At 43.5% G+C, this 288,358-nt stretch overlaps 1 protein-coding gene and 2 long non-coding RNA genes across 5 annotated transcripts; 2 read left to right on the top strand and 1 right to left on the bottom strand.

The window, feature by feature from the left end:
• The first annotated feature begins 81,065 nt into the window (after positions 1 to 81,065).
• On the top strand, positions 81,066 to 245,926 carry LOC143933862 (uncharacterized). Of its 3 annotated transcripts, XM_077456948.1 has the most exons (13): positions 81,066 to 81,201; positions 101,467 to 101,513; positions 125,822 to 125,877; positions 132,754 to 132,888; positions 174,168 to 174,260; positions 189,652 to 189,736; positions 200,393 to 200,530; positions 204,567 to 204,631; positions 210,580 to 210,772; positions 222,963 to 223,106; positions 226,015 to 226,135; positions 235,958 to 236,070; positions 241,415 to 245,926. In XM_077456948.1, the coding sequence occupies exons 3-13, from the start codon at positions 125,831 to 125,833 to the stop codon at positions 241,505 to 241,507; spliced, it is 1,227 nt and encodes a 408-aa protein (XP_077313074.1). In that variant the 5' UTR covers positions 81,066 to 81,201; positions 101,467 to 101,513; positions 125,822 to 125,830; the 3' UTR covers positions 241,508 to 245,926. The 3 variants fall into 3 exon arrangements, with proteins under 3 accessions (XP_077313074.1, XP_077313075.1, XP_077313073.1); XM_077456949.1 differs by lacking the exon at positions 101,467 to 101,513 and having other exon boundaries at positions 210,583 to 210,772; XM_077456947.1 differs by lacking the exon at positions 101,467 to 101,513.
• A 33,762-nt stretch (positions 245,927 to 279,688) lies between these two features.
• Positions 279,689 to 280,257, bottom strand: LOC143933180 (uncharacterized). The gene is made up of 2 exons (XR_013263027.1): positions 280,066 to 280,257; positions 279,689 to 279,913 (listed from the first exon to the last, which is right to left on the bottom strand). It is a non-coding gene; the product is annotated as an uncharacterized LOC143933180 (long non-coding RNA).
• Positions 280,258 to 280,278: 21 nt separating this feature from the next.
• LOC143933179 (uncharacterized) lies at positions 280,279 to 280,839 on the top strand. Its single transcript, XR_013263026.1, has 2 exons — positions 280,279 to 280,462; positions 280,615 to 280,839. It is a non-coding gene; the product is annotated as an uncharacterized LOC143933179 (long non-coding RNA).
• The last annotated feature ends 7,519 nt before the right edge of the window (positions 280,840 to 288,358 follow it).

Raw genomic sequence — 288,358 nt, 5'->3', positions numbered from 1 at the left:
AAAGTTCTTATAAGGACTGGTAACTTGGTATAGGGTGCTACGGTACATAGGCCTGAGTGCGTTACAGTCTGCTGTTCTGTAAGGACCGCTATCGGTCCACAATACATAGGGTTGACGTGCACTACTGCTGACCGCTGCCCTATACTGCAGCAGTCCTTCAGCGGTATAGGGACTGACGTACAGTCTGCTAATCACTAACACACAACCTGCTTGTTCCACAAAAGTTCTTATAAGGACTGGTAACTTGGTATAGGGTGCTACGGTACATAGGCTTGAGTGCGGTACAGTCTGCTGTTCTGTAAGGACCGCTATCGGTCCACAATAGATAGGGTTGACGTGCACCACTGCTGACCGCTGCCCTATACTGCAGCAGTCCTTCAGCGGTATAGGGACTGACGTACAGTCTGCTAAACACTAATACACAACCTGCTTGGTCCACAAAAGTTCTTATAAGGACTGGTAACTTGGTATAGGGTGCTACGGTACATAGGCTTGAGTGCGGTACAGTCTGCTGTTCTGTAAGGACCGCTATCGGTCCACAATAGATAGGGTTGACGTGCACCACTGCTGACCGCTGCCCTATACTGCAGCAGTCCTTCAGCGGTATAGGGACTGACGCACAGTCTGCTAAACACTAATACACAACCTGCTTGGTCCACAAAAGTTCTTATAAGGACTGGTAACTTGGTATAGGGTGCTACGGTACATAGGCCTGAGTGCGTTACAGTCTGCTGTTCTGTAAGGACCGCTATCGGTCCACAATACATAGGGTTGCCGTGCACTACTGCTGACCGCTGCCCTATACTGCAGCAGTCCTTCAGCGGTATAGGGACTGACGCACAGTCTGCTAAACACTAATACACAACCTGCTTGGTCCACAAAAGTTCTTATAAGGACTGGTAACTTGGTATAGGGTGCTACGGTACATAGGCCTGAGTGCGTTACAGTCTGCTGTTCTGTAAGGACCGCTATCGGTCCACAATACATAGGGTTGACGTGCACTACTGCTGACCGCTGCCCTATACTGCAGCAGTCCTTCAGCGGTATAGGGACTGACGCACAGTCTGCTAAACACTAACACACAACCTGCTTGGTCCACAAAAGTTTTTATAAGGACTGGTAACTTGGTATAGGGTGCTACGGTACATAGGCTTGAGTGCGATACAGTCTGCTGTTCTGTAAGGACCGCTATCGGTCCACAATAGATAGGGTTGACGTGCACCACTGCTGACCGCTGCCCTATACTGCAGCAGTCCTTCAGCGGTATAGGGACTGACGTACAGTCTGCTAAACACTAATACACAACCTGCTTGGTCCACAAAAGTTCTTATAAGGACTGGTAACTTGGTATAGGGTGCTACGGTACATAGGCCTGAGTGCGTTACAGTCTGCTGTTCTGTAAGGACCGCTATCGGTCCACAATAGATAGGGTTGACGTGCACCACTGCTGACCGCTGCCCTATACTGCAGCAGTCCTTCAGCGGTATAGGGACTGACGTACAGTCTGCTAAACACTAATACACAACCTGCTTGGTCCACAAAAGTTCTTATAAGGACTGGTAACTTGGTATAGGGTGCTACGGTACATAGGCTTGAGTGCGGTACAGTCTGCTGTTCTGTAAGGACCGCTATCGGTCCACAATAGATAGGGTTGACGTGCACTACTGCTGACCGCTGCCCTATACTGCAGCAGTCCTTCAGCGGTATAGGGACTGACGTACAGTCTGCTAATCACTAACACACAACCTGCTTGTTCCACAAAAGTTCTTATAAGGACTGGTAACTTGGTATAGGGTGCTACGGTACATAGGCTTGAGTGCGGTACAGTCTGCTGTTCTGTAAGGACCGCTATCGGTCCACAATAGATAGGGTTGACGTGCACCACTGCTGACCGCTGCCCTATACTGCAGCAGTCCTTCAGCGGTATAGGGACTGACGTACAGTCTGCTAAACACTAATACACAACCTGCTTGGTCCACAAAAGTTCTTATAAGGACTGGTAACTTGGTATAGGGTGCTACGGTACATAGGCTTGAGTGCGGTACAGTCTGCTGTTCTGTAAGGACCGCTATCGGTCCACAATAGATAGGGTTGACGTGCACCACTGCTGACCGCTGCCCTATACTGCAGCAGTCCTTCAGCGGTATAGGGACTGACGTACAGTCTGCTAAACACTAATACACAACCTGCTTGGTCCACAAAAGTTCTTATAAGGACTGGTAACTTGGTATAGGGTGCTACGGTACATAGGCTTGAGTGCGATACAGTCTGCTGTTCTGTAAGGACCGCTATCGGTCCACAATAGATAGGGTTGACGTGCACCACTGCTGACCGCTGCCCTATACTGCAGCAGTCCTTCAGCGGTATAGGGACTGACGTACAGTCTGCTAAACACTAATACACAACCTGCTTGGTCCACAAAAGTTCTTATAAGGACTGGTAACTTGGTATAGGGTGCTACGGTACATAGGCTTGAGTGCGGTACAGTCTGCTGTTCTGTAAGGACCGCTATCGGTCCACAATAGATAGGGTTGACGTGCACCACTGCTGACCGCTGCCCTATACTGCAGCAGTCCTTCAGCGGTATAGGGACTGACGTACAGTCTGCTAAACACTAATACACAACCTGCTTGGTCCACAAAAGTTCTTATAAGGACTGGTAACTTGGTATAGGGTGCTACGGTACATAGGCTTGAGTGCGGTACAGTCTGCTGTTCTGTAAGGACCGCTATAGGTCCACAATAGATAGGGTTGACGTGCACCACTGCTGACCGCTCACCTATACTGCAGCAGTCCTTCAGCGGTATAGGGACTAAGAGTTTTGTCACAGGGTCATTTAAAAAATGACATGCAGAGGAAGAGGCAGGCCCTTCCGCAGGGGTGGTAGGGGTAGGGCAGGAGCAACAGGCTTGAGCCAAAGTGGGAAGTTGCAGAAGGTGCGTTCAATTACTTTAAAGGATGCACCAGACTTGGTTGAGTGGCTCGCTCAGCCTTACTCTTCTGCACCCTCCTCATCCTCTCGATCTGCACCCTCTTCTTCACTCTCTGCTATGTGCACCCCCAAAGACACTACCACCAACAACACGACCACCACCACCACCACCACATACCTTCCGCTTGAGTCACTGGAATTATTTTCCGATCCATATCAAGAGGACATTTCTGATGCGCAGCCACTCTTGGTATTGGATCAGGAAGAGGAGGTAGCAACAAGCGCTACTCAGCAGTCTGACGCCAGTACCCAGATCAGCCCAAGGAGGAGGTTGGTCCCCGGTGTTGCTGCCTACTCTACTTATAGCGGTGGGGAAGGTGACGTTGATGATGACGTGTCTAGTGATGTCACGTGGGTGCCCACAAGAGAGGAAGAGGAGGGGAGTTCAGAGGGAGATATGGACCAGCAGATAGGGAGGAGAAGCAGCAATGACTTACATTGCACAGCAGGGACAAAGCAGACTGCAAATGTATCAGGAGCGAGTCATCGACCATGTACGGTCACATCTGGCGCTCCCAGGACACCGGCACATGGCTCCGCAGTGTGGGCTTTTTTTAACGTGTCCGCTGCTGACAATAGCGTTGCCATCTGCAATCTTTGCAGTCAACGCGTTAGTCGCGGTAAGCCCAATACTCACCTAGGGACGACCGCCTTAAGAAGGCACATGAGCAGCCATCACCGAGCCCAGTGGGAGCAACGGAACACACAAAGCCACACTGCAGGCTCTCACCGTCCAGCCTCGTCTTCTACTTCTCCTTCTCCTCTCTCCTCACAATTGTCCTCCACTCCACCTTCCATCACGCCAAGCTCACATTTTTCTGCAAAAAGGCAGGCTTCCGTGGGCCTAATGTTTGAGCGTAAAAAAATGATGACGCCGGATAACCCTCTTGCCCAACGGTTGGCGGCTGGCTTGTCAGAACTCATAGCCCGCCAACTACTGCCATATAAACTGGTGGACTCGGAGGCCTTTCGCAAATTTGTGGCCATTGGAACACCACAATGGAAGGTCCCAGGAAGGAAGTATTTCTCAGAGAAGGGCATCCCAGAGCTATATGGCCATGTTCAGCGGCAAGTGAATGTATCTCTGGCACACAGTGTCGGTGCCAAGATACATCTGACCACAGACACGTGGTCTAGCAAACACGGGCAGGGAAGGTATATCAGTTTTACTGCCCACTGGGTGAACCTTCTGACGGCCGTCAAGCATGTAACCCGTGGCACCCGTGTAGATTTGGTTTTACCGCCACGGATTGCATGCAGGCCTGACTCTTCTTCTCCTCCTCCTACTCCATCCTCCTCCCTCTCCTCCTCAGCTGCCTCCTCCTTTTCCGCTGCTAGCGTCTCTTCCACTGCACCGCCCAAGCTCCCCAGAACCTATTCCACATGCCAGGTGAGACGTTGCCATGCCGTGCTGCGTCTGTTGTGCCTGGAAGCAAAGAGCCACACTGGCCCGGCACTCCTTTCAGCTTTGCGTTCACAGGCAGATGAGTGGCTAACACCGCTCAATTTGACAGTTGGTAAAGTGGTGTGTGACAACGGTGCCAATCTGCTTAGCGCATTGAAACAGGGCAAAATCACGCACGTGCCGTGCATGGCACACGTCTTAAACTTGGTCGTGCAGCGATTCCTTGTCAAATACCCTGGGGTCCAGGACATCTTGCGGCAGGCAAGGAAAATCTCGGCCCATTTCAGAAGATCTTACACGGCCATGGCTCGCCTTGCTGACATTCAGCGGCGACACCATCTGCCGGTCAGACGTCTTATTTGCGATTGCCCGACGCGATGGAACTCAACCTTCTATATGCTTGATAGGCTGCTCCAGCAGAAACGTGCAGTTAACGTCTACCTGTATGAACTCTGCGAAAGAAACGGTTCTGGGGAGCTGGGTTTTTTTTCACCGCGCCAGTGGCTGCTCATGCGCGACACATGCAGACTTCTGCGGCCATTTGAGGAGATCACCAAACTGGTCAGTCGCAGCCATGGCGCCATCAGTGACATGGTACCTTATGCCTTCTTTCTGGAGCGTGCATTGCGTCGTGTCATTGATCAGGCTGTGGAGGAGCAGGAGCGGGAAGATGAGGAAGTCGCAATGCTGGATGAATTCCCAGGGGGGGCTACTCTATCTGAGACAAGTCAACAACAGGAGTCTGATGAGGAGTCAGAGGAGGATGGTGCCGGGGCGGATGAGCAGGAGCAAGAAGAGCATGCTTTAAACCTTTCTGGGATCCCTGTTGTGCGAGGATGGGGAGAGGAGAATGAAGAGGACGACATTATCCTGGATGATGAGCAGGAGCCAGGCCACCACACCGCTTCCACTTTAGTGCAAATGGGGGCCTTCATGCTCCAGTGTTTTAATAGGGACCCCCGTATAAAAAGCATGAGGGTCAAGGACCAGTACTGGGTGGCAACGTACTTAGACCCCCGGTACAAACACAAAATGGCGGAAATGTTACCGCCGTCGCAGAGGGCTGTCAGAATGCAGCACTTCCAGGCCTTGCTTCGAGAAATGCTGCATTCTGCTTTTGCGTGCGCTGGCAGAGGAGCAATTCCCACTCCCAGAGAAGGATTTGCGGGTACCAATCCAACAGCGCCTGCAAGAAGAGGCCGGTTTGAAGATGTGTTGGTGACTTCGGATATGAGGTCATTCTTTCAGCCGACCCATCGACAGGTGTCATCCGGATCCAGCATCAGGGAACGCCTAGACCGTCAGGTGTCCGACTACATTGGGTTAACGGCCGATGTGGACGCTCTGAGGAGTGATGAACCCCTAGACTACTGGGTGGGCAGGCTTGACCTCTGGCCAGAGCTTGCCCAATTTGCAATCGAACTGTTGGCTTGCCCCTCATCCAGTGTCCTGTCCGAAAGGACGTTCAGCGCAGCAGGGGGGATTGTGACCGATAAGCGTACTCGCCTAGCTCACCACAGTGTTAACTACCTCACATTTCTAAAAATGAATGAGGCATGGATCTCGGAGGAATTCAACACATGTGATCAGTAGACCATGTATATGTCTATAAACAATTTTTGGAATCAAGCACACAGACCTTCTTAATTCATTTGGCTCACTTCCCTGACCCAAAAAAGCACACCGTACTATATGCCCCTACCCTCCTCTTTGAAGAGGTTGAGCGGTGTCATATTTCTACTGGGGCTGCTTATTATGAGGGGTTCCCACCATCCCTGTGCTGTGCTGACTTCCTCCTGGGTGTTCTTATTATGAGGGGCTCCCACCATCCCTGTGCTGTGCTGACTTCCTCCTGGGGGTTCTTATTATGAGGGGATCACACCATCCCTGTGCTGTGCTGACTTCCTCCTGGGGCTGCTTACGGTGCTGCTGTCAGCGCTGTATGTCACGGAGCTGCTGTCAGCGCTGTATGTCACGGAGCTGCTGTCAGCGCTGTATGTCACGGAGCTGCTGTCAGCGCTGTATGTCACGGAGCTGCTGTCAGCGCTGTATGTCACGGAGCTGCTGTCAGCGCTGTATGTCACGGAGCTGCTGTCAGCGCTGTATGTCACGGAGCTGCTGTCAGCGCTGTATGTCACGGAGCTGCTGTCAGCGCTGTATGTCACGGAGCTGCTGTCAGCGCTGTATGTCACGGAGCTGCTGTCAGCGCTGTATGTCACGGAGCTGCTGTCAGCGCTGTATGTCACGGAGCTGCTGTCAGCGCTGTATGTCACGGAGCTGCTGTCAGCGCTGTATGTCACGGAGCTGCTGTCAGCGCTGTATGTCACGGAGCTGCTGTCAGCGCTGTATGTCACGGAGCTGCTGTCAGCGCTGTATGTCACGGAGCTGCTGTCAGCGCTGTATGTCACGGTGCTGCTGTCAGCGCTGTATGTCACGGAGCTGCTGTCAGCGCTGTATGTCACGGAGCTGCTGTCAGCGCTGTATGTCACGGAGCTGCTGTCAGCGCTGTATGTCACGGAGCTGCTGTCAGCGCTGTATGTCACGGAGCTGCTGTCAGCGCTGTATGTCACGGTGCTGCTGTCAGCGCTGTATGTCACGGAGCTGCTGTCAGCGCTGTATGTCACGGAGCTGCTGTCAGCGCTGTATGTCACGGAGCTGCTGTCAGCGCTGTATGTCACGGAGCTGCTGTCAGCGCTGTATGTCACGGAGCTGCTGTCAGCGCTGTATGTCACGGTGCTGATGTCAGTGCTCTGTATTACGGTGCTGCTGTCAGTGCTCTGTATCTCCTGCACCCTCTTGTTTGCCTACCCTGGTCCCTGACCTTCCCTCTCCTCCATTGCCTTCATTAGCTCCATAGTCCTGAATTGTCAGAACAATTTCCCAAATAAAAAAAAAATGCTTGTAGTTATCGATCCCAAATTCACCTCATACATGTATTATGCTATTGTCCAGGTGGTGGGACTACGTGCTACCCCCTAATAATTACCCCGTGGCCGCAAATTCGACCTAAAGGTTTGCGAAATTCGCCTCCCATTGAAGTCAATGGAGCCCGCGGCGAACGGTCGTTTTCGCGAACGTTTGTGTCCGTTCGCGTTTCGCGTTCGCGAAACGTCCCGTCGGAAGTTCGTCCATCACTACACTTTAGGTCTATTTCCAAAACCTTGTGTTATTGTATAGGAGGATAACTATTTTGTTTATTTTACCAAGCTGCAAGAAATACTCAGGGATGGCAAGATACCATATGAGAGCTTAAAGGATACATGCTCGCTACACATGTACAATAATATATTTTCCTCAAACACCTTAAAAAGCACTGAGTAGTACCTCTGCATTTACAGAAAGCCCTTCCATTTTTCTAACTTTCCTTAGACCAGTTTCCTTGAAATATATCAGAAACTACACGGACCCACATTTATTCATGCATTTCATTTTTCCAGGTAACAAAAGATTGCAGCAAAGCCCATAGACACATGAAAACTAGACAGATACAAACCCAAACAAGGAAAAGTCAAAAAGGAACAACCCCTTTATCTAGGCACAAAAGCAAAGGATATCCCAAAAGAGCTGGACCTTCACCTAGACACAAAACTAAACAAAGGAGATCCTAAAAGAGTTGGACCTTCACCTCTAGGCATTTATAATCCTCCCAGATATAAAATATGCTCCAAAAGAGAGTTGAACACATCATATTGTGCAAAGTCTAACTTTTTAGACTGTGTAGATTGAAAATGTTATTTCAGAAATATCAGTGAAATAGTACTGTAAGATAAGCTCAGTTGGAACCAGGGGAGGACTGTGAACTTTTGGCTTGGGAGGCACACATGACCCACTGACATTTTCATAATTCAAACTGTGCCATTTGGGCTAAGAGCCCATGCACACTTGTCCAAAAATGTGATAGGTAGTCAAGAAATAAAATGTATAATTTATGTCTTTAGAATACCTGATGGTGCTGCTTGAATGTTGGGCCTCTATATGTGGGCAGGCTGTGGAAAAGTCTCACACATGTGGTATCATCATACTCAGGAGAAGTAGCAGAATGTATTTTGGGGTGTATTTTTTGGAATGTACCTGCTATATTTTATCATTATCTTATAATTTTACAACTTTGTGTAAAAAATAAAATAATTGAACAAATGACATGTTCAAAAGACTCATTACGCCTCATAGAATATATGTTGGGGAATTTGCTTTCCAAAATGGGGTCATTTTATGTATTATTCCACTGTCCTGGTGCTCCAGGGCCTTCAAAATTGTGATAGGTAGTCAGGAAGCTAAATGTGTAATTTATGCTCCTAGAACACCTGACGGTGCTCCCTGCATGTTGGGCCTCTGTATGTAGCCAGGCTAGGGAAAAAGTCTCACACGTGGTATCGCCATACTCAGGAGGAGTAGCATAATCTATTTAGGGTGTAATTGCAAGTTTACATATGCCATGTGTAAGAAAAAACTTGTTAATATGACAATTTTGTAGAGAAAAATAAAAAAAATCTTAATTTTTCCAAACAATTGTGGGCAAAAAATTGCAACTTCAAAAAACTCACTATACCTCTTACTGAATGCATTGGACTGTCCTCTTTATAAAAAGGGGTAATTTGGGGGGTTTCTCTACTGTCCTGACGTTCTAGGGCATCAAGAAATGAGATAGGCAGTCAGTACATCAGGAATGATACATTTTCAGTAATACATAGCATAGCTTGTAGAAACTATAACTTTCACACAAACCAATTATCATACACTTATTTAGTTGTTTTTTTTTTACCAAAAACATGTAGCAGAATACATTCTGGCCTAAATGTATGACTAATTTAGATTTTATTGGATTTATTTGAAAACAGAAAGTAGAAAATATTGTTTTTTTTCACAATCTCTTTTTTCGCTTATGTCACAAAAAATGTAAAACTCCGGTGGCGTGGCCTGACACGAGATCCGGATGGTCACATAGTCTCAGGGCTCCGGAGACGCAGGACTATAGCAACGATCAGCAGCCTCATTCAAGACACCACTCAACCCAGAACCATGGCGAACAAAGCTGGGAAGGTAGCGGAACCATGCCATATAAAAAAACGTGGAGATAGGAAGCCCCAGAGGCTCACAGATTTTTACACTTTAGTCTCCGGCGGAGACAGATAAGATGGTGCTGCAGCCTATTCTCCCTCAGATGCATCATCGCACATGAGGGCTGTAAAAAAAGGTAATAAGCTATCCAAAAACCTCCCTCCAGATAACCATCACTCCTACCCTCCCTCCCCTTCAACTACAGCCTTGCCAAAACTAAACCCAGGATGGATGACAATGGATCAAGCCCGCGGAGAGCACAGCCTCTGATTCAGGGGAAGACACCAGAGAAACACCTGAATCCATTGAAATATTCCCTGCTCAGAACCAACCTGTGCTAGATACTGTACTAAAAAACATGCTACTATCACTGCTCAGCACATTTAAATCAGATATGGCATCCTATATGCACAGATTCAATAAGGAAATACAGGCAGTGGGAAACAGGGTTGACCACATTGAGACTAAAATGGAGGAATATGCAGAGACCATTAACGATCTGGTTGATGCTAACAAGGAGAGGGAAGGGGACACAGAGTGGATCAAAGCAAAGCTTGCTGATATCGAAGGCAGATTGAGAAGAAACAATTTAAAAATAAGGCAAATCTGTTTAAACATATTTTTCCCAGCCTAACGGCTTTGGATGTTACTATAGATAGGATGCACCGCCTACCCAACCCATCACACTTGCCTGAACAAATCCCTAGATGTTCTATTAAGCCTGCTTTTTTTCCATGTTAAAGAGCTCCTCATGATTGCAATGAGGAAAAAGGAGCAATTACCACCCCGCCCCGCCCCCACCCCGCCCCCTTGCCAAAATCTTAAATTTTTTTTTTTCACAGATTTATCACAGCATACACTCCAGAAAAGAAAAAGCCTGAATAGCGTGACCAAAGCTCTCCGTAACCACAAAATACTATACAGATGGGGCTACCCTACGAAAATCACTGTCACCAGGGACAACCATACCCACACAATTACTTCCTTGGAGAAAGGGATTGCCATATAGAAAGAATGGGACATCATCCCTGAACAAGAGGATGGAGCTCATACTTCGAGCACCCGGTGGCAAATTGACCGTGGATGGAAAACAGTAATGGTGAGAAACGCCAAATCACACACTTGACTGCACTCGGCTGTAAAATATACTCTCCAGGGTCCCTGTGTTTTATGACCATAGGGACCTGAAGGCCGAACTTTTCCCCCAGTTGAATCTAGCAGCTAGTGCTAACCACAGTTGACTTTCAGTCAAAACGCTTTTCTCACCCTTTTCAGAGCGAACAAATGTTTCACCAGTTACGTTGTTGTTTTTAAGTTATGTTGTTTTTTTTTCTGTTTTTTTCTTATTTTTCCTGTCGCAAGTTTTTCAGATGACTACAGAACCAAGGAGCCAGAATCACCACACCGGTTTAGAAGAAAACAGAATACCACCACATGGGAGATCAACTTGCCTGGGAAAACTGAGTATTCCACCTACGAATGCTTTATCTCCAAGAGTGAGTACTTGACTGCACCCACCAACGATAACTCCCTCTATTGTTTGTACCAACTACGGTCAACAGAGGGACTACCCTGTTTCCCCCAAAATAAGACCTAGTGTGATAGTCGGTGATGGCTACAATATAAGCCCTACCCCCCAAATAAGCCCTACTCTGTTGCCACAAAAATAAGCCCTACCCTGAAAATAAGACCTACACAGACTTTAGGGCTTATATTGCAGCCATCACCGACAATCACGCTAGGTCTTATTTTTGGGGAAACAGGGTATACTATACTCACAGTGGAGCCTTAAGACATACCTACAGCAATTACCACCAATTTCAAAAATGACACTGAACATATTATCTATGAACACTAAAGAGCTTAACCACCCTGCAAAACGTAATTCTTTATGGAAGGAAGCCATTTCCTCCAATCCCCCTAAATGCTCTCACAAGAATTATCCACACATTTTTACAGCAAATGCAAATTACAAAACCAAAGGAGTCTTAATAGCCATCAAGGATACCGTAGCATTCAACATACATGCAGTGGTGTGCGACCCACTAGGCCAGAGATATGCAATTAGTGGACCTCCAGCTGTTGCAGAACCACAACTTACATGAGGCATAGCAAGACACTGACAGCCACAAGCATGATACCCAGAGGCAGAGGCATGATGGGACTTGTAGTTTTGCAACAGCTGGAGGTCTGTTCATTTCATATCCATGCACTAGGCAGATTCTTGATATTAATCTGTAGACATGTGCAGAGCAAAATATTTCGTTTCGGAATTTCGTTTTCGTCCGAAAAATTAATTTATTTAGTTACTCCCGAAATTCGTTTTTATTTATTTTGTTTTTCGTTCAAAAATTGCATTCGTCCGAAAATCCACATGAATTACGGTCGAATCTGTCTTTGAAGGCTTATGGTGTCTGTCGAATGTATAAAGAAGATTCGACGGAGCTAGTATATAGCATACTTCGTGTGAACTTTAGAACCCTATTAAAGTCTATGGGACTCCAACGTTCAAAATCTAAAGTGCTAATTTTAAAAACTAATTTGCAAGTTACTGTCCTAAAAAAGTGTTTTGGGACCCGGGTCCTGCCCCAGAGGACATGGATCAATGCAAAAAAAGTTTTAAAAACGGGCGTTTTTTTCGGAAGCAGTGATTTTAATAATGATTAAAGTGAAACAATAAAAGTGTAATATTCCTTTAAATTTCGTAGGGGGGGGGGGGGTGTCTATCGTATGCCTGTGAAGGGGCGCATGTGTCTGGTGCTTAGAACTGTCCCTGCACAAAGTGTCATTTATGCAGGAAAAAAAGTCCTTTAAAATCACTATTATGAATTGTCGGCTCCGTAATACAGAGAACACTCATTGAAAGGAATTGATAAAAAAAAAAAGCGTGGGGGTCCCCCAAATTCAATTACCAGGCCCTTCAGGTCTGGTATGGATATTAAGGGGAACCCTGCCTCAAATTTAAGAAAAAATTTGACGTGGGGTTCCCCTTAAATATCCATAATCAGACCCTTCAGGTCTGGTATGGATATTAAGGGGAACCCCACGTAAAAATTGTAAAAAAAATTGATGTGGGGGTCCCCCTAAAAATCCATACCAGACCCTTTATCCGAGCATGCAACCTGGCAGGCCGCAGGAAAAGAGGGGGGACGAGAGAGTGGCCCCCCTCCCTCCTGAACCGTACCAGGCCACATGCCCTCAACATTGGGAGGATGCTTTGGGGGTCTGTGACCCCTCAAAGCACCTTGTCCCCATGTTGATGAGGACAAGGGCCTCATCCCCACAACCCTGGCGGGTGGTTGTGGGGGTCTGCGGGTGGGGGGCTTATCAGAATCTGGAAGCCCCCTTTAACAAGGGGACCCCCAGATCCCGCCCCCCCCGTTTGAAATGGTAAGGGGGTACAAAAGTACCCCTACCATTTCACAAAGAAAGTGTAAAAAATAGTTAAATAAGACAAACACACTTTTGAAAAATTCCTTTATTAAAAATAAAAAAATATAAAAAAAAGATTCCAGCGGTGGTAATCCACTCTTGCTATCCAGCGACAGACGATCATCTCTCCAGCGATGGCTCATCTGAATCAGCGCAGCAAATCTATCCTTCTTCTGTCTCCACAGAGGAGACACTGCAGGGATTCCGGCGGCCTGACGTTTCTTATATACGGAGGGCGGGGCCACCCGTCACCTGACCCCGCCCCCTCTGACGCAAGGGGAAACCCGGGACGTATGGGTGACCCCGCCCCCCTCTGATGTAACGGAAACCTGCCTGTGTTACATCAGAGGGGTGCGGGGTCACCCATATGTCACAGGGAACCCCGGGTTTCCCCTTGCGTCAGAGGGGGGCGGGGTCAAGTTACGGGTGGCCCGCCCTCCGTATATAAGAAACGTCAGGCTGCCGGAATTCCTGCAGTGTCTCCTCCATGGAGACAGAAGAAGGATGGATTCGCTGTGCTGATTCAGATGAGCCATCGCTGGAGAGATGATCGTCCGCCGCTGGATAGCAAGAGTGGATTACCACCGCTGGAATCTTTTTTTTTTTTTTTTTTAATAAAGGAATTTTCAAAAGTGTGTTTGTCTTATTTAACTATTTTTTACGCTTTCTTTGTGAAATGGTAGGGTACCCCCTTACCATTTAAAACAGGGGGTGGCGCGATCTGGGGGTCCCCTTATTAAAGGGGGCTTCCAGATTCTGATAAGCCCCCCGCCCGCAGACCCCCACAACCACCGGCCAGGGTTGTGGGGATGAGGCCCTTGTCCTCATCAACATGGGGACAAGGTGCTTTGAGGGGTCACAGACCCCCAAAGCATCCTCCCAATGTTGAGGGCATGTGGCCTGGTACGGTTCAGGAGGGAGGGGGGCCGCTCTCTCGCCCCCCCTCTTTTCCTGCGGCCTTCCAGGTTGTGTGCTCGGATAAAGGGTCTGGTATGGATTTTTAGGGGGACCCCGACGTACATTTTTTTTTTTTTTTGACGCGGGGTTCCCCTTAATATCCATACCAGACCTGAAGGGTCTGGTTATGGATATTTAGGGGGAACCCCACGTCAATTTTTTTCTTAAATTTGAGGCAGGGTTCCCCTTAATATCCATACCAGACCTGAAGGGCCTGGTAATTGAATTTGGGGGACCCCCACGCTTTTTATTTATTTATTTTTTTATCAATGGCTTTCAATGAGTGTTCTCTGTATTATGGAGCCGACAATTCATAATAGCTGTGAGTGATTTTAAAGGACTTTTTTTCCTGCATAAATGACACTTTGTGCAGGGACAGTTCTAAGCACCAGAAACATGAGCCCCTTCACAGGCATACTATAGAAACCCCCCCCCCCCCACGAAATTTAAAGGAATATTACACTTTTATTGTTTCACTTTAATCATTATTAAAATCACTGCTCCCGAAAAAACTGTCGTTTTTAAAACTTTTTTTGCATTGATACATGTCCCCTGGGGCAAGACCCGGGTCCCCAAACACTTTTTAGGACAGTAACTTGAAGAATGTTTTCTCTCTGTCAAATCTTTTTTCTCTGTCGAATATTTTCTCTATATAATCTTGGACTAATAGAGGTAAGGTTAGCCACATTCGACCACAGGTTCTGTAGACACAGATTGTTATTGTCAGAGTCACATCGAATCTCCTATTCTATATCGAACTGTTCTAACAATGAAAACGAAAATAAAGCATTTATTTATGTTGGTTCTTTCGTTTTTCGGATTCTGTGCTTTCGTTATCGTTTGTCAAAACGAAAACGAAAATAGCTGAAATTCGGACGAAAATGCATTCGGACGAAAACGAATGCACATGTCTATTAATCTGCGACCTAAACTCCACTACGTACACAATAGTCAATGTAAATTCACCCAACAACCATCATATCACATTTTTCAACATTTTTTTTTTGCCACCACATCGTATCTATACTAGAATGGATCTATTTTTAGTTGACCAACAAACTTTACTACAAACTTCCTCAGTGTCAATCAACCCAATAACATGGTCGGGCTATGCTTCAATGGTTTTCTCCATGTCGGACTTGACATCGGGTGGTGCAAGACCGATACGAAGAATAAACTAATTTCTCTTACAACAAAAGGAATGTAAAAAGGTTTTCCAAGCTCAATTATTGAAGTTTTTTTCAAACAATGAAGGTTCTGTTACAGACACATTCATGTTATGAAATGCGCATAAGGCATTTATGAGAGGTATATGAATTCAATTGGGGTTGAGGGTTAAGAGGCAGAGGCAAAATCGGTTCAATGAGCAGACAACCAAATTAAATTCACTAGACAATCAAAATAAAAATAAAACCTTCCCCTTCTATTTCCCCAAAAGTAATTTAACTTAGATATGATCTTAAATTGCTGCTACTTGGAAATTTTGAAAAAGTTAGTAAGAGACTTAAAATGTCATACTATGCTAACGGGAAAAATGTGGGTAAATTATTAGCCCAAACTATAAAGGGGCACAGAACTAAAACAAAAATACCCTATATCATACATCCCGGTACTAAACAAAAGGAATATCACCCCCAAAAAATAGCGGATGCATTTAGTTTTTATTATAGTTATTTGTATAATCTGAAAAATGATCCTATAACCTCCCAGCCAACCCCAGAAGCAATCAATAATTTCCTTTCCCAATTAACCATCCCAACATTGACGAACACCCAACTAGAATCCTTGAACACCCAGATTACTGAATCTGAGAGTCATAAAATAATTGATTCCCTACCCCTAAATAAATCACCAGATCCCAATGGATTCAGAGGGGAATATTACAAGGAATTTAAAACCATTTTATCTCCACATTTAAATAGAATTTTCGATACCGCTACCACCTCTGCCTCTTTTCCTCCTGAAATGTTGGAAGTACTTATAATAACATTACTTAAGCCAGGGAAGGAGTCAGACTCCCCCTCGCACTTCAGGCCGATTTCTCTTTTGAATATTGACCTGAAGATTTACACGAAACTAATAGCAACCCGCCTAGTAGATACTGTATATTACCCATGCTTATTGATCCCTATCAAATGGGTTTCACCAAAAACAGACAGATGTTTGATGCTACCCGAAGACTAATCAATATCATACATCTGGCGGAGGTGAAGAGAAGGGCTTCTCTGCTCCTAACACTGGATGCAGAGAAGGCCTTCAACCACATACATTGGCAATACATGCATAAAGTACTAGAAGCTTCGGATTTGGTGGTAACATACTCTCGGCCATCATGGCTTTATACTGTAAACCATCTGCCAGAGTATACTTATCAGGTATACTTTCTTCCCCCTTCTATATATCCAAAGGAACAAGGCAAGGATGTCCCCTATCCCCTTTAATTTTTAACTTACTAATGGAACCCCTTCCCATCCACATTAGATTGCACACATCCATCTCAGGTTTTTTGGCGGGTGGTACTGATCATACCATCAGCCTATTTGCTGATGATGTCATTATGATTTTAACAGAAGTGGAACCTTCCCTGGCTGCAGCTCACAAAGCTCTTTCTAGATTTAACCACTTAATAACCACCCTATAGCCGAATGACGGCTTTAGGGCGGTTTCTTAACTGTGGGAGGCCGTCATATGACGTCCTCCCAGAATTCCGCTCTCGCGCGCCCCCTGGGGCGCGCACTCGAGAGCATCCGTGACCGCCGGGTCCACAGGACCCGGCGCATCACGGATCACGGTAAACGGCCGCTCGTCGCGGCCATTTACTACGTGATCGCTCCGTCAAATGACGGAGTGATCACTTGTAAACAAACCGGCGTCATGTTATGACGCCGGTTCCTCCCTCCCCCTCTCTGTACCGATCGGAACAGCAGAGGGGGAGGAGATCGGTGTCAGCAGCGATGTGGGCTGCATCTGCAGTGCCCACATCGCTGCTCACCGAAAATTAACCCCTCAATTCCCTGCAAAAACTCTGCAATACCCTGCCATTACTCTGCATTACTCTGCAATACCCTGCAATACCCTGCATTACTCTGCATTACCATGCATTACTCTGCATTACTCTGCATTACCCTGCATTACCCTGCATTACTCTGCATTACCATGCATTACTCTGCATTACTCTGCATTACTCTGCATTACCCTGCATTACTCTGCATTACTCTGCATTACTCTGCAATAGTCTGCATTACACTGCAATACTCTGCAATACCCTGCCATTACTCTGCAATACCCTGCAATACCCTGCAACACTCTGCAATGCTCTGCAACACTCTGCAATGCTCTGCAACACTCTGCAATGCCCTGCAACACTCTGCAATGCTCTGCAACACTCTGCAATGCTCTGCAACACCCACCAATACCCTGCAACACTCTGCAATGCTCTGCAACACCCGCCAATACCGTGCAACACTCTGCAATGCTCTGCAACACCCTCCAATATCCTGCAATGCTCTGCAACACCCGCCAATACCCTGCAACACTCTGCAATGCTCTGCAACACTCTGCAATGCTCTGCAACACCCACCAATACCCTGCAACACTCTGCAATGCTCTGCAACACCCGCCAATACCGTGCAACACTCTGCAATGCTCTGCAACACCCTCCAATATCCTGCAATGCTCTGCAACGCCATACTCTGAGATACCCAGCCATACTCTGATATAACCAGCCATACCCAGCCATAGTCGGTGATACCCTGCAATACCCAGCCATAGACACCCCCCCCCCCCTCCCGCCGCCCTCCGGTGCTTCTACCGACTCGCCAATACTATCAAATCCAGAATCTTTTTTTTTTTTTTTTTTTTTTCAGGCTTCCCAGCTTAGAGGTGAGATGCGGGGTCTTATTGACCCCATATCTCACTGTAAAGAGGACCTGTCATGCCATATTCCTATTACAAGGGATGTTTACATTCCTTGTAATAGGAATAAAAGTGATCAAAAAATTTATTTTTGGGGAAAAAAATGTCAAACTAAAATAAATAAAGTAAAATGAACAATAACATTTTTTTTTTTTTTTTTAAAGCGCCCCTGTCCCCATGTGCTCGCATGCAGAAGCGAACGCATACGTAAGTCCCGCCCACATATGAAAACGGTGTTCAAACCACACATGTGAGGTATCGCTGCGTACGTTGGAGCGAGAGCAATAATTCTAGCCCTAGACCTCCTCTGTAACTCAAAACATATAACCAGTAAAAAAAAAATTTCATCGTCGCCTATGGGGATTTTTAAGTAGCGACGTTTGGCGCCATTCCACGGGCGTGTGCAATTTTGAAGAGTGACATGTTAGGTATCGATTTACTCGGTGTAACTTCATCTTTCACATTATGCAAAAATTGGGCTAACTTTACTGTGTTTTTTTTTTTTTTTTTAAGCACAAAACAGTTTTTTTTCCAAAAAAAAGCATTCGAAAAATTGCTGCGCAAATACCGTGCGAGATAAAAAGTTGCAACGACCACCATTGTATTCTCCAGGGTGTTTGCTAAAAAAACATATATAATGTTTTGGGATTCTATGTAATTTTTTAGCAAATAAATGATGATTTTTACATGTAGGAGAGAAATGTCAGAATTGTCCTGGGTGCTCCAGAACGCCTGATGGCGCTCCCTGCATGTTGGGCCTCTGTATGTGGCCACACTGTGTAAAAGTCTCACACATGTGGTATCGCCGTACTCGGGAGTAATAGCAGAATGTGTTTTGGGGTGTAATTTGTGGTATGCATATGCTGTGTGAGAAATAAACTGATAATATGACAATTTTGTGAAAAAAAAAAAAAAAGTAAAAAAAATCTTGATTTTGCAAGGAATTGTGGGAAAAAATGACAACTTCAAAAAACTCATCATGCCTCTTACTAAATACTTTGGAATGTCTTCTTTCCAAAAAGGGGTCATTTGGGGGGTATTTGTACTTTTCTGGCATGTTAGGGTCTCAAGAATTGAAATAGGCCGTCAGTACTTCAGGTGTAATCAATTTTCAGATATTGGCACCATAGCTTGTGGACTCTATAACTTTCACAAAGACCAAATAATATCCACCAATTTGTACTTATTTTTACCAAAGATATGTAGTGGTATACATTTTGGCCAAAATTTATGAAGAAAAAATTACTAATCTGCTAAATTTTATAACAGAAACAAAGAAAAAAACATTTTTTTACAGAATTTTCTGTATTTTTTCTTTTATAGCACAAAAAATAAAAAACCCAGCGGTGATTAAATACCACCAAAAGAAAGCTCCATTTGTGTGAAAAAAAGGACAAAAATTTCATATAGGTCCAGTGTTGCATGACTGAGTAATTGTCATTCAAAATGTGAGAGCACCGAAAGCTGAAAATTGGTCTGGTTATTAAGGGTGTTTAAGTGCCCAGTGGTCAAGTGGTTAATCAAATATCATACTGCAAGGCAAACGAAAGCCTCAAATCTTAGGACTAGGAATAGATGATCAAAAATAATCTAGACTACAAAAAAGATTCCCATATATGTGGAGTTCCAGAGGAATAAAATATTTAGGTATAACATTAACTGAAAAGATCGAACAACTATTCAACACAAATTATATGCCATTCCTACAAGAGCTGAACTCAAAACTATGCAGCAGAAATGACATGGTCGGGAAGACTAGCAGCATTTAAAATGATGGTCCTACCCCAATTCATTTACCTATTTAGAGCTCTCCCTGAAAACTTCTTCTTTAAATCCCAATCAGTAATCAATACATTCCTATGGCAAAGACAAAAAGCTAGATGTGCATTCCAAAAATTGATTAAATCTATGAGAGCAGGAGGGGTGGGGTCATGTATTACTGAAGGATTACTATACGGCCGCTATTCTAGCCCAAACAAAACAGTGGTTCTCACAAAAACAAACACCTAGATGGAAAGAACTAGAGAAAGCTCAATGTGTTAACAATAATATATATGACCTGTTAATAACAAGCACCTTTAACCCTACCAAAGCGATCAATATATTCCCTACTATGAAAACCATGCTTAAAGCATGGAATGTACTCCTGAAATCCTCTATGTTTGATCGTATCACCAAAGCCATACCACTAACTATCTTGAGTCTACGAATACTAATCCTTGACTTAAACATATGAAATTGGATAATGAGGGGCATTACTTCCATAGATGACATTACAATTGGTCCATCAATCAAAACATTTACAGCAATCCAATTGGATTATGGCCTAGAATTAAAAGACCTTTACACCTACAATCAAATAGATCATCTTTTAGCAATCATTCCTACACCTGTTGTCTTCATACCAATTAGGATTTTACTAATGCAGCCACTTCCGTTAAAGGTATATCCCTTTTCTACAACTTTTTGGATCAAAATCTGAACTTACCAAATCCCCATCCATGAAAACCTGGGAATCAGAATTAATGTTTTCATACTCCATAGAACAATGACAAAACTCAATTAAAATCACATATGTAGCCGCCAAGTGTGTCAATTTATGGGAAGTCTCGAGTAAAATCCTATTGAGGTGGTATCTAACACCCACAAGAATAGCTGGATTTCACCCCCAAACATCTCCACTCTGTTGGAGACAATGTGGGACCAGAGGTTCATTCATACATATATTATGGGCTTGCCCACTAATAAAAACCTTTTGGTATCAGGTCCATGATCTAATTGGAAAACTCATCAACATCTATCTCAGCAAAAATCCAGAACTTGCTATACTATCACTAGGAATAGAGAAAATCCTTTCAACTTTCAGAAATATAGTCTTTTATGTCCTTGCGACTGACAATAGTTAGAAGGTGGAAAAACACTGAAGCCCCAACCCTTATAGAAGTAATAAGAACCGCTAACCTCCATATAAACTACAAATTAATGTTTGCTGCCTCACAGGGCAACTACTAATCTAAATACCTAATCAGGCATCCATGGCTCGATTGGTTTAAAAAAACAAGACCCAATGTCATAATTAAATAATTGTCAAAATATACATAGGTGAAGAGATTTTTACCATGTCATTCTGTATAATATTGGAATGAAAGAGTTGGCCCGGTCCACCTTGGACATTGGGTGCAGTATGTTCCCACTGGGGCATTCGGCACCCGGGGCCGTACCGGATAAGCACACTCATGAGAGGAGGTATGCATTTTCGTCGAGGTATTCGTTGAAGTGTAGAATTTCTAGATGAAAGACATCACCATTGCACTCATGTTTCAGTTTAGTGTTAATAATATGGTGCTCTCCAACTTGGCATTATGTCTATTATTTCTTTATTTGTTTTGTTTTCTTTTTTTATATATATTTTGTACCGTAGTGCCTGTTTTGCTAATTGTATTTTGTTAAATATGGAAAATTTAGCTTTCTCAATAAAAATTTGTGAAATTAAAATTTAAAACCCAGTGGTGAATAAATAACACCAAAAGAAAGCTATATTTGTGTGAACAAAATGATAAAATTTAATTTGGGTACAGTGTAGCATGAGAGTAATTCTCATTCAAAGTGCAAGGGTACAGAAAGCTGAAAATTGGTCAGTGAAGGAAGGGGGTGAAACTGCCTAGTATTGAGATGATTAATGTTGGTTGAACTGTGTGGACTAGTCTTTTTTTCAACTAGATTAACCACTTGCCGACCAGCGTCCATCATTATACGGTGGCAGGTCGGCTCTCCTGCGCAAAATCGCCATAGTTGTACGCCGCCTTGCGCAGGAGCAGTTATGGGTGGGCATATGCCTCTGGCAGCATGCTCTCACTCCCGCTGCACACTGAGGGAGCGTGCCCGTGGGTTGGGCAGACTCAGTGTCCATCTGTGATCCGCGATTGCCTAGTACAAATGCAGAATGGGGATCGGCCAGTGTAAACAAGCTGATCCCCATTCTGCCAGATAACAAGACAGAGATCTACTGTTCCCAGTGATCGGGAACAGTGATCTGTGTCATGTCCCTGGCAGCCCATACCTCCTACAGTTAGAACACTCCTAGGAAACACACTTAACCCCTTGATCGCCCTCCTAGTGTTAACCCCTTCCCTGCCAGTGTCATTTTACATTGATTAGTGCATTATTTTGGCAGTAATCAATGTAATAATGTCGCTGGTCCCCAAAAAGTATAATTTGGGGTCAGATTTGTCCCTCGCAATGTCGCAGTCCCACTAAAAATCACCCCCATTACTACTAAAAACAATAAAAAATAAAAGTCCCTAAATTTATCCCATAGTTTGTAGATGCAATAACTTTTGCGCAAACCAATCAATATATTTTTTTCTCAAAATTGTCGGTTTTTTTCTTGTTTATAGCACACAGAGGTGATCAAGTACCACCAAAGGAAAGTTTGTGGGAAAAAAGGAGATCAATTATGTTTGGGTACAGCATTGCAGGACAGCGCAATTATCAATTAAAGTAACGCAGTGCCATATCGCAAAATATAGCCTGTTCATTAACCACTTGCCTACTGGGCACTAAACCCCACCCCCCCCCCTCCTGCCCAGACCAATTTTCAGCTTTCAGTGCTTTCACACTTTGAATGACAATTACTCAGTCATGAAACACTGTACCCAAATAAATTTTTTGTCCTTTTTTTCATACAAATAGAGCTTTCTTTTGGTGGTATTTGATCACCTCTGGGTTTTTTATTTTTTGCGCTATAAATGAAAAAAGATCAAAAATTTTGAAGAAAAAAAACAAATTTTTCTTTGTTTCTGTTATAAAATTTTGCAAATTTTTTTTTTTCATGAATGTTGGCCACAATTTATACTGCTTCATATCTTTGGTAAAAATAACCCAAATTAGTGGATATTATTTGGTCTTTGTGAAAGTTAGAGAGTCTACAAGTTGTGGTGCAAATCCTAAAAAATTCATCACATCTGATGTACCGGTGGCCTCTCATTTCTTGTGACCCAAATAAGCTAGGAAAGTACAAATACCCCCCAAATGACCCCTTTTTGGAAAGTAGACATTCCAAGGTATTTAGTAAGAGGCATGGTGAGGTTTTTGGTGTTGTCATTTTTTCCCACAATTCTTTGCAAAATTAAGACTTTTTTATTTTTTTCCCACAAAATTGTCATTGTAATAGGTTATTTCTCTCACATGGCATGTGCATACAACAAATGACACCCCAAAATACATTCTGCTACTCCTCCTGAGTATTACGATACCACATGTGTGGGACTTTTTCACAGCCTGGCCACTTAGAGAGGCCCAACATGCAGGGAGCGCTGTCACATGTTCTCGGAGCATAAATTACACATCTAACTTGTTGCCTACCTATTACACTTTTGAAGGCCCTGGAGCACCAGGACAATGACACGTGACACTGATGTGGCACTGATGGCAGATGGCACATGACACTGATGTGACACTGATGACAGATGGCACTAATACGTGGCACTGATGACAGATGGCACTAATACTTGACACTGGCAGATGGCACTAATACGTGGCACTGATGACAGATGGCACTAATACGTGGCACTGATGACACCTGACACTGATGACAGATGGCACTGATACGTGGTACTGATGACATGTGGCACTGACAGGTGGCTCTGGGGACACGTGGCACTGGGGACAGTTGGCATGTGGCACTGGGGACAGGTGGCATGTGGCACTGGGGATAGGTGGCACATGACACAGGTGGCACTGATAGGTGGCACTGGGGACAGGTTGTACTGGGGATGGATGACACTGATAGGTGGCACTGGGGACGGGTGGCATTGATAGGTGGCACTGGGGACACATGGCACTGACAGGTGGCACAGGGAACAGATGGCACTGATAGGTGGCACTGGGGACACATGGCACTGACAGGCTGCACAGGGGACAGATGGCACTGATAGGTGGCAGTGGGGACAGGTGGGCATGTGTGTGTGTGTTTCACTGTGTGTGTGTGTGTGTGTGTGTGTGTGTGTGCGTATTTTACTGTGTGTGTGTGTTCTCACTGACTCTGCAGCTGCAGTCATTCATCTCTCCCTCCTCAAACAGAGCCGGCGATGAGAGATGATCTCATATGTAAACATATGAGATCACCTCTCTTTGCACAGGCCAATCAAGTGCTAAATGGCCGCTGTGATTGGCCATTTAGAACGATCTGTGATTGGCTGTGTCCAAGGGACATGGCCAACACAGAACCTCCCCGATGCGTGCCCGCAACGGCGCGCAGAGGGGAAGTAAACAGGAGGACGTCAAGGGACGCCCTCCCGGCAGTTAGCGTCCACGCTGTAGCCTTCTTTTCGCTATAGTGCAGGTGCAAAGTGGTTAAGGGGGAAAATCCTTCCAGTCCTTAACCACTTCCCACCCGGCCACTGCATATAAACGGCCGGGTGGGAGCTCTCTACTCCTGACAGGACGTTCCCGAACGTCCTGTCAAAGTAGTGTCCCCCGCACACGCCGCATCTCGGATCGGCAGGAGGGCAATGTAATTTGCCCTCCTGATCCGCACGATGGCTGTGTCTATTCACAGCCATCGTAAGTAAACAAAGGGGGATGGGTGGCAGATAACCGGTGATCGCGCCGCCACGTGCCCGCACAGCGGCACAATCCCGATCTGCCTGAGACCCCCGGAGACTGGAGAGAAGAATACAACAGGAGGGCCATGTGATTGGCCCTCCTGATCACATGACGACTGTGTCCAATCACAGTCGTCATGTAATGTAAATAGAGAGCAGTTGTAACTGCTCTCATCTCTTCCTCTCCTCACACAGAACCTGTCAGTGAGGAGAGGAAGAGAAATCTGCTTCAGCCGGGAAGATCAGTGAGTTTTCTAGCTGTTTGTCTGCTGTTTACCCACTGATCTCCCAGCTAGTGTCCCCCAAAACACAGTGTCCCCCAAAACACAGTGTCCCCAAAAACACCTGGCACATCAGCCCGCCATCTGACACATCAGCCACCCGCCATCACCAGGCGCATCTGACCCGCCATCACCAGGCGCATCTGCCCCGCCATCACCAGGCGCATCTGCCCCGCCATCACCAGGCGCATCTGCCCCTCCATCACCAGGCGCATCTGCCCGCCATCACCAGGCGCATCTGCCCCAATCACCAGGCGCATCGGCCCACCATCACCAGGCGCATTGGCCCGCCATCACCAGGCGCATCTGACCGCCATCACCAGGCGCATCTGACGCCAGCCATCACCAGGCGCATCTGACACCCGCCATCACCAGGTGCATCTGACGCCCGCCATCACCAGGCGCATCTGACGCCCGCCATCAGGCCCATCTGACGCCCGCCATCTGACATCTTCCGCCCGCCATCTGCCTGTCAACATGACTAAAAGGTCGTACAGCGCAGAGGAGGCTTTCCAGATGCTCCAGAGTATGTCGGAAGAGAGTAGCGGGGAACTCTCTCCATCAGACTCGGATAGCGATTATGAGCCAGTGGAAAGCAGTGGCTCCGAGATGGAAACTGTGGAAGACAGAATCCTAACAAGGAGAAACGGGAGAAATGAGCAGGCGCAGACATCAAACAGCAGTGCACCACTCCAGGATGATATGCAGGCATCCACCAGCAGCGCAGCACTCCGGGATAGGCAGGCATCCACCAGCAGTTCTGCAACCTTCCTTGAAGATAGGCCAGATACTAGCAACGGAGCATCCCATCAACGAGGCAGTGCCCAAACTAGCCTTCCAGATGTTCTGCTGTATCCAACATGGCTGCCCGATACGTCAGTAGAACCTGTCATTCCCCTTTTTACATCCCAGCCAGGCCCTCAGATACAGACGGAAAATGTAACCCCACTTTATTATTTTCATTAATTTTTTACCAATGATCTCCTAACCGACATTGTGGAGCAATGTAATCTATATGCCAGCCAACATATAGCCAACAATCCCAGTTCTTCCTATGCCCGTCCTTTTTTTTGGAAACCCCTCACCGTGGAAGAATTTAAAATTTTCCTTGGTCTAACCCTCAACATGGGGCTAACAAAAAAAAATGAAGTCCATTCCTACTGGTCTACCCAACCTATCCACCACATGCCGGTCTATTCATCAATTATGCCCAGAAACCGTTATGAGATGATCATGAGATTTTTACATTTCAATAACAATGCCCAATGCCTCCCTCGAAATCATCCCAGTTATGATAAATTATTCAAAATTCGGCCCCTAATCAAGTTTTTTTTCCGCCAGTTTCAAACAGATGTTTACCCCTGATAAAAATATTTGTGTGGATGAATCCCTATTACACTTCACTGGGCGACTTGGAATACAACAATACATGCCCAGTAAAAGAGCCAGACATGGGGTAAAATTTTATAAGGCGTGTGACAGGGCCACGGGTTACACATATGACTTCATAATTTATGAGGGAAAAGACCGACAGCTAAACCCCCCTGGATGCCCTACCTACATGGGAACAAGTGGCAAAATTGTCTGGCAGCTGATCCAACCATTGCTTGGGAAAGGTTACCACCTATATGTAGACAATTTCTACACAAGTCTCCCACTTTTCCGCCATCTATACCTAAAGCAGACTGTGGCCTGTGGGACAGCACGGACCAACCGCAAAGGCTTCCCACAGATATTTGTCACCAAGAAATTAAAACAGGGTGAAATGGCCAGTATGCGGACTGACGAGGTACTATCGGTGAAGTGGAGAGATAAAAAAGAGATGTCTACATCCTTTCCACAATACACAATGACACCTTGGTGGAACTGCAAAGAAGAAAAGGCCCCATCCAGAAGCCAAAATGTATCCACGAGTATAACTTATACATAGGGGGGGGGGGGTGGATATGAATGACCAGATGATGCAGCCCTACTTGGCCACCAGGAGATCACTATTTTGGTACAAGGAAGTCGCCGTTTATTTGATGCAACTGGCCATGTTCAATTCTTATATTATATTTTCTAAGAGCACCCAAAGTTCCCTGACCTATCTAAGATTCCAAGAAGATGTCATCACAGCCCTTGTCTATCCCCATGGCCAACCCACTCAACTAATTCGCTCTGATGCAGTAGCCAGACTCCATGAAAGACACTTTCCCGACATCCTCCCTCCTACCCAAACAGGTCGCAAACCCCCAAAAAAATGCCGTGTGTGTACAAGTAGAGGAATTCGCTGCGACACCCGATACTACTGTCCAGACTGTCCCTCCCAGCCAGGCCTCTGCATTGGAACTTGCTATCGAAGCTATCATACTTCACTAAACTATTAGTAAAGTGAAGATGATTTCTTTCCAGTTTCCACTTTCTGCCATTTCTGTGTATGACCCGGACTGTTAAATGACTATGCCTCTGCCAAACATATTTCTGCCTTCAACGTGAATTGACCTCGGCCTGTTAAATGACCATGCTTTTTGCCTGCCTCCTGAACTGATCATGTGCCCTGCCACTGTACAGCACAGGGGTCTCACATGTGAGGGGCTCCAGAAAAAGTTTTCAGAGTGGAGAAAACCTTTTTCTCCAGGTTTTTCATTTTCTCGGATTAGGGTCTGGAGACTCGGAGGCTTCGTAGAGATTTGGGTGGGAAGAAGCCTCTACCCCTGTCCTAGGGTCTTACCTGACCAAGGCCCAATGTACAAAGTGCCGCCTGCTGCCATCTGAACTGGCCCTGCCTTTGCCTGCCACCTGAACTGGCCATGCCTGTGCCTGCCACCTGAACTGGACATGCCTATGCCTGAACTGCCTGCTAAACCTTGGACTGTACTGAACCATGTTCAGAATTTTCCATATCTGTCTGCTGCCTGGACAATTCCTGGACATTTCCTTTGGCTGTCTAGAAAATGCTTTGACTGCTCTGGAACGGTATCCCTGCCTGCTAAAACCACAGGTGAGCCTTTTTTTTACCCTTTGCTCAGCAGAATGTATTTTGGTGTGTAATTCTTGGTGTGTACATGCTATATGTTAGAAGCCTGAAGGTGGTACTTGTATGTTGGGCTTCTGTATGCGGCCAGGCTGTGGAAAAGTCTGATACATGGGGTATCGCCATACTCAGGGCGAGTAGCAGAATGTATTTTGGGGTGTCATTTTGGCTATGTACATGTTATGTGTTAGAAAGATCTTCTAAATTGACAACTTTGTGAAAAAAAAATAGGTTTTCATTTTCTTTCCACGTTTTCCAAAAACTTGTGGAAAGAAATTATATGTTCAAAAGACTCATTATGCCTCACAGAATATACATTGGGTTGTTTTCTTTCCAAAATGGGGTCACTTTGTGGGTAATTCCATTGTCCTGGTGCTCCAGGGCCTTCAAAAATGTAATAGGTACTCAGGAAATGAAATGTGTTTCATGTGTTGAAATGTGTTAATTTATGCCTTTAGAACGCCTGATGGTGCTACATGGATGTTGGGCCTCTGTATGTGGCCAGGCTGTGGAAAAGTCTGACACATGGGGTATCTTCATACTTAGGACAAATAGCAGAATGTATTTTGGGGTGTAATTGCAATTATGCCTGCACCATGTGTGAGAAATAACTTGTAAATATGATAATTTAGTGAAGAAAAAAAAAATATATATATATTTCTTAATTTTCCAAAGCATTGTGGGGGAAAAATTGCAACTTCAAAAAATTCACTACGCCTCTTACCAATTACCGCAGACTGTCTTCTTTCCAAAAAGGGGTCATTTGGGGGGTTATTGTACTGTCCTGACATTTTAGGGCCTCAAGAACTGAGATAGGCCATCAGTGCATTAGGATTGATACATTTTCAATTATGCATAGCATGGCTTGTATGCTCTATAACTTTCACACAAACCAATGATCATACACTTATCAGGATTTTTTTTTACCAAAGACATGTAGTAGAATATATTTTGGCCTAAATTTTCGCCAAAATTAGATTTTTTGGTTTCTTTTAAAAGAGAAAGTAGAAAATTGTTTTTTTTTCAAAAAATTTGCTCTTTTTTCGCTTATATTACAAAAAATAATAAATGAAGTGGTGAATAAATACCACCAAAAGAAAGCTCTATTTGTGTGAACAAAATGATAAAAAATTCATTTGGTTACAGTGTAGCATGACTAAGTAATTGTCATTCAAAGTGAGAGAGCACTGAAAGTTGAAAATTGGTCTGGGAAGGAAGGGGGTTTAAGTGTCCTGTATTGAGGTGGTTAAGTAGTTTTCTATGTAACAGTTAACAATAACACACAATAGCCAAACAACATTATTTGTTTATTGCTACTAGCAAGTTAGTGTGCTATAGTGCAGTGGTTCTCAACCACAGTCCTCAAATACCCCCCATGGGTATTTCCCTTACATAAAATAGTTCTTATCAATACCATGTCATTGATATTGATTTAATGCAGCTGTGCAAAGTTAATGAAACCTGAAAACATGGCCTTTTGGGGGTATATGAGGAATGAGGTTGAGAACCACTGCTATAGTGTGCTATTATGATTATATTGTGAGTCTAGAGTGCAAGTGTAGTGTGAATATAGTGAATAGTGAATAGTTAATATAGTGAAAGTGCAGTGTCAGTATATACACAATCTTTCACCCACAGTTGATCCAGAGAAAGGCAAAAAAAAACAGCAAAGTATCATTCAATTTGCTACAGCAGGGGGAAAGGCAATCTATTGAGCTGGCCAGAACCACCGCTCTTACTGTGAAGAAACCTTTCCGTATTTGGAGATGAAACCTTTTTTCCCCTCTAGACATAAAGTGTGCCCCCTTGTCCTCTGTGATGACCTTAAAGTGACACCAAGTTCGCTATATGGACCACTTAAGAATGTATACAACTTCCGGTTCCGGCGCCGCATGGAGTAGCTGTCCTCTCTCACAGCTCCCGCACACCGGCCTCTAAATCGGCTACAAATCCGGCGACTTCGCCCGCTCCACCGGCCAGCTTACTTCCCCACGCTACCAGCTCCAGGATGGACCGGTTCGTGGAAATAACCGGGCCGCGTTCGTACGCGGCCACCACCGCGCGGCAGGCCGCACCGCAAATCGATGCCCCGGCTTCGGCCTACACCGCTCCGGTCACCGCTCCGGCCTGCGCGGCCTATCCGGAGGAGACAGCGCCAGCCATGGAGGTAGGAGACCCAGCACAAGGCCAGACAACCTCCAGGCCACCCTCTTCCCTACAATCTCCAGCCTCCACACATGTACCTGGGCCTGTGGCACCTGTTGCCATGCTGCAATCTCTGCCATCCCCACTGCTGCAGGATCCACAGACAGAGCTTCTGGCACAAGCTGTTGCTGCTCTCCTCTCCCCTATGATAGCTGCCTCTGTTGAGAAAGCTGTCACCCAAGGCATGCATAAATTTCAAGCCCAGCTCGGGGAACATGCATCCAGACTCAATGAGGCTGAAAATCGCATCTCTACTTTAGAGGAAGAATTATACCAAACGCAGTCCCTGGAACAAGCTCAGGACAGAATTAACAAATATATTTTGGAAAAGCTCGATGACCTCGAGAATAGGTCCAGGAGGAGCAACCTGCGTTTTGTAGGTATCCCCGAGTCGCTTTACCAATTCGCTCTGTCAGACCTGTGTGCAAGCCACATCCCGGAGGCTCTGGGTCTGGGGGGACCCTTCACCGTGGAACGAGCACATCGTGTGGGGGCGCCCAACTCGGATCGCAAATCCCCGCGCCCGATAATTGCCAAATACCTGAATTATTCAGACAAAGCCTCCATTCTGCAGCAGTATCGCCAGTCCAGATCACTTCAGATTGACGGGGTCAGAATCCTGATCTTTGCTGACTATTCAGTGGATGTTTCCAAGAAACGGAAGGCCTTTCAACATATCTGCACGGAACTATTCCAACGGCAGATGAAATTTACTCTGGCATTTCCGGCAATCCTACGGATTAAAGCACCCAACGGAGAACAGCTCTCTTTTCAAGACCCGGACGATGCATCGCGTTTTCTGAAATCGCTACGTTCGGGCCCTCCACTCAGCCCGGCACCCAAAGCGGCTCCAGTTAATAGGGCTCTTGACCAGAGGAGCCCACGGAAGGATTCCCCCAAGCGCTTCAGGGCCTCAGGTCCAGCTCCACACGCTCTGAACCCACGTTGATGGACCCCAGGACCTTGTGACCTTTCTTGTATTCCCTCGCTCTCAGGGACGAAGCTTTGCCTACCACCCGTTCTCTCATGGTAGAAGTGGCTTCTGTTTGAATAATTTCCTCCTGGGCCACTTGCGCTATGCATGCGCTCCTCAGGTAATATTTGACCAAGGGCCGTGACTGGCCCCGTGTGCTGCATTGACTGAACTTATGTCTTTTACCATGTCCCATAAGCCTTCGGCTTCTGACTGTTCTCTTATAACTATTTTTCCTCAATGTTTGTGCTTTTTTTTTTTCAGGTTACACCCACTTGTTCCCCCTGTGGATTCTTCTGTGCAGACCATCTCACTTCGTTCTGATCCTTGCCTGAGTTGACGGCGTGCCACGCTCCTTCTTTCTAGGGCAGCCATTTCTATGTCAGCTCGGAGGCCTGGTTCTGGGAGCTGATCTACACAGTGACCCCCATGCGGAAAAAAGTGAAGTTAATAGTGAGTTGTTTTTACTTTCTTGGTTACTATGCTTGGCACATTTGCCGCTCCCTTCCCCACCTCTTCCTTCTACTTGTTCCCCCAGCTGCACTTCTCCCCAATCTACCCTCCCTTGCTGCTACCTTACCAGGGGCCGCCCTGGCCCTATCTGGAGCACAGCTCCTGTTGTTACATGACCCGGGTCCTCCCTACCACATGGTGCTATTAATCCCCACTGTTACTTCACTTAACGCTCCACCATGCTACAAGTAGTCTCGTGGAACGTTAAAGGGCTTCGTTCCCCCAACAAACGTCTGAAGATACTGCGACACCTCAAGAGACTCAAAACAGATGTAGCGCTGTTACAAGAAACCCATCTCTCCTCATCGGACTTTGTTCGGATGAGGAAACTCTGGGTAGGTGAGGTGGTAGGTTCTGAGGCTGTAGACCGGAAAGCAGGGGTTCTTATTCTCATCAATAAGAATCTTCCTTGTAAGATCCTATCTACGGTCACAGATCAACAGGGCAGACTCCTTACGATTAGGGCCCTCATAGGGACCAAGGAACTTGCAATTACCAACGTCTATTCCCCCAATAGCCCCACAAAACCCTTTTTCAGCGCATTGACTAGTTGGCTTCTGCGCTTCCCCCACCTCCCGCACCTGGTGGGGGGCGACTTCAATTCTGTTGCCCACCCGGTAGATGACAAACCCTCATCATTACGCCCCGTATCTTACTCAAATGTTACTATTCCCACGAGCCTGGCAATCACTATGGAATCCCTTCACCTGCATGACATTTGGCGTCTCCACCACCCGACCGACCGAGAATTTTCCTTTTACTCTTATCCCCACAATGTCTTTTCTAGGATTGACTATTTTTTTAGCTCTAATGACCTAATCCCCTTCCTTCCGAAAGCGGAAATTCATGACATAGCTATATCAGACCATGCTCCGATCTCAGTGACTCTAGAGACCCCCGACATACACCCTAATCCAAAAATATGGCGTTTCCCCTCCTATTTGCAACACAACGCGGACTTTCAAGCTTACATGACGAAAGAATGGGCATCCTATTCGCAGTCGAACGCAATACATGCTGATAACCCACACTTGTTCTGAGACGCAGGTAAGGCGTTCCTTAGGGGACGCATTATCTCTTATGCATCCTCGTTCAAGAAACACGCCCTGTCTCAATACAAAGCTTCCAGTTCCAGATTACATCAGGCCCAGCGAGCACTCTATGCCTTAAACTCCCCCAAAAATCGTGAGGCCTGGCATACAGCCAAGCAGTCATTTGACACTTGGGCCGAAACCTTGGAAACCACTAAACAAGCTCACTTCGATGCCACTCTGCACAAGTTTGGCAATAAGGCTGGCAAGCTTCTTGCCAGACTATGCAAGGGACCCTACCGACCCACGGTTATATCGTCGCTCCGTGACCCCGATGGCACAGTCACGACCACTCAGAAGGGCATCAATGCGGCGATGCTCCGCTTTTATTCCACCCTCTATGCGGCGGACCCTGTTGACCGACCCATGGCTCGCGACTTCCTCGACGAAGTTCAATTGACCCGAGTATCTCCCTCTCAACTCGATTCGCTAAACGCCCCCATTTCCCCCTCGGAGATATCCGATACGATTCGTAAGCTAGCTTCCTCAAAAGCCCCAGGCCCGGATGGCCTATCAGGCGAGTTCTATAAATCTTTTAACGCACTTCTAACCCCGACCCTGGCCAATGTCTACCAACATATATGGTCTGGTGGCCCCTATCTCCCGTCCGGTAATCAAGCAATTATTAAGTTATTAGAAAAAAAGGGGAAAGACCCTCAAGAGCCTGGATCATATAGACCCATCTCGCTTCTAAATCTTGATGTCAAAATTCTTTCCAAAATCGTAGCTAATAGGCTGGCTGACATCATCCCCTCCCTGATCCACTCCGCCCAGTCAGGTTTTGTCAAGGGCAGAACGGCAACTATTAATATCAGGAAGGTGATGATGGCACTAGAACATGCTAGATGTAACCCTACCAGCGATCTAGCTATTATTACTCTAGATGCCGAAAATGCTTTTGACAATGTTAATTTTGAATGGCTTTCCATGGTACTGGGGGATATGGGTTTCACCGGACCCTTTCTACACCTGATCAGCTCAATGTACACCTCCCCTGCAGCCAGACTGGTGGCCGCTGGCCTCCTCTCAGATGAGTTCCGGCTCCAGAAGGGAACCAGACAAGGCTGCCCCCTGTCCCCACTCCTTTTTAACCTGGCCTTGGAGCCGCTTTCCAGATACCTGACATATAAAGCACCGCTACACGGGATCGAAATCGGGTCGCACGAATTAAGAACCTCCCTCTTTGCTGACGACGTCTTGATATTTTCCACCAACCCTTCAGTAGACATGCCCACGATTAAATCCTTATTTGACCGTTTCAGACAGTGCTCGGGACTGCGTATCAACTACTCCAAGAGCGAAATACTCCCCTTGGGATCCCTTCCACCTCCGATATGGGCAAACCACTCCATTTTCAAGGTAGCTAGAACTCATATCACATACTTGGGCATTAAGATAGGGAGGCTCCCCTCATCTCTCTACCACCTGAACTACCCCCCCCCCCCCCTCTTTGCCAAGCTTGTGCAGGAATTGGACAACTGGATGGATCTGCCTCTTTCGCTCTTGGGAAGGTGCCACCTTGTAAAAATGGTCAGCTTTGCACGCCTCCTGTATCCCCTTCAGACGATACCCTTACTCCTTAGGCATAAGGATACAGAACTTTTAAACTCAGCAATCTCTAAATTCTTGTGGCGAGGCAAGAGACCCCGCATAGCCTTCTCTAAACTTCACCTTCCCAGGAGCGAAGGGGGTATTAACCTTCCCAATCTTAGAATGTATAACCTAGCATGTCTTTTGAGGGTAGGTCTAGACTGGATAACCCAAAAATCCTGCTGCTCAAATTACCCACTGGAAGCTGCAATGACCCATCCTTACTCCCTAGCTGCTCTTCTCCACTGCAAATGGAAACAATTAGATCCGCCACTGCAACACAACCTTTTACTGAGAGACACGGCTATTGCCTGGAGAGAAACACGGAAGAGCCTTAAGCTGTCTCCCTTCATTTCTAGACATCTCCCGATACAGGGTAACCCGAACTTTACCCCGGGGCTGGACCGCCAACCCTATGAAACATGGCGTCAAAAGGGCCTCGACACCTTTTTCTCCTTATGTGACCCGGACTCTGGTCGTGCACTCCCCTTCCGCCGGCTGGCTGTCAAGTTCTCCTTGCCAGATTCATCCGCCTTCCACCATGGCCAATGCCTCAGCTTCTTGCAGAAAACTTGCAGGGCGGAACATGCAAGATTCCAATCCTCTTTCATCGAAGTACTTCTCCACAAAGACTCTTATGGCATCTCTGATATCTACAAACCTCTACTACTGAATACTATACCCTCTCTGGAATCATCCTCGATCTCTAACTGGGCCAAAGATTTCCCAAGTACCGATATTGTGGATAAGATCCTACACGGACTCCAATCAGTCTATAATTTGGTCCCAAATGAAACTTGGAGGGAAACCCAACTAAAAATTGCACATCGAGCGCACATACCTTTTCCACCTTCCTCACCTTCGTGTCAATCCGCTGCTTCTTTGTGCCCTCTATGCCAGCATCCTAGACCATCCCTCACTCACCGCTATTGGTCTTGCCTGGTCATCTCCTCATTCTGGGATGGAATTTTGGCTTTTATCTTCAAGATAACACTCCTGAAACTCCCCAAGGACCCGCTACTCCTCATCTTTGGGTATTGGGACCCCAAACTGCTCCCTTGGTCGGCTACCCCCACACCTCTGGGCAAGGAGTGGGCCTTGCTTTGCCTGCTACTCACTAGGAGAACCATCCTAGCCAACTGGACAACCACGACTAAACCCTCTGTCCCACAAGTCAACAGGGAACTTATGCACCTCCTCTTTCGGGACAAATTGAATACTAGCCTTCTTCACGCAAAAGCCAAACTACGCTTTCACAACAGATGGGGCTTGTATATAGCATCTAAACTCACCCCACAGGAACGAGCCCACCTTGAGGACCACTCCTTCATCCATAAGGGACACGCGCCAACGGCGAGAGTCGTTGCAGCCTAAAACCGTACCAAGCGGGTCTCTGTGCTCCTGACTCTCTCTCCCCCTCACACGGGGACTCATCACCTTTCATGGACAGCCGGGATCTGTGCAGCACCTCTCCCCCCCCCCAATATGCAATAAGCTACACCTGCTACTGACCACCCCCCCCACGGTTATTTTATTTCATATTTATTTTATTTCATATTCATTATATGCTTTGTTTTACCCTGTAGTTCGCTTTTATAAAACATACCAGGTTACCTTACGACCTCCAGATCCATCCAGTTGAAGCTTCCCCTTCTCCCTTCTTTGGGGAGAATGGTAAGTCTTCCCTTAAGCAATGTACACAATGCTTAGTTACTACCAAACCCTAGGTTGTACGACTGTTTTCACTCGATCTTTCTATTTCAATGAGAAAAAATTTCGTCTTTGTATTTTGTATTATTTGTTCTACACCTTTTTCAATAAAATTTTATTTAAAAAAAAAAAAAAAAAGAATGTATACATGTTAATCATATCCTCTCTTAATCTCCTTGTCTCAACAGAGAATACATTATAGTGATATGTGTAGGGGTGGGGTGAGCGTGGAACACTAATACTCCTACAGAGGCACCATCCCAAGAAAATGTATAAATATATTTCAAAAAATGTTTTTTTTTTATAGAATAGGACTCTAATTGTGTCTTGGAGGAGTATGAAAAAAACAAAAAAAAACTGATTTATACAAAAGTAAACAGGTTTTTATTAAACTAAAAGACAAAGTTTAACCACTTGCTTACTGGGCACTTAAACCCCCCTCCTGCCCAGACTAATTTTCAGCTTTCAGCGCTGATGCACTTTGAATGACAATTGCACGGCCATACAACACTGTACCTAAATGAAATTTTTATGATTTTTTTTCCCCACAAATAGAGCTTTTTTTTTTTGGTGGTATTTAATTACAGCTGGGAGTTTTATTTTTTGCTAAACAAACAAAAAAAGATACAAAAAAAATAAAATAAAAAAATCATGTTTAATAGTTTGTTATAAAATTTTGCAAACGGGTCATTTTTCTCCTTCATTGAAGTGCGCTGATGAGGCGGCACTGGTGGGCACTGATAGGCTGCACTGGTGAGCACTGATAGGCTTCAATGGTGGGCACTGATAGGCATAGTTAAGGCGGCACTAATAGGCACAGATAAGGTGGCACCGATAGGCACAGATAAGGCAGTACTGATGGGCACAGATAAGGCGGCACTGATGGGCAAAGATGGGCACAGATAAGATGGCATGAATGGGTGGCACGGATGGGTGGCATGGATGGGTGGCACTAAGGGGCACTGATAGGTACCACTGATAGATGGGACTGATGGGCACTGATAGGTGGCTCTGATAGGTGGCACTGCAGGGCGGCACTGATGGGCACTGGTAGATGACACTGATGGGCACGGATATGTGGCACTGGGTTGCAGCACCGTTGTTGAGGCAGATTGTGGGCACTGATGGGTGGCACTGTGGGCACTGATGGGTGGCACTGTGGGCACTGCTGGGTGGCACTATGGGCACTGATGGGTGGCACTGATGGGGCACTTTTTTATTACTGAGGTGGCACTGGCAGGGGGGCAGGTGGGCACTGGTAAGTTGGCCGTGATCGGGACTGATGTCCCGATCACGGCTGCCGGTGATCGGCTCCGTTGTATCACATGATCAGCTGTCATTGGCTGACCCCTTGCTTTGATCCGTGATTAGGCGAGTCTCATAGACTCGCTGATCACAGAGCGCGCAGGCCGCTCGTGCATGGGACGACGTCAATAGACCTAGTCCCGGCAAAGAAGGTCCGCGCTGTAGCCGTCATTTGGCTATAGCGCAGATCCCTAGTGGTTAAAATACATTACAGTCTTTAGTGATTCAAATTTAGAAATCAGGGATGTGCTAGTTACCAACAGGTTTATACAAAGATTGGCCTACGCGTTTCGCGGTTGAAACCACTTCGTCAGGGCCTTGAGAATAGCACAGAGGAAAGCATAATATAAATTCTACAAAGAAAACATTAATTAATATATCATACATCATATGATTAATGTAAATACGTAATGATGCAAATGGCATAGAGGTTTTGACTAATGGTCTATACATACATTTATGACAAATATATATATATATATATATATATATATATATATATATATATATATATATTACAGAAAATGTTGATAAACTAAAAATACTGCAATTAAAACGAAAAACAACAGCAGTCATATTAACTGTATATATCCCCTGGTGTGCAGTCATATTTTGCGCCTGGTGTGTCTAAATGTGGTAAAACCACAAGTAAATGGAATTAACTGTCTAATTAACATTAATAAATGATGTTAACAAAAAACAAAGAATAAAAATAAATAAATAAATTTCAACAACATACCACTCAGCTTACCGGAAAGGACTGGTAATGGAAAAAACGTTGGCTCAGTGGGACAAGTGAGGCTTGGGTGCTCGTGGGAATCTCTCCCCACCTAGACAAACAAACATGGAGGAGTCCCTATATATAAAGATGGTTGATAAAGAGTAATGAATACAATGACAAAGGAAAATAAATAAATAAATAAAAAAGGGAGGGGGGGGAGTATATTCCTCAAAACAACAAAATGTATTTTACAAATAGCTCACCAGGTAAATGTACTGAAATGGAAACAGGCTTATTTAAAGAGTTAAAACTCCATTGCGATCAGGGGGATGATTAATTCCCAAACTTCAATCGTTGATTTCAGTTATAGTGAGAGATGGTGTATGAAATAGACTTTAAAGCGCGTCTCAAAAAGAAGAGGTTGACAAATGATGAAAGCCTAATCCAAACAAACAAACAAAAAGTTAGTCTGAGAGGAAATGCTGCTTATATTTAAAACAAACAAACAATAAAGTAAAAAACAAAAAGGGAATTATATCCTATACTTGTAATCTTATACCACGAGTCTCCTCACAGCATTCCTCTCACATGGAGGGATGAACTGCTAATGAGAGACTGGGGGGAAGCATCTTATATAGGGAGGCACAGCTGCCATGATTAGTCCTGTAAGGTGTGAGTGGGAGGAAAGATTCCTAGAGTTGCTCGGATCGCCCGGATTACAAATTCGGAGGGATTGGAGCAAATCCATCTAAACACTAAATGCCGTGGGTGAATGCATGCTAGAATATTAGCATGCAAATAACCCCCGTTCCACATCTCGATCGTACCACAGCCCAGATAGTGGGAAGAAGGACAAATCCCACTGTCTCACCTGCCATGGGGGGCAACCATAGGCAGGGAGAGAGCTGATACATGAAGAGAAAGGGGCGGGACCCAAACGGCATGGCGTCTAGCTGACACAGGTGGATTTGCTTCACGACGCTGTACACCTGTCGACCAAAAGGCCGTCAGGTGTCGGTATCCCCTGATGGAGTATCTGATGGAAACGCCCCTGGGGGGACTTGGAAGACATACCAAGAAACTGCAAATGTGCCATATATATACGGAACACCTGCAGACCCCTCAGGTAGTGAAGAGACACGAACAAGGCCAAAGGTCCCATGGGTCAGAGGTAAATTCCAGAAGCAAAATACCATATGCTTAAACACCAGCATGAACATTACAGTGCATAGATGCAAAAAGTTCTAAAACAAAACCCTCCAAATCATTTCCTCACATAGGTCGTACATATACATCCAATCTTGTGCACACATTGATAAACCCTAGGGTTTAGAGATAATTCAGGATAAGCGGATTGTGTATAAAACAGATTATATAATCCTAAGAATGGGGCATAGCTAATCGCATCGTTCATACCTGGTGGTTGTGTCACCCTTAATTTAAAAATCCACTTGGCCTCTACTTGGAGGATTCTTTGATCAAAGTTTCCTCCACAGATTGGGGGTGCACCTGGGCCAGTACCTGAAATCGCAGGGATTCGGTGCTGTAGTCATGATGTTCAGAAAAATGCCTGGGTATTGGATTCTCGGTGACACCTATCGGTATATCTACAGCATGTTCTTTAATTCTTCTCCAGAAATTTCTCTTGGTTTTCCCTACATAATAATCAAATTCAGAAAAGGGAGAGTCTCTCTATGCCAATTATAGGTAAAAGACAGATTGTAATCATTGTGATTAAGCTTCTCTACAAATTCTGATAACATTTCTGGGATCCCTGTCTAAAGAATTAAGATGTCATCGATATACCTGCGCCACACTAAGGTGTGGCGCAGGTATATTGAGGAAGCATCCGAGCAAAAGACCACACAAACCCACCCCCCAGGTACAGGTTTGCGTAGGATGGGGCACACTTGGTCCCCATTGCCACTCCCTGTACCATGAGGTAGTGGGAGCCATCGAAGGTGAAAGCATTGTGGGTCAAGATAAAATGCAACATTTCTAAAACTAATGCATTGTAGGGGATGGTATCAAGATCTCTTTCATTTAAGAAGGTTGAAATAACTGTGATCCCTTTATCATGGGGGATGCTGGAATATAGGGCCTCAACATCTATGAAAGCAAGAATGGTATTGGTGGATACAAATAAACCTTCCAAGGCAGTCAGGACATGAATGGTATCTTTTAGATATGTGGGTAAGCTTTCTACATGGGGGCATAGATAATCGTCTATTAAAGAGCTTGCTTGTTGGGTAAGGCAACCTACCCTTGAAATGATGGGCCTGCCTGGAGGTAAAGCTAGGGATTTGTGGGTTTTAGGCAAAGCATAAAAAGTAGGCGTAATGGGGTGTTGGACTTTTAAGAATTCTCGTGTGTTTTTGGAAATAAGATTTTTTGAAAAAGCTCCATCTATGATCCCAAAGAACTCCCATTGGTAATCGTGGATTCTAGAGGGAGAAATCCGACGATACCAAGAGGAGTTCTCCAGGATCTTGTGACACATGGTGTTATAGCCCTTAGTGGTTTGAATGACCAGGTTGTCCTCCTTGTCCGACGATTTAATTATTATGTCCTCTCTTTTTTTAATTTGGTTCAATGCTACTCTTTGAGTGTGCGTTAAGTTAGATTTTGCTGGGGTAATATTCATTTTTCAAATGTCTTGAGTTGTGCAATCCACAAATAATTTGAGATTTGGATTAGAGAAGGCCGGAAATTTTAGTGATTTACTTTTATATTCATGTGGTATGAACCCTGAGGGTTCATTATCCTCGATGTCAGTTAGCATTCAGTGCATAATTTCAGGATCTCCCCAAACACCGCCTTCCCTTTCCAGTTGTGTTAAGATTTTTGTAGTCCATACTGGACCATTTAACCGCAGGGTTAGTTTCTATTTTGTTAGTCTGATTATGCCAGAAAGTTTTGAAGTTTAGCTTTCTGGCGAGCAAATTTATATTTTTCACAATTTCAAAATGATCAATACCCCCTGTGGGGAGAAAAGTAATTCCGTATCAGTGAAAGTTTGTGAAGTAAGATTAATCACATCAAGTGTATTAGCTTGTGTTATGTGGGACAGGTGATGAATGTGGCTCTGTTCTATATGGGGTGGTGGTTTGGGGCTCGTAGGGATTTTGTCTTTGGAGGCTGGTGCCCGAATATTTGATGATCTGGGTTGCTTGGGAGTCACTCCCGAGGCTACACAGCTGAATTGCGGTCTGCATCGCATGTCTGGGGGGGGGGGGGGTAGGAACAATGTCCTCTCCATCAGATATAGGGGGTGTTTTCCTTTTAGATGATTGGGTGCAACTCATATCTGAGTGTTCTTGTGGGGGGACAGTTGGTCCCATATTGTGAGTGTGGGGCGGAAACCCCCGATGTGTATGATTACTTTGAGAACAAAAGGATGAGGATGTTGAAGTGTCAGAGGCATTCCCATTGTTAGTTTGCCTAAATCTGTTGAAATTACCTCTGTTTGTTGCATTCCATTTGTAAGCCCTTCCCATATTAAAGGCTACTGATTCTTTTGCAAATTTTTTTATCTTTGTTTTGTATGAGTTATTTGTTATATTCATCCACATATATTTTTATTTCCTCTTCCGATGAGATGGAAATATCCGTCTCCCAGAATGGGTGGAGTTTATTCTGTATCCCTTGTATTTCGGCATTAAGTTTTTTGTTTTATAAATCATAATGATCCTTCAATATTGTCATCATATTCAATGAACATGTGGTAAGATTTTCTTCCCATTCAATTTGTAATGGGCTTGGGGGATTTTTTAGTATGGGGAAGATCTGAATCCTTAACCCAAGGGGTACTACTTTATTATCAATATATGATTGGAAAAAATGACTATGCCAATAGAATCTGGATTTATGTTCTAGGAGTTTTTTCAAGTGATCAAAAAGGGCTATAATTTTATTGGTTTCAATATTCTCTCCCAATGCTGTAGTTTTAATCATATTCATTTGATCAACCCAGCTACTACCACAGTAATTGGCCATAATGAAGGTGGGGGGGGGGGAGGGGGGGGGAGGGGAAGGGAGAGGAAAGGGAGTCAAGGAAGAAAGAGGAGAGAGTTTTTTGTGTTTGCACCTAGGGTAAATTTTGATCATATGACTGTTGCTTTAATCTCAAAGATATACATAATAACAGTTGTCAAAATTTTAACTAACTTTAAGAGAAAGTAATAACAATTGATAGAAAAAGATTATTATAATGATAGTGCAGTGTGAGTGTAGTGTGAGCATTCAGTGTCAGTTTTACTGCAGTATATTTAATTGGGTTAGTGCACTTTAACCACTTCCCAACCACCTCACGCAGATATACTGCACCAAAAGAGTATGTACAGGCAGATCAACGTAACTGTATGTGGCTCTTTAAGAGACGGCTTGCGCGCAGCGCGCAAGCGGGTTGTGGGTCCCTCGGACATCGAGTATACCCCCGATTGTCTCATGATGAGGAAGAACGGGGAGATGCTAATGTAAACAAGCATCTCCCCGTTCTGCCTAATGACACTGTCACTAATCAGCGCTCCCTGTAATCGGGAGCACTGATCACTGAGGTGTCACACACAGCCCCTCCCCCCCACAGTTATAATCACTCCCTAGGACACACTTAACCCCTACAATGACACCTAGTGGTTAACCCCTTCACTGACAGTGACATTTTTACTGTAATCAATGCAATTTTTTTAGCATTGATCGCTGTATTAATGCCAATGGTCCCAAAAATGTGTAAAAATTGTCCGATGTGTCCACCATAATGTTGCAGTCATGATAAAAATTGCTGATTGCCGCCATTACTAGTAAAAAAAAAAACTATCAATAAAAATGCCATAAAACTTTCCCCTATTTTGTAGCTATAACTTTTGCGCAAACCAATCAATAAACGTTTATTGTGATTTGTTTTTACCAAAAATATGTAGAAGAATGTGTATTGGCCTAAACTGGGAAAAAAAATGTATTTATATATTTTTGGGAATATTTATTACAGCTAAAAGTAAAAAATATATTTTTTTCAAAATTGGCACTATTTTTTTGTTTATAGCGCAAAAAATAAAAAACGCAGAGGTGATTAAATACCACCAAAAGAGAGCTCTATTTGTGGGAAAAAAGGACATCAATTTTGTTTGGGAGCCACGTCGCAGGACAGCGCAATTGTCAGTTAAATCGACGCAGAGCCGGATGGCAAAAAGTGCTCTGGTCAGGAAGGCAGTAAATTCTTCCGGGGCTGAAGTGGTTAATGGCAGTATACTGAAGTGCCTTAATGCACTTTTACAGCAGCATATTGAAGTGCATTAGTGCAGTTTTACAGTAGTATATTGAATTACATTATTGCACTTTTACTGCAGTATGTTGAAGTGCCTTAAGCCGCGTACACACGGGCGGTCTGTCTGGCCAACTAAGTCCGTCAGACAATCCGACGGACAGTCCGTCCTACTTTTGAATGAACGGACTTGACCACACACGATGAACAGACAGTCCGTTGAAAGCTTGCGCGATGACGTGTACAGCACGTACGACGGGACTAGAAATAGGACGTCCAATACACAGCAATGCAACCTTTCGCCGTGTAAATCCTTTCTGAGCATGCACCATACTTAGTCCGTCCAACTTGCCTACTCACGAGCGGACTGTCCGCTGAAACCAAAGTTGGACGGACAATATTACGGAAATTCCGAAAGACTTAGTCCGCCAGACTGTCCGCTGAAAAAGTCCGCTGAAGCCCACACAACGGCGGACTGTCCGCTGAAATGTGTTTCAGCGGACTAAGTTAGACAGACAGTCCGCCCGTGTGTACGCGGCCTTAGTGTACTTTTATGGCAGTATATTGAAGTGCGTCAGTGCACTTTTACTGCAGTATATTGAATTGCATTAGTGTACTTTTACTGCAGTATATTGACATACGTTAGTGCACTTTTACGGCAGTATATTGAATTGCGTTACTGCAGTTCAACTGCAGTATATTGAAGAGCGTCAGTGCAGTTTTACTGCAGTATATTGTAGTAAGTACTCAAATGAAAGTGCACCAAATACCACTTTCCATTGATTAAAGTGCATCCAAGTACACATTTACCATTCTCTATTACATTTCGGTAATAAGCCCTCCCATTATGTCTGGCAGGCTAACAAGTAGAGGCAGACATTTCCATGGCACTGTGAGGGGGCCAACAACATCTGTATCCACAGGCAAAGGTGGACGTGGTCTGTCCTCAGGCAGGACACCATTTCCTCTGTTTAGTGATGTGCTAGCCAGCCACAGCATGCAGAGGAGGTGGTGGACTGGCTTACTAAACCATCCTCATCCGCATCATCCTCTGTCACCCAAGCAGAGACTAGTTTTCAGTCCACCGCAGCTGTCAGAGTGGCTTATTCTGCCTCCATGTCCACAGCCACTCTTGCCATAGCCCCACTATCATGTATGGAGGAGTCAGGAGTTATTTGAACACAGCCTCAGCCACTTGCTCCTTGATGTAAGCAAGGAGTAATGCACAGGCATTACTTGATTATTATGTTGGTTCTGAGGTTGAGGAAGGAAGGAACATGAACCTACAGAGAGGGGAGAACACTGGTAAACAACAAATTGCCAGTCATGTTCCCCCAGCCGCAGTGTATTGCCAATTTGGCTCCAGTAATGTTGAGGAAAAATGGGATGATTATGATGAGGTCACTGACACGACTTGGGTTCTGGATAGAGCAGAGGAGGAAAGTGAGGGTGAGGCACAACCCCAACAAGGCAGCCATCATGGAAGGGTAGAGAGCAGCCACCCTATTCCATCACACTGTGGAGCTGTTATCTCCTAGCCCACTTTATACAGCTCAGCTTTCTGGGCCTTTATTAGCACATGTGCAGCCGATCGCACTGTTGCAATTTGCAAACTTTGCCTCAAGCAGATCAAGCATGGCAAAAACACCAGCCATTTGGGTACCACATGCTTGACAAGGCATTTAATCTCCCACCACTCAGCAGCTCCAGCAGGACGGCAAAAAAAAAAAAAGTCCTACTAGCAGCCTCTTTAGTATACACCACTCCTTGAAATCAATGAGGCAGCACGGCTATACCGCTGGCAAAGCACTGCTGCAGCAGCGCTTTGAGGTGGTTTTAATCCCTTTCTTGGCCGCTAGCAGGGGGGGTAAAACCACCCCGCTGGCGGCCGAATACCACCAATAAAATGACGGTAAAGTGGCACTAAAAATAGTGCAGTTTTACCGCCAATGCAGCTCCCGCCCCAGACCCCTGACACTGGGGCACTTTGCCGGCACTACAGTGCTAAAAATAGCACCTGCAAAGCGCCCTGAAACAGCCGTTGCTGTGTCTCCAATATGAAAGCCCTGATGGCTTTCACACTGAAGCGGTGCACTAGCAGGATGGTAAGAAAAGTCCTGCTAGCAGCATCTAAGGCCGCGTACACACGCGGGGACTGTTCGCCCAACTTTGTCCGTCAAACAGTTTCGGCAAACAGTCCGCTCAAACTTAGCATGGACGGACATGGCCACACACGACGGACGAACAGTTTGCTGAAACCGTGCGCGATGACGTGAACGGCACGTACGACGGGACGAAAAATACGACGTCCTATACACTGCATTATAGCTTTCGGCGTGAAAATCCTTTCTGAGCATGCGCGAGACTTAGTTGGCCGAACAAGCCTACACACGAGCGAACAGTCCGCTGAAACCTTGTTTCAGCGGACAGTTTTTCGGAATTTCCGTAAGACCTTGTTCGTCCAACTGTCCGCTGAAACTGTCCGCTGAAGCCCCACACACGAGCGGACTGTCCGCCCAAACACTGTTCAGCGGACAAGGTTGGGCGAACAGTCCGCGCGTGTGTACGCGGCCTTAGGAGCGGTGTATACACCACTCCTTCCCCGCTCCTGCCTATTGAAATCAATGGGGCAGCGCAGCTATACTACCGGCAAGGCGCTGCTGCAGCAGCGCTTTTCAGTGCTTTTAACCCTTTCTCGGCTGCTAATGGGGGGTTAAGGTGCCCCACTAACGGCCGAATAGCGCCGCAAAAAATAACAGTGTTTTAACACCAACGCCGACGCTGCCCCCCGCCCCAGTGTGAAAGGGGTCTTAGGGCAAAATCCGCTTGTTCAGTGGAGGATCTGTCCGCTGATCCCCCACTGAGCAGAGTGGGCACATGACAGGTCCATGTCCACTCAGCTTATGCAGGGCGGACACTTCCCACTCTGCTCTTAGACCCCTTTCACACTGGGGTGCTTTGCAGGCGTTACAGCGCTAAAAATAGTGACTGCAAAGCGCCCCGTAGCAGCGATTTGTGGTGGTTTTTAACCCTTTCTTGGCTGCTAGCGGGGGTTAAAAGCACCCCACTATCAGCCAAAGAGCGCAACTAAAACGACGGTAAAGCGGTGCTAAAAATAGTTCCGCTTAACTGCTGACGCCCAGGTGTCAGCAGTGTGAAACGGGTCTAAGGGTGGCTGGTATAAAAAAACAAACCAGCTGTCCATTTACACCCGACTGCCCTCCAATCCAATTCACTAGACGGAGGGGAATGTATCCCGTTCTGTTTTGTTTAGTGCACCGGATTGGAGTTTGTGTACATCCATCGCTCTATAGATCAGATGAAAAATGGACAGGGGGGCCTTTTCAGACCTGCTGTTTGAACCCACGTCAATCTTTTCCCTTTAACTGCTTGCCCCCTGCAACCTCAGTACATTTACTGCAGCAGGGTGGCACAGGCAGACTGGATCACATACATGTACATCATCCAGCCTGTTCCGTGTAAGGGACACACATGTGTGCACCTGCTACTAACCCACTCTGTCACTCTCTACAGTGGGATATTGTTAGCAGGTCCTGGCTAATGATTAGATGTGCTGATCAGCTGTAGCCAATCACAACATAAAGTCCTGTGTTCACACAGGGTACACAGATCAGCAATCTGGCTATTTCTTTTCCCTGGAAAGCAGGAGGAAAAACAGCCAGCTCTGTTAGTAAAAGCACCTCATATTACACACATTACACTTGTTAAGCACACAGTTAACCCCTTCATTGCCCTTTGATGTTAACCCAGCCAGTGCCATTAATATAGTGTACAATGTGCTGTATTTTAGCTGATCACTGTATTAGTGTCACTATTGATGTCAGTGTCAGTTAGTCAGTAAAACCAGCAATAAATGGTTAGAATCTTCCCTGGTTTAGCAGAGACTGGCTACTATTCGAACCATCTATGGGCAGGCTGATTGTCCCCAAGTGATAGATCGACTTGGGTACAACCAGCCTGTCCAATTTTTACATGCGATTATTGTTTTAGGGCTGGGTCTGGGGAGGGTTAGGATTGAGGATGGGGCTGAAGGGGACCCTGTCAGGTAGGCTGTATGGGGCCCCATGATTTTTAACTGTGGCCCTGTGTATATGATAGCACATGGCCAATAGAAGTGAAAATTGGTTCTGATGGCTATACCATAAGGTATGTTTTCCTTCAAGAAGCAAGTCCATGATGAAAATACATTGTTGGATTGTGACAAAAGGAGTGATTGACAAATGGTAAAATCTTCAATTAATATTTCTAAGCACCTGGTTCAAAAGTTCATTTCAATTTAAGGATTTTTATTTAATCTTTATTGGTTAAACATGGAAATGAAAGTGTTTACTGTGACTATAGATATCCTTAAAGTCCCTTCTATTGCTTTCAGTCTTCTCCTATCTCCAAATTCCATTTCTTTTTTGCCACTGTGATCTGACTTCCTGTTAGAGGGTGGCATGTTCATTCTCCGTGGTACCGATGTATGAAGGAGCACAGCCTCTTGCTCACTCCCGAGATGGGCTAGGGATTTGGGGGCTGTGGGGTTTGTAGTATGCCCACAGCAATGCACATGACCTCAACTAGCATGCACTGCTTGTTCCAAGCAAATATCAGTGAGGGTGGAAAGGAAAGGTTTGGGAACTCTTCAAGCAAGAAATAAAACACAGTTAGAACAGTAAGATACAATTTCATGAAAAATAGATTACAGGGCTATTAAAGAATTACATAACCCAGGACTCTGCATTCGTTATATATCTGGTCTCCCACAGTACACAGAACATGGAAATGCAATTAATTTTGTAAATGTAAATAGCTAAATATCTTTTCTCATCAGCAGTTAGAGCAGTCTTGTGACTTCTACCAGTGTCTGGTTAAAGCTTGTAGGAGGAGTTTTCATTCTCTCCTGATTGTTCTTTGAGGCTGCAGAACCCCTGACTTCCGGCCTGGACAGTGCTGATTGGCCCTGTGCTGATCACATGCACTGTCCCAAGGAAAAAACCTCTCTAGCAAAGCACAACAAACTGAACATGTGCAGATTGCCCCCAAGGTTCAGTTCTATCAGGAGAATGATTGGGGACCGTGGAAGAAGAGGAGGATAAGAGACAGGATCAAGCAGACATTTTACACAATGCTTTAATGCATATACAGACTGATTTTACTATTGTGGGTTTAGTAACACTTTAAGTACCATATATACTCGAGTATAGGCTGACCCAAATATAAGCAGTGGCACCTCATTTTACCACAAAAAACTGGGAAAACGTATTGACTCGAGTATAAGCCTAGGGTGGGAAATGCAGCAGCTACTGGGTAAACAATGCCTATCTGCAGCCTCACTGTGCCCATCTACAGCCTCACTGTGCCCATCTGTAGCCTCACTGCGCCCATCTGCAGCCTTACTGTTGTGCCCATCTGCAGCATCACGGTGCCCATTTGCAGCCTCATTGTGGCCATCTGTAGCCTCACTGTGCCCATCTGTAGCTGTACCTTTGATAACTAAAACACCGAGTGTCTCCCGCTGTGTCATGCAGTCTGTTTGGCTGGCGTTCATTGGAACAAAGCCCCGCCTCCTCCTCATCTGTGATACACGGAACACTGATACAGTTTACCAGCATTGTATCAGTGTTCCATCTATCAGGGACGAGGAGGAGGCACGGCTTTGTAAAAATGGATGGCTGCTGAACAGACTGCATGACATAGCGGGAGACGCCCGCTGTTTTAGTTATTAAAGGTACATCTGCAGATGGGCACAGGGAGGCTGCAGAATGGCACAATGAGGCTGCACCCTCACTCAAGACCCTAACTCGAGTATAAGCTGAGGGGGGGGGCCTTCAGCCTAAAAATTTGCTGAAAAGCTTGGCTTATACTCGAGTATATACGGTAATGGATGTGTAAGAATTATTTTTGGAGAATAAGGCTATTGTTTAGAATCACTTTAAGTAAAATGTACTTATGTACCAGATGCTCCTCAGGACAAAACCAAAATGTATTAATAATTAAGGATGAGCCTGATGCCCCTCCCCCCCCCTGTTTGATTCACACTAGAACATCTGAACAGACAAAAAATTTGGAAGAACACACGAACACTGTTAAAGTCTATGGGACATGAACATGAATAATCAAAAGTGCTAGTGTTTTGGGTCCTGTCCCAGGGGACATGAATCAATGCAATTTTTTTTTTAAAACAGACTTTTTTTTGGGCCTGGGGGTGTCTATAGTATGGAAACAAAAAGTGTAGCGCTAAAAGAGTGAATACAAAAAATCTCGATGCAATTTATGTGCAAATATAGGCAACCTGTGTTGAACCACAGAAAAGTCTCACACTTATTGTGAAGTAAGTGTAAGCAACATTATGTGTTATAATACCCAGTAGAGTATGCATACAACTTATATGTGAAAGATATAATAGCAATAAAATAACGTGACATGAATCCCAAAAATTAAACAATTATCAGTATATCAGTCTATAAAGGAGTCCTCATATAGTATTTAGGCAAAGTCGGCCAATTTTCTCTTGGAAACCTTAGATCAAGGCAGCAGAGGAGCCAACGGCAGAAATCTGCTTGTCTGTAGTGTTATTGTATCTGGAGACACAGCACTCAATAAATATAACGTGTCTATAGTATGACTGTAAAGTGGCACAGTTTTCCCGTGTTTAGAACAGTATCACAGTTAAATGACATTTCTAAAGGTTAAAAGTCATTTAAAACTGATTGTGGCTGTAATGAATTGTCGGGTCTTGGCAATATAGATAAAACTCATTGAAAAAAATGGCATGGTTAATTACCAGGCCCTTTAGGTCTGGTATGAATATTAAGGGGAATCTCGAAAAATGTCTCGAAAACCAAAAATGTAAAAAATAATTGTGTGGGGATCCCCCCAAAATCCATACCAGGCCCTTCCAGTCTGGTATGGATTTTAAGGGGAACCCTATGCCAAAATTTTAAATAATGGTGTACCATACCAGACCCTTTTTTGAGCACGCAACCTGGCAGGCTGCAGGAAAAGGGGGGCAAGAGAACACCCCCCTCCTGAACTGTACCAGGCCACATGCCCTCAACATGGGGAGGGTGTTTGAGGTCTGACCGTAAAGCACCTTGTCCCCATGTTGATGTGGACAAGGGCCTCATCCCCACAACCCTTGCCCGGTGGTTGTGGGGGTATGCCGGAGGGGGGCTTATCAGAATCTGGAAGCCTCCTTTAACAAGGGAAACCCCATATCCTGTCCTCCCATGCTATGTGAATTGGTAACGGGGTACCCCTACCATTTCACAAAAAAAGTGTCAAATATGGTAAAAAAGACAAGAGACAGCTTGGGTCAAGTCCTTTATTAAAAGATAAAAAAATTAAAATGTCCAGTGATGTCCTTCTTCTACTACGCCGCAGACGAGCCGAAAAAAGGAAAAAAAAAAAAGCCTGCAACACCTCCACCTCCATGGGAGGCTTCCACTGAGTGATGCATTCCCATTGGTGACAGTTCTTATACAGCTGAGGGCGGGGCCACCCGGTGGCCTAAATGGGTGACTCCGCCTCCCTCTGATGCCACGGGGGCTTCCCCATGGCGTCAGAGTTGGGCAGGGTCACTTGTTTAGCCGGCGGCTTTTGAATTTCCCCCGAATACTGCATATTGTTCGGTGTTTATCTGAACAACCAAAGTTTGCTCAGTTCGCTCATCCCTATTAATAATGTCAGTCAAATATATTAATACATGTGCCTATTATATTGTTATCCTCAGCTTGTATAGAGAGGTCCAAAAGATGTTGGCAATATATAAATCAATAATAATTAGAAATGCGCACTTACTGAGCCTCTAGTGTAAATGAATGCTACTATTTGAGAAGTATTGTTCAGATAAAAAAGGAACATTATTCGGTATTTGAAATAAAGTAAAAGCAACAAGTACAATTGTTTTACTAGGTATAATATACAGTAACTTAATATTGTTTACAAAGTCCTTACAATAACAGCATTACATTATGTGAAAGACCCATGCACATAGTGTGAATGTAGCTGGCAGTTTTAGTTCAAAACACGGCATGCAGCAGTTTCTTTTTTTATCTATTTATAAGTAGCAAAAAATACCATTACTTGTAAAGATACTTTTAAGTTTTCTAACACAACTTTTGAAAAATATGTTTCTACTATTTTTTTTTTTTCATTATAAATCAATAACAAAAGGCATCCTAGATTCTGCTGATAGGCTGTTTTGAGAAACAAGCTAGGCACAAGTTTTTGTAGTTGGTAAAAATGAAAACTAGTTTAAATAATGATATATTCTGGTATATTGTATAGAGTTAATTGAGCTAAGAATATACTATATACATATATATATATATATATATATATATATATATTTATATTAACACTCCATTAACAGTGCCATTCACTGTACCTGTAATGCAAGAAAGATGTGGGTAGTCCCTGCTATTTTCCAATTTGCTTTGTGTGGAAAATAACTAACTATACTATATTAGGTAATCATGGTAGTGTTAATAGTAGTATTTTTGTTCTTACATTATTTGAAATGCATGGCAACAGTGGGAATCTTGTTAATTTTGTAGGCTTCATGTGGAACCCCCTACATGATAAAGTAATTTTCTGCTTCAGGTATAACACTGAATAAAGGAATAGGGAATCAAAAATATTGTTTCCACTAATTAATTCAACGATGTTCAGCTGATCAAGGACTTTTTATAAGAGGCAATGAAATTCAAAGAGAATTTGTGAGCCACAAATGCTAGCAATCTTCACTAGTGCTAGGATACATGTGTGAACCACAAAAATAGTCACGCAGGGCCAAATATTCCAACTGTGACACTCATTAAAATATTGAATAGATCTCATATCTTCTCCATTATCAGAGTAATCTTTTTTTAATGGGAAAGAAATACAATCTTAAAACTCACGTAACTTTGTGACAAATAGAATTATCAAATACAAAGACAAAGCAAAACTGAAAGATCCTCGCAAAACTGAAAGATCCTCACAAAACAGTACATAGCTATTATTATTATTACTATTATTATTACAGGATTGATATAGCGATTGATATAATTGATATCATTTTTTTTTATTGCGCATTAAAAAAAGAAAACAAATAAAATTAGACATGTTATCTGCCAATAGAACTTAACCAAAAAGTGAATTCTATACATCCAAAAATATAGAAAATAAACCAAATCAAATCATTATTCAATCAAAAAATTAAATAGAAGCCTCATGCATGTCCCATTAAGTCCCCGTTCACACCAAAACGCAGTGCAGGAAACCCTTCTGTGTGAGTTTTCTGCACCACGTTTAAAACGGACTGCAGCTGCGATCTGCAGCAGGTGTCAATGTTAAGTTAACAACGCCCCAAACACAGGTCACAAATTCAGTGCATTTGCCTGAATTGGACCGCATGATACAGAAGTACCAGCCAATCTGGTTGCAGTAAGTTTCCAAAACTAGCGAATGCACTGCAATGTTTGGTGCAGTGCAGAGCATTTCAGCCCATTCAAAATTAAAAAAGCAAGGGGGTTTTCTCTTCTTATACATCTACACTAGGTCTTCTTAATCTGAATAAACCCATCATGCAGGTCAAAAGGTTAAGGCTTGGTTCACATATAGCACCCTCTAGTGTTGTTAGAGTGCTATAGTTTTGATTTTTGTTTAGTGTAGGTAAATTTATTCAGGCTTGGCCGATAGCTAAGCCTGTGTGTGTGTTTTTATTTCCTGGGTTTGTGCAGAGATCCAGGGAAGGATGGATGACTCACAGGCAGAATCACTGAGACCTTCCCCCTACTTCTGAAACTTACTAGAAACTTTCAGAAGAATGGGAGAGTTAGTAAGGTGGAGCTGCCTGGAGTATTCAGAGGGCCCTGACCAATCCCCAACAAATGGGTTGGCAGGGGGCAGGCCCCTCAAATACTCAGGGTCAGCCCAGCTGGAGGGTGTGGAATTTGGGTGGAAGCTGGAGATGGAGTGTTAGCTGTTGGAGGCCTTTAAGAGTAACCCCCTAGTCTTTGTTTGTTTGTATTTCCATGAGCAAGAGTTGTGCTGGAGGAATTGAAGGAGATCTGCATGCAAGTTTGTGCAGGAGGCAGAGGAGTGTATATACTGTGTGTATATAGTTGTCCCCTAAGACTGTACTACACTGATTAAGTGGGCATCTCATATTCCCCATCCCCATCTCCATCCAAGTTAATAAAACCCCAAAAAATAAAAACAGAGCTGATCAGGCTGTTTCCTGACTCTGTGTGCTATGGAAGATGCGGTGTGCCTGGCTGTGCAGGGTGGGGGATCCCATTCACCAGCGGCTCATATGGGGGCTACACACATATATGCAAATTGGAATGCATTTTTAACCTCATCCAATTCACATAACCTGTGAATCAGACCGGCTTTCAATAAAGTCAGTTCACAGATGTGCAGGACAACCATGGTGTGGTTTTAAAAAGGGTCCTGTGTGTTTTTGGGTGCGGTTCAGGGGTCATTTCAAGTAAAAATTTGCACCTGAATCACACCTGAACCAGTGAACAGAATCGCATCGGACTGCCGCACTGAAACCAGGGCTGCATTTGTGAGAACTCAGCCTTACTGTTTACCAAATCTCAAAAAAGCTAATACAAGGCCTTTGAGAAATTTTTCTTTTCTTTTTTGTGTATTTGATTACATTTGCTGTAAAGCATATCTAAACTCAAGAAAACAAATGTAATATATTGCAACTACACATTTGTTTTATTTTTTAGGCTTTCATTCCTTCATTTTTACATGGTGATTCTGCTAGTATTTTTTGCACTTATCAGACAAGAATAATACATAATAAAAATTGATAAACGCAAATAAAAAACACTTTTATTGATGCATTTAAATGACTAGAAGGGAGCAAATAAGCAACCTTCCTTTTTTTTCTTTTTTTTTTTTTTTTTTATATATTTTTTTTTTTTTTTTGAAGGTAAATAAAGGACTTTTTTGCACACCAACCATCCAGAATAATTTCAAGAAGTTTCCCTATCCAGGTGCCATCTTTAAAAAACAGCAAAAAAACATCTTAGTTTTGTCTTGTCTTTTAATTCCAATGGATATTACCAATAATAAAATTCTGCTGTAATCTCAAATTTTTCATTAGGTTTTTGAGGAAGTGAAAACTCCAACTTTCACTCATCTCTAATTCCTCAAGTTTAATTGTGCACAGTTCACAAATACTATGACTGATTTTGAAGTAGAATTTTTACTCCTTTGTTTTCCCATTTTAATAATCATAAACATATATTTTGGATTCATTTTGGTTTAATCAGAGAGTGAAGGCAGAGGCTATGTGTTACTCAAAAAGTTAACCTCTGATGTACTATAGTCCGAAAGACGTTTTATATCAGTTCACTTTACAAACTGATCGGTTTGCTTGATGAATCAGGAAAGATTAGAAGATCTCCATTATTTTTCAATCCCCCTGATTTGGGTGGGATTTTTATTTGAGTGAAGTGAATTCTCATTAATTGTAGCTATCCGTCTTGCTGCATACTGTTTTCAATTACAGTTACACAGACAGAGAAAAGCTGTTATATTTAAAGATATAATCCTTGGATCCAAAAACTTCAAAGCCACAAAGGAAAGGTTGGATTATTAACCCAGAGCTCCCTCTACAGGTAAAGTTTGGGTATGTTACTTGTAAGCAAAGTAACGCGTCTTGCTGAATATCTACACTCTGTAATTGCTTGAAAATACACAAGAAATGGCACTGTTTAATTTAGCTGCACATAGTCAGCATATTCATTTAATGACACTTTCAATTTTTGCTTACATTTTTAGAATAAAGCTCAGGCACTTAAACTGTATATCTTATGAATATAGTTTTTCCTCCATTTTACCATTTTAATACAGTAAATAAGCTGTTTTGCAAATAGCGCGTGCACAATGAAAATTTATTATGCCATAGTTAGTGACTATATTAGACTAGCAAAGGCTCATTAAGCAATGCATATCATAGGCAAATTTAACTGCAGACATTTTTATAAATCGTAACCCTAATGTGGAGAAAATAAAATGTGTACTTCAAGTAACTCTGTTGTAAAAAAAAAAAAAATTATGATGGTTGCCATTGCTGGACCTCTTTTTAAAATGCTAGTTGCCTTGTTGTGTTTGGATTCAATACTTTTTGAGTCATAGACCCAGAACAAGCATGCTGTAAATAAGTTTGACAGAAGAGTCAGAGCTAATTATCTCTAAATTTGCTCCGGGTTAAAGACTTATACCTAGTACATATCATACAAAGTAAGTTATCGTAACTGGATATACAAAAAATTACCCTGATAAGGAGGGGTTGACCAGATGAAGAGCGTCATAAAATAAGTAGGAGTCCCGATGTAATTGGGGCCTAATCAACTGCAAAACAAAGGTTTTTGTGCAGAAATGTATTGCAATGGGCAATATTCTGGTGTAGTATACGTAAAAAGGTAGGGGAGGGAGAAGAATTTGACTGTCAAACTCCTCAAGGGGGGTCTGACTAGCCAAAGGTTTGAATGCCAGCATGAGACAAAGAAGAAGAAGAATTAGAAGGTACCGGTAGGGTAAAAGACATGGGGGGGGGCTAATTCAATGAGGGAAAGAAGAGATGGGATGGAAACTGGAACAGGGAAGTATAGGGGGGAAGAGAGAGAGAAAAAAGGGGCCCATTGTTTATTTATAGATGAACACAAGAGCCATATTCTTGAAGCACCATTCAGCAAAATCCAAGGCTTTGTACCTGCCCACCTCAAATACTGGTGACACCATACTCCAAGAAGTTGAGTGGCACAACATGAGCTCATATACATTATCTAAAAGAGATTTAAAGATATCAGTTTGCTGCTTTTTTTGTGGGGGGCTATTGTAAATTTATGGTAAAACAAGTATTAAGGCATTATTTTGGCACACCTATACTGCATACATTGTTGGTTTTATCATCATGATAGCAGACTTGTGTAGCTTAGAACCACACTGATAAATAGAAAAACAAAAGAAATTGTAATTCATCTGAAAATTGTTATTTATTTATTAAAACAGTCTACTGTCTACTGACCAGCCATTTGGAGAAAGGTCAATGTAGCATCAATATTTAAAAAGGGCCAAAAATACATCCCTGGGAATTAGAGACCAGTTAGTCTAACATCAATAGTATGCAAGCTCTTGGAGGGGATGATTTTATTAATGAAAACTGTATCATTAGCAGTAATCAGCATGGATTCATGAAGAATAGTTCTTGCCAAACCAATCTATTAACCTTCTATGAGGAGGTGAGCTGTCATATAGATAAAGGAAGGCCCGTAGACATGGTAGATTTTTCAAAAGCATTTGACACAGTTCCCCATAAACGTTTACTGTACAAATAAGGTCTGTTGACATGGACCAGAGTGTGAGTACATGGATTGAAAACTGGCTACAAGGGTGAGTTCAGAGGGTGGTGATAAATGGGGAATACTTAGAATGGTCAGGGGTGGGTAGTAGGTGACTGTGCTGGGACCAATCCTATTTCATAAATGACCTGGAGGATGGGGTAAACAGTTCAATCTCTGTATTTGTGGATGATGCTAAGTTAAGCAGGGCAATAACTTCTCCACAGGATGTGGAAACCTTGCAAGAATATCTGAACAAAGGAATGGGGTGGGCAACTACATGAGGGCAAATGAGATTTAAAGTAGAAAAATGTAAAATAATGCATTTGGGTGGCAAAAATATAACTGCAATTTATACACTGGGGGGGGGGGACCTCTGGGGGAATCTAGGATGGAAAAAGACCTGGGGGTCCTAGTAGATGATAGGCTCAGCTGCAATGCCAAGCTGCTGATAACAAAGCAAACAGAATATTAGCATGCGTTAAAAAGGGATTAACTCCAGGGGTAAAGCAATAATTCTCCCAATCTACAAGAATTTGGTCTGGCCGTACTTGGAGTATGCTGTCCAGTTCTGGGCACCATTCCTCAGATAGGATGTACTGAAACTTAGGGCAGCACAGTGGTGTAGTGGTTAGCACTCTCACTTAGCAGTAAGAAGCGTCGCTGGTTCAAATCCCAACCACGACACCACCTGCCTGGAGTTTGCATGTACTCCTTGTGCCTGCGTGGGTTTCCTCTGGGTACTCCAGTTTCCTCCCACACTCCAAAAGACATGCAGGTAGGTTAATTGGTTTCTGTCCAAAATTGACCCTAGTATATGAATGGGGACCTTGGATTGTGGGCTCCCTGAGGGTAGGGACTGATGTGAGTGTGCATTGTACAGGGATAGGGACAATTGTAGACACTTACTCAGGTTGAACTGGGTGGACTGGTGTCTTTATTCAACCTTACTAACTATGTAATTATGTAACTATGAAAACGGATTGAGCACAAAGAAGGACAACAAAGCTAATAAAGGGACATTAGTTATGAAGTAAGGTTGTGAGCGCTAAACCTATTCTCTCTGAAGAAGCGACACTTTAGCGGGCATATGATTTCAATTTACAAATACCATACTAGTGACCCCACAATAGGGATACAACTTTTTCACAGAAGGGAGCTTAACAAGACACGTGGCCACTCATTAAAATTAGACGAAAGGTAGGTTTAACCTTAAACTATGTAGAGGGTTCTTTACTGTAAGCAGCAAGGATGTGGAATTCCCTTCCACAGGCAGTGGTCTGAGCCGGGGGGTTGGCATCGATAGTTTAAAAAAACAATTTGATAAGCACCTGAATGTTGTGGTCATTCAGGTGCTTATCAAATCATTAATTCCAGTGTTCTTGGATAGCTTCAATATTATCTTTAAACATCCACTCTATTTGTACTGCATGGCAGACTGAGCTAAAGTGACCTAAAGCAGATCCAGATCGGTTCACTGACAATGTTTGGCTTGCTACTAAAATATATAGGCACTAGGGATGAGCCCGATGTTCGATTTGAGCATAAATTCAACTCGATCATGGAGGGTTCACCTGTTTGCCGAACATGCAGTGTTTGCGGCAAATTCGAAAGCCGTGGAACACCGTTAAAGTCTATGGGACATTAACATGAAAAACCAAAAGTGCTCATTCTAAAGGCTTCTATGCAATGCATTGCCATAAAAAGTGTTTGGGGACTAGGGTTCTGCCCCAGGGGACATGTATCAATGCAAAAAAAAAAGTTTTAAAACAGAATTTTTTTGGGAGCAGTGATTTTAATAATGCTTAACCACTTAAACCGGACCATTTTGCTGGTCTAAGACCAGACCACTTTTTGCGATTCGGCACTGCGTCGCTTTAACTGACAATTGCGTGGTCGTGCGACGTAGCTCCCAAACAAAATTGATGTCCTTTTTTTCCCACAAATAGAGCTTTCTTTTGGTGGTATTTGACCACCCCTGCGGTTTTTATTTTTTGCGATAGAAACAAAAATAGAGCTACAATTTTGAAAAAAACGCATTATTTTTTACTTTTTGTTATAATAAATATCCCCCAAAAATATATAAAAAAACATTTTTTTCCCTCAGTTTAGGCCGATACGTATTCTTCTACATATTTTTGGTAAAAAAAATCGCAATAAGCGATTATTGATTGGTTTGCGCAAAAGTTATAGCGTTTACAAAATAGGGATAGTTTTATAAGATTTTTATTAATCATTTTTTATTATTTTTTTTTTACTAGTAATGGCGGCGATCAGCGATTTTTATTGTGACTGCGACATTGTGGGGGACCCATCGGACATTTTTGACACATTTTTGGGACCATTGTCATTTATACAGTAATCACTGCTATATAAATGCAGTGATTCCTGTGTAAATGACACTGGCAGTGAAAGGGTTAACCAGTGGGTGGCAGTGTAGGGGTTAAGTGTTCCTAGGGGTGTGTTACTAACTGTGGGGGGGTTGTGCTTTCATTTAGTGAACACTGATCTCTGCTCCAATCACATGGAGCAGAGATCAGCGTCACTAGTTGCTAGGCAGAATGGAGAAATGTTGTTTACACAGCATTTCCTCCATTCGGCCGCTCCGTGAGACGATCGCGGGGATGCCCGCGGCGATCGAGTCCGCGGGTCCCGCGACCGGACTCACGGGGGTCCCAACCAGCACGGGAGCGCGCCGCCGCCGGCGCGCTCCCGATGGCAGGGCGGCATTGAATATTGGACGTACCTGTACGCCAATATGCCTGCCCGTGCCATTCTGTCGACGTACATCGTCGTGCGCTGGTCGGGAAGTGGTTAAAGGGGTTGTAAAGGTTTGTTTTTTATTTTCTAAATAGGTTCCTTTAAGCTAGTGCAATGTTTGTTTGTTTTTTTTCTGAATTTCTCACTTCCTGTTTCTCCTCATTAAACTTCACACCATCATCCGAGTGGTGTTTGGTCAGCCAGAACAGCTTACTGAACAGCTTACTGAGGACGACCAGGAAGTGAGAAATTCAGACAAAGAAAAAAAACATTTAGAAGGGAAATCGAACGAAAAGGTAAGTGAACCAACAATGCACTAGCTTAAAGGAACCTATTTTGAAAATAAAAAACAAACCTTTACAACCCCTTTAAAGTGAAACAATAAAATAAAATATTCCTTTAAATATCGTGCATGGGGGTGTCTATAGTATGCCTATAAAGTGGCGCAGTTTCCCTGTGTTTAGAACAGTAGCACAGCAAAATGTAATTTCTAAAGGAAAGAAAGTAATTTAAAACTGATCATAGCTATAATGAATTGTCGGATCTCTGCAATATAGATAAAACGCAATGAAAAAAACAGCATGGCCCCCACCCCCGGTCCATTACCATGCCCTTCAGTTCTGGTATGGATATTAAGGGGAACCCTGCCCAAATAAAAAAAATGGCGTAGGGGTCCCTCCAAAATCCATACCAGACCCTCATCCGCGCATGCAACCTGGCAGGCTGCAGGAAAAGAAGGGGGCAAGAGAGTGCCTCCCCTCCTGAACCATACCAGGCCATATGCCCTCAACTTGGGGAGGGTGCTTTTGAGTAGCCCCCCCAAAGCACCTTGTCCCCATGTTGATGGGGACAAGGACATCATCCCCACAACCCTTGCCCGGTGGTTGTCGGGGTCTGAAGGTGGGGGGCTTATCGGAATCTAGAAGCCTCCTTTAACAAATGGACCCCCAGATCCTGGCCTACCCCCCCCCCCCCCCCCATGTGAATTGGTAACAGGTACATTGTTTCTCTACCTTTTCACAAAAAAAAAAGACAAAAATATTAAAAAAGACAGGAGGCCCTTTGGGACAGCTCGTTTATTAAAAGATAAAAAAATAAAAATGTCCCACAATGTAAATCCATCTCACGTCACCGACGAGCTGAAAAAAGCAAAAATAAAAGCTGCAACAGCTCCACCTCCATGGGAGGTTTCCACGAGTGACACTTCATCTCGGTGACAGCTGTTATATAGCTGAAGGCAGGGCCACTCGGTGACGTAAATGGGTGACCCAGCCCCCCTCTGATGCCACTGTTTACCGAGTGGCCCCGCCCTCAGCTATATAACAGCTGTCATCATAAAGAAGCGTCACTCCACTGGACAAGTTCGTCCAAATGTTTTGCCTGTTCGCGGGTTTTCGGCTCATCCTTAATAGGCACAATTTTTTTTTACATTAACTATTAATAAATTACATGATGACATTAAAAACATGTACTTATTTTTTGTTTTATTCTGCTAAATATGAATATGTGATATTTACAAATTGCAGGTACAGCCAACCGTTAGTGGATTCTATAGAAAACCTGTTCTGTAACCAAATGAGTTAGACAAAGGACAACCACCACTTTCCAATAACACATTCCTAAATGTATGAAGTCCAAATCAAAATCACACTGACCAAGGGATTCATCAAGGGAAAGAGTTCATACAAAAGTTTATCCGACACCACACTCCTTGTAGCTTCAATCTCTCCAGGCTCTTGGAGCTGGCAAGCATGGTCTGCACACAGCATGAGGATTTGCAACAACTCCCCCCCCCCCTCCCCACTGTGAGACATGAGGTGTGGAAGCTCAGGATGTGACCCTGTTCTTTATTGGAGGAACTTTTTTGACTCATGATTCACCTACATTTTTAAGTGTATCAATTGTATCTCTTATATTTCAGTAAACAAACATTATTTGCATCATGAGCCTGTGTGCTCATATTTTTCTAATATTTCACCAAATTCTGCAGCCTACTCATTATATCCCGTAATTTGCAAAAAAATACAAAAGCTCTCTGCTAAAAAACATCTTAATGCAGGAAAAGTCTGCGTACCGGTGCTGTGGAAGCAAATATTGCCTCCTACAAAATCACACTTGCCAGAATTGAAGAAATCCAGCAAATGAGGAACCTTACAATGACCATGAAAGAACAAGAGGAGAAGTACTTACATAGTTACATAGTTAGGTTGAAAAAAGAAACAAAGTCCATCTAGTTCAACCAAAAAAAAAATACAATCCCATAAACACAATGCTTCACCCACAGTTGACTCAGAGGAAGGCAAAAAGCCCCAGCAAAGCATGATCCAATTTGCTACAGGAGGGGAAAAAAAATCTTCCCTGAACCTCCGAGAGGCAATCATATTTTCTCCGGATCAACTTGACCTATAAATGTTAGTACCCAGTTTGATTATCTACATTTAGGAAAGAATCCACCTTTTATAAAGCAATCTACTGAGCTTACCATAACCACCTCTGGAGGGAGTCTATTCCACATTTTCATAGCTCTTACTTTGAAGAAACCTTTCCGTATTTGGAGATTAAAGGGGTTGTAAACCCTAATTTATTTATTTTTTTTAATTAACAGACATGTCATACTTACCTCCACTGTGCAGTTTGTTTTCACAGAGTGGCCCCAAACCTCCTCTTCTGGGGTTCCACGGCGGTGCTGGCAGCTCCTCCCTGCATCGAGTGTCCACGTTGGAGAAGCGCTCTCCTTGGTGGACACCCTTGGGGGCGCGTTCCTGAGTCCCGCATCTGTGTCTATTTACACAAAATGCAGTACTCAGCCCCACCCCCGGCGCCGCATCATTGGATTTGATTGACAGCAGGAGCCAATGACTGCAATGCTATCAATCTATCCAATTGGGACTCGAGACACCAGATACAGATGGTGTGCTCATTCCCGGACAGAGAATGACAGAGTCCAGGTAAGTAAAACGAGGGGCATGGTGGGGCTGCAACAAGAGAATGCATTAAGGTGAAAAACCATGAGGGTTTACAATCCTTTTAAATCTTCTTTCCTCTAGGTGTAAAGAGTGCCCCCTTGTCCTCTGTGGTGACCTTAAAGTGAATAACTCAACACCACGGTCACTATATGGACCACTTATGATTTAGAACATGTTGATCAGTACTGGCGGACTTGGGCGTCATATTTCTTTTATAAAGCACACCCTTAGCCTCTCAGTCATAAGATGAGCTGTATCTTACGTTTCCAAGAATACAATTTGCAGCTTAATGAAGCAGAGGGGGGGACCTTCCTCCCCCTTCCTGGCCACCCTTCTCTACCTTATCCCCCTTTTTTTTGTCTTTCTCTCTTTTTTCTAGTTTCTCTCCCTGGGTTTGATAGAATCAATCATAAAAACTAAAGAACAAAAAGTAGTTGAGAATCGGTGGTCACATGCTGGTTGCTAAAGTTTGAAGTTACCATACACAGACCATGGTCCTAATTAGGGATGAGCCGAACACCCGCACCAGAACTTTCGAACGGACCCCGCGTTCGAAACGAACGTTAGAACCCCATTGAAGTCTATGGGACTCGAACGTTCGAAATGGAAAGTGCTAATTTTAACGGCTAATATGCAAGATACTATCCTAAAAAGGGTTTGGGGACCTGACTCCTGCCTCAGGGGACATGGGTCAATGCAAAAAAAGGTTTTAAAAACGGCCGTTTTGGCGGGAGCACTGATTTTAATGACGATTAAAGTGAGAAAAAAAAGTGAAATATTCCTTTAAATATGGTGCCTGGGGGGTGTCTGTAGTATGCCTGTGAAGTGCCACGTGTTTCCCGTGTTTAGAACAGTCCCTGCACAAAATGACATTAAACGGAAATAACACCATTTAAAACTGCTTGCGGTTTTAATGTTATATCTGGTTCCTGCAATATGGTTGAAAATCATTGAGAAAAATGGCATGGGTAGCCCTCCCTGCCCATTACCAGCCTATTTGGGTCTTGTACGCATATTAAGGGGAACCCCGTACCCATATTAAAAAAAGGAAATGCGTGTGGCCCCCAGGCCCTATATACTCAGAACAGCAGTATACAGGCGGTGCAAACAAGACAGGGACTGTGTAGGTTTGTTGTGTTAAGTTGAATCTGTTTGTAATTTTCAACTGGTACATTTTTAAAGTGTAGCTGTATAATCACCCCTGTATAATTTGTTTTGTCGTCCATCTTTTTTCATCTCACTTGCTGCTGTCTGATGTTTGTAAGTTGGATGTTAGTAAGTAGGGGCCTGCCCTATATGCTCTGCAGAAATGGCGGAACAAGGTGTTGGTTTTGCCACAACATTGTAAGCCCAGAAAGTGACTCTTGGTGGGCGCTGGAGCGCCCTGCTGTGAACGATTATATCAAGAATTGTAATTACATGCCATTGTTGAACAGTGGTAGAAAAATTGACCTTTGGTGGTTGTGGTGCTGGTGCCACAACACTATAAGTCCTCACCGTTACTCTGGGTGGGCACAGGAAGGGGCCCTCCTGTGAAATATTATATCAAGAATTGTAATTACATGTCCCTGTTAAACAGGGGCAGAAAAATTGGGCCTTAGGCACTGGTGCCATCACACTGCAACCTCTGCCATATACTCTAGTTTTATTGCAGGAATTAGCCCTGCTGCAAAGCATTGCATCAAAAATTGTACTTAAACGCCCCTGTTAAACAGGGGCAGAAAAATTGGGCCTTAGGCACTGGTGCTGGTGCCATCACACTGCAACCTCTGCCATATACTCTAGTTTTATTGCAGGAATTAGCCCTGCTGCAAGGCATTGCATCAAAAATTGTACTTAAACGCCCCTGTTAAACAGGGGCAGAAAAATTGGGCCTTAGGCACTGGTGCTGGTGCCACCACACTCCAACCTCTGCCATATACTCTAGTTTTATTGCAGGAATTAGCCCTGCTGCAAAGCATTGCATCAAAAATTGTAATTAAACGCCCCTGTTAAACAGGGGCAGAAAAATTGGGCTGCTGGCATCACCCAGAACCAAAAATGTTCTTCCAACATATCAGCGGAGGAGGAAGAAGATAGACAATCAACATAACAGGACAGTCACTCAGCATCAGCATAGGCAGTCTTGAAGGGATGTGGTATTTCAAAAAAAATTATTCGGTTACATCAGCTTCAGGTGCTTGGTAGCTGGGGGTGATCCAAGACTGATTCATCTTGATGAAGGTCAGTCGATCAACTGATTCGGTGGACAGGCGCACCCTGTGATCGGTAACAAAGCCACCAGCAGCACTGAAGGTGCGTTCCGAAAGAACGCTGGATGCAGGACAGGCCAGTAGCTCAATTGCATACTGTGCAAGCTCTGGCCAGTGATCCATCCTCAAGACCCAGTAAGCCAGAGGATTTTCAGTGGGAAAGGTGTCCAAGTCTGACCTTGCCCCTAGGTATTCCTGCACCATGTAAATTAGACGCTGGCGATGGGTGCTGGAACCAATCATACCTTGGGGCTGCGGACTAAAAAATTGTCTGAAAGCATCAGTCAGACGGCCATCTTCTCCACCGCCCCTTCTGACTGATGCCTCAGCAACACGTTGTCCAGGACCAGGAGTTTGTGACCTCCCAGTCTCTGGGAACGCGTTGCACAGAGCTTTCTGCAAGGCCTCCCGGAGATGTCTCATCCTCTGCTCCCTCTGCTCCCTCTGCGATGGCAAGATAAGGTCGGCAACCTTACCCTTGTACCGTAATGGTCCCTCTCCTTGATCCGAAGAATACGAGGATCCTTCCGCAGGCTTTGCAGGATCAGGGAGGCCATGCAGCGTAGGTTAGCTGAGGCATTCGGTCCGGAGTCCTCTGGGTCACTAAGGACAACATGATCCGCAGCTACCTCCTCCCAGCCACGTACAAGTCCACGTGTTTCTTGGGACTGTAAATCATCCCTATAAGACTGCTGCTGCTGATGCTGATGCTGAGTGCCAGCCTCCACCTCCATGCTGACACAATCATCCTCCTCCTCCTCTTCCTCCTCCTCACCCTCTTCCTGTGTGATGGGTGGCACAGCAGGAACACTGTCTGGATAAAGGGGGCCTTGAGAGGCAAGGAAGTCCTCCTCTTCCTGCCTCTGTTCTGCCTCAAGTGCCCTGTCCATTATTCCACGCAGCGTATGCTCCAAGAGGTGGACAAGAGGTACAGTGTCACTGATGCATGCACTGTCACTGCTCACCATCCTTGTGGCCTCCTCAAACGGTGACAGGACAGTGCATGCATCCCTGATCATGCCCCACTGGCGTGGTGAGAAAAAACCAAGCTCCCCTGACCCTGTCCTGGTGCCGTAGTCGCACAGGTACTCATTGATGGCCCTCTGCTGCGTGTGCAGCCGCTGCAGCATGGCCAATGTTGAGTTCCATCTGGTGGGCATGTCACATATAAGGCGGTTCTTGGGCAGGTTCAACTCCTTTTGGAGCTCAGCCAGCCGAGCACAGGCATTAAATGATCGGCGGAAATGCACACAGACTTTCCTGGCCTGCTTCAGGACATCATGTAAGCCGGGGTACCTGCCCAAGAACCGCTGCACCACCAGGTTAAGGACGTGAGCTACACAGGGCACATGGGTCAGTTGTCCCTGTCGGAGGGCGGAGAGGAGGTTGGTGCCATTGTCGCAAACCACCATTCCTGGCTTAAGCTGGTGTGGCGTCAACCACCTCTCGGCCTGCCCCTGCACAGCTGACAAAACATCCGCCCCAGTGTGGCTCCTGTCCCCCAAACAAACCAGCGCAAGCACGGCATGGCATAGTTTTGCTTGCGTACTTGCGTAGCCCCTGGAACGCCTACGGAGCACCGCTGGTTCTGAGGACAGAGCACTGGAAGAGGCCATGGAGGAAGAAGAAGAGGAGGGGGTGGAGGAGAGAGGTGTGTCACAACCAATAGTAGCATTTTGGAGGGGTGGTGGCGGAACAACCTCCAACACTACTGCACCTTGTCCTGCATCCTTCCCAGCAGCCAGAAGAGTGACCCAATGGGCCGTGAAAGACAGGTAACGTCCCTGTCCATGCCTGCTGGACCATGAGTCAGCGGTAATATGCACCTTACCGCTGACCGCCCTGTCCAGCGAGGCAAGGACATTGCCTTCCACATGCCGGTAGAGAGCCGGAATCGCCTTCCGTGAGAAAAAGTGGCGTTTGGGGACCTGCCACTGAGGAACCGCACATTGTACAAACTCACGGAAGGGGGCTGAGTCTACCAACTGAAAAGGCAGCAGTTGAAGTGCTAGCAATTTAGCCAAGCTAGCATTCAACCGCTGGGCATGTGGATGGCTGGGAGTAAACTTCTTCCGCTGGTCCAGCAGCTGGGGCAGGGACATTTGCCTGCTATAATCGGATGTGGATGTACCACTAGCAGAGTTCCCGGAAGCACTTGGCTGTGACACACCTAATTCTACACCTTCATTCCTCTCAGAGCAGGTTTCAGAGAGGACTGAAGGTCTAGTGGAGTTGGAGATGCCAGCTGATGAGGAGCAAGGAGAGGTCCGCTTTGTTCTTTGGTGTGGGTCTTTGAGGTATGCTTGCCAACGAGCTGCATGGCAGGTCAACATATGTCTGGTCAAGCATGTGGTGCCCAAGCGGCTGATGTTTTGGCCACGTGAGATACGCTTGAGACATATGTTGCAAATAGCAGCGGTGCGATCTGATGCACTCGTCTCAAAAAAGGCCCACACCAAAGAACTTTTAGAATAACGTGCAGAGGAAGCGCTCTGCGCAGGCGGAGCTCTGCGGTGTGATTCAGTTGGTGTGCTGCCCCTAAGCTGACCCCCGGAGGGCATCCTGCCTCATTGGACATGTGCCTCCTCCTCCTCCTCCTCCTCCTCCTCCCTCCTTCCAGGCACCCACGTGGAGTCAGTGCCCTCATCATCCCCTCCCTCTTCATCGCTGTAGCAAACCTGGCAGTATGCTGCAGCTTGTGGAACATGACTGCCAGATTGCAGTCCTTCTTGAGCATCCCCTCTCTCTGCGCTCACGCTACTGCCTTCCTCTAGCTGAGTGTCATCATCAGAGCCCACCAAACACTGGGCATCCTCCTGGAGCATGTACCCAACACTGCTCAAAGAGTTCAGGAGACTCCTCAGGAGGACGTGGTGGGTCTAGGGAAGGAGTCACTGATGATGACATTGAGAGGAGGGAAGACGATGTGTTGGCAGCTGCTTTGCTACTACCCTGAGACTGGGTGAGAGAGGATGAGGAGGATGAAGAGGGCTTGGTCATCCACTCTACCAAGTCGTTGGCATGTTGCGGTTCAACATGTCCAGCTGCCGAAAAGAAGGACAAGCATGTCCCATGGCCACGTGCTGATGACAATGCACCGCGTCCACGACCAGCACTGTTGTCTCTAGACACAGAGCCTGCTTGCCCTCTTTTATCGGCTCGCGCCTGTCTGCCTCTCCTTGCTGGCCTTCCAGACATGGTAATGGCCTGAAGGGAGTTGGGTAAAACAGTAGTTGGGTAGTTTATATTGTGCTGGAGGCACACAACACCCACTAACTCCTGCAGATGCCTTTTTTATAGAACAGCAGAGATAAAGGGGTATATACAGATGTATACTGTGCTGTGCTGGAAGCACACACAACTTCCAATAACTCCTGCAGATGACAATTGGGCCCAAATAGAGAACAGCTATGTAGGTGGATTATAGCGGTATGTACTGGGTACAGAGCACGCAGACAGCACGCACTATCTCCTGACACTACTGACTGCAAGCTCTGTTATTAAAGATGGACCACTAGCTATATAGGTGAGGTGAATATCACGGTGTATACTGCGGTCAGGGCACGCAGACAATAACCAGAAAACAGCAGAGTTAAAGGGGTATATACAGATGTATACTGTGCTGTGCTGGAAGCACACACAACTTCCAATAACTCCTGCAGATGACAATTGGACCCAAATAGAGAACAGCTATGTAGGTGGATTATAGCGGTATGTACTGGGTACAGAGCACGCAGACAGCACGCACTATCTCCTGACACTACTGACTGCAAGCGCTATTATTAAAGATGGACCACTAGCTATATAGGTGAGGTGAATATCACGGTGTATACTGCGGTCAGGGCACGCAGACAATAACCAGAAAACAGCAGAGTTAAAGGGGTATATACAGATGTATACTGTGCTGTGCTGTGCTGGAAGCACACACAACTTCCAATAACTCCTGCAGATGGCAATTGGGCTCAAATAGAGAACAGCTATGTAGGTGGATTATAGTGGTATGTACTGGGTACAGAGCACGCAGACAGCACGCACTATCTCCTAACACTACTGACTGCAAGCTCTATTATTAAAGCTAGATCACTAGCTATATAGGTGAGGTGAATATAGTGGTGTATACTGCGGTCAGGGCACAGACAGTAACCACTACACAAGAGCAAGATAGGAAATCAGCCAAAAACGATTGGTGTGTAACTGTGTTGAAGGTACACAGAACACCCACTGCTTCAGATGCCAACACACTACACGAGGCCGCCTTAAAGGCGGCCTTATATAGTGTGGGGCGTGCACTACACAGCCTGAGCTATGATTGGCCACAGGCAGGACGCCCGTGGCCAATCATGGCTCTCCTCACTGCTGGCGCTGCGATTGGCCAAGCATGAGGGGTCACAGTGCATGCTTGGCCAATCATGAGCCAGCAATGCACTGCGCCATCGCAGTGCATTGTGGGCCACACGAATTTTGCCGCGAACGGCCCAAACGTTCGGAATTTGCCGAACGCCCGAACGACCAATGTTCGAGTCGAACGTACGTTCGACTTGAACACGAAGCTCATCCCTAGTCCTAATACTAATCCTAATACCCAATAGTGCTCCTATGGCTGGGTTCACACAAGTGTGGTGTGAATTGAAGCTCAATTTTCACAGCTAATTGACAAAAAAATCGTTGTTTAATGTTTCAGGTCTTTTTTTGATCAGGATCAGGTCAGGATTGCATCAGTATCAGGTCTAGTTTACATCAGGATCAGGTCAGGATTTTATTCTGTTCACAAGTGAATGACATGTTCAATTCAGAAGCATTTCCATAGATGTCAATGAACCTGAATTTGCCCCTGAAGCGGACCACACTGCTCAGTAAACTAAGTGGACTCTTTTTCAATTCACACTGAATCCGCTCTCCAGCTGCACCGAACATGTGAACAGGCACAATAGAAAGCAATGTTCATTCACATGTCATGCAAGTTGGATTTGGTTCATAACACATCCAATCTGCATATGTATGAACTTTAACCTAGCCTAATACTTTTGTATTACACTTATGCGTGTTACATCTGGTACTTCTTGCATACTTGTATTTATATAACGCTTGTACTGTTGTGTCTCCTAAGTAAAGGATTTATATATTTTTTTTAAATGCCCTGTGATAGGAAGTTTTGGGAGGTTTCTGTAGGTAAGGTATATCTATGTGCTTGCACATACATATGCTAATACCCAACCAAGATGGTGGGGAAGATTTACTAAAACTGGAGCATTTAGAATCTGGTGCAACAGTGCCAGTCAGCTTCTAACCTCAGCTTGTCCAATTAAGTTTTGGCAATAAAACTTGGAAGCCGATTGGTTTCTATGCAAGGCTGCACTAGATTTTGCATGCTCCAGTTTTATTAACCCCCTGGCGGTATTCCCGAGTCTGGCTCGGGGTGGAGATTTTGTACCAAACGCGGTAACCCTGAGGCCGCGTACACACGGGCGGATTGTCTACCCAACTAAGTTCGGCAGACAATCCGACAGACAGTCCGTTCAAAATATGCATGAACGGACTTGACCACACACGATGAGCAGACAGTCTGCTGAAAGCGTGCGTGATGACGTGTACAGCACGTATGACGGGACTAGAAAAACAACGTCCTATACACTGCAATGCAACCTTCGGCCGTGTAAACCCTTTCTGAGCATGCGCCATACTTAGTCCGTCCAACTTGCCTACACACGAGCGGACTGTCCGCTGAAACCAAGTTTGGACGGACAAAACCAAGTTTGAACGGACTGTCTTACGGAAATTCCGTAAGACTTTGTTCATCAGACTGTCCGCTGAAAAAGTCAGCTGAAGCCCACACACGAGCGGATTGTCCGCTGAAACACTGTTCAGCGGACTAAGTTGGACAGACAATCCGCCCGTGTGTACGCGGCCTCAGCCAGACTCAGGACTGCATTGCTGAATGCAGGGAGAGGTTTACTTACCTTGACCCCTGGATCCAGCGATGTCCCCCCGCTGTACGAGCGAGCCATGTCTCGTTCGATCTATTACGGAGCCGATCTTCGTTCCCTGCAAGCACTGCGACGCACAGGGACGGAGAACAGTGCCAAATTCAAAAAGTTAAACACACACATTACATACAGTATAACAGAATATTACAGATTACATTGCTGTATGTAATTATTTCACATTCCTTTTGTCCCTAGTGTTCTGTCCAGTGCCCTGCATGCAGTTTTATCTTATAAAATCTGTTATTTATGCCTGGAAACTGGAGATTGTCCATAGCAACCAAAACTGTCCCTTTACATCAAAAATGGTTTTAGACCAGCTAGAAAACAGCGTTAATAAATTAGAATCACTCGCAGAATTAAGCGATAGCTATTTGTGGGGAGATCCGTCATCAAATATTGAAAAGTAATGACAGTGACAATTCTGCAACTGAGCAAATTTCAGTGTTTTTGATGTCATTACATTATTGAATCATTTTTAATATTATTATATTATTATTTGGTATAATTATTTATAGTTATTTATTATATTATAATTTATGATTTCATTTTTCAAACTTTATCATACCCGGGATGTCTGCTAGACTCTGGTTTGGACAGATTTAAGTGAGTTATTCCTAAGAATTACAGGACTATAATATAAAACGCCAAATTTCCATGCAAAATAATTGTACTGCTTTCAGCACCTAAAATCTGAAATAATCATACCACCAGGGAGGTTAAATAACCCCTAATGTCACTTCAAAACAGCCTTGCTATAAGGAAACATAAAGACATATTGGTTTGCACAAGAGTTTTTCTTCGTGAAAGACTTTTTAGGAACCTAGTACATTGGAGTGCTTAGATTTAAATGACTTTCTACCCTCATCGGTATAGTTTGAAGTGGTTAAAAGTCTACATTCTGTCCCTTGACTGGATGAGCCTAGGACAACTGCTTCAGTTGTTTCTTTGTTAAAATGGCCCTGTTCTTTTGTTGCCATGGACCATCATGTAATAGAAAACAATTATGTTTTTAGAAACGCATGAAACATGTGTAAATAGGAAAAATAGGAAAAATATAAACTAATAACAAATTCCCACTTATGGCATTAATATGTGGTCATTCTAACAGAGCCATCACTAAAAGCATATCAAATCTGTCTAAATGTAAGGAAAAACCTTGAAGAACTCATAGATTGCACTCATATTTATCCAATTACATACATGAAATATTTGGATGTGCCTTCACAGCAATTTACTTGCTAAACTGAGATGATGTGACCTGTCTGGCTACCCTTGAATAACACGGCATTTCTGGGTCAAGCGTTTTACGGCACTAGATCAGTGCTGTTTCCATTTATTCCTTAGCAACAAAAATTGAGGTTGGTGTGAAATGAAAGAACCTTAATATGTCCAGAGTGAGACGAAAATGGAAAATCTAAAGTCAGAATAGAAGCACATTCATGGATTCAAAAATGTCTACTTCTGTGTTTTTCATTGCAAGAATGATTTAGACTAATTAACAAACCAAGTTCAACAGAAACATGTTAAAATGTCCTTATTTCCTTATTGCAAAAGTAGAAATTCAGCTATAGGTGAAGAAAATTGAACTGTGCAACTCATTGGATTCTTAAATGATTTAAGATGATGTGCTATAAACTGTTTCCTGATTAGGTTTCCTCCATCTCTAATCCATACACTTGGGAGTGTGAATGTAGAAAAGCTGTGTTGCTTTTGTTTTTTTACCCAGCCAAGTTCAGCCAGAAGAATGGATCCTGGATCCAGTGTGAAACATATGTGGCTTAATAGGTTTTTGAATTTAGAATTTTTTTTTAGCGTTGGCATATTTTTTCTTTTCATTAAGTGGTGAATAGGCAATAGGACTAAAGGATGCTTTGACGTGTTTACTAGGGATGTGGTGCCAATCTACTAACCCCATTGAACAGTAAAGGAGTACATAAGCCAACTAAGGCCATCCATACACATTTTGAATCTCGACCCTAGGAACACCATTTCTACAGTCAAGTGCGGAGGTGGAAGCATTATGCTTTGGGGATGTTTCTCTGCTAAAGGTACAGACCGACTTGCCACATTGAGGGGCCAATGGATGGGGGCCATATATTGTAACATCTTGGATGAGAACCTTCTTCCCTCAGCCAGAATACTGAAGATGGGTTGTGGATGGGTCTTTTAGCATGACAATGACCCAAAACATACAAGGCAACAAAGGCGTGGCTTAAGATGAAGCACATTAAGGTCATGGAGTGGCCCAGTCAGTCTCCAGACAATAATCTTATATAAAATGTATGGAGGGAGCTGAAACTTGTCAAAGTACAGCCAAGAAACCTTAAGGATTTAGAGAAGATCTGTTAAGTAGAGTGGACCAAAATCCCTCTTGAGATGTGTGCAAACCTGGGTACTACTAAAAAAAATGTCTTACCTATGTGCTAGCCAACAAGGGTTTCTCCAACAAGTACTAAGTTGTGTTTTGCTTGGGGATCAAATACTTATTTTACTCACTGAATTGCAACAATTTTCCTTCTATTTAAACGGGTCATTGAGCTCTGTAGTGCAGCTTTTGTTTACCAGTTACCGTATATACTCGAGTATAAGCCGAGATTTTCAGCCTCTTTTTTGAGGCTGAAAGTGCCCCCTCGGCTTATACTCGAGTCACCGCTGTCTGACTGCTCGATCAGCGTATCGAGCAGACAGACGGCGGACATTAAAATTTAAAAGCCGCGCCTCCTTCTCCGCCTCCGCCTGTGATAGGCGGAACACTGAATTTCCCAGCAGTCAGTGTTCCACCTATCACGGACATCCGCTCATTCTCATACTACGGACGAGTATGAGAGGATGTCCGTGATAGGCGGAACACAGGCTGCTGGGAAATTGAGTGTTCCGCCTATCACAGGCGGAGGCGGAATTTTGAATTGTAGAATGGCCGCCGAGAAGAGCGGCGATCCATCGGCACGGCACGGGACGGAGGAGGCACGGGACGGAGGAGGCACGGCACGGGACGGAGGAGGCACGGGAAGGAGGAGGCACGGCACGGGACGGAGGAGGCACGGGACGGAGGAGGCACGGCACGGGTCGGAGGAGGCTCGGGACGACGGCGGCTCGGGACGGAGGCTTGGGACACAGGTAGGCTGGACACACACACAAGGCTGCACGGACACACACACACACACACACACACACACACACACACACACACACACACACACACACACACAAGGCTGCACGGACACACACACACACACACACACACACACACACACAGGGATGGATGGATGGATGGATACACACACACACACACAGGGATGGATGGATGGATGGATACACACACACACACACACACACACACAGGGATGGATGGATGGATGAATACACACACACACACACACAGGGATGGATGGATGGATGGATGGATACACACACAGGGATGGATGGACACACAGGGATGGACGGACACACACACAGGGATGGACAGCCATGTCTCACCCTCGGCTTATACACGAGTCAATAAGTTTTCCAGTTTTTTGGGGGTAAATTGGGGGCCTCGGCTTATATTCGGGTCGGCCTATACTCGAGTATATACGGTAGTTTTCTTTGTGTTAGTAACTCAAGTTGCCACATACCATCTCTCTGTCATTATATAGGAGTATACATTTTTCTGCTGATGAAAACCTTGGTTAACCTTTAAGGTTCACAAACACTTGGAATATAGCTCTCACATTGGGCGTTACACTCTTCTATTGTCTGTTTCCACCCTGTAATTTTGTTTGTCTGTTTACCAACTTCTGTTATGTGCTTTTTACAGAATATGTGATGTTCTCTATTATATGTGAACTGCAAAGCCTTCTAATAGACACATTTTGTAGATAAAATTACATGCTGAATAAGAGCAGCTTTGAATGTTTCATGCTATATATTTAAAGTGTATCTAAACCCAAAAGAAAAAATAATATACCCAAAAGCAAACATTTATTATATTGCAGCTTACCAAATCTTAGATGTGATGGCTGCATTCGTTTTCTTCCTAGTGCAGATGTAGCAGTTAGACAATTGAGAAAAATCATTTAATACTGACAGAGGGACTTAAAATGATCAACTTTTATTTATTTATGTAAAACCTTTTTTACCAAAAGGAAAACAAAAAATCTTGCTGCTTAAAAAGTGTTAGCTGGAGTTTGGCTTCAATTTGCTAGTGTATCTAAATATGCTAGTACACCTAACACTCTAAAACAGGAGGTGTGTTACCAACCAGATCACCAGGTGAAAACAGAGGGGAGAAAACGTAAACAGAAGTAAACAAATGCAGCCATTGTATGGTAGGTAAGCTGCAATATATTACATTTTGGTTTGGGGTTTATTACTGCTTTAAATGTGTTGCATTTGTTTTAATTGTTTAGGATTTTCCATCTACTTTCACCTGGTGATCCAGTCAGTAAGTCTGTTCTTTTTCTACTTCTTTTATCAGACCAAGCTGTCCAGCAAAAGTGGCAGTTAGAGGGGTGAGACAAACCATTTAAAACTAATAGGTGCTTTACAATGATTACCATTTTTATTGGCGTATAACACACACTTTCTTCCCCTTAAAATCAGGGGAAAATCGTGGGTGTGTGTTATACGCTGATCCCCACCGATCCCCCGTCGATCTCCGCTGACTGTGAGCGGAGCGGAGCGATCGCCGCCGAGATACACATAGCCGAGTGTACTCGGCTCTTCTCAGATCCGCTCACAGTCACGCCCAGTCCCGCCATTGGACCTGTGTTATGTCCATCATAGGGCAGGACTGGGCGTGACTGCGAGTGGAGCCAAGTACACTCGGCTATGTGTATCTCGGCTCCGCCCAGTGCCTTCGATCTCGACGGCGTTCGCTCCGCTCCGGGAAGTCTCGGCGGCGCCAATTTTAAATCGTCCAAGCGATGGACACTGGGGGCAAGGCTGCACTGGGGAAAGGCTGCACTGAGACAAGGCTGCAATAGTCACTGGGTCAAGGCTGCACTGACAAGGCTGCAATAGACACTGACAAGGCTGCATTGATGGGCATTTAAATGTAAGTTTTTTTTTCTTAAACTTCCCTCCTAAAAGTTGTTTTCCTTAAAAATTCCCTCCTAAACTTGGGGTGCGTGTTATACGCCGGCACGTGTTATACACCAATAAATATGGCTTTTATTACTTTATAATACATTTTTAACACAAAAGAAAAAAAAACTGTTGCTGTAATGACTTACAAATTGTTAGCTGGTGTTGGGAAGGCAACGAGTTCCCTTGTAGTGGGGCTGCCCCTGCACTAAGAGGGTTAAATGCGTGTTTAAATATATGAAAACAAAAAAGGCAGTTTTATTTACCAGATCTCCTGCTCCAGCAGGCTTCCATAAAACTAACCTATTCCTGCAGCCTCTTCTCCCCTATGCTTCGGAGATCACAAGTCCTCTGACGTCATTAAATCCAATACTGGGTTCTAAGCCCTGCATTCAATGCAAGGACACAAGAAATGTCAAAGTGTAGGGGAGTGCTGGCTGGTGTGGAAGTGGAAGATCGGGTAAGTAATGCTGCCTTTCACTTTACCTAGACCTAAATGAGTATTTAACCCTTGCAGTGCAGGGGCTGCCCAACTGTAAGGAGGATCTTTACTCTCCCTGGAGTTGGGCTTTAATTTGTTGGTCAAGTCCATTTACATTTTCTGGTGCATCTAACGCAACTCTCTGTAGAAGTTGACAGTGATGTAGTTCAAGAGTGACTCCTTCATAAACTGGTGACAAGAAGTGACAAGAAGTGTGTTACTGGCTGGATTGCCTGGAGAAAATAAAGCCAAAAAGGAAAAAGGGAACCCCATGTACCCAATCAAGAACCTTGGAGTAGGAGGATGTTTGGTGTGTCATATAATACACAAAAGAGTAAATATATAAAATGCTACAAAATCTTTGTTAGTGTATAAAATATACAATTTTGAATAAAAAAAGTATATATTATAGGTTTGTAAATTACACAATGTAAAGCCTAGTGGACCAACGCGTTTCACATAAGTCTAGTGCATCTTTAGGTCCACAGGCTCTCAATATCAAAAACATGGGGGCAATGTCTATAATGAAAAACACAATAATTACAAAGTTGAACATTACATTATTATACATTGCATTTATGCCTGCAAATTACACTTGTGCAGATAGTGTGAGCTCAAAGTGGAGAAAAGAGAAGGAGAAGAATTTTTTTTTTAAATAAAATAATAAAAAAAATATAAAATATATAAAAAAAACATTTTGTTCTCTTATTTTCCATGTCAAAGTATCCAGAGTGGACATCCCACTCTGGGGGGACAAAAGAGTCACAAGCTAGACATATAATCTGACCTAAAATCACCTGACCTCAACCCAATAGGTGTGCTCTTGGGTTGAGGTCAGGACTCTGTGCAAGCTAGTCAAGTTCCTTCACTCCAAATTCGTTCATCCATGTCTTTATGGACCTTGCTTTGTGCACTGGTGCACATTCATGTTGGAATATGAAGGGGCCATCCCCAAAATGTTCCCACAAATTTGAATCAAAAATGATTTGGAGGAGTGGCCAATATTATGCAATATAGTGTGGATGAGTGAGTTTGAGGGGGAGAAACTTAACTGGCCTGACCTCAACCCAATATAGCTGCAAAGGGTGGGCCAACTCAACATTGATCCCTTCAGACTAAGACTGGGATGCCATTAATGTTCATGCACTTAAAGGCATGTGTCCCAATACTTTTGAAAATATAGTGTGTGTATGTATATATATATATATATATATATATATATATATATATATATATATATATATTGCAGCTTACCAATCTTTTTTTTTCTTTTAAAGCCTGTGATGTGTGCACAAACTCAGACTCCACCCGGTGCAAAAAAAAGTTTACACCAAAAAGTGAAACATAAAATGTGCCCAGGGTGTACACATAGTCCTCCTCCCCAGAGAAAGGACCCTAGCGCTGGTCCCCCGACGCACAAGGCTCCTAACAGGGACTGGGGTAGTTCACTGGTCCACCTGGCTGAACCAGTTGGACCCTGTTCTCTGGGAGGTCTGCCTAAACAGACCAACCCAAGTACTAGGTGGGGCTCCCCCAAAGAGAGACCCCATGAAAGAGGGTGCACTAAGCCAGAAGGCCATGTCCACCTTCTCCCAAGACTTTCAGGGCAGGCCCGTGTACCTACACCCTACTGATCAAATATGAAATGTGTACAATGTAACAAACCAAAAACAAAAGTGACTAAAACTACAAACATAAGCCGCGTACACACGGGCGGACTGTCTGGCCAACTTAGTCCGTCAGACAATCCGACGGACAGTCCGTCATACTTTCGAATGAACGGACTTGCCCACACACACACCACTTTTTGAGCGGACTAATACGGCGTACTAAGTCCGCCATACTATCCTCCCTACTTTTGAAATGAACGGACTCGCCCACACACGCGGAGGAAAGTCCGCTCATTTCGAGCGCGTCTCCAGGTAGGCGGGGCCCGCGAAGGAGACGTCGCTGACCTCGCCGCCTGGTATGGACTTAAAGGGGAACCCCAATGCCGAAAAAAATCGGCGTGGGGGTCCCCCCCAAGTCCACAACAGACCCTTGTCCGAGCACGCTACCCGGCCGGCCAGGAGAGGGGGGCGAGCGAGCGCCCCCCCCTCCTAAACCGTACCAGCCCGCGTGCCCTCAACATGGGGGGGTGCCAAAGCACCTTGTCCCCATGTTGATGAGGACAAGGGCCTCTTCCCGACAACCCTGGCCGTTGGTTGTCGGGGTCTGCGGGCGGGGGGCTTATCGGAATCCGGGAGCCCCCTTTAATAAGGGGGCCCCCGGATACCGGCCCCCCACCCTATGTGAATGAGTATGAGGTACAATGTACCCCTACCCATTCACCTGTAAAATAAAAGTACAAAAAAAAACACAACACACGAGATAAAATACTTTATTGCACAGCTCCGGGGGTCTTCCGTCTTCGGGGGTCTTCTCGCCGGACTCCTCCGCTATCTTCTTGTAGCTCTTTTGCTAGCGGAGGAGTCCGGCTTTCTTCCTCGCCGCCGGCCTCTTCTCCCGACTTCGGGGGTCTTGTCCCCCTCTTTGGTTCTTCTGCCGGGCCACCGCGCCTTCTTATAGCTCTTTTACAGGCGGTGGCCCGGTCTTCTGTCGCCGTCGCCGCCGCCTTCCATTCTTCTTCTTCTTCTTCTTCTCCAGGAGATGTTGCCTCGACGATCTCTCCGGCCGGAATTCCAGGGACGCACTGCGCGGCCACTTATATAGGGACAATGGGGCGGTGTCACATGGCTTTATGTCACATGGGTTGGTCACATGGGTTGATGTCACATGGGGACTATGACATCGTAAGGGGGCGGGGTGACCATGTGACACCAACCCATGTGACATAAAGCCATGTGACACCGCCCCATTGTCCCTATATAAGTGGCCGCGCAGCGCTTCCCTGGCATTCCGGCCGGAGAGATCGTCGAGGCAACATTTCCTGGAGAAGAAGAAGAAGAAGAAGAACGGAAGGCGGCGGCGGCGGCGGCGGCGGCGACGGCGACAGAAGACCGGGCCACCGCCTGTAAAAGAGCTATAAGAAGGCGCGGTGGCCCGGCAGAAGAACCGAAGAGGGGGACAAAACCCCCGAAGTCGGGAGAAGAGGCCGGCGGCGAGGAAGAAAGCCGGACTCCACCGCTAGCAAAAGAGCTACAAGAAGATAGCGGAGGAATCCGGCGAGAATACCCCCGAAGACGGAAGACCCCCGGAGCTGTGCAATAAAGTATTTTATCTTGTGTGTTGTGTTTTTTTTTGTACTTTTATTTTACAGGTGAATGGGTAGGGGTACATTGTACCTCATACTCATTCACATAGGGTGGGGGGCCGGTATCCGGGGGCCCCCTTATTAAAGGGGGCTCCCGGATTCCGATAAGCCCCCTGCCCGCAGACCCCGACAACCAACGGCCAGGGTTGTCGGGAAGAGGCCCTTGTCCTCATTAACATGGGGACAAGGTGCTTTGGGGTGGGGGGGCCGCGAGGCCCCCCCTTCCCCAAGGCACCCCCCATGTTGAGGGCATGCGGCCTGGTACGGCTCAGGAGGGGGGGGGGCGCACGCTCGCCCCCCTTTCCTGGCCGGCCGGGTAGCGTGCTCGGACAAGGGTCTGTTGTGGACTTGGGGGGGACCCCCACTCCGATTTTTTTCGGCGTTGGGGTTCCCCTTTAAGTCCATACCAGGCGGCGGGGCCCGCAACGTCTCCTTCGCGGGCCCCGCCTACCTGGATACCCGCTCGAAATGAGAGGACTTTTCTCCACCCCAATCTTCCCCAAGGTCAGGATAGTAGCACATTGCCTCCACTGGAAACTGATATGAACAGATACTACACTTGATCTCAGCCAAAAGCCTGAGAAGCCAATCATTAGATGTGGTGGCTGCATTACTTTTCTTTGGCTTTTTCCATCTGTTTTCACCCAGTGATCTGGCCCTTAACACACCTGTTGTATAAGTGGGACACAACTACCAAAGGAATGAGCAGAGGAGGCACAGCAGACAGCAGCATTGTCAGTTTAGGGAGGAGGGGAGTGTTAATTGTAATATTCCCCCTTCAGTCTATTATGAATGCTGCTGCTAGACTAATACACATCACTAATCGTTCTGTGACTGCTGCCCCTCTCTGCCAATCCCTTCGCTGGCTTCCCCTACCCCACCGTGTAAAATTAAAAATGATAACCATAACATACAAAGCCATCCACAGCATCGCCTCCATCTACATCACCAACCTCATCTGCAGATATCGCCCAAATCGTCCCCTCCGCTCATCCCAGGACCTCCTGATTTCTAGCTCCCTTGTTACCTCCTCTCACGCTCGGCTTCAAAACTTCTCCAGAGCCTCTCCCATCCTCTGGAACTCCCTGCCCCAGTCTGTCCGATCGGCCCCTACCCTGTCCACCTTTAGGAGATCCCTGAAAACTAATTTATTCAGGGAAGCCTATCCCACATCCACCTAACTGTCCCTGAGCCACCCCCATCAAATCATTCTCTGCAGCTATTACCTTTTGTTCCACCACCCCCTCCCCTTAGAATGTAAGCTCTACGAACAGGGCCCTCTTGTACCTTTTGTATTGTACTGTAATTGTGTTTTCCCCCCTTATATACATTGTAAAGCACTGCGTAAACTGTTGGCGCTATATAAATCGTGAATAATAATAATAATAATAATACTCCAGCTCACACTTTATATTCAGTTACAGGAACAGTTTTTTTTTTTTTTTCCTTTTGGGATAAAGGTTTTACATGAATAAATAAAAGCTGATCATTTTAATCACCCCTGCCAGTGTAAGCGCTTTGTCTCATCCATGTAAACTGATACATTCTGCTGGAGAGTTTGTGTTATGAAAAACAACAGACTTGATGGCTAGATCACCAGATGAAAATAGAGAAAAGAAAGCCTAAAAAAAAGGAAAGTAATGCAGCCAACACATCTAAGAATTGGTGAGCTGCAAAATAATAAATATTTGCTCTTGGATTTAATACGCCTTTAAACAGCCAGTGCTAGAAGTGAAATGTGCGTTGTTGAACTGTATATATATGGAATGTTGAGTCTCTGTTTCATCTATTGTGATCACTTAAGAATGACATTCTTTTTTTACTTCCCTTTGCCTGCAAGTGACAGTCATGAAAGGCACAGTATGAATGTTTGTTTAGAGGGTGGAGTGTTTCTAAGCAGCAAAAGCTTTGTAACAGACACAAAGAAACATAGCTTGCCATTTTAATGTTAGTGGATTTGTCTTTCTGATTATTTTATTATAAATGAAGTAACTGTCACTTCCATACTCTACTGCCAAGAACATGAAGATTTAATCAAGCCAGTCACTCGACAAATGGTCTGTAACAGCAGTTTTTAAATGTTGTATGCTGTCTGTAGTAGTTCTTGTACGCACCCTTCATACACACTATGTGCAGCTTCCCGCTGTTCTAATCAGTTTACATTTGTAGTGTGTGGGTTGTTGTTGTTGTTGTTGTTGTTGTTGTTGTTTCCTGCACTTTAATGTTTAATATTTGTGTTTTTACACTTGACTTTTATCAGTATCTAATTGAATTGGTTATCAATTGTGGTGTTTAGGTTGTTCCATGCAAAGAAATGTTTTATGTTTGCGCTCTTATACTTGACTTTTTATCAGTATGTAATGCCATTTAAAATGCTCTTGTGTATTTAATATACTGCAGTATATTAAACCAAATCCTTTTTTCATAGGGATAAGTTAAAGCTAAACTATAGAGAGATATACAAGACAGGCATTACCACATATCTGAATTCGACTATTCATTAATATACAGTTACGTTTATTTATTTTTTTAAAGCAAACAGTGGAAATATATGAATTTGACTTGGTATCTGCCTGTGTTGTCCCTGTACAGCAAAGCACAGACTGTGAGAGAGTAAACCAGCACAAGGGGCCAGTCAGCTGTGCTGCAGTGCTAATATGCTAGCAAGGAAGCATGCTGATGGGAGGAAAGAGCATAGCGATAGAAACATGAGCTGATCAGTCTGCTGGTTCTCCTTTCACTTTTCAGTATGGGGGGGATACGAGGCCTGTAACCTGTAGCTCTGCCCATACAGCCCTACATTTTAAGCAGTTCCACCACACTGCCTTGTCTGAAACAGCAGGAAATTTGATTTGCCATATTTATTAGCGTATAAAACACACATTAATTTTAAGAGGGAAGTTTCAGGAAAAAAAAACCTTAAATTTTAAATAAGGAACTTTGAAGCAAAATAAGGGTCAGTGCCCATCTGCAGCCTCACCATTGCCATCAATGCAGCTTAATCAATGTCCATCTGCAGCCCCACACTCAATGCAGCCTCATCAGTCAACATCAATGCAGCCTCACCATTGCCATCAATGCAGCAGCCTAACCATTGTCATCAATGAAGCAGTCTCACCATTGCCATCAATGCAGAAGCCTCACCATTGCCATCAATGCAGCTTAATCAATGCCAATCTGCAACCCCACAAGTGCCATCAATGCAGCCTCATCAGTCAACATCAATGCAGCCTCACCATTACCTTCAACGCAGCAGCCTCACCATTGCCATCAATGCAGCAGCCTCACTATTGTCATCAAGATAGTCAAGGCAGCAGCCTCACCATTGTCATCAATGCAGCAGCCTCACCATTGCCTTTAATGCAGCAGCCTCACCATTGCCATCAATGCAGCTCACCGTTACCTTCAATGCAGCAATCTCACCATTGCCTTCAATGCAGCTGCCTCACCTTTGCCATCAGTGCAGCCTGATCGATGCCCATCTGCAGCCTAGAGGGGACAGGAAGGGAGGCGGGACGAGCACCAACAGATTACATACAGTGAGAATCTCCTATAATAGAAAGAACAGTGGTCCAATGGTGACCCAGGAGACGGGACTTCCTATTACAGAGGCCGCCAAGTAAACAGGAGATTCTCACTGCATGTAATATGATGGCGCTTGTCCCGCCCCCTCCCTGTCCCCTCAGAGAAAGCTAAAATTGAAGTATTGGCATAGAACACGCACGCGTTATTTGCACCTGATTTTCAGGGTGTGTGTTATACGCTAATAAATACAGTATTTTTTCTCTTCTGTAGTTAATTCACTGCAACAAAGAAAAACCAAGTTTCGTGCCCCTCCAGATAAGGCTGTGTGGTGTGACAGAGCTTTTTAAAAAGAAGGACTGGATGGACAGAGATACAAATCATTAGGATGGTAAAACAGTTGTCATGTATCTATTTCAACCATGTATTTCAGTATTTGTTCACAGTTTAAGTTTAACCACTTCAGCCCCGGAGGGATTTGCCCACTTCCTGACCAGGTCATTTGTTGCGATACGGCACTGCATTGCTTTAATTAACAATTGCGCAGTCATGCGACATTGTACCCAAACAAAATTGATGTCCTCATTTTCCCACAAATAGAGCTTTCTTTTGGTGGTATTTGATCAGCTCTGTGGTTTTTATTTTTTGCGCTATAAACAAAAAAAAGCAACAATTTTGAAAAAAAAAATATTTTTTACTTTTTGCTATAATACATATACAAAAAAAACAAAAACAAATTTAATCCTCAGTTTAGGCCAATATGTATTTTTATACATATTTTTGGTAAACAAAAATCCCATTTAGCGTATATGGATTGGTTTACGCAAAAGTTATAGCGTCTACAAAATAGAGGATCGATTTATGGCATTTTTTATTATTATAATTAATTTTTTTATTTTTTTACTAGCAATGGCAGTGATCTGCAAATTTTTGAGGGACTGTGACATTGCGGTGGACAGATCGCACACTTTTGACACTTTTTTGGGACCAGTGACATTTATACAGCGATCAGTGCTATAAAAATGCACTAATTACTGTATAAATGACACTGGCAGGGAAGGGGTCAACACCAGGGGGCGATCAAGGGGTTAAGTGTTCCCTTGGTAGGTTCTTTCTAACTGTGAGGGGATGTGGACTGGCAGGTAGTAGCGAGAGATGGCTGTTCCTAATCACTAGGAACAGATAATCTCACTCCTACCTTGACAGAACGGGGATCTTTTTGTTTACACTGGCACATCCCCATTCTGCTTCTCTGTGGAGCGATCGCTGATTGGCTCTCCGCTAGAAAATAGGCACACGCATGAGCGCCCACAGATCGCCATGTATGTGCCCGATGTACAATGACGGAGATTCGCAGAGGAGAGCCAACCTGACGCAGTACAAATGTGGGGCTGATCGGGAAGTAGTTAAAAATCATATTTTCTACAGTGTGAGAAAATTTATAATTTGGGGTATAATGTATATAACATTTTAACATAAAATGGCAGCTGTGGACTATCTTAGGGAAGGGAGCACACTTTTTCTGAATGCTTTAAATAGAATTAAAAAATATTAGTTTTACACTCTCTAGCATATAGGTTTGTCTCTATACGGCTTTAGACTTACTTTTATTTATTACAGGCAGTTATATAGCACTGTCAATATATGTAGTGCTTTACATACTGTATATATTATTCATTCACGTCAGTCCCTGCTCTCAAGGCGCTTGCAATCTATGGCCCCTAACTCTCATTCATACATGCGCATATTAGGGCTAATTTTAGAGAGGACCCAGTGAATCTATCAGCATGTCTTTGGAGTGTGGAAGGAAACCAGAGTACCCATAGGAAACCCACACATGCACAAGGGGAACATGCAAACTCCAGGCAGGTAGTGCCATGGTTGAGAGTCAAACCAACAACATTAGTGCTGATAGGCAAAAGGGCTAAACAGTTAGCCACCGTGCTGCCTCGAACATACTTTGTATGGTGTAACTTTTAAAATAAGGAAGGAAAGAACAAAGGAAGAGTACTAAACCAATTAGCCCTTGTACACACGGTCGGACATTCCGACAACAAAATCCGTCGGATTTTGTCCGAAACTTGTGTTGCATACACATGGTCAGACAAAGTTGTCGGAAAATCTGATCGTACATAACGTGACAACGTTATTTCGTTACGACGGGACTACGTTCAGGCTATTAGCCAATAGCTTTGGTCTAGAAATTTGATCTGAGCATGCGTGGCACTTTGTCCGATCGGAATTCTCTACACACAATCGGACAAAGTCCGATCGGATCATGTTGTCAAAAAGTTTTATAGCCCAGCTCTAAAACTTTGTCCGTCGGATATTCCGACCGTGTGTACAAGAGCATAGAGTTTTGGTTTCTTTGAAATTGTTATCCTATCCAGTCATTTTGCAATTTTGTATTTGTACAAAAAATTATAGAATAAGGTTAATTCTACCACTGGCTTCCAGGGTTTATTAATACCATTCCAATGACCTCTCCCTCAACCATTAAAACCCTGATGAAGTGGGCATTCAAAAGGCCCTGAAATTAATTGTATTATATTATATGCATACATTTATATCTGCAATTCACTCCATTGTGGCACTCAAACACATTTTTTTTGTGCTTTTTGGATTCAATCAGAAGTGCCCCACTGTGGCCTTATAATGTGTTAAATCTGCTATGCCAGAAAAGTCATACTCTCCATCATAAACGTTCTCCTTCAATTTCAGATATAATAAAATGTTTGAACCTAGAAGCTTTCACCTGCACTCCTAAAACACAAGAATTACATTGCAGTCACTAAATATGAATGATGGAATCATAAACATCTATGTTGGTTTTAGTTGGACGCTCATGTACCAAAAAGACACTACTGAAAACAAACTTGTTTTAGGTCAACAAGAGCAATCAGATGAAATAAAATAAACTCATTCCAGAATTTTAGTTGGCTATGGAATATCCCCTACTGTATAAACACATTTCATCTTTTTTCAATCCGTGCACAATCAGTAGACAATCATCTGTTGCCTAGAAACACCTTAGTGTTGTCCAAGAGTCCAAATAAAGAAAAGCCTTTCTGAACGCCATGCAAGAAAATATTTTTCATATACCGTAAGTGATGTACTGCCTTCCTAATTGAAAATTGTTAAATCTTTTCCTGTTCTGAGGTTAGAAATCCGCTATGGGCTGGGGCGAGTTTTTATATGGATCATTATTCTGGTGTCACATGGACATGGGCAAAACATGTTTACCTCAAAGAATGCTGATTGTAATATATTTACAGTATATTTCTAAGGAGAATCCAATATAGGGTGAACGGTACAGTATTTTATGTCTTTTGCCCTCAAAAAAAAACAAAAAAAACACAGAGTGCAGCAACATCTGTAGCTTAACTAAAAAAATCAAGTGCAGCCTGTAGCTTTTCAAGAGATAACAACAAAAGAGAGGGCACACCGACCTAATGCATTACCAATATAATTTTATTTTGAAGTGTGAAAAGTAATCTACTTAGAAATGCATGACAAGTTTGGCCATATAAAAGGATACAGATGAGGCAACCTCTGGATCCACAGTAATCAGCCAGTGGTATGGGAAGCGCTTACACATTTTGAGGGTCAAGACCTCTTCTTCAGAGCCAAAGAGCTCTTTGGCTCTGAAGAAGAGGGCTTCACCCTCAAAACGACTAATGCCGGCAGAAAAAGTCAGACAGAATCATTTCATCGGATATGTGTGGGCTTCATCTAATTTTATTTTCAAAACTTCTGACGGACCTAGAAATAGAAAATGTTTTAAATCTTTCCGACTGAATCAATTCCTATGGGGAAAAGCGTTTGTCTGTATGCTATTTCGATGGACCAAAAACAACACAAGGGCAGCTATTGGTTACTGGCTATTGAACTTCAGTCCCATCTTACGTCATCTCGTTCTAAACGATCAGACTTTTGTGTGATCGTGTGTATGCAAGTCCGTTACAGCGGAACTCTGTCGGAACTCCATTGGAAAGACCATCATGGTCGTGTGTAAGTGGCATTAGCCTTTGGACGCTATGAGAGCTTCCCACACCACTGGCTGAGACTGTTGTCTCACCTGCATCCTTTTAATTTGCCCAAATTTGTCATGCGTCTGTAAGTAGATTACTTTTCACGTTTCAAAAATAAAGTGCTATGTTGGTAATGTGCTCTCTCTTTTGTTGTTGTTTCTAGTATTTATATAAATGCTGTGAGGGCAACAGGGCAAATCCTGTGAGGGCAACAGGGCAACAAGACCTTTTGGCGCCACATGCATTAGTCAGGCAACAGAAAACAGTGACATACCCTCAGCACTACAACTGAGTGCAGGAGAGATTTGTTTCCGCTTTTCAGGAGATAACCAGAAATGTTCCACTCCTGTGGTATCAAACAATGTTAAAACGGTATTAAACTAAAAATGTAACATATTTGGAAGGGTTAGCAAATAAACCATAAGCAATGGAAAGTGCCAAAAAAAGTGACAGTGCAGAAACCCAAACAATAACCTAACTAACTATGTACAAATAAAGAGAGCAATAAAGAGAACACATATGAGCAGAGCAAGGTCAGGACAAAGGCAGGAAACAAGGGGAGCAGGTCCCAGGAACAAGGAGCACGATCAGGCACATGAATAAGGCTCAGGATCAGAATCAGCAGAGGCGGCTCTAAGCTTTGTGGGGCCATAGGCAAATCTTAGACATGAGGCCCTACTCACACCCATAATGAGTAAAATAATGAAAGCGATAGAAATTGACTGTATAAAATTAACTGTTTCTAGAATTTTCTCTAACAAATTACTCTTCAATATCATTAAATGTAGGGTATATATATATATATATATATATATATATATATATATATAAATAATATCAAGTCCACAGGTACCTAGAAATACTGAAGCAGCATCACACCTCCCTTAGGGGTTCTCATTCACCAAATATAAACAGACTTCAAGTCTTGAAGTGTTTAGATAACCATCATCCACATCCTGAGTTGGGTCAAAACTGCATATTACCAGCAGTCCATGTTAGTCACAAGGCGTTAAACTCCTGGGTTTAACATCTCGTGTCGAGCATGGACTGCTGGCAACGCTGATGTTTGTATATTTGTACATTTCCATCAATCCCAATATAATGGTAATTGTAATTTTAAGATGTTGGGAATTGAAATAAAAGGTAAATGGAATCACACTATGTGGAGTTTTTTTTTTTTCCATTTATCCGATTACCTGTGGATGTTATTGGCAGTTTTGACCCAACTCAGGATGTGGATGACAGTTATCGAAACACTTCAAGGCTTAAATTCTGTTTATAACTTGTGAGTAAGAACCCCTAAGGGGAGTGTGGTGCACGGTTTGAGGATCTTGGTGTGAGGTGCATTTTAACCATTCAACATTAAGACCACTACCTGCGTATTTTGGACTTTTTGTGCCTAAAATCATATGAAAGCTGGTCATATTAGGAAATTACAGTAGTGCTGCTTCAGTATTTATAGGTGCTCATATAGGTACCTGTGGGCTTGATACTATTTGTTTGTACAATTTCTATTATTTTAAGCCACAGCTGATCGATGGATTATATGTGATTTATAGATATGTGGTTTTTAATATTTAAGTTTCATAGCACTGAGATAGTGGAAGGAGGCCTGTTTTTCAATTTATTATACACTTTGGTGTAAAGGGGAACTCTGTTGTAAGATTGTGTGTGTGTGTGAGTGTGGGGTTACTGATATAAGGGGGAACCTTTATATCAGTGCCCCCTTACCTTGCTGTATTTACCCCCTTTACATCAGTGACCCCCCGTCAGACTGGCCTAGTCAGAAAGTTCCCTCTGAGCTTCAGTGTGGCGGCTCTGGTTTCATCCTATATTCTCCTCTCCACAGTCCACACACACCTGACTCCTCCTATGACCCCCATACTAGTAGCGCTCCCACCCTTGACTCCTCTGTAGCCCCCCCAAAGACTGCAGATGGTCAGAGACTGTGTGGACATAATACAAGAGATGGTCATAGACTATGCAGACATGATACAAGAGATGGTCAGAGACTTTGCAGACATGATACAGGAGATGGTCAGAGATTTGAGGACATGATACAGGAAATGGTTAGAGACTGTGAAGACATGATACAGGAAATGGTTAGATACTGTGAGGACATGATACAGGAGATAGTCAGAGACTGTGAGGACATGATATAGGAGATGGTTAGATTCTGTGAGGACATTATACAGAAGATGGTCAGAGACTGTGTGAACATGATACAAAAGATGGTCAGAAACTTCGCAGACATGATACAAAAGATGGTCAGAGACTTTGTAGACTTGATACATGAGATGTTCAGAGACTGTGCGGGTATAATACAAGAGATGGCCAGAGACTGTAGAGACATAATACAAGAAATGGTCAGAGACTGTGCAGATATCATACAAGAGATGGTCAGAGACTGTGTAGACATGATACAAGAGAAGGTCAGAGACTGAAAACAAGATACAAGAGATGGTCAGAGGCTGTGAACACGATACAGAAGATGGTCAGAGACTGTGAGGACATGATACAAGAGAGGGACAGAGACTGTGCAGACATGATACAGGAGATGTCTTGAGACTGCAGACATTATACAGGAGATGGTCGGAGACTGCAGACATGATACAGGAGATGGTCAGCGACTGTGTGGACATGATACAAGAGAAGGTCAGAGACTGAAAACAAGATACAAGAGATGGTCAGAGGCTGTGAACACGATACAGAAGATGGTCAGAGACTGTGAGGACATGATACAAGAGAGGGTCAGAGACTGTGCAGACATGATACAGGAGATGTCTTGAGACTGCAGACATTATACAGGAGATGGTCGGAGACTGCAGACATGATACAAGAGATGGCCTTATTAAGGTAATGACAAGCAAACTCTCACCCGGATAACATGGTAGCACCACATTATGGCAGCAACCACTCTACACTAGAGCCACAACCACAGATTATCCCACCACAGACAGGGTGCCAACATATGATCCCTCTATACACGCCTCTGTCCCCTACTACAAGCAAGAGAAGCCAAGACATTTGCTTTGAGTGCCCAACAGTGCATTCTGGGAGGTGTAGTCTCGGCAGATCAGGGCACAGGCGGACTAGTGTGTGGTGTGGAGAACTACAACTTGGGAGAAGGTTAGGATAGCGTTAGAGTCTGCTATTGGTTGCAGCTGATGAGATGTTCTTAGTGTGAGTGGGGGGTGTTAGAGCTGGCTGGAACCTCCATGGCTTTACCCCAGTGTGTGCCGGCCCGCTCATTCCGCTGATCTGGGGACACCCAGGGGCATCTTTAATATCGATTGAACCCTGGGCAAACAGTTTTCTACATTTTCACTGTACTCTACACATTGCAGGAGATCCACAGAGCGGGGCATAAGGGAAGGAGTCAGAGAAGGGGAGTACATACAGCCACCCACTGACCCTGGGACCTCAGGCAGTGCTTAAGTGGTCAGTCAGCCCCCTGACTGGGGGGAAATTAGTTGTGGGCATAAAGACGGCCCTGGGGACACTGACCGGGGGACATTCCCTCTCACTCCCACACACACATTAGGCAAATTAGGCTGCGAGGCCCATGAGAGCGTGAGGCCTTAGGCAACCACCTAATTTGCCTAATTAGGGAGCCGCCTCTGAGAATCAGGTAGGGACATAGCTCACAGGAATCACTGAAGCACTGGGCCAGGTGCAGTCAGCCAGGGGCAGCCTATTTACTTGCATAAGATTGCAGCTGGGTGGCCACCTGATCTATGCCCTCTGACTTCAGGAACAACAGTGCCACCAGCAGGTGACCCAGGAAATGACACATGTCCTGACAATATCGCAGGTTACCATTCATTAGATATAGTGGCTGTATTTGTTTTATTTTTAGTCTTTTCCCCTCTGTTTTCACCTGGTGAACTGGGCAGTAATACACCTCCTGTATTAGAGTAACCCCAACTCTGAATGAAGCAGCAACAGAGATAGTTTTGGACAGCATTGCCACTCTGGGGAGAGAATAGTGTTAGATGCGCTAGTAGATTTAAATACATTAACAAATGGAAGCCACACTCCAGCTAAAAAAAGGTAAGCAGTTACAGCAATTTTTTTTTCCTGTTGGGATAGAGGTTTTAAATAAATAAATAAAAGAGGACTCCTCCGCTCCTCCGCAGGACAGTGAGTACACATCTTCTCTCACAAAAGAGGACCAAGAAAAAAGTCTAGAATCTATCTATAGCAAAATAGCTGCTAAATTCCAAACGGAACTGCATAGGAGCACAAAAATACACAAGAGATTGCTGCTTTAGGGGCCCGTACTGACCGCTTGGAGACAAAACATGATGAACTCAGTATAGCCCACAATGATCTTTCCAAGGGAACATTAATTCCTTGCAGCATCAGGCACTCAACTTCAATTTCAAGTTGAAGATCTTGACAATCGCAATCGCAGAAACAATCTCAAGATCAGGGGGTCCCTGAATCTAACACTGATCTGAACCCTGCCATGCATAAATTGTTCCAGTCCCTACTACCGGATCATGAAACTGATTCCTTTACCTGTGATCGCATACACCGGGCTCTACAACCAAAACCACCCCTGATAACCCACTCTGGGACATTGTGCTCTGCCTAAAGGAGTTTCTGATAAAAGTGGAGATCCTCAGAGCAGCCCGCAACTCTCACACTATGTCCCTGGACGGTATACCCATACAAATTTATCCAGACATCTCCTCAGCAACTCTGGACAGACAGCGTAAAAAATGAAGGAGTTCCCTACTGTTTTGGCTTCTGCACATATATGTTATAGATTGGGTTTTCCCTTCAAGCTTACCATCCCCCACAATGGAAGAACATACATAGCTACTACGCTTTTGGTAGGACAAGAAATCTTGGTAAAACTGGGCCTTATGGAAGCAGAGGCCCTTCCTCGTCCACCTTCCACACCTTGCCCAGCTCCTATCTGGCACACACCTTCCCCGAGACATGAGAGGAGATGCACCAGACGTGAAATTGGTTGAAACTTCAAATGATTTTCTGCCTGCTGCTTATTATTGGCACTAAGATGGGCCATATTGCTTCTGCTAGCACTATAACGGTCTGCCTTACGTTTTCTAATGACAGAGCTCCACCTAGTGGCAGTTCCTGGAAGTTCCTCTCTGCAGAATAATACAGATTGTGTACAATATCCATTCTTGCTCCCTAGAGCTGCAAGTAAATGGAATGAACAGATGGTAGGATCTCTCCTTTACAAACTGCACCAGGACACTTGAGTATCCCCCTACATTGCCATCTAAAGACTTATTGATGCTGCACCCCACCCCTTATACTTAGACACCTTCTACTCTTTCAAAGAAGATCCCTATTAGGTCCCCATACATGGAAACAGACTGCGATATTTTGCTATCTGTCTCCATAGAATAAATCACTTGACATGCATGCACATTGCAAATATTTCAGGCTCAGTAGGTTAGTTTGGCGGAGGTCCATACTATGCCCCCTCCCACACCACTCATATCTTGACTTCTTTTGAAACTTTGGATATGACTCCTGGAGTTAGGGGCTTGTACGCCCCTTACATGTTAGGTTTTTACGTTTCAGGTTTATGCTATTTGCATCCTGACCCTAAATTGTACCAGCACAAAACTAGAATGCTTTTTTTTTCTCTTGTTTTACAGTTTATCTTCATGTTTCCTAAGTCCCTGAAGCATATCAAACAAAGCTTAAAATGTTGTGATCATAGTGCTGTTTATATGGTATTCCCTGGTGGGCACTGCCCTTGTGGAGGAGAATAATTACAAGGTTTCTTTGCCTTTTTTACTATATCTCTGAATGAATGAATGAATGAAATACTTATATAGCGCACAATGCGAACTGAATCGCCTCTAGGCGCTGTGGCGAGCTTTGATCATCTGCTAAAAGAGGAAGGTCTTGAGTTTTTTCCTAAAAGCCAGGTGATTTTCTTCCAGGCGGATGTTGATTGGTAGAGCATTCCATAGCCGAGGCCCTTGGACAGCGAATCTCCGATCCCCCTTGGATTTATACCGGGCTTTGGGCACGAGGAGGAGGTTTTTGTTGGCTGATCGAAGACTGCGGTTTGGTGTGTAATGATTTATTTTCTCCATTAGGTATTGCGGAGCTTCTCTATGCACGCATTTGTGGGTGAGGCAAAGGGTCTTGAACGTGATCCGATTTTTTACGGTTAGCCAATGTAAGCTCCTCAGTGAAGGAGAAATGGATTCCCAGGTTTTTTTTCCTGTTATCAGCCTTGCCGCCGTGTTTTGGATCAGTTGTAATCGCGCAAGTTGATATTGTGGTAATCCTATGTAAAGCGAGTTTGCGTAGTCCAGTCCTGAATTAATGATTGTTCCAACTACCACTGCTTTGTCATTCTTTGGGATAAAAGGGATGAGTCTGCGAAGCATGCGCAGCAGATGGTGAGATCGACTGACTACAGATCCTATTTGCGCATCCATTGACATTTGTGCGTCTAAAATAACCTCGAGACTCTTCGCTTTGGTCTTTGGGGAGATAGTCTGCCCAAAGACGGTTGGTGGAGACCAGAAGGTTTTGGTTGCGGGCTTATGATTTTGGTGTAAGATAAGAAGCTCTGTCTTTGATTGGTTCAGCTGGAGGGAGTTGGTGGTCATCCAGTCCTCTATTGATTTGAGGCAGTTTTCAAGTTGTTGTTGGTGATCTTTTTTTCCATTGATCCGGAAATAAAGTTGCGTGTCGTCAGCGTAAGAGTGGAAGCAGAGATCTGAGCATGTGATGATTTGAAGGAGTGGGCGAATGTAAATGTTGAAGAGAACGGGTGACAACGGAGAGCCTTGAGGGACTCCGCAGGTGACTGCCCGAGTTTCGGAGATGAATTTTCCTAGTTTCACTGTCTGTGACCGATTTCCTAGGAAGGACGCGAACCAATGGAGATCTATGTCTTGGACTCCGGCTACTTCTGTGAGGCGGACGAGTAGAGTATTGTGATCTACTGTATCAAACGCTGCACTTAGGTCTAGCAGTACGAGGAGACACGGCTCTCCGTCATCTGCCGCTTCGAGGGCGTCATCCCAAATCTTGAGGAGAGCTGTTTCTGTTCCATGACCCGGGCGGAAGCCTGATTGCAGCGGGTCCAGGAGTTTGTGAGTATCCAGGTGAAGTTGTAGCTGATGTACTACAGCTTTCTCCATGATCTTAGAAATGGTGTTGAGGCTTGTAATCGGCCTACGGTTGTTTGGATCCTGAGGGTCCAGGTTTGGTTTCTTGAGTAGAGGTTTGACGATGCCTTGTTTGAGGATGCTGGGAACAATCCCTTCGTGGAATGATCGGTTTATGAGGTGGGTTATGGTTGGAGCCACGATGTCGGAGCATTCTTTCAGTAGTTTTGTGGGGATGATGTCAATAGGTGAGGTACTGTCACGCAGTTTATTAATGATGTTTTTTGCGGTGTCTACGGTAATTGGGGATAGTGAAAATTTTGGCGGTTGCGGTATGTTGGTGCGGACATCCTCTTTATGTATTTGCTGGCTGAGGTTGGATGTTTTCTTCTGACAAATTGTTTCCCTGATGGTTTTGACTTTATCGATGAAAAAATCAGACAGTTTGTCACAGTAATCCTGGGATTCGCTTTCTGGGGGTTCTAGGCACACCGGATTCATTGATTGATTAACCAGTTTAAACAGTTCCCGTGGTTGGTTTGCGGCCGTTGAGATTGTATATGAGAAGTGGTCCTTTTTGGCTTTGAAGATTGCCTTCCGATAATTCTCTGTCAGACCTTTGTAGTTAAATAGGTTTTCCTCGGTGGGATTTCTTCTCCATGTTCTTTCCGCTCTTCTGCGTTCTTGCTTTAGTACGGAGAGGGAGCTATTAAACCATCCAGCATTTTTCTTCCTGATGAGAGCCCTGCGTTTTGGTGCTACCGAGTCTGCTGATTGCAGTAATGCCATGTTCAGGGAGTTGAGTGTTTCCTCCGTAGAGTGGTTTAAGGTTATTGTAGATATTTTTTTGGACAGAGTGGTTTTGAAGGCTTCGGAGTACAGTTTTTTATGCGATCTGGTCCAGTGCGTTGTTACAGGTTTCCGTTTTGCGTTGGTGATGTTGGTAGTGATTTTGAATTTGATGGCGTGGTGATCCGTCCATGGCAGAGTTATGTTGTCGAGTATGTTGACGTCGATGTTCTGTTTGAAAATGAGGTCCAGGGTGTGTCCTGACCCATGCGTGGGAGTCTTTATCAGTTGCTGTAGACCCAGTTCTTCTAGTTGATTGATGCAGGCAGTCGCGATGGGGTCTTTAGGCTCGTTTGCCCAAAGGTTGAAATCTCAGAGTGCCAGGAAATTTTTGAATTTTAGGGTGTGCATTGCAAAGGATTCCGTGAGGGGTGAAAGAAGATTGGACTTTGGTCCCGGTGGTCTGTAGCACAGTAGTATATGAGTGGTGTCATGGGGTGTTGGTTGAAAATGTAGCGTCAGGGTTTCCATAAAAGACACTGGGTTCTGAGATGATGGTTTAGTGAGATCCAGGTGACCTTTAAAGATCACTGCTAGGCCTCCTCCTTTTTTCCCTATCCGGTGTTCGGTTAGGATCCTGTAGTTTTCCGGCACCAATTCGGTGAGGATGGTGTTGCAGTCAGAGGTTAACCAGCTTTCGGTGATGAAGAGGCAGTCTACATTGTTCTCGATGATGAAGTCGTGTACTTCCAGTCTATGCTTGACTGCAGACCTGGCATTAATCAAGGCACAATCTAATTGTAGTGGTCGAGTAGATGTCTTCCTGTGGTTGGGAGCTGGTTGTCGTCCGGTTTTTAATAGTTGTTCTCTTTGAAGTATTTTTTGTATGGAAGATGGCAATGTGGTGTTGATGTTCCTTAGTCTGTGCAGATCTTCAGCTGAGTATTTGAAGTAGCACATGGTTTGTGGATGCTGTTGATGGTACTATGGGCCTAAGATGATGATCCTGATCAGGGTATTGATCCTGAGGTGGGGCTAGGTATCAACTTGCCGCCGTGCTTGAGGCTATTAGCGAGCAAGTTGATCAGGGGATGCCTATATGGATGCGGAAGGAGTTGTTGTATTCGGTTGCTGGCTGTTCCAGCTGCCTTTACTTAAGGTGGAGGTCTCCGCTTAGAAAAGAAGTCTGGCTGTGATCTGGAATAGTCATCCTAGGATAGCGTAAAAAATGGAAAGGAGGCCGGAGGTAGGGGTATGCTAACCTATGGTTGTTCCAGAGGAAGGCGAAAAACCCCCTGACAGTAGCAGCCAAATGCACCAGTGGGGCAAAAATTCCTTCCTGATCCCCGTAGGCGGTCGGACGGAGTCCCTGGAACAATCACTGGGGGGGGGGGGAGTGGGGGTGCAAGCTTACCTGGCTGCGGTTGTCCCCTTTAAACACTCTGGTTCCAGTGAATCTGGCTTGCTGCCAGCCTGACATTTCTGGAAAGCTGTCTGGTTGCCCCTTGCAGTGGGATCTTTAAAATGGAGGGGAGGATGGATGTAGGATAGAGGTTAGAGACTCCTGTCTTAACTCCTGTTTTCAACTCCTGGTTATTAACTCTCCACTTGTGTTCAGAAAATCCACATGCAAGCCACAATCAGGGAGCAAGCTCAAGGGGGAGTTTGTATAACTACCTTTATACACCTGTGAACAATTAACCCCTCCCCTAATTTGGCAGGAAGAAAGAGGGGAGAAAAAAAATGCTGTTTAAAAAGTGTCAGAAAAAAAGGTCTTTTAAAAACTGCTAGCAAATGTATCAAATAAAGGAGGGGATAAAATAAAACACCCCCAAAAACAACACTTGCAAGCAGAAGCAGTCAAGCAGAAGCAGTCAAAGCACAACTCCTGGTTATTAACGCTCCACTTTAGTTCAAAAAATCCACTTGTGTTCAGAAAATCCACATGCAAGCCACAATCAGGGAGCAAGCTCTGGGAATTTTGACACAATTTTAGTTTTCAGGGAAACTTGAGGTCTATGAATCTGAACTCACATCAAAGTTGCAGTGGTTATTCCCACCGCATGACTCTTGCCAGGTTATACTATTGTATTTGTATTGTATTGTATGTTGTATTTTCTGTACCCCTATTATTCTAGCTAACTCCACTAACTATGAAATCCATCTCTGCCCATGGTCTGACCATGACATTGTAACCCTATCTACTACTCTAATTGGTTTGTCAGGAACTAGATACACTTGGCGTTTAAATGACTCTGCTTACAGATCACATTACCCACCAAAAAATTACTACCACTATTCAAGAGTACTTTACTTTAAACGTCACGCTATATATAACCCTGGTACTCTGCGGGTGGCTCACAAGGCAGTTTTAAGAGGCCTTCTCATCAGTATTGCCTCAAGGAAAAATGAAGAGAGCTGGCAAGAAATGTATACGTTAACCACAGAATTTGATAAATTACATAGACTACAAATTGGAAACCTAACACTATCTAAAAGACAACTAATAGCTCAGAAACAAGTTGGAGTTTAATACCCTGTTATCAGTCAAAGTAGAAAAATCCCTCCGATGGTCGAAAGCCAAATTTCTCTTACATAGCGTCCTCCATGTTCGTCCATAAATGTAACCATACCTTGCATCACCCCCATCTATATAAACTCTGCAATGCCACGGGTAATATAGTATCACTCCCTAAGGATGTCCTTAACATTTTTGAAAACTTCTATTGAACTCTACTTGTCCATCCCCCCCACAGGCATCACTCAATTGGCTAACCTCCCTTCCTCTTCCTTCCTTGTCATCTTCCCAATTAGAATCTCTCAACGCTCCCTTTACAGAGGAGTAATCAAATCGTTAAAGCGTTAGGTTGCTCCAGGCCCAGATGGGTTTACTGCTAGTTACTATAAACACTATGCCCCTATTTTAACCCCATGCTTAACCACTATGTTTAGCAAATTCTTAATGGTGATCATTTCCCAAGTGAAATGACTTTGGCCAATATATCCCTATTGCCAAAACCCCTTCAGACCATTAACTCCCATAAAACTATAGATCGATATCGGTCATTAACAGTGATCTCAAATTTTTTAGTCGTGCTTTGGCTGATAGACTGGCTAATATTATAGAGACTCTGACTTCTTCTGATCAATCAGGATTCATTCCGAATAGGTTCATCACAGATAATATTCGACTGACTATGAATGTTTTCCAAGATGCTAACCTCCATGCAAAGCAGGTCATTCTATTGAGCCTTGACATTAACAAGGCTTTTGGTAGCGTACTCTGGCCTTACTTGTTTTTGGTACTACAATGGAACAGTGATATAGTGGTTAGCACTCTTGCCTAGCAGTAAAAAGGGTCGCTGGTTCGAATCCCAACCACGACACTACCTGCCTGGAGCACAGTCTCCCTGTGCTTGCATGGGTTTCCTCCCACACTCCAAAGACATGCAGGCAAGTTAATTGGCTTCGGTCCACAATTGGCCCTAGTATATGAATGGGCACCTTGGATTGTGGGCTCCTTGAGGGTAGGGACTGATGTGAGTGTGCAATGTACAGGGATAGGGACAATTGTAGAAACTCACTCTGGTTGAACTGGATGGACTGCTGTCTTTATTCAACCTTACTAACTATATAACTATGTATGTAATGTATGGGCTTTAAAGATGAGGTTTTTAACGGGTGTACAAGCTCTTTACCATTTTCCCAAAACTAGAATCAAATTACCAGGTTACAACTCAGATTTTTTCACACTGGGCAGGGGTACCTGACAGGGATGTCCCCTGTCACCTTTATTATTCGCCCTATCCCTAGAACCCTTGGCAATAGCTACAGTGGTGTGAAAAAGTGTTTGCCCCTTCCTCATTTCCTGTTCCTTTGCATGTTTGTCACACTTAAGTGTTTCGGAACATCAAACCAATTTAAACAATAGTCAAGGACAACACAAGTAAACACAAAATGCAGTTTGTAAATGAAGGTGTTTATTATTAAAGGTGAAAAAAAATCCAAACCATCATGGCCCTGTGTGAAAAAGTGATTGCCCCCTAAACCTAATAACTGGTTGGGCCACCCTTAGCAGCAACAACTGCAACCAAGCGTTTGCGATAACGTGCAATGAGGCTTTTACAGCGTCCTGGAGGAATTTTGGCCCACTCATCTTTGCAGAATTGTCCTAATTCAGTTACATTAGAGGGTTTTCGAGCATGAACGGCCTTTTTAAGGTCATACCACAACATCTCAATAGGATTCAGGTCAGGACTTTGGCTAGGCCACTCCAAAGTCTTCATTTTGTTTTTCTTCAGCCATTCGGTGGTGGACTTGCTGGTGTGTTTAGGATCATTGTCCTGCTGCAGAACCCAAGTTCGTTTCAGCTTGAGTACACGAACAGATGGTCGGACATTCTCCTTCAGGATCTCTTGGTAGACAGCAGAATTCATAGTTCCTTTTATCACGGCAAGTCTTCCAGGTCCTGAAGCAGCAAAACAGCTCCAGACCATCACACTACCACCACCATATTTTACTGTTGGTATAATGTTCTTTTTATGAAATGCAGTGTTCCTTCTACGCCAGATATACTTGGACACACACCTTCCAAAGAGTTCCACTTTTGTCTCATCGGTCCACAGAATGTTGTCCCAAAAGTCTTGGGGATCATCAAGATGTGTTGTGGAGAAATTGAGACGAGCTTTGATGTTCTTTTTTCTCAGCAGTGGTTTTCTCCTTGGAACTCTGCCATGCAGGCCATTTTTGCCCAGTCTTTTCCTGATGGTGGAGGCATGAACGCTGACCTTAACTGAGGCAAGTGAGGCCTGCAGTTCCTTGGACGTTGTTGTGGGGTCTTTTGTGACCTCTTGGATTAATCGTCGCTGCGCTCTTGGGGTAATTTTGGGCGGCCGGCCACTCCTGGGAAGGTTCACCACTGTTCCATGTCTTCGCCATTTGTGGATAATGTCTCTCACTGTGGTTCGCTGGATTCCCAAAGCTTTGGAAATGGCTTTATAACCCTTTCCAGACTTATAGATCTCAATTAATTTCTTTCTCAATTGTTCCTGAATTTCTTTGGGTCTCGGCATGATGTGTAGCTTTTAAGGATCTTCTGGTGGACCTTACTGTGTCAAGCAGCTCCTATTTAAGTGATTCCTTGATTGTGAACAGGTGTGGCAATAATCAGGCCTGGGTGTGGCTAGAGAAATTGAACTCAGGTGTGGACAACCACAGTTATAGTATGTTTTAACAAGGGGGGCAATCACTTTTTCACACAGGGCCATGATGATTTGGATTTTTTTTCACCTTTAATAATAAACACCTTCATTTACAAATTGCATTTTGTGTTTACTTGTGTTGTCCTTGACTATTGTTTAAATTGGTTTGATGTTGCGAAACACTTAAGTGTGACAAACATGCAAAGGAACAGGAAATGAGGAAGGGGGCAAACACTTTTTCACACCACTGTATTAAACAACACCCAGACATAACTGGGTACGCCATTGAATCTTCTTAATTTAAACTCTGCATGTATGTGGATGACGTTATGCTCTTTTTGACTCAACCCCAAATCTCCCCGCCCAATTTATTTTCTATATTATGTAAATTTGCTTCTATCTCTGGACTTTCAGTAAATATTACAAAATTGACAGCTTTCCCAATTAATATATGTGCTGCTCAGTGTGAGGAACTCCAAGGATTCTCCGCATGTATATCACACTACAGTTATCTTCTATTTTTTCTGTGAACTATCCACCACGTGTATCTCATGTCCGGAGTTCCTATCAAATTTCATTCTTGGGAAGAGTCACGGCTGTCAAAATGAATCTGTTACCTAAACTTTTATATTTGTTTGGAGCCCTTCCCATCACCATCCCAAAAACCTTTATTGACAATCTACAAAAAGAGGTTAATAGATTTATATGGCAAGACAAAAGACCTAGATTTTCTAGACACATTTAAGTAAATCTCAGTCCACTGGTGGCCTAGGATTACCTAATCTATGCTTGTACTTTCTAGCAGCCTTTTCTCAGATTGCCCAATGGAATATCCCAAACTCAAAGGTACCTTTGGTGAAATTTGAAACCAACTCCATCCGCCCTATTGTCTCCCATATAGTTTATGGTCACCCTCTAACTCTAACCGTAAACTTACCTTCCTTAATTCTTTTGTCTACATTTGAAGGGACAGCTTGTTCTGTTGAAAACAATTGGTTTAAAATGTAATTGGTGGAACTAGATGGACTAGTGTTTTGTTTCAACCTGACTAACTATGTAACTATGTAACAGACTTACTGGCTGGATCACCAGGTGAATATAAAAGAAAGAAAGCCTAAAAATGAAAATGAATGCAGTCACCAGACTCACCACATCTAATGCAATATAATAAATGTTATCTTTTGGGTTTAACACTGGTTTCATGTAGGGTGAGGATCCTCTTTAACTTGCAATGACTTTAAATGCCTTGGTGTATTTCTGGTAATAATGGTTTTGGTTCATTATATTAACCCCTTAAACTAGCTTGATCACACTCAAAGATCTTTTTTTCTCCAAAAGGCCTTCAAATGATTTAAAGTATGATTTTGGTAGGAAAAAAAATACACAAGACGTTTTGGTAAAATTGATAATAGAATGCTGTCACATACAGGCAATTTGAGTTTAGGCTTAGGACCTTGGGTTACATAGTGGATAATGTTGAAAAAAGACAAATAGCCCTCAGTTGAAGAATTATATTGCAGGAAAATGTTTCAGAAATACAGTAGCTATTTTGTATCTGTCAAGCACAGACAGAACAGTCATCAAGAAGAAATGAAAATGTAACTTTTGTTGATATTTATAAGTTTAAATGGCTACATAGTGTACTGTTTTGCCTTTGACAGACGCTGATGGAAGCTGCTGTTTCTTTGATGGCAGGGTGACAGAAATGGTAATGCTGATTTCATGTCAGAAAAAACTGGCCTGAATATTTCTATTTTTTTCTCTCTTCATTTTATATTTTCTGTTTTTTCTTGCCTGCTGACTAGATGACCAGTTGTATACGGCTAAAGCTGTTTTACAGGAATGCTTTATATTTTTTTTAAAGAAACTTACATTATGATTTCAGCCATTATTTCTAAATTGAAGTTCTCAAAAACCCCCAATAGATATAATCAAAATGAACAGTTTCCTTGGATTTTTGTCATTTTAGTAAAAAAACATTAAAGTCAATTAGGAAGGCAAAATTAAGGTGTTTTGGTGATTTTAAGATTACTAATGGTGTTATATATTGCTGACCACCTCCTGTACATATACGTCAGCAGTTTAAAAATGGATATCTCGGTAACGGCAGTAGCTGTTGCCACAACTAAGATATCCATCTTTTCGGCAAGCAGTTCTGTTTATGATAATGGTGGTCTCTGCGGCAGACTCACCGCAAGATCACCGTTATTGGCCACCCCCCACTGCTCTCCCATGCCCTCCGCCACTTACCGGAGCCGTTGGCAGCAGCGGAGGCAATCGGACCTGTTCATGGCTGGGTATGGAGATGAGTGAGGGGAAGATGGACCCCACCTATCTCCATACTATAATAGGGCGGAAGCAACATCAAAGCGTCACTTCCGCCCAAACATCTTAAAGGGTCATTTTTCTGTTGTAATTTTTTCAAATGACAATTTTTTTTTTATTGCATTTAAGTCCAATATGAGATCTGAGGAATTTTTGACCCCAGATCTCATATTTAAAAGAACCTGTCATGCTTTTTTCTATTACAAGGGGTGTTTACATTCCTTGTAATAGGAATAAAAGTGACCCATTTTTTTAAAAACAGTGAAAAAATAAATACAATCAAGTAAAATAAGTAAGAAACATTTTCTTTTTAAATCGCACCTGTCCCAACAAGTTTGCGCACAGTTAATGCATACGTGAGTAGCACCCGCATATGAAAACGGTGGTCAAATCACACATGTGAGGTGTCACTGCAATCCTTAGAGTGTGAGCAATACTTCTAGCCATAGATCTTCTCTGTAACTTAAAACATGCAACCTGTAGAATTTTTTAAGTGTAAAAGTTTGACGCCATTCCACGAGCGGGCGCAATTTTGAAGCGTGACATGTTGGGTATCAATTTACTCAGCGTAACATTATTTTTCACAATATTAAATAAATTGGGCTAACTTTACTGTTATCTTATTTTTTTTATTAAAAAAAGTGAATTTTTTCCCAAAAAAGTGCACTTGTAAAACCGCTTCACAAATACGATGTGCCAAAAATATTTATTCTCTAGGGTGTTGGGAAAAAAATGTATAATGTTTGGGGGTTCTAAGTAATTTTCTAGCAAAAAAACTTGTTTGTAACTTGTAAATTTGTGTCTGAAAAAGAGGCCTGGTTTTTAAGTGTATAGCTTATGAGGGTTACTAAAGTTCTTTTTGCCTTTTGTAGAATTGTTCTTTTCCCCAAATAAGAGCCCCATGTTAAATACACACAAACAAAAATAACAAAAACACAAATAAAAAAACACAACATTAAATAAACTAAACTACCACAAATTACCTCTCCACCCTACCCCCTAAACAATGACCCTGTGAATAAAAAATTGTAGATAATATTTTTAAGTTACTTTTTGAACAATTGAAAAATAATTATTGAACAATGGTCATTTTTTGGGTAAACATGGCCAACATTGTTTTATAGTGGATCTATCCTACACCTACAATATCAATGAAAAGTTTGTTTCTTAAGAACATATGTAGAAGGTGGTTAGACAATTTAATTCTGAATTTGCAAAGATAGTTTTTTAGCACCATTTCGTGTTCATTTTTTTAAATATATTGTTGACCTGTTTTAACCTGTTGGTACATCCTTTTTTAACATTTTTCATAAAAACATTTTAACCTTTGTCATACATTTCATTCATTGGGGATCATTTGGAAAGTTGTGTGTGCCACCTCCTTAAAGTGGTACTTGGCTCATGGTATTTCTTTTTTACTTTGTATTACTAGTACATCAGTTTTAATTCCCACAGTGAAATGCAAGTGCACTCACCTACCACAGCATTCAAGGTACAATCTATGCTCCGAAGATTTAATAGCAAATTTCCATGTATCCACAGATCGAAATATGCATGGTGACAGTTCTAGAAAAATGAAAATAAGTAAAAGTTCAGTATAGTGGGCATTCAATTCCACACCTGTGGGGCAAACCTCAATGGAAAACAGCAGGCATTTTGATCATGTAATTGTTTATTGTGTGTATTGCATGTTTTTTTTTTCCTACAACCTGAAGGATTGTTGCTGTGCCTATAAATAAATATATATATATATATATATATATATATATATATATATATATATATAAACACAAAAAGACAGAGTAGTCCATCAGGTCTGTCTATTTTTATTTTCATTGACGTTTTTGTCTGAGTATAGATCTATGTTTGTCCCAAGCATGTTTGAGGTGATTTACTGTTGACTGTCTCACTACGTCTGCTGAAAGAATATTCCAATCATCAACTAACCTTTCAGTAAAATAATACGAAAATTAGTTTTGAACTTTCCTCCAGTTAGTTTGAGGTCACTTTGAACTGCATTCCTGAACCTTATTCACCCCCTCAATGTGTTTAAAGGTTTCAATCACGTCTCCCCTTTCCTTTCTTACCTCCAGACTGTACATATTAAGTTCCTGAAGTCGCTTTCAATATGTTTTATCCCCCAAACCCTGGACTCATTCTATTGTATCAATATCTTTCCATAAGTGAAGTCTCCAGAACTGTACACAGTATTCTAAATGATAATAAGGTGGTAGCTCCTGCAATCACTAAATGTGTTCCCACATCCACAGTAAATCATTATGATAATATGTGAACCTCAATAAGAACATATGGTAATGACTAATAAGTGACAATATATAACTAAAAATGTAAACATAACATATACATAAAATGCAAAGTACAAACTATATCAGTGAACACATAAAATAATGAACGGTGCAATGAAAGTCCAATAAGAATTCAGTTTGGATAGTAGATCTTATTACTTGTGCAATTGATAAAGTCTCTATTCAATAAAGTGGTTCACAAAATAACCACACGGTGTGTTGCCAATTTCCAAATTGTGCTCCTTTTACCAGGGGAAGTGCAAGCTCATCTTCATTTTAGATCCGAAAAGGGTCAACTAAGTGTGTAAGGCAGATCAATCTGATGGACCAGACACTGGTGCTCAGGTTCCTTTAAGAACTATAGGGTTCTCTCTCCAAATGGCTCCACACAGCTCACAAGCAGGTCATAGGCAACAAATAGAAAAGAACAGCCTCCAATAGTGTAGTAGCTGGGTTACTATCTTTAACAAATTTCACAGACCTCTCTTCATAAAATACACTCACATTTATTTAGTAAAAACAAGAATGTAATAAACATCCAGCATCTCACATATTCCAGTGAATTCAAGGACAGTGGTTGTCCTTGTTCTTGCTGATGCAAAACTGTCCTGCTGTTTGACATTTTTTATTAAGCCCTCTTTGTGAAAAAAGAGACTGCAGATGATACAGTAGTTTAAAATTGACCAGCAGCAAGTCATTTATATAAAAAAGCAGAATTGCCCAAAGTACTGTATACTAGAGAAAAACATACAGGTAGGTGTTTTGCTAGAAGACTTTAGAGATTGCGGATGGCACAGCAGTGCAAAATTGGTCAGCAGTTTTAACCAGGGATGATAAGCCTAACTGGTGTATGCCTGACTTTTATTGTATTTAGAGGGATGTGAGGGGGGCAAATTGCGTATGAGTAATATAATCTGAGGTGGTTTAGGTGCACACTGTTCTTGCACTAAGGCTTTTTTTTTCTTTTAAATGATACAGAAGCTTGCTGCGAAACAAAAGACATCTTAAAAAACAGATAGTAACAAATGAATATGCTGCTTAAAGCACCCCATACTTAAAAAAGGCGCTAACTTAAAAAATGGCCCCAACCTAACATTAAAAAAAACCTACAAAGGAAATGAAAACCCCAAAATACCACCCTGAATCAAAAGGCCCCTTTTTATTAAAGATAAATACTGCAACAACAAAAAAGTAGCTGAACCTAAGTTAAAGACCCTATTAAAATTAAATAAAAATATACCCCAAAAAATAAATGATAATTTCAAAATAATATACTTCAAAACAAAAGCCCATTTTTCATAGGTAAGCTTTGCAGCAAAAAGTGACCACTGACTTCAAATCAACCACAAAATAAAATGAAAGCCAAACAGCTCCCAATGACAAGAATAAAAAAGGCAGCAAAGGGCTGATTTACTAAAGAGATAGCCCATTTAGAATTTAGTTAAAGTTTGCTAAATTAATATAATCTACTCCTGTGCAGTTCACCAGCTTTTCCTATGCTTTCCCTACAACAGACCTCAATTTACTGACACTATGCCTGCTCTATCCCCCCCCCCCCCCTCTTTTTTTTTTACAATAAGGGAACTGGATAATTTAAAAGCCCCTTTTTACGTTATATGCCTGATGGCCATAGTTCAACAGTCATGCGGTGCATTAAGGTTAAAAACAAATTATCCCAGGCGAATCTGCACAACAATTTGCCAACCTAGATTTAAAAATAATTTACACATGAGACATAGGTGATATTGTTTAACTGTCTAAAGTCAAGTAAACTAATTTGTCACATTTCTGTCTTGTTCATGATGTACTGTACATCTAAATGTATCTGAGACAATGCAAAAATATATATTTTTTTCATTATGGAATAATATTTATTGTGAAATAGAATGCTTTAAATTGTGTAGTGAAAACTCATGAATGGAGTTATTACATGCCTCACTTTTTCATTTTATCTGTATGGGAAAAATTATTATTGGAAATTACATACCTGAATTTGACCCTATTCTCATCTGCATGTGGCATGACAGAAAGAGGTTTTCTGAATTCTTATCAGTAAACAATAACTGTGGAATGAAGCCCAAAGGTGTGTCCACCTTGAAATAAAAGTATTTATTCTAGTATGTTCGAACATGCACATACAAAAGCACAAGTGGCTTTTCAATATTGACAGACTGCAATTAGGGAGAAAATATTGAATTGGTAAGGACTGGAGTCCCAATTACCTCTTTTCTTTAGAGAGAAACAACTGAAATAAGTGTAATAAATATAAGATATAAAAAATAAAGCGCTTTGAAATCTGTCAGCTTTTAAAAACAAAAATCAATGTGAAGAACTTTTTTTTTTTTTTACTTTTTCATTTTGCTGGTCTTTTGATGTCTTCAGCTTTTCTGGTTTATAAATGACCAAAAAATATGATTGAAGTTGAGTTAAATTTCAGCAAAGTCAAGCAAAGTTAAATACTGAAGCAAAATGGTTTTACTTTAGTATTTGTTCTAAAAATATGTTAGTATTTTTAAATATAGTTTGGAAGCAAAACTGTTGTGCTGGCAATTTTAACAATGAAATGCTCCATATTCAAATCCACCATTCCTTAGGTATTTAATTTAACAGGTCTTCTTTTCTATTAACTTTAAAAAAAACACCAGAATACAAGTCAGTCTACGAGACATACTGTACCAGCTAAAAGGAAACACACATGTATAACCCCTGTTATGCAGAAATCTGTTCATTATCTTCAGATGACAGATTTTTTGGTGGCTTATTCAGGTACCCCATCCAAGGTATTTGCAAAATTACACTGCAGTATTTCATAGTACTATGACAACAATATGCAGATCAGTATCTCTTAGCTTCGGGGAATTTCTTCATTAAAGGGTTCCATAATAAAGGACTTTCCTTTCAAAACACAGTTGCTCCTTGCAGATGAGTATTTGGCTCTTCGGCAGACGAGGCATTGTTTATGTAGATAGTCTTATGTGCAAATTATTGGTTTAGTATGTGCTTTGTTGAGTATGTAAGTTGCTATCTTTTCAGCTATGACCTGGCATAGTAAAAAAAAATTCAGTGTGGATGGGGAATCCCCCAGCTGTGCTATTGTATTCTTGCAGAGAGACTCCAGAATACACTGATTAGCGCTGCAGCTGATTGGCTGCAAGTGTGGCGTGCGACGTCCCTGGAAGTGATTCAACGTGTTTCTGAGCATGTGCACTGTCAATGGGAGGGACAGGCGCATTCCTTTCTCAAGATAGAAACTTCAGGGGCATGGATGCCTTATATAGTACACCATCTAGCGGTGATTAGGGCGGAATGGCAGGGGACAATACCAACAATAATATATGGTCATGTTAATGGGGCGCCATCTAGTGTTCAAAGTAAAAATAGCTCTCTGGTCTGTGTAACAGCCTGTCGGACCAGTGTGCTAAGAGACACACCACTGCAGGACTACTTGCAATGTGAATGGTTTTAATCTTTGCACCATTAAATTCTACACTGTCTGCACTTAGAAGGCACCCCTTCCTTTGATTTTTTTTCTACATGTTTGGAGTGTTCTTCCACTTCATTCAAGAGGCCTGCCCTGAGCTGTGGACTGTCCACCCATTCTGCTGGATATCATAATCCATCCTACCTGGTTTATGAACTATCACTTCTTTGCCCCACACCAATATATCCCTACACCGACTTATGGTTTCTGGAATCCTTGATTGTAGTTTGAGCCATTACTACCCCATCCTTTTAGAGTGAAAATATACCTACAGTCCCTTTTGGGAGGAGTTATTCACTCAATCTACTCCTCTCAAACAGGAATGGCCATACATGAACAGATGCTGAACCGGCTAAATTTTGATCCATGTATGACCAGATTTAGGTTATAGCAAAAGGTGACCTAAAAACAGATAACTCTTGTTGTGCTTTCTGCTTACATGAGCCATATTTCTCTGGGAATCATTTGGCATAAATTTATGTTTATTTGTAAAATAAGGATTGTATGCATACAATAAAAGACTTGAGATACTCTACAAGTTCAGTAAACATTTCTTGTGATTGTATGCCACAGAAGGGACTTTTGATCACATTCATTGCACAAATTACCCTCCCAACACTATCAGTAGAACAACGTGATCTCCTCGAATACCCAGTCTCTTCAAAGGAAGAATTTTGCGCTATCAAATTTCCTAAACCAAAGAAGTGCCCTGACCAGGATAATATATGTTTCTTACAATTTGTATTATATATTACCTAAAATTTGCTGAAAGTGCAATTAGCTTTATGATCCCTAAACCACATACAGATGACACTGCATAGTTCAATTACAGACCCATTTACGTCTTTAACCCTGATATTAGAATTTTAGCTAAAATACTAGTCAGCCATCTCAACTTTCTTTTTTTTTTTTTTTTTTTTTATTGAAGATTATATATCAGAACAAGCAAGCAAAACAGCTTATAAACAACAGCAATTGGTCAGGTTTACATGTAACGCATGACATCTGCGGACGCAGCCGCTGCCGAACAGATGGTTATTTCAAGGTAAAGAAAAAATAAAAATAAAAAGCAAGAAACACAACGAAATAATAGAAAAGACAAAGGCCGAACGGCCATGTAAATTAACACGAATCATATTACATCATAGTATGACGTTACAAAATGTAACTTAAAACATCAGTGCGTGGGCTTCCTCTCCTCCCACATAATGGTTAGTAGCCCGTCTCATTTCAGTTTCCGTAGTAGCGTAGGTATAAGTGCCCGTGGGTCTCCAGAACGTGTGGGATCGCCTGTGTTGATATAAGCTGTCAGATGTGGGCAAGTCCCAATGTAAAGACGTAGCATAAGCCTATAGAGCTACTTGAAATACTAGTAAGGTTGTCTAGTTCAGTGCTGAAAAATTGCCTAAGTGGTATAGAAGTGTGCATAAATGCGCTTCTCACAGTACAGTAAAGCAATGTCATGAAAATAGTTCGCACTAGTTCTCATGGAGGGCTGTTCCGAATAATACTTTTGTAGGGGTCTGTGGTTTTGAAATGGATCCAACAAGCCCAAACGGTTGTGAATTTTGTAGGGGTGTCATGTGCTTGGTGTATAAGGTCTTCCATTGTCATGATCGCGTCAATCCGATTAAACCAGTCAATTATTGATGGAGGGTCGGGTGTAAGCCATTTGCAAGGGATGCACATTCTAGCGGCGTTTACCATGTACATAGCTAAGGATTGAAAATAGGAGCGTGAGGATTTGTTCGAATAATGTAGTAAAAATTGAGCTGGAGATTTGTCTAATCGGTAGGTAGAGATATCAGTTATCATCCTGTGAACCTCCGTCCAGAATGGTAGAATGTTGGGACATGTCCACCAGATGTGAATAAATGTACCTACTGCCGTCTTGCATCTCCAACACATCTGTGAGTTAGCAGGGTTTATAATGTGTAGTTTATAAGGAGTGTTGTACCACCTGGAAGCTACTTTAAAAGCATTTTCCTGAGTGTGTACGTTAACCGATCCCTTATGGACACACCTGAAAATATCCTCCCAATCTGTCTCAGGAATGTGCATCTGAAGATCAGAGGCCCATTTCTGCCTTATTCGCATATCTGACTTATCACACTCTTTGAATAGGAGGGAATAAGTGAGCGCGATCAAGTGGCGACGGGGTTCTTCGACAGAGCAGAGATCTTCGAAGGGGGTCAACGCTCTGGACCATTGTGGTCTGGGATGATGACTGAGCAAAAAATGACGGATCTGCAGGTAGGTCCAAAAGGGGAAGTTGCCGTGAGAGGTAAAGGGTGCTAAGTCACTTCTTGAGCAAATTGTGTCATTATGAATGAAGTGCATTGCTCTGACTGTGGTGTGAGGCCAACCTGGTGCTAGAAATGAAGGGCGTGACCCTGGGCTAAAATCTGGATTACCCCTGAGAGGGGTCATAGGCCCATTAGCTGAGGTGATACCATAATGAACACTAGCCCATTGGAGGGCGTTCAATGTCGGAGCTATCAGAGGGTGAGTTTTGTGCATTTTAGACTGGTGTTTGTAGTTCAGCCAGGGAAGGGAAGTCAAGGGAATGGGAGAGAACGCTTGTTCAAGACAAACCCAATCCTTAAGTGGGGCGTGGATGTGCCAATCAATCAACCTGGTGAGATGGCAAGCAACCTGGTATTTGCGGATGTCGGGGAGGCCTACTCCACCCCGAAGCTTTGGGGAAGTCAATTTCGAGAAGCTAAGACGGGGACGGCCCTTATTCCAAATAAAACGTGTGCATAATTTTCGAAACGTGGAGAAGAAGTTAGGGGGGAGTCGTATCGGAATCATCTGGAGTAAGTAGAGGATTCGTGGGAGAATGTTCATCTTGATTATGGCAATCCGACCGAACCATGAAAAGCGCTCTGGGGACCACGTCAGAAAGTCAGCGGATATCTTCCTCAGCAGGGGAGTGAAATTTAGAGTATAAAGATCAGCTAAGGAGGCAGGGAGTTGGATTCCTAGGTAAGTGATAGATTTAGTCCTCCATTGAAAAGGAAAGTTAGCACGACAAAGGGAACAGACAGATTCGGGTAAGGAGATATTCAGGGCACTGGATTTATTGAAGTTTATTTGCAAATTTGAGATGGTCTTGAAGTGGGCAAAGTCTTGCAATAAATTAGGAATGGTAGTAAGGGGGGTGGAGAGAAAGAGGAGAATATCGTCCGCAAATGCAGCTACCTTATACGTATGGCCTTTGACGTCAATTCCTCGAATGTCAGGGTTAGCTCTAAGTCTTCTTAAGAGAGGCTCTAGGGTCAAAATAAAGATAAGCGGGGACAGAGGGCATCCCTGGCGCGTACCATTCGACTCGGAGAAGGCATCCGACAGGTGGCCGTTAACCCTAACCTTTGCCGTAGGGTTTGAATATAGGGCTTGTATTAGATTCAGCATTCTTGGGGGTAGATGTATAGCCTTGAGGACTTCTGACATATAGTCCCAGGCCTGTCGAATGCCTTCTCCGCGTCCAACGACAGCATAAAACCAGGCTTCTGAGAGGTTGTAATCCAATGGTTAATATTTATTGCTTTCAGGGTATTGTCCCTCGCTTCCCTACCAGGGACAAACCCCACTTGATCAAGGCCGATAAGCTGAGGGAGAAGCGGCAATATTCTATTGGCCAAAGTTTCCGCGTACCATTTTAGGTCAACATTTAATAGGGATATAGGTCTATAATTGGTCACAACAGATGGATCTTTGCCGGGTTTAGGGATTACCGTGATGTGGGCTTGCAATATGTCGGCGGGTGGGGATATGGGTTCAGAGAGGGATTGAAAGGCCGAGAGAAAGTGAGGCTTAAGAATATCCGCAAAGGTCTTGTAGTATGCTACTGTGAGGCCATCGGGGCCTGGACTCTTGCCTGGTTTAAGTTGCTTTAGAGCATTAGATATTTCTTCTATCGTCAAGGGAGAGTCCAGGTCTCGAGCCGTATCATCTGAGATGGGGGTGGGGCTGTATTGGTGTAGGAAATCTTTGATGCGGTCAAGTTTCGATGGTAGGACTGATTGCGGGGCCGTTGGGGAAAGATTGTAGAGTTTAGTGTAGTATTGAACAAAATGATTGGCTATATCGGTAGATTTATGAAGCCGTCTTCCAGTAGGATCCGTTAACGAGTGAATAGTAGTGGACGCCCTTTTGGCTTGGAGTGCTTTAGCTAATATTTTACTAGTTTTGTTGCCATATTCGTAAAATGTTTTTTTGGAAAGAATGTATTTACGTTTGACTTGTTTATCTAGCATTTCCAGAAGTTGCGAGCGTGCTTTCGTGAGGTCCTGGAGCGTCGCTAAAGCTTGGGTGCGTTTGTGTACTAACTCTAGTTTCCTGATATGGGCCAGAAGATCAGTGTATAATTTCTTTTTTTCCCGTCTACGTTTGGCCGCCAAGGCTATAAGGGTTCCCCTTATCACACATTTATGAGCTGCCCAGTTATTTAGAGGAGAGGTGTCGGACTCACGATTTTCAGCGAAGAAATTTTTTAAATGGGTAGTGATTTCTGTTAATAGGGCAGGGTCTGTGAGCAGGGATGAATCAAGTCTCCATATAGGAGCTGCTGATTTGGTCTCTGGGAACTGTAGTGTCAGGGAGATCTGATGATGGTCCGAAAGTACCATTGGGTCAATAGAAGCGTTTTGTAACAGTGGGAGATCCTTCTGTGAGAGAAATAGGAAGTCAATACGGGAATATCTGTCGTGGGGGGCTGAGTAGTATGTATAGTCTTTGCAGTCGGGATGCAGTGTTCGCCATGTGTCGTGTAACAAAACGGTCGTCAGCGTAGAGTTGATGGTTTTCAGGGCTCGGTATGGGATTGAAGATGTGCCTGAGGATGTGTCAAGGATGGGGTTGAGGGGAACATTGAAGTCCCCACCTAAGATCACTATCCCTTCTTGAAAAGAGATCAGAGATGACGTTATTTCTCTAAAAAAGTTAACTTGATGAGTATTTGGGGCATACAGATTGACCAGGGTGATAGTAGTGCCAGCGTATTGACCTTTAAGAAAGATGAACCTACCATTGATATCTATGAGCTGATCAGTTAGTTTAAAGGGGCAATTTTTGTGAAAGATGATAGATACTCCTTTTGATTTCGTTAGAGGGGAAGTTGCGTGAAAGGCAATGGGGTACCTATAATCACAAATTTTTGGGATTGAGTTTGTCTTAAAGTGGGTTTCCTGAAGAAAAATGATATCCGCCGAATTTCTGTGCATTGTAAGGAGAAGCGTAGAACGTTTCTCTGGAACGTTTAGGCCTTTGACATTGAGCGAAACAATTTTCGCCTTAAGAGGTGTTGAGGCGTCCGGGCGAGTAGGCATTTTCGTGTTAAGAGTTTGAAAGGAGACGAGATACTGTGAGTAGCGCGTGTGTCAGAGAGGAGAGTAAGATCCAGCGACCGGGAAGTGGGTGGTCGTAATATGACAAGGCTTTCGCTAGTGTTTAAAGTCTTTAATTGCCCAGAAATCTGAGCTCGGCTAAAACTATAAGTACTGTCGACTATCTGATGTCGAGGAACTATATAGCAAGTGGCAGGGAGTTCCCTAGGACCTCTGAGGGAGCCAGGGAACTACCAATGTACAATTGCCAGGAACAGCCAGTGGCATCAAAAAAGAGTGTGTGCAATGTGGTTTCGAGGTGCCACCATTGTGGGGTTGGTTTAGTGTTAGACGAAGTCAGGGGTGCAGATGCGTACTATCAAATACTCTAGTTATAGATAAAGAGTAAGGTCAGTGGCCTCCACCTATTCACTATGGAGGCCTATGGACCAACTCTGAATAGGTAAGGTGTCACAGTAAGTTACCGTCCGTCTGGCCCGTGGCCCAAACCATAATCATCGGAAGAGTAAGGATTATGGTTAGGGGAGGGCTGTATCGTGTGAACAATTATTACGTTTAGAGAGTAAGGCGTCTGGCTCAAATACATCAATGTGTTAGTAATGTGCAAGACAACTTCTGTTTCACAGGGGTTACCCCTGTATGATGTTAGGACATCTGTGTTTATACAGAGAGCACGAAATGAATAAAAGGTCACTTGCTTGATCTATTTACCAGGCAGATAACCTAGCTATGTGACTGCATCTGGAACTTGAAGCAGAGGTATCGGAAATCCAAACATGTATTCAATAGCAAACATAAACAGGGTAAACTTTCTAACTCACTCCTAAGCTAACAGGAATTATTCATCTTACTTCCCACTGAAATGTGAGGCAGCCCGGTCTATAAACTTAAGCAAAGGAACAGCATGGAATCAATGCTCACCGTTATATATGAATCCACGTGAAGATAATTTACCATCCTATAAAAGTAACTGTCTTGGGGACGAATACCAGGAGAGGCCCCGCAAGAGACGGGAGGGATCTGCGGGCAGAGCGAGTCCCTCTGATCGCATCTGCCGTTAAAAAAAAAACAAAAAAACAAAACAAAAAAAAACAAAAAAAACCCCTCCCACCGCCACACACGAAGCCTCTCACTGCACCCCCCCCCCCGGGATGCCCTATTCGTCGTTTCCCATAGTATGTCGAAACAGGACAGGGTATACGGGATCCTAATCCTCTACCAGTGGGACCTATAGTACTGTCAATTAAGCCAGCGAAGATTATCGATTTCACCCGTATTGCAGCTACGAGTCTACTTACACACCGTCCACCATGGTTCAATGGGTAGCTCACATTCAGTGCGGCAAACAAAAGTATTGATTTTAAAAAAGCCAAGCGGTTGTCCCTCAGCAGCTCGTCCAGGAGTCTGTGCCTGTGTTAGGACAAAGATCTGGGTGTCATACAAGGATGCTCAGCAGCAAAGATCTATGCTGACCACATAAAAAGATATATTTTTCCCCCCGAGCAGAGAGGAAGAATGGATGCTCAGCGCCGTGCGGTGATGGAGGGGCATCGATGTTTCGGATCCCGTATTGGCGGGTCATGTGGATCAGCTATGCAAATTAAGAAATTCAGGTGGCGTCCCAAAGAGTCCAGCAGGAGCTAAATATTCCTTCAGCATAAGCAGATCGGGTGAAAGTGTCACTCTAAAGAGGTAATCAACGGACCGTGGATATGAGTAAGACACCTCATATAGTTCGGTGCAAGAGCTTCCAGTTAGCAATCATTATGACCGGGATTTTATCGCCTGAGTTGCAGTGCACACGTGGAGGGAAGTCCCAACTGGGAGCTGGATCAATTTAATGAGCAAGGAGTGATATTGTTTATAACAAAGAAAAGTTGTAAAAACCGAATCGCACACCTGGGAGATAAAGCTTACCACTTTAGCGGTCTCTGCGCACTCTCCGAGGTAATGGCGCTGCAGTCGGGCTTGCAGGGGGGAGTCTGGCGTGAGGTCCCCCGCCTGATCTGCCTGTGGACGGCGATCTACGACGCCGATAGTGAGAGGCTTGGGTCTCCATAGGGTCAGGATCCATGCCGTTGTAGCTGCGGAGGGGGATGTGGAAATCGGCATACCAGTTCGGTAAGTCCACGTATGGTATGTCCAGCGTACGGCAGAAGAGATCTAGTTCTTCAGGAACTCTCAAGGTAGCTATGTGGCCTTGATGTGTGGCTTGGAGGGCGAATGGGAACCTCCAGCGGTATCGTATCTCTCTTCGCTTTAGGACCTCCAACAGTGGACGGAGGTCTCTTCTGTGTCTAAGCGTGATCGCCGACAGATCTTGGAAGATTTGAATTGGGTGATCCTCGTGTAGTAGTTGTGGTTGTTCTCGAGCTTTCTTAAGGATGTCCTCCTTGAGCGAGAAGTCATTAACAAAGAAAACGATATCCCTAGGTGGGTCTGCATCTTTGCCCTTGGGGCAGAGAGCTCTATGAATACGGTCCATAGCGATGGCAGTTTGTGGAGGTCTCTCTAGCAGGCGATTGAAAATGGCTACGACTGCCGGCATAAGCTGGTCTTGGTCCACTGATTCTGGTAGGCCGCGCACTCTAAGATTATGCCTGCGGCCCCTGTTATCAATGTCCTCAACATGCCGCTGGATGTCACGGAGCTGTAAAGTGTGGGTGTCCACCCGCCGGTCGGTTCTGTGAATCGCCTGTTGTTGTTGCAGAGCCTGATTTTCTACCGCCTGTACTCGGCCGGAGATCACTTGTAGTTCACGGCGGAGGTCGGCTATGGCGGCCGTGAGTGTGTCCTTTATGTCGGTTGCCACTGCCCGCAGGTCTTGTAGGCTGGGGTGTTGATGGGGCGATTGGCGGTTGGCCCCCGGTGCTGGTGATTGATCTGTGGGAGTCAGTGTGATTCCGATGTGGCCGCGGGCGGGAGAGTTCGCCGACATATTAGGTCCCTGGCTTCTGAAGAGCTCCGGGATCGTTAAAGATGTACGGGTATCTGCGTCCCTTGGAGAGCGGGAACGGGATGTCGAGCGGCTCCGGGATGATGTGCCCATGTTCTGCTAATAAAACGAAGCATATAATCCCCAATAGCGGGAGTTTAGGACACAGGCCAGACGGAGCTCGGGAGTTAAGCGGCCATCTTCGTCCAAGGCTAGCCACGCCCCCCCCTCAACTTTCTAATTGGATCATTGGTCAACAAAGATTGAGGTTGGGTTTATACCCCTCCACCAAGCTGAAGATAACATCCGTAGGGTGACCCTGCTGATCGAGGAGGCCCATGCCGAGTATATCCCTGCTTGCTTTCTTGCATTTGATACTGTTTCATGGCCTTATCTTCATTACACTTTGAAATGGTGGGTCTTTTGTCTCCACTTCCTACAATGGGTCTCTTCCTTATATAACAACCCTAAGGCATATCAGAAATATGCTGGTTATCAGTCGGACAGGCAGAAGCACCAGACAGGGATGCCCACTACCCCTCCTCTTATTTTCATACCATAGAAATGCCAAATAACTGCTTGCCCAACTCATATCTAATCCTAATATTAGAGTATCAGTGATAGGTGTACACCATCATAAACCCTGTCTCTTTGTGGATGACAGTCTTCTTTTTTTGACATCCTCTCCCACTTCTGCCCCTTACCTCCTACAGATTTTCTATATCTTTGACAACATATTGGGCTTGACAGACAGTCTACAGAAGTTCAGAGCTCTGAATATCACATTGCCCTAACCTGAACTCCTCCAGATGCAAGAGGTACTTCTGTTTTCCTGGTCCTCACATCACCTCTCATACTTAGGTATAATATTACAAAACAACCTTGACAACTTCTATAAACTCAATAATTCTTCCATGCTAAACCATCTATTATTTCTTTTAACTTAATGGTCCTTCCTATTTCTTGTTTGAGCAGGATCAGGGCAGTCAAAATTACTATCCTGCCAAATACTATGCATCTCATTAGGGTGTTACCCATCCCTCTCCCGGAACACTACTTGTGTATTTTACAGCACCATGTGTCACGATTTATTAGGGCCCAAATGAAGCCCAAAATTACCAAAAGTACCCTAAAACCCCTAAAATTTGAGGATGTATGTCTAGGTATGTCTAATTTCACAAAATATTACTATGCAGCCCCACCCCACAACTACTGAAATATGATTCTGTTTGTGAAACCCTTTTCTCTGTAGGTCTCGATTGCAACCCATTCTGAAATTATATTAAAAGAGCTCCTGCGCTACTGAGGAAAATTTAGAACACCCAAATTGGTGCTGCAGACACCGTATGTGTCAAACAAAGATCAAATGGTAAACAAAAAGGTATATATAGTGGTGTTGCACTCCTATTGTAATGGTATTAATAAATACTATAAAAATAAAATTAGTTTTAAACCCAAAACAGGGAGGTTTATACAGTATAAGGTGAATTGTGCTACTACATAAAGTGCTAATGTGCTAATGTGCTAATAAATAAACATATGTCTAATAACAACACAATATTCACAGTGACCGTGCAAAAATAAGAATAAAAAATAGTGAAATCAATAATCAAACAAATACATTGAGGTATCAACACTAATAAAAGTAAATAAAACCTGTAAATAAACATGCATGGCACACTAATATAAATAAAGTCCGTGGCATACAAAAATAAATATAACAAGATCCAAAGTGCAAGTGCTACTAAAGTGAAAATTTTCATATAGTGAAAAAGTCTTCAAAGCAGCAGTGAAACCAGGGAAAAATCACAAACAGGTGGCAAATGGTGTTCAAAAACACTGGTGATTCTTTGGTGTCCACAGAGCCCGTAGGTGTACTAAATAATTACCTTACTGCTGTAAGGTGAACAGCGTAAAACAATTAAATCCTCAAGATAGGCTGGCTCCTGATTACTTCTCCTGTCCAGAACACCTTCTTTTTGCCAAAGGTAGATATCGAGGATAATTTGAAAATACTCGTAAAACAAAATATGGGGCCTGCTATGGTGTAGTATTTTCCATATTTCAAGGTTTATTAAAAAGATTAAAATTCGACTCACATTTAATTGAATGAAATCGCACAATACATAAAAACGAGCGGCGCGCTCATGTGAGAATGTCACTTCTGGTGTCGCGTTACGTCACTGTCACGTGACTTTGACTGGGATTCTGAGTCTCCTATGAATAAATCCTTCTGATTGCAGTACAATTGCTAACCTATAACAAAGCAATCCCTTACTCTTTGAAACAGGCTTAAATTGCACTGTGGCCTCATCTCCTCACATGTGCCATTACTATCTTTTCTCAAGAACCCGTTGTTTTACCCAGCATGGGTTTCTCTGTCATCTTTTTAAGCTTGGACACCATCAAATTTGATTAGAACCTACAAACTAACCACTTCCACAACCTTTAAATCATTATTGTTCCTACAGGAATCATATTGGTTATCCAACTATGAAATTTTCTGCTACCTGCCACTTAAATACTTCCTTACTGCTTATATCCGATCCAGGACATCCTTAAACCAAATGACACAGTTTGAACATACTTGTAAATTGACCCTCAAGCTGATGCTGATGTTGTACCATGAAAGTGCATGCTCCCATAGAACTATATTCAATTGTTGCTGCATTTTTTCATTTTGATTAAAATTTAAAGTTTAAGTTCACCTTACACTGGATCGCCTTCCCATCCCCCCTGGACCCACTGTACCAGACTGCCACAGTCCCCTACTGTCATACATGGAAAAGCCGCTTCACTCGTCTGGGGATTTGAAATCCCGGCATCTCTCTCTTGTCCTTGCATTTTTGACAGTACAGGCTAGATAGCTTCTTATTTGTCAGTGCTATCCATGTGATGGTGCTGGCCACATAGAATCCCTGCAGTCTGTACTGCCTAACTCAGGGGTGCCCAACCTTTTGAGGAACAAGGGCCACTTTAGTGACTTGGTAACCGGTCATGTGCCACAATGAGCGTAAAAGGCAGATGGCACATCTGTGTCCACTCTGCATATGTAGAGCATACAAGGATGCAGCCCGCTCTAACCTAAGGGCCCTCCGATCCGCCCAGACAGAAAAGGACAGACCCCCTTCTGTTTTTTTAAGCAGATCGGATTGCAGATAGGCGGGTGTAAGCAGACACGAGTCTGTTTACATCTGCCGCTCTATAGAGGTAAATAGAGGGTCCGATTGGCTGGTACTGCTGGTGGGTACTGGTAGTGCTTGCTGGTACTGCTGGTGGGTGCTGGTAGGTACTGGGGCTGTTAGTGGGTACTGGTACTGTAGGCTGGTACTGCTACTGCTGGTGGGTACTGGTACTGCTGGTGGGTATTGGAACTGCTGGCTGGTACTGCTGGTGGGTACTGGTACTGCTGGTGGGTACTGATAATGCTGGATGGTACTGCTGGTGGGTATTGGTACTGCTGTTGGGTACTGGTACTGCTGGTGGGTACTGGTACTGCTGGCAGGTACTGCTGGTGAGTACTGGTAATGCTGGCTGGTACTGCTGGTGGGTATTGGTACTGCTTGCTGATACTGCTTGCGTGTACTGCTGGCTGGTACTGGTACTGCTGGCGCGCACTGCTGGTGGGTACTGGTACTGCTGGTGGGTACTGGTGGCTGGTACTGGTGGCTGGTACTGCTGGTGGGTTCTAGTGACTGGTGCTGCTGGCTGGTACTGGTGACTGGTACTGCTGGCTGGTACTTGTGACTGGTACTAGCACTGCTGGCTGCGGTTTAAGATTGCAGGAAGCATGCGGCTGCAGTAGAGAGCAGAGCCGATGCTTCCTGTCACAGGCGGAGTACATTTGGTATCATTCTGCCTGTGAAAGAGCCGGCACTATACAGGAAGCATCGGCTCTGCTTCCTTTAGCGGCGGTTCAGTTGTTCGCACTGATGCTCGGAGATCACGGGTCGAGAACCCGCAATCTGGGCTTGCCGATCTCAGAGCAAGACATAGCGGGCCACATCGGAGGGCACCCCATGGCGGGCCAGCGGTTGGGCACCCCTGGCCTAAGTGATACAGACACAAAGTTAACCCTTAGGGGTTCAAATCTCTGGACCTGCGAAGTGGCTTTTCCATGTCTGATAGCAGGGGGATTGTGGTAGTCTGGTATAGTGGGACTTGGAGGATGGGGAGGGGGGTTATAGTTAGAAGTGTATCCTATGACCATTAAAGACCCTCTTTTTTCACACACAAGATACTTCCAATCATTTCCCCTTTTAATAGGTGCCTCTACACACTTCTATTATCAAATTTTGGGCCCAGTTCCTCTGCTGTTTCCAGTGCAAGTATCTCTAGAACCCCAAAAAGCATTGTGTATGACTATCCTTTGCATGGAGACAATTATATACATATGCTTAACACATATGTTGCTTGATCCCTGTCCAAGCATCTTGCAACCTTACAGATGGAAGTATCCATATACTCAAGATTTACTCACAAGGTTCTATCCTGGGGCTTCTTCATCCTTTCTTCTGTTCTTCTACCCTCCATTAGACATGTGCGATTCGTTTTCATACAAATCACGAATCACAAATTTGTACGTTCGGGAGGATCCGAAATACGAATTGCCATGTGTCCAAATTTTGTATGAAATACAAATTTTTGTTTACGAATTTCGGATCAGTTGTCGTTGTCGACTCATTAAGCTTATTATGAGGGGCTCCCACCATCCCTGTGCTATGCTAACTTCCTCCTGGGGCTGTACCCCTGCTATGCTCATTATGAGTGGCTTCCACCATCCCTGTGCTGTGCTGACATACTGAGCACAGCAGGGGTACAGCCCCAGGAGGAAGTCAGCACAGCACAGGGATGGTGGGAGCCCCTCATAATGAGCTCATGGCTGCCATGCCCAGCTTCTCCAGTTTTTGCCTGCTCCATTTTTGATCCCCCACTTTTGTACGGGGTCACTGGGGATGTGCGGGGTCACTGGAAATTGTTTTGTGTTATCACGCATGTGCTCTCCGCATATCCCCGGTGACCCCAAATAGTGTGGGGGATCTATCGAAACTGGAGCCGCTGTGCATGGCAGACAATCCGCTTCTCTCTTTAATTTTCAAATCTTAACGGAACAAACTGAAGAGAAGCTAATTGGTTGCCATGGGCAACTGCTTCAGATTCTGTTCGCTCCAATTTTGATCAATTTCCCTACATGTCTTTTTATCTGTTCTAGCAGTCATATGTGGAAATAAGAAGAATGGTGGGGACACATCAGGGCACATTAAGGCACATCAGGGCACATTGGGGCACATCAGGGCATATTGGAGCACATTGGGGCACATCAGGGCACATTGGGGCACATCAGGGCATATTGGAGCACATTGGGGCACATCATGGCACATCGGGGCACATCAGGGCATATTGGAGCACATTGGGACACATTGGGGAACATCACGGCACATTGGGGAACACCAGGGCACATTGGGGTACATCAGGGCACATGGAGGAAAATCAGGGCATATTGGAGCACACTGGGGCACATCAGGGCACATCAGGGCATATTGGTGAACATTGGGATACATTGGGGAACATCAGGGCACAGCGTTTACCAGCCAGCATGCAGAGTAGCGCAGGAAGCGTGTGTAATACGCTCTCTCTCCGCTGCTCCCTGGTGGCCCCTCCTCTCTTCTCGTCATCCCAGATGATGTCTCAAGCAAATAGGGGTAAATGAGAAGCGAGGGGAGGGATTGTGTGGAGGGACAGGGACCAGCTAAGACCAAATGGCCATCTCTGCTGCAGACTGTCAGTTCAAGGAATGTTCAGAGTGAGGGAGGGGTACCCCAGCTTTGGCAAATCGTCAGAGGGCAGGACAGCAGCTCCTTGGCAATATCTGCGAGGGCAGGCTACTCCTCGCAATTCTCCTGCCCAAAAAACATTGGATATGTGGTGGGGTGCACTGGTGGGGCTGACAAATAGGACATGACAACCTCCTTTGCTAATATGGGTTTCTTGGGGGGCACTATGCTGGAGGTTTCCATTAGGGTGTCAAGTGCCTCAACCAAGACAGAAGATGCTCCGCTGGCAGGAGCTCTGCTCACTTCGCTAGATGATGCATGGGAGAGGGAGTGTTCAATATCTTCTTCAATATCTTCTTCCTCCTCTTCCTCCTCTCCAAGCTTTACCATCTGCCTTTCCCTCTGACGCACCCTGTCGATTAGTCAGTACCGCCATGTTGTCAGAGCACTACCCTGCACAGCCATTTTGCCCTTGATGCAAGGGTCACACATGGCAGCCAGCATCAGTTCTGGGCAAGAGGCGGTCAACTCCTGTGTGCGCCTGACCAACTCCATCAGAAATGTGTTTAGCATAGCCAACACATCAGGTTGAGGGCCACCACCAGGCAAAGGTTCCTCAGCCGACTTGAACCGCTCCAATTTGCTCTGAAGGTGGTTGAAGAGTGAGAGCACATGACCAATGCTGGCATCCTCGCGGCTTAGGTGTTCTGTGACAGAGAGGAAAGGTTTGAGGATTGCCACAATCTGCCCAATTATGGCCCAGTCCTCCCTGCCTAAAGGTCTCTCTATGCCAATGTTATGATCACAGGCCATGGCATGGAGAGCCTTCTGCTGCTCAAGGATGCCTTCCAGCATTGCTAGGGTTGAATTCCACCTAGTCCCCACATCCTGTTTTAGGCAGTGTTCTGGAAGGCCTGCCTTCCTCTGTTCCACCCTGAGGAGGTAGCTGTCCCTCACACTCCGATGGAAGTGGCCAGCCATCTTCGGACAAGAGTCAACCACTTTGAACAACAGCCTTCCATTACCACCAGAAATGGCCTCCACCAACCGAAAACTGTCAGTTACCACCTGGTGGAGAAGGTGGGCTGAGCAGCGCACACCCACAAAGCTGCCATCCCTTACAGCCTTGACCATGTTGCTGCCTCCATCAGTGACAACATAGCCAATCCGGTAGTTGCTGTCTGCCTGCCCAAACCACTGCAACAACATTTTCTGCAGGGCTTGCAGGATGTTTTGCGCTATGTGCTTTTCATCAAGCACCTCAGTGTGCAGGAGGAAGGAACAGTGCCCCTGTTTGTCAACTGCTGACAAGGATCCAGATGTTTGAACTACATCATGGGACACCTTGGCCTGCCACCAATGTGCTGTCATGGATAGGAGGGCATGCTGGGCACTACACGCACTCCACAGGTCAGTGGTCAGGTGCACTGCCTGTCCACCTGCCCTTCCAATCTCCTCCTTGAGCACCCCAACACATGACCTGTAAAAGGCAGGCTGAAGGTCTTACGTGATGGCACACGGTACTGTGGTGCAACAGCCTGCATCAATTGCTTGAAGGGTTCACCTTCCACCATGTTGAAAGGTTCTCCTTCAACTGCAATGAGCTGGCCAATCAGGCGTGTTATTTTACGTACCTGCGCCCGAGACATACCCTTACTCTGAAAGCCACCAAAATCTTCCAGGGTGGCCTGGCTGGTATGGATTGGATGCAGGATGGTAACAGTATTCTTTTCTGCCTTATACTGGTTGGTGGTGCTGGCACTCATGGTGGCTGTGGCGGTGCCACTATTGGTTCCCCTTTTGGTGTTTGGAGGAGTGGCCATTATACTTTTCCTCTGTAACAGCACTGCGTGGTGGTGCACATGCATGTGCTGGTTCATGCCACTATTACTGAGATGTCTTGGGCCCGGTTGACCTCCCTGCCACAGTGATTGCATTTGACCTTCTGACCGACACCAATTCTTTTAAAATGCTGCCAAATGCTGGAACGGCAGCCACCACCAATGACACTGCATGATGGAATCTCTTCCACTGCAGTGATCACACTCTCTTCTTGAGGTTCAACAGGAGCAGGAGGAAGAGACCTGAACATCCCAGGTATTTTGGGTGCTGTGACGGATTGAGGCCTAATGGTTGCATTGGCCTATTCTGATGCTGGAGGCTTAGAAAGCACTTTTCAGGAGAAAAAAGTAGTGGGGGCTGAGGGGAGATACTTTGTGGGCTGTCGGTGGTGCCAACATGGGTAGAGGGCTGGAAATTAAATTTGTCTACAACAATGTCAGGAAAGCCTGCTTCCACCTCTTCCACGTTGCCAAGGGAACAGTGATCATTAGAAGCAGTAAACTCTGTCTCCTTGCTGATCACTGCCAAGCTCCATGTAGTGCTGATAGTGATGGCACTGGTAGCAATGGTGATGGTGACATCATCATGAGCCTCTGCCTCCTGACATGTTTTCTGCTGCATGGCCAGGATCTCCAGCTTTGGCTGCACAAATGTATGTGCACTGGGAAACCCTTTGACCTGCCCTTTTCCATAAAAGGTGCCAATGGGCAGCATGCTACCAGCAGCAGTGGCAGAGGTGGTAGCACCACTTTTGCTATGAACTGTGCTGCTGGTTCTAGGAAGTAAATCCTGGTACAGCTGGCGACGTGCAAATGTCTGCTGTTTGCCAGGCTCTTTACCACCAGCAGTCTTCACTCCCATTCATCTCAGCTTTATGGGAGGTGAGCTGAGTTCAGAGGGTGCAGAGACAGAACGTCCCACTTGCTGCTCATGTACACAGCTCATAGCTCTCCCTCTCCCAGCAGCACTCTTACTGATTTTTTGGCCTTGTTTGCTGCTCATTTTTCCTTTAAAAGTTAGAAAAATGTAGACAAAAAAATATGATTTTGATTGCAGCAAACTAACACCAAAATCAATAAAATGTACAAAAAAAAACTGAAAATAACAAAATATTAACTAAATGAAACAAGAAATGAAAAAAAAAATAAAACCAAAAAACAAATAAAACCAGAAACTAAACACTAACAGATGATACACTCGCAAACTACAACAGATATCAATTAAAATGAACAATGAAAAACTAAGGATTGCAAAGATATTCGCTCAGATGCACAGACAAATAATCAACTGATCTGCTCCACTACACTAACTAACCCAAAAAGCGAAGTCACATGATCGGGCCTGCCCTGTAGGCCTCAGCAGCAGAAGAAAACCTCTGATTGGTCAACCAACAATCACGTGTTCTTTCTGTAGTAACGAAATTTGGACTGAAAAGTGAACGTATCTAAGGAAAATTCGTATTTCGGATTGGAAATTCTTCAGCGGAATTTCGTATTTCGGATAAAAACTAAACTTCCATCATCATCAACTTTCATATTGAGTTATATATATTTTTGCCTTTAAATTCATCGTAAAGAATGTTCGTAATTGTTACGACAAGCTTAACGAACCAAACAATTCGTATTTTGTACGAATCGAAATTTCATTTCGGACACGAATTACGAAGTACGAATTAATTCTAATACGAAACGTAAGGGACCGAAACAAAACAAATTTATTAACGGCGCCCATGTCTACCCTCCATCCCTCAAAGTATTTCTCCTTTTTTTATTTTATGAGCAAGTAAAATCATGTTTGTTTTTGCAGCTTTGTAGTGAACTGTATATGACATGGAGATATTTTTTTTTATATGCAAGATGTACACAAAATCTTACGGCGAATTAGCAATACACAGTGGATGAATATAATGCTGCTAAATTATTTAAATCTCAAATTACTGCATTTCCTTCACTTACCATGTTCAGTTTTACAATATTTTTTCCTTTGTTCTTTAATTTTGCAGAATTAGCTAATGGCATCAAGCAAAACTGCTGGGACCTGGGCAGATCTCCAAGAAAGGTAAATGTATAAATAAAGCATAACTCCAAAGTTTGTTAATAGAGTTTTTTTTGGAACCTGAGTTGTCATCCATTTCTCAATTAATGGCCAGCCAGTGAATCTGAGGCATACTATTATATGTCCATAATGTCTGTAACAGAAATCAATCAGTCCATGAAAGACTGTTTGTTTAAATAATTTGTGGCCAGGATCAGCAACATCAGCCTTACCGTGGTGACAGTCCTGTAAGACATTCCCATATTTGTTACTCTGTCTGTTACAGAGAAACCAGTAGGAATGCTAGGTAAGGGGCTGCTAATAGCTAACCCTATTCCTGCCCTTCTCACCACTAGTACTCTCTGTTGGATTATTGAAGCAAGTCTAAATGAATGTCAACATTTCCACAAAACCCCATGGACTGAGGGGCAAAATGTTGGACTCCACTCCAGTCACTAGGAAAACACCAAATGAATCAGTGCAGTTATTGATGAAGAAGTCGCTGGTTACATTTTGGGTTCTCTGTTCTGCGCCTCAACTCCAAGAACAACCTCAGCCCCTCTGACACACCTGGTTAAAAAAAAAAAAAAATGGAAACACATTTAGGAAACCTGAGGTAAATACCTTTATCATGGCTGTGGATTATCACCAAAAATAGACACACACCTAGTAGTGATAAACGAGTTGAAGATATTAGCACGGCTTAAAGCATATGGAAACTTACAACACTGTTAAACCTTGCTACAAATAACTAACACATTAGAAAAGACAACCTTCAATACTTAGCAACTGCAAGTAAAGAAAGGGCAGTAATCTATATGCCCTGAACACAGGCTCTGAGAGGAAGGAAAAAAGACTTGTCAACTTCTCAGCTCCGTCTGGATCGCAAACACCTTTGAGAGGCAAACACACAATGAAAAGAAAAGGGTTACACAGGTACAGTAAGCACAGTTCTGTAATATTGCAGGTTCTAAGGTGAAGAATACTAGTGTCTTCTGCTAGCAAACAGTGGGGCCCGTGTTTTAAGAGTAGGTTTACACAAGCTTGCATGGAGCAGTAATCGTCTAGAATGTTCCGTTAGGTAGAGATTTAAAAGGGCAAACTACAAGAGATGGTAGCTCCAAACAAGCATCCTGTGACACTAAAAAGGGATGTTGGGTTTACACCCGCTCACCAGTCTTCAGTGCAATGACACAACAATAGTCCTAGGTTCTGGATCAGGCTCCCAATGCTCCTAGCAATGTTGTAAGGCACTGGATCTCTTGCTGAGGGCCAATTGCTGGTAGCAAAACAAGGTGAACAGGCAGTGGCCGACCCAATACCCGGATGGGTATCTTGATCCCTGAAAGGCGTGGTTCATCTCTGCTGGGTGGTACAGGGCTGCGGAGTAGAGTCCCTGGACGGAATAGTAGTTGACCACATGGCTGTCTCTGCTCTTGGCTCCTCTCAGGCATCCTCACTCCTCCACCTCCAGGCAACATTCTCCTGGCAGTCTCTTTTAAGAGCTTGGCTTTCTCCCGCTTTTATGCTGCCAGAGTCTCTCTCTCTCATTCTCCTCAGTCTCAACTGTTTTCCTCACACCTGTCACCTCACCACACTCTCTCTCTCCCTCTCTCTCTCTCTCTTCAGACTGCTCTCCTTATTATCCTCACATACTCTTTTTTTCTGGGCTTCAGGATATCCCTCCTCCTCTGTTGGGGCACACAGTCCCTGGTTCCTTGCTCTCACACACTCCTCCTCTCCTCACTGTTAAGTGTCACTGTGTCCCAGCAAAGGACTTTTTTGAACCTTGGTATCCCCCTCTCTTTTAAGCAATCTCCTCTCCTGTCAGCAGTACTGTCTTTACTAAAGCCTAGTACACACCAGCAGTTTTTTTTCGTTGAACCCTGCTGGGTTGAACAAAAAAACTGACAGCTCAGAAGGAGTCGCTGTACAAACAATCTGACATTAGTACAGCGATCTCCTATGCTATGCCACTGTGTTCTGACCCTGCCAGAACTCTCCATTGACTGAAAGCACTAATTGCGAGCTGATCGGCAGACTTTTTTCAGTCATGACCCGATTTGCCGGCTTCTGTTGGACCGACTCCAGTACACATAGGTCAAATTTCAGCTGGCTTTTATTAAACCAGCTAATACCATCCTAAAAATCCCATAATCCATCTGATTAGCAAGTATGGGAGGGTGGCTATGATCCTATATACAGTGGGACTATGTAGAATGAACATAGCCACCCTCTAACAAGGAAGTCAGATCAAAGCTGCGAAAAAAAGGAACTTTTTAAGCTAAGAAAACATACATGAATTTATTATTTTAAACCAGAGTTAAGTGTCACTTTAATGCTTTCATGATACTAAACTCTGGTTTTGTTAGGGCTGGGCTCAGCCCTTCCTTCTCTGAGTTGGCCACTCTCAGCTGTCAGCTAATTGCCAGCTCCTATCCCTCCACAGTTACTCAGCTGTTGCTGATATCCTGCTCCTTAGTCCTGCCTACTTAAGCCGTCCAGTCAAAAGGAGCTCTGCCTTCGCCTTTGTCAACATCACAGAGATGATCTCCCACATTTCTGTTAAAAGACCTGCTTGGCTGACATGCCTTCTGGCTCCAGATCCTGCTTGCTGTTTTACTACTCTCATCTTCGGCTCCCTGACATTCCGTTCTGGTTCCTGAAACCTGGCTATGTTTTGACTGCATTTGTTCTATTTACTTTTATTATTAAACAAGTGTGATTTAACTGTACTTCTGTCTTGGTCTGATTTCATGGTTTCTGACATTAGGCGAAGGCCATGAATTCAGAAGATACAGTCAATCCACTTGTTGGTAATTTTTTTTTCCTGATTGAATGAGAAAGATCACCACATGGATCAGTTTGCCATGGCATTAAAAATGCTCTGGAGTTGCACGGTTCACCTGGAATCTCCCACTGTGGCTGCTCCAGAACAACCTGAGTTGCAGGTTGTCCCTGGTGCTGTGCCAGTCTCTGTGCAGGCACCCGTCTCACGTATTACCTCTATGAGAGGTATGTCTGATTCCACTCCACTTCCCCAGCTATTTGGGGGGGGCGATCCAATTCAATGCAGAGGGTTTCTCTACCAGGTTGAGATATACTTTGAGATGCTGTCCCAGGCATTTCCTATGGACAGAAGCAAAGTAGGTTTTGTGATATCTTTACTTTCTGAGAGAGACTTGGCCTGGCCAAACCCTCTATGGCTCTTGATGGGAGACCTCTGCAGCCTGCCCATGTGATTAATGAGATGGTTCCATTGTCCATGGCCATAGGGGCTCTTCACTATGAGATAATCGAATTCCAAGTTATTTCCTCACCTATGCTTCCACTGGTTATTGGTTATCCTTAGTTACAGAGACACAACCCTTGTTTTGATTCACTCCGTGCTGAGGTTCTCTCCTGGTCACCACAATGCAGTAAGACATGCTTTCGGAAGGTAGCCAAGGTCCTATGCACCTCTTCACTCTCCTCCCTGCCTGAGGAGTACCGCGATTTTAGCGATGTCTTTGACAAAAGTCAAGCCGGTAGTTTGCCTCCGCACTGGCCGTATGATTGTGCAATTGACCTTCAACCTGATGCCATACCCCTTCATGGCCAGGTTTACCCTTTATTGGTCTTGGAGGATAAGGCCGTGGAGGAGTATGTTGCAGACGCACTTTCTCGAGGTTTCATCCACAAATCCTCATCCCCTGCTGGTACTGGTTTCTTCTTCGTGAAGAAGAAGAGTCGTGAACTGAGACTTTGTATTGATTATATGGGTCTCAATTTTTTCACGATTAAGAATGCCTATCCAATTCAACTGATTACAGAGTTATTTGACCGCCTCAAGGGAGTGACAGTTTTCACAAAGCTTGATTTGAGAGGGGCATACAATCTCATGAGGATCAATGAGGGTGATGAGTGGATATCAGAACAGGCCACTATGAGTACCTCGTAATGCGTTTTGGCTTTTGTAACGACCCGGCAGTCCTCTGAGATTTGTTGCAGTTTTGTGTGGTGGTTTATTTTGACGATATCCTCATATTTTCCAAGTCCCTGGAGAATCACCACACAGATGTCTGTTGTGCGCTTCAGAAACTAAGAGAGAACGATCTCTATTGTAAATTGGAGAAGTGCGAGTTCCATTGTGAACATATTAAATTCCTGGGTTATGTCATTTTCACTACTGGTTTTTCGATGGACCCAGAGAAACTTTCAGCAGTCCTACAGTGGCCCGACCCATGGGTTTACGTCCTCTGCAGTGTTTCCTGGGCTTTGCCAACTATTATCGGATGTTTATTCATAACTTCTCATCTCTGGTCAAGCCCCTGACTGATATGACCAGAAAGGACACTAACCCACAGAGTTGGTCTCCGGAGTCCATAAAGGCCTTTGAGAGTCTCTTTCATCATTCTCCCAAGGCTGCTGGCCACCCTGGGAGGAATGAATCTTTTGGGACATTTTCCAACAATTCTGGTGGCCTAGCCTATGCACTGATGTAACTGCCTTTGTAGCTGCCTGTTCCGTGTGTGCTCAGAGAAAGACTCCACAACACCTTCCAGTGGGCCTCCTACAACCCATACCCAGTGGAGAGAGGGCCTGGTCCCACTTGTCTATGGATTTCATTGTGGAGTTACCCAACTCCCAGGGCAACAGAGTTATTCTTATGGTGGTTGACCGGTTCTCAAAGATGTGTCATTGTATTCCACTTAAGGAGTTCGCCACTTCTAAGGAACTGGCTTTCATTTTTGCTTGGGAGATCTTTTGCTTACATGGGCTACCCAAGGTGATTGTCTCGGACAGGGGTAGTCAGTTTGTGTCCCGGTTCTGGTGAGCCTTTTGTGCACAGTTGGGAATTCAGCTTGCTTTCTCCTCTGCATATCACCCACAGTCTAATGGGGCCACAGAACGTGTCAATCAGTCCTTCGAGCAATTCCTACGTTGCTGTATTTCTGACCATCATAACAACTGGTCAGACCTATTACGGTGGGCAGAGCTTGCTCACAACAGTGCCTTGAATTCTGCTTCCCGATTGTCCCCATTAATGGGGAATTATGGTTTCCAACCTTCCATGTTGCCTGACTTGTTTGTTCCGCATAATATTTCTGCGTTAGAGGAGCATCTCTGTGGTCTTGGTTCCACTTGGGCACAAGTCCAGGAGGCTTTACGAAATGCTAATGATAGGTACAGACTCCATGCTGACCACAGACACCTGCCTGCGCCTTCCTATCAGGTTGGGGACAGGGTCTGGCTGTCATCTTGCAACCTCCGACTTCGTGTTCCCTCACTGAAGTTCGCACCTTGGTTTATTGGGATTTTTCATATTCTTTGCAGAATTAACCCAGTGGCTTATGTATTAGAACTTTCTTCTAATATGTGTATTTCGAATGTATTTCATGTCTCCCTATTAAAACCTTTGGGCTGCAACCACTTTACCACCTTGGCGCCAAGTCCTGTACAGGTTGAGAACCATGAGAAGTATGAAGTACAGTATGAAGTACAGTCCATTGTTGACTCCTGTAGGTTCCATGGGCGCATACAGTACCTGGTGCATTGGAAAGGGTACGGCCCGAAAGAACACTCTTGGGTCTCATCCTCAGACGTACATGCCCCTGTCCTCCTCCATGATTTCCATACTCATTTTCCCCTCAAGCCTGGTGGTCCTCCAAGGGGGAGGGGTCCTTCAGGAGGGGGTACTGTCAGGGCTGGACTCAGCCCTTCCTTCTCTGAGCTGGCTGCTCAGCTTTCGGCTAATTGCCAGCTCCTATCTCTCCACAGTTAATCAGCTGTTGCTGATATCCTGCTCATCAGTCCTGCCTACTTAAGCCATCCAGTCCAGAGGAGCTCTGCCTTCGCCTTAGTCAACATCACAGAGACATTCTCCTGTATTCCTGTTAAAAGACTTGCTTGGCTGACATCCCTTCAGGCTCCAGATCCTGCTTGTTGTTTTACTACTCCTACTAATCATCTCCTGCTCCCTGACATTTGGCTTATGTGACTATCTGTTCCGGTTCCTGACCTCTGGCTATGTTTTGACTTAGTTTGTTCTATTTACTTTTATTATTAAACAAGTGTGATTTAACTATATTTCTATCTCGGTCTGATTTCATGGTTTCTGACTGGTTTAAAAAGAAAAAAATGCTATTCAAATATACATTTTTAACTAAAAAAGTGCTTTCTATTATTCACAACTACTTCCAAATCTTTTTTTGCTGCTGTGACATTCAACTTCCTGTTAGGGTGTGGCTACTTTTGCTGAGGCCAAAGGGTGAGAATGAAATGGAAGTACTTTTGTACAAATATAAATGAATATAAAAGAATAACTACAGCAGCTTTAGTAATGGAACTGCATTGGAAAGCAGATTTACTAACGATATTAGTATTTTAATTAGGACAGAAACTGCAGAAGCAATGATCTGCAATGACACATGGCATAGCCATTTCCTTAGGAGTAATGATAATTAAAATATATTTTTGCTAACTTTTTCTTCAGACTTGGGCGGAATAGGAAATAGTAAGAATCCTTGACTTTTTTTTGCTGCCTCTGGCCCTCTTTAGGAAATTTTCCTTTAGTTCCAGTTGTCATCAGGACAGAAAGCTAGTTAAAATCAGCAACACAATGGCACAAAAATAGTAAGATGAGAGACGGGTAGAATGTTCATTACATTTTATTGCTCCTTTGGTTCCCATTGGAAATTCCTCCTCACCAAAGACATTGTCCCCAGAAGAGAAATGTTTATGTTTATCCCAAGTTCAGTGTGGGCTTCAACAAACTTCTTCTCTTTGTGGCTGAGTGAACTTAGAGACAAGGAAATATGTTAAAGCTTTTCACGTGTCCCTGTTATCCTGATACACTGCTATTATAAAACACAATGAAAAGAAAAGGAAAAAATAAATAAAATGTTTTTGTTCTCACAGCTTAACTCGTGTGCGACAACAATATGGCCTTCTGCCACGAGAGGGTTGGGATGACCTGATTGCAATGGTCTCCTATGAAAAAGCTATTTCAGCAAAGCAGAGAAATAAAAACCCAGCCAGACCATTCCTGCCAAGGTAAAAATTCATTATTGCTTTATGTTTTGAAAACCTTTACATGATATTCAATTCAAAATGTAAATAATGCAAAGGTTTTAGTAACCTTTAACTGTATTTTAATTAATTTTAGGATTTTTTTTTGGAGGAGGGATCTAAAAATGTATTTATTATTCGTTACATGATCTATGTTTTCTAAATGCAATCTATCAATCTATATGTAAAATCTACAATCTGGTGTATATCAATTGTACACCAATGTATAATATGAGTATAAGTTTGGGACGAACATTGGCTGTTCGCCCGTTCAATGAACACCCAAATTATCGAAGAGTTTGACTGTTTGTTCGGCCCCCCGAACGACCACATACACTACATCACTGCACAGTGCATTGGAAGCCCTGATCAGCTGAAGCAATGACAGCTTTGCCCAATCAGGGCACAGAGCACTGTCAGAGCCATGATTTGGAGAAAGTAATGGTGACTCTATCCAATCATGGCTCGTTGCTCTTAGTCTCGCATAACACTATAAAAAAATATTCTCCCTATAGCTACAATTTGTAGTGTGATATTGGCATGGAGAGAGATAGAACAGGGCTCTGTTCAGTGCTAATAGCGAGTTAATGTGCTGTAATGTGCTATTGTGCTTCTATTGTCAGTGTAGAATATCAGTTTAGTGTGAATCTAGTGATAGTTGAGTGCGAGTGTAATGTGACCATTTATTTTTTACTTTAATGTACGTTTTTGTGTGTGTAGTGTGACCATTCATTATTACCTTTGTGTCAGTTTAATTTGTCAGGGCAGGTTTCCTGCAGTATACAGTATATCAGTGCATTACTGCACATTTAAAGAGGAAGTAAACCCTGATGGGTTTACTTCCTCTTTGATTCCCTGCAAAGGTAAAGCATAATGGACTACTATGCATCGCATAGTAGTCCATTATGTGTCCCTTACCTGACACAGGAGCCAGAGAAGTCACCGCTGTCCCCTGTAGTCCGGAGCATCCATCTTCTCGGTGGGTCTCGGTGGGTCTCGGTGGGTCTCGCTGCTCCGCCGCTGTCATTCGATGAAGCCGCGATGATGTCACTCCCACGCATGTGCACGGGAGCTGCCATTTGCGGCATATCGCCGTTGACAGTGGAGCGCTCAGTGCGCCTGCGAGCCGCTGTCTACGACGCATGCGCCATAGACAGCGGTGCCTGTGTTTTGGTAAATATCTCCTAAACCATGTAGGTTTAGGAGATATTTCTTGGACCTTAATCTAGGCTTACCTGTAGGTCAAAGTGGTTTGTAAGGGTTTACAACCACTTTAACGCAGTATATATCTGTGCTTTTCTACATGTTATACGCGATATATATCAGTGCGTTACTGTATGTTTAATGCAGTATATATCAGTGCATTTATGCACGTTTAATGCAGTATATATCCATTCGTTACTGCACGTTTAAAGTGGTGTTGCCACCAAAAAATTAAAAGCTGCTTAAAATTCGTAAAAAAAAAGTAAAAAAAAAAATTGGCAAAAAAAAAATTTTTTACTCACCTCTAAATACCTGTTGCTAAGGGGTCCCTCGTGGTCTGCCTTCTTCATTGCCCGGGCTGGTGACATCACTTCCCCTCATGCCGCACATTCACCTGGGACCTGTCACGTGCCCCAGGTGACTGTACGGCGTATCACGGCGTCCTGCGCCGCTCGCACATGCGCAGTGGGTGCCCGGCTGTGAAGCCACAGGTGCCCACAGTACGCATGACGGTGCCGCGAGCAGAGTGGGGAACGGGGGGGGGGGCTTCGTTCCCCCGCATCGCTGGACCCTGGGGCAGGTAAGTGTCCGATTATTAAAAGCCAGCAGCTGCAGTATTTGTAGCTGCTGACTTTTAATTTTTTTTTTTAGGGGGTACCCCACTTTAACGCAGTATATATCAATGAGTTACTGTATGTTTAACGCAGTATATATCTGTGCATTAATGCACATTTAATGCAGTATATTTGAGCTCAGTATTGCACATTTAATGCAGTATATATCAGTGCATTATATTTGAGTGTGTTACTGCATGTTTAACGCAATATATTTGTGTATGTTACTGCTCGTTTAACGCAGTATATTACAGTATATTACAGTGTATTACTACAACGTTTAACGCAGTATATATCAGTGTGTTACTGTACGTTTAATGTTGTATATATTAGTGCATTAGTACACATTTAACATTTTAGTATATTTAAGTGCGTTACTGTAAATTTAACACAGTAAATATCAGTGCATTACTGTACGTTTAATGGAGTATATTTGAGTGTGTTACTGCACGGTATACACGGTATATTTCAGTTTGTTGTTATATACTGCATTAAACGTACAGTAGCGCACTCAAATATACTACATTAAATGTGAAGCACCGCACTGATATATACTGCGTTAAACATACAGTAACACACTCAAATATACTGTGTTAAACATGTAGAAGTGCACTAATATATACTGCGTTAAACATGCAGTAACACACTAAGTGTGTTACTACACGTTTAACACGGTATATTTTAGTGCGTTACTGTAAACTTAATGCAGTATATTTCATTATATTTCAGTGCGTCACTGCAGTTTTACTGCAGTATATTGTAGTGTGTCAGTGCAGTGTGTCTGTGTAGTGAGTGCTCAAGTTAAAGGGCATCCATGTACACATTTCCACATCTTTATTACATTTTGTTAATAAGTACCCTCCCCTCCCTTCATGTCTGGGAGGCCAACAAGGAGAGGCAGACATTCCTATGGCACTGTGAGGGGGCCAGCAGCATATCTGTCCACAAGCAAAGGTGGATGTTGTTCGTCCTCAGGCATGACATCATTTATTCTGTTTAGTGATGTTGCCCATACCATCCAGCCATAGCATGCAGAGGAGGTGGTGGACTGGCTTACTAAACCATTATCATCCTCCCTCACCCAAGCAGAGACTAGTGCGCAGTCCACTGCAGCTGCCAGAGTGGCTTATTCTGCCTCCTTGTCCACAGATACTCCTGCCATAGCCCCAGCATCAGGCATGGAGGAGTCAGTTGAGTTATTTGAACACAGCATCAGCCACTTGGTCCTTGACAATGCACAGCCATTACTTGAATCAGATGTTGGTTCTGAGGTTGAGGAAGGTAGGAACTTGAGCTTACAGAGAGGGGAGAGCACTGGTAAACAACAAATTGGCAGTCATGTTCCCCCAGCCACAGAGTATTGCGAAGTTGTCTCCAGAGATAATGAGGATGGAGGGGGTGATGATGATGATGAGGTCACTAAGGCGACTTGAGTGCTAAATAGAGCAGAGGAGGAAAGTGAGGGTGAGGCACAACCCCAAAGATGCAGCCATCATGGAAGATTAGAGAGCAGCCACCCAGTTCCACCAGATTGTGAAGCTGTTATCTCCTGACCCACTTATCACAGCTCAGCTGTTTGAGCCATGTTTAGCACATGTGCAGCCGATCGCACTTTTGAAATTTGCAAGCAGATCAAGCATGGCAAAAACACCAGCCATTTGGGTACCACATGCTTGACAAGGCATTAAACCACCCACCACTCAGTCCATTGGCAAGACCACCTGAAAGTCACACAAAATGGATGAAATTCTGCCCCTCCTCACTTCTCACCTTTATGGTCTAACCCCGCTATACCTCATGATCTCTCAGCAGCCTCCACTGACAGGGATAATGGTATAGCACAGGGTGTCCCAGATCCTTGCAGCACGTCTGTCAGTAGCACACCACCAGCTGTAGACTACGACATACAAATTTCTCAAAATAAAAATACATTTGCTGCCACCCACATGCCCAGTGTCTAAATTCAAACTTGTCAAAGCTACTGGCTTTACATGGTGGATTCTGCCCCCTTACATGAATTTGCAGAATGTGCTGTACCACAATGGCAAGTTCCCAATCACTATTTATTTTCATGTAAGGCTATTCAAGCTCGCTACATTCATGTGGAAGGCAATAAGCCACAAGGTGAACGCTACCGCTGACACATGGTCCAGCAAGCATAGTCAGGGACAATATATTTTGTTCACAGCACAGTTGGTAACTTTGCTTGCAACTCGGAACAATGCAGGGCAAGGCTTAGTGCTGAAGCTTGTTGTGCCACCACATCTCCAAACAGCTAGTGGTGATGATGTGGGATTTGTCAGCTCCACCCCCTCCTCCTCGATGCCCTTCTCTGCTGCATTGCCCTATGAACTACATGCACCCCTAAGCGTTCAAGGGGCTTGTCAGGTCACCTTGAGGCGAGGTGACAGGTGCACACCGTAGGGATCCGGAGTGCACCGCAAGGTTGTGGACCCTACGGCTGACTGCTGCAGACGGGGGACAGATCCCACTGGGGTTAGAGCGTAAGATTCCCTGGGGCGCGGAGTCTAAGAGCCAGCAGGTGTTCACCAGAGCCTCGAGTGGTGAGGATGGACTTGGCTGCAACTGGCTCAAGGTCGTGACCCCCAGGGTCCCCCAGCTCACACCCACAGTAGGCAACAGGAGGATAGGGATGGTGAGGGACAAAGCCAAGGTCGGGCCACAAGCAGACAAGAATAGTCGGGTACACGCCAAAAGGTCAGGATCACAGGCAAACAGGGCTAGTCAGACACGCCAAAGTCGGTAACGGAAAACAGTAGCAGAGCACACAGCAGGAACCAGGAAGCTAACACACAAAGAATACACAATGGTTGATCAGCCCTGAGGCCTGCAGTGCACAGGTTAATATAGGGCTCCCTGATAGGCCTGGGGTGGAGCCATGCTTAGAGGAAAGGTTATAAAAACCACCAGGTGGAAGTGGCTGGCTTCTAGTCTGAAGACATGAGGGAAGGTAAGCAAACACAGGAAGATCACTGCATAACCATGACAGGGCTATTCAATGAGTCAGACTGAAAGGTGCCATGCAGGACTTCAACTAGTCTGTCTAGGGCACAAAAGCCACACAGAAGCAGAGATTCTGGTAGCTCTGCAGGGGCAGGCCCAGAGGTGATTGTGTGATAATAGCACAAACCTCATGTCTGCCCTTAGACAGGGAAAGTTGACACATGTGCCATGCCTGACACATGTCCTTAATTTGGCAGTGCGGCTATTTTAAATAGGTAACAACAATTGGAAATGGTACTATTTGTACTAAAATAAAAAAAAATATGCAAAATAAGTGTGCAAAATGTGACAATGAATTAAAGTGATTGTTCACTAATGCCAGAAGTCTGTCAAGCAAAATAGATGAGTTGGAAGCTCTGGTGCACAAGGACAACCATGATTAAATTGGTATTGCTGAATCTTGGCTTAATTTTCTCATGACTGGGCTTTTAATATTCCTGGCTATGCTCTCTTTTGGAAAAACAGGGTAAAACAGAGGGGTGGTGGTGTCTATCTCTATGTAAGAAGTGATCTCAAAGCGAGTTTGAAAGAGGACCTATTTGATGGAGAATGTGATGAGTCTGAAGCATTATGGATGTAATTGTACATGAGTGTGCGTACCGCAAAGTTCATCATTGGAGTTTATTATAGACCTCCCAGTGTTAATGAAGAGGTGTTGACACAGCTCCTGGCACAGATAGAAACGGCTGCAGGGGGTGGGACAGTCATAATAATGGTGGATTTTAAATACCTGTAAATTGACTGGCGTAATGACACTGCTGGAACAGTTAAAGGGCAAAAATGTATAAATCTATGACAAGATAATTTTAGTTTATTGAGGCCCCCAACTAGGAATGATGCTCTGCTGGACCTGATGATCTCAAACCATGCAGAGTATATTACCAATATTCATATAAAAGAATATCTGGGTAGCAGTGACCATAACAATATTTCATTTAATGTTAGCTGTAAGCAACAAACACATAAGGAAATATGAAAACACTGAACTTTAACCGCATGCCAACCAGCCGCCCCAGTTGTACTGCGGCAGCATAGCTCGGCTGCGCAAATTGCAGTCATGCTTCGGCGGTAGTATAAACAGCCACTAGGGGGCGCTTACACCCCCCCCGCTCGCTCCTCTAGCCCATGCGAGTGCCCAGCCACCCGATCGCCGTTGGGCTCCCGCGATCGCTTGGGGCACATGGAGAACCACACAGTTTCCCGTTCTCTGAGCAGTTAACTGACAGATCGTATGTTCATACAGAGTATGAACAGCGATCTGTTAGTTTCCCTGCACAGTCTCACCACCCTTCAGTTAGAACACTCCCTAGGATACATATTAACCCCTTCAATGCCCCCTAGTGTTAACCCGTTCACTGCCAGTGACATTTTTACAGTAATCAATGCAATTTTAATCGCACAGATCGCTGTATTAATGCCAATGGTCCCAAAAATGTGTCAAAATTGCCTGATGTGTCCTCCATAATGTCACAGTCATGATAAAAATCACTGATCGACTTCCGGTTTCGGCGCCGCATGGAGTAGCTGTCCTCCTCACAGCTCCCGCAAACCGCCCGCCACATCGGCCTAAAAAAATCTGCGTTTTTCCGCCCCGATCGCTACAGCAGCCTCCCCCACGACCCCGGCCACGAGATGGACCGGTTTGTTGAAAAAACCGGGCCACGATCGTACGCGGCCGCCGCTGCGCGGCCGGCCCCGCCGCAAATCGAGGCCCCGGCTTCGGCCTACGTGGATCCGGCATGTGCGGCCCAGCCTGAGGAGATGGCACCAGCGATGGAGGTAGGAGAAAGGCTCAATCTTCAACCCACTATCAGAGACACACTACCACCACAGCTCCAGGCCCCCCCTCCTCCATCCAGCCCTGACACTTCTACCTTTCTACAGCAACCTCTCATGCCTTCACTGACACAGGACCACCACACGGAACTCCTGGCACAGGCCGTGGCTGCTCTCCTCTCCCCTATGATAGCTGCATCAGTGGAGAAGGCTGTCAGCTCAGGCATGCAGAAGGTCCAAGCCCAGCTGGGGGAACATGCTTCCAGGCTGAATGAAGCAGAGCATCGCATATCCACCATTGAAGAGGAACTTTACCAGACGCAATCTCTGGAACATGCTCAGGACAGAACGAACAAATTCATACTGGAAACACTCGACGACCTCGAGAACAGGTCCAGGAGGAGCAACCTGCGTTTTGTAGGTTTGCCTGAATCGCTTCATCAATCTGCCTTAATGGAACTTTGCGCTCGTCTCATTCCTGAAGCTCTGGGTCTGGGAGGCCCATGCACCGTGGAACGCGCACACCGCGTGGGTGCCTTCAACTCGGAACGCAAATCACCACGCCCGATCATAGCCAAGTATCTTAATTACTCGGACAAAGCCGCCATACTGCAACAATACCGGCAATCCAGATCCCTGCAGATAGACGGAGTCCGCATTCTGATTTTTGCCGACTATTCGGTGGACGTCTCCAAAAGACGCAAAGCCTTTCAGCATATTTGTGCAGAACTTCACCAGCGGCAAATCAAGTTCACACTGGCATTCCCGGCTACCCTCCGGATCAAAACGCCCTCTGGTGAACAACTGTCCTTTCAAGACCCGGATGAGGCATCTTCCTACTTGAAATCGTCACGCTCAAGCTCCCACCACAGCCCCACGCCCAAGGCCCCACCAATCAACTGAGCCCTGGATCAGAGAAGCCCGCGAAAAGACTCTCCCAAACGTTTCAGGGCTTCGGGTCCAACTCAACACGGCCTGACCGCGCGCTGAGGGGCGAAGCCTGGCCCCGATGTTTCCACACACAAGTGTATCCTTCTTTAAGGCACTGTTTGGCCTTCCTCCATACCTGGGTTAGGTGCTCTGACTTTGGACTCTCCCTCCTGGACAGTCCACACCTCTCAGGTAATATCCGTTACTACTTGATCGGATGTGCGACTCTGTTTGCCTACATACCGATTTGACTTTTTTCTTTCTTTTTTTGCCTGTTGCACTATTTCGTTATGTTTTATTTTATTTATACTCTTTATCATCCTTCAATGGTTCATAGCTATACAGGTATATTGCTTAACGTAGTATGCTATGTTTAATGACTTGTGTTGACGGTATCTTTTTGTGTATTCAGCTATGCCCTCTTCCCCCTGGGTTTCTTTGTGCAGACCTGCTTCCACACACTGTTATCTCGCATGCCCAGCTGCTATCTTATACCCCATCTCCGAGGGGCTGGAGCCCCTGACATGATACTGGGCTGGTTATGGGAACTGGTCTCCACAGTGATCCCCATGCAGAAAAAAGCGAAGTTGGTTAGCTATAATGTTCACTTCTGCTTACCCTATCTTTGGTTACTGCTTCAGTTCTACCCCACCCCCTCTACTCCTCCCCCTCTACTCCCTAAGTTTACTAACAGTACACACTTCCCCCCTCCTAGGGCCAAACACATATGCTCCAGTGTAGACGACCACTACCCTCTGCGCTCAACTTCCTGTTTCCCAATGATTTTACTATTTGCTCACCATACCCCTGTCCTAATCCCATTATGCTGCGAATAATTTCGTGGAATGTGAAGGGCCTTCGTTCTCCCTCTAAGCGGATGAAGGTTCTTCGACATCTCTGAAGAAACTCTGGGTGGGAGCGGTGGCTGGCTCAGAAGCTTTAGGCCGTAAAGCGGGAGTCCTTATCCTTGTACACAAGCATCTCCCATGTACTATATTGTCAACGGACACGGATACTCAGGGCAGATTGCTCTCTATCCGTGTCCGCATAGGGACGAAAGAAATAGTGATATCCAACATTTACGCCCCTAATAGTCCCACGAAACAGTTCTTCAACACACTGACCACTTGGCTCCTGGGCTACCCATCACTACCCCAAGTCGTTGGGGGAGACTTTAACACCGTGTTCCACCCACTTGATGACAAATCACCGAAACGACGACTCGACTCTTCACTGACTCCTACCAATGTCACCTTGCTAGCAGACACAATGGAATCCCTTCGTCTCCATGACATATGGCGCTTACACCACCCGACTGATAGGGAGTTCTCCTTTTACTCACATCCACACAATGTATTCACCAGGATTGACTACATATTTAGCTCACATGACCTACTCCCATTAATCCCGGACGCAGAGATACATGATATTGCTATCTCCGATCATGCCCCTATTTCTGTGTCTCTAGAGACTCCTGATATCCATCCAAATCCCAAACTCTGTCGTTTCCCCGCTTTCCTCCAACACAACGCGGATTTCCACACCTATATCACAAAAGAATGGCAACTGTACACACAAACGAACGCGGATCATACGGATAATCCTAATCTGCTATGGGACGCAGGGAAAGCTTTCCTTCGGGGACGCATTATCTCATACGCCTCCTCCTTCAAAAAGAACGCACACCTTAATTACAACACAGCCAGTTCCAGACTTCACCAGGCTCAACGATCACTCTATACCCATGACACACCTGAGAACCGGATAGCTTGGCGAATAGCCAAGCAGTCATTTGACACTTGGGCCGACACCCTGGAATCGATTAAGAGAGCTCACTTTGATGCCACTCTTCATAAATTTGGGAACAAGGCCGGCAAACTGCTAGCCCGACTATGTAAGGGTCCTTACCGCCCAACTATTATCCCAGCTATCCGGGAGCCGGATGGCTCTATAACGACGTCGCAAAAGGGCATAAATTCAGCCATGCTGCGCTATTATACTTCGTTGTATGCGGCCGACCCCATCGACGAGTGCATGGCACGCGAATTTATAGACAAAGTGACTCTGACCCAAATATCCCCCTCGCAACTAGACTCTCTTAATGCCCCCATATCTCTCGCGGAAATAACCAACACGATCCAGACTTTAGCATCCTCGAAAGCCCCTGGCCCAGATGGACTGACGGGCGAATTTTATAAATCCCTGAACTCGCTCCTAGCACCCACGCTTGAAAAGGTTTACCAACACATATGGATGGGTGGCCCCTATCTACCTATGGGCAATCAGGCAATAGTAAAACTTCTGGAAAAAAAGGGGAAGGATCCTTTAGAACCAGGCTCCTATAGGCCCATCTCGCTTCTAAATCTTGATGTCAAGATTTTATCCAAAATAATAGCCACAAGGCTAGCTGACGTCATCCCTTTTCTGATTCACCCTGCCCAGTCAGGCTTTGTGAAGGGCAGAACGGCCACGATCAACATCAGAAAAGTGATGATGGCACTAGAGCACGCTAGATGTAACCCGAACGGGGATTTTGCCATTATTACTCTTGATGCCGAAAAGGCTTTTGACAATGTTAGTATCGAATGGCTATCTCTGGTTCTGAACAAAATGGGTTTCACCGGTCCTTTTCTACAGCTCATAAAATCTATGTATACCTCTCCGGCAGCCAGATTGGTTGCAGCTGGCTTGCTCTCGAATGAATTTCGTCTACATAAGGGCACGAGACAAGGCTGCCCCTTATCCCCTCTCCTCTTTAATTTGGCCCTGGAACCACTTTCTAGGTACTTGTTAACAGTAGCCCCAATTAATGGCATTAAGATAGGGGAGCAACTTTTGAAGACGTCACTCTTTGCTGATGACGTCCTCATATTTTCCGCAAATCCTTCCGCAGATATGCCCACGATAAAGAACACATTTGATCTATTCAGGAAATGTTCCGGTTTATGCATTAACTATTCTAAGAGCGAGATATTGCCCCTCGGTCCCCTTCCACCTCCGGCCTGGACTCAAAATTCCATCTTCTCGATAGCAAAGTCACATATCACTTACCTGGGTATCAAGATAGGGAAACTCCCTTCCTCCCTCTATCATCTGAACTACCCCCCCTCTTTGCCAAGATCATTTTGGAACTGGAAAACTGGATGGATCTGCCTCTCTCGCTCCTGGGAAGATGCCACTTGGTAAAAATGGTCAGTTTCGCACGCCTACTATACCCTCTACAAACGATACCTTTACTTATCAGACATAAAGACATCCAAATTTTGAACTCTGCAATATCAAAATTTCTTTGGCGAAACAAAAGACAGCGCATCGCTTTTTCGAAACTACATCTTCCCAGGACCGAGGGCGGTATTAGTCTTCCTAATCTTAGACTGTATAATTTAGCTTGTCTTTTGCGGGTAAGCCTAGATTGGATCGCCCAAAAGTCTCAATGTTCTAACTTTCGTCTGGAGACAGCAATGGTCCACCCCTACTCCCTTACTGCCCTTCTTCACTGCAAGTGGAAATCTATACCAACTCCGCACCAACACAACCTCTTGCTGAGAGACACTGCCATAGCCTGGAGGGAAGTGAGGAAAAGCCTCCGTCTGTCCCCTTTCATCTCCAAATTCCTCCCGATCCAAGGGAACCCAAATTTCACTCCGGGTCTGGAACGACAGCCTTATGATGAATGGCGCCAAAAGGGACTCGTCACTTTCTTCTCCCTGTGTGATCCGGAATCTGGTCGGGTAGCATCATTCAGGTCCTTAGCCACAAGATTCTCTCTCCCGGATGCCTCGGCCTTCCATTATGGTAAATGCGTTAGCTTCCTTCAGAAAACCTGCAGGAACGAATCCACAAGGTTCGCGCCTTCGTTCCTTGAAACACTCATACAAAACGACACCTGCAAAATCTCTGACATATACAAACCTTTACTTTTGAAAACTACTCCCTCTTTAGCCTCGTCCTCTGTGTCAAATTGGGCAAAAGACTTTCCAGAAGAAGACATAGTAGACAAAATCTTGCAAGGCCTCAATTCAGTATACAATCTGGTTCCTAACGAATCGTGGAGGGAAACACAGCTGAAGATCACACACCGCGCCCATATTCCTTTTCTTCCTACTTCTAAACTTTCCTCAGCCTCAACCTTGCCCTCAATGTGCCCATTGTGCCAGCAACCCAAGCCTTCTCTTGTACACCGATACTGGACTTGCACCTATATTGCTACCTTCTGGGACCAGGTTCTGGCTTATATATTCCGCATTACGTTGTTGAAGCTCCCCAAGAACCCACTCCTCCTCATCTTTGGACACTGGGACCCCACACTACTCCCCTGGTCCACCGCCCCCAGCCCTCCGGGGAAAGATTGGTCCTTGATCTGCCTCCTGTTAGCAAGAAGGGCCATACTGGCTAACTGGACCTCTACAGCCAAGCCTTCCATCTCCCAGGACGAAAGAGACCTACTACAGCTCCTTTTCGGGACAAGATCAATACCAACCTGGACCAACAGAAGGCTTCCAAACGCCTCCACGACAGATGGGACCTCTTTATTAGGGCGCAGCTCTCTCCACACGACCAAACTCACCTTGACGAACTCTCCTTTGTCTACAAAGATCCTTGTCGAACATGACCCTTTCTACTACTGGATGTTTTCCCTCCAAATGGAGTATTGGATTTAGGCCCCCCCACCCCCCCTTTTCCTCCCCCACCCCTCTCCCATCCTTCCATCTGTTATATACTGCATTTGTTGTTAGCCATATGAGGTTAGTTTAGAGCCTTATGGTCATTAGATCCATCCAGCTATAGCCTCCTCATATTTTTCTAGTCATACTTGGGAGGGGATCAGTGTCCGCTCTCGATTAAGTTCCTTTTATCCTTTTCCTTCTCTTTTATGTTTTTTTGAGATGATGCGAGACTCGTCTTGTTGTCTTATTTTGCCTTGTATACTGTACTTTATGAAAAAATGTATACTTATACCTGCTGATGATGATATTATGTAATGTTCTAACTCTTTCAATAAAATGTTATTAAAAAAAAAAAAATCACTGATCACTGCCATTACTAGAAAAAATAAAAATAAAAACGCCATAAATCTATCCCTTATTTTGTAGACTCTATAACTTTTGCGCAAACCAATCAATATATGCTTATTGCAATTTTTATTACCAAAAATATGTAGAAGAATACATATCTGCCTAAACAGGGAAAATAATTATCTTTAAAAAAAAAATGGGATATTTATTAAAGCAAAACGTGCAAAATATTGTGTTTTTTTCTAAATTGTCACTCTTTTTTTGTTTATAGCACAAAAAATAAAAATTGCACAGATGATCAAATACCACCATAAGAAAGATCTATTTGTGGAGAAAAAAGGAAGTCAATTTTGTTTGGGTGCAGCATCGCATGACTGCGCAATTGTCAGTTAAAGCGACACAGTGCCGTATCACAAAAAATGGCCTGGTTATTTATTTATTTTTAAATATTTCTTTATAAAATTTTTCAAGTAAGGCCGCGTACACACGGGCGGACTGTTCGCCCAACCTTGTCCGCTGAACAGTGTTTGGGCGGACAGTCCGCTCGTGTGTGGGCTTTCAGCGGACAGTTTCAGCGGACAGTTGGACGGACAAAGTCTTTCGGAAATTCCGAAAAACTGTCCGCTGAAACTGTGTTTGAGCGAACAGTCCGCCCGTGTGTGGGCTTGTCCGCTGTACTTTCGAAATGAGCGGACTGTTCCCGCTCGGAAAGTCCGCCCATTTCGAGCGCGTGTACAGGTAGGCGGGGCCCGCGAAGGAGACGTCGCGGGCTCCGCCGCCTGGAATGGGCTTAAAGGGGAACCCCAACGCCGAAAAAAATCGGCGTGGGGGTTCCCCCCAAGTCCACACCAGACCCTTGTCCGAGCACGCTACCCGGCCGGCCAGGAAAGGGGGGCGAGCGAGCGCGCCCCCTCCTGAGCCGTACCAGGCCGCGTGCCCTCAACATGGGGGGTGCCTTGGGGAAGGGGGGGCCGCGCGGCCCCCCCACCCCAAAGCACCTTGTCCCCATGTTGATGAGGACAAGGGCCTCTTCCCGACAACCCTGGCCGTTGGTTGTCGGGGTCTGCGGGCGGGGGGCTTATCGGAATCCGGGAGCCCCCTTTAAGAAGGGGGCCCCCGGATACCGGCCCCCCACCCTATGTGAATGAGTATGGGGTACAATGTACCCCTACCCATTCACCTGTGAAATAAAGTACAAAAAAAAACACAACACAGGGGAAAAAGTATTTTATTGCACAGCTCCGGGGGTCTTCCGTCTTCGGGGGTCTTCTCGCCGGACTCCTCCGCTATGTGTGTGTAGCTCTTTTACTAGCGGAGGAGTCCGGCTTTCTTCCTCCCCGCCGCCGGCCTCTTCTCCCGACTTCGGGGGTCTTGTCCCCCTCTTCGGTTCTTCTGCCGGGCCACCGCGCCTGGTCCGGTGGCCCGGTCTTCTGTCGCCGTCTTCCGTTCTTCTGTCGCCGCCTTCGGTTCTTCTGCCGGGCCACCGCGCCTTCTTGTAGCTCTTTTACAGGCGGTGGCCCGGTCTTCTGTCGCCGTCGCCGCCTTCCGTTCTTGTTCTTCTTCTTGTTCTTCTTGTTCTTCTCCTGGAGATGTTGACTCGACGATCTCTCCGGCCGGAATGCCAGGGACACGCTCCGCTGCCACTTATATAGTGACAATGGGGCGGTGTCACATGGTATATGTCACATGGGTTGGTCACATGGGTTGATGTCACATGGGGACTATGACATCGTAAGGGGGCGGGGTCACCATGTGACCAACCCATGTGACATATACCATGTGACACCGCCCCATTGTCACTATATAAGTGACCGCACAGCGCGGCTCTGGCATTCCGGCCGGAGAGATCGTCGAGTCAACATCTCCAGGAGAAGAAGAAGAAGAACAAGAAGAAGAACAAGAACGGAAGGCGGCGGCGGCGGCGGCGACGACAGCGGCGACAGAAGACCGGGCCACCGCCTGTAAAAGAGCTACAAGAAGGCGCGGTGGCCCGGCAGAAGAACCGAAGGCGGCGACAGAAGAACGGAAGACGGCGACAGAAGACCGGGCCACCGGACCAGGCGCGGTGGCCCGGCAGAAGAACCGAAGAGGGGGACAAGACCCCCGAAGTCGGGAGAAGAGGCCGGCGGCGGGGAGGAAGAAAGCCGGACTCCTCCGCTAGTAAAAGAGCTACACACACATAGCGGAGGAGTCCGGCGAGAAGACCCCCGAAGACGGAAGACCCCCGGAGCTGTGCAATAAAATACTTTTTCCATGTGTTGTGTTTTTTTTTGTACTTTATTTCACAGGTGAATGGGTAGGGGTACATTGTACCCCATACTCATTCACATAGGGTGGGGGGCCGGTATCCGGGGGCCCCCTTCTTAAAGGGGGCTCCCGGATTCCGATAAGCCCCCCGCCCGCAGACCCCGACAACCAACGGCCAGGGTTGTCGGGAAGAGGCCCTTGTCCTCATCAACATGGGGACAAGGTGCTTTGGGGTGGGGGGGCCGCGCGGCCCCCCCTTCCCCAAGGCACCCCCCATGTTGAGGGCACGCGCCTGGTACGGCTCAGGAGGGGGCGCGCGCGCTCGCTCGCCCCCCTTTCCTGGCCGGCCGGGTAGCGTGCTCGGACAAGGGTCTGGTGTGGACTTGGGGGGAACCCCCACGCCGATTTTTTTTGGCGTTGGGGTTCCCCTTTAAGCCCATTCCAGGCGGCGGAGCCCGCGACGTCTCCTTCGCGGGCCCCGCCTACCTGTACACGCGCTCGAAATGGGCGGATTTGCCTCCTCCTTACGTGGGCGAGTCCGTTCATTTCAAAAGTTGAGCGAACTGTTTGCCCAACCTTGTTCGTCAAACAGTCCGCTCGTGTGTGGGCAAGTCCGCTCATGCAAATTTTGAGCGGACTGTTTGCCCAAACTGTTTGACGAACAAGGTTGGGCAAACAGTCCGCGCGTGTGTACGCGGCCTTACACGGTGAATATCCAACTATACATTGTGAATGACCAGTAACATTACAGAAGATAATTCTTACAACAGGAACATACTTCCATACATTATTAACGAATAACTCCTTGTGTTCGACATTAGATACAGTTCCGCTACCCTCGGTCAATCACCCCATTTGGGAGCAAGCTGTGGCTGCCAAGAGAGTGTGCATTCAGATTTACGAGATCTGTTGTAAAAATAAGCTGGATTTTCAATAATAAGGTCCATTAGTCAGTATTCACCAGTATATATTAGTCATAACCAAACTAAGGAACTTTAGAACTAGACAAACATAGTGAGCCATGGATCAAGCGGGCTGAGGAAGTAGGTGGAAATGTGCTAGTGTCGGTGCATTCTTTAAGATTCATTCATAGGTGGTTTTATGGATGTTATACCAGTGTTCCCAATTCTGCCATGGGGCCGGAAGGTATCGTATTTGTCCTCTATACCTGCAAGCATACTCTCGTATGTGTAGTGAGTGTGGAGAGCGCGTATCGTTTTTTTTCACTTCAGGTGGTTCTTGGGCTCTCCAATGTCTCAGTAATACTAGTTTAGAAGCTAGGAAGAGGTGAATGGAGAAGTTCCTATGGAGCTTTGGGATGTCCTCTATTCCTACATGTAGTATTGTTAAGGGGGGAGAGGGATGGAGTTGCAGGCCTGTTACTTGGTGAAATATAATAAATATTTCTTCCCAGTATCTGGAGATTTTCACGCAAGTCCATATTATGTGGAGAATACTGCCCGCCCGCTAACAGTTTCTCCAGCACATGGCAGAGGTAGATGGGTCAAACTTTGCAAGTTTATGTGGAGTAAGATACCATCTTTTTGTAACCTTATGAGAGAGTTCTCATAGATTAGTGCATTTTGTAGCAGTGATGGTATATTTTATGGCTCTGGGCCATTGGTCTGATGTGAAGGATTGTTGAAGATCACGCTCCCATGCCAGTATGGGATTTGATTTGGGGAAGGTTGATTTGTTGTTAAGAAATTGGTAGAAGAGTGAAATGCCTCCCTTACGATGAATTACATTGGTAAGGTACGTTTTGGCTTTCCAGTACAAATGATGGGTAATTCATCTACTTTTGAGATAGGATGCAACTCGAGTATAGGTAAAATGTTCTGAATTGAGTAGGTTATATTCCCGCTGTAGGAACTCAAATGTTTTCAGTTTGTCGTTGGAGTATATATCTGTCAAGCTATGTAACCCTAACATCATTAATTTGTCCATGCTTAGGTCGGGAATAAGTAGCGAAAGGGACGATAATGGAATTAAGAAGGGCAGATTTGGAGTCTCTAGGGATGTGGTGGCTACCATAGTTTTCCATGCATGAAGTGAAGATAGCATAGGTAAGGGAAGTTTTGTGTTATGTAAGCATGAACAACTACATAATCATATAGCGATCCTCCTGGTATCAAGGATTGCTCTATTTCTCCCCATAATGTGGAGGGTTGTTTGGCAAACCAATCTATAAGTTGTGCTAGTGTTACCACAAGCCAATAGTCTGGTAATATTGGTAACCCCATTCCACCTGCCCGTTTCGTCTTTTGGAGTATGTTAAGTGTGCTTCTGTCTTTCTTCCCTTCCCATAGGTACTTGGATAGGAGAGATTGCAGTGTACTAAGAAATTTTTTGGGCACTGGAATGGGTACAGCACGGTGGGTATACAAGATCTATGGTAAAATCTGCATTTTGAAAGCAGACAATCTACCCGACCATGAGAGGACATGCCTGCTCAGTTTCTGGAGGTCTTGTGTAAGTTTTTGTGTCAGAGGTAGATAATTAGCCTGAAACAAAAGATCTGGTCGTGCAGTGAGTTTGATTCCCAGATAGTCAATGTCATAACTATTCCACATATAAGGGTGCTGCTTTTGGATATCGGATTTGTCTTGAATGCTTACCCCTAGGTCTAGGATATATGATTTAGAATAATTTACCATATAGCATGATACTTTGCCATAATCATGCAACAGCATAGTTACTCTGTTCAGGGAAGACACCGGAAGCGTTAACATCTGTCAGGGTCGTTACCTGGATGGTCGCGGTGCTGCCCGTGTTGGTGCGCGCCGATGTCCTGCGGTGCGTGCTGGGGTGCGTGTTCCTGTGCGTGCGGTGTCGCGCGCTCCTGTGGGCGCTGGTGCGCGTCGGTGTGTGCCCTCGCGTGCCCCTGCTGGCGCTGGTGCGCGTCAGCGCGCTGTGGTGGGCACTTCGGGTACCGCTGGTGTGTCTGCCGGCGTTCGGGGGCGCTCCTTGCACTCCACCATCAACCAGACACCGTTCTTTGCCAATTACGGCTTCCACCCAGCCTTCCTGCCCAGCTCAGTCCCAGAATGCCTTGTTCCAGCAGTTTCCGAGACATTGGACTTCTTTGCTAAAAACAACCAACTCCTAAAGGAAACCATGGCCCGGTCCCAGGAATGCTACAAACGGGCGTTTGACAAAAGGAGACGGGGAGAACTCGTTCTGGCTCCCGGCAGCCAAGTATGGTTATCTACAGTCAACCTTAAGATGGCCTGTCCTTCCAGGAAGTTAGGCCCTAAATTCATGGGCCCCTTTTCTGTAAAAAGGAAGATAAACGAAGTGGCATATGAACTTAACCTGCCTGACTCTTTTAGAGTGCACCCGGTCTTTCACGTGACCCTACTGAAGCCCGTTACCCCAAATCCCTTTGCTGACCGCACCACCGACCCACCCGAACCTGTTATAGTGAACAATGAAGAGGAGTTTGAGGTTGAAGCAATCCTTGATTGCAGGAAGAGGGGTAATGTAACCCAGTACCTCATCAAGTGGAAGGGTTATGGACCTGAGGACAACTCCTGGGAACCCGAGGACAATCTACATGCTCAGGAACTTTTGCGGGCCTTCAAGAACCGTCAGGTTTCCAGATCGGCTCACCTGGGCAGCCGGAGTCTGCCCTTAGGGAGGGGGCACTGTCAGGGTCGTTACCTGGATGGTCGCGGTGCTGCCCGTGTTGGTGCGCGCCGATGTCCTGCGGTGCGTGCTGGGGTGCGTGTTCCTGTGCATGCGGTGTCGCGCGCTCCTGTGGGCGCTGGTGCGCGTCGGTGTGTGCCCTCGCGTGCCCCTGCTGGCGCTGGTGCGCGTCAGCGCGCTGTGGTGGGCACTTCGGGTACCGCTGGTGTGTCTGCCGGCGTTCGGGGGCGCGCACGCACGCGTGCGGGTGCGCGCGCGCCCGTGCGCGGTGCTTGCCGCCAAACGGCCTATTTAGGTCTGCCTCTGACATCTCCCCGGTGCTGCCTGATCAACAGCTTCTCGGTTCCTGTCCCGTTGTTCGTATCCTGTGTTCCTGTTTGCTTACCTCCTGACGACCCGGCTTTCCCTTGACACCGCTGACCTCTGCCTGCATCTGACCTCGGCCTGTTGACCTCTCTTCTGCCTGCTCCTTCTGTGCCTCTGCTGCCCGCCTGTTGCCGTACCCTGCCTGCACCCGGACTTGCCTGCTCTGCTCCTGTTCTGTACCCAGTTGCCTGTGTCCTATCTACACACCTGCTGCCAGAAGCTTCCTGCAAGTTCCTGCTCCTGGAGCCATATCACAGGCTCTCTTACCACTCCGCACTCTCAGCCACCTGTCTGCTCTATCAGGGGTTGTAAGTCGGACACGTACGGGAGACCACCCTCTGCCCAAGCGGACTCATCGGTTCGGTAAGTGCCAGTCTGACAACATCAGTATCACTTCATCTGCGAAGAGGCTTATGACATGTTTTCGGTGATTAATCATGAAGCCATGCACATCAGAATCTTGCCTGATGATGACAGCCAGAGGTTCTATTAACATATTAAAGATGAGGGGTGAAAGAGGACAACCCTGGCGCGTTCCATGTGTGATGGGGAATGGTTTGGACAGCATGCCTGACGTGTATACGCGGGCTGAGGGAGTTGTGTAGAGCGCCAGAATTGCTGACAATAGGTGGCCCTGGAATCCATATTTTTCTAAGGTTCTCTTGAATGCACCCTATCGAACGCCTTCTCTACATCCAAAGCTAGGAGCAGAGAAGGTGTTTGGTTTATTTTTGCTATATGTATTATATCAATTAGTCTTATGGTGGCGTCAGAGGACTGCCGTCCTTTTGTGAAGCCGATTGATCTGGGTGGATGATGGTAGGCAGGGTGTCTATCAATCGTAGGGCTAACATTTTAGCATATATTTTAAGATCATTGTTTAATAACGAGATAGGCCTGAATTTTTGGGGTGTGTCCGGGGGGTTTTCCATGGTTTTGGTAAGGTGACTACCAGAGCTTCCAGCATTTCCATGGGAAAAGAAGCAGACGCAGCAGCTGTCTCGAACACCCTGAGTAAGTATGGGCCTAAAAGTGATTTGAAGGATTTATAGTATTCCCCTGTCAGGCCATCCGGTTCTCAATTTCTGATATGGAAAAGGGGCATTTAATTGGCTCAGAAAATGGCCTGGTTATTGAGCAGCCAAATCTTCCGGGGCTGAAGTGGTTAAAGTGAAAGTTCCATTTTTGGGTGGTATTCCACTTTAAGGACGCGTTAATGACTAGAGTAGTACCACTGGATTGACGTAGGGCCAATGCGGTGCCCATATTTAAAAAGGAATCAAAGTCTTTATCAAGTAACTATGGACCGGTTAGTTTAACATCTATAGATACTGGAAAGTTTAAAAAAGACCACATAGATGAGTTCTTGCTGGAAAAAAATAAATATTTTAAGCAACAGACAGCATGGATTCATGAAAGACAAGAGTTGTCAAACAAATCTGATTTCTTTTTATGAGGAGGTAAATAAAACCTTGGACAGGGGGGCTATGCAATGGATGTGATATACCGTATTTTTTATAAGATGCATCTAGGTTTTAGAGGAGGAAAACAAGAAAAAAAATATTCTGAACCAAATGTTGTACTACAATATTTACCAGTGCCCATGAAATGCAGTTTGACCAGTGCCAATTAAATGCAGCCTGACCTGTGCCATACAATGCAGCCTGACCAGTGCCTGGTGAGGGCGTCATCACATCTGACAGAGCAGCCCAAGCCATCTTATGTCTGTGACAGGCAAGCCCTCCAGCTGTTGCGAAACTACAAGTTCCATTATGCTACTGCCTGTGGGAGTCATGTTTGTAACTGTCAGATTTGCAATGTCTCGTGGGACTTGTAGTTTTGCAACAGCTGAAGGGCCGCCAGTTTGAAACCACTGGTCTAAGGTTTTCAGTGGTGTACCCCAAGGTTCAGTGTTGGGACCCTTACTTTTTATTATCTTTATATATGATATAGGGTCTGGGATTAAAAGTACCCAGATGACACCAAGCTATGCAGCTTTGCAGATGACACCAAACTATGCAGTGGAATAACATCCTTTCGGGATGTCTCCAACTTACAAGCCAACCTCAATGCACTATTTCAATGGGCAACTAAGTGGCAAATGAGGTTTAATGTTGATAAATGTAAAGTTATGCACTTGGGGGCTAAGAATGTGCATTCCTCATACATACTAGGGGGAGTACAACTGGGGGAATCCATAGTGGAGAAGGATCAGGGGGTTTTGGTAGATCATAAGCTCAATAATAGCATGCAATGCCAAGTTGCAGTTTCCAAAGCGAGTAAAGTCCTTTCTTGTATTAAGAGAGGTATGGACTCCATTCTATTCCTCTCTTTTATTTTCTATCATATTTTGTTGTTTTACTCTATTATATTCTATTATTTTATTTTCTGTTATATTCTTTTCTATTCTACTATATATATTTTTTTTATATTCTATCTCTTTATTTTCTATTCTATTCTCTTTGGAAATGGGAAAACTATTCAAATTCGAAAACTTTTTTTTAATTTAAAATGTATACGAATTTGAAAACTTTTTGAATTCGAAAACTATTTGAATTTGAAAACTTTTCAAATCTTTTTTTCGGAAACGTTTTGAATCGATCTGAATTCGAATTTTAATCTATTTGAATACGAATAAACGCAGCAAATTCCGAAAATGAATTAAACAAATTTAAATAAACAAATTTATGTAAATAACTAATCGAAATGAAATGACACATTTTTTCATTCTGCACATATCTATCTGGAATATGCAGTTTAGTTTTGGGCACCAGTTCTCAAAAAGAGGAACTGGAGAGTGCACAGAAGGGCAACCAAACTGCATGGAACAGCTCAGCTATGAGGAAAGATTCGAGGACATTTGTTTAATCACTTGCTTACTGGGCACTTAAACCCCCCTCCTGCCCAGGCCAATTTTCAGCTTTCAGCGTTGTCACAATTTAAATGACAATTGCATGGTCATGCAACACTGTACCCAAATGAAATTGTTATCATTTTTTCACACAAATAGAGCTTTCTTTTGGTGGTATTTAATCACTACTGTTTTTTTTTTTTTTTGTTAAACAAATAAAAAAAGACAATAAAAAGAAAATAATATAAAAAAAAAAAAAAACATGTTTCATAGTTTGTTATAAAATTTTGCAAACAGGTAATTTTTCTCCTTTATTGACAAGCACTGATAAGGCTGCACTGATAGGCACAGAAAAGGGTGCACTGATAGGCACAGATAAAGCAGCATTGATAGACACTGGTAAGACTGCACTGATGGATCCTGATAGGTGGCACTGATGGGCACTGAATTATACTGATGGGTGTCACTGATAGATGGCACTGATGGGCACTGATAGGTGGCACTGATGGGAGACACTGATGAGCACTGATAGGTGGCACTAACTATGTGACTATGTAGGGTTGGAAGATCTGCTGAAGCAGGCCAGAAGAGTCTGTAGCCAATTCAAGTGGTCATGCACAGCAGGGATCGGTTGGCTGAAATTCAGTGAGAATTCCACCTGCCCGTAAACTGCCTAAATTTGTGACATGCCCACCAGGTGGAATTTGACTTTGGCAATGCTGCAGTGGCTGCACATGCAGTAGAGGGGTGTCAACGAGCACCTGTGTAAGTATGGTTCAACGTTAGGGTCAGGCCAGCTCGGCTTTTTTCCCCATGCCAATGGCTGCTGATAAAGGATGTATGCACTGTAATGTCATAATTTGAGGAAGCCATAAGGATGGTGAGCCATGGCAATGCATGCATCAGTGCCACGATCCCTGTTGTGTTCATGCTGGAGCAAACTTTGCATGGCATTATGGACTGGGCACTTGAGGCAGAGCAACAGAAGGAAGAGGACCTCCTTTCCTCTCAAGACCCGCTTTATGCAGACACCATTCTTCCTACGCCACAAAACACACAAGAGGAGAGGGAGGAGGAGGAGGATTCTGGCAGCTTTGGAAGCATTGAAGCAAAGCAAGACATATGTCAACCCATAACAGATGTTTTTTCATCCCCAAAACCCTTGGGAGTATTACGTGTCTGGGAGGAGGCATTTCCAGATACTGTAATCTTCAGTGACCCCTAGGAGTCTGCTTCTCATGCCTCCAAAAACATGCAGTGCATGGGCTCCCTCATTCTTCACAGCCTGCAAAAGGACCTGTGAATACATGGCATTAAAGAGAAGGATCACTATTGGTTGGCAACACTCCTTGACCACCGTTGTGGGGGCAAAGGCTCAGGTGCATATCATTTACATTTTTGACAGCAAGGCCAATTCTTGCTTTCATCAAGAGTACCTCGATAGGGTTTCGGTGTGAAGGCACCACTGACACTCAAAGACAAATTTTTCAACACCTGTTTGACAGGTGCACGTCATTTACATTTTTGACAGCAAGGCCAATTCTTGCTTTCTTCAAGAGTACCTCTATAGGGTTATGGTGTGAAGGCACACGACACCCAAAGACCAATTTTTCCACAATTGTTTGACAGGTGCATGTCATTTACATTTTTGACAGCAAAGCCAATTCTTTCTTTCATCAAGAGTACCTCTATAGGGTTATGGTGTGAAGGCACCACTGACACCCAAAGACCAATTTATCCACACCTGTTTGACAGGTGCATATCATTTCAATTTTTTACAGCAAGGCCCAGGGCTGTCAGCTTCCACATCCCATCGGCAGCATCTTCATCTGGATTACTGGGTCATATGAATAGACCATTGGCCAGATCTTGCCCAGTAAGGAATAGAGCTGCTGGGCTGCCCTGCAACCAGTGTGCTTCCTGATTTTTTTGGCGTAGGTTTCATGGGCACAATTAACACTCAAGGACCAATCTTTCCGCACCTATTTTTTATTTTTTTGTTGACAACAAGGCCAATTCTTGCTTTCATATATTTTTGCTTTCATATGCATCCTCTATAGGGTTATGGTGCGAAGGCTCACCGATACCCAAAGACCAATTTTTCTACACCTGTTTGACATGTGCATATCATTGCAATTTTTGACAGCAAGGCCAATTCTTGCTTTCATCAAGAGTACCTCTATAGGGTTACAGTGTGAAGGCACTACCAACACCCAAAGCCCAATTTTTCTGTACCAGTTACTTCTATCCAAAGTGTGCAAAAGAGACACCAGAATTTATCCAAAAAATCTCTAATCTTGTTCCAAGTGCAGTAAATTGCGGCTTCATCATACAGACTGGCTCCCCAAGCTGTTTAAAAAAATAAAGAAATATTGAATGGAAAATTATATTTTTTGGCTTTATGAATGTCATTATTGCTGCAGCAGGCTCTATACACAGTACAGATGTGCCCCATTACAGGAAAACTAAAGGGATTCCCCCGGCATTATAGTTAAAATGATTTTAAATTGTTATTGTTATTTCTCATTTTGATGGTTTCACTGTAAGCACCAGTAAATCGCCGTTCATTTAAAAATTATATTTTTTACAAACTTTTTTTAATTTCAATACGTTTTTATTGTTTTCACAAAACACAAGAAGAAAGTACAAGACATATTGGGTTTATAGCAGTTGGTTCCAACTACTATTGTTGCATAACAGACATGGTTCATTATATGAAGAGAATAACAATTACTATAACTTATCCCTGTTCTACATTTAGCAGACTACAGTTGGAGATACGTAAACTTGATGACACAAATTCAAGTTAGAATCTAGTATTCCATATCATGCTGTTAGTTAAAATCCATATACTTCTACAACGTACCACAAGATAAATGAAAATGAAAAATCAGAGAAATAAAAAAATAAATGTCCATTAACCAACCACAGTAAACAAAATAACAATATTAATCCTTTAGTCACAGTCTAATATCACGGGCTAGCTATGTATTCATTCTAGGAGGTGATGGACCCATACGCTGTGAGTAGGGATGAGCTGAACACCCCCCGGTTCGGTTCACACCAGAACCTTCGAACGGACCGAAAATTCATATGAACTTTAGAACCCCATTAAAGTCTATGGGACTCAAATGTTTGAAATCAAAAGTGCTAATTTGAAAGGCTAATATGCAATTTATTGTCCTAAAAAGGGTTTGGGGACCCGGCTCCTGCCCCAGGGGACATGTATCAATGCAAACTTTTCTTTAAAAACAGCCGTTTTTTCGGGAGCACTGATTTTAATGATGCTTAAAGTGAAAAAAAGTGAAATATTCCTTTACATATCATGCCTGGGGGGTGTCTATAGTATGCCTTTGAAGTGGCACATGTTTCCCGTGTTTAGAACAGTCCCTGCACAAAATGACATTTCTAACGGAAAAAGGGAATTTAAAACTGCTTGCGGTTTTAATGTAATATCTGGTTCCGGCAATACGGATGAAAATCATTGAGAAAAATGGCATGGGTAGCCCCCCTGCTCATTACCAGCCCCTTTGGGTCTTGTACAGATATTAAGGGGAACCCCGTACCCAAATTAAAAAAAGTAAAGGCGTGGGGCCCCCAGGCCCTATATACTCAGAACAGCAGTATACAGGCAGGGCAAACAAGACAGGGACTGTGTAGGTTTGTTGTGTTAAGTAGAATCTGTTTGTATTTTTGAACTGTTACATTTCTAAAGTGTTGCTCCAGTCAAAAGATCTATTTTTAAGCTTTTTGGAAAACATACAGAAGGGTTAACATCCCTGTATAATTTTTTTTTGTGTCTTTTTTCATCTCACTTCCTGTTGTCTCCTTCCGTTTGCAAGTAGGAGACGTTTGAAAGTTGGATGTTTCAAAGTAGGGACCTGCCCTATATGCTCTGCAGAAATTTGCGCCTAAGGTATTGGCGTTGCCACAACACTGTAAGCCCTCAAAGTGACTCTCGGTGAGCGCTGGAATGCCCTGCTGTGAATTATTATATCAAGAATTGTAATTACATGTCATTGTTGAATAGTGGTAGAAAAAATGGGCCTTTGTGGTGGTGGTGGTGCTGGTGCCACAACACTGTATGTCTTCACAGTTACTCTCAGTGGTCGCTGGAATGGGCCCTGCTGTGAAATATTATATCAAGAATTGTAATTACATGCAACTGTTAAACAGGGGCTGAAAAATTGGGCCTTAGGCACTGGTGCCACAACACTGCAACACCTCACAGAAACTCTAGTTAGAGACCAGGAATGAGCCCTGCTGCAAAGTATTGCATCAAAAATTGTAATTACACTCCCCTGTTAAACAGGGGCTGAAAAATTGGGCCTTAGCCACTGGTGCTGGTGCCACAACACTGCAACCCCTCACAGATATTCTAGTTAAACAGGGGCTGAAAAATTGGGCCTTAGGCACTGGTGTGGGTGCCATGACACTGCAACCCCTCACAGATACTTTAGTTGGAGTGCAGGAATGAGCCCTGCTGCAAAGTATTGCATCAAAAATTTGAATTACATGCCCCTGTTAAAAAGGGGCTGAAAAATTGGGCCTTAGCCACTGGTGGCGGTGCCCAGAACCAAAAATGTTCTTCCAAGCTATCAGCAGGATCATTGAGGAGGAAGAGCATAGTCAGTCAACATAACTGGATACTTACTTGGCATCAGCATAGGCAGTCTTGAAGGGATGTGACATTTCAAAAAAACAGGGGCTGAAAAATTGGGCCTTAGCCACTGGTGCTGGTGCCACGACACTGCAACCCCTCACAGATACTCTAGTTCGAGTGCAGGAATGAGCCCTGCTGCAAAGTATTGCATCAAAAATTGTAATTACATGCCCCTGTTAAAAAGGGGCTGAAAAATTGGGCCTTAGCCACTGGTGGCGGTGCCCAGAACCAAAAATGTTCTTCCAAGCTATCAGCAGGATCATTGAGGAGGAAGAGCATAGTCAGTCAACATAACAGGATACTCACTTGGCATCAGCATAGGCAGTCTTGAAGGGATGTGACATTTCAAAAAACAGGGGCTGAAAAATTGGGCCTTAGCCACTGGTGCTGGTGCCACGACACTGCAACCCCTCACAGATACTCTAGTTGGAGTGCAGGAATGAGCCCTGCTGCAAAGTATTGCATCAAAAATTGTAATTACATGCCCCTGTTAAAAAGGGGCTGAAAAATTGGGCCTTAGCCACTGATGGCAGTGCCCAGAACCAAAAATGTTCTTCCAAGCTATCAGCAGGATCATTGAGGAGGAAGAGCATAGTCAGTCAACATAACAGGATACTCACTTGGCATCAGCATAGGCAGTCTTGAAGGGATGTGACATTTCAAAAAACAGGGGCTGAAAAATTGGGCCTTAGCCACTGGTGCTGGTGCCACGACACTGCAACCCCTCACAAATACTCTAGTTGGAGTGCAGGAATGAGCCCTGCTGCAAAGTATTGCATCAAAAATTGTAATTACATGCCCCTGTTAAAAAAGGGGCTGAACAATTGGGCCTTAGCCACTGGTGGCAGTGCCCAGAACCAAAAATGTTCTTCCAAGCTATCAGCAGGATCATTGAGGAGGAAGAGCATAGTCAGTCAACATAACAGGATACTCACTTGGCATCAGCATAGGCAGTCTTGAAGGGATGTGACATTTCAAAAAACAGGGGCTGAAAAATTGGGTCTTAGCCACTGGTGCTGGTGCCACGACACTGCAACCCCTCACAGATACTCTAGTTGGAGTGCAGGAATGAGCCCTGCTGCAAAGTATTGCATCAAAAATTGTAATTACATGCCCCTGTTAAAAAGGGGCCGAAAAATTGGGCCTTAGCCACTGGTGGCAGTGCCCAGAACCAAAAATGTTCTTCCAAGCTATCAGCAGGATCATTGAGGAGGAAAAGGATAGTCAGTTAACATAACAGGATAGTCACTCAGCATCAGCATAGGCAGTCTTGAAGGGATGTGACATTTCAAAAACAATATTCGGTTACATCAGCTTCAGATGCTTGGTAGCTAGTGGTGATCCAAGACTGATTCATCTTTATAAAGGTCAGTCGATCAACCGAGTCGGTGGACAGGCGCACCCTATGATCGGTTACAAAGCCTCCAGTAGCACTGAATGTGTGTTCCAAAAGAACGCTGAATGCAGGACAGGCCAGTAACTCAATTGCATACTGTGCAAGCTCTGGCCAGTGATCCATACTCAAGACCCAGTAACCCAGAGGATTTTCAGTGGGAAAGGTGCCCAAGTCTTACCTTGCCCCTAGGTATCCCTGCACCATGTAAATCAGACGCTGGCGATGGTTGCTGGAACCGATCATACCTTGGGGCTGCAAACTAAAAAGTTGTCTGAACGCATCAGTCAAATGGCCACCTTCTCCACCGCTCCTTCTATGACTGATCAAATCCTCAGCAACACGTTGTCCAGGACCAGGAATTTGTAATCTCCCAGTCACTGGGAACGTGTTGCACAGACCTTTCTGCAAGGCCTCCTCTGCTCTCTCTGTGATGGCAAGATAAGGTCCGCAACCTTATCCTTGTACCGTGGATCAAGGAGAGTGGCCAGCCAGTAATGATCCCTCTCCTTGATCCGCTGAATATGAGGAAAAGACTGCGTACTTGCGTAGCCCCTTGTATGCCTACGGAGCACTGCTGGTTTCCGAGGACAAAGAGCAGGAAGAGGCCATGGAGGAAGAAGAAGAGGAGGGGTGGAGGAAACGAAAGAACTTGGGGGTAGCTTCAGCAGTACACTGTGCAGGTGGCACAATACACTGACTGTAACTGCTGTAGCTGCCTGTGGTATAGGACCAGAACAACACCAGCAATTAGGGTAACTTCAGGTGTGCACTGTGCAGGTGGCACAATCTACCAACTGTAACTGCTGCAGCTGCCTGTGGTATAGCACGAGAACAGCACCAGTAATTGGGGTAAATGTGGCCAATTATAGCTCTCCTCGCTGCCAGCGCTGTGATTGGTCAAGCATGCGGGTCACAGTGCATGCTTGGCCAATCATCAGCCAGCAATGCACTTCGATGCCACAGTGCATTGTGGGCTTTGAGCACCACACGTTGTGGTGCTGTGAGCACCATATGGTGCGAACGGCCCACAAAGTTCTGGCTTCGCTGAACGGGCTAACACCCGGTGTTTCAGTCGAACTTGCGTTCGACTCGAACACCGAGCTCATCCCTAGCTGTGAGTATCACTTCTATCAAGAGCACCAAAGCTCAGTGATCTTCAAATGATTACCTGTACTATATGCAAATTGTATTTCATATGCATTGTTTGTGTTTATTATTTGCAGGGTTTCTTTTTTTTTTTTTTTTGCCACATCAGCGAATTCTCTAGAGAGACAGTAATCCAAAAAGAAGGAAAGGATAAGACGGTGTGCTCCAGCTACAGACCAATTTCGTTATTAAATGTAGACACCAAATTATTTGCCAAAATACTGGCAGGTAGATTGAAAACATTGATGAACTCACTGGTTCATCCGGACCAAGTTGGGTTTGTAGTTATGAGGGAAGGTAAAGACAATGGGGTGAGAACCCTCCTATTGCTATCCCAGAGGGAGGAGATAGAATCCCTGGTTCTGCTGCTGTCGAGGAATGCTCAAAAGGCCTTTGACAGGGTAGACTGGGGATTTATGTTCCAGACATTGTAAAAAATGGGAATTGGAACAAGAATGATCCAATGGATAAAAACACTCTATTACCACCCAACAGCAACCATAAAGATTAACGAGACACCCTCCTTGCCCTTTGAGATAAAAAATGGGACAGGGTTGCCCACTGTCTCCCCTTTTATTCGTACTATCGTTGGAGCCACTACTCTGTACGATTCGAAATAATCTGGAAATCACAGGAATTAAAGTGGGGAAAGAGGTACATAAACTTGCAGGCTTTGCAGATGATGTATTGTTCTATATTAGCAATCCGAAGGACACATTACCCAAGTTAAATAAGGCCCTGGAATATTATGGGGAAATGTCGAACTTTAAAATTAATCAAATAAAATCTGAAATATTAAATATCAACCTCAATAAACAAGAAGTACAACAGATCCAAAAAGAATGTAAATTCACGTGGAGAAAAAACTTGAAATATTTAGGAATAAAACTGGCAAACTCTTTTAAGAAGATGTACCAACTAAATTATATCCCACTATTAAACAAAATCAAAAGTGAACTCAGAAGATTGGGTAATAGACCACTATCTTGGTTGGGACGAATAAACACATTAAAGATGTTCATTCTCCCAAAGATCTTGTATAAATTTCGGATGATGCCGATTAAAATCCCTGCTGGTTATTTCTCAAAGTTGAAATCTCTATTGCTTAAATTTGTATGGAAGAATAGAAAACCAAGGATCTCCTTTTTAGTGCTAAAACGGGAGAAAAAGCGAGGGGGGCTTGCAGTCCCTGATATATACAATTATTACAAGGCAACAGTGCTGGCTAGAATAGTCAACTGGGTGGGGGAGAAAGGAAAAGAGAAAAGATGGGTAAACTTAGAATATATATATATATAGTAAGGCACATTTAGGCAAACTAGTGTGGAACCCTCCAAAATTTAGGATCTTAGATGTGAACACAAATGAGATGACATGAATAGTATTTAAGATTTGGGAGGAGGCCTATAAAAAATTAAATGGACACTACAATTCACCATTTATTGCACTGAAGGAAAATGAGTTCTTCCCACCAGGGAAAAAGGAAATAGGAGGTAATTGGATAAAAAAAGAAAAAATACAATTAAAAGATATTATGAAAGAAGGGAAACTTAGAACACTTGGAGAACTAGAGCACACGGGTCTAATGGTTATTAGTGGATAGCGGTATCTCCAGCTGGCCCACTTTATTGGAAGTTTACCCCAACCAATAAGATCTGGAGAGGAATTGACCACCTTGGAGCGACTCTGTATAACAGACAATTGTATCCAGGATGTATGGATTGTTAGTGTCACTGGGAGAGCCGGAAACCCCCGACATACATTAAAAAATGGGAAAAGGAGTTAGGAACACAGAGGGATAAGGACACAATAAGTAAAATATTGAAATTAACACATAGTTCCGCAATAGACAGTAAAACAGCTGATATGAACTACAAGTGCCTTATTAGATGGTATAACACTCCGGATAAGACTGCGAAATACCAACAGGGAAGATCTGGAGAGGCTGTAAAACCATAGGAACAATAGCACACTTATGGTGGGGATGCCCAAAAATTAAAATCTATTGGGGAAAGATCTTGCAAAAGGTAAGAGAAATAACTAAAATAAGTGTGAAGGCGGATCCTTGGATTGTACTTTTTCATGCTACAAAGAGCGACGTAAAACAATATCAAGAAACTATAATCCCACACCTTCTTAACGCAGCGAAAAAAATAATTCCTAAAAATTGGCAGGAAGTGGAAAGTCCAACAATGTGGGAGTGGGTAGATGCAGTCGAAGAGACATACAAGATGGAAAAGCTAAGTAGTGGAGATGATAATAAAAGAGAAGCAGTAATAAAAAAATGGAAATGTTGGAAAGATTTTAAGAAAGATTGGAGTTATGCAGAATACTTAAGACCAAAATAGAATTTATAAGGGAGGAGGATAAGAAAAGAGGGAAAAATACTGACATATAACTAGGGAAAGGGTGGGAGATGGGGATTGGGAATAATAAAATAGATGTATGATGAATAAAAGATTTGTATTTAAAAAGGAAAAGATATTCATTGATATTGACATCCAAAAAAAAAAGTGATAAGCTACAATGATGTGAAGACGGAAGGAGACAATGTTGAACGGAAAGTTGATTTGCAGGGTTTCTATTAAGTTGCGAGGTGTGCTATCCTTCTAGTGTTGGACTATATTAAGTCGGGCTGCTAAAAGTATATGACCCCATTACTCTCATATTGGTTGAAATGAACTCTATATCTATTGACAGAAGTGCCATACCCGGGGAAGGTGTAACTTTTATTTCTATAACCTGCTCAATTATATTGAAAATGTGAGACCAGTATTTTTCAATATGTGGACAGGACCACAGGATGTGCGGTAGTGTCCCATGTCCCACGCAAATCCTTCAGCATTCTGAGGATGTCTCAGGGGCGAATTTTGATATGGGGTAAGGTACCATTGCAATATAATTTTTTGATACAGTTCCCACAGGTCGACACTTCTGGTAGATGCATATGTTATACTAAAGGCTTTCTTCCATTGATCCTCACTGTATTCTTTCCCAGAGTTCCTTTCCCAGGCTTGTATATTGGTTGTTTTGCTGAATATCTGTTTGTTTTGTAGCTATTTATATATTAATGACATGCCTTTGAATCTTGTGTTAGTGGTTGTGTAGTATAAGGCTACTTGCCAGGGTAGGTGGGTGATTAGTTTGTTATCATGTTTCAGTAAATGGGAGATTTGGATATATTTGTAGAACTCTGATGGGGGAATAGAATATTCAAGTTGTAGCACTCTGAATGTTTTAAGGGCAGGGCCTACAAACAAATCCTCCAATAGAAGAGCTTTGGTGGTGCAGCAATTAGTCAAGGATATATCAGGTATCAGCAGTGAAATAGCTGTTATCTGGAATTTTAGAGGGGTAAGGGTACCTGTGGTGGATATAGATTTGTGGAGGTAGCATCAGGTCTCTACAGATGCCTGTATGGTAGGGGCTGCTGTGGATGTTGTGGATGGGCGGAAGGGGCTGGTTATAAGGTAGTTATATACCTTACCTCCTATAACTTGGTGCTGTTCAAGCTCAGCCCAGAGAGTGTTGTGGCGTGTGGAAAACCATTCTTTTAGTTGAGCTAATATGGTTGCTGCATGATAGTCTTTTATGTGCATGTGCCCCACACCTCCTGCCTGCTTAAATTTGATAAGCTTATTAAAGGCACAGCATTCTTTTTTCTCCACCCATAAGAATCTATTTAGCTCTGACTTTTAGCATGTCTTACTTCTCTGGGTAGGCCCAGTCCTAGGAAGTATGATTTAGTTTCATTGACTTGATAGTAGGATATGGAATTAAACATCTGCAATGCTTGGTGTACTGAAGCCAAGGACATTGCAACATCATCAATAAGCACCAATATTATATCGTCAGCGAATAAACTAATGGTATGCATCTTGTCATTAATTGAGAATCCTGTAATATTAGGATGTTGACATATGTATTCGGTCATAGTTTCCATGAGTCAGTTAAAAATTAGTGGAGAAAATGGACACCCCTGGCAGGTTCCATTTGTTATGTTGAAAGGGTTTGAAAGTATACCCGAGATATAGACCTGGGCCAAAGTGGTTGTATACAGTGCCATAATGGCTTGAAATATCTGGCCCATAAAGCCAAATCCATTCAGGACCTGTGCCAGGTACTCCCAATGGATCCTATCAATTTCTTCTCTGCGTCCAGAGCTAGGAGCAGAGAAGGCGTCCTAGTTTTTTTGGCAAGGTGAATAATAGTAATCAGGCGTCTAGTAGCATCAGCCGTCTGATGACCTTTTGTAAATACAGACTGATCTGGATGGATAAGGGATACGCCGATCTACTGGTGATCATATTTGGCATATATCTTTAGATCATTATTGAGTAATGATTTGGGACAAAGATTTTGTGGTGTGTTAGGTTTCTTCCCTGGCTTCGGCAGTGCAACAATTATTGCTTTGAGCATTTCAGAAGGGAAAGAGGAGGAGGAGGCAGAATGATTTTATATCTCTGTTGGGTATGGAGCCAATATGTCTCTGAATGTCTTGAAATATTCCCCTGTGAAACTGTCTGGTCCAGGCGACTTGTTGCTGGGTAATAAGTCTATAGTTTGGGAGATTTCTAGTGCAGTGAATGGGGAGTTTAAAGTGCCCAGTTGTTCCTCTGTGAGTTGTAGAAGTTTAATTTTGTCAAGAAATTTAGTAATCATGGAGGATGTGGGTTGGATGATGTTTGGGTCTTGCGTCAAGTTATAAAGTGAGCCAAAGTAGGTGCTAAAAGCATCCGCAATGGCCTGAGGGAGATACAGTTTAGACTATTTGGTTCTCTGGGTGGATAATGTAGAGGATTTTGACCTTATGTATATGCCCTCTAAGGCAAGCGGCTAATCATTTTCCTGCTTTGTTACCATTCGCATAATAGGAAATTTTAAGCTTCATAGAAGCCTTTTCAAAGTCCTCTAGTGGTATTAAACGGAGGTCATATCTGAGTTTGGTTAATTGTTCAGATATTGCTGGAGATGTGTTGGTTTTATTTTGGGCTTCAAGGGTTTGAATCTTAGAAGAAATATCATGTATTTGCTGCCCCCCCCCTTCCTCTTAGCCCTTTCTCCCAGTTTAATAAGGAGACCCTGCGTAAACTTTTTTTGAGCGTTCCAGGTTACAAAGGAATCAATAACAGAATTTGCGTTGTACTCAAAAAATTCAAGCAATTTCTTTCTTAATTCAGATTTGTAAAGATAAGCCTATAATAGCTGCTGGTTGGATCTCCAAAGAAACAAGAGATTGATATTAGATGTGTCATCAACCAGCAGCGATACTACGGCATGATCCGACTAAGTGATATTGTTGATCTTAAATCCTTTTATTTTGGTTAGCAACCGTTTGTCTGTTAAAAAGAGGCCAAGTCTTGTGTAGACTATGGCTTGTGTAGAAAAAAGAATAGTCTCTTTCTGTGGCGTGTAGGCATCTCCATGCATCATAGAGATCAAACTGGAAAAGCAGGGGTTGGAGTGAATGTTTAGGTCTACTAGAGAGCATGGTGGAGTCCATTTTAGGGTCAGGGGTAGAATGAAGTCCCCACACAACAGCAGGTATCCCTGTTGGATTTGGTTGACCTTCTTTAGGACTCTGTGGAACAAGCGAGTTTCGTGTTCATTTGGAGCATATACATTTACCTTGCATTTACCATGCAGTTTAAAGGCAATGGTGTCTCTTACAGCAGTAAAAGTAAAAGATATGTGGGAATTTGGGGTTGAAACATTTAGGCTGAGCATGGGTATGAAAGTGCATTTCCTGGGTGCAGAAAATGTTGCATTTGTTTTGTGCCTCTATCCATAATGTCCTGCTTTTGCAGAGTGGTTAAGTCCCTTGGCGTTGATAGTTAAGAAGGCTATGGTCATCATGAAATAAGTATGGAGGATTTTGTGTCGCATTTTCTGGTAACACTTATATGAGACAATGATCTTGGGGTAGAATCTCCAAAAGCAATAGCTGCCCAGATCCAGGCATTTGGATTTGAGGTTGTGGATTGACATGTCCTTCAAAGTGAAAGGGTGCACGTGACTCTGACTGCGGGTATAAACACTGGTTAACTGTAGTGTAGTATAACGTCTCTGGGTATGTTGTCAGGTAGGTGTGAGGGCTTTGGCAAGCAGTGGATCCCATCCACTGTGATATCTAATTCTGTTAGTTCCGGCAAAATGGATGTAAAGAGTTGCGACACATATTTACACAGATCAGATTGCTGGACCGATTCTGGGACTCCCCTAATTTTGAAATTGTTCCTTCTAGAATGATCCTCAATGTCTGCAAGTTTGGCTTTACCTACCTCAATTTCATCCTCATTATTATCATGGGCATCCACCAGATCATTGATGGTGGTTTCAAATTCCTCCATCTTTGTTTTTGATCTACCCTGGGTGATGTTGCTCGCAGTTCTACTCCAAACATGTGTACACCGGACATCATGTCAGCGTGCAGTGAACTTCTTAAAGAAACTAAGATGTCCTTTAATGTGGGGTCTAGCACTGGCTGATTATTTGTGGGGAAAAGATCAATCAAATTTGGGAGATCTATAGTGTACTCCCCTGAATCACCTCATGGCTGGAATCCATTGCATCCAGTCTTAATCGCACCTTCTCTGGGCTCTCTGAAGTAGGAGTGTGAAGGGGAGACTGTGGGCTTTTAGATGATGCGTTCCTTTTTGCTGAATTGCCTTTTGCAGGTCCCTGCTGAGGTATGCTGGACATGGTGAGCGCTGATGAGCCTCCACGATCTTGCCTATGCTCAGGTTAGTCAGTCAGTAAGTTTCTGCGGCCTCTGGTTCTCCTTTTTCTTCCTGGACATGTTTGGTCGGGTCCCCGGGTTCTGTCTCGGTTCCAGCGTACTTGGTGGGCTTTGATTCAGGATCTTCAGCCCCCTGTGTGCCGATATTACCCTGATTGCTGTGGAGCTTCTCTTTTAAGAGTCCATCGCTGTCTGTGGCAAGCTCCGCCCCTCCCTACAAACTTTTTTTTTTCTTGATGAATGTCCCCAAGGGCAGTACCCGGACCCCCATAACCATGTATGCCCAATTACTTGCATATAAGTATTCAAAATAGTCACTTTTGATTTTTCCACTTTGAGTTCCATAAACTTCAATGGGATTTTATATTGGGTTTTGAACTTTTGCGATGCTTGAAAGTTCTGAACCGAACAGGGGTCATTCGGCCCATCGCTAAATTGTATATATATAAACACTTTATATACTGTATACAGTATACATTATATAATCACACACTGAGCTTCTCTTTCATATGTACTGTATGTGCACAGGAACAGGATATGTTATACCTATAGCAAACCAGGACCTCAACCACATTGTACAGTTGTACACACTGAAGAGAAGAGAACGAGGGAAGGATGCGCCAGCTAAGTGTAGTATCCCAGGTGTTTATTACTAAAAAACAGGATTAAGAGCCCTTACAAGATGCAAATGTAAATGGGCTCATCTGTTTATATAGGCCTGTAAAAGGAGCTGAATACTCTGAGCTCATAGCGTTGCCTTTCACTTGTCAGTGATCTCCTGTCTCTGTTTGATGATGTCATACCTGTGGGACACTCCATGCTGCCAGAGTGTGACGTCTTGACTCCTCAAGGCTCCAGGAACTGCTTCTCTCTCTTCAACTGAGAGGCTGGAAAACACCTCACACACCCACGACATTCCCATGATGACAGCCGGGATGCCAGCCCAGAAGATCTATATACAGATGGCCCATTTACATTTGCATCTTGTAGTCCTGTTTTTCAGTAATAAATACCTGGGATACTACACTTAGCTGGTGCATCCTTCTCTTTTTATCTTTGTTTCCTTTGGTTTAACAGAGTTGTCATAACTCTGAGGACAGCAGCCGCAGGCTCTTATAAACCACCCAAGCATATACCCACCATCACAGCCCAGTGATCCCAATGGACTGCCTGTTAATCCCAGATCATCATGTTTATGTGTTTTTAAAAACATTTCTCCTTAGTTGGCCTAACTGTTTGAATTCTCCATGCACCAGTTCTTCTCCTCCGTACACACTGAAGAGCACGACACGATTTGCTAGATAGATTTGGGGATTTTACATTTCAAGCATACCATAGTGATTTATGCCTGTTCTTGTTCATTTCCACTTAGTAAGTCATGCCCATACCATCTTGAGAATGCTCTCAGTGCTGTGGTAAATTAGGTTGGGTCTTTCTGTACTTTCTGCTATATTACTACTAACAGAAATCTATCAAATATGCTTGACATTTGTGCCCAAAATAGATAAATACATTTTTCAAATATATGTTAAAAAACTTAGAATCTATGACCTTCTGCACTTTAAAAATCTTACTTATTAATTCCAAAGTTAGAATGCCTCATGGATGTTTAATGAAAACAAATGTCCATTTGCTTTGCATTTTGTGAACAGATGAGTAAATCAAATATTCCAAAGCTGAAACTGATACTTCAGTGAATAGGATCATATTGCATAGCAGGTTAGCTTAGCTTTTCACTCTAGATATACTACAGTGAAACATGCTAAAATAAAGCCTCCTGTGTTAGATCATGGATAGTCCTAATTTTTGTTATTATTATGCTTTATTTACTAAGAGATTAGAGAATGTTTACTTAGAAAGTCAACGAATAAAGCAATATTTATATACTGTATATCCTGGCTGTATACAAGCTGTACACTCACTAGACATGTGCATTTGTTTTTGTCCGAATGCATTTTCATCAGAATTTCAGGTATTTTCATTATATTTATCGTTTTAACAAACGATAACGAAAGTGCAGAATCTGAAAAATGAAAGATCTTACATAAACAAATGCTTTGTTTTCGTTGTGACAACAGTTCAATATAGATAGGAGATTTAACATGACACTGACAATAACAATTTGTGTCTATCGAACCTGTGGTCGAATGTGCCTAACCTTAACTCTATTAGTCCAGGATTATTCTACATAGAGAGAAAAGATTTGACATAGAGAGAAAAGGTCGCTGCTGGAATTGGGTGGGAGAAGTAAAATAAAAATAATGATGATGATGAATGTTATTGGCTGATTGTAACCAAAGAGGAGGAGCAGTAAAATAGCTAGAACTAAGTACACACGTACAGCCAACTTACTTTCACTTACGATTGCTGGCAGAGAGAGACGTACACACTTAATCATTTCAGAAGACAGTCAATCTTAGCTGGTCCGTTTGTCAGAAAACCTAAATTATTTAGCAATTAAGCATAAGCACAGCAGCAGAACAATACAGCTACAGCTCAACTTAACTTTTTCATAATAATCTGCTGCTATTGTGTTAGTGTTGTGAACCTGATAGTGTTGCTAGTGTTGTGATAGCCTCAGAGGCTGCCCGTGTTGTGGGGGGGTGGGGGGTTAGGGGGGGATTTATTATTATAGATTCTATATTATAGATTGAGATTCTATATACCCTATCTTGTTATCTGTCTGATCAGTGATCACTATCACCAGTCCATTTTCTGTTTGAACTATATACATTCAACGTGAACGACAAAGATTCAAGAAGGCAGTGAAAAACATACAAACGGCGAATCTTTGGCTTATGATGTCTGTCGAAAGTTCTTAGAAGATTCGACGGAGCAGCTAAACTATACGGAGTCATACAGTTTAGCTGCTCCATTGAATCTTCTTTAAACATTCGACAGACACCATAAGCCTTCAATGACAGATTCAAACTTTAATTAATTTGGATTTTCGGACTAATGCAAAACAAACGAATAAACAAAATGAATAAAAACTAATTTTGGGAGTAACTAAATAAATGTATTTTTCGGAAGAAAACAGAATTCTGAAACAAAATATTTCAGTGTACACATGTCTAACACTCACTATGTTACATTGAAGCAAAGAGTAATTTCTTCAGTGTTGTCACATGAAGATATAATAAAATATTTACAAAAATGTAAGGGATGTGCTCACTTTTGTGAGATACTGTGTATATATATATATATATATATATATATATATATATATATATATATATATATATATAAACATAATTTTTTTTTGTTGCAAAGAATATCCAATTATGTGCAAGGAAAAATTATATTAGTGCACTTTCAACAAAAACTGTTGTTAATCCATACCAATTAGTTGTTGACTGACTACTGTACTTTGAGAATTGTACTGTTACTACTCCTATTTGATATGCTCGTTGTACTCTTGTACTATTCTTATAAACAATAAAAATGTTATAAAAAAAACCTCTCTGATCCTTTTTGTATTTGCAATAAACATTTTCAGGACAAGTTTTCAGGGGCACCCCCTTCTTCCAGGTCCATGCAGTGGTTCCATGTCCTGAACTAAATCAGGCCACATGCCCTCAACATGGGAGGGGGTGAGTGCTTTGGGGCAGGGGGGTCTGCGGCCAGGGGAGCTTATCGAAATCCGGAAGTACATTGCACCCCTACTCATTCACCATAAGTGTCAAATATAAAGAAAAATAGTAGATGGTTTTTGACAAGTCCTTTATTAAAAAAAGTAAAAAAAAAAAAAAAAAAGAAAAAACAATGTCCCCGATGTAGATCACGATGCTGACACCACCGCCAGAACCGAAAAAAAAAGCTCTGCCATCAATGCAGGCTAACAAGCTACTGCAGACTCCACTGTTTGACAGTTCTTATACTGTATATGTATGGGGTGAAGCATGCACTGATCAGTGATGTCACAAGGGGGTGGAGCCACCAGGGGATATCACCAGGTGGCCCTGCCCCTTACCTATTTAAGAACTGTGAAATGGCAATGCAGGCATTTGGCAGGCAGCCGCCCTTGCGGGTAGAGCTTTTTTTTCAGGTCCGGTGAGAGCTTTTTTTAGGCCCAGTGGTGTGGCAGACGTCGTGATTGACGATGGATCTACACCAGGGAACATTGTTTTTTTATTTTTTTAATAAAGGAATAGTAAAAAAACGTGCACTGTTTTTATTTATTTTTTACACTTTTTTTTAATATGTAGGGGTACAGTCGATCATTTTTGGACCTATCGAATTTCTTATTATTCTGAAAATTTGGAATTAGTTTCAAAAATGTTTTCAAAACCTATAATGAAATATGTTACTATTCGTTACTATTTCATTTGGAGATTCGGATATATCCGAATACCTGACTAACCAAAAATTTGTCTGAATTTGTATTCGGACCGAAATGATTTGCACATGTCTACTAACTACGTCAAACTAGCCAATATGATCAGCACCAATGGTTTCCAAACTGTCACTGTTTCATTCATAGGGAAATGTGCACACTTCCTTTTTTACACATCCCCTTAGTTTACACAGAATGATACATTTAGCTTAAGGCTTTGCAAAGAAACTATATACCACGCTTGCACTTGCACTACCAGATCTATGACTTTCTTTCTCACTTGAATTCCATCCTGTACTTTCACAATTGGAGACAGCCAACCAATAAGTATATAATTCAGAAGGACAGAAAAGCAGGGAGCTTGAGTGAGGAGTTATTTCTTCTTATATTGATATCGGCAAGGACATGTGCAACATAAACACTATTATGCCCATCCTTTTCATGATACAGATTGCACTCAATGGTCTTATTCAATAAACTAGCAGAAAGGCACATAGGATTAATGAATAAGTGAGGGAGGGGTTGGGAGAGTAGAAGCTGTCATCTTAAAATCAAGAAGATGGAGGAATAAGAGATTCAATGAACATGCAACAGTTTCAAAGCTGTCTATCACATATACTTTACAGATGGTGACTGCTGCTAACACCTTTATAATATTATTATATTACTAGGGGACAACGTCACCCTTATCTGTATAAACTTTGTAACTTAACTATTGCTTCCAATGTGTTAAATGTGTGATAACATAAATGTATTTCTACTTTCTTAACTAAAAATAAAGAAAATAAAGAAAACTAAAAGCTTTTTTTTTTTTTGCTTATACTGCTGGTATACTGTTTTTATCTCAATGAAAGAGGCTTTGTAACTCGATGGCGGCATAATTGCTGTTTTTCTATCCAAAAAGTTTGCAAAGCATCTCTAATATTTGGTTGTGCTATTCATTTGATATCAGAATACCTTATGAGTGTTTCCAAGGATTTCTATTTGGAATCTTGTTTTATCCAAAATCTACCTAGGTACCTGGTGTTTAGGATCAAGAGGACTAACAATAAGAATGAAGGTCCATTTAGTGTGTAGACGGGAATAGGTTGGATTTGCTATGCTTGTTACAACTAATGCACCTATGAAACGCGTAGCTTTCATGTTATGTTCATGTTGCTATATATCATATAAGTTCCAGCAGTAGTGCTTCCTAAGTGACCCACACATAAAGAGAATGTGTAGTATTTTATAATACATTGTTACCATAAATCAAGGATGTCTGTAATCCTCAGCAATTTTTTTTTTTTTACATTTTATTTATTTACCAGCCTCACAGATGGCATTTCTAGAGAAAATGCGGAGCACAGAAAAGGAAAAGACAAGCAATACACTATCCCTACTGAGCACAATCAGAATGATAGGTAAGTTACTTTACAAACACCTCTACTGAGACCGGTTCGGTTCACACCAGAACATGCGAACAGGCAAAAGGTCTGAGCGAACATGCAAACCCTATTAAAGTCTATGGGACACGATCATGAGAAATTAAAAGTGCTAATTTGAAAGGCTTATATGCAAGTTATTGCCATAAAAAGTGTATGGGGACCAAGGAACTGCCCCAGGGGACATGTATCAATGCAAAAAAAGTTTTTTAAAACAACAGTTTTTTTAGAAGCAGTGATTTTAATAATGCTTAAAGTGAAACAATAACCATGAAATATTCCTTTAAATATGATGCCTGGTGGTCCCCTTAGTCTTCCTGTAACATGGCACATCTGTAGCATGTATAGAACTGTGCTGCAGCAAAATTATATTTCTAAAGAAAAAAATTACCGTAATTCCACCTTGCTCGCAGCTGCAAAGTATGCCAGCTCCCGGCAATATAGATGAAAAATCAAGGAAAAAATTTGTGTGGATTCCCCCCAGTTCCCTTTGGGTTTGGCATATATTTTAACCACCTCAGCCCCGGAAGAATTTACCCCCTTCCTAACCAGGCCATTTTTTGGGATATGGCACTGTGTCCCTTTAACTGACAATTGCGCGATCGTGCGACGGTGTACCCCCAAAAAAAAAATGATGTCCTTTTTTTCCCACAAATAGAGCTTTCTTTTGGCGGTATTTGATCACTGCAGTTTTTATTTTTTGCGCTATAAAACAAAACAAGAGTGACAATTTAGAAAAAAACACAATATTTTTAACTTTTTGCTATAATAAATATCCCAATTAAAAAAATATATATTCTTCATCAGTTTAAGCCAATATGAATTTTTCTATATATTTTTGGTAAAAAAAAATGCAATAAGCGTATATTGAGTGGTTTGCGCAAAAGTTAAATTTTCTACAAAATAGGGGATAGATTTATGAAATTTTTATATTTTTTACTAGCAATGGCTTAGATTAGTGATTTTTATTGGGATTGCGACATTGCAGCACACAGATTGGACACTTTTGACACTTTTTTGGAACTATTGACATTTATACAGGGATCAGAGCTAAAAATACCCACTGATTACTGTATAAATATCACTGGCAGGGAAGGGGTTAACACTAGGGGGTGATCAATGGGTTAAATTGTGTTCCTTAGGTGTGTTCTAACTGTGAGGGGATTGGACTGACTGGTGGAAGAGACATATCATTGTTCCTACTTAGTAGGAACACACAATCTGTTTCTTCTCTCCCGACCAGCCAGGGATTTTTGTGTTCCTGCTCTCGTGCCCGCAAACCGCGGGTAGCCAGCGGGGATCACGTCCACCGGCCACGTGCCTTGGGTCCCATGCTGCATGCCTGCTATGGCTTTTAAAGGAGCTGATCGGGAAGCAGTTAAGGGGAACTCAATGCCAAAATAAAAAAAATTAAAAATTGGCATGGGGCCCCCCAAAATCCATACCAGACCCTTATCTGAGCAAGCAGCCTGGCAAGCCAGGAAAGGGGGTAGACGAACAAGTGCCCCCCCCCTGAACCATGCCAGGCCACTTGCCCTTAACATGGGGAGCATGCTTTGGGGTCCCCCCAAAGCACCTTATCCTCATGTTGATGGGGACAAGGGCCTCTTCCTATCAACCCCCGGTCATTGGTTGTTGGGGTCGGCCGGTGCAGGGGTTAACAAGGGGGTTCGTCGAGAGGTGGGATTGAAGATGGATGGACATCGCGGGACACTTTTTATTTTTTTAATAAAGGAACTGTCAAAAACTTTCTGTGTTTTTTTACAATGTACCCAATACCCATTCACATGGAGGGCCGAGATCTGGGAGCCTCCTTATTAAAGGGAGCATCCAGATTCTGATAACCCCCTGCCTGCAGACCCTGAGAACCAATGCCCAGGGTTGTCAGGAAGAGGCCCTTGTCCCCATTGACATGGGTACAAGGTGCTTTGGGAGGGCCCAAAGGTACCCTTCCCATGTTGAGGGCAAGCAGCCTGGTATGGCTCAGGAGGGGAAGGGGTGCTTGCTCACTCCCCCCTTCCTGGCCTGCCAGGCTGCTTGCTCAGATAAGGGTCTTGTATGGATTTGGGGGGACCCCACACCATTTTTTTTATTTCACCACGGAGTTCCCCTTAAAATCTATGCCAGACCCAAAGGGTCCGATATGGATTTGAGGTAAACCCCATGTAATTTTTTTTCTTAATTCTATCATAGGGTTCCCCTTAACCCCTTCAATGCACTGTATTATATACACATACATTAGATATATATATATATATATATATATATATATATATATATATATATATATATATACATACACTGTATATATATATTGGACTGCCTGCACTGTATATATAGTCTACACTGAATTCCCTGTATATATCGTCTACATGGAATGCATTGTATATGTGTATATGTGTATATATATATATATATATATATATATATATATATATATATATATATATATATATATATATATATATTAAACTGCCTGCACGCCACTAACTAACCTGCCTAAACTAGCTCAAGTTCTCAATCTCCTCCATGTATCACACTCCATACTTCTGCCATGTAAGCAGCCTTATATAGTGTGGGGTGTGGACTTACCCCCCCGGGCCATGATTGGCCAAAGGCACCCAACTTTTGCCCAATCATGGCTCTTACAGCAGATTGTGCTTTAATTGGCCAAAGCATGCAGGTCAGGTGCATGCTTTGGCCAATCAGCAGCCATCGATGCATTATGATCTCGCAGTGCATTATAGGGCACTCCGCGGGGCTCGAATTTGCTGCGAACACCCTATATGTCCAGTTTGTTTGCGAACAAATGAACACCCCGATGTTTGAGTCGAACTTCATACGATTCGAACATTGGGACCATTCCTAATGAACATGATATGTAAAAAAAAAAAAAAAAAAAAAATTATTGCAATTCTGTCTGCCATCATTTTTGAAATATTAAATTTGTTTATAGGGGCATATGCAAGGCTAAAGTTGTATTTTTAAGACAGTTTCCTTCACCTCGGGAAATCAGAAGCTGCCATTATAAGACAATGGGTAGATCAAACTTTCTGTAAAGTTTACAGATAGCAGTAAAAACTTGAAAAAGTGAAAAAGTATATACCACTTTCAGAGTAATGAAAAACTTTGACATAGAGTACTGTATATTCTTTCACTTACCCTTTAAATGATGACATGTTTGTTATCAGTCTCTAGTAAATACAATGCACTTATTTCAGCAACACACACTGTAACAGAAACACATCTCATGCCTCTTTAATTGATTTCAGGCTTTACAATTTCAGAAAATGGAGTCAACCTAGGGCACTGTCTCCAAACAGAATATAACATCTTTTGTTTAGAGAGCAAAGCCAAAAGCATACATAATGCTGCATAATTTCGAGATCCATATAAGCTGCTACAACATCTGCTCAGACTAGATGCTGAAAAGCCTACTGGAGCAGCAAAGAACCATTAGCAGCTCTACAACAGTACATGAGAAGGACAAAGCACTGCCTCATTTTATTCCAACACGCTAACAGATAATGTTGGTTTGAAACAACAGCTTGTGGAGAACCCACTGTAGCAGCAGAAATGCATTTCTCGAGAGCAAAGCAAAATGTAGCATTCCATTTTTTTTCTATTTTATGAAAACAAGGATGACAATAACTTAATAAACACATGATGAAGATAGCACAAAGAAACCCAAGATGAGTTTGAAATATATACTGTAGGACGCAATATAGAAAAGGTAGCGAAAAAGGATACTAATAAATGCAGATTTCTTCAACATATTGAGATGTTGTTATTGAGGTCATGCAGCAAACTGTATTCAAGTACAATAGAATAACTATGGTCTTATCGTTTTAATAAACTGTTTTACACATTACGTGTTTTGTAGTCTACTCTGCTTTAACCACTTCAATACCGGGCACTTTCACCCCTTCCTACCCAGGACAATTTTCAGCTTTCAGCGCTGTCGCACTTTCAATGACAATTGCATGGTCATTCTTCATTGTACCCAAATAAAATTTGTATCATTTTGTTCCCATTTATTTTTTGCTAAACAAACTAAAAAAGACCGAAATGTTTGAAAAAAATAGTTTTTCTTTGTTTCGATTCTTAAATTTAGTTTTCTCCTTTGCTGGGCACTGATGGGCACTGAGGAGGCAGCACTGATGGGGCGGCACTGATAAGGTGGCACTGATAAGGAGGCCACTCCCTTTTTCACACGATGATCAGCTGTGATATCTGTTAGAGGCTTCTTACCACGATTGGAGATGCGGCATGTCAGACTGACACATTGCACTCGCGATCGCTGCACTGCATGCCCCCACCGGCGAGCACCGGCATGTTATCCTGCTGGACGTCATATGACGCCCAGTCAGGATAATTGAACCACTTTCCGGCTGTCAATCTGCTACAGACTGGGTAGGAAGTGGTTAAGTATCTTTATACCCCATTCACACTTGTATGACTTGTCATACAACTTTGGACATCAAAGTTGCATGACAAGTCGTACCCCATGTTTTCTAATGATAACCATTCATATACAGTATGTGGGACTTAAAGTTGCAGTGGATTCAAAGCAGTTCATGCACTACTTTGGTCTGGCTTTCATGCAAAGGGCCATAGACTTCAAAGCTAGCCCGCATGAAAGCCCTACCTGAATGTTTTACATGCAGTAGTGAATCCGACTGCAGAGGGACAACAATTCATCCATCCAAATTTGCATCAATGTTACGTCAAAGTTGCACTCCAATGTTGCCCCATTGTTGAAGGTGTACAAGTGAGGATGGAGCCTTAAAAAAACAGACCCCCCCCCCCCGCGCTGTGTCTGCCAGAAACAGCTGAATGCGGATCCCAGTGCTCGGCTTTTAAAAAAGCAAATTTTTTCCTCAGTTTAGGCCGATATGTATTCTTCTACATATTTTTGGTAAAAAAAATCACAATAAGCGCATATTGATTGGTTTGCGCACAATTTATAGCATCTACAAACTATGGGAAAGATGTATGGCATTTTTATGGCATTTTTTTTTTTTTTTTTTTACTAGTAATGGAGGTGATCTGCGTTTTTTATCAGGACTGCGACATTGTGGCGGACAGATTAGACACTTTTGACACATTTTTGGGACCATTGACATTTATACAGACATCAGTGCTATAAAAATGCACTGATTACTGTGTAAATGTCACTGGCAAGGAAGGGGGTTAACACTAGGGGGCGATCAAGGGGTTAACTGTGTTCCCTCGTGTGTGTTCTAACTGTAGGGGAATGGAACTGACTAGAAGAGATGACAGATCCTTGTTCCTAGCTAGTAGGAGCAGACGATATGTCTCTCCTCTCCTCACAGAACAGGGATGCATCCCTGTTCTGGCTCTCATGCCCGCAATCGCCGGCCATGTGCATCGGCACCCCCCACAGTGAAGTGGATGCACGCACCTGCTATTCCCTCTTAAGGGGGCGACGTACAGTTACAACGGGTCACGGGAACGGGCCAACCTGTCTCAGTATAATGATGGCGGCTGGTCAGCAAGCGGTTAAGAGCCTCATGAAATTAGATTGGCCATCAGTACATCAGAATTGAACAATTTTGAAATACTGTATATACAGTATACCATAGTTTGTAGACGCTATGACTTACCTACAGACTAAATAATATACACTTATTTTGATGTTTTTTCTTTTCCAAAGACATGTAGCAGAGTTTATTTGGGCCTATATTCATGAAGATTAGATTTATTTATTTTTTTATTGGATATGTTTTATAACAGAAAATAGAAAATATTGTTTTTATTTGTAAAATTTTCAGTCTTTATTTCATTTATATAATAAAAACAAAAACAAAACAAGTGGTGATCAGATACCACCAAAAGAAAGCACTGTTTGTGTGAAAAAAAATTAGATACATTTTGCTTGGGTACTCTTTTCGCATGACGGGCAATTAAAGTAGTGTATTGCTGAATAGCAAAACATGGCCTGGTTATGAAGAGGGTAAACTCTTCCGGAGCTTAAATGGTTAAACAAATGAAAGGATTTCGCTAGTAGAAAGGTGCATGAATTGAATACCACCAGTCATCCGTTAAAAAAAAAAAAAAAAAACACTTTTAAAGTTGACTACTTTTTCTTAAAAAAAAACACCAAGCTTGCATAGATGTTAAAATATTAATAGAGAATTAAATAAATAAGAATTGTACTTTTGTGATTGGGTTCAAGATCATAATGTCAACTAATTACCTACAGATCATCAGATACATGTACTGTATAAAACTTTACGAAATAAAAAAAACAAAAAACAAATATGTCATAGTATTCCTCTTTCTATATCAATACATGCACCACCTCCTGGGGTAAAAAAAACTGCAAGCAGACCAGACGAAAGTAACCAAGAATGGCCCAATCAGCATATATGTCACAATGGATCCTCCAGGGATATAATACAGGATCTTCAGCACCCTCTGACAGTACTCAGACATCAGAAACCTTATTCCATCATAAATGATAGATGACAGACAGAGAAAGAAAGGTTCTTATAATGTAGTAAGTTTATTAAATAACACATCTAATAAAATGAAATACAGTGCACTCACATGTTATGATGCCATAAGAAGCACCAATGTAAACAGCCTTTGTAGCACAGAAGGGGAACTGCCTCTCCTAGCCATGGAGTAAGTGTGGGTTCCATAGGCCATAAAATGATGGCCGGAAGTGATGTCACAAGGACAATATGATGACAGCAGTCCTGCCTCAACGTGTTTCGTACGCTGGCTTCTTCAGGAAGCACAGCTGCTGTCATTTTTCCAGAAACTTATATCCCCTTTACTCAAATCTGATTGGATGCTGATTAGGCCATTTTTTGTCACTTTTGTTTGGTAAGCTTCTATTTTTTCCCCCTCAAGGTGGTGCATGTATTGATATAGGAAAAGACACAATTATTTCTTTCCTATTGGCACAGTGTTGGGATGTGATTCATTCACCTATGTGTCTGGATGCTATAAGGCTTTATAAGAAAAACATTCTGTAAAATGTATCTGATGATCTGAAGGTAATTTGTTAAAATTGGGTGTATATTAACAGATTGATATAGCTCCTTACTTTTTTCACATATTCACTGGTCAAGTTTTTTTTTCAGTGTTTTTGTTTTTATCAAGTATTGTGATACATTTAAAGGGACAGCCAAATCACATTTATTTTTATATATAACTTTTAATTTTGTTAGAGTGATTAGGGGTTGGCCTCTCCTTTACAGTCACATGTTCAAAATAATGCCCATTTTTTAGTACATTTCTAAGAACATAGTAGTAACCCAATAGTGCTACCCATCTGAACTCGTGCAAATGATAAATGTCTATGTCACATGCATGTCAAAAATACATTCACAGTCCACATCCAACTCTACATGTGCTAGTGTACATGAAAATCACAATAAAATTTAAATCAATACATCAAATAAAATAAAACTGTGATGACAAATAAATAATATGATAATAAAAGTTCTATAATAACAACCAAAATGAGCATACAAAGCAATTCAAAAGTGACCAAGTCCCATTCCAAGTGAATATAATTGTGCTCTTCTCTCCAAAATATGCACTGGGTGGGATTTACTGAAATTGGTGCGTTCAGAATCTGGTGCAGCTGTGCATGGTAGCCAATCAGCTTCTAAGGCTCCATGCACACTGAAGCTCAAAAAAGCTTTTTCTGGACGCCAGATTGCTGCCAGCATTAGCGTTTATGGGAGTTTTTAATAAAAATACACAGAGGACACTCCAAAAATCCCACAGTACATTCCAAACCCCCACAATGCATTGAAAAAATAGAACGCCGAACACTAATTAATGCGTGTTTATGAGCGTTTATCAGCGTTTGTCATTTTTTTGGCCGTGAAAAACTCTGAAAGCAAAATTTCTGGCGTTCAGAAAAAAGCTAAAAAAACGTCCATGTGTACATGGACACATAGGCTAACATAGAGTGGAGTTTATGGGCTTTTAAAAAAAAACGCCCTAACTCCAATAAACTGCAGTTTATGAGCTCCCGTGTGCATGGAGCCTAACTTCAGCTTGTTCAATTAACCACTTGCCGACCGCCGCACGACGATATACGTCGGCAGAATGGCACGGGCAGGCATATGGGCGTATATATAAGTCCCTGCCTGCCCGCGGGTGGGGGGCCCGATCGGGCCCCCCCCCGGTGCCTGCGGCGGTCGGCATTTCTTCGAGAGCGATGAGGGGGCGGCCATTCATTCATGGCCACCCCCTCGCGATCGCTCTGGACGAATGGAAATCCCCGGTGACATCACTTCCTCTCCTGTAATGTAAACACAGGAGAGGAAGTGATGTATTCTCTCCTCCGTGTCGGTATTTTCCGTTCCGACACGGAGGAGAGCGGATCGGTGAGTTGCACCAACACTCTACACACACAGTAGAACATGCCAGGCACACTCACACCCCCCCTTTACCCCCCGATCACCCCCCCAATTACCCCTGCCCCCCAGTCACAGTGACACCAATGTCATTTTTTTTTTTTTTTTTTTTTTTTGCATTGGTGTCATTTGTGACTGTAATAACTGTTAGGGCAGTTAGAGTTAGCCCCCTTTAGTTCTAATGTACCCCCCTAACCCCCCCAATAAAGGTTTAACCCCGTGATCACCCCCCGTCGCCAGTGTCACTAAGGCTGGGTTCACATTGCAGCGGTTTATGAGAACGAATGTGATTCGCACCGCACTGCAGTGCAAATCACATCCGATCTCTGTGCGATTCGAGTTCAGCCATTCGCCGCACCCGCCGCACCCGCCACACCCGCCGCACCCGCCGCAAATTCGCACGGGACCCTTTTTTTGGCCCGCAGCAGAATCGGATCGCATGGGTGTTCACACTATGCGATCCGAGTTTGCAGATCGCACTGCGATATGCGAACTGATCTGGGGGTGTCAGTAACATTTCACTGACACTCCCAGCAGTTCGCATAGGGCAGTGTGAACTGCCGCCGGGAGGCATGCGATGCGGGAACCCGCCGCGGATTCGCGGCGTTTCCGCATCGCTCCAGTGTGAACCCAGCCTAATAAGCGATCATTTTTCTGATCGCCGTATTAGTGTCACAGGTGACGCTAGTTAGGCAGGTAGGTATTTAGGTTCGCCGCAGCTTTTTATAGCGCCAGGGACCCCCATATACTACCGCATAAAGCCCCCTGATTGCCCCCTAGTTAACCCTTTCACCAGTGATCACCATATAACTGTTACAGGTGACGCTGGTTGGTTAGTTATTTTTTTATAGTTTCAGGGCACCCGCCATTTATTACCTAATAAAGGTTTAACCCCCTGATCACCCGGCGGGTGTCATTTGTGACTAATAACTGTTAGGGCAGTTAGGGTTAGCCCCCTTTAGTTCTAAGGTACCCCCCTAACCCCCCCAATAAAGGTTTAACCCCGTGATCACCCCCCGTCGCCAGTGTCACTAAGGCTGGGTTCAGATTGCAGCGGTTTGAGAACGGATGTGATTCGCACCGCACTGCAGTGCAAATCACATCCGATCTCTGTGCGATTCGAGTTCAGCCATTCGCCGCACCCGCCGCACCCGCCGCAAATTCGCACGGGACCCTTTTTTTGGCCCGCAGCAGAATCGGATCGCATGGGTGTTCACACCATGCGATCCGAGTTTGCAGATCGCACTGCGATATGCGAACTGATCTGGGGGTGTCAGTAACATTTCACTGACACTCCCAGCAGTTCGCATAGGGCAGTGTGAACTGCCGCCGGGAGGCATGCGATGCGGGAACCCGCCGCGCATTCGTGGCGTTCCCGCATCGCTCCAGTGTGAACCCAGCCTAATAAGCGATCGTTTTTCTGATCGCTGTATTAGTGTCACAGGTGACGCTAGTTAGGCAGGTAGGTATTTAGGTTCGCCGCAGCTTTTTATAGCGCCAGGGACCCCCATATACTACCGCATAAAGCCCCCTGATTGCCCCCTAGTTAACCCTTTCACCAGTGATCACCATATAACTGTTACAGGTGACGCTGGTTGGTTAGTTATTTTTTTATAGTTTCAGGGCACCCGCCATTTATTACCTAGTCTCACTAGTGTACCCCTAAATTTAGGGGTGTCTACTTTCCAAAATGGGGTCATTTGGGGGGGGTTTGTGCCATCTTGGCATTTTATGGCCTTCAAAACTGTAACGCCCTTAGAAAGCCTGAAGGCGGTGCTTGGTTTTCGGGGCCCCGTACGCGGCTAGGCTCCCAAAAAGTCCCACATATGTGGTATCCCCGTACTCAGGAGAAGCAGCAGAATTTATTTTGGGGTGTCATTTCACATATGCCCATGGCATGCGTGAGCAATATATCATTTAGTGACAACTTTGTGAAAAAAAAAAAAAAAAAAAAAAGTTTGTAATTTTCCCGCAACTTGTGGCAAAATATAAAATATTCCATGGACTCAACATGCCTCTCAGCAAATAGCTTGGGGTGTCTACTTTCTAAAATGGGGTCATTTGTGGGGGTTTTGTGCCATCTTGGCATTTTATGGCCTTCAAAACTGTAATAGGTAGTGAGGAGTGAAGTCAAATATTTACGCCCTTAGAAAGCCTGAAGGCGGTGCTTGGTTTTCGGGGCCCCGTACGCGGCTAGGCTCCCAAAAAGTCCCACATATGTGGTATCCCCGTACTCAGGAGAAGCAGCAGAATTTATTTTGGGGTGTCATTTCACATATGCCCATGGCATGTGTGAGCAATATATCATTTAGTGACAACTTTGTGAAAAAAAAAAAAAAAAAAAAAAAGTTTGTAATTTTCCCGCAACTTGTGGCAAAATATAAAATATTCCATGAACTCAACATGCCTCTCAGCAAATAGCTTGGGGTGTCTACTTTCTAAAATGGGGTCATTTGTGGGGGTTTTGTGCCATCTTGGCATTTTATGGCCTTCAAAACTGTAATAGGTAGTGAGAAGTGAACTCAAAAATTTACGCCCTTAGAAAGCCTGAAGGCGGTGCTTGGTTTTCGGGGCCCCGTACGCGGCTAGGCTCCCAAAAAGTCCCACATATGTGGTATCCCCGTACTCAGGAGAAGCAGCAGAATTTATTTTGGGGTGTCATTTCACATACGCCCATAGCATGTGTGAGCAATATATCATTTAGTGACAACTTTGTGTAAAAAAAAAAAAAAAAATTTTTTTTTGTCATTATTCAATCGCTTGAGGCAAAAAAATAAAATATTCAATGGGCTCAACATGCCTCTTATCAATTTCCTTAGGGGGTCTACTTTCCAAAATGGGGTCATTTGGGGGGGTTTTGTACTGCCCTGCCATTTTAGCACCTCAAGAAATGAGATAGGCAGTCGTAAACTAAAAGCTGCGTAAATTCCAGAAAACGTACCTTAGTTTGTAGATGTGACAACTTTTGCGCAAACCAATAAATATACAATTATTGACTTTTTTTTTACCAAAGACATGTGGCTGAATACATTTTGGCCTAAATGTATGACTAAAATTGAGTTTATTGGATTTTTCTAATAACAAAAAGTAGAAAATATCATTTTTTTTCAAAATTTGCGGTCTTTTTACGTTTATATCGCAAAAAATAAAAATCGCAGAGGCAATCAAATACCATCAAAAGAAAGCTCTATTTGTGGGAAGAAAAGGACGCAAATTTTGTTTGGGTACAACATTGCATGACCGCGCAATTACCAGTTAAAGCAGCGCAGTGCCAAAGTGTAAAAAGACCTCTGGTCATTTACCAGCAAAATGGTCCGGTCTGAAAGTGGTTAAGCTTTGACAATAAGGCTCCATGCACATGCTCCATGGAGCTCATAAACTGCAGTTTATTGGAGTTTGGGCGTTTTTTTTTTAAAAAGCCCATAAACTCCACTCTATGTTAGCCTATGTGTCCATGTACACATGGACATTTTTTAGCTTTAATGAGCAGTGGAGTTTATGGGTTTTTTTCTGAACGCCAGAAATTTGCATTCATAGTGCAGTTTTTCAATGGCAAAAAAAAAACGCCAAACGCCAATAAACGTGCATAAATGCTCACCACTATACTATACTGTCCACTACACTGAGATCTACACTGACCACTACACTACACTGACCACTATACTGTACTGTCCAATATACTGTACACTACACTGAGAACTACACTGTCCACTACACTGACCACTATATTGTACACTACACTGACCACTATACTGTCCACTACACTACACTGAGAACTACACTGACCACTATACTGTCCACTACACTAACCCCTATACTATACTGTCAAATACACTGAGAACTACACTGACCACTATACTACACTGGCCGCTATACTATACTGTGCACTACACTGACCGCTATACTGACCACTACACTGTACACTACACTAACCACTACACTGATCACTATACTGTCCACTACACTACACTGACCACTATCCTGTCCACTACACTGTACACTACACTATACTGTCCACTATACTGACCACTACACTACGCTAAACACTATACTGTACACTACACTACACTGACCACTATACTGACCACTACACTGTCACTGACCACTATACTGTACACTACACTATTCTGACCACTATACTACACTGACCACTGTACTATACTGTCCACTACACTGACCACTACACTGACCACTACACTACACTGACCATTATGCTGTCCACTACACTGACCACTACACTACAGTGACCACTATACTGTCCACTACACTGACCACTACACTTCACTGACCACTATACTGATACTACGTATGCTGTACTCCTCTCTCTCGCCCCCTCCCCAGTCCGTGTTCATCCTCACCTTTTTGTCCCGTATCGGTCCGAACTCTGGAGGATAGGAGGAGGAGAAGACAGCGGCTAACATTTTTCACTGCTTGTCTCCCCTGCGCTCTGGCCACCATGTTCAGTGTCCAACGCACTGTGATTGGGGGTCATGTGTGTAGGTGGGACTTCAGGAGAAACCGCGATCGTGGACAGGCCAGCCCCACGCTGCACATGACCCCCCATACGCCCAATCACAGGGCACCAGACACTGAACATGGCGGCCGGAGCATGGGGGACACATGAAATTAAAATTAGGAGGAGGCAGCCAGTAGTGACACACACAACATTTCGCCCCCCTAAATGTCGCGCCTGGAGCCACGGATCCCTCCGCACCCCCCACGTTACTCCACTGGTCCTACACTATTCATAGAATTGAAGATCCTGCTTCTCTGAACCATGGGAGAAATATACTTCTCTTTATGGGAGAACTAAAGGACTCTTTTTTTTTTTTTGGTCCGTTTCTGGTTTGAATTCAGCCAAAAATTCAGGTTGAAATTGGACCTGAAACGGTGAACCAGGACGCGCACAACCCCTGCTGGGAGCCTCATCGGCATCCAGTGTGAACCGAGCCTTAGTCTAGTATCACACTGACTGCGAGAATGAAATTGTATTAGTTCAGTTTAACTCGCACAATTTCATTCCCGCGCGCGAGACATCTGTGTGGGTTTCTGCACAGATGTCAATGGAAATCACACCCCGAAATCGCCAAAAGTAGTACAGGGACTGCTTTTGGAAATTGTTGCAGCGTCCCACTGATTTGGACCCTGCCATTGCCGGCAATTACCACCGATTTGGCATGGCATGTCAAATCACATGACAAATAGCATAATTGTGAACCAGGGCTAAAACCTCATTTCTATGCAGAGGGGCATCATATTTTGCATACTCTAGTTTTAGTAGATAAACCCCAACTATATAGTGCAAAATATTCACCCAGTGACATTCCATGCACTGCAGGGGTATGGTGCATCCCTATTCATAGTTTTAGGTCAAATTTCAGCCTGAATTTTGGGCTGAAGTCTGACCTAAAATGAACCAGAAAATGTAAACAGCTCAGCCAAAAACTAAATTTACACTATAGCCCCATTTTTAGGAACAGGGGGCTACACTTGGTTACTTGGAGAGCCACAGCCCGGTCTGAATAATGTGTCCGGGTTTCAGCCTGCCTGAAACCCGAACACATGATTCAAAACCTGAACTGTCCGGGTAAATCCCGAACAAGTGGCAACTCTACTGTCTTATAGACACAACAGGAAGTAACGGGAAATCTCTCCAAAGAGAAGATGATATCTTAGATAAACTGTAACTGCGATAAAGGACTCAATGAGACGTCACTAGTTTACTAGCTGTAACTGTGAGTGAATATCTTTACTTGCAGTGTTCGCTCTTAAATTGAATTCCATGGTGCAACATCTTAAACAAAAAAAACAAAAAAAACATGAAAACCGTCATTATTATCAACTGAAATGTTCATATGGTTTGGTTTTTACACAAACGTATTAGCCCTTGTACACACGGTCGGAGATTCCGACGGAATGTGTCCTATCTGACCGTTTTGTCGGATATTCCGACTGTGTGTGGTCTCCATCGGACTGTTTCCGTCGGAATAACCGACGGACCAAATTTTCCAACTTGCCTGTAAAATTTTCCGACAAAATGCTCCGATCGGACATACTCCGATCATGTGTAGCCTACTCCGACGGACAAAGTGCCACGCATGCTCAGATCAAATTCCTAGACCAAAGCTATTGGCTACTAGCCTGAACGTAGTCCCGTCGTAATGAAATAACATCATCACGTTATGTACAATCGGATTTTCCGACAACTTTGTCCGACCGTGTGTATGCAACAGTTTCGGACAAAATCAGTCGGACAAAATCCAACGGATTTAGTTGTCAGAATGTCCGACCGTGTGTACAAGGGCTTAGACAAGTCCACATCTCTGGAGTAGCTCCGGTGCGAATTGCACAGGGGTCCTGTGCATCTCCTTGGTGCACCCAAAGGTGTTCACGGGTTCCTAAGTTTTCAGGTTTGGCTTGAAGAAAAGGTGGCAACCCCACTGGACAGGGGTGAAGGCAAGTCTCCACAAATAAGTACAGACAGCAAAAACACAGCAAAATACTAACTGGTGTTTTAATCCTTTTCTCCATCCATGCTAATAAAATGTTGGCTTTAGGTATGCTTTTAGGCTGGGTTCACACTTTCCTGTATGTTGCATTATTGCACACGAGTTAATGTGCTTTTTTGTGCGTTAACATGAGTTGCACAAGGGAAATCCACTCAAGTGGTCTTGCAGCATGCCAAAACATCAACCATTTTTGGCAATGCAGCACACCATAACACACAGTGGTGGGCTATCATGCTCTGTAGTGAAGGTGCGTTGGGTTCCCATTCAAAATGAATAGCACCACAACATGCTAATGCATGCATGTGGTGGATGCTGCAACGCACTGCAGTGGCGAAATGTTTACCCAGCTGAAATTGAAAAGGTATGACCCAAAGTTAAATAGCTTTTTTTAGTCTATTAAGAGTGTTTTTTTTTTTTTGTTTTTTTTTTTAATCACACAATTTTTTTTTTTATTAGGAAGAGAATTGCCAAACGTGATATACTTTTCATTAAAAATGTTTTACAGAAGAATATGGAATGGGAGAAAACTAAACCTAAAACTGTAAGTAAAAATTTAATTGTGAATGCAATCAACATAGGCGCCATCCTGATATAGAATCTTTGCTACAATAATACATGGGACCAAACAGTGATTCGAAGAATGCATACACTTGTAACAGAATGTATCTATGAAGACACAAGGAAGAAAAAGCATTCCTTGCTCAAATAATTTTTCTAAGGTTCAAAATTTACACTTTCACTGTATTATTTTTTTTCTAAAATAAATAAGCTCATATTTAATATATCTGTTCTTTAATATTTAAACACTTCAGCTCCAGAAAAATGACCAGGCCATTTTTTGCGATACGGCACTGCATTACTTCAACTGACTATTGCGCGGCCATGCAACACAGACACATTTTTTTGCTTTTTTTCCCTCCCCACAAATAGAGCTTTCTTGTGATGATATTTGATCCCCTCTGCATTTTTGCTTTTTGCGCTATAAACATAAAAAGGCAACAATATTCCTATACTTATCACTAATCTTTTGTGGCTCCCCGCCACTGCCCGGGGCCCTATTTCTAATCCTATAACCCTACACTCTATAAAAATTTGGGACAAATTATGCAGACCATTTAAATTGATCTCTCCGCATTTACCCCTACTTTCTCTTCTTGGCCACCCACTATTCTATCCCGCATTCACTCAGCCTGCCTCCTTCCTGGCCTGGACTCATGCCGGCCTGGAACGTTTGCGGGACTTCATTTCGAATGGTGTCCTGAAATCCTTTCCATCCCTACAAGTCCAATCGCAACTCCCCTCCCGAGAGTGCTTTAGGTACCTCCAAATTTCCCACTTTGTCCAAACTCTTTTGGGCTCACAAACGGTGCTGAACAAGTTATCTATTTTTGAGGATATATGTGACTCAGACCCCCATGCCCCGGGCATAATCTCCAGCCTCTATGCATATCTCACGTCTACCTCATCCTTACTTCCCTCGTACGCCTCTGCTTGGTCCAAGGACCTAGCCACAGACCTAGATATCAGCGATTGGTCAACGATATGGGCAACTACCAAACTTTCCTCACAGAATGTTGTCGCACTAGAAGCCAGTTATAAAGTCCTCATGAGGTGGTATCTGGTTCCGACTAGGATCGCTAGATACTTACCATCTTACTCCCCTAACTGCTTCCGTGGTTGTGACACTGGTGGCACCCACCTCCATATTTGGTGGACATGCCCTGTGGTTCAGCGCTTCTGGGCGACAATATTTCGAATGGTTTCAACCATGTTTAACGAGGCCCTTTCCCCCGACCCAACTCATGCCCTACTTAACCTTCCACCACAAGACTTTACTAAGTCGCAACTGTGTCTCTTTTTGCAACTTACTACAGCTGGCAAGCAGACTATAGCGAAAGCATGGAAGTCCCCGTTTCTACACATTGCGGAAGTTAAGAATAGGGTCACCCAGGCCATGATACACAGCAAAATAGAGGTCACAATAGTGGATAGGATCCCCCGACATCTTAAAATTTGGCGCCCATGGTCAGATCATTTCCTTCCCCCTGGATTCGATAGACATCTTCTGAAGCCCTGAGCTCTACCCATGGTGGTTCGGAGAGACTCATACCCCTTCGTGACAAGCTTGAGCCACCTGGTCAGTACTATTTTCCTTAACTTTACTCTTTCTTTTTTTTCCTTTCTTTCTTCTACGGTCTATCTTTAGTTTCGGTTCTTCCTTTCTTCTTTCCTCTTTTATCTTTGTCTGTCTTACCCTTCCCTTTTACCCGTTATGCACTCTTGATAATGAAGCTCAATCTGCGTAATACGTTTCTGATCACTGTTGCCACAGTAGCCTGGGCAGAGCCCCGTCCACTTATTTCCTTTGCTGTATTTACTGGGCTTTGCCCCCGTGTTACTACTAATGTTGTGAATCGTAGGCTCAAGATCTACTTCGCGCTCCAACGTGAAGTCCACTTTGTAAATCCGAATATAGCCTGCCTATTTCTTTATGTTTGATGCTCTGCTGGAAAATGTATTACTGAGCATATGCTTGTAACAGTGACTGTTCGCTTTCTTTGCTTGTTATCAATAAAAATATTTGAAAGTAAAAAGGCAACAATATTTTTTTTACTTTCTGCTTTAAAACATTTCCAATAAAAAAAAAATAAAAAAAAATATATATATATATATATATATATATATATATATATATATATATTCATCAATTTAGGCCAAAATGTATGCTGCTACATATTTTTTGTTAAAAAAATCCCAATATGCGTATATTGATTGATTTGTGCAAAAGTTATAGCGTCTAAAAACTATGGGATATATTTATGGAATTTTCATTTATTTATTTTATTTTTTACTAGTAATGGTGGTGATCAGCAACTGCAATATTGTGGTGAACATTTTAGAAATTAAGTAACACTTTTGACACTTATTTTGGGAACCAGTGAAACTAATATAGTGATCAGTGCTAAAAAATATGCACTGTCACTGTACTAATGACACTGATTGGCAAAGGGTTAACATCAGGGGTGATCAAAGGGTTAAGTGTGTGTCTAGTCTGTGTTTGTGCACTGTGTGGGAAGTGATTTTACTAGGGGAAGGCATGGATCCATGTTCCTGCTTTGCAGGAACACAGGAGCCATGTCTTGCCTACTGACAGACTGGCAATCTGCCTTGATTATATAGGCAGACTGCCATTCTGACTGTGTACAGTGTACGGTGGACATCAAGTTCATGTGATTGTGAAAAGCAGGAGTGAGCAGCCAACGCCTGTAACCCGAAAGTGCAGGATCACGTATATATTGTTGTGCTTTTTAAGGACATTTTCCCGCACAATATTTACTTAGTAATTTTTAACAAAGATATTTTTAAGATACAGAATCAATCTATATGACACAGTCTATACATGTCAAACTTATTCACGGAGACGAGTGATCATAAAAATAGTTACATTTATTGGTTGACAAAAGACAAATATTTACATGAAATATTAAAATACAGATTGCATTACTTGATCATTTTGACAATTAATGGAACACCCTCAAACTGGGCGTAGTAGTACCTTGGACACAATTATCACCATTATCACTTCTCGGTAGAATCAATAACCTTTTGATAATTGACAATTAAACAGAATGTCTGTATTTCACATGTCCAACCGTTACTATACTGCAGGTAAGTAAATGGTTAACAATGTGAAATAAATTGGACATTAGTTTGTCAATAAAATAGGCATCTATGCAAAAAAGAAATTTATAATGAAAAATTAAATTTAGAGAAAAATCTAACACCCGGTTATTGATTCGGGAGAAATATTTTCAATAATAGAATATTGAAAAAAATCAATATTTAAGAGAACATAGAATAGATGATAAACATATATTTACCCATTTCCAATATGGCTATTAGTGTGGAATGTTGGTTACCAGGAATTTTAAGATGGCTGCCGTGGCTTCAACATGGATCCTTTTACAGAGGAATTACTTTGTGTGACCTCCGAGTTCCAAGGAGCAGGGATCTTCATGAATGTAAAAATTTGTATTCATGCATGGTGCATGAGGGTCAGTCTGTCTGGGAGTCTTCCAGTGTCCCTTCTCAGGGGGGGTCCCTAAGCTTCCCCCTGACTCTCTTCCCCCTAGCTCTCTCCTTAGTTTCTTAAATATCCTCTTAAACAAAAAGATCATAAAATTATACTTAGTTCTGCCCAGAGGGTATGTGTTCCCTCCTCATTGGCCGGAAACATGTAATGGTTAGCTTTCCCGGGAGTCTCGTGATTTTAAGGTAATTACACCTTCAACCACCAGGTGTCTCACATGTGTTTTGTGGTTTATCTCTATAAGTGATATGTTTAATTTTATATTGTGTATTTTTTTTTGTACCTTAGTGAAAATAATCTCTCAAACTGGGAATTCTACTAACTACATACTATCAAATACGCTTAGCATAATTATTGATTAATTCACTTGCATAAAATGGTGATATATATGCATATCAATGTATAACTATTAAATCTTTAGTCCATTTAGAAAGGACACAAGTTAGATATATATCAAACAATATCACATACAATTATTATCTATATGGATACATGTATAATTCGGGTATCCAATCAATATTTGTTTATCTAAACATAGGTTAAATTCTAATACATTCATATCATGATCATATGTTTGTCTTAATACTAATTTGTTCCTAAAACAATTCTACTAATAACCTTATACTTTCATATATATTTTCTTTATAACCGATTTCATCAACTCATCGGATACTAAAATTATAATGTCTCTGTTGGTGACTTATACATATCACATGTAGTTTGAATTATTTGAAGTACTTTTGAAATATGTCTGACTTGTATATTCCTCTCACATCTCTCTAACACCATGTGTAGAGATGGACTTTGAGAAGTCCCATGGGTGTTTAAAGATGACTTAGTTTGTCCAAACAGTTCCTAAAAATTCACACAATGAGTTGTGTTAGCTACTCTAACACAATAGTTTAACCTTTTGTCTTCATGGCTGTTATTTGTCGCTTCTGTTTATCCATTAAAACCAGGTAAATATCTCCTTGTTTTGTGACGAGATACACCATTGTTCCAGCGAGTTTCTGTCTCAATGCATGCTTGTAAAAGTTTTCAATAGTTGATGTAGTAAACATGAGATCATGTATTTTGCTTTAAAGTTCTCCAAGAGGGTAACAGTTGATAGAAAAATTGTGGTTCATATGTTCTTGAGGCCTAAACAAATCTCACCTCTCTGACAGTAAATATTAAATGTATTATTATTATTATTTTTTTTCTTAATGAATTCACAACAATATACAAGATCCTGCACACAGCGGCTTTTCCGATCTGGACTTTTTCCATTGGAAAAATAGAGAACCTGCTCCCAATCTTTTGCTGGCGGAAACTCCGCCAGCAAAAGTCAGATGGAGCATACATTTACACGGTCGGAATTTCCAACCAAAAGCTCACATCGGACTTTTGCTGGTGGAATTTCCATTCGTGTGTATGGGGCATAATTGTAGCAATATGGGCACATTTAATGTAGGTACAACATTTAGCAACTCACATGGTTGATGATCAAAAGAGGCGCATCTAAGTATGCAGGCATCTGGGGTAAAGCTGTCCACAGACCATCCTCCACCACCGGCTCTCACCGCTGTCAGTCTGCAATCATGACTGGGAAGACTACCCTGCAGTAGAACTATCTGAAATCGAGGCTTAAACCGCTCATGGAGTGCAGCGTGGAAGGGATGGCGTTGATGGCAGTGCGGGGGATGGTCTATGTGGACAGCTTTACCCCGGATGCCTGCATACTTAGATGTGCCTCTTTTAATGATCAACCATGTGAGTTGCTAAATGTTTTACCTTCATTAAATGTAACCATATTACAACATTTAGAGGTACCTCTCTTCTCTTTTATATTCAATTGTGACATGACTCGTATATCAAGTCAAAATGTATTAAAATTTTTGCTTGTCTTGCAAAACGCTCTCAAACCAAGGTTTTACTGTACCTTCCTAAAATGCATTATTCCAAAAGGACTGTCTTGCAAGTGGAATGATCATAATTTACTTATTACCCTCAGCGAGCAGGTAACTTACTCTTAAGATTCCCCCCATCCTACCTGTGTTGACTGGAACTAGAACCTTTATGTGTCCAGCCCTCCTGCAATGTGGAAACCAGCCTAAAGGTTTGATGTGCTGAGTAGGGATGAGCCGAACACCCCCCGGTTCGGTTCGCACCAGAACTTACGAACGCTCGAACCCCATTGAAGTCTATGGGACTCGAACGTTCGAAATGGAAAGTGCTAATTTTAACGGCTAATATGCAAGATAGTGTCCTAAAAAGGGTTTGGGGACCTGCCTCCTGCCTCAGGGGACATGGGTCACTGCAAAAAAAAGTTTTAAAAACTGCCGTTTTGGCGGGAGCACTGATTTTAATGGCGATTAAAGTGAAAAAAAAAGGTGAAATATTCCTTTAAATATGGTGCCTGGGGGGTGTCTGTAGTATGCCTGTGAAGTGCCACGTGTTTCCCGTGTTTAGAACAGTCCCTGCACAAAATGACATTAAACAGAAATAACACCATTTAAAACTGGTTGCGGTTTTAATGTTATATCTGGTTCCTGCAATATGGTTGAAAATCATTGAGAAAAATGACATGGGTAGCCCTCCCTGCCCATTACCAGCCTATTTGGGTCTTGTACGCATATTAAGGGGAACCCCGTACCCATATTAAAAAAAAGGAAATGCGTGTGGCCCCCAGGCCCTATATACTCAGAACAGCAGTATACAGGCGGTGCAAACAAGACAGGGACTGTGTAGGTTTGTTGTGTTAAGTTGAATCTGTTTGTAATTTTCAACCGGTACATTTTTAAAGTGTAGCTCCAGTCAAAAAAACTATTTTTAAGCTTTTTGGAAAACATAGGGAAGGGTTATCACCCCTGTATAATTTGTTTTGTCGTCCATCTTTTTTCATCTCACTTGCTGCTGTCTCCTTGCGTTTGCAAGTAGGAGATGTTTGTAAGTTGGATGTTTGAAAGTAGGGGCCTGCCCTATATTATAGCGGTATGTACTGGGTACAGAGCACGCAGACAGCACGCACTATCTCCTAACACTACTGACTGCAAGCTCTATTATTAACCACTTGACCACTGGGCACTTAAACACCCTTAATAACCAGACCAATTTTCAGCTTTCGGTGCCCTCACATTTTGAATGACAATTACTCAGTCATGCAACACTGGACCGATAGGAAATGTTTGTCCTTTTTTTCACACAAATAGAGCTTTCTTTTGGTGGTATTTAATCACCTCTCAGTTTTTAATTTTTTGTGCTATAAAAGAAAAAAGACCGAAAATTCTGCGAAAAAATGAATTTTTCTTCGTTTCTGTTATAAGATTTAGCAGATTAGTAATTTTTTCTTCATAAATTTTGGCCAAAATTCATACTACTACATATCTTTGGTAAAAATAAGTACAAATTGGTGGATATTATTTGGTCTTTGTGAAAGTTATAGAGTCCACAAGCTATGGTGCCAATATCTGAAAATTGATCACACCTGAAGTACTGACGGCCTATTTCCTTTTTTTTTTTTTTTTCCACAAAATTGTCATATTATCAGGTTATTTCACACACACAGCATATGCATACCAAAAGACCCTGGAGAATACAATGGTGGTCGTTGCAAATTTTTATCTCACACGGTATTTGCACAGCAATTTTTCAAACACGTTTTTTGGGGCGAAAAAACAGTTTTGTGCTTAAAAAAACAAACAAAAAAAACAGTAAAGTTAGCCCAATGTTTGCATAAAGTGAAAGATGAAGTTATGCTGAGTAAATAGATATCAAACATGTCACTCTTCAAAATTGCACATGCCCGTGGAATGGCGCCAAACGTCGCTACTTAAAAAATCCCCATAGGCGACGCTTAAAATTTTTTTTACTGGTTACATGTTTTGAGTTGCAGAGGAGGTCTAGGACTAGAATTATTGCTCTCGCTCTAACGTTCTCGGCGATACCTCACATGTGTGGTTTGAACACCGTTTTCATATGTGGGCGGGGCTTACGCATGCGTTCGCTTCTGCATGCGAGCACATGGGGACATGGGCGATTTAAAAATTTTTTTTTTTTTTATTGTTCATTTTACTTTATTTATTTTAGTTTGACATTTTTTTTCGCCAAAAATATATTTTTGATCACTTTTATTCCTATTACAAGGAATGTAAACATCCCTTGTAATAGGAATATGGGGTGACAGGTCCTCTTTACAGTGAAATCTGGGGGTGAATATGACCCCACATCTCACCTCTAGGCTGGGAAGCCTGAAATAAAAAATAAAAAAAAGATTCTGGCTTTGATCGTACTGGCGAGTTGGTAGAAGCACCGGAGGGCGGTGAGGGGTGGGGGGCGTCTATGGCTGGGTATTTCAGGGTATCACCGAGTATGGCTGGGTATCTCCGAGTATGGCTGGGTATGGCAATTTATGGCAGGGTATTGCAGAGTATTGGCGGGGTATTGGCGGGGTACTACAGAGTAATAGCAGGGTACTGCAGAGTATTGGGGGGTACTCCAGAGTAATGGCAGGGTACTGCAGAGTAATGGGGGTTACTGCAGAGTAATGGGGGGTACTGCAGAGTAATGGCAGGGTACTGCAGAGTAATGGGGGTTACTGCAGAGTAATGGGGGTTACTGCAGAGTAATGGGGGGTACTGCAGAGTAATGGCAGGGTACTGCAGAGTAATGACAGGGTACTGCACTGCAGAGTAATGGCGGGTACTGCAGAGTATTGGGGGGTACTGCAGAGTAATGGCGGGTACTGCAGAGTATTGGGGGGTACTGCAGAGTAATGGGGGTACTGCAAAGTAATGGCAGGGTACTGCAGAGTAATGGGGGGTACTGCAGAGTAATGGCAGGGTACTGCAGAGTAATGGCAGGGTACTGCACTGCAGAGTAATGGCGGGGTACTGCAGAGTAATGGCGGGGTACTGCAGAGTAATGGCAGGGTACTGCAGAGTATGCACTGGTATTGCAGAGTATTGGCAGGGAATTGAGGGGTTAAATTCGGTGAGCAGCGATGTGGGCACTGCAGATGCAGCCCACATCGCTGCTGACACCGATCTCTTTCCCCTCCGCTGTACCGATCGGTACAGAGAGGGGAGGGAGGAACCGGCGTCATAACATGTCATTTGACGGAGCGATCACGTGGTAAACGGCTGCGACGAGCGTCCGTTTACCGTGATCCGTGATGCGCCGGGTCCTGTGGACCCGGCGGTCACGGATGCTCTCGAGTGCGCGCCCCAGGGGGCGCGCGAGAGCAGAATTCTGGGAGGCCGTTAATTAACGGCCTCTCAGAGTTAAACAACCGCCCTGAAGCCGTTAATCGGCAATGGGCAGTTGTTAAGTGGTTAAAGCTAGATCACTAGCTATATAGGTGAGGTGAATATAGTGGTGTATACTGCGGTCAGGGCACAGACAACAACCACTACACAGCAGCAAGATAGGAAATCAGCCAAAAACGATTGGTGTGTACTGTGTTGAAGGTACACAGAACACCCACTGCTTCAGATGCTAACACACTACACGAGGCCGCCTCAAAGGTGGCCTTATATAGTGTGGGGCGTGCACTACACAGCCTGAGCTATGATTGGCCACAGGCAGGATGCCTGTGGCCAATCATGGCTCTCCTCGCTGCTGGCGCTACGATTGGCCAAGCATGCGGGGTCACAGTGCATGCTTGGCCAATCATAGCGCCAGCAATGCACTGCGCCACTGCAGTGCATTTTGGTCCGCGCGCGCCACTCGAATTTTGACGCGAACGGCCCAAACGTTCGGAATTCGCCGAACGACCGAACAGCCGATGTTCGAGTCGAATGTACGTTCGACTCGAACACGAAGCTCATCCCTAGTGCTGAGTAGGGGTGAGCTCGGTGTTCGATTCAAACGCATGTTCGACTCGAACATCGGCTGTTCGTCTGTTCGGCGAATTCAGAACTTTGTGGACAGTTCGCACCAAATTCGTGTGGCATGAACGGTCCACAATGCACTACGCCATTGCAGTGCATTGCTGGCTCATGATTGGCCAAGCATGCACTGTGACCCCGCACGCTTGGGCAATCACAACGCCGGCAGCGAGGAGAGCCATAATTGGTCACAGGCAGGGTTTAGTACACGCCCCACACTATATAAGGCCGCCAGCGCGGCGGCCTTGTGTAGTGTGTTGGCATGCAGGGAAAGTGCTAGATAGGCAGGGACAGTATGTTCTTTTCTCAGCCAGCTGCAGGAGTTAGTGGGTGTTGTGTGCCTCCAGCGCAGTATACACCTGTATCTACCCTTTAATGCTGTTCTCTAATAGAGCCATCTGCAGGAGTTAGTGGGTGTTGTGTGCCTCCAGCGCAGTATACACCTGTATCTACCCTTTAATGCTGTTCTCTAATAGAGCCATCTGCAGGAGTTAGTGGGTGTTGTGTGCCTCCAGCACAGTATACACCTGTATCTACCCTTTAACTCCTGCAGATGCCTGTATTAGATAACACCAGCATTAAAGTGGGTGTTGTGTGCCTCCAGCACAGTATACACCTTATTGCTGGTGTTGTCTGTTGCATAGCTTGCATATTAGCCTTTAAAATTAGCACTATTGATTTCAAACGTTCGAGTCCCATAGACTTTAATAGGGTTCTAAAGTTCGTACGAATTTTAGGTCCGTTTGAAGGTTCTGGTACGAAACAAACCGGGGGGTGTTCGGCTCATCCCTAGTGCCGAGCTAATAAATTTCCTTCAGGGGTATATCATGCTGTTATTTTTTTTTTCTCCATTTTCTGTTATTTAAAAAAAATGGTTGAAACGAATAAAGACAACATTTTTCCAGCATTAATTACCAGTAGATAGTTTTCAATATTTGCAGGCTGGAAATTTGTGTGATTCAGGTCAAACCTCAAACTTTGTGAATACATTCATTCATCTTTTGCATGCACGTGTTTTATCATCTGCTGATTGACAGTTTTGAAACATGAATTATGAATGGTCAATGATAAATATTTATTAGTAAAGTTCTATTAGTTCCAGTGAAGAATAGCAGTCATTACCTTAATCTATCAATTTGACCTTTTTGAATCAATAAACACAGAATATTTAAAACTTACAACATTTCAAAAATAAATGGAATGTATTTGAGCTTTCTTTATTTTCTACTGCTGTTTTTAGGATCAGGGTTTAAATAAATACTTTGTAGAAAACCAACATTTTGCATGGGATTTTGTGGAGTCTCTAGTGTCTGAGATCTTGCGGGATGAGATACTTCCAGATGTGGTTATTGAGGCATTAACAAATAATCCTTCCAAGGTAAGAATCGCAATTTGGTAACAACTAATTTATAATCTCTAAGCCTTTCTGCATATTTCATGTTTATTCACTGAAGTGCTGTAGTGCAGATACAGCTATATTAAAGTGGAACTTCAGTCATTTTTTTCAACTTTCCATCTATTAAATCATCTGCGATTGTTGTTTTAACTTTGGATAGATTTTTTTTCTGCCAGTAAACATCTTATACAGCCCACTTCCTGTTTCTTGTCTGGTAAAAAGCCTAGGCTTATGACATCATGCACAGCTCTCTTACTTTCATGAGAGTTTACCAGGAAGGGAGGGGGGTGAGTCATAAGAGGGCCAATGAGAGCTGCAGAGCTGGAGGTGTGCCTCTGTATGTCTGTGTAAATCCAGAAAGTGAACAGGCAGCAGATTCAGCTGCCCAAAGTTAAAATGGTTGCAGCCAGACTCAGTGGAGGGAGTACAGAATTGCAGTATATATAAAATAATATGCAAAGTGTTGGAGGGAAGCTTCAGAATGGCAAATATGGTTTTATTACAAATTATTTAAGCAGGCTACAGTTTGAATACACGTTCAAAGATATATGATTTATCTACCCGATAGGCAGATATGTCCACCTTTCATGAGAACAGTAGTAACAGGCTATAAAAATAATAATGCAGAGATTAAAATTAAAAAAGATGGAGTGGTAGAAACGCAGCTAGTGAGATATGGAAATAGTTCCAAGGTCCAGGTGTGCCAGTAGACAAAGTTCATTCATTGCTGAGACCAGACCAGGGTTTAGGGGTTCTGGTCTGTTTCAGTGTGTACAGCCAGCTGTAGAGAGCAGAAGCCACTCTGTGGATATGGGTGAGAGAGAGAGGGAGAGGAGCGGCACCACTCTGACTGTAGTATGTCGGTTAAAATTCAAAGTTTAATAAAAGTAAGATCAACTCACATTTTGGTGAGATATACTGTGCATGGCATAAGTAGCTTGGGCTCCTGCAGTCCAGCTGGGCAGCGGTGGTAGTCAGTATTTTCCGGCGGCTCTGGTGGTTCCTGAGTCTCTGAGGCTGAAGACAGTTACACAACAAGCACATCAGCGGTGCTGGATGGGAGGCCTGGTCGAGCTTGCATTCGGAGCATGGTTGATCCTTCATCAGGTTAAAATGTGAGTTGATCTTACTTTTATTAAACATTGAATTTTAACTGACATACTCCACTCAGAGTGGTGCCGCTCCTCTCTCTCTCTCTCGCTCTCAAAAATAATAAGGCACTTTCTCTTAACCTCCCTGGCGGTATTCTGGGTGAATTTTCAGTACCAAAAGCGGTAACCCCGAGCCACACTCAGGATCGCACTGCAGGATCCAGGCAAAGTTACTGGCCTTGTCCCCAGGATCCTGCGATGTCTCCCCGCTGTGTGAGCGAGCTGTCCTCCAATCGATCTATCGAAGCACAAGGACGGAGCACGGCGCCAAATTTTAAAAGTTAAAAACACACATTACATACAGTACAGATCTTACAGATTACAGTACTGTATCAAATTATTTCATCTCCCTTTTGTCCCTAGAGCTCTGTCCAATGCCCTGCATGCAGTTTTATATTATAAATACTGTTCTTTCTGTCTGGAAACTGGAGATTGTCCATAGCAACCAAAAACTGTCCCATTACATTAAAAGCATTTTTAGACCAGCTAGAAAACAACGATAATAAATTAGATTCACTGGCAGAATTGAGGGTTAGCGAACATCCATCATCAAACACTGAAAGTAATGACAGCAACAATTCTGCAACTGAGCAAATTTCTGTGTTTTTGATTTGATTAAATTATTGAATACATTTTATTAGTAATATATTATTATTTGTAATAATTATTTATACTTCTTTATTATATTATAATGTATGATTTTGTGTTTCTTTATCATACCTGGGATGTCTACTAGACTCTTGTTTGGACAGATTTAAGTGAGTTATTCCTAATGCCGCGTACACACGAGCGGACTGTATGGCGTACTTAGTTCGTCATACAATCCGACGGACAATCCGTCGTACTTTCCACTGAACGGACTTGACCACACACGGATACCCAAACAGTCCATCGAAAGCTTGCGCAATGACGTGTACAGCACGTACGACGGGACTAGAAATAGGAAGTCCAATACACAGCAAAGCACCCTTCCGCCGTGTAAATCCTTTCTGGGCATGCGCCATTCTTAGTCCGTCGAACTAGCCTACTGACGAGCGGATTGTCCGCTGAAACCAAAGTACGACGGACAGAATTTCGAAAAATCCGAAATTCTTAGTACGCCGGACTGCACGCTGAAAAAGTCCACTGAAGCCCACACACGAGCGGACTGTCCGCTGAAATGTGTTTCCATGGACTAAGTACGCCATACAGTCTGTGTGTACGTGGCATTGGAATTACAGATCTACAATATAAAACAATTGTACTGCTTTCAGCATCAAAAATCTCAAATAATCACATTGCCAAATAAGTTAAAAGTGTCCCATGTGAACCAAAAATTCTAATAATTTCATTTGATACCTTCCAATATCATACGTATATCCACTACCAAGTTAATAACAAAATATATGGCGCAATTTATGTATGAATATTTACATTATAAACATTCCCCATGAAGTGCCAAGTGCAAAAAATTTCATAATTAAATATATATGATTTTTACTTCATAAGCAGATAGATTAAAAATTGAAATCAAGTCAATCCATGTGCAAGAAATGTGTTCTATGCTAAGGGTTTATATGAAAGTTCTTCTGTGTCATAACTGTGCTCCGAATTTTGGCCAGCAAAAGATTGAGAGCATGTTCTCAATTTGTTTTGGTCAGAAAAAGTTCCTATCCAAAAATGCATTTGTGTGTATGCAATTTCCGATGCGCAACAACCTCACGCATGCTCAGATTAAACTACGAGACGAAAGCTATTGGCTACTGGCCATTGAACTTCCTTTTTCTAGTTCCATCGTACGTGTTGTACAACACCGCTTTCTTGATGGTCGCAATTTGGTGTGACCGTGTGTATGCAAGACAGCTTGAGCGAAATCCTGTCAGAATTCCATCGGGAAAACCATCAGAGCTTTTTCCGACCAAAATTCCAATCGTGTGTACATGGCATTACTATTGTGAAGTTTGATATATGCAATTATTTAACTATTTAGTAGTTTTAGCCACTATACACATGGTCGGACATTCCGACAACAAAATCCGTCGGATTTTTTCCGACGGATTTTGTCCGAAACTGGTGTTGTATACACACGGTCGGACAAAGTTGTCGGAAAATCCGATCGTTCGGAATGTGGTGACGTTATTTTGTTATGACGGGACTACGCTCAGGCTAGTAGCCAATAGCTTTGGTCTAGGAATTTGATCTGAGCATGCGTGGCACTTTGTCCGATCGGAATTCTCTGCAAACTATCAAAGTCCAATCAGATCATGTTTTCGTAAAATTTTATATCCAGCTCTCAAACTTTGTTGGTCGGATATTCCGACGGAAAAAAAAAGATGAAGCCCACACACGGTCGGATTATCCCACAACACGGTCCGATCGGACATTTTCCGTCCAACCGTTCACAGCGAGTGCACAGATTGGGGGGGTTTCTTAAAATGGAGCAGACAGAATCTGTGCTGTTCATAGTAACCTATCAGCTTCTAACTTCAGTTTGTTCAGGTACGTTTTAAAAATGAAAGCTAGAAGCTGAGTGGTTGTGGTGGATGCCTGCTGCAGATTACTTCTGCTCCGGTGTTAGTAACTTCCTTTCATTACGTTCTTTTCTTGTAGATAAAGATTTTTTTTTTTTTTTCAGGATATTGAAGCAAAGACATTCTTATTTGGTGGCATTTATAAAGCGGAAATCAGCAACCTGATTTATATATTTCATGACAGCTGGGTGGCAGGCAGAATAATATATTTATTTCCGTTTATGATTTATTTTTCTTTCATGTTTATGATAAAGGGTTTTTACCCAAATAATTTACTGTAGGTATATTTTATCCTTTCCTTATAACTTGAAAATGAAAAATTGAAAAATATTTGAAAACTATTTCTATTCTTTACAGATCTCATGGATGCCAACAAAGAAATATCATGGCACAAAGCTATCAAAATCATTGATCACATCAGGGTGTGTATCTGTGGCAATACTTTACCTCATATATTGTGCCAGTCATTATAATAGATAATGATAATATAATCGATTTTTTATTTAAGGACATGTGTTTTTCAGTGCATTTTTTGTTGCGTTTAGGTGCGTTCCAGTGCATTTTTAATGCATTTTACAGCATTCCAGTACAGTCCAGTGCAGGAAAAATGCAGCATGTTCTACTTTTTTTTTCTGGAACTGGGCACATTGGAACTGCAAGCACTGGTGTAAACTATGCCATTGAAAACCATATAACCTACTTTCGATGCGTTTTTGATGCAGAAAAAAAATGCACTGGACTGCTTATGGTGTGCACTAGCCTTAAAGATAATTATTTATTTATGAAACAAACATCTATGAATGACAAGTCGTTGCATTTTTCCTAAAACCGATCAATACAGAAATAAAATATATCTGTGTCAGTTACAGTATACATTATTTCAATTATTCTAATATATGTGGACTACAGGGAAACACATTGTTTAAATAAATGTGTCTGCAGTCGCCAATCTATTTCAGCAGTTGACTATAAATCTCAGTTTGTTTACAGAATAACATTTGTTAGTTCCGGTGTTCTGCCAAAAACTGTCCCCCCATTGAATAGTGTCCGCCCCATACTGTGCAGGCGCAGTTCTTGCGCAGTATGGAGGACAAGGAGACTCCGAAAGTCTCCGAAGATGAACGGCGGCTGCCCACTGAGTCCAGGTTGAAGCCCCACCATCCAGGTGGACATGCGGTAGCAGTTAGTAAGACGGCCCCTCGGGGGCTCGCTTTGCTCGCCACGCTTCGGACACGGCCTCAATTCGCTCGGCAATTTTTTATTCTAACTCCGTGTCCACTTGGATGGTGGGGCTTGAACCTGGACTCAGTGCGCAGGCGCCATTCATCTTCGGAGACTTTCGGCGTCTCCTTGTTTTCCGTACTGTGCAAGTGCAGTACAGGGCGGACACTATCCGACAAGGGACAGTATTCGAAAAATAAACATCGGTTCACTCTGGTGCGATGCGGGAAAAACTGTGATTCGCAGTTCCTGCATTGTACCTGAATCGCACACTGGTTCACACTGACATCTGCGAACCACTGGGGGTGTCAATGTAAAATTAATGACACCCCCAGATCATAGTGCAAACTGTCCAATGGTGCAGGAATCAGATTGCATAGGTGTGAACACCCATGCGATTCAATTCCATTGCAGACCAAAAATTGTCCTGCACCATTTGGGTGTGTATGCGATGCATTTTCAGCCATACAATTTGTATGGCTGAATTCGCATCGCACAGACATTGCATGTGCTCAGCACAGCAATGCGGTGCCAATCACATGCAATGTCTGTGATCATACAAGTGTGAACCCAGCCTTAAGACTTCAGGAAAGTAAAAAATCCCCCCTCCTCCCTCACTGCAAGGGATAACTGTCCTAGGAAAATGGGAAGATCACTTTTTACTTACCTGCGCCTTTTCCCTGAAGACTTTTTTTGTACTATGGTCCTGTCATAAAGACTGATACAGGATCCATAGTCCTGCATTGAACATGAGGCCACCAAGGGACAATCAACTGCTGAAGCAAGGGAGAGTTTAGTTTTACTGGAGTCAGGCATAAAATCTGACTCCAACCAATTAACACACTATATTACCAAAAGTATTGGGATGCCTGCCTTTACATGCACATGAACTTTAATGGCATCCCAGTCTTAGTCTATAGTGTTCAATATTGAGGTGGCCCACCCTTTGCAGCTATATCAGCTTTAACTCTTCTGGGAAGGCTGCCTACAAGGTTTAGGAGTGTGTCTATGGGATTGTTTGACCATTCTTCCAGAAGCGCATTTGTGAGGTCAGGCACTGATGTGGACGAAAAAGTCTGACTCGCAGTCTCCACTCAAATTAATTCCAAAGTTTTCTGTCAAGGTCAGGACTCTGTGCATGCCAGTCAAATTCATCCACCCCAAACTTGCTCATCCATGTCTTTATGGACCTTGCTTATTGCACTGGTCCAAATCATTTGGTGGAGGGTGGGTTATTGGGTGAGGTTTTTCTTCAGGGGTTGGGCTTGGCCCCTTAGTTCCAGTGAAGGGAACTCTTAAGGTGTCAGCATACCAAGACATTTTGGACAATTTCATGCTCCCAACTTTGTGGGAACAGTTTGGGGATGGCCCCTGCCTGTTCCAACATGACTGTGCACCAGTGCACAAAGCAAGGTCCATAAAGACATGGATGAGCGAGTTTGGAGTGGAGGAACTTGACTGGCCTGTACAGAGTCCTAGTCTTAACCCGATAGAACACTCTTAGGATGAATTAGAGCGGAAACTGCAAGCCATGCCTTCTCATTCACATCAGTGCCCGGCCTTACAAATGTGCTTCTGGAAGAATGGTCAAACATTCCCATAGACACACTCCTAACCCTTGTGGATAGCCTTCCCAGAAGAGTTGAAGCTGTTATAGCTGCAAAGGGTGGGCCAACTCAATATTGAACCCTACGGACTAACACTGGGTTGACATTAAAGTTCATGTGCGTATAAAGGCAGGTGTCCCAATACTTTTGGTAATATAGTGTATATTACAGTTGTTTGTAAATATATCTCAGAAACTCAAGTGATGAGAGATTTTTACATAAAAATTGCACTTTTGCAGCCACTGCTGTTATAATGGACATACACATAGGCACAAATTATGCTGCGTTCAGCTCTGTAACCTGGAAAACAAAAGAAAAATCTGAATCCACAGTTCTGAGTATGGACTGTATTTTCCTGCTTGCTGCCCACCCACAGTACATTTACTGCAGGCGGGCGGCACAGGATGCTGGGTCACATACATGTACATCATCCAGCCTGTTCCAGGTTAGGGGTGTGCGCATAATGCTAATTCAAGCTGTCTTTGGCTACACTTTGTCAACAGGTCCCAACCAATGATCTATAACTGAGACCTGTTTACATACACACAGGGCTTTGTACACAGATCAGCGATCTACCTGTTTCTTATCCCTGCAAAGCAGCGCTGAAAAGCAAAAAGTGCACTGGTCATGAAGAGGATAAAACCTTCTGGAGGTCAAGTGGTTAATACTTTATGCATGTAAATATTTGTGCAAGCATTTACATGCATACAGCATATAGTGTAAATTTACACTTTTATCCCTGCATAACAAGGATGCTAGGCAGCAGAACCAGTCTGCGTCCCATCAACTGAGCTGCCTGCATCCTTAGCAACCTAGAATGCCAGGTATCAACATCCACCTGTATCTTAGTAAACTAAAGCAGTAAATGTGGCATTCACCAAACATTTACTGCAAGTGAATTAATCAATATAATTTAGAACACATGCTGCACCAGGAAGATTCGGATGTAGTGAATGTTTGGTAAATGTCACATTTACTGCTTTATAAAAATACCCATGGTGTCTGATAGTAAAGACTCTTTGGACAATCTTTGGTACTCAATTTATTGTGTAAAGGGGAAGAAAGGGAGGAGGAAAGGGATTATTGCAGTGCCAAAGACTACAAGGATACTGTGTATATATAAAAAAAATATATTTAACAGTATAGTTTTATATAAATGACAAAAGCACAAAAACACAGAACAAATACACACAATATGACATAACAAAAGATAATGCAATAGGTACGAGGAAATTGATTATTCAACTATTAAACAACAAAAAAGAACCCCATAGGCATAGATCTTGTGTTAGGCTATGATTTGAGATATCAGCTCCTACATGTTTCGCCAAACCATTGGCTTCCTCATGGAAATTATATCTGCCTGTACTAAAATTAACAAAAAAGGACAAGGTAAGGGTAAACAACAGAACAATTTACTTCAAAAACATAATAGTCTCAATTCAGAATGCATGGCACGGTCAAACACCCCCCCCCCCCCCCCATAGAAGCCACTAAATCAGAAGAAGCACCAGCAGTACATACCCTCAACTCGCAGAGGCCACAGGAGTGGGGGGAAGGAGGCCCCCAATAACCCGACAGGCACTCCCGACTAGACGCCGCGTCTATTGCTGCAGAGGGCAAATAAAAACCTAACAATAAAATATGATGTTCATTGATTATTGTATATTTTTTAGGATAGAAAAAAATCCCAAAATTAGAAGGGACAAGCATAGCCTCAATTACCGGTACTTACAATTACACACAAAAATCAATGTTAAAGCAGGGGCACTGAGAAACAGTAGGCTTGTGCAATTCCTTTCGTAACGAATCGAAATTCGGCCGAATTTTGCATCTTTCGGACATTCGGATGCATCCAAATGTCCGAATAAAAAAAATAACAAATTACAACGAATACGAAAGAAATATAACGAATGAGTTCGACATGATTCGAAATTATTTAAACCGCATTCGAAATTATTTCAACATGATTCGACATTATTTCAACTGAATTCGAAATGATTTCAAACACAATAGTACTAGCACTACAACATATCCAAATTTGGAGTTTCTAGCACCAAGTGACCCCAAGATACATGGCCCTAAAGTCGGGTCACAAAATATTTTCGAATGTGGTTGAAATAATGTCGAATCATGTTGAAATAATTTCGAATGCATTTGAAATTATTTCAACATGATTCGACATTATTTCAACTGCATTCGAAATGATTTCAACATGATTCGACATTATTTCAACCGCATGCTAGACACTTCATATTTGGACATGTTGTAGTGCTAGTATTATTGTGTTTGCATACCAAATTTGGGGTTTCTAGCTATAAGTGACCCCGAGATATGTGGCCCCAAAATCGGGTCGCAAAATGTTATTAGTTATTAGAGCAAAGAATGACATTTTGCGACCCGATTTTGGGGTCACATATCTCGGGGTCACTTATAGTTAGAAACCCCAAATTTGGTATGCAGACACAATAGTACTAGCACTACAACATTTCCAAATTTCTAGCTCCAAGTGACCCCGAGATACATGGCCCTAAAGTCGGGTCACAAAATATTTTCGAATGTGGTTGAAATAATGTCGAATCATGTTGAAATCATTTCGAATCCGATAGAAATATTTTCGAATTTGGTTGAAATATTTTCGAATGTGGCCGATTTTTTGAATTCGGTAGAAAATTAAACGAAATCCGAAAACGAATTTAAGGAAGTTAACGAATATAACTAAATGAAATTAATGAATTAACAAGTTAAAACGAAACTAAACTAAACAAATTTTTTCCTTTTGCACATGTCTAAGAAACAGGTGTAGAATGAATAGAAGATCCCTGGGGATAGGGACTGCAGCCAATTGAATCTGTCAGAAAGTCTAAAAAGAAAAAAGAAAAGAAAAACTCATACCAATGATCCTCCACAAACAACAGTGCACAGTCATTAATACAGCACACTAGGGTGCAACAAAAAACAAGACAAAAATCTCACCTATATTTGCAATGAAAGCAAATTGCCAAACAGGTTTACCCAGTCAAGGGGCTGATGTAAAATTTGCGTAACCATAGAAACAAATCACGGGCTAACACAAGATCTATGCCTGTGGGGTTCTTTTTGGTTGCTCAATAGTTGAATAATCAATTTCCTTGTACCCATTGCATTAATTTTTGTTATGTCATATTGTGTGTATTTGTTCAGTGTTTTTGCACTTTTGTCATTTAAATAAAACTATACTGTTAAATATATTTTTTATATATACACAGTGTACTTGTAGTCTTTGGCACCGCGATAATCCCTTTCCTCCTCCCTTTCTTCCCCTTTACACAATAAATCCAGTAATGGGGATGAGGTGCCGTATTTATTGAGGTTTTTCCAGCCACATCCCCCCTTTCTCCATTTTAATCGTTGGTACGCATTTAAATCTATGTCATGTCTTTAAGTGTGTGTGTAAAGCAAATCAAAAAAGGTCCCTTTAAATTAATTACTATTATGTTGAATGCTCCCATTCAGCATATTGACTGGATCATCAAACACTGACATTTAAACTTTCTTATTAGCAGAGGATCACTCACATATTTTTCACAACTTTTCCTGGATGAATTAATAAATGAGTTATTGAAGGAACTTTGCAATCATGCACTTAAAATGGAGGTACAAGATTTTGTAGGCGATCACCTTATGGAGAGCACTCTTCATGATTTTCTGGATGAATTGATTACCAGTATCATCCAAACAGAACTTTCATCACTGGTGAGTATTTATATTTAAATTTCCATACATACACCTAAAATATTCTCTATTATAATGGCTGACGACGTACACTTTTCCTTTGTATCTGGCAGTAGCATAGCTAGCCTACTTGACACCCGGGGATGATTTATTAGTAAGCTATGCTTGCAGTAAGCCACAGCAAAAGATGGGGATAATATTTGTATGTTATTCAAGAAATTAAAAATAGCGGGGGGGCGTGGCGAACGAGCTCCAAGATGGACGCTTGATTCCGGAGCTCCGTTCGTCCTCCAGAGAGACCTCGCCGCATCAGAGCGCACCAGCCGACAAAACACCTCCGAACCTACGGAACGATCGGCGGAGACATGTCTAGGCGACGGAAGAACGTGATCCAACCGCAGAAGATGGCTCAGTTCTTCGTGGCGAAAGCCCGTGGATCTCCACAAAATGGCGGCGGACGGAGCCCTCACGACGCGAAGCCACAGGCCACACACAGCAGCAACACGATCGGAGGAGGCTCCCTCCTGTCCAAAGGACACGCCGATATCCGAAGCGATCCATCTTCAGGAACGCCGAGTCCCACGACAAGGAGCCCGGCCAAATCTAAGCCTAGACTGCTCTCCCCTGACAGACAACAAGACATGGAGGTAAGCGCTACCTCAGGCATGCAGGCTGCACAGGCCTCACACACGCAGGCCCCAGATCCCATAGCTAACTTTCCCACAACTGACCAGCCGATTTCTGACACAGTACTGAAAGAAATGTTGATTTCCCTTCGGTCAGCTCTTCACAGTGATTTGGTACAAGGCATTAATCAATGTCACAGGGAAGTGCAAGCTATGGGAGTCAGGATGGACAGAGTTGAGAGCAGGATGGAGGATTTCTCCACAACCTATAACGTAATGGTGGACGCACATTCAGCACAGGGAGAGGACATAGCTTGGTTAAAGGATAAGGTCGCTGACCTTAAAGACCGCAGTAGACGCAACAATATTAAATTGCGTGGTATACCCGAATCGGTCCCTGCACAGCAACTTTTACAATACGCTCAAACGCTATTTTCCTCTCTACTGCCTAACCTGACTGCACAAGACTTAATAGTGGACCGCATACACAGGATCCCTAAACCCTCCTTTTTACCAGAAGGTACGCCTAGAGACACTCTCCTGCGGATTCACTTTTACCACGTTAAGGAACAGATCTTTCAAGCAGCTCGCAACCCTGACAATATACCTCCTCAGTATGCTGACTTGATAATCCTTCTGGATCTCTCAAGACACACTCTGCAGAGAAGGCGTAATCTAGCTACCATCACCAAAGCTTTAAGGAACCACAAAATTCCACATAAGTGGAAATATCCTGCTACACTGGTAATCACGTACAATGGGGTTACAAGATCCGTCAACATCTTGGAGGATGGCATAGCAACCCTGACACAATGGGGAATCCTGCATGACCCACACCCAGTCTCAATCCACCCACCACAACCTTCCCACCTCAGGGAGGAATGGCAGTTAGTCACACGTAGACGTCACAGCAAACATCAGGCCGGGAGCGGCTCCTGAACAACTTCTGACTTTCACGTTATGTCTCTCTGGCTGACGGAGTCTTTTATCAGTCTCCGATCACCCTAATGTTCAGTTCAGCAGCCATGTCTGCACGCGGATCAGTTGTAAGATCCTTTTTTACTATGCTACAGTTACTTGTTTTTACCTCATGTGTTTGTATTTTCTTTTCGTTTTCCCTATCTGGACACGGTGGACCACATGCCTGGAACTTGACTACACATAAGAATGAACTGCTGGCACCCTTTCTTGCTTTGACAAACGGAAGACGCAGTGAGTACCCTGCATCTGCTACATTACAAACTTTTCCCGCACCGCCCCAATGAACATTAAGTGTTTATCCCTTAACGTGCGCGGTCTGAACCACCCTGCCAAACGCTTTTCATTATGGCGGGAGGCTCAAACCCAGAAGGCAGACATTCTCCTCATTCAAGAGACTCATTTCCAACTAATGAAAACACCTACTTGTACGCATAAGGATTTCCCGCACATCTTTCTAGCATGTACTCCTAACAAAAAAACTGGCGGGGTCATGATAGCCATCAAAAACATTGTGTCTTTCCTTCCTAAGGAATCATTCATCGATGCCAAAGGCAGATTTATCATTCTTACAGGTGACTTTGATTCCCAGCCCCTCACCTTAGTGACGTTATACGCTCCTAACCTCCACCAACTGAGATTTATTAAGAGGGTTCTCAAAAAGGCTGATTCCATGTTATATGGAAACCTCCTCATTGGAGGGGACTTTAACCTCATTGCGGATCACAATCTGGACACCACAGCAACTCACCAACGCGGGACTTCACCTCTACCTAATCTTTTTCACACCAAAGACCTTTTCGATGTCTGGAGATGTCATCACGCTATGGAACAGGACTACACTTTTTTTTCTACAAGACATTGCTCCTATTCACGTATTGATATGTTCCTGACTGACAAATGGCTTTTGCAGAGGGTTAGATCCACTCAGATACATGATATTTCATGGTCAGACCATGCTGCAATTTCCTTGTCCCTTGCCACCCATGGTGCCGCCTCCTCACCACCTATCTGGCGTTGCAATACTCGGCTCCTTCAGGAACCTAAGCTTGCACCACTTATTTCTCAGCATCTCAGGGATTTCTTCCAAACCAATTCTACCCCTGATATTGATCCATTTCTTCTTTGGAACACTCACAAAGCTTTCATGCGAGGCATTCTTATACAATTAGGGGCCAGGGAAAAGAAAAAATACAATGCATTACTTCAGGGAGTCCTGAAAGAGATACACGAGTTAGAATTACGTAATAAAGCCTCCCCTTCACCCGCTACAATGACTATGCTCGCTGATCTTCGGAATACATTAAAAAATATACTAACTCAAAAATTTGATAGACACCTCCGTAAGTTACAACTTAATTCCTATGCAAACGCTAATCGTGCGGGAAAATACCTAGCCCATAGAATCAAAGCGGCGCGCACCCGTTCTAAAATCGCTCACCTACTACATCCTCTCACCAGCCACAAAATAGTAAACCCCCAAGAGATAGCAGACCAATTTGCAGAATACTATAGGGCCCTCTACAACCTCCGCGATGACATGAACACTCCCCAACCGTCCATGCAGAGCATTCAATCCTTCTTACAGCATATTAATCTCCCTTCTCTATCCGCAGATCATATCACTTACTTAAATGCTCCATTTACGTGTCGGGAGATACAGAAAATAATCAGTTCAATGCCTTCTGGCAAATCCCCAGGTCCAGACGGCTTTGGGAATGAATATTATAAAATCTTCCAAAATTTGCTATCTCCATACCTTTTAGAAGTTTTCACAAAAGCTGAACAGACTTCCTCTTTCCCCCCTGAGAGCCCACATAGTGACTCTACCAAAGCCGGGCAAAGACCCTACCACTCCCTCCAATTTTCGGCCGATTTCTCTCCTAAACTCTGACACGAAAATTTACGCAAAAGTATTAGCCAATAGGCTGATGACTATCATACCACATCTCATTTTTAAAGACCAGATGGGCTTTGTGAGGGGGCGGCAAACTTCGGATGCCACCAGACGAATTGTTAATGTTATTCACCATGCGAGGTCCTCGCGAACGCCTTCTCTGCTCCTCTCTGTGGATGCAGAGAAGGCGTTCGATAGGGTGCATTGGACATATATGAAGGCTGTGTTAGACAAGTTTGGTTTCCAGGGTCCAATCCTTAATGCCATCCTGGCACTTTATTCCTGCCCATCTGCACAGGTGTACACAGCAGGTCTATTGTCCAAATCATTTACCATTACCAACGGCACTCGCCAAGGGTGCCCTCTTTCCCCCACCATATTCAACCTTATTATAGAACCATTAGCAGAATCTATACGGGCAAACGACCTCATCAAGGGCTTTACGTTTAACAAATCCAAACATGTTATAAACCTGTTTGCTGACGACATTATACTATTACTAACAGACCCCTTACACTCCCTCCCTCAAGCCCACAGAGTTTTATCGGATTTCGGGGACATATCCTATTATAAAGTCAACCACTCCAAATCATTGATCTTAGACCTGGGAGTTCACCCATCCACTAAACTAGTCCTGCAATCTACTCTTCCTTACTCCTGGTCTGCCAACGGCATCACCTACTTAGGCCTGACGTTGACGGGCACAACATCTACTCTTGTAGAGAAGAATTTTACACCGCTATTGACTAGCATAGACAGACAACTCGCGGACATTGGGAAAAAAGAAATCTCATGGCTGGGTAGAATAGCAGCTTATAAAATGTCAATACTACCACAAATACTCTACATCTTCCGCTCCTTACCACTCCCGATACCCGCTCAATACATTAGAGCATTGTCCAAAAGTATGTGGAAATTCACATGGGGGGGCAGGAGAGCCAGATGTCCTCGTCGGGTTCTTCTGCCCCACAAAGCGTTCGGGGGGGCTGGATATGTAGATCTTACAGATTATATGTGGGCCACTAGACTTGATCAACTCAAATACTGGTTCCGTTCTGCAGAAAGTCCGCAATGGGTGGACATCGAATCTTCTTTGCTTCCTGTAGACAGGCCTGCGGACTTTCTGCTCAGCGATGCCTGGGACCCCTGGGTGACCAGTCATATGTCCCCGACTATACAGGTGTCATTACAAGCATGGCGATATCTCTTCAAATGTAAGAATGTGGTAGCGACTGAGTTACAATACGACCTACCTATAGAACTGCTATCCGCCAAACTCCCCTCGATACAGACGTCGCGCCTTAAAGCGAAAAATATATGCTATGTCCAGGACTTGTTCCAGGGCACAGTGCCTATGTCGGTAGACCACATTATCTCAAAATTCGAACTATCGAAACCCCTGTGGTTCTCATGCGCTCGTGCGCATCACTTCTTGACTTCACGCCCAATACCCCTCATTTCAATACCCACAAAAGCCTGGGATTTCTACTCAAATTTGAAACCTAATGACAAGGGTATCTCCCTGTTTTACAACATTTTCCAGGACAAAAGACAGTTTCACAAACACTCTACCTTTAGCAAATGGGAAAAGGACTTAGCAACTACCTTTACTGAAGACCAATGGCTTTTAGCTCTCAGAACCATCCAAAAATACTCCCATTGCGTAAGTCATTGGGAAATGACCCTGAAAATACTACATAGGTGGCATTACACTCCCTACAGACTGTCAGTCATGTTCCCGACCTCCTCACCTCAATGCTGGCGGCAATGCGGTCATGTAGGGAACTTAATACATGTTTTGTGGGAATGCAAATGTCTGAGAGGCCTATGGAACAAGACATTCCGAACGATATCTGATCTTACAGGTATCTTAACGCCTCCAAAGCCCAACTTGGCTATCTTACACATCGGTATAGATAAGTTTCCATATGGTGATAGGGCCATGGTAACACATATTCTCCTGGCTACACGCAACCTAATTTTACATAATTGGAAGAGCTCTCTAGCCCTTAACTTTTCTGAAGTGATTGCTATTGTGAATAGGAATCACTCCTTTGAAAGACTGCTGGCACTTAACTCCTTTTCTTGCAAAACCTTTGATAGTAATTGGAAATTGTGGACCACCAGGTTTAAGCCTTGTGAATGAAGTTATCTCATATTTCAGTAATTGCATGGTATATGTTGCAGATACTTTGTGATTGTATGTACCTTAATATTTTCTTGTTTTACTGTGTCCGATAACATAACCTACCTTACCTTTCTGTATTCCTTTTATCCTCTGTTTTGTTATATCTGTATGTGATAAAATCCAATAAAAATCTATTGAAATAAAAAAAAAGAAATTAAAAATAGCGAGTTCCAGATTACACAGCTGTCCCAAATATCGTATTTATGGTCTATAACACGCACCCCAACTTAAGAGGGAAGTTTCAAGAAAAAAAACTTTTTTGTGTGCCCATCTGCAGCCTGTTGTGTGCCCATCTGCAGCCTGTTGTGTGCCTACCTGCAGCCTGTTGTGTGCCCACCTGCAGCCTGTTGTGTGCCCATCTGCCGCCTCAATGCAGCTCACCATATCTCGGATGAAATCACAGAGCCGTCATCTGTTTCCTCGCTCTCAGTCGGCAGTCACATACACAGTCCCATCTCCGCCATTGGCATTGGACCAGCTCCTGTGATAGACAGAACACTGGTCCAATGCCGGAGGCTGGACTGTGTGTTGGAGAGCCGAGTGGAGAGGAGATGATGGCTCGGTGATTCCTCTTCCCCTCCGAGGTACTCTGTTGGCGTATAACACGCACCCCCGATTTTCCACCTGATTGAGATGACGGCTTTTGAGACCTACCACTTACAGAAAATATTGCATTTTCTTAGGAATCGCACAGCCTTTGAAAATAGATATTATCGCAGTGTGTTCCAGAGAGGTGGTGTCTCTGAACAATATAAACTCTTAATTCCACAGGTAAACTGCCCTATATGCAATTGGTCAAACCTCAAATTTTGTTGGGATTTTTAAGGCAATGCAAAAAAGTATACTAAATATATATAAAAAAATATATTTTATTATAGATACAAAAAGACAAAGACATTACTACTATATGTACAAAAGGATCCATAAAATAACATTGTTGTGCTGGCATATAGTATAGCATAAGATGATAACACATGCATAAATTTATGCGACAAAGCGAGCGGCTATTTTTTTCCTACGCGTTTCGAAAAGTATGTGTAAATAGTTTCTTCTTCAGGGAAGCCACTTTCTGTGAACACATAACAAACAATGAATATATCCAAAAGTACATTTACAAACTTGACATAATAGTCTTAAACCCCAACACTTGAATACTCACATGTTTGTTTTTAATATCCAAAGGACATTTTTCTCTTTCTTGGCTCTGCCCAAAACAAAAAAAACAGACCAAAGAGGAAAGGATTTTGAACAAATAATGAAGATGGTAATGATCTGCTGAATCGTCACTCACCACACTACAAAGCCCAGGAGTCAGGAAGACTCAACAATGGATGGGAATAAAAAACTCCTTTGATGTGTGTCCAATGGCTCAACAGATGAGCAAACATCACATTGTATGAGCCCTAATCTTATCTGAAAGACCTAAGGCAGAAAGAGAACCAAGGAATATTTTAGTTTACCCCCGTCTTGACATTTTTCTTTAGAAAGAGAGATCACTTAATCTTTGCTTACCGCTGTGATAAAGTTCCATATCCGTAGACCTAAATTCCTTGGTTGTCCTGCCAGTACAATCAGATCGTGAGAATCCAAGGGACATATGGAGAGTCCCCACCTGTTAGGACTTCTGGCGTCTGCCTTAAGTAGCCCATATAAGATTGATTGGCGCTAAAAAGTCCTCCAATCAAGATAATGACTCCTCCTAACTATCTACAAGCTCCTTTGATAGGAGGTCTCACTTGATAAACTCCTCCTAACTATCAACAGGCTCCTTTGATAGGAGGTCTCACTTGGAGACTACTCCAATTACAGGGCGCCATTGTTGCCCAAACAACAGCGTCATCACCACTGTCCGACACACATCCGGTGCGTCATCCTCAATCGGAACCGGAAGTAGCGCCATTCTCAACCGGAACCGGAAGTGATGCTTCTCAGAGACTTCCGGATGTGACGACATCTCCGCAACAGGAAGTGACAATATCACACAACAGATGGCTTAAACATAGGCCCCTGAGAGAGCAAATAAGGAGATGGCGGCACCTCTCTTACATGGGCAAAACAATACCCAAAAGGGCAAAAACTGAGTAATCATGGATCATGGATCGCCAAATATGTTGCGATCCTATTCAACCTCATATTATCGCTTCAGGATAGTTACTACACTCAAGGGGGCCTTCTACAATCAATTCCCTTAAATAGGCATATGGATATTTAATCCACAAGGATGGCAATTTAATCACAGACAAACCCCAAATATATTTATCAGGTGTGTTATGCCATCAAAGGCAAGAACTAAAACCACTGACACAGGAATAAATTGGATAAGTTTATGACAGCCACATAAAGTGGCGGCCAGAAACAGACCCAGAGCCCACGTAAATGACTCCGAATCGGGAATAGGAAAAATAGGGTAAAAGAAAACCCCACAACCTCTCCTCTATGGAGTCACATAGGTGGGCTCACCTGTGCCGGGAGTGCGGTGACTGCAGATCCCATCTATAATAATAAGTCCTCTTAAAAACATGTGTTAGCAGCATCAAATGTTCACAAAAATAAATAAATACAAATATATTTTAAACCATTATGAATTAATACAAAAAAAAAGGGGGGGGGGGGAAAAAGGGAAAGGAACTCAATTATCTCCATACCAATTCATTAATCGATTTTTCCCGAAACAAAACCATCTAAAAATGGCCTAAAGCTCTCTGTTTCATTGAGCCCTGGATGGATTGTGGCTTCTAAAAATCTGATCCAGCGCATTTCGCGCTGCAAGAGTATTTTGTTCCAATCCCCTCCTCTAAGTGGTATGTGTACATGGTCCACAACAGTAAAATTCACAACAGGCATCCTATAGGCATGAGCCTCTGCCACATGTCTCCCCAGTGGGAGATACAGGTTGCAGATCCTCATGCCGGACAGATGTTTACTGATACGTTGACCAAAATCTTGTTTCGTCTTCCCAATATAGAAAGCCCCACACTCACATTGAAACAGGTAAACTACACCTCTTGTTTTGAAATTAGCAAAGTGTTTTAACCAAAAGTTCTCACCATTAGGTAACTTAAAAGTTGTCCGTTGCCTTATATATTCACAGAAGGAACAAGACCCACATGGGTAGGTTCCCCAAGTTTTGCATGGATCTAGGCGTTGACTACCTTTGTATTCACTTTGTGTCAGTGAGTCTCCAATGGAGCCAGCTTTCCGAAAAGTAATTAAGGGTCTTGGGGTGACAACGGTGGACAATACTGGGTCCTCCGTTAACACCGACCAATATTTAGTGAGAATTTTTTTTATTTTTTCATGTTTATTCAAGAACCGTAATATTAATCTAGTTGTATTCTCAACCTTATTGGATTTCTTTTTTCCAAACAACAGGACTTGTCTATCTTGGTTTTTAACACGATTAAAGGCCTTTTTCAGGCAGGTTTTAGTATAGCCTCGTGCTAATAATCTCCTACTGAGTTCATCCGCCTCTTCCTGGAAAGCTTCGTTGGTTGTACAGTTAAGTTTTATTCATAACAGTTGACTATATGGAATGGATTTTTTTAATGACTCAGGATGGAAACTGTCAGCATGCAAAAGCGTATTGCCGGCAGTCTCCTTCCTGAATAATCGTGTAGTTAATCCCCCCATTGCGTCCTTCATGATTGTAATATCCAAAAAATCTATTTTAGTCTGATTATAAGACATTGTGAAAAAAAGATTCAAATTATTTTGATTCATTTTGTCTAAACATGTTTTTAACATTTCTTCTGGGCCATTCCAAACCAAAAATACATTGTCTATGTAGCGTTGCCACAGCACAATGTTCTCGGTATACATGGCCCATAAATCATTAGACAAAAAGGTTTTTTCCCACTCTCCCAGGTACAAGTTGGCATATGATGGAGCACAACACGTGCCCATAGCCACCCCTTGTACCTGAAGGTAGTGGGATTCTTTGAACAGAAAAACTTTATGTCTAAGTATGAAATCAAGCATCAATAATATAAAATTGTTGAATTTCCATTCAACAGTCGACCTTTGCTGCAAAACACGTTGTATTGCCTTTATTCCCAAATCGTGGGGAATGCTATTGTAGAGTGATTCGACGTCTATAGTTACAAGTATTGCTGTATTTGGAATTATCAAATCCTCCAAGATTTGCAATAAATGGATGGTATCCTTTGTGTATGATGCTAGTTCTAAGACATGTGGTCTAAGGTGATCGTCTATGACCTGGCTGACAGCCTCAGAGATGCACCCATTTCCCGAGATGATGGGTCTTCCCGGAGGATTTTGAATATTTTTTTGTACTTTGGGTAATGCGTACATTGTACAATGTTCCACTCCTGGTGGTCATGTAGTAAGGTTTGGATCAGAGCCCACAATTTAATATACTCTGTGACCATGGTAAATGTTGTCAAAGACTCCAAAATAGCTTTACTTAATGAACCTGTGGAAGGGATACTCCACCATTCGCAGACTCTAAATTAACTTTATGTTTCTGACGGCCAAAATTGCTATCGCCACTGCCTGGAAGAAACCAGCGTTTGAGTTGGCGATAATCAAGCTTACCTGGATAATGATTAATGAAAAGATGGTTTGTACATTTTGTGATACTGCTGTTCAGTTTGAAAGGGTCTGGAACCCCTTTATTTAATATCTTCAAACTCCTGTATAGGAAGTACTCTGGTGAGTGTCAGAGGTGCAGACTGAGTGGAGATCTTGATCTTTTCTCTTTGAGTCCCCCCTCCTTTTATTTTACTTTGCTTTTATCTCCTTTTCATCTTTTTTCCCCTCGTATTTTCTTCTCTTTTCTTTCCAGCTCTACCTGCTCTTTCCATCTACTCTTTGAGGATGGTTAGACTTGGAGAGCCATAGCCCTCTCTCCCTATTTCTTTTTTTTAAGCAAAGTGCTTTTTAAATAATGTATGGTTGGAGGACCATGTTTTGTGTTTACAGTATACTATAGGTGTTTACTATTCTCTTCCTGACCCTACAGGCTGGGGGAGTGGAGGAGGGGTTTCCATCTAAGGAATGCTCACTTCTCCCCCCACTGTATAGCCTATATTATCATTCTCAATTTGGGTTTCCAATCCACCCCCCACCCCCCTTTTTCTTTTACTTAAAAGTTTGTAACATTAATGCAAATTCCTACTGGTGATCTTATGATGGTCAGTATGTATCTTTACGGTTCACTATTGTAGTAATTTCTAAGTTAATGCTCTATGTCACCTTTGTCACAGCCTGTAGGCCTTATTTTTATATGTTTCTGTCTACCGCTGTACCTTTGTAAAGCACTTTCAATAAAAAAAACTATTGAAACAGAATAGTGAACTACTGAAAAACATGGGCATGATTATGTCAGGCTTTGATAGAGACAGAACTACATGGGACAAAATTATTTTAATAAACAGTAGTCAGGACTTTGTAACATATAGAGCACAGAACTCAGGACAATGTCAGGGTGCTCCCCTTGCATATAGTGGGCAATGTAACCCTTCTCCATATTGTGTTCAATGCACCCCTTTTTTGTGGTCTATGTGTTCCTGCTATATGATGGTTGGTGGGCCTCTTCCTGGAAGCCAACATGTGTCTCCCTTAAGCTTGTGCTTTGGTGACCCCCTTTTTCGTGGTCAGCATGTGCACCTTTTATTGTGCTCATTGTGTAACTCCTTAATTTTCATCATTGGCGGTCAGTGAGAACACTTAAGCCCTATACACACTATCCGATTTTCTGCTGATTTTTTCCCCAATGGTTGTGCCGGTGTGCCTAGGCACACCCTAATCACCCCATGCAATGCATATTCCCACGACTACCCAGGCCCTCCCCCAACAGCGCTGCCAGCTTCCCTTTGTCTCTCAATCAGACTTTAGACGTCTAATATTTCACCAAAAGCCCCCCCCCCCCCAACTGGGCTCTTAAAAAAATAGTAAAAAAAAATAAAAAATGTTGTAATAAACAATAATAAAAATAAAAAAACTACAGCCATCATCCTCTGTCCTACTGACATCATCCTCTGTTCTACTGACATCATTCTTTGTCCTACTGACATCATTCTCTGTCCTACTGACAACATGCACTGTCCTATTAAAACTGTCCACCGACACCGCCTGCGCCTTTGATCTTTGGGGTGCACACTCTAATTCAATAGGCTGCACACTCATATGAATACCCTGGCAGTAAAATGAAAGCCATAGGTAGTTACACATTAAAGTGTATGTTCATACACAGACAACATGTAGAATGAAAATGCATGAAGGATAAAAAAAAACAATCATTGTTCACTTTCCCCATTACTGATACCTTTGTGCATCTATCAAAAAAAAAATTATACTGGCCATAAAGAAAAAAATGTAAATTCCATGATATAGTAATTCCCATTCATCAATTAAAAAATATATATTTACAGGAATTAAAGAAAGTACAAAATGTAGTGCAAGTAACATGGATGACTGTCTTATGTTAATCCTGGGGAGTGTATTATTATTTACATTACCTGCTCGGTACTAATCACATTAATGATCAGTCTTTTTTTGTAGGTAGAAGAATTAAATAAAGAAACTGAATATGACAAATGGCTAGAGAATTTCATACAGAGCATAACTGATATGGAAGTGAGAAATATTGTGACCACAGTGCTCACTGAATCCGATGATCAATTCTCTACACTGCTGAAAAATCAGGTGAATGGCTAAAATGCCGAAGTCGCGTCATTTAACTCTAACCTTTAAAAACTACACTTGACAACCATGCATCTTCACTATCTACAAGCTATTTAGTGCCTGGACTCATGTAATTATTGAACAGTTCTGTCTACTAGTCCTCCTGTCTACAAATATCTAGGGGATATTTGTGACCCTGAAACATGTTTCCATTAACATCATGCGTCATCTCAATTAAGAATTAATACAGTGAGACAAAAGTTGTCTAAAGATTCTAAAGATTATGTATTTCTGCTGATATGTATATGATTATTTATTTATTTTACAGTACATCTCAGCACATGAAGATCCACTTTTTTGAAAGCCACACAGAACAGATTATATATATATATATATATATATATATATATATATATATATATATACACTGTGCACTGTTCTGTGTACAAAGGGTGCTCTTCCCTCTTTGGGTGCCAGAAGGATCAGCAAGGTGATCTCTATCCCAGTGACTCACTGTACCAGTTACTTGAGACTGTGCAGTATGAGATGAACACACAACGTATGCCGAGGATGGGGCACAGGAACTGGGGTGACACAGATGGCACCTAGGCATTGTAATTGTGACAGGAGAGGGGTACCTGGGCATTGTGACAGGAGGGGGGTACCTGGGCAGTGTGACATGAGGGGGGTTCCTGGGCAGTGTGACATAAGGGGGGTATCTGGGCAGTATGATAGTAGGGGGTTACATGGGCAATGTGACAGGAAGGGGGGTAGCTGGGCAGTGTGACAGGAGGTGGGATGCCTGGGAAGTGTGACAGGAGGGGGATACCTTGGCAGTGTGGTAGGAGGGGGATACCTGGGTAGTGTGACAGCTGGTGCCGGCCCTCACTCTCGATCATCACACACAACACATAGTGATAACAAAGAATGGTCAGAATTCCCCCCTCACCGCACTCATTCTGTGCCTGGTTTTTGTCTTACTGTGGCTGACTTTGCAGCCGGTCTATTGCAGAATCTGTTCCTGGTCGGCTGTCTGTGCATAAACAACATGCTCATCAGCCAATCATGGAGCTTCCATCTCTGCTCCAGCACGAATGTCCTACAATCCTCTTCTGACACCTCAGCACTGGGCAGAGTGATCTGACAGGGTGCCCACCAGGTTATGAAGGGGGAGGGGGCAGTGCTGGCCCGAGCAGACTGCCAGACTCCTTCTTCAGCGGCCTCTTACTCAGCAGAAGCTGAGTTCTCTGTAAAGTTGTCCAGGGCTGAGGTGCCCTCTACGTCCACTGGACACATTTTCTCCTCCTCCTGCAGGATCTCGGCTGTTCCTGTTCAGTGTCTGATTGTCTATTGGTGGAGATGCTGAAACAGAATTTTGGCAGCTCCGCAAGAAAAAAGCCATGGTGCTCTGGTTGATTAGGGTGTGCCCGGCACACCCCGTGCAGATGCCTATGTTGGGATGGTAGTGGCAACCAGTAGCTAGACATTCTAAGGTGGAGTCATGACAAGAGTCAGGCCAAATGTAATTTCTAGGCAAACAGAGGGTAAAGTAGAAGCATACGAAAAAGTGGCAGCAAGATGCACTTGAAAAGACAATGCACATCACAAACAAACAAAAGATTCCCCAGCTCACTTACCAGCCAGCCTGCAAAACAGCCAAACTGGCCCTGTTTAACAGTTTACGTTAAAAACAGGGTTTTGTTTGCACACATTTGCAAATATATGCCTAAGCCTCAGTGCCCATGCCAAGGGACCTTTGTAAATACTGCAATCCTGAAGTCTAAATAACCAGAGTGCCCATAGTAGGAGCACTCATAAGAATGGAAAGATTAAGAGCAGGTATGCCCGGAGGGAGCCCACCCCTCCTTAAAGGCACATGGACACATTGTGATGCCCAGCAAGAGCACAATGGCAGCAAAAGCATACAGTGCACCCCTGTACCCAATTCAACCAACTGTACAAAAAAGTGGCAACCACCCCAACCTATAACTGGCCTTTGCAGCAAGGTGCACATTTAATGGCAAATGTGTGCAAACAAAACGGTTAAACAGGGCAAATTTGATTGTTTTGCAGGCTGACTGGTAAGAGAGCTGGAAAATCTTTTCTTTATTTGTGTAAACAAAAGCATAGTTGGGTACTGTTTACAGAAGTAATCACCAGGGTAACTAGAGCAAATTGTCTAAACCAGAGCAATAAATAGTCAGAAGACATAGTGGGAGCTCAGGTGAGGCATGGTAAGCAACCAAGAACAATCCAACACTCTAGAAATCATACACATAAACTGTGAGACTCTTCCACAGAAAACTAAAAAATGTGACAAGTCACCCTCAAAATTGGAACTAGACCATTCACAACATCCCTGGTTGATCACACACACACACACACACACACACACACACACACACACACACAAGTATGTTCAGACACACCTCTGTAGGTAGACAGAATGACTGAAGACTTATTATAACTTTTTTTAATCCCCCCCCCCCCACCCTTTTATGTCCAAATAGTAATTTGTGTTTTGAAGACATATCTCATCTAAGATTAATTGGTATGCTAGAAAGCTGGTGTATGCTATTTATTTTGCTTTTAATAAATACCTTCATAATATCAACCTCAATAGGGTCAATTTACAAAGGGATTAGGACATGTTCATTTATGTGAAAATTTTACTTTGCAAAGGGAAATTTCGCTTAGCATAGTGAAGGCGGTGAACATGTTTTCCTGAATACCCAAGGAAAATTTGAAAAACTGAATATTTGCTTGCATGTGATTGGATGATTAAAGAGTGCCACATCATTCCATAAGCTAAAGGAAAATTAACTTTGTTAAGTGAATGGTCTATAATCGTTTAATAAATCAACATACTAATGTAAAATGACAATGTCCATAGTACAAATTAAATAAGACGCATCTTGCTTTCTTATAGATTGTGGCAACAGCAAACAAGCACATAGTGGACATGTTTATATTTGATGATTTGCTTGGACTTATTGGAACACATGACCCACTGTTGTTTGAAAAGGATTCATCAGAATGTCTATTGGAAAGTATGTCAAACAATATAAATTAATTCACCTGTTTCTTAAAAAAAACTGTGATATGGTTTCCCTAATGATTTACATTACATGTAACTAATTTGGGGTTGATTTACTGTACTAAAGTTTAAAATGTTCACCTACCTGAACCTTTAGTAAAGTAAACCTACCGGGGCTGATTCACTAAAGGCAAATAGGCTGTTTGCTTTGCAAGGGAATTTTCAACAGAGATAGCTAATGTGGTGACATTTCACTTTGCAAGGAAAATAAAAAAAATAAAAAATGTTTGCTTGTGTAATGCCTTGTACACACAGTCGGAAATTCAGACGGAAAAGGTCCGATTGGATTATATTGTCAGAAAATCCGATCGTGTGTGGGCTCTATCGGAGTTTTTCCGTCGGAAATTCTAACGGAAAAAATTGGAGAGCAGAATCTTACATTTTACGTCAAAAAAATCAGATCAGACTTTTTCCAATCATTTGTAGAGAATTCCGATCGGACAAATTGCCACGTATGCTCAGATCAAATTACGAGACCAAAGCTATTGGCTACTAGCCTCAACGTAGTCCCTTCATAACAAACGAACGTCATCACGTTCCGAATGATCGGATTTTCCGACAACTTTGTCCGACCGTGTGTATGCAACACCAGTTTAGGACAAAATCCGTCTGAAAAAATCGGATGGATTTTGTGGTCGGAATGTCCGACTGTGTGTACAAGGCAATAGTCATATCATAGTAGTCAGCCGAGCTTCACCTTATACACTAATCGCTGGGGAAAATTTTCCTTGCAAGGTACAACTTCCCTTTCAAAGTGAACAGCCTATTTGCCTTTAGCAAATCAACTCCATTGACTATCCAAGTAGTTATGCTAGTTATGTAAATTGTTAGTTTTCAAATGAAAATGCCAGGGTTAAACTGGGGGGCCATCCATGGCTGCAGACGGAATCTCCCCATCAAATCCTCTAGCGCCCGACAATTCAAAGTTACACTAGCTGTGGTGAAATCCATTCGATCTGTGGCCTTTGGGGATAAGTATCCCTTTGAGATGACTCTGATCCTGATACATCCCAATTTTACACCAGGACTTTACTATGGATCGTTTCTTTGCGCCCTCCTTGACAATCAATTTTACTGCAGCATTTTATTTGAGAGGGCATGTGGCTCTCCCAGTGCATATTCCTGCAATGTTCAACCCACAGCTCTGACTATGGAAAGTGAAGCAATAACAGCACTTTGTGTCACATAACTGGGGAAAAGTGACAGCCTTACCCACTCCTATGGATTTAGAAAAATTGTGTCTTGAGAATGAGGAGATTCCCCATAGTCCACCCCAGTCATATTGAATACTGCCTCACCCATCAAATTTGGCACCGTCTAAATATCTTATGAAGTGGCAAATCGAACACCACACTAGTTTCACTGATTAGCAACGTGACAAGATCCTAAAAATGACCCATAAGGCGTCGGTGTCTAGCAGTATTTAAGAAAACAGGGTACAAAATACTATCTACAGGGTAGATGGTACTGGGTTCCTAAAATCCTTCACAAGCTCACCATTATGCTGGCATTGTTTGGAGGAAGAAGGAATCATGCTCCATATCTTCAGGTCTCGCCATAACATCCAGACCTTCTGGTCTCAGGTCAAACACTGGATATTTAAATTTACTGATATCCATATGCCTGATGATGCAGCCATATTTGTTCTTCATTTAGCTCCCCTCTCTATTTCGCTCAAAGCCACAAAGTCTTGCATTCCTGTGTATTGGAAACAAACATTGGCCCCCACCTATCAAATTGTTGTTAGCTAAGATCACCAACATTAAACTTATGTAGTTTATGATTTATGATTTTGCGTTAATGGCCTCATCCACCAACACAGAGGAGAGATTCTGGAATACATGGCTTTATTGGACACAATTCATTTTTATCTCCAAATATACTACTTTACTCAGCTCTCAAGCCTGAGTCGATGGGCCACTTTTGATCATTAATCTGACAGCTTATCTGTGCCGTAGGTGGGGAGACCACCAGTTGCCATCTACTTTCTCTCACCCCCTCTAGCTTTCCTTCCCTTTCCCCATTTTATTTTATTTTACTTTTTTCTCTCTCTCTTCAGTACTTTATGTGCATGGTGATGCCTCAAGATGGGGGAGACGGTAGTCCGCAGGCTGACAAAGGAATCTTTCCAATTAGCATCCATAATGTTTACCTTTAACAATTTTTTTCCCTGCTGGTTCAGCTATTTCTTGGTAGCGTTCTCATCCCCTGTAGATAGTGTTTCCCTGTCTATGTCTGTACTACATGGGATTTTGTGTATTCAGCTATACCACCGAGGTTATCTTTGTTCTTGAAACGCTTCAAACTGACTTGTTGTGTTTGATGTTTTGTATGCTTTTGTAGACTGAAAATTTGATCAATAAAAAATCAAAAAAAAATTTAAAAAGAAAGAAAATGCCAGGGTTGAGTGAATGCTGATAAGGAGAGTCTGGTAGATGTTTTTCCAAAAAAAGTAGTAAAAGTCTTACTAAAATTCGTACATCAGAACATTCAAATATTGTTCAAAACATTTTGTTTGCTATTAACATTTGATTTTCTAATGAATTGATTTTACCAAACGAAAATCACAGTACATTGTTAGAAATTTGTTTAAAGAGGAGGTCCAGCCTGGGTTAAAAAAACGAAAAGTCAGCAACTACAAATACTTTTAATATTAGGGCACTTTCGGCTTCACAGCTGATTCCCTACTGCACATGTGCGAAGCGTGCTGCCCTTTCTAATTGGCCCGGCGGGGGAAGAAGGAGGAGGGGGGCCGAACTTCCAGGAGATCAGACTGCAGCCCCGTCTCCGGAAGTGGGGAAGGGGATCTGTCAAAGACATGTCCGCGTTCCACCCTCCCCCCCTGAAAGGTGCCAAATGTGACACCGGAAAGGGGGGCATATAAGTAGAAGTTCCACTTTTGGGTGGAACTCTGCTTTAAGAAAAGTTTTCCATCCAGCTCCTCTGAATTTTCTTGTCACTGCAGTCAAACTTTACCCATCTATGGCCAGCTTTATACTGTACATCAGGGGTCATCAACCCCTGGGCCGCGGCCCACTATTGGGCCGTGACCTTTCTTCAACTGGGCCGTGGTGTGGGCAGGCGGGATGAGACAGCCGGGCGGCCGGCATATAAGCACCTGGTGGAAGAGATATCAAGCGGGCAGGCAACATGGCAGGTGACATCATCTCTCTCTCCACCCCCCCACATCGCTGCTCTTCCACCCTGTCAGCCTCAATGTCAGAAGTGCGGCAGGGAGCAGATGACATCATCTCTCACTGCTCTCCTGCCTTCACCCTTCTGTGCTAGATGGACCAGTGCTGCCACCAATGCAGTGGCAGGTAGTGTGGCAAGTAACAGTCCACATCTGGTGGCAGGCAACGTAACAGGTGATGTGGCAAGTGACATTCTGCATCTGGTGACAGGCAATGTGGCAGGTGATGTGGCAAGTGACATTCCGCATCTGGTGAGAGGCAAGGTGGCAGGTGATGTGGCAAGTGACATTCTGCATCTAGTGACAGACGACATGGCAGGTGACATGGCAAGTGACATTCCGCATCTGGTGGCAGGCGACTTGGCAAGTGACACGCTCAGGGCTCCCACTAATTCTGCATTATGGTGAGTTGTACTATTTTATTTATTACTACAATGTAATAATAGAAATAATGCACTGACAAACTGTCCAGGTAAATAGGCTTACCCCCCCCCCCCCATGGGCCAGCCCCCCAACCGAGCCTTGGCACAATTTTCTTCCCCGGTGCCAAAAAAGTTGGGGACCACTGTTGTACATGATATAATAAATACTGTTTAGTGTGTTATTTGTAAATATTATGTAACCCTATCAGTAAATAAATATTGCAGATTGAACTACTTCTTTTGTTGAACAATCCTTAAATCTAGGTGTGTTTATGTAAATATTCCTATAGTGAATGAAGTGTATTCACATATATACTTAACCTAGTTACCAGTTGGCGACCACTCGTTGGGCACACATTAGGAAGCCTCTTTTAGCAATATTTTAAGTGGTTGCAAAATTTACAAAGTCACACTAATGAAGGGCCTTCTTTGAATGCTGACAATGAACATTCGGGGCTCTGTATGGTTTTGTTTAACCTAGTTAACAGGCTATATATAGTCATGGCCAAAAATATTGGCACCCCCGCATTTCTGCCAGATAATGCACCACTTTGTGAAAATTGTTGCAATTAAAAATGTTTTGGCATGTTTATTTCTTTTGTTTTTATTGGTATGACACAAAAAAGTGGAGAAACAAAAAGCCAAACCTGACACATTTCATGCAAAACTCCAAAAATGGACTGGACGAAATTATTGGCACCTGCTCAAAATTGTAAGAAATAATTGCATTCCAAATTTGTGATGCTCTGGTAACTTGTAATTAAACTCACCTGTATCAATTAACAAGCGCTGACAGTATAGAAAACACACCAACAACCAGTTAAAAATTGTTCAAAATTTACACCAGCTTTCTGTCATGTGTCTTTGTGTGCCACACAGAGCATGGAGAAGAGAAAGAGCAGCAAATGCAATAATTGTCTGAGGATTTGAGAACAAAAATTGTGGAAAAGCATGGACAATCTCAAGGTTACAAGTCCATCTTAAGAGATCTTAATGTTCCTGTGACCACTGTGCACAACATTGTCAAGAAGTTTACAGCCCATGGCCACTGTAGCTAATCTCCCTGGACGTGGACTAAAGAGAAACATTTATCAAAGATTGAAACAAAAGATTGTTTGAATGGTGAATAACTTCCTGACAAATTCCAGCTGACCTACAGGCACAGGGTACAACTGCGTCAACTTGCACTATATGTCCCCATCTGACTGAAAAAAGACGCTATAGTAGGAGACCCAGGAAGACCCCACTGCTACCACAGAAGCATAAAAAAAACAGATCGGAGTTTACCAAAACTTACATGAGGAAGCCAAAATCTTTTTGGCAGAATGTGCTGTGGACAGATGAAAAAAATTGCAGCTTTTTGGTAAAGCTAGCGCATCATTCTACATTCTTCAGAAAAAGAAATGAGGGCTTTAAAGAAAAGGATACCGTTCCTACAGTCAAACATGGTGGAGGTTCACTGATGTTTTGGAGTTGCTTTGCTGCTTCAGGCACTGGATGTCTTGACCATGTGCATGACATTATGAAATCTGAAGACTACCAAAGAATTCTGGGGTGCAATGTAGGGCTCAGTGTCAGAAAGTTGGGCTTCAGTCAGAGGTCATGGATCTTACAGTAGGACTATGACCCATCACATGTAAAAAAGCACCCAGAAATAGTTTAAGACAAAGTGCTGGAGAGTACTTGAAAAAAGGAACCCTTCCAATCTGAGAGACCCAGAGTAGTTTGTGAAAGAAGAGTGGTCCAAAATTTCAGTAGAGAGGTGTAGGAAACTCATTGATGGTTACAGGAAACAGTTGATTTCAGTTATTTTTTTTCCAAGGGGTGTGCTACCAAATATTACATTGAGGGTGCCAATAATTTTGTCCAGTCCATTTTTTGAGTTTTGTGTGAAATGTGTCAGATTTGGCTTCTTGTTTCTCCACTTTTTGTGTCATACAAATACAAACAAAAAAAAATAAACATGAGAATGCCTAAACATTTGTAATTGCAATAGTTTTCTGGGCCAAGTGGTGCATTATCTGACAGAAATGCAGGGGTGCTAATATTTTTGGCTACCATTGTATATAGTATACACTAACCATCAATAACCTTATAGTACATGTGACCATACCTATTTTGTATAAACATCTTGGGAGTTTATTTACTAGTCAAAGAGGGTGTTATCTGTAAAAGTGAATTTTCACTGTTCCAAGAAATTTTCTGTTTGCTTAGTGACTGTGAAGAAAATTCACTTTGCAAAGAACAAGCATTCAAGTGCAAGGTCAATAAATAAAACAGTATTTTTGCTTTCTGTTAATTGGATGATTGAAGTCAGGAAAGTTTTACTTCATTCACTAGACTAAAGCCTCGTACACATGATCATATTTTCCGCAGACAAAACCTCTAACTTTTGTCTGAAGGCTTTTGCCTGGATTTAGTCTTGCATACAAACAGCAATGAATTGTCAGCCAACAAACATGAATGTAGTGATGCACTACATTGTTTTTCAGCTCTCTAGCGCCACCCTTTGGGCTCCTTCTGCTAATTTCATGTTAGTAGAAGTTCAGTGAGTGTTGATTCGAGCTTTTCATTTTGCATTTTTCAGTTTGTGCTTTTCATTTCATGCTCTTCAGTTTGTTTCTGAGAGGCCGTTCATAAACCAGACATGTTACGGAATCAGAGAAGATAATGTATTATTGGCCTTGGAGTTATTGCTTTGACCCAAGTCCAGTCCAGGAACAGGAGGAGGAGGATTTCTTGGACCAAAAATTGGTTGCTTTATTAATCTTGACCAATTATGTCACATGCCTTTGCTGCGGGAGCTCCAGAAGAATAATCTGGATGATTTACAGAATTATATCCGGATGATGGACCCCTGCTTTCACCAACTCTTGGCATTGCTGATCCCCTATATTAAGAAGCAGGACACATGCCAGAGGCTTTTATTTTATTTTTTGGTTGAATAATAATGATTTATTTTTTTATATTTTCTATATTTTTGGATGCATAGAATGAACTTTTTGGTTAAGTTCTATAGGCAGATAGCATGTCTAATTGTATTTGTTTTCTTTTTTTAATGCACAATAAAAAAAAATGAGTAGAATAATACTTGGCTATTTGTTTTACTTCAAATGACAGTTTGGGAGTAGGCAGTTACATTTAAAAAAATACAATGCAAAATTGGCAAGGGACACCGACAGTTGTATCTTTGATCTTAAAAACTATGGGATAATGGTGTTGTGGTAACTTGCCCCCCCCCCAAAAAAAAAAGCATAACAATATTATTCTTCATATCATTAGAAAAAAAAATCCTTTGAAAAAAATACAAATTTAGGCAGCATGTTGAGTTTTATATAATTAACTTTTCTGAAAAAATAGTTCACATAAAGTGTTCAGCTTTAACCTCTTGCTGACCAGCCACTGTCCTTATACGGCGGCAGATCAGCACAGCTGCACAAATCGGCGTAGGTGTATGTCGGCCGCTATAAAAGGTATAGGGGGCGTGCACGCGGCACAATGCTGGACCCGATGCACGTGGCCTGCGGCCATCGATGTCCGCCGGAGACCTGCGATAGCTTCTGAGACAGACAGAATGGGGATCTGTCAATGCAAAGAGACAGATCCTTGATCTGTCAGGGAAGTTGAGAGAGATCTGATGTTTCTAGTGTTTGGGAACAGCGATCTATCTCTACTCCCCGTTAGTCCATTCCCCCCACAGTTAGAAACACCTCCCTAGGGAGCATTTATCCCCTTGATTGCGCCCTAATGTTAACCCCTTCCCTGCCAGTGACATTTATACAGTAATTACTTTTGCGCTAAGCCAATAAATATACGCTTATTGTTATTTGTTTTTACCAAAAATATGTAGAAGAATATATATTGGCCTAAAGTGATGAAGACTTTTTTTTAAGATATTTATTATAGCAAAAAGTAAAAAATATTGTTTTTTTTTTTCAAAATTGTCGCTCTTTTTTTGTTTATAGTACAAAAAATAAGAACCACAGAGGGGATTAAATACCATCAAAAGAAAGCTCTATTTGTGAGAAAAAAGGACATAAATTTTGTTTGTGTACAACGTCAGTTAACTGCTTGCCGACCGCCTTACACTGATATGCGTCGGCAGAAGGGCTCATACAGGTAAACTAACATGCACATGCATACCTGTACGTTGCTCTTTAAGAGGTGGCCTGCAGGCATGCGTGTGCCACTGGCAGCGTGCACGTGCCTGCGGCAATCTTGTCTCACGGGGAGGAAGAATGGGGAGATGCTAATGTAAACAAGCATCTCCCCGTTCTGCCTAGTTACAATGTCACTGATCTCTGCTCCCTCTGATCGGGAGCAGAGAACAGTGACATGTCACACATAGCCACGCCCCTCCCCACAGTTAGAATCACTCCCCAGGACATACTTAACCCCATACACTGCCCTCTAGTGGTTAACCCCTTCACTGCCAGTGTAATTTACACAGGAATCAGTGTATTTGTATAGCAGTGATTTCTGTATAAATGACAATGGCCCAAAAATGTATCAAAATGTCCGATGTATCCACAATAATGTTGCAGTCATGATAAAAATCGCCGATCGCCGCCATTACTAGTACAAAAAAAAATTATCAATAAAAATGCCATAAAACTATCCCCTATTTTGTAAACGCTATAACTTGCGATTTTTTTTTTTTACCCCAAAATATTTAGAGGAATAAACTGAGGAAAAAAATATTTTTTTATAGCCAAATGTAAAACATAATGCAATTTTTTCAAAATTGTCGCTATTTTTTTTTGTTTATAGCGCAAAAAATAAAAACCGCAGAGGTGATCAAATACCACCAAAAGAAAGCTCTATTTGTGGGAAAAAAGGACATACATTTTGTTTGGGAGCCACGTCGCACGACCGCTCAATTGTCAGTTAAAAAGGCACAGGGCCGAATTGCAAAAGATAAATGGTTCATTACAAAATCAAGAACATTTATTTATACATCAATCATCTAGAAAGAGACCTCACCTGTCATTTGACCGTTGAGCTTCTTGTCCACTCCAAAACCATAGAATATATTATGGAGGTCAGCCCTCCCTTTGTGCATATAATAGCCTCTGCTTTTCTGAGATCGCAAGATTTTGGAGTGTGTATGTGGAAATATTTGTCCATTTAGCCTAAGGATGACCTGCCTCGCAATCTGGGTTTCAAGTCATCTTAACCCCACTGGCGGTATTCCCGAGTCTGGCTCAGGGTGAAAATTCAGTACCATTAGCAGTAACCCCAAGCCAGACTCATGATCGCATTGCAGGATCCAGGATGAGTTTACTTACCTTATCCCCTGGATCCAGCGATGTCCCCTCACCCCCTGTGTGAGTGGCTCGTCCTCAACTCAATCTATCATGGAGCTGAGCTCCGTTCCCTGCGAGCGTTGTGATGCATGGGGATGGAGAACGGCGCCAAATTCAAAAAGTAAAACACACACATTACATACAGTATAATGTAATCTTACAGATTACATTGCTGTATGTAATTATTTCACATCCCCTTTGTCCCTAGTGTTCTGTCCAGTGCCCTGCATGCAGTTTTATATTATAAATACTTTTCTTTCTGCCTGGAAACTGGAGATTGTCCATAGCAACCAAAACTGTTCCTTTTACATCAAAAGTGGTTTTAGGCCAGCTAGAAAACAGCGATAATAAATTAGAATCACTCACAGAATTGAGCGATAGCGATTTGTGGGGAGATCCGTCATCAAATACTGAAAAGTAATGACAGTGACAATTCTGCAACTGGGCAAATTTCTGTGTTTTTGATTTGATTACATTATTGAATAATTTTTATTATTGTTATATTATTATTTGGTATAATTATTTATAGTTAGTTATTATATTATAATTTATGATTTAATTTTTCAAACTTTATCATACCCGGGATATCTGCTAGATTCTGGTTTGGACAGATTTAAGTGAGTTATTCTCAAGAATTACAGGACTACAATATAAAACGCCAAATTCCCATGCAAAATAATTGTACCGCTTTCAGCACCTAAAATCTGAAATAATCATACCGTCAGGGAGGTTAAAGTTGCTGGGTTTTGTGATAGCAGGGTATGGGCATAAAGCTTAGGACTTCAGTGAGAGGATATTTGGAATTTCTGAGAAAATATAAAAGCTGATGATTTAATCTCTACTTCACATTGCAGGTATTATTCTTGATGTTCTTCTGAAAGAATATGTCACCATACAGAAAGTACAGCAGACAACATCTGAAAATTGTCCAGCAAAGCATTTTCATCAAGACATGGTTAATAAATTGGTATGTAATCATGAGTCTAAATAAAAAAAAAGGGGTTATAATTACGCACCCTTAACCCTTGGGTGGTTCAGTGGATATGCAAAGGATAGATACCAAAGTGTGGTTGTAAATGGGGTTCAGTCATAACAGAGACCAGTCACTAGCAGTGTACCACAAGGCTACATACTAGGTCCTGTTGTATGTAATCTATATGGAAGTGATATACCTGTAACTACAGGGTTGGTGGGTAAGGTATGTCTTTTTGCTTATGGCACAAAGGTGTGCAATAGGTTTGATATCCCGGAGGTGTCTGTAACATGGAACACGATTTGATATGGATGGAAGATTGGTCAAACCAGGGGAACTTGAAGTTAAATGTTTGTAAATGTAAAATAATGCACCTAGGGAAAAAGAATCAGTTGCCAGAGTACAATATTTGGAGTACAGTGTTGGCCAACACTACAAAGGAAAAATAATTGGGAGTACTTATTTCATATGATTGAAATAGCTAATCTTGGAAAGTATTATTTTACCAAAAGAGTAGTTAATACTTGGAATAGACTTCCAGCAGAGGTAGCAAGTCAGTCAGCGGTAGGTGGACTCAAACATGTTTGGGATAAACAGATCTATGCTAAGGCAAAAAAAGTAAAACAAACAGAAAGACTTGGTAGACCACTTGGTCTATTTTCTAAAGACATGGGGGAACTAATGCGCAAAACCAAACTGTATAGAATAGGATATAAAAGGATGGGAGAAGCTGCTAACATATAAAAGTGTTCCCACACATTCAGGACCCCTGTAAAGAATGGGTTCCATTGGAGGCTTCTTTCTTACCTATACCACTCGCGTCACTACCCTGGATACGATCTACCCACATCCCCACTTCCGCCACCCTACACCCTCTCCTACATCCCACTCTGAAATGTTTTCAGCAAATCTGCTCCCGCACAAAAATCTCCTCGATTCCCGGGCCCCTAACTCCACTCAAGTGCAACCCAGACTTCCCTCCCGGCGTGTCCCCCGATTTTTTATCGGCTCACTGGCCACAAGACAGCTTACAGGCCTACCATATGTACGACAGAGGCAGACTCATCTCCGCCCCAACCCTTGCCAGCACCGTGGCTAGACCACCAATTCCCCACTGGACTTATCTTTTAATTGCATATTATCTGCAATCCTTAAACAGAAACTCCCTATGTTCCAGACCTCTCTCGCCCTTTGAGAAACGTTGCACCCAAACAACCCCCCAAAGACACGTAATAGCCCTCACTCACAACATGTTGTGGGATGGGGAACTCCCCGGATCCACCTTAGCTTGCAAACGCTGGGAGGAAGACCTCTCCCGGTCAATATCCAACGAACAATGGAGCTCCATTTTCCAAACCATCCATAGAGGCTCTTCCAATGTTAGCACTCAGGAGAATAATTATAAGATCCAATCGAGATGGTACCGCACCCCTTCAATTGTACACAAATTCGCTCCCAATGCCACCGACGTCTGCTGGAGGTGTCTCCTGGAAAAGGGTACACCACTGCATATTTGGTGGTCCTGTACCCTCCTTCAGGACTACTGGAAAGAAGTATGTAGAATCACCTCCCAAGTTACCACCTACAATATTGAACCCTCACCATCACAATGCCTTCTCCACCTTTCGCCCTTATCTAGGCGTGTCTACCAGGGCTCCCTGGCGATGCATATGCTCAACGCGGCGAAACAGTGTATCCCTGTTCACTGGGGGTCTCCCAGAGTCCCCTCCATTAAAGAATGGTTCGCCAGAATCAACAAAACGGCCGAAATGGAGGAGCTGATTCATATTTCCAAAGACACACTCTCGAAATTTAGCACGAAATGGGCCTGTTGGAAACACTTTCAGACCACCACAACTTACTCAGAGGTATTCAAATGAAGGCTTTTAGTTCACAGATTTGCTGCCTTTACCCTACGGGGCTTTATCTACTCTCCACTACTGAACTTACTACAACATAACTGAGAAGATGGTGAGAACCTACGCTACATGTCCACTGCTCTGCTTCGGGGGGGGTCACAGGGAAGGGGGACACCTCCCCCTTGACGTGATCCCTTCATACCTCCCTTCCCCCCCCCCTTTTTTTTTTTTTTCTTCTCCTTCCCTCCTTCTCTTCTTCTCCTCTTCCCCTCTGCTCCGTTCCCTCCTCTTAATTTTAGTCAGACCATCCCAAAACAGACGTTCACACACTTTGGCCCCCGTAAACACCACATACCCCCAACAACACATAGCCTCCCCATCCTAGGTGGATCCCCTCCTAGGTTTCCCTTGCCATGTCCCAATACACACGCTAACCCCCCGTTCTCATATGGCTTGACCCATCGTACTATATTATGAGTCCCTCGACCTTCACGAAAACCCTGGGGCAATTCCTCTCAGGGTAACATGTTTAGGACCATACCTGATAGTTTATATTCTGCTTATCCACCAGACAAGCTCCTACTCAGGGTTTTCTCCTAAGCAGATCTGCTCTTGTGATTTTCAGCATGTTTCTATATTCTGTACACCCTACTACTCTGTAACTCAGCTGTTTTTGTATTCAAACTGTTGTTGGAAATTTCTGTTCGTCTGTACTTTTGAGCTTTTTCAGAATAAAATTTGTTTCAAAAAAAAAAAAAAAGTGTTCCCACACAGATAAAATATATGAAAAGGTTAAGTATGTGGCGCTAAATAAAGTGCAGAAATTAATCACAGAAAAGCAGGCAAATCAGCACTCTGCTGACTTTTTCCAACAATCCTCAAATGTATAATTGTTCCAAGACAGTTTTTCAAAGTCATGACATGAGGCCCATCAATATAGCTAGGCAGCTAGAATTTTCAGAAGATCAGCAATGGTAGTCCCTATATTTTTCCCATGACAGGTTAAACACATTAAACAGGTATTCAGGCTTCTATTGTTTTATTTTTTATTTTCACTTGATGAAAGTTCCCTATGATAGCGATACAGCTCTTTATCATTTTTACTCACTCTAAAAAGATCCATGCATGCAAGTCCTGAATATTGCACAGCCAACATAGGCTGTGGTTTGGGATGGCAAGACTATCAGGGCTGGCTTTAAAGTGATTGTGCATTCTCGTTTGTTTGTTTTTGTTTTTTTTAAATAGCAAACCTGTTATACTTACCTGCTCTATGCAGTTGGTTTTGCACAGAGCATCCTGGATCCTCCTCTTCTCGGGTCCCTCTTCTGTGCCCCTGGCCTCTCCCTCCTGTTGAGTGCCCCCACAGCAAGCAGCCCCACAGCAAGCAGCCCCACAGCAAGCAGCCCCACAGCAAGCAGCTTGCTATGGAGGCACCCGACCCAAGTCACAGCTCCCTGTGTCCATTCAGGCACAGAGTCATGACCTAGCCTCATCCCCTCTCTCTCCTGATTGGCTGACTGATTTTGATTGACAGCAGTGGGAGCCAATTGTGCCACACCACTACTGTCCCAGACAATGAGGAGGGGACACTCCTGCAACATTGCTGGATAAAGATGAGCTCAGGTAAGTATTAGGGGGCTGAAGGTGGCTGCTGCACACAGAAGGTTTTTTTTTTTCATCGTATTGCATAGAATGCATTAAGATAAAAAAACCTTCTGCCTTTACAATCCCTTTAAGCCATTCACATATCGTATTGTTGACTACCTGCAACAAATTTCCAGATATAATAAAAGTTTCCATTTTGACATTTTGTCTGCCAGTGCAATTCTGTAGGATATTCCTGACTATAACCCTTCTCCTACCCAGACTCTAATATTTAATCAAACTCCTAAGATTAACCCTAACTAGCAGACATGTACATTTTGGAATATGTTATATACTGTATTAAGATGGACAGATTTTCAAAATGAAATCCAGAGACAATCCACTAATGATTTAGTCTGGCAGCACTAGGGTGGCTGGTTTCGAATCCCAACAACGACACCACCTGCATTGAGTTTGCATGTTCTCCTTGTGCCTGCGTGGGTTTTCTCTGTGTATTCCAGTTTCCTCCCATATTCCAAAGACATGCTGAGAGGTTAATTGGCTCCTGTCTAAATTGTCCCTACCATGTATGAATGTAAATTAGGGATCTTAGGTTGTAAGCTCCTTGAGGGCAAGGTCTGATGTGAATGTATAATATATATGAGTAAAGGGCTGCATAAATTGACAGCGCTATATAAGTACCTGTAATTATTTAAACATTATAAACAACACATAAACATTAATAAGGGTAATCTCCCTGGCCTTACTGTTAAAAGTAAAAATGTGAGCATTACTAGGTTTTTTTAAAACCTTGAGCACCTTGTAATAGAATCCAAAAATGTTCTACAACACACTCATAGGTATGACTAAATTACCCTACAGTGGGAATAAATTAAAGGGCGATTATTAAATAAAACCTATGCCTTGATGGTGTAACGCTACAGACATTTGTCACAGTACTTGTACCCACAAAATATTCCTAATTATGGTTACACAGGTCTCACAAGCAAACATAAACTTCAGGACAAAGGATCATTATTTAAAAATTTTAATCTTTCCATCACATATACTTTTCTGCACACAGAAAACTATGATTTTGTCTGAGCCTACCTTAAAAGAAGAACAGCAATTGTTAAGATAATAAACACCAGGACACCAGATTCGGACTATATAACAAGCGGGTGCCACTGTCAGAATACAATGTCCCAGTAGGGGAGAATTCTTCTATCCACATCATTTGTGTGGATGAAGTAATCTATTGGGTTTTTTTTTCTTTGTTCAGTCTCACTGGCCAGCTTAAGAAGAATGATGAGTGAGGTTGATAAGACACATCTGTATGTCAGGTATAGTTAATTTGTAGATATTATACATAATTATAATTATTACCAGAGCTCAAAGCATTATTCTATTGTGAAAAAATAGGAACACACACTCTACATTATTCTATGTAAGCTGTGCTTTACAGTTATTATGACATCTAAAAAAACAAATGCTTACCAAACTAGTAGCATAGTAACCATTGCCACTATATAGTTTATAGGCATTTGCAAAAGATCAAAGTAGAAATCCATTTACTATGTTAGGAATGTACACAAGATTTATTTTGCTAAGGGTAGCAGCGTTTTCGCTGCCATCTTCCAGCCCTTGTTACAATTTTTGTACTACTCTGTAAATGGCATAGACACAATCCTTATCACGGCACTCCTTATCATTGTGTGCAGAAACAGGTTTAGCTGAAGGGCTGAGAAGTACTAGGAAATGCTTCTCATTTTCCTTCTAAATTTCACTAACTACTACACAATTCTCACTTTCAGACTCACAGCAAATACATTCTTTACTTACTAGAATTCTAATGATTACTGAAATTAATAATAATGCATTTTTTTTTATTCTAGGCTTTGGATGTTATTTTGACGGAACTAAATATGCTGTTAGTTGAAGACATGGAAGACATCTTTGAATATGAGCACGATATAGAACTGGGCTAAGAGTAAATGTTAAACATTGGCATTAACTAGATTTATTCTTCCTAATGCTTACTTAAGCCTTAATATTAGGTAAATGGGTATATTACCTTTTTTTACACTACTTATTTTCTGTATAGGAACTGAAGGCTGAGCCTCTGTTAGGGTGGGAAATTAGGCCTTTACTTTATACATTTATGTGGCACTGCTTCCACTCAGCTGGGCCTTGAATGCAAACTTGAGCCCATAGTTGTCATAAATTTGTCCCTAGACTTTACATTCACCTAGTTCCAGGAAAGATACAGTCCAATCCTTTAACATTTCAAGGCTTTAGTGTAAAAGTTGAGTAAGAGAGGGAGAGAGAGAGAGAGAGAGAGAGAGAGAGAAGGTGCACCACTCTGAGTGTTAGTCATGTTAGTTAAAATGCAATGTTTAATAAAAGTAAGATCAACTCACATTTTGGTGAGATATAATGTGCATGGCATAAGTAATTTGGGCTCCTGTAGTCCAGCATAGAAAGATATACCTGATGAAGGGGCACCCATGCTCCGAACACAAGCTCAACCACGCCTCCCGTCCATCACCCCTGACGTGCTTGTTGTGTGACCGTCTTCTGCCTCAGGAACCACTGGAGCCACTGGGAACTGCACCACCGCTGCCCAGCCCAAACTACTTATGCCATGCACATTATATCTCACCAAAATGTGAGTTGATCTTACTTTTATTAAACATTGAATTTTAACTGAAATACTGCACTCAGAGTGGCACTGCTCCTCTCTCTTTCTCTCTCTCTCTCTCTCTCGCCCATATCCACAGAATCACTTCTGCTCTCTGCAGCTGGCTGTCCACACTGATGCAGACCAGAACCCCTAAACCCTGGTCTGGTCTCAGTAGTGAATTAACTTTGTCTACTAGCACACCTGGACCTTGGAACTATTTGCATTAAGCACAAGCTGCATTTCTAGCGCTCCATCTTTTTTAATTGTAAAAGTTGGAAACTGGGAAGAACCCAAAAGGCAAAACAGCTTCTCAGACTGACAGTCCCTGGGTGGTTGTTCTAACTTACCAAGTGAAAACAAAGCAGACTGGTAGTAGCTCCACACAAAACAGAGATTCCAGTGTTCTCTGTTCACTAGTTAGTTGACTGCATGATTTAGACCATTTAGGATTCCCATATATACTCCATTGTTTCCAGCTTTGGTTAGAATCAGGTAATACCCTCAAGGCCTGGGTGGCAACCCATGACTTTAAACTTAAGCAACAGCCTAAAGGCAAACTCAAACACCCTTTCAGAAGCATGATCCAGATATTTTACATTGAAACATGGCCTCTCCCACTGGGATCAGAATTTTCAGTTATTAGACAGATGCAAATTCAGTATTCTACACTCCTAGCACAGAATACTGAAATTTACTAAGACTGGAGAAGCCACAATCTGTATTAGCTGTGCATGACAATCAATTAGCTACCCCTAGTTGATCACGGGCTCAGCGATAGCATGCACTGCCAAGCTGCAGCAAACATTACTAGTAGACTTTTAGCAAGCATCAAAGGGGTATCAAATCAAAAGATAAGATTATAATTCTACCACTTTACACAACTCAGGTCCAGTCACATCTCAAGTATGCCATCAATTTCTGATCACGAACCCATAGGAAGAATGTGTCGGAACCGGAGAGAGTCTAGAGAAATACATCAAAGCTAATAAGAGAACTGGAGGAGATATGATCACAATATGCAAATATCTAAATGATGATTGTAGCATAGGGAGAAAACTATCAGTCTTATGTCTTTTGAGAAGAGTGGCCACTCAATGAAGTTGAATGGAAAGCAGTCTAATCTTAAACTGCATAAGGGTTTTTTTTACTATTAGAATGGCAAAGATGTAGAACTTCTTTTCTCAGCTAGCAGTATCAGCGAGGAGAATCATCAATATTTAAAAATATTTTTTTAGAAAAGCATCTGAGCGAACACAATATACAGGGAAATGGGAAACAGTAGTGACACAAGGACACACACACAACACTAACACGGGTTGAACTGGAGGGACTGGTATCTTTATTCAACCTCAGAAACGATGTAACTATGTAAAAAGTTTCAACTTGTTTCGTTAAGTTTTAAAAATGAATCTAAAGTCAAATTACTAAAGCAAACTATGTTCCTCATATTTAAAAAAAAAATTCTTGTTTTATCTTTTGTGTAAAATACCTGTATTATATCTTTCTATGGCATATGTCAAAGCTTTTTGTACCACCTTTTGTAGCAAATAAAATAGTTTGTAAACAAAAGAAAATGAAGGCTAGAAGCTGATTGGTTGGCATGCACAGATGCTCTAGATTCTGGTTGCTTAAGTCAGTAAATGTTCTTCAAAATGCTTTAGGAAGGCCTTAGGGAACACATTCCCACATGGTGCACATGAACAAAAAACGCTGCTACGCATTAGGGATGGGTGAACAGTTTGGCCCGAGCATAAGTTTGGGCTGAACTTTGGTTGTTTGGATGTTCTGCGAACACCGAACAATATCCAGTGTTCGGGGCAAATTCGAAAGCTGTCGGAACACCGTTAAAGTCTTTGGGACATTAACATGAAAAATCAAAAGTGTTCATTTTAAAGGCTTATATGCAGGTTATTGTCATAAAAGTGTTTGGGGACAGGACATGTATCAATGAAATATATTTTTCTTTTTTAAATGGACTTTTTTGGGGAGCAGTGATTTTTTTACTGCTTAAAATTAAACAATAAAAATGAAATGTTCCTTTAAATATTGTGCCTGGGGGGTGTCTATAGTATCCCTGTAAAGTGCCACATTTTTCCCGTGTTTAGAACAGTACCACAAAAAAATTACATTTCTAAAGGAAAAAAATTAATTTAAAACTGATCGCAGCTGTAACGAATTGTCGGGTCTCAGCAATATAGATAAAATCATTAAAAAAAGAGAATGGGACCCCCCCCCCCAAGTCCCTTACCAGGACCTTTGGGTCTGGTATGAATATTAAGGGGAACCCCCAAACCAAAATGTAAAAAAAAAAAATTGCGTAAGGGCCCCTCTAAAATCCATACCAGGCCCTTCGGGAAAATTATTGGAATCTGGAAGCCCCCTTTAACAAGAGGACCCCCAGATCCCGGCCACCCCCCCCCCCCGGGTGAATTGGTAATAGCCATTTTTTGACAATTCCTTTATTAATATTGACTTCTTCTTTCCCCAGCTTCTTCCTCCATCTTCTTCTTCCCTCGCTTCTTCCTCTATCTTCCTCTGCTTTTTCTCTGGTCTTCTCCATCTTTCTTCAGCTTCTTCTTCCCCGCTTAATCCTCTGGACTATCCACCTCAATGGAAGGCTCCTGCAGTGTGACGCTTCTGAGCTTGTGACAGTTCTTATATAACTGAGGGCAGGTCCACTGGTGACCTCGTCCTCTCTGATGCCACAGGGACTTTCCTGTGGCGTCAGGGGTGCGGGGTCACCCATTTACGTAAATAGTATTTTTTTTCACTGATACATGTCCCCTGGGGCAGAACCCAAACACTTTTTATGACAATAACTTGTAACTTGTAATGCATATAAGCCTTTAAAATTAGCACTTTTGATTATTCATGTACGTGTCCCATAGACTTTAATGGTGTTTGTGTGTTCTGCCAAATTTTTGCCTGTTCAGTATGTTCTGGTGCGAACCGAACTGGGGAGTGTTCGGCCCATCCCTACTAAGCAGTAAAGTTGCAATCTGCCAGAAGCTGGCAGCGTTTGTGCACATGCACAGAAATCCCACACAAATACTCACAGACACACTCACAAATCTTGTGAAAAGCCTTATCAAAAGTGTAGGCTGGTATAACTTTAAAATGGTCATTGTATTTTAAAGGGATGTCTATCAAGCTGACGGTCTGATGTCCACAAACATTTAGCCATATAATGTATATGTACAGCCACATCAGCACTTCAAAAAGCCATTCATAAATCATTGGGTTGAACAAAAAAAAAGTTTAGAATTCCCCATCCACACATTTGAGGTGGATGGGGGAATCACTGCCACTATTCTGCTGCATTCTCAAAGCGGGGAGCCTTTCCCTCGATCAGAACACAGTGATCAGTGTTGGATATAGCTGGTGGGCACTGTTCATTTGGGAAAAAACCCAACAGGTTGGTTGTCCAGAAGTAGATTGGTAGATCAACTTCTGTACAACCAGCATGCCCATGCATGTATTGTAATTTGTCCAGTCCATGCTGAACCGGTTGAATTTTGACCCATGTAAAGCCACTTTTAGGGCCTGAGAGTGAGGCAATCGGTTGAGCACAAAACCAGGTAACAGGGTTGCCTATGTGACTCATGTACTTCATTAAAGTGTATCACTCTAGAGAGAGTGGCCATTCCCGTGATTCACATTCTTTTTGTGCTTATGTTTTGTGTGTTTGTTGTGTGATAAAAACGTTTTTCCTTTTTTTTTGGGGGGGGGGAGGGGGGGTTCTAAAGTGTACTGTACCTATTAATTTATACTTTACACTAAGGAATTATTTAGCTCTCTATCCAAAATGTTACATCATATTACACCACAGAGGGGATGTGTATTACTATTGTACACTAAATATTTATTAAATAATTCAAATTCTAATATAATACTTTGTTTTGCATTATTGTTTTTTTTTTTTTTTTGCTGGGAACCAGATGCAGGCAGTCACATCCCTCTGCTTTCCTCTTGCCGATGCTTACCGCAGGCGAGTGTTTGGGGCCAGAGACAGGTGCTTGCCGTCTCCATTGTCATCTTGGCAGCTGTGGTGTTGGATGGCTATGCACTAATGGGGTGTGTCCTGTACAACATCATAGTTAGCGTTAAAAGACACCTAGGAAGATGGGACAAAACATTACATGTACCTTGTCCCATTTAGAAGTGAATACTGTAATAAAAAGTGATACTTCTTCTTTAATTGAACTGCTCATAATGTTTTCTTGTTTATTTACACCATGTTGCCTAGTAGAATAATTTCCAAAAATATTGTATGTTTATTATTCATGAGAAACTGGTAAAATGAAAAAAAAACATCATTATCAAGAAAATTCAATTGGTAAGGTAGAGCTCATGGGATGAAGTCAAGCAGTAGAGGTACAGCCCTTTGTGGGAGCATTCCAAAAATGAGGACGTAGATATACTGCTTGTATTAGGGGAATTATAGAGCTCTCAGTTGTAGACCTAGTTAGTTGTCACCAATACATTACCAATACATATATACTGTAAAGCTTTGATTTTGCTTTTACATCACTTGCTGTATCCTGATTTGTGACTCATAAAATACTTACTAGTCATAAACAGTCAGGCAATTAACATATCAGAAGGAGGTCACTAATGTCAGCCTTGATCTCTCTCTCTCTCTCTCTCTCTCTCTCTGCATAGTTTTTTGGGGTAAAAAGAAAGTATATTTTTATATTTATTTTCTTTACTTGTTATGCACAGTATTAAAAAAAATATATATAGTATTACATATGTACATTTCCAGACAGAGGGGGGGAACCTCTTTTTTCAGATGTTTAGGTTGACATTTGCTCAAAAAAAGTCTGTTGTTACATAGCTGAATAGCTGAAGCTAAAATTACGCAAACAGCTGAATGAATGCCAGGAGTGACCAACCTCACTCCATGCCTTATACTGATCTGAGAATATCGGAAACAAATCCTCCAATGTTAATTACAGCCTGGCCCTCATGGAAGAAAATAACATTGGCAGAGTGGGAATCTTGGGGTAAAATGAGGCAATAGATCTAGAGCCCTTTGTGGGAACAGTTCAAAGATCAGGTCATAGATATACTGTACTTATTGTACTGGGAGAACTACAGAAGTCTCCATTGCTAGGTAGCTGAATAGTTGTTTTCAGTACTTTCTGCATCATATAAGCAAAACATATATACAGCTGAATGATCAGAGAAGGGACCAACCTTACTCCAAGCTCCATGCTGCTCTTTATGAAGATTCAATTATAGAGAGGCAGTCATTGATGAAGAAACAACTTTACTCTCTCTTTAGACAGCCCAGCACACTGTGAAAAAAACAGTGCACAGTGTATGTAATGTAGCTGGTGGTGGAGACTAACATGTGGAGGTAGGTGTAACGGCACCCCTAATATAAAGGGGGTTAACGCCGTTTACGATGTTCCCTCTCCTAGACACACATCCACTCGCTACCAATATCCACAGCTAAACGACCCTTTCCTATAGGAGTCGACCCCTCTGGCAAAAAGACGAGACGCACTCTGTCTCTTCTGTAGTAGGAATGACTTTATTAATGAGAAACATTGTAACTTTATACACAATTCAAGGCACATGCTTTAACATGAACAAGGGCCCAGCTCCACCCACACATCCCAAGACTCAACACCTCATCCTGACGTCTGCTAGGCTTCAAACGATCCCACCCAATACACATCTTTTCACAAAGGGTTGGCAGCCAGTCTGTCTGGCACTTTACAATACACACAAGGACAGACTTAAATGAACAATAGAAATGCAAAACAACTTAATTCCTCACAGCAATGATACTTAACCCCCATATACAGTATACATCCAATCTATATACAATGTATATACAGCCTTGAATATGGCTATCACAGACCATATCGGGGGTTTCTTTTATTCACCCTTTGTCCAAAGTGACCCCACTGTCACACATCTCCCCTTTCGACAGGGGACTAACAGAGGAGGGGACCCCAGACGGGTTGACTCCGCAGTTAGTCCATGGGTCCATTCTTCCAATACTGGATAACCCATCAACATTGCACTAGGAGCCCGGGAGGGCGTCGGTTTGCCGGGACAACCCATCAGCATTGCCTTTTTGCTTACCGGGTCGGTAGCTGATGGTGAAGTTGTAAGGTTGTAGGGCTAAGCTCCACCGCAGCAACCTGCCATTATCTCCGGAGACCCGGTTAAGCCAGACCAATGGGTTGTGGTCAGTGACCAGTGAAAATTCCTGTCCGTATAAGTAAGGGTTCAGCTTTTTAAGGGCCCAGACCAGGGCCAAACACTCCTTCTCCACTGCCGCATAGCTCACTTCCCGGGGTAATAGTTTTCTACTCAGGTATGTGACAGGGTGTTCTCCTCCATCCTCCCCAACTTGGCTCAGCACCGCCCCCAGTCCAAACATGGAAGCATCTGTGTGGACAAGAAAACGTTTGTTAGGTACTGGGGCAGCCAAGACAGGGGCATTTACAAGTGCTTGCTTGAGGGCTAGAAACGCGGATTCACAAGCTGGAGACCAGAGGACTTGCCTAGGTAAATTCTTTTTCGTCAGGTCAGTCAGGGGTTGGGCGATAGCACTATAATTAGGGACAAAACGTCGGTAGTACCCTGCAGTTCCCAAGAAGGCCAATACCTGGGTCTTAGTACGGGGCGTGGGCCAGTTAGCTACTGCCTCTACCTTGGCTGGTTCGGGTCTCTGGTTCCCACACCCCACTCGGTGTCCTAGGTACTGCACCTCCGCCATCCCTAGATGGCACTTGTCTGGTTTCAAGGTCAGGCCTGCGGCCCGAATTTTGTCCAGAACCACTCCTACGTGAACCAGGTGCTCCTCCCAAGACCCACTGTAGATCACAATGTCATCCAGATATGCACATGCAAAATGCTGGAAGCCATCGAGGAGCCTATCCACCATACGTTGGAAGGTCGCTGGGGCATTTTTCATTCCAAATGGCATGACCTTAGACTGGTACAGGCCAAATGGGGTAACAAATGCCGACTTGGGGATAGCATCCTCGGCCAGGGGGATCTGCCAACAACCTTTACACAGGTCTATTGTAGTTAAATAACGTCCCCTGGCTATACGATCTAGTAGTTCGTCTACCCTGGGCATCGGGTAGGCATCGGTGGTGGTCTTTTCGTTGAGTCCCAAGTCTCCGAGGCCCAAGGGCTGTCAGAAGGCTCAATGACTCCTAACTGAATTATCTCCTGTATCTCCTTCCGCATTTCCTCTCGGACTGCTACAGGGATACGGTAGGGGGGCTGGCGGAGGGGTGCTTGTCCAGGGGTCTCTACCTTATGTACAGCCAAGGTCGCATAGCCCGGTCTTTGGGAGAACGTCGCCTGTTTCTCCCACAGAAGCCGCTTAGCCTGTTCCTTCTTTGTGGGGCTTAACCGGTCTCCTAGCTGTACAAGGCTAATGAGGTCAGTCTGGGGCTCTCTCTCTAGTAAGTCAGGGAGGGGTAAACCTTCTGAGTCGTCCGCAGCAGGGGCACATACTGCAGCAACATCCTCCTGCCGTTCCTAAAACTCCTTCAGCATGTTCACATGAAAGGTTTGCTGGATTCTTTCATCTGCACAGCTGGCAATGACATAGGTAGTATCACATACCTGGGCTACTACTTTATACGGGTCCTGCCAAGATGCCTGCATCTTGTCGGTTTCACAGGCTTGAGCACTAAGACCTTCTGCCCAACCTGGAAGACCCGCTGTCGGGCCCCCCGGTTGTACCATCTCTTCTGTCTTCCCTGGGCCGCCTGGAGATTCTCTCTTACCATCAGAGACAGTTGCTCCATGCGATCCCTGAGTTCCAGAACATAGGGTACTATGGGGGTCCCTTCTTGCTCTGTCTCTCCCTCCCAGTGTCCTCTGATGAGATCGAGGCGTCCGCGGACCCTTTTCCCATAGAGAAACTCGAAGGGCGAGAACCCAGTAGATTCCTGGGGTACCTCTCTGTACGCAAATAACAGGTGAGGTAGGAATCTCTCCCAGTCTCTGCAAGAGTCCGAAAAGGTCCTCAGCATTTGCTTGAGGGTCCCGTTAAAGCGTTCGCAGAGACCCTTAGTCTGGGGGTGGTAGGGGGAGCTCAGTAAGGGCTTAATATTGCACACCTTCCACAACTGCCGGGTGAGTACCGCAGTAAACTGGGTTCCCTGGTCAGAGAGAATCTCCTTAGGGAACCCCACTCTGGTAAAAATATTAACCAGGGCATCAGCTACTGTCTCTTCTTCAATGTTGGACATAGCTACTGCCTCTGGGTAAAGGGTGGCGTAGTCCACCCGGGTGAGAATATACTTCTTTCCGGATGGACTAGGCCGGGCCAGGGGACCCACAATGTCAACGGCTATGCGGTAAAAGGGCTCCCCAATAATAGGCATGGACATGAGTTTAGCCTTAGGGTGGCCCCCCCTCTTCCCTATCCGTTGACATGTGTCACACGTTTTGCAGTATTGTCGCACATCCTGGCTAAAATTGGGCCAGAAGAAATTCTGTGTGATCCTATGGGCCGTGCGACGGAACCCTAGATGTCCTGCTAGTGGCACATCATGCCCGATTCGCAGAATCTCCAGCTGGTATTTCTTAGGTACCACCAGCTGTCGTTTCTGCGAAGGGGCCTTACTTCTCTGAGATGGCTTAGGGATCCTATACAGTCTATCCCCATCCCATTCAAACAGCTCCCCATCTATTCCCCTTTCCTGAGTATCTGCCTTAGCCCTATACTTGTGTAAGGTCGGGTCCTCCCGAGTTTCCCTCCCGAATGCTTCTGGGGTATCCCAGCCTAGGCACGCCTGATCTAAGGTACGTGTCGGGGAGGATAGTCTCACCTGGGTCTCTGCAGCAAGCGGGCCGGTTCCAGCAGTACGTGTCTGTGCACGGGTAGTCACAGGGTTGACTTCATCGGGGCCCATCGGGGTGTAAGCAGAAAGGAGGGGGGCCAAATCATTCCCCAGTAGTGCATCCGCGGGCAAGTCCTTCATCACCCCCACATTCACGTGTCCCGAACCAACCCCCCAATCCAGGTGAACACGGGCCACGGGTAGCCGGAAGATGGTACCTCCCGCTACTCTTACGGCTACAGTGTCTCCGGTGTGTTGGCTCTCTGGGATGAGGTTCTTCTGTAGTAGGGTCATGGTAGCGCCGCTATCACGTAAGCCATTGGCTACCGTTCCATTAACCCGGACCGTCTGCCTGTGTTGTTGCCTGTTGTCCCGGTTAGCTGCTTGTATTGGATCAGCCTCGTGCAGGACGCCCCAATGTTCTTCCTCCTCAACGCAGTGGGCTGCAGGCATGGGTGTGCGGGGGCTCGCCCTTGCTGGTTGTCTCCATGACTGGGACTGGATGGCTGGATTTAATGGACAGTTTGGCTTTTTGTGCCCTAGCTGTTTACATCCGAAACACCTGATGGGTTGTGCATAGTCCTGGGAGTTGAACCTGGGCTGCTGAGGATAAGTGGCCGCTGGGGTTGGTGCTGAAGCTGTGTTAGAGGCTGATAAACTGGGCTGAGATGGTGGATAGCACTCGCTTCCGCCTGACCTTCGAGAGTCCAGATATTCATCGGCCAAAGTAGCCGCTTGCTGTACAGTCTGTGGTTGCTTATCTCGTACCCAATCCTGTAGTACCGGAGGGGTGTGGTTAAAGAACTGTTCTAAGAGTACTAGTTGGGTGATGTCCTCCATGGTATGAGCGTGGCTTCCCTGGATTCAGCCCTTAAGGTCTCGCTGCAGACGATGTGCCCACTCCACGTATGTTATGTGGGTTTGTTTTCGGCATTCTCGAAACTTAATCCGGCTGGCTTCGGGTGTAATGGCAAATCAGGCTAGCAGAGCTTCTTTTACCCGGTCATAGTCTTTAGCGTCCTCATCCTCCAGGGCCCGATACGCATCCGCCGCTCTGCCAGTTAAATTACTTGCCAGTAAGGCGACCCAATCTTGGGGCAGTACTTCATGTATCTGGCATAGTCTCTCAAAGTCCTGCAGGAATGCTTCAGTTTCCTCCTCTCCCTCCTTAAATAGTTTGAACGCCCGAAAGGGCAACTTACGGACAGGCGCTGCATCTTTAGGTGTTGTCTCCGATTGCCGTATTTCTGCCATTCTCTGCTCATGTTGCCGCTCTAGTTCTCTCTCCTGTCGCTCATCCTGCAGCTGGATGTCTCTAATGGCATTCTGTATGGCGGTCTCTGATGGGTTAGCACCATATAATGCCACCCGCTGTCGAATTCGTTGCTGAAACAAGTCTTCAACTGACCGGGGTCCTGCATCACCATCCCTCTGATCCATCTCGGTTAGTTCCCTGATCAAGGTGGCCTTGTTCTTTGTCCCACTGGTCCCTCCACGGCTCTCAAGTAAGTCTTTCAGTGTGGCTTTCCTGCAGGCTGCATAGCTGGTCATTTACTGTGGTGGTTTGAAGTGTCCCAGTAACTGGAGGGAAGATCCCACTGCTGCCACCAATGTAACGGCACCCCTAATATAAAGGGGGTTAACGCCGTTTACGATGTTCCCTCTCCTAGACATACATCCACTCGCTACCAATATCCACAGCTAAACGACCCTTTCCTATAGGAGCCGACCCCTCTGGCAAAAAGACGAGACGCACTCTGTCTCTTCTGTAGTAGGAATGACTTTATTAATGAGAAACATTGTAACTTTATACACAATTCAAGGCACATGCTTTAACATGAACAAGGGCCCAGCTCCACCCACACATCCCAAGACTCAACACCTCATCCTGACGTCTGCTAGGCTTCAAACGATCCCACCCAATACACATCTTTTCACAAAGGGTTGGCAGCCAGTCTGTCTGGCACTTTACAATACACACAAGGACAGACTTAAATGAACAATAGAAATGCAAAACAACTTAATTCCTCACAGCAATGATACTTAACCCCCATATACAGTATACATCCAATCTATATACAATGTATATACAGCCTTGAATATGGCTATCACAGACCATATCGGGGGTTTCTTTTATTCACCCTGTGTCCAAAGTGACCCCACTGTCACAGTAGGCTTCTCCTAAACCTCTGATTCAGGAACCCTGGTAAAGTGACAGAAGCACCTGAGCACACAGTGAGCACGAATGCCTGACTGGTCTCTCCCTGCAGGATGCTGAAGAGCAATGTGTGTATTGCTTAAGAGCGAGCTGTGCATTGCTGAAGAGCAGGCTGTACCAGCTGAAAGACCGGATCACTATGCACAGATTAGCAGGTTCAAATGCAGATCCGGATCAGCAACAGAAATGTAGATCAAGTACAAGCAGCTGGAAGAGGAGTAATCGAAGACAGGCCAGGTTTGGTAACGGCAGACAAATGGGTGGATTAGAAGAAAGAGTAGGCAGAGAAAAAATCTGAAAACAAACCAGGAGTCAAGGTAGAGTCAGAAGCAGATCAGATCAGAAGAAAATTGTTCAAACTTTATCAATCCCAAAAGTATGAAGTCCTTCTGCTTTAGGAGACCCACTTCCCCAAGTCTTACAACCCATCATTTATTCATCAACACTTCCCCCAATTCTAGCTCTCCAATGCAGAGAATAAAACAAAAGGAGTAGCCGCCTGCTTTTCTAAACGCTCTGTCTATTTCACTATGTCACAGTTACCAAAGCCCCTCCGGCAGATACATTCTGGTAAAGGGCACCATAGATGGAATGCTATATTCATTTTTCTCATACTACACCCCAAATAAGGGTCAAGACAATTTTTTTTACCTCGATGATGCATTCCCTTACACCTCAGTTGGAAGGAATCATTATTCATGGAGGGGACTCGAACATAGCATTTGATCTTGCTCTCGACATATCGGGATCAGGTCAACCACACTCCAGATGACCCCCCTCAAACAAAGTATAAAAATTGCCAAGCTCCCCTATGACACAGGACTGGTGGACATTTGGAGGGTACTCAACCCCCGCACCAAAGACCATACACATTACTCTGCCCCCCACCTGACCTATGCCAGGATAGATCATGTTTTCCTTCAAGTGATACATATACCCCTTGCGGTAAAGTCGACCAACAGAGACTCCCCTATCTCAGATCATTCTATGGTTACTCTCTCCCTCTGTCACTCAAATAACACAAAAAAAGAATTTAAATGGCGACTCAATGAATTGCTCCTAAGTAACCGGATACACTTTACTCTTTTGGAGAAGGACCTCAAAGATTATTTTCACACGAACGACACAGAGGCAATCTCCCTGGCTACGCTATGGGTGGCCCACAAAGCAGTGATAAGGGGCAAAATCATTCAGCTCTCATATCGCTCAAAAAAAGAACACCAAGCCAAAATAGACAACCTCACTAAAGAGTACCAGGAATCCTGTAAGCGTAACAAACAAGAACACACTCAGTCATTCACTACATAAACTAGAAGCAGCCAGATTGACTCTCAACCTAGCCCTCACTACCAAGGCTGAAAAACACCTCCATTGGTCAGGGGTGAGGTTTTATTCTCAAAAGGATAAAATTGGGTCCAAACTAGCCACCAAACTTTCCCCCAAACCACGTCTGTTGGCATTTCCAAAAATCCGTTTGCTATCTGGCTCATTCACACAGAACCCACAACGTATCATGGAATGCTTCCATGACTTCTATGCTTCCCTTTACAAAGATGACAAATCTAGCCCTCCCTCCAGCCTCACAGAGTTTCTTGACTCCATTTCACTGCCCAACCTCTCAACAGATCACATTGATCTTCTTGAACAACCCATTACAACCATAGAGATCAGGGCGACCATCAAGAATCTCAAACAAAGATCCGCCCCCGGTGGGCTACTACAAAAAATTCTCAGACACCTTGACACCTTAACTGGCCAGATTTTTTAACTCCCTACAAATAGGATCTCCCCTGAATAAATCCTTGAACCTGGCTTACATCTCTGTTATTCCAAAACCGGGAAAAGACCCCTCTGTGACTGGCAATTATCGCCCGATCTCCCTGATCAACAATGATCTTAAAGGGGTTGTAAAGGTAAATGTTTTTTCACCTTAATGCATTCTATGCATTAAGATGAAAAAACATCTGACAGTGCCTGCGCCCCCAGCCCCCCTGTTTTACTTACCTCACCCCTCGAAAGTCCCGCGCTCGTCCCCCGACGTCCTTTCCACCGTTCAGTCTGGCCGCTGATTGGCTGGAGTGGATGGATGGAAAGCAGCGCAGCCATCAATCACATCCACTGACACGGAGCGCCGGGGGGCGGGGCCGTGTGATACAGCAAGCGGCTATAGCCACCAGCTGTATCGCGAGAGCACGCCCGCAGATGCTTCTCACCATGCGAGGGAGCTCGCATGAACGTGAGAAGCACCTGCGGGAGGAAGCTGAGACAGCAGCCGAGGGACCCCAGGAGAGCAGGTTCGGGGCCACTCTGTGCAAAACGAGCTGCACAGTGGAGGTAAGTATGACAAGTTTGTTATTTAAAAAAAAAAAAAAAAATCACCTTACAATCCCTTTAAACTGTTAACAAAAATACTGGCAAACCGTTTATCCTCATTCATAGCCCAGTATGTCCACAAGGAACAAGCTGGATTTATCCCGGGGAGACAGGGCCCTGACCAGGTAAGAAGGTCCATAGATTTAGTGACCCTTCTAGGCTCTCAATAGGATGGGGGACCCCCTCAGGAGGGATTTCTGCTTTCCATTGCTCTTCAAAAAGCATTTGATACGGTCACTTGGTCATATATTTCCAAGGTCCTGGAAAGATGGGGACTAGGCCCCAATTTCCTTGGCATTCTAAATTCCTTTACTCCAATCCAAGTTTCCAGGTAATGTGAATGTAGGGCAGGTACTCCGACACGTTTAATATAGAGAAAGGCACCAGAGAGGGATGCCTATTATCGCCCCTGATTTTTGCAATTGGCATTGAATCCCTAGCAATAACCATTCGTAGCCACCCAGACATTAAAAGAGTCTTATTTGGCCCGCAAGAACATAAATGTGCCCTATTTGCGAACAACCTACTCCTTTGTTACATTGCCCCTCATCTCTACCCCTAACATTATTAAGCTCCTTGAGTAGTTTGGGGTAGCCTTAGGTCTCCGTATCAACGTTTCCAAATCCACAGCTCTAAACATCTCAATCTCGCCGTACCTTCTCAAATGCCTGCAGATACACTTTCTTTTCACCTGGAGCTCAAAATCTATTCCCTATTTAGGCCCAACACGAGCAATCTATCTCCCAGTTTATCACCAGTTAGACTGGTGGGTCAGTGGAACTGAGTAGACTGCATACTGCACTAGGACAGTATGACTGAGTGAACTTGTCTTCCTTGTCTCGAATAGGGAAGAGCAGAACACCCCCCCCCCCCCCCGCCCCCCGGTTCGCACCAGAACCTTTGAACGGGCCGAAAATTCATACGAACTTTAGAATCCCATTAAAGTCTATGGAACTCGAACATTCAAAATCAAAAGTGCTAATTTTAAAGGCTAATATGCAAGTCATTGTCCTAAAAGGGTTTGGGGACCTGGCTCCTGCCCCAGGGGACATGGATCAATGCAAAAAAAAATTTTTAAACTGAAGTTTTTTCGGGAGCACTGAATTTAATGACAATTAAAGTGAAAAAAAAATGAAATATTCCTTTAAATATCATGCCTGGGAGGTGTCTATAGTATGCCTGTGAAGCGGCATGTGTTTCCTGTGTTTAGAACAGTCCCTGCACAAAATGACATTTCATGGAAAAAAAGTAATTAAAAACTGCTTACGGTTTTAATGTAATGTGTGGTTCCGGCAATATGGATGAAAATCAGTGAGGAAAATAGCATTGGTAGCCCCCCTCCTGCCCATTACCAGCCCCCTTAGGTCTTGTACAGATATTAAGGAGAACCCCGTACCCAAATTAAAAAAATGAAAGGTGGGGACCCCACAAGGCCCTATATACTCAGAACAGCAGTATACAGGTGGTGCAAACAAGACAGGGACTGTGTAGGTTTGTTGTGTTAAGTAGAATATGTTTGTAATTTTGAAGTGGTACATTTTTAAAGTGTAGCCCCAGTCAAAAAATCTATTTTTAAGCTTTTTGCAAAACATAGGGAAGGGTTATCACCACTGTATAATTTTTTGGGCGGTTCGACTTTTTTCATCTCACTTCCTGTTGTCTCCTTTCCGTTTGCAAGTAGGAGACATTTGTAAGTTGGATTTTTAAAAGTAGGGGCCTTCCCTATATGCTCTGCAGAAATTTGGCCCTAAGGTGTTGGTGTTGCCACAAGTTAACACTGTAAGCCCTCAAAGTGACACTTGGTGGGCGCTGGAGGGCCCTGCTGTGAACTATTATATCAAGAATTGTAATTACTTGCCATTGTTGAACAGTGGTAGAAAAATTGGGCCTTTGGTGGATGTGGTGGTGCTGGTGCCACAACACTGTAAGTCCTCACAGTTACTCTCGGTGGGCGCAGGAACTGGCCCTGCTGTGAAATATTATATCAAGAATTGTAATTACATACACCTGTTAAACAGGGGCTGAAAAATTGGGCCTTAGGCACTGGTGCCACAACACTGCCACACCTCACAGAAACTCTAGTTGGAGAGCAGGAATGAGCCCTGCTGCAAAGAATTACATCAAAAATTGTACTTATATGCCCCTGTTAAACAGTGGCAGAAAAATTGGGCCTTAGGCACTGGTGCAACGACACTGCAACCTCTCCCAGATACTGTAGTTGGAGTGCAGGAATGAGCCCTGCTGCAAAGCATTGCATCAAAATTTTTTATTACATGCTCCTGTTAAACAGGGGCTGAAAAATTTGGCCTTAGGCACTGGTGGCGGTGCCCAGAACCAAAAATGTTCTTCCAAGCTATCAGCAGGATCATTGAGGAGGAAAAGGATAGTCAGTCAACATAACAGGATAGTCACTCAGCATCAGCATAGGCAGTCTTGAAGGGATGTGACATTTCAAAAAAAATTATTCGGTTACATCAGATTCAGGTGCTTGGTAGCTGGTGGTGATGTAAGACTGATTCATCTTTATGAAGGTCAGTCGATCAACCGAGTCAGTAGACAGGTGCACCCTGTGATCAGTTAGAAAGCCTCCAGCAGCACTGAATGTGTGTTCCGAAGAACACTGGATGCAGGACAGGCCAGCAGCTCAATTGCATACTGTGCAAGCTCTGGCCAGTGATCCATCCTCAAGACTCAGTAAGCCAGAGGATTTTCGGTGGGAAAGGTGTCCAAGTCTGACCTTACTCCTAGGTATTCCTGCACCATGTAAATCAGACGCTGGCGATGGTTGCTGGAACAGATCAACTGCTGAAGCTGCCTGTGGTAAAGAAATAAAACAACACCAGCAATTGGGGGTAGCTTCAGGTGTATAGGGTGCAGGAGGCCCAATACACCCAATGTAACTGCTGCAGCTGCCTATGGTATAGGAAAAGAACAACACCAGCAACTGGGGGTAGCTTCAGGTGTATACTGTGCAGGTGGCACAATACACTGACTCTAACTGCTGCAGCTGCCTGTGGTATAGAGATAGAACAACACCAGCAAATGGGAGTAGCTTCAGGTGTATAATGTGCAGGTGGCACAATACACCCACTGTAACTGCTCCAGATGCCTATGGTATAGAGACAGAACAACACCAGCATCAGGTGTATACTGTGCAGGTGGCACAATACACCAACTCTAACTGCTGCAGCTGCCTGTGATATAGAGACAGAACAACACCAGCAATTGGGAGTAGCTTGAGGTGTATACTGTGCAGGTAGCACAATACACTGACTGAAACTGCTCCAGATGCCTGTAGTATAGAAACGGAACAACACCAGCAAATGGGGGTAGCTTCAGGTGTATACTGTGCAGGTGACACAATACACCGTCTGTAACTGCTCCAGCTGCCTGTGATATAGAGACAGAACAACACCAGCAATTGGGAGCAGCTTGAGGTGTATACTGTGCAGGTAGCACAATACACTGACTGAAACTGCTCCAGCTGCCTGTGGTATAGAAACGGAACAACACCAGCGATTGGGGGTAGCTTCAGGTGTATACTGTGCAGGTGGCACAATACACCATCTGTAACTGCTCCAGCTGCCTGTGGTATAGTAACAGAACAACACTAGCAAATGGGGGAAGCTTCAGGTAGATATGGTGCAGGAGGCCCAATACACCCATTGTAACTGCTGCAGCTTCCTGTGGTATCGGAACAGAACACCAGCAATTGGGGGTAGCTTCAGGTGTATACTGTGCAGGAGGCACAATACACCAACTCTAACTGCTGCAGCTGCAGCTGCCTATGTTATAGGAACAGAACAACACTAGCAATTGGGGGTAGTTTCAGCTGCATACTGTGCAGGAGGCCCAATACACCCACTTTAACTGCTGCAGCTGCCTGTGGTACAGTAACAGAACAACACCAGCAATTGAGGGTAGTTTCAAGTGTATACTGTGCAGGTGGCACAATACACTGGTTGTAACTGCACCACATGCCTGTAGTATAGAAACGGAACAATACCAGCAATTGGGGATAGTTTCAGGTGTATACTGTGCAGGTGGCACAATACACCGACCGTAACTGCTCCAGATGCCTCTGGTATAGAGACAGAACTACACCATCAATTGGGAGTAGCTTCAGGTGTAAACTGTGCAGGTGGCACAATACACTGACTGTAACTGCTCCAGCTGCCTGTGGTATAGAAACTGAACAACACCAGCAATTGGGGGTAGCTTCAGGTGTATACTGTGCAGGAGGCACAATACACTAACTCTAACTGCTGCAGCTGCCTATGTTATAGGAACAGAACAACACTAGCAATTGTGGGTAGTTTCAGCTGCATACTGTTCAGGAGGCCCAATACACCCACTTTAACTGCTGCAGCTGCCTGTGGTACAGTAACAGAACACCAGCAATTGAGGGTAGTTTCAAGTGTATACTGTGCAGGTGGCACAATACACTGGCTGTAACTGCACCACATGCCTGTAGTATAGAAACGGAACAATACCAGCAATTGGGGATAGTTTCAGGTGTATACTGTGCAGGTGGCACAATACACTGACTGTAACTGCTCCAGATGCCTCTGGTATAGAGACAGAACTACACCATCAATTGGGAGTAGCTTCAGGTGTAAACTGTGCAGGTGGCACAATACACTGACTGTAACTGCTCCAGCTGCCTGTGGTATAGAAACTGAACAACACCAGCAATTGGGGGTAGCTTCAGGTGTATACTGTGCAGGAGGCACAATACACCAACTCTAACTGCTGCAGCTGCCTATGTTATAGGAACAGAACAACACTAGCAATTGGGGGTAGTTTCAGCTGCATACTGTTCAGGAGGCCCAATACACCCACTTTAACTGCTGCAGCTGCCTGTGGTACAGTAACAGAACAACACCAGCAATTGAGGGTAGTTTCAAGTGTATACTGTGCAGGTGGCACAATACACTGGCTGTAACTGCACCACATGCCTGTAGTATAGAAACGGAACAATACCATCAATTGGGAGTAGCTTCAGGTGTAAACTGTGCAGGTGGCACAATACACTGACTGTAACTGCTCCAGATGCCTGTGGTATAGAAACTGAACAACACCAGCAATTGGGGGTAGCTTCAGGTGTATACTGTGCAGGAGGCACAATACACCAACTCTAACTTCTGCAGCCGCCTGTGGTATAGGAACAGAACAACACTAGCAATTGGGGGTAGTTTCAGCTGCATACTGTGTAGGAGGCCCAATACACCCACTTTAACTGCTGCAGCTGTCTGTGGTATAGTAACAGAACAACACTAGCAATTGAGGGTAGTTTCAAGTGTATACTGTGCAGGTGGCACAATACACTGACTGTAACTGCTCCACATGCCTGTAGTATAGAAACTGAACAATACCAGCAATTGAGGGTAGTTTCAAGTGTATACTGTGCAGGTGGCACAATACACTGGCTGTAACTGCACCACATGCCTGTAGTATAGAAACGGAACAATACCAGCAATTGGGGATAGTTTCAGGTGTATACTGTGCAGGTGGTACAATACACCGACTGTAACTGCTCCAGATGCCTGTGGTATAGAGACAGAACTACACCATCAATTGGGAGTAGCTTCAGGTGTAAACTGTGCAGGTGGCACAATACACTGACTGTAACTGCTCCAGCTGCCTGTGATATAGAAACGGAACAACACCAGCAATTGGGGGGTAGCTTCAGGTGTATACTGTGCAGGAGGCACAATACACCAACTCTAACTGCTGCAGCTGCCTGTGGTATAGGAACAGAACAACACTAGCAATTGGGGGTAGTTTCAGCTGCATACTGTGTCGGAGGCCCAATACACCCACTTTAACTGCTGCAGCTGTCTGTGGTATAGTAACAGAACAACACTAGCAATTGAGGGTAGTTTCAAGTGTATACTGTGCAGGTGGCACAATACACTGACTGTAACTGCTCCACATGCCTGTAGTATAGAAACGGAACAATACCAGCAATTGGGGATAGTTTCAGGTGTATACTGTGCAGGTGGCACAATACACTGACTGTAATGCCGCGTACACACGAGCGGACTTTTCAACATCCAAAGTCCGACGGACTGATTCCGTCAGACTATTCGATCGTGTGTGGGCTGCAACGGACTTTTGATTCGTCAAAGTCTGACGGACTTTAGAATATGGAACATGCTTAAAATTTTTCTGACGGAATTCCGCTGGAGCCGGTCCCTTCGAAAAATTCGCTCGCATGTATGCTATTCCGACGGACTAAAACCGACGCTAGGGCAGCTATTGGCTACTGGCTATGAACTTCCTTATTCGAGTCGAGTCGTACGTCATCACGTTCGAATCCGTCGGAGTTTAGTGTGATTGTGTGTGGCCAAGTCCGCTCAGTCGAAAAGTCCGTCAGAACTCTGTCGGAACTCCGGCAGAACTCCGGCAGAACTCCGGCAGAACTCCTTCGGAAGTCTGTCGGACATAAGTCCTCTCGTGTGTACGGGGCTTTACTGCTCCAGATGCCTGTGGTATAGAGACAGAACTACACCAGCAATTGGGAGTAGCTTCAGGTGTAAACTGTGCAGGTGGCACAATACACTGACTGTAACTGCTCCAGCTGCCTGGGGTATAGAAACGGAACAACACCAGTAATTGGGGCTAGCTTCAGGTGTATACTGTGCAGGTGGCACAATACACCGACTGTAACTGCTGCAGCGGCCTGTGGTATAGTAACAGAACAACACTAACAATTGGGGGTCGCTTCAGGTGGATACGGTGCAGGAGGCCCAGTACACCCATTGTAACTGCTGCAGCTGCCTCTGTTATAGAGACAGAACAACACCAGCAATTTGGAGTAGCTTCAGGTGTATACTGTGCACGTGGCACAATTCAGTGACTGTAACTGCTCCAGATGCCTGTGGTATAGAAACGGAACAACACCAGCAATTGGGGGTAGCTTCAGGTGTATACTGTGCAGGTGGCACAATACACCGTCTGTAACTGCTCCAGCTGCCTGTGGTATAGTAACAGAACAACACTAGCAATTTGGGGTAGCTTCAGGTAGATACGGTGCAGGAGGCCCAATACACCCACTGTAACTGCTGCAGCTGCCTGTGGTATAGGAACAGAACACCAGCAATTGGGGAAGCTTCAGGTGTATACTGTGCAGGAGGCACAATACACCAACTCTAACTGCTGCAGCTGCCTGTGGTATAGGAACAGAACAACACTAGCAATTGGGGGTAGCTTCAGGTGTATACTGTGCAAGAGGCACAATACACCCACTGTAACTGCTGAAGCTGCCTGTGGTATAGAAATAGAACAACACCAGCAATTGGGGGTAGCTTCAGGTGTATACGGTGCAGGAGGCCCAATACACCCACTGTAACTGCTGCAACTGCCTGTGGTATAGGAACAGAACAACACCAGCAATTGGGGGTAGCTTCAGGTGTATACTGTGCAGGTGGCACAATACACCGACTCTAACTGCTGCAGCTGCCTGTGGTATAGAGACAGAACAACACCAGCAATTGGGGGTAGCTTCAGGTGTATACTGTGCAGGTGGCACAATACATCGACTCTAACTGCTGCAGCTTCCTGTGGTAAAGAGACAGAACACCAGTAATTGGGAGTAGCTTCAGGTGTATACTGTGCAGGTGGCACAATACACCATCTGTAACTGCTCCAGCTGCCTGTGGTATAGTAACAGAACAACACTAACAATTGGGGGTAGCTTCAGGTGGATGCGGTGCAGGAGGCCCAGTACACCCATTGTAACTGCTGCAGCTGCCTGTGTTATAGAGACAGAACAACACCAGCAATTGGGAGTAGCTTCAGGTGTATACTGTGCAGGTGGCACAATACAGCGACTGTAACTGCTCCAGATGCCTGTGGTATAGAAACAGAACAACACCAGCAATTGGGGGTAGCTTCAGGTGTATACTGTGCAGGTGGCACAATACACCGTCTCTAACTGCTCCAGCTGCCTGTGGTATATTAACAGAACAACACTAGCAATTGGGGGTAGCTTCAGGTAGATACGGTGCAGGAGGCCCAATACACCCACTATAACTGCTGCAGCTGCCTGTGGTATAGGAACAGAACTCCAGCAATTGGGGAAGCTTCAGGTGTATACGGTGCAGGAGGCACAATACACCCACTGTACCTGCTGCAGCTGCTTGTGGTGTAGGAACAGAACAACACCAGCAATTGGGGGTAGCTTCAGGTGTATACTGTGCAGGTGGCACAATACACTGTCTGTAACTGCTCCAGATGCCTATGGTATAGAGACAGAACAACACCAGTATCAGGTGTATACTGTGCAGGTGGCACAATACACTGACTCTAACTGCTGCAGCTGTCTGTGATATAGAGACAGAACAACACCAGCAATGGGGAGTAGCTTCAGGTGTATACTGTGCAGGTGGCACAATACACCGACTGTAACTGCTCCAGATGCCTGTAGTATAGAAACGGAACAACAACAGCAATTGGGGGTAGCTTCAGGTGTATATTGTGGAGGTGGCACAATACACTGTCTGTAACTGCTCCAGCTGCCTGTAGTATAGAAACGGAACAACACCAGCAATTGGGGGTAGCTTCAGGTGTATACTGTGCAGGTGGCACAATACACCATCTGTAACTGCTGCAGCTGCCTGTGGTATAGTAACAGAACAGCACTAGGAATTGGGGATAGCTTCAGGTAGATACGGTGCAGGCGGCCCAATACACCCATTGTAACTGCTGCAGCTTCCTATGGTATAGGAACAGAACACCGGCAATTGGGGGTAGCTTCAGGTGTATACTGTGCAGGAGGCACAATACACCAACTCTAACTGCTGCAGCTGCCTGTGGTATAGGAACAGAACAACACTAGCAATTGGAGGTAGTTTCAGCTGCATACTGTGCAGGAGGCCCAATACACCCACTGTAACTGCTGCAGCTGCATGTGGTATAGTAACAGAACAACACTAGCAACCAAGGGTAGTTTCAAGTGTATACTGTGCAGGTGGAACAATACACTGACTGTAACTGCTTCACATGCCTGTAGTATAGAAACGGAAAAATACCAGCAATTGGGGATAGTTTCAGGTGTATACTGTGCAGGTGGCACAATACACTGACTGTAACTGCTCCAGATGCCTGTGGTATAGAGACAGAATTCCACCAGCAATTGGGAGTAGCTTCAGGTGTATACTGTGCAGATGGCACAATACACTGACTGTAACTGCTCCAGCTGCCTGTGGTATAGAAACAGAACAACGCCAGCAATTGGGGGTAGCTTCAGGTGTATACTGTGCAGGTGGCACAATACACCGATTGTAACTGCTGCAGCTGCCGGTGGTATAGTAACAGAACAACACTAGCAATCGGGGGTAGCTTCAGTTGTATACTGTGCAAGAGGCCCAATAAACCCACTGTAACTGCTGCAGCTGCCTGTGGTATAGGAACAGAACACCAGCAATTGGGGGAGCTTCAGGTGTATACTGTGCAGGAGGCACAATACGCCAACTCTAACTGCTGCAGCCGCCTGTGGTATAGGAACAGAACAACACTAGCAATCACGGGTAGCTTCAGGTGTATACTGTGCAAGAGGCACAATACACCAACTCTAACTTCTGCAGCCGCCTGTGGTATAGGAACAGAACAACACCAGCAATTGGTAGCTTCAGGTGTATACTGTACAGGAGGCACAATACACCCACTGTAACTGCTGAAGCTGCCTGTGGTATAGAAATAGAACAACACCTGCAATTGGGGGTAGCTTCAGGTGTATACTGTACAGGAGGCACAATACACCCACTGTAACTGCTGCAGCTGCTTGTGGTATAGGAACAGAACAACACCAGCAATTGGGGGTAGCTTCAGGTGTATACTGTGCAGGTGGCACAATACACTGACTGTAACTGCTCCAGAAGCCTATGGTATAGAGACAGAACAACACCAGTATCAGGTGTATACTGTGCAGGTGGCACAATACACTGACTCTAACTGCTGCAGCTGTCTGTGATATAGAGACAGAACAACACCAGCAATTGGGAGTAGCTAAAGGTGTATACTGTGCAGGTAGCACAATACACCCACTGTAACTGCTGCAACTGCCTGTGGTATAGGAACAGAACAACACCAGCAATTGGGGGTAGCTTCAGGTGTATACTGTGCAGGTGGCACAATACACCGACTCTAACTGCTGCAGCTGCCTGTGGTATAGAGACAGAACAACACCAGCAATTGGGGGTAGCTTCAGGTGTATACTGTGCAGGTGGCACAATACATCGACTCTAACTGCTGCAGCTTCCTGTGGTAAAGAGACAGAACACCAGCAATTGGGAGTAGCTTCAGGTGTATACTGTGCAGATGGCACAATACACCGACTGTAACTGCTCCAGATGCCTGTGATATAGAAACGGAACAATACCAACAATTGGGGGTAGCTTCAGGTGTATACTGTGCAAGAGGCCCAATACACCCACTGTAACTGCTGCAGCTGCCTGTGGTATAGGAACAGAACACCAGCAATTGGGGGAGCTTCAGGTGTATACTGTGCAGGAGGCACAATACACCAACTCTAACTGCTGCAGCCGCCTGTGGTATAGGAACAGAACAACACTAGCAATCACGGGTAGCTTTAGGTGTATACTGTGCAAGAGGCACAATACACCAACTCTAACTTCTGCAGCCGCCTGTGGTATAGGAACAGAACAACACCAGCAATTGGTAGCTTCAGGTGTATACTGTACAGGAGGCACAATACACCCACTGTAACTGCTGAAGCTGCCTGTGGTATAGAAATAGAACAACACCAGCAATTGGGGGTAGCTTCAGGTGTATACGGTGCAGGAGGCCCAATACACCCACTGTAACTGCTGCAGCTGCTTGTGGTATAGGAACAGAACAACACCAGCAATTGGGGGTAGCTTCAGGTGTATACTGTGCAGGTGGCACAATACACTGACTGTAACTGCTCCAGATGCCTATGGTATAGAGACAGAACAACACCAGTATCAGGTGTATACTGTGCAGGTGGCACAATACACGGACTCTAACTGCTGCAGCTGTCTGTGATATAGAGACAGAACAACACCAGCAATTGGGAGTAGCTAAAGGTGTATACTGTGCAGGTAGCACAATACACCCACTGTAACTGCTGCAACTGCCTGTGGTATAGGAACAGAACAACACCAGCAATTGGGGGTAGCTTCAGGTGTATACTGTGCAGGTGGCACAATACACCGACTCTAACTGCTGCAGCTGCCTGTGGTATAGAGACAGAACAACACCAGCAATTGGGGGTAGCTTCAGGTGTATACTGTGCAGGTGGCACAATACATCGACTCTAACTGCTGCAGCTTCCTGTGGTAAAGAGACAGAACACCAGCAATTGGGAGTAGCTTCAGGTGTATACTGTGCAGATGGCACAATACACAGACTGTAACTGCTCCAGATGCCTGTGATATGGAAACGGAACAATACCAACAATTGGGGGTAGCTTCAGGTGTATACTGTGCAGGTGGCACAATACACCATCTGTAACTGCTCCAGCTGCCTGTGGTATAGTAACAGAACAACACTAACAATTGGGGGTAGCTTCAGGTGGATGCGGTGCAGGAGGCCCAGTACACCCATTGTAACTGCTGCAGCTGCCTGTGTTATAGAGACAGAACAACACCAGCAATTGGGAGTAGCTTCAGGTGTATACTGTGCAGGTGGCACAATACAGCGACTGTAACTGCTCCAGATGCCTGTGGTATAGAAAGGGAACAACACCAGCAATTGGGGGTAGCTTCGGGTGTATACTGTGCAGGTGGCACAATACACCCACTGTAACTGCTGCAGCTGCCTGTGGTATATTAACAGAACAACACTAGCAATTGGGGGTAGCTTCAGGTAGATACGGTGCAGGAGGCCCAATACACCCACTGTAACTGCTGCAGCTGCCTGTGGTATAGGAACAGAACTCCAGTAATTGGGGAAGCTTCAGGTGTATACTGTGCAGGAGGCACAATATACCCACTGTAAGGCCACGTACACACGCGGGGACTGTTCGCCCAACTTTGTCCATCAAACAGTTTCGGCAAACAGTCCGCTCAAAATTAGCATGGACGGACATGGCCACACACGACGGACGAACAGTTTGCTGAAACCGTGCGCGATGACGTGAACGGCACGTACGACGGGACGAAAAATACGACGTCCTATACACTGCATTATAACTTTCGGCGTGAAAATCCTTTCTGAGCATGCGCGCAACTTTGTTTGACGAACAAGCCTACACACGAGCGGACTGTTCGCTGAAACAAGGTTTCAGCGGACAGTTTTTCGGAAATTCCGAAAAACCTTGTTCCTCAAACTGTCCGCTGAAACTGTCCGCTGAAAGCCCACACACGAGCGGACTGTCCGCCCAAACACTGTTCAGCGGACAAAGTTGGGCGAACAGTCCGCCCGTGTGTACGCGGCCTCACTGCTGAAGCTGCCTGTGGTATAGAAATAGAACAACACCAGCAATTGGGGGTAGCTTCAGGTGTATACGGTGCAGGAGGCCCAATACACCCACTGTAACTGCTGCAGCTGCTTGTGGTATAGGAACAGAACAACACCAGCAATTGAGGGTAGCTTCAGGTGTATACTGTGCAGATGGCACAATACACCGACTGTAACTGCTCCAAATGCCTATGGTATAGAGACAGAACAACACCAGTATCAGGTGTATACTGTGCAGGTGGCACAATACACTGACTCTAACTGCTGCAGCTGTCTGTGATATAGAGACAGAACAACACCAGCAATTGGGAGTAGCTTCAGGTGTATACTGTGCAGGTAGCACAATACACCGACTGTAACTGCTCCAGATGCCTGTAGTATAGAAACGGAACAACAACAGCAATTGGGGGTAGCTTCAGGTGTATATTGTGCAGGTGGCACAATACACTGTCTGTAACTGCTCCAGCTGCCTGTGGTATAGTAACAGAACAGCACTAGGAATTGGGGGTAGCTTCAGGTAGATACGGTGCAGGAGGCCCAATACACCCATTGTAACTGCTGCAGCTTCCTATGGTATAGGAACAGAACACCAGCAATTGGGGGTAGCTTCAGGTGTATACTGTGCAGGAGGCACAATACACCAACTCTAACTGCTGCAGCTGCCTGTGGTATAGGAACAGAACAACACTAGCAATTGGGGGTAGTTTCAGCTGCATACTGTGCAGGAGGCCCAATACACCCACTGTAACTGCTGCAGCTGCCTGTGGTATAGTAACAGAACAACACCAGCAATTGAGGGTAGTTTCAAGTGTATACTGTGCAGGTGGCACAATACACTGACTGTAACTGCTTTACATGCCTGTAGTATAGAAATGGAAAAATACCAGCAATTGGGGATAGTTTCAGGTGTATACTGTGCAGGTGGCACAATACACTGACTGTAACTGCTCCAGATGCCTGTGTTATAGAGACAGAATTCCACCAGCAATTGGGAGTAGCTTCAGGTGTATACTGTGCAGATGGCACAATACACTGACTGTAACTGCTCCAGCTGCCTGTGGTATAGAAATGGAACAACACCAGCAATTGTGGGTAGCTTCAGGTGTATACTGTGCAGGTGGCACAATACACCGATTGTAACTGCTGCAGCTGCCTGTGGTATGGTAAACGAACAACACTAGCAATCTGGGGTAGCTTCAGTTGTATACTGTGCAAGAGGCCCAATGCACCCACTGTAACTGCTGCAGCTGCCTGTGGTATAGGAACAGAACACCAGCAATTGGGGGAGCTTCAGGTGTATACTGTGCAGGAGGCACAATACGCCAACTCTAACTTCTGCAGCTGCCTGTGGTATAGGAACAGAACAACACTAGCAATCAAGGGTAGCTTCAGGTGTATACTGTGCAAGAGGCACAATACACCAACTCTAACTTCTGCAGCCGCCTGTGGTATAGGAACAGAACAACACCAGCAATTGGTAGCTTCAGGTGTATACTGTACAGGAGGCACAATACACCCACTGTAACTGCTGCAGATGCCTGTGTTATAGAAACAGAACAACACGAACAATAAGGGGTAGCTTTAGGTGTATACTGTGCAGGAGGCACAATACACCCACTGTAACTGTGTTAGGTTCACAAGAAAAGATGACACTGTCCCTGCCTATCCTGCGCTCTCCCTGTAGCCGCAACACACTACACAAGACCGCCAAGCTGGCGGCCTTATATAGTGTGGGGCATGTACTAAACCCCCTGAGCTATAATTGGCCACAAGTATCCTGCCTGTGGCCAATTATGGCTCTCTTCGCTGCGGGTGCTGTGATTGGCCAAGAATGCAGGGTCACAGTGCATGCTTGCCAATTATCAGCCAGAAATGTACTGCAATGGCCACTAACATGGCGCAAACAGCACACAAAGTTCTGGATTCGCCGCACGGGTGAACAGCCAGGGTTCGAGTCGAACATGCTTTCAACTCGAACACCGAGCTCATCCCTAGTCTCGAATTAACCCCAGCACAACCCTCCCTCGGGCAGGATGACCTTCTACCTGCTTTACCTAGTGGTCTGCTTTAGTTGATTATTGTTATTGTATACCTATTTTGTTTCTGTTCTCTCAATTGAACTGCCTTACCAGAATTTGATAGTACCATGTATCTTTGTATGTTATTAAACTAATAACAATATTAAAAAGAAAGTTGGATGTCTTCCAAGTTGCCAAATTTATTGGCATAAGTGAGCATTCTTCTGAGTGAGCCAGCTTTTGATCAATCATCGCTGTGATAGCCTTTGATTGGCTATTACAGTGATCCTTCAAATAGACCCTCCCCTGTGCTTGTCTCATACCTTGGTTGGGAGCATAAGTGACAGTAGGGGCTTCACTTTTGACTGAGGTCCAAGCACTCCTGGTGTTGGTAACTGGGTGTGCAAGAACCAAAGAAGCACTGGTGCCAGCTAGGCTGGTTTGCTTGTGTAGCTTCTGGTCATGCCTGACTGGTAGATACTCCAATAGGATGGTACAGGACATCCAGGTGGAGGAGCAGGTGATATACAGCATCTAGTAGTGTATTGTCACCTGTGGCAGGTGCAGGATCATGTGGGCATGAATGTACTGGAAGCAGATGAGCATAGTCTAGGTTCAAGAAAGAAACAAGATCAGGAGTTGGAGCCAAGGTCATGCATTGAAGTCAGGGAGACAAAGCAGAAGCATAGTTAGGATGCAGGCCAATGTCATACACAGGTGACTAGTGAAGCAAAGTCCTTAAAACAAGCTAGGGTGACAATGGGAAGTCAAGCAGAAGGGAAATCCAGAACAAGACTAAGTTGGTAATAGTAATTAAGGCAAAGAGACTAGGAGCATAACGGAGCTGAAGATCATCCAGCAACCTCTCATGTCTGGTCACTTCCTTAAATAGGGCAATTGGTGTCAGTTTGAGGACTACGTGTGTGTGCGCATGTACACGCTGGCATGCATCTGAGCACTGGATAGTGGTAGAAGTGTTGGTTCTGTGAACTGGATCATGTGCACCTATGTGCTGGGAGTGCCCTGACAGTGCTGTTTTTTTTTTCTTCTGGGTGCAAAATGATATGATGGATCTTTTACTACAAGAAGAGTATAAACAAAAAAATGTGTACATAAAAAAAGTCATAAATAAAACAATAAGGCCTCTTGCACACAATACTCCTGTTTGAGCATCTATGTTTTCAGTTTTTTTTATGTATTTTCGTTCATTTTCATGCATATGCATTCTCACTAATTTTCACACATTTCCGTGCATGCATGGTAGCTTACTCATGCATTGACAATGAACAAACCTATGTGAATTTGCACGCAAACGTGGTTTGATCAGGCCTTGTTCTGGGTTAGGCCTCTTGCACACGATACTCCTGTTCGAGCATCTATTTTTTCAGACATCAGCTGTCGACAGGCTTCCCCACGCCTGCTATGGCTCTTAAAGGAGCCACCATACAGGTACCGCGGGAAGGAGCCACTTTGCCAATGTAAATGCGTGTGAGCTGGTCGGCAAGTAGTTTATAGGGTTCAGAGTTTGGGTCCAAACGTTTGCGATGCTCGAAAGTTCTGAGCAAGCCCAACCAGGAGGGGTTCGGCCAGACTCTAATTGCAAGCAGTCAAAAGTAATAAGTGCAATACAATGTTTAATATAATATGCACATATTTTTAAAATATTTTTAGTTAATATACAATATATGGCTTGTACTCATTAAATATAGTTACATTAATGATAGAATAAAATAGAATAAAAATAACTATTAGCTGCAACTAAAAATACTTAAATTGTGTTTCCTGTATGTATGTAATTTATATATTCTCAGAGAGGCACCGGGGTACATCTTCTTGACATATTCTAAAGCACATCACTCAGAAAAGGACAAACAAGAAGAGGTTCTCAAAGCAATTTGATTCTATTTAACAGCAATTAAATGATTATTAACACCAGATGTCTCTGCAAGATGTGCATGAACAAGCTATAAAGATTATTTACCAAAGTTACTTAACGAAATTAAAAGTTCCTATAGACATGAGATGACAGTCACCCTTTCCAGATGTTTTTGGTTGAATCAGATGGCAATACTCTCTCCATGGGCAGTTCCAAGCAATTTCCATGGGAAATAATGACCATTCCTGCTGCAACGATCTATTGTGTCTACCCTTTGATAAGCAGAGGCACCAGAAATGTTTGACAGGTGCTTCCACTCCACATAAAAAATTAACCACAGAGACAATCTGGAAGATGATCAGAACATATCTGAGTGTTCAGCTGCCTTTTTGTTGCCACTTCGGCTTCAGGAAAGTTTACCCCTTCCTGACCAGGCCATCTTGTGTGATATTACACTGCATTGTTTTAACTGAAAATTGCATGGTTGTGTGACACTGTACCCAACTAAAATTGATGTCCTTTTTTTGCCAGAAATAGAGCTTTCTTTTGGTGGTATTTGATCACCTCTGTGGTTTTTCTTTTTTGCACTATAAACAAAAAAAGACTGGCAATTTTGAAAAAGAAAAACAACAATATTTTTTACTTACTGCTATAAAACATATCCAGTAAAAAAACAAAAACAAATGTATTTTTCAATTTAGGCCAATATGTATTTTGCTACATGTTTTTGGTAAAATAAAATCCCAACAAGTGTGTATTGATTGGTTTGCGTTAAAGTTTTAGCATCTACAAACTATAGGATAGATTTATGGACTTTTTATTTATTTATTTATTTATTTATACTAGTAATGGCGGCGATCAGTGATTTTTAGTGAGACTGCAACATTCTGCTGGCAAATCTGACACTAAGTGACACTTTTTGGGGACCAGTGACACCAATACAGTGATCAGAACAAAAAAAAAATGCACTGGCACTGCATTAATGACAGGGGTTAACATCAGGGGCAATCAGAGGGTTAACTGTGTTCCCTGGGAATGCTTGTAACTGTGTGGGGGATGGTTGTTCTGTAGGAAGACAGAGATCCATGTACCTATTTAGCAGGTAAACAAGATCTCCATCCTTCTTTACTAGCAAAATGGCGATCTGCCTTGTTTACATAGGCAGACCAACACCGTTCTGCCTCTCTCCTAATGATCTCTGGGTTTCCGGTGGGCGTCAGGTCTGCCGGACCTACTGATTGGCTCCCGCTGTGTTTAATCACAGTGGGAGTGGGGCTCTAGTGATGCACGCGCACCCCAGAGCCCTTAAAAAAGATCATGCACAGGTACATGATTTTGTGCTTAAGAGCTGCCCTGCCACAGTAAATGTACGTGGAGCGGCCCTTAAGCGGTTAACTCATCCATATTGCTTGTTATTTATTAAATGTTTTCATAAATCAAAGAATTTGTTTTATACCTATATACACACAATACCTAAAAGTTTCAAAACTTGTAATGTAAAAAACAACCCACAAATTTCCCTCAGCCATTATATTTTCCCTTAGAGCATATTTTTGGATCAGCAGCTTATTAAGAGAAGAAAATAAGAAAAAACAAGCAAAATTGCAATAGTGTGATTCTCACTTGGGATGATTTTATTGCACTTGATTTAGAGGAAAAATGATTAATTTCACGTTTAACCAAATGTTTTTATTTATGTATATAGCACAGATAATTTACAAGTATTGTACATTCATATCAGTCTGTGTTCTCATGAAGCTTACAATTAAAGGTAAGTACCTCACATAGTTAATCTGGTTGAAAAAAAGACAACCTCCAGTTCAACATGCATACATTCTAGGGCCAATTTAGTCAGGAACCAATAGCTGACCAATGTGTCTATGAAATATGGAAGGAAACCCATTCAAGCATGGGAGAACATGCACTTAGTGTTATGGTTGGGTTTAGAACTGATGACTCTTTAACTGCAAAGCAGAAGTGCTAACCTCTAATCCACTGTGCTGCCACAACAGATAACTAAAACCTTGATTTTCCCTTACATATTGAGTTCAGTACATTCAATCTAATAGAAAAATGTTATTGAAAGGATCCAGATTTCCCCAAAATGTTGGTGAAATGATAAATACAAAGTTAGTCCATCTCTAATCCTTTTTTGGATAATTGAGTAGGGATGAGCTCAGACGTGTTCGCATGGAACACGTGCAGAGCCCACCAGGAAGCGCTGCGCTAATCACAGGCAGTGAGACATTGCCCGATCTCTGCAGCTGCACATCGGGGCAATGTCTCACTGCTTGTGATTAGCGCAGCGCTGCACTCACTTCCTGGCGGGCTCTGCACGTGTTCCATGCGAACACGCCTGAGCTCATCCCTACAATTGGGTATCATGTAGAAAACTGATCTCTGCACTTTTATACTTCAACCTATTCTTGCTATTTTGTTTAGGACAGTATAACAATGACATACAATACATGTGCATTCTTCTTTTACCTAGAAGCATATTTTGTGACACTGTTTCATATGTCTTATTATAGTAGACAGAGAAAAATGAGTACTGTCCATGATACTTTTTTTATTTGCACTAACATACACTTTTTCAGGACAAGCTTTCAGGTTATGTCTCGGGGTATTTGTTAGTGCAAATAAAAAAAGTATCACGGACAATACTCATTTTTCTCTGTCACAACTGCACTAATATGGCTACAATCACCTCTCTTATTATAGTAAAAATCTTTGGGGTTATGGAATAATAGTTTGTAGGCACACTAACTAAAATGGACCATTTGCTTTGTTCTATGTAAGAATAGTTTGTACAAAACTCTTTACAATTCAGCTACAAGTTGGAGAAGCATTGTATTATTCTATGAGTAGTCGAAGCCTTCAATATTTTTGATGTTGATACAAAACTTTCATTTGCATTATATAAATGTTTCTTTACTGTTGACTGAACAATTAAAACTAGTCACAGGGTAGCTTTGATGCCTACGTTTTTGTTTTTCCTAATTCAAAGGAAGAGTAATTGAATAACAAGCTAAGAAGTGTCCTTTCTATCACTAGTAATAAACAACAATATACTTTGTTTCTCACATCATCAAAATGTGAGAAAAAGTTAACATGGTTACAGTTTTGTTACAATCAGCTTGTCATCAGGTGTAGGCAGAAAAGTTTATTCATTAAACTGTTTAAAAGTCAAACAATAAACAAAAAAAATGTACTGCCACAAAAATACTACGAAAAATAAAACTAGCAAGAAGAATAAAATGAGAAAGGAAGATAATAATAAGAAAAACAAAACAAAGGGTAGAGGGCAGAGGAATAATTAAAAGTAGACTCTTTAGAATGTAATTTGTTTAACCACTTTAAGACCGGATTGTTTCACACAACATTTTTTAGATTCCAGTACTGTCACAGCCTGAATGACAATTGAATGTCAATTACTCAGTCATGCAACACTCTAATGCAGTGGTCATAAACCCTGTCCTCAGGGCCCACCTGACCTGTTAGTGGGCCCTGAGGACAGGGTTGATGACCACTGCTCTAACGAAGAACCAAGAAACACCTTTAAGCTTTTAAGCCCTTCAGCCCCAGAAGGTTTACCCCTTTATGACCAGGTAATTTTTTTGCGACATGGCCAATATCTATTCTGCTACGTATGTTTGGTAAAAGAAAATCCCAATAAGCATATATTGATTGGTTTGCACAAAAGTAATAGTGTCTACAAACTATGGGATATATATATATATATATATATATATATATATATATATATATATACATATATATATGGAATGTGTAATTATTTTAATTTTTTTACTAGTAATCAGCGACTTATAGCGGGACTGAGACATTGCGGCAAACAAATTGGACACTAAGTGACACTTTTGAAACGTTTTTTGGGACCAGTTACACTAATACAGTGATCAGTGCTACAAAATATGCACTGTCAATGTACTAATGACACTGACAGGGAAGAGGTTAACATTATAAAAAATGACATGTGTCCCTAGGGAGTGCATTCTAACTGTGTGGGCAGTGACATCACTAGGGTTGGTGTCACCTGGTGCGGTAAAACATGGTGTCACCCCACCCCCTCAATCATTTTTTTTGCATATAAAGCTGCATTCATGTTGTTCATATTTACAGATGAACACACCTGACTGCTATAGGAATCTACCTGAACTTAAAACATTTCCTGCTCAAAGAGCAATTGATAAAAAAACATTGTATGATTATATGGAGAAACATTATCTGCCTATGAATGTACCTCTCTAGAGAACAGAGAGATGTACTTTACTTATCTACAACAGCATATTATCTTTACTAGAACTTTGGTTCCCAGATAGAACTCTTTTCTAATTGATGCCGCAATCTAATCTATACCTCACTCACTATTGTCTTGGCGTGTTCATTGGAGTATTGTCCAACTACCACAATTAGTGGGTGGCAGTTGGGATACACTTTTACAATCCGTAAAAAAAAAGTTTTTGATCTGATTATATCAAATAATTTCCAGCACATGGGATAACAATCTGTTTTTTTAATAAATGTTTTTGTATGCATTGTGTTTTCAATGATGGAAGGTGCTAGTAATGCTGCATACACACGATCAGACTATCCGGCGGACTTAGTCTGGTGGACAAACCACCGTAAAGTCCGCCGGACTGGCTGAACGAGCGGACCTGCCCACACATGGGACTTTTCTGGCGGACTAGGTCACAGTCCCAGCATCCTCTGGAACTGTGACATCATAATGGGCAGGGACATCACTCGGCAATGTCCTATATAAGTCGCCGCATGCCGCGTCCCTGTCATTGTGGCCAGAGACAGCGACGAGCGAACAGCCCAAGAAGAGAAGAACAGAAGAACAGCAAGCAATGACGCAGACAGTGGCGACAGCAGCGATAGAAGACCGGGCCACCACTTGTAAAAGAGATAGAAGAAGGCACGGAGGCTTGGCAAGTAGAACGAAAGAGGGGGACAAGACCCCCGAAGAGGGGTTCAAGACCCCCGAAGTCAGAAGAAGAGAGCGGCAACGAAGAAGAAAGCCGGGCTCCTCCGCTAGTAAAAGAGCTAGCAGAAGATAGCGGAGGAGTCCGGCAAGAAGACCCCCGGAGATGGAAGAAGACCCCCGGAGCTGTGCAATAAAATATTTTTAACCCTTGTGTTTTATTTCAATTTTTTCACAGGTGAATGGGTAGGTGTACATTGTACCCCATACTCATTCACATAGGGTGGGGGGCTGGGATCCGGGGGCCCCTTATTAAAGAGGGCTCCCAGATTCCGATAAGCCCCCCGCCCGCAGACCCCGACAACCAATGTCCAGGGTTGTTGGAAAGAGGCCCTTGTCCTCATCCACATGGGGGCTGCATGGCCCCCCTTCCCCAAAGCACCCCCCATGTTAAGGGCACGTGGCCTGGTACAGCTCAGGGGGGGGCGCTCGATCGTCCCCACCACCTTTTCTGACCGTCCGGGTTGCGTGCTCAGATAAGGGTCTGATATGGACCTAAGGGGAGGACCCCCACGCCGTTTTTTCTGTGTAGGGCTTCCCCTTTAAGTCCATACCAGGTGACAGGGCCAGCAATGCTTCCCTCGCTGGTCCCGGCTACCAGGAGCCGTGCTCAAAATGAATGGACTTTTCTCCGTGTGGGAAAAGTCCGTTCATTTCAAGTCCGGCGGACATATTTTGGTGCAAAACTACTTTCTTAGTCCGCCGGACTTTTGGGTAAAAAAAGTCCGCCGGAGCCCACACACGGGGGGATTGTACGGCGAACTTGACTCCTCCGGACTTTTCCACCGGATTGTTTGATTGTGTGTACGCGGCATAAGTGGATTTCTAATAAATTTATTGAATTAAACTGCTTGGTTTAAAGTGCCCATTTTTTGACAGTGTGTCCTCCCCTTTTTTTTGCAAAATTAACACTGCCCTAGGGACAGCTGACAATACAATACATAGGTATCTGTATGAGGTTGGAGCAAACAGTGCAGTATCTAGGGGTATAGGGTATGGAATGCCTACGAAGAGGATTAAATCTGACAGCAGACAATGGTATGGGGGATTTGGATAGGATGGGATCTGTCCCTGCAGACAATACAACGTAAGGGTGATTGGAGTAGACAATGCAATGTATGGGCGATTGGAGCAGACAATGCCATGTATATGTGATTGGAGCAGACAATGCAATGTATGGGTGATTGGAGCAGACAATGCCATGTATATGTGATTGGAGCAGACAATGGGATGTATGGGTGATTGGAGCAAACAATGCGATGTATGGGTGATTGGAGCAAACAGTGCGATGTATGGGTGATTGGAGCAGACAATGCGATGTATGGGTGATTGGAGCAGACAATGTGATGTATGGGTGATTGGAGCAGACAATGCGATATATGGGTGATTGGAGCAGACAATGCAATGTATGGGTGATTGGAGCAGACAATGCCATGTATATGTGTTTGGAGCAGGCAATGCCATGTATATGTGTTTGGAGCAGACAATGCAATGTATGGGTGATTGGAGCAAACAGTGCGATATATACGGGGGATTGGAGCAGACAATGCGATGTACGGGTGATTGGAGCAGACAATGCGATGTACGGGTGATTGGAGCAAACAATGTGTTGTAAGGGTGATTGGAGCAGACAATGTGATGCATGGGTGATTGGAGAAAACAGTGCGATGTACGGGTGATTGGAGCAGACAATGCGATGCATGGGTGATTGGAGCAGACAATGCGATGTATGGGTGATTGGAGCAGACAATGCAATGTATGGGTGATTGGAGCAGACAATGCCATCTATGGGTGATTGGAGCAGACAATGCGATGTATGGGTGATTGGAGCAGACAATGCGATGTATGGGTGATTGGAGCAGACAATGCGATGTATGGGTGATTGGAGCAGACAATGCGATGTATGGGTGATTGGAGCAGACAATGCCATCTATGGGTGATTGGAGCAGACAATACGATGTATGGGTGATTGGAGCAGACAATTCAATGTATGGGTGATTAGAGCAGACAATGCCATGTATATGTGTTTGGAGCAGGTTTTTTTAAGTGTGGAAAATGTTTACCATGCAGGACTAGCAAAAAAAACTGAGAAAAAGAAAACAACTTTTAGCTCACAATCCAACTGAAGAGAATTTAAAATCAATGAACTAATTACCTGCAATACACATGTGACGTACGTGATAGAGTGCCTGTGCAACAAACAAATACATAGGCAGGACTACCAGGCAACTACACATCAGAATCCGAGAGCGTGTGACCAATATAAAGAATGGATTCAAAAAGCATAGTGTTTCAAGACACTTCAGGAACCACCATAATAGAGACCCCACATGTAGGACATTTTATGCTATAGATAAAATTAAAGGTCATTGGAGAGGAGAAAATAAAAGAATAAAAATCTCACAAAATGAAACCAAATGGATTTGTTTAATGGATACCCTTCAACCGAGAGAAATGAACATTGATGTCGATCTAACTTGTTTCCTCACAAATTTCTAAAGTGACATACAGATAAATCATTAACAGTACATCTTCCTGTTTTTCCCTAAACTTCAGGACATAGTAATTGGATAGGGTATACACCACTATAGAGGTTTAAATTATCTTTTAAAAACAAAAAACGAAAGTATCCCCAGAGTGGGGTTTTTTTAACAGCGTAAATTACCTGTGGAGGCTAGTTTATGTATATATGGAAATAAATACTGACATGTGGCAAAAAAATAATAATACAAATGTTTATTAGTAAAAAAGAGGATTGAACAGGTGACACAGTGGTCAGGGACTGAGCTCCACTAAGTGAATAAAAATATATGATATTACATGGATAAACAGAATACAATTATAATGCCTAGACCATAATACCACTGTAGATACAGTAAAAAATAGATAATGTGGACCCTTTACGCGTTTCGACCCTCTCGGGGGTCTTCTTCAGAAGGTTTTTATCTATTGTAAAAGAAGGAAGACAAACATAAATACATATCCATACATGGTGCACTGTACTGTACTAGAAATAATCTGCTGTAAGCAGAATATACACCAAACATTGCATGGTTACATAATTAACAGTCAATTGGTATACATTGCATAATAGATACCTATATCATTCACGTAGGAGATCCTCTTTGAAAGACAGAAATAAGCTCCGCCATTTCTCCCATATCCTTCACAGATGCGCCAAACTTGCATAGTTGAAGTTGGTCGCTATGCTCTACCGAAAAGGGAGAGCAAGGGAACGGAGTTCAAGGGATAAATGACTTACAGGGGATCACATCGCTATTGCTACCTCCAATATAAAATAGTGGAGGTAGCAATAGCGATGTGATCCCCTGTAAGTCATTTATCCCTTGAACTCCGTTCCCTTGCTCTCCCTTTTCGGTAGAGCATAGCGACCAACTTCAACTATGCAAGTTTGGCGCATCTGTGAAGGATATGGGAGAAATGGCGGAGCTTATTTCTGTCTTTCAAAGAGGATCTCCTACGTGAATGATATAGGTATCTATTATGCAATGTATACCAATTGACTGTTAATTATGTAACCATGCAATGTTTGGTGTATATTCTGCTTACAGCAGATTATTTCTAGTACAGTACAGTGCACCATGTATGGATATGTATTTATGTTTGTCTTCCTTCTTTTACAATAGATAAAAACCTTCTGAAGAAGACCCCCGAGAGGGTCGAAACGCGTAAAGGGTCCACATTATCTATTTTTTACTGTATCTACAGTGGTATTATGGTCTAGGCATTATAATTGTATTCTGTTTATCCATGTAATATCATATATTTTTATTCACTTAGTGGAGCTCAGTCCCTGACCACTGTGTCACCTGTTCAATCCTCTTTTTTACTAATAAACATTTGTATTATTATTTTTTTGCCACATGTCAGTATTTATTTCCATATATACATAAACTAGCCTCCACAGGTAATTTACGCTGTTAAAAAAACCCCACTCTGGGGATACTTTCGTTTTTTGTTTTCAACATACCAGGGGTGATCAGCGCCCTCTGACCCTGCATTGGGGTGTTACCGTCCATTTTTTCTAGTCTTCTAAATTATCTTTTAATAATTTTTTGGGAATAGGGTGAGCAGGGACAGGTTTTAAAAAATTGCCTCTGGTATATGCCCTGGAGCTCCCCGCACCTGGTCATTTTTATTTTTTATTTCTATTTCTATTTTTACTCATATTTTTTTCCATTTTTAATTCATAATTTAAAACTTTTCTATGCGCACATATTTCCTTCTCCCTAGTAAAACTAAGTCAATTCCAAGCTCTTTCCTCATCCTCCTCTTTTACCCACTAAGGCTGATAGGCCCAATCGCCTTAAAATATCTTTAATAGTTGCTGATGGTTCACAAATTCTTCGGTCCAATCAAATTTTAATTATGAATTAACAAGATTTTTTCAGGTCTACTATTGACGATTTAATGATGCCTGATTCTATTATTATATATATATATTTTTAATATTAAACAATTTTATTTTACTAATATTAAAAAACTATTTTTTGTATTTTATTTTAATATATATATTATTGTTAACATTAGTATCATGTTATATGCAATCGGATGAGTGTTGTATAAATGGGGAAACTAAATATAATTTGTGAGGACGATAACATCAGGTTCATTAGCATTCTGATCTCTAGGTCTGATGTTGTCGGCTTGTATGGAATTTTTTACCCATTGGCAGAAGCTATTACGTAGAGGCTAATGGGTTTGGACTTCGGTCCCCAAAAACACCAACAAAATGTATGCTGCTATTCTCGCACAGGCACAGTGGAGTCTCCGCGTACTATGTAAACAAAGGAAGTGTCGCAGTGTGGACGTTCCAGTCGACGTCTGATGACGAAACGCATAGAACGGCATTGCGTCACTTCCGGTTTGATGACAGAGCATGTATGCTCGATTTCGCTTGTATATGTTCACTGAAATGTGAGTAGATTATTTATTATAATAAATCTTCAGTTTAAAACAGAACTATACTATGGACATTCCCTTCTTTTTTATGTGGTCACCAAACGAAACATCACTAAAACTAGCACCATTATACTGAAGCCCAGGAGCCACCAATTGCTATACAGTGGCACATACTGTGAATGCGACGTACCCCTGGAGGGGTAAGGCTCTATGGTGAGTGTACTCGCAATAGAAGCACGAATAATAATCACAGCATCACGCACCATCCATATGAGAAGAAATTTTTCAGAAAAAGTTGTCTGACCATGGGACAACTTTAGAGCACAAAGTCACTTTGTATTTGTATTATATTGAGCATTAGTCACCTTTGTTTATGGTATATGTGTATGGAGTATATCATATTAAGCATCAGTCACTTTACCACCATGGAGTGCACAGAGCCACTTTGTTCAGTATATTAAGCACCAGTCACTTTATGTATACGGAGAAAGTATTGTGTAGGAGATATATATATATATATATATATAGGTGCATACACCTGTCTATCTCTTGTACATACATGTTTGTATATCGTTATTGTAAGAATTCTGATTAATTATTTGCTGCTGCAATATTTTATTTTATTTATTTTCATTAATTTTGTTTCAGTAATTCTGGTTTATGTTGTTTTTTCCCTGGAGGTATTTGGAATTTCAGGAGCATAAATCACTCTATTGGCACAATGTTTCACTTTCACTAGAGCACGTGAAATACTTTTTAATTTTGCTTTATATTGTTTTATTATTATTTTAATTTTTTTCACTAATTTGCCTCAAAAAAAAAACCAGAGGGTCTAACACAGATTAATTTTTAAATATACTCCAGAGGGTTATAAAAAGTTTACAGATAGTAGTTAAGCACAGGCTGAGTTTCAAACACATAAAAGTATTTAGGCCAGAGTGTATCTCACCACAGGATGGGGCAGGTAGTCACCTCTGCCGGGTGTCACCTGGGTGCAGCCCACACCCCCATAACGATGCCACTGTGTGGGGGGGATGCTTTAACTGTGGGAAAACAGAGATTAGTGTAGCACCAGGGCAATAGAAACAAACACCCACAAAATGACCCCATTCTGGAAAGCAAACACCCCAACTTAAGAGGCATAATGAGCCTTTTAAAGAAATCTATTTGTTGCCATAAGTTTTTGGAATTATTTGTTTACACAAAGTTGTCAATGAATAGGATATTTTTAACACAGTGGTTGTGTCTGTGCAGCCACTATGTCCCAATAGACATTGATGGGACTGCCTGCTCGGGGTTAAAACTGTTGCTCTCTGAAGAGCAATCTGAATGTGTGTGAATGAGTCCTTCATTATTTTTTTAAAATGATATGTATTTTTTTTATTCTTTTTAAATTTTTTTATACATTAAAAGAGATCCCTCTGCTCTGGTCAAAAATAATAGACAAACTATGCAGCAATGGCATACAGTGTCTCTGATCACTGGCCAGAGCAGTATAATCTCACCATAGTGACACTGCACTTCTCCAGTGACAGTGCTCAGTGACAGATACTTTATTTGACAGTGACCGATATTTTATTCTATGTAGTACAGTGCCCAGCGCTACTACACACTCTCCTCTAACAGCCGATAACTATGAAAGGAGAGACTTTAGAGGCCCGTGCTTACATGATTTGTCACAGTGATCACATAGTACAGCACCAATCACAGAGGTCCCATACCCCGATCTAAGATCCACTGTGTCTTGTGAACACAATGATCACAGATTGCATTGCTGTTTGGCCCCAAGGCCACCCATGAGTGCTCAGAACAGGAAAAGCTACTGGTACTTCCACTCAGAATAGCGCTTGTCACGCTTGGCTGTAGATTTACAGGGGCCAGGCGGGAAGTGGTTATTTAGCCTCTTAGCTGATTTAACTACCTAACGATCGCACCATAGCCAGATGATGGCTACAGCGTGGCTCGATTGACGTCCTCCCAGAATCGTGCACACCCAGGAATATCTGTGAGCACCGGGCCAACATAATGGATCACGGTAAATGCCCGCTGACATTGGACGTTTACCATGTGATTGCTCCGTCAAATAACGGAGCGATCACTTGTAAATAAACCGGCATCATGTCCGGTTCCTCTCTTCCCTCTCTGTACAGATTGGTACAGAGAGGGGAGAGGAGAGAGATCAGATGCTGCTGCAGCGCTGTGGGCTGGATGTTTAGTGCCCACATCGCTGATTTATGCCCCCTCCAGCCATCCATCCATCCATGCTCAGCCAGCCATCCATGCTCAGCCAGCCATTCATGCTCAACCAGCCATCCATCCATCCATGCTCAGCCAGCCATCCATGCTCAGCCAGCCATCCATACTCAGCAATACTCATCCATGCTTAGCCATCCATCCCTGCTCAGCCATCCCATCCATCCCATCCATACTCAGCCATACCCAGCAATACCCAGCCATACTCAGCCATACCCAGCCATCCCATCCCTACTCAGCTGTACCCAGCCACCCCAGCCACACTCAGCTGTAACCAGCCATCCCATCCTTACCCAGCCATACTCAGCCATACCCAGCCATCCCAGCCATACTCAGGCGTAGTCAGCTGTACCCAGCCATAGTTGGCCAAACTTGGGCGTACCCAGCCTTACTCAGTCATACCCAGCTGTACTCAGTCATACCCAGCCATACTTAGCCATACCCAACCGTACCAGGCCGTACTCATTCATGCTCAGTCATCCCATCCATACTCAGCCATGCCCATCCAGGGCTCATCCATCCCCATTCATGATCATCCATGCCACATCAGTTTTCATCCATGCCACTATAGTGTCTCACAAATGTTTTTCCTAAGGAATTTCATGAAAATTGCTTCTTTGCTGAAATAGTCTTTGTAAATACCTAAAAACCCCTACAACAAACCAGTAAGTATACTACTAAAAGTATTTACAACTGACCCGTTTGATCTTTCTGTGATCATTTGAACTGCCCAATTTGATCTTTCTGTGACCTTGGTTAACAAAGTCATTTTTACGAAAGTAACTAGTGACATCTAGAATATGATATGGATTTAGAAAATCCTCTTATGCTATAGCATTATTTTTAAGTGATTACAAACAAGTTATGAATGCAGACAAGCAGTTCTTGGGACCTCATCGTGGGCAGAGTACAATAGCACTATGGCCAGAAGAAAAAGTTAGATAAAAGCATTTTGTTTGTGAATTAAAGAAGAACACATATTCTCCTCTCTGGTTAGCGTGATCTCACATGTAAATGAAACCTAATGAAAGTCCCATAAGCAAATGGAATAGTTTGACAAGGCCAAGCCCTTTTTTTCCCCCTAAGGGATTTAATGAGAATTGCTTCTTTACTTATCAGGCTAAAATGGTCTTTCTAAATATCTCAAAACCCCTACAGCAAACCAGGTGCTTTTGTAATCTTCACAAGTATTTACAACTGACCCATTTGATCTTTGTGCTATCAATTGAACTGCCCCATTTGATCTTTCTGTGACCATGGTTAACAAAGTAATTTTAACAAAAGTAACCAGTCACATCTAGATTATGATATTGATTTAGAAATTACTCTTATTCTCTTATATATTTAAAGTGGTTGTAAACCCTTACAACCAACTTTGACCTACAGGTAAGCCTAGATTAAGGCTTACCTGTAGGTCCAAGAAATATCTCCTAAACCTACACGGTTTAGGAGATATTTGCCGAAAGACAGGCACCGCTGTCTACGGCACATGCGGCGTAGACAGCAGCTTGCAGGCGCACTGAGCGCGCCACGGTCAACGGCGATATGCCGCGAGTGGCAGCTCCCGTACGCATGCCCGGGAGTGACGTCATCGCGGCTTCGCCGAATGACAGTGGCGGAGCGGCGAGACCCACCAAGAAGTTGGATGCGCCGGACTACAGGGGACAGCGGTGACTTCGCTGGCTCCTGTGTCAGGTAAGTGACACATAATGGGCTACTATGCGATGCATAGTAGTCCATTATGCTTTACCTTTGCAAGGAATGAAAGAGGAAGTAAACCCATCAGGGTTTACTTCCTCTTTAAGTAATTTGAAACAAGTTGAGAATGCAAACTAGCAGTTCTTGGGACCTCATCATGGGCAGAGTACAACAGCACTATGGCCAGAAGAATACGTTAGATAAAAGCATCCTGTTTGTGAAAAAAGAGGAACAAATATTCTGCCGTCTTCTATGTACTCTGTGGACAAATAATTCAGATAAGTAAAGCATGAATTTATATTTTGTAAATTATGGATGTAGTTGTATAATATGACCAGTCTGTGGTCCAAAGTAGCTAGTACTGATGGGTGTTGTGTATATGTGCCTGTGTTTGACATTCTTTTATATTATTACGTTATTTTCCTTTTTACTATGAAATCAAATCTTGCAGTATAATGTGACCATGATTTTTAGTAAGTATATAATTATTCGTTTTTTAACGATCAAGGGAATTATGGTATGGTAACACCTGACCTGAAATGTTTTAATGTGGAGGGACTTTGCCCACTTGAAAATTGCTGTCAGAAAATCACAAGAATAATATAGGACCCTGGGCTTGAGGTTCTTAACACATGGACTATTTGCCTCCCTGGTGAATATTTCCTAGGGGTTAGTAAACTGGTCTAGCTGTTCATGAAAGATATCTACTGCCACTGGATGTGGCTTTTGCTCCACATGTCAACATGGACCTGGGGAAACAGCATGAAATCCTGGCACATTATTACAAGAATAAAACCCCAAAGAAAACGTTGTGCTCAGTCTAAATTTTGTACGGGAAAGCAGCACTCCATCTCCACTCCATACAGCGCTATTGACCTGTATGATTTGGAGGTCAGTTTCTTTGGTAAGGAGTGTGTGCACCTGGCATTGTGGGCTTTGCAGCCTGTTTTTACATTATTGATTACAGCAATCACATGATACAGCACCAATTACAGAGGTTCTCTACCCCGATCTGGGATCCACTTTGTTTGGTGGACACAGCGATCACAGATTGCATTGATGCATGGCCTTGAGGCTACGCATGAACGCTCAGAACAGGTGGATGTATCAGTACATCCTTCCAGAACAGCACTTGTCCCACTTGGCTGTACAGTATCCTACAAAAGTGAGTACACCCCCACATTTTTGTAAATATTTTATTATATCTTGAACTAATGACACGTTGCTACAATCCAAAGTAGTGAGTGTACAGCTTGTATAACAGTGTAAATTTTCTGTCCCCTCAAAATAAGTCAACATTAATGTCTAAACTGCTGGCAACAAATGTGAGTACCCCCAAAGGTAAATGTCCAAATTGGGCCCAAATTGTCTATATTTTGTGTGGCCGCCATTATTTTCAAGAACTGTCTTAACCCTCCATGGAGTTCACCAGAGCTTCACAGGTTGCCACTGGAGTCCTCTTCCACTCTTCCATAACGACACCATAAAGCTTGTGGATGCTAGAGACCTTGTGATCCTCCACCTTCCATTTGAGGATGCCCCAGAGATGCATAATAGGGTTTAGGTCTAGAGACATGCTTGGCTAGTCTATCACCTTTACCTGCAGCTTCTTTAGCAAGGCAGTGATCATCTTAAAGGTGTGTTTGGGGTCATTATCATGTTGGAATACTGCTCTGTGGCCCAGTCTCTGAAGGGAGGGGATCATGCTCTGCTTCAGTATGTTATAGTACATAAAGGGCAGGCAAAAATTGGCCCCCCAGCTGTGGTGAAACTAAAAATCCCATCATGCCTCTGCCACTAGGAGTTATGCCTGTGATTGTCAGGGTCTTGCAATGTCCCATGGGACTTGTAGTTTCACCACAGCTGGAGGACCAATGTTGCCTACCCACATGTTGACATTCATGGTTCCCTTAATGACCTGAGCTCCTCAGTGACGGCAGTACTCATGAAGCCCCAGAACATGACACTCCCACCACCATGCTTGACTGTAGGCAAGACACACTTGTCTTTGTACTCCTCACTCGGTTGCAGCCATACATACTTGACACAATCTGAACCAAATAAATTTGTCTTGGTCTCATCAGACCACAGGACATGGTTTCAGTAATCCATGTCCTTATTCTGCTTATCTTCAGCAAACTGTTTGTAGGCTTTCTTGTGCATCATCTTTAGAAGAGGCTTCCTTCTGGGACAACAGCAATGCAGACCAATTTGATGCAATGCGTGGCGTATGGTCTGAGCACTGACAGGCTGACCCCCCTACCCCTTCAAACATTTTTGTTAGATACTGTATATGTACAGTGGCTCATAAAAGTTCCACATGTGAAGGCTCCAATTCCTTTATACACCCAAAAAGTGCATCCAATATGGCTATAGATGCCAAGCCAGAAAAGGAATCATCCAAGTGTGCCTCCGCCATAGGGTAATAAGTGTCTTCTTACCAGAAATTGTGGACTTATAGTCAAAAAAGTCAAAAGTCTGTTGAGAGGGGACATAGAGTGCCGTCCCGTCCTCTAC

This window comes from Lithobates pipiens, unplaced genomic scaffold (genome assembly GCF_037356315.1).
Source record: "Lithobates pipiens isolate NorthernLeopardFrog02 unplaced genomic scaffold, aLitPip1_a1.2 Scaffold_27, whole genome shotgun sequence".
Taxonomy (NCBI): domain Eukaryota; kingdom Metazoa; phylum Chordata; class Amphibia; order Anura; family Ranidae; genus Lithobates; species Lithobates pipiens.
This window is presented reverse-complemented; position numbering and strand designations above follow the sequence as displayed.

What these genes read in the sequence shown, in the direction of transcription:
- LOC143933862 (XM_077456947.1), top strand. Translation starts at nt 125,831, where the DNA reads ATGGCATCAAGCAAAACTGCTGGGACCTGGGCAGATCTCCAAGAAAG. An exon ending in TGGGCAGATCTCCAAGAAAG is followed by an intron (nt 125,878 to 132,753) that starts GTAAATGTATAA and finishes TTGTTCTCACAG; the next exon opens with CTTAACTCGTGTGCGACAAC. An exon ending in AGAAAACTAAACCTAAAACT is followed by an intron (nt 189,737 to 200,392) that starts GTAAGTAAAAAT and finishes TGCTGTTTTTAG; the next exon opens with GATCAGGGTTTAAATAAATA.